At 34.8% G+C, this 243,793-nt stretch overlaps 15 protein-coding genes, 2 long non-coding RNA genes and 4 pseudogenes across 36 annotated transcripts; 9 read left to right on the forward strand and 12 right to left on the reverse strand.

Annotated features, from left to right (window-relative positions):
- Nucleotides 1-14,164: 14,164 nt before the first annotated feature.
- Nucleotides 14,165-58,380, reverse strand: LOC149724187 (protein unc-79 homolog). 12 transcript variants are annotated; one of them, XM_089893273.1, is made up of 58 exons: nucleotides 56,265-56,512; nucleotides 55,683-55,803; nucleotides 55,128-55,315; nucleotides 54,567-54,752; nucleotides 54,061-54,230; nucleotides 53,847-53,970; nucleotides 52,943-53,088; nucleotides 52,237-52,320; nucleotides 50,327-50,592; nucleotides 49,994-50,130; nucleotides 49,516-49,631; nucleotides 48,557-48,623; nucleotides 48,072-48,109; nucleotides 47,430-47,533; nucleotides 46,816-46,896; nucleotides 46,384-46,479; nucleotides 44,521-44,644; nucleotides 42,275-42,403; nucleotides 41,965-42,066; nucleotides 41,601-41,640; nucleotides 41,342-41,420; nucleotides 39,956-40,086; nucleotides 37,606-37,754; nucleotides 37,319-37,457; nucleotides 36,614-36,699; nucleotides 35,815-35,925; nucleotides 35,306-35,454; nucleotides 34,673-34,860; nucleotides 32,756-32,937; nucleotides 32,294-32,495; nucleotides 31,908-32,039; nucleotides 31,599-31,684; nucleotides 31,034-31,207; nucleotides 30,586-30,768; nucleotides 30,164-30,293; nucleotides 29,088-29,139; nucleotides 28,821-28,872; nucleotides 28,258-28,365; nucleotides 26,478-26,569; nucleotides 26,362-26,393; nucleotides 26,071-26,128; nucleotides 25,475-25,607; nucleotides 24,743-24,911; nucleotides 24,224-24,309; nucleotides 23,679-23,858; nucleotides 21,929-21,997; nucleotides 21,403-21,516; nucleotides 20,815-20,919; nucleotides 20,277-20,360; nucleotides 19,906-19,995; nucleotides 19,270-19,442; nucleotides 18,582-18,771; nucleotides 18,243-18,263; nucleotides 17,832-17,882; nucleotides 17,221-17,412; nucleotides 16,805-16,882; nucleotides 15,546-15,639; nucleotides 14,165-14,676 (listed from the first exon to the last, which is right to left on the reverse strand). In XM_089893273.1, the coding sequence occupies exons 1-58, from the start codon at nucleotides 56,284-56,286 to the stop codon at nucleotides 14,546-14,548; spliced, it is 6,816 nt and encodes a 2,271-aa protein (XP_089749399.1). In that variant the 5' UTR covers nucleotides 56,287-56,512; the 3' UTR covers nucleotides 14,165-14,545. The 12 variants fall into 12 exon arrangements, with proteins under 12 accessions (XP_089749399.1, XP_089749398.1, XP_089749397.1 ...); XM_089893272.1 differs by having other exon boundaries at nucleotides 17,832-17,885; nucleotides 53,847-53,991; nucleotides 54,085-54,230; nucleotides 56,265-56,510; XM_089893271.1 differs by having other exon boundaries at nucleotides 17,832-17,885; nucleotides 56,265-56,510.
- Nucleotides 37,769-39,949, reverse strand: LOC149724188 (uncharacterized). Its single transcript, XR_016386758.1, has 2 exons — nucleotides 39,034-39,949; nucleotides 37,769-38,927 (listed from the first exon to the last, which is right to left on the reverse strand). It is a non-coding gene; the product is annotated as an uncharacterized LOC149724188 (long non-coding RNA).
- Nucleotides 58,381-59,676: 1,296 nt separating the features above from the next.
- LOC149724189 (uncharacterized) lies at nucleotides 59,677-62,133 on the forward strand. Its single transcript, XR_016386757.1, has 4 exons — nucleotides 59,677-60,674; nucleotides 60,814-60,880; nucleotides 60,995-61,065; nucleotides 61,914-62,133. It is a non-coding gene; the product is annotated as an uncharacterized LOC149724189 (long non-coding RNA).
- Nucleotides 62,134-64,251: 2,118 nt separating this feature from the next.
- LOC149724190 (putative ATP-dependent RNA helicase DDX4) lies at nucleotides 64,252-94,322 on the forward strand. Of its 5 annotated transcripts, none has more exons than XM_089893285.1 (19): nucleotides 64,255-64,442; nucleotides 64,516-64,591; nucleotides 64,660-64,684; nucleotides 68,140-68,181; nucleotides 70,019-70,117; nucleotides 75,003-75,101; nucleotides 79,905-80,003; nucleotides 84,030-84,101; nucleotides 84,667-84,854; nucleotides 86,708-86,824; nucleotides 86,952-87,074; nucleotides 87,457-87,618; nucleotides 90,253-90,419; nucleotides 90,535-90,786; nucleotides 91,160-91,268; nucleotides 91,624-91,785; nucleotides 92,322-92,447; nucleotides 92,991-93,060; nucleotides 93,824-94,322. In XM_089893285.1, the coding sequence occupies exons 2-19, from the start codon at nucleotides 64,541-64,543 to the stop codon at nucleotides 93,868-93,870; spliced, it is 2,010 nt and encodes a 669-aa protein (XP_089749411.1). In that variant the 5' UTR covers nucleotides 64,255-64,442; nucleotides 64,516-64,540; the 3' UTR covers nucleotides 93,871-94,322. The 5 variants fall into 5 exon arrangements, with proteins under 5 accessions (XP_089749413.1, XP_089749414.1, XP_089749415.1 ...); XM_089893286.1 differs by having other exon boundaries at nucleotides 64,261-64,442; nucleotides 84,060-84,101; XM_089893287.1 differs by lacking the exon at nucleotides 79,905-80,003 and having other exon boundaries at nucleotides 64,252-64,442.
- LOC149724191 (zinc finger BED domain-containing protein 4-like) lies at nucleotides 72,839-74,863 on the reverse strand (annotated as a pseudogene).
- A 1,537-nt stretch (nucleotides 94,323-95,859) lies between the features above and the next one.
- Nucleotides 95,860-102,381, reverse strand: LOC149724192 (NADP-dependent oxidoreductase domain-containing protein 1-like). Of its 2 annotated transcripts, none has more exons than XM_089893292.1 (6): nucleotides 101,721-102,378; nucleotides 100,507-100,706; nucleotides 98,558-98,738; nucleotides 98,240-98,403; nucleotides 96,395-96,596; nucleotides 95,860-96,061 (listed from the first exon to the last, which is right to left on the reverse strand). In XM_089893292.1, exons 1-6 carry the CDS (start codon nucleotides 101,936-101,938, stop codon nucleotides 95,917-95,919), a joined length of 1,110 nt encoding a protein of 369 aa, XP_089749418.1. In that variant the 5' UTR covers nucleotides 101,939-102,378; the 3' UTR covers nucleotides 95,860-95,916. The 2 variants fall into 2 exon arrangements, with proteins under 2 accessions (XP_089749418.1, XP_089749419.1); XM_089893293.1 differs by lacking the exon at nucleotides 95,860-96,061 and adding an exon at nucleotides 96,224-96,339 and having other exon boundaries at nucleotides 101,721-102,381.
- A 10,807-nt stretch (nucleotides 102,382-113,188) lies between these two features.
- On the forward strand, nucleotides 113,189-114,323 carry LOC149724193 (uncharacterized). The gene has a single exon (XM_089893298.1). The coding sequence runs from the start codon at nucleotides 113,321-113,323 to the stop codon at nucleotides 114,026-114,028; it is 708 nt and encodes a 235-aa protein (XP_089749424.1). The 5' UTR covers nucleotides 113,189-113,320; the 3' UTR covers nucleotides 114,029-114,323.
- Nucleotides 114,324-115,227: 904 nt separating this feature from the next.
- LOC149724194 (uncharacterized) lies at nucleotides 115,228-199,249 on the forward strand. Its single transcript, XM_089893315.1, has 2 exons — nucleotides 115,228-122,082; nucleotides 186,609-199,249. The coding sequence occupies exon 1, from the start codon at nucleotides 115,753-115,755 to the stop codon at nucleotides 121,717-121,719; it is 5,967 nt and encodes a 1,988-aa protein (XP_089749441.1). The 5' UTR covers nucleotides 115,228-115,752; the 3' UTR covers nucleotides 121,720-122,082; nucleotides 186,609-199,249.
- LOC149724195 (basigin-like) lies at nucleotides 125,918-132,748 on the forward strand. The gene is made up of 5 exons (XM_089893319.1): nucleotides 125,918-126,150; nucleotides 126,695-126,904; nucleotides 129,498-129,637; nucleotides 131,472-131,618; nucleotides 132,075-132,748. The coding sequence occupies exons 1-5, from the start codon at nucleotides 126,066-126,068 to the stop codon at nucleotides 132,198-132,200; spliced, it is 708 nt and encodes a 235-aa protein (XP_089749445.1). The 5' UTR covers nucleotides 125,918-126,065; the 3' UTR covers nucleotides 132,201-132,748.
- On the reverse strand, nucleotides 140,970-151,980 carry LOC149724196 (serine/arginine-rich splicing factor 1B-like). The gene is made up of 4 exons (XM_089893299.1): nucleotides 151,723-151,980; nucleotides 142,032-142,201; nucleotides 141,599-141,771; nucleotides 140,970-141,320 (listed from the first exon to the last, which is right to left on the reverse strand). Exons 1-4 carry the CDS (start codon nucleotides 151,899-151,901, stop codon nucleotides 141,162-141,164), a joined length of 681 nt encoding a protein of 226 aa, XP_089749425.1. The 5' UTR covers nucleotides 151,902-151,980; the 3' UTR covers nucleotides 140,970-141,161.
- On the forward strand, nucleotides 162,229-164,813 carry LOC149724197 (52 kDa repressor of the inhibitor of the protein kinase-like). Its single transcript, XM_089893265.1, has 3 exons — nucleotides 162,229-164,194; nucleotides 164,265-164,464; nucleotides 164,530-164,813. The coding sequence occupies exons 1-3, from the start codon at nucleotides 162,229-162,231 to the stop codon at nucleotides 164,740-164,742; spliced, it is 2,379 nt and encodes a 792-aa protein (XP_089749391.1). The 3' UTR covers nucleotides 164,743-164,813.
- Nucleotides 171,447-173,819, reverse strand: LOC149724198 (uncharacterized; annotated as a pseudogene).
- On the reverse strand, nucleotides 172,626-178,344 carry LOC149724199 (uncharacterized; annotated as a pseudogene).
- LOC149724200 (ciliary microtubule inner protein 6-like) lies at nucleotides 180,511-186,308 on the forward strand. 2 transcript variants are annotated; one of them, XM_089893296.1, is made up of 5 exons: nucleotides 180,511-180,693; nucleotides 180,753-180,917; nucleotides 181,546-181,721; nucleotides 183,236-183,348; nucleotides 183,425-184,554. In XM_089893296.1, the coding sequence occupies exons 1-5, from the start codon at nucleotides 180,647-180,649 to the stop codon at nucleotides 183,470-183,472; spliced, it is 549 nt and encodes a 182-aa protein (XP_089749422.1). In that variant the 5' UTR covers nucleotides 180,511-180,646; the 3' UTR covers nucleotides 183,473-184,554. The 2 variants fall into 2 exon arrangements, with proteins under 2 accessions (XP_089749422.1, XP_089749421.1); XM_089893295.1 differs by lacking the exon at nucleotides 183,425-184,554 and adding an exon at nucleotides 185,989-186,308 and having other exon boundaries at nucleotides 180,512-180,693.
- LOC149724201 (palmitoyltransferase ZDHHC17-like) lies at nucleotides 190,030-224,476 on the reverse strand. The gene is made up of 13 exons (XM_089893291.1): nucleotides 224,284-224,476; nucleotides 213,528-213,677; nucleotides 211,169-211,288; nucleotides 208,809-208,976; nucleotides 202,811-202,973; nucleotides 196,042-196,173; nucleotides 194,179-194,318; nucleotides 193,451-193,679; nucleotides 193,290-193,352; nucleotides 192,935-193,112; nucleotides 192,319-192,473; nucleotides 190,515-190,615; nucleotides 190,030-190,408 (listed from the first exon to the last, which is right to left on the reverse strand). Exons 1-13 carry the CDS (start codon nucleotides 224,310-224,312, stop codon nucleotides 190,261-190,263), a joined length of 1,776 nt encoding a protein of 591 aa, XP_089749417.1. The 5' UTR covers nucleotides 224,313-224,476; the 3' UTR covers nucleotides 190,030-190,260.
- LOC149724202 (uncharacterized) lies at nucleotides 199,099-220,288 on the forward strand. Its single transcript, XM_089893294.1, has 2 exons — nucleotides 199,099-200,217; nucleotides 219,597-220,288. The coding sequence occupies exons 1-2, from the start codon at nucleotides 199,420-199,422 to the stop codon at nucleotides 219,777-219,779; spliced, it is 981 nt and encodes a 326-aa protein (XP_089749420.1). The 5' UTR covers nucleotides 199,099-199,419; the 3' UTR covers nucleotides 219,780-220,288.
- A 2,841-nt stretch (nucleotides 224,477-227,317) lies between the features above and the next one.
- Nucleotides 227,318-227,800, reverse strand: LOC149724203 (uncharacterized). The gene is made up of 3 exons (XM_089893301.1): nucleotides 227,636-227,800; nucleotides 227,474-227,580; nucleotides 227,318-227,418 (listed from the first exon to the last, which is right to left on the reverse strand). Exons 1-3 carry the CDS (start codon nucleotides 227,798-227,800, stop codon nucleotides 227,376-227,378), a joined length of 315 nt encoding a protein of 104 aa, XP_089749427.1. The 3' UTR covers nucleotides 227,318-227,375.
- A 4,643-nt stretch (nucleotides 227,801-232,443) lies between these two features.
- LOC149724204 (uncharacterized) lies at nucleotides 232,444-233,066 on the reverse strand. Its single transcript, XM_089893317.1, has 3 exons — nucleotides 232,960-233,066; nucleotides 232,607-232,896; nucleotides 232,444-232,551 (listed from the first exon to the last, which is right to left on the reverse strand). Exons 1-3 carry the CDS (start codon nucleotides 233,036-233,038, stop codon nucleotides 232,444-232,446), a joined length of 477 nt encoding a protein of 158 aa, XP_089749443.1. The 5' UTR covers nucleotides 233,039-233,066.
- A 20-nt stretch (nucleotides 233,067-233,086) lies between these two features.
- On the reverse strand, nucleotides 233,087-233,511 carry LOC149724205 (uncharacterized). Its single transcript, XM_089893302.1, has 2 exons — nucleotides 233,271-233,511; nucleotides 233,087-233,219 (listed from the first exon to the last, which is right to left on the reverse strand). The coding sequence occupies exons 1-2, from the start codon at nucleotides 233,462-233,464 to the stop codon at nucleotides 233,102-233,104; spliced, it is 312 nt and encodes a 103-aa protein (XP_089749428.1). The 5' UTR covers nucleotides 233,465-233,511; the 3' UTR covers nucleotides 233,087-233,101.
- Nucleotides 233,512-233,533: 22 nt separating this feature from the next.
- Nucleotides 233,534-240,521, reverse strand: LOC149724206 (uncharacterized). Of its 3 annotated transcripts, XR_016386754.1 has the most exons (6): nucleotides 240,154-240,520; nucleotides 239,974-240,097; nucleotides 239,809-239,914; nucleotides 238,951-239,687; nucleotides 234,000-238,885; nucleotides 233,534-233,934 (listed from the first exon to the last, which is right to left on the reverse strand). XR_016386754.1 is itself a non-coding variant. In XM_089893284.1 (5 exons), the coding sequence occupies exon 5, from the start codon at nucleotides 236,677-236,679 to the stop codon at nucleotides 234,376-234,378; it is 2,304 nt and encodes a 767-aa protein (XP_089749410.1). In that variant the 5' UTR covers nucleotides 236,680-238,885; nucleotides 238,951-239,687; nucleotides 239,809-239,914; nucleotides 239,974-240,097; nucleotides 240,154-240,520; the 3' UTR covers nucleotides 233,991-234,375. The 3 variants fall into 3 exon arrangements, 1 of the variants encoding a protein (XP_089749410.1); XR_016386755.1 differs by lacking the exon at nucleotides 239,809-239,914 and having other exon boundaries at nucleotides 240,154-240,521; XM_089893284.1 differs by lacking the exon at nucleotides 233,534-233,934 and having other exon boundaries at nucleotides 233,991-238,885.
- Nucleotides 240,522-241,915: 1,394 nt separating this feature from the next.
- Nucleotides 241,916-243,132, forward strand: LOC149724207 (uncharacterized; annotated as a pseudogene).
- The last annotated feature ends 661 nt before the right edge of the window (nucleotides 243,133-243,793 follow it).

The raw sequence follows: 243,793 nt of genomic DNA on the forward strand, positions 1-243,793 counted from the left end.
TAGTTGTACCATTATGAACTTGAAATTTTTTAAAAAAAATTTTGCAAAAAAAAAAAAATTGTTGTAAAAACTAATGTTAAAAATTTTTTTTAAATAAAATTTCATTTTTTTATTGTTTAAAACAAGTAACTGTACAGTTTTAATTAAAACATTTTTTTGAATTCCTTTGGAAAACAAGGAAAATTGATTTTTTTTTTGTTTATTTGCATAAAAATTGTAGTTGTACCATTATGAACTTAAAATTTTTTAAAAAAAAATTTTGCAAAAAAAAAATTGTTGTAAATACTAATGTTAAAAATTTTTTTTAATAAAATTTAATTTTTTTATTGTTTAAAACAAGTAACTGTACAGTTTTAATTAAAACATTTTTTTGAATTCCTTTGGGAAACATGAAAAAATTGATTTTTTTTTGTTATTTTGCATAAAAATTGTAGTTGTACCATTATGAACTTAAAAATTTTTTAAAAAAATTTTGCAAAAAAAAAAAAATTGTAAAAATTAATGTTAAAAAATTTTTTATATTAAAATTTAATTTTTTTATTGTTTAAAACAAGTAACTGTACAGTTTTAATTAAAACGTTTTTTTGAATTCCTTTGGGAAACATGAAAAAATTGATTTTTTTTGTTTTTTTGCATAAAAATTGTAGTTGTACCGTTATGAACTTAAAAATTTTTTGAAAAAATTTTGCAAAAAAAAAAAAAATTGTTGTAAAAACTAATGTTAAAAATTTTTTTTTAATAAAATTTAATTTTTTTATTGTTTGAAACAAGTAACTGTACAGTTTTAATTAAAACGTTTTTTTGAATTCCTTTGGGAAACGTGAAAAAATTGATTTTTTTTGTTTTTTTGCATAAAAATTGTAGTTGTACCATTATGAACTTAAAATTTTTTAAAAAAAATTTTGCAAAAAAAAAAAAATTGTTGTAAAAACTAATGTTAAAAATTTTTTTTTAATAAAATTTCATTTTTTTATTGTTTGAAACAAGTAACTGTACAGTTTTAATTAAAACATTTTTTTTGAATTCCTTTGAGAAACATGAAAAAATTGATTTTGTTTTGTTTTTTTTGTATAAAAATTGTAGTTGTACCATTATGAACTTAAAATTTTTTTGAAAAAAATTTTGCAAAAAAAAAAATTGTTGTAAAAACTAATGTTAAAAATTTTTTTTTAATAAAATTTAATTTTTTTATTGTTTGGAACAAGTAACTGTACAGTTTTAATTAAAACATTTTTTTGAATTCCCTTGGGAAACATGAAAAAATTGTTTTTTTTGTTTTTTTGCATATAAATTGTAGTTGTACCGTTATGAACTTGAAAATTGTTTGAAAAAATTTTGCAAATAAAAAAATTGTTGTAAAAACTAATGTTAAAAATTTTTTTTTAATAAAATTTAATTTTTTTATTGTTTGAAACAAGTAACTGTACAGTTTTAATTAAAACATTTTTTTGAATTCCTTTGGGAAATATGAAAAAATTGATTTTTTTTGTTTTTTTGCAAAAAAATTGTAGTTGTACCATTATGAACTTAAAATTTTTTAAAAAAAAATTTTGCAAACAAAAAATTGTTGTAAATACTAATGTTAAAAATTTTTTTTAATAAAATTTATTTTTTTTATTGTTTAAAACAAGTAACTGTACAGTTTTAATTAAAACATTTTTTTGAATTCCTTTGGGAAACATGAAAAAATTCATTTTTTTTTTGTTATTTTGCATAAAAATTGTAGTTGTACCATTATGAACTTAAAAATTTTTTAAAAAAATTTTGCAAAAAAAAAAAAATTGTAAAAATTAATGTTAAAAAATTTTTTATATTAAAATTTAATTTTTTTATTGTTTAAAACAAGTAACTGTACAGTTTTAATTAAAACGTTTTTTTGAATTCCTTTGGGAAACATGAAAAAATTGATTTTTTTTGTTTTTTTGCATAAAAATTGTAGTTGTACCATTATAAACTTAAAATTTTTTTTAAAAAATTTTGCAAAAAAAAAAAAATTGTTGTAAAAACTAATGTTAAAAATTTTTTTTTAATAAAATTTAATTTTTTTATTGTTTGAAACAAGTAACTGTACAGTTTTAATTAAAACATTTTTTTGAATTCCTTTGGGAAACGTGAAAAAATTGATTTTTTTTTGTTTTTTTGCATAAAAATTGTAGTTGTACCATTATGAACTTAAAATTTTTTAAAAAAAATTTTGCAAAAAAAAAAAATTGTTGTAAAAACTAATGTTAAAAATTTTTTTTTAATAAAATTTCATTTTTTTATTGTTTGAAACAAGTAACTGTACAGTTTTAATTAAAACATTTTTTTGAATTCCTTTGGGAAATATGAAAAAATTGTTTTTTTGTTTTTTTGCATATAAATTGTAGTTGTACCGTTATGAACTTGAAAATTGTTTGAAAAAATTTTGCAAAAAAAAAAATTGTTGTAAAAACTAATGTTAAAAATTTTTTTTTAATAAAATTTAATTTTTTTATTGTTTGAAACAAGTAATTGTACAGTTTTAATTAAAATATTTTTTTGAAATCCTTTGGGAAACATGAAAAAATTGTTTTTATTTGTTTTTTTGCAAAAAAATTGTAGTTGTACCATTATAAACTTAAAATTTTTTCAAAAAAATTTTGCAAAAAAAAAAAAAATTGTTGTAAAAACTAATGTTAAAAATTTTTTTTAAATAAAATTTTGTTTTTTTTTATTGTTTAAAACAGGTAACTGTACAGTATTAATTATAACATTTTTTTGAATTCTTTGGGAAACATGAAAAAATTGATATTTTTTTGTTGTTTTGCATAAAAATTGTAGTTGTACCATTATAAACTTAAAATTTTTTAAAAAAAAATTTGCAAAAAAAAAATATTGTTGTAAAAACTAATGTTAAAAATTTTTTTTAATAAAGTTTTATTTTTTTTATTGTTTAAAACAAGTAACTGTACAGTTTTAATTAAAACATTTGTTTGAATTCCTCTGGGAAACATGAAAAAATTGATTTTTTTTGTTTTTTGCATAAAAATTGTAGTTGTACCATTATGAACTTAAAATTTTTTAAAAAAAATTTTGCAAAAAAAAAAAATTATTGTAAAAACTAATGTTAAAAATTTTTTTTTAATAAAATTTATTTTTTTTATTGTTTAAAACAAGTAACTGTACAGTTTTAATTAAATCATTTTTTTGAATTCCTTTGGGAAACATGAAAAAATTCATTTTTTTTTGTTATTTTGCATAAAAATTGTAGTTGTACCATTATGAACTTAAAAATTTTTTAAAAAAATTTTGCAAAAAAAAAAAAATTGTAAAAATTAATGTTAAAAAATTTTTTATATTAAAATTTAATTTTTTTATTGTTTAAAACAAGTAACTGTACAGTTTTAATTAAAACGTTTTTTTGAATTCCTTTGGGAAACATGAAAAAATTGATTTTTTTTGTTTTTTTGCATAAAAATTGTAGTTGTACCGTTATGAACTTAAAAATTTTTTGAAAAAATTTTGCCAAAAAAAAAAAATTGTTGAAAAAACTAATGTTAAAAATTTTTTTTTAATAAAATTTAATTTTTTTATTGTTTGAAACAAGTAACTGTACAGTTTTAATTAAAACATTTTTTTGAATTCCTTTGGGAAACGTGAAAAAATTGATTTTTTTTGTTTTTTTGCATAAAAATTGTAGTTGTACCATTATAAACTTAAAATTTTTTTTAAAAAATTTTGCAAAAAAAAAAAATTGTTGTAAAAACTAATGTTAAAAATTTTTTTTTAATAAAATTTAATTTTTTTATTGTTTGAAACAAGTAACTGTACAGTTTTAATTAAAACATTTTTTTGAATTCCTTTGGGAAACGTGAAAAAATTGATTTTTTTTTGTTTTTTTGCATAAAAATTGTAGTTGTACCATTATGAACTTAAAATTTTTTAAAAAAAATTTTGCAAAAAAAAAAATTGTTGTAAAAACTAATGTTAAAAATTTTTTTTAATAAAATTTCATTTTTTTATTGTTTGAAACAAGTAACTGTACAGTTTTAATTAAAACATTTTTTTGAATTCCTTTGGGAAATATGAAAAAATTGTTTTTTTTGTTTTTTTGCATATAAATTGTAGTTGTACCGTTATGAACTTGAAAATTGTTTGAAAAAATTTTGCAAAAAAAAAAATTGTTGTAAAAACTAATGTTAAAAATTTTTTTTTAATAAAATTTAATTTTTTTATTGTTTGAAACAAGTAATTGTACAGTTTTAATTAAAATATTTTTTGAAATCCTTTGGGAAACATGAAAAAATTGTTTTTATTTGTTTTTTTGCAAAAAAATTGTAGTTGTACCATTATAAACTTAAAATTTTTTCAAAAAAATTTTGCAAAAAAAAAAAAAATTGTTGTAAAAACTAATGTTAAAAATTTTTTTTAAATAAAATTTTGTTTTTTTTTATTGTTTAAAACAGGTAACTGTACAGTATTAATTATAACATTTTTTTGAATTCTTTGGGAAACATGAAAAAATTGATATTTTTTTGTTGTTTTGCATAAAAATTGTAGTTGTACCATTATAAACTTAAAATTTTTTAAAAAAAAATTTGCAAAAAAAAAATATTGTTGTAAAAACTAATGTTAAAAATTTTTTTTAATAAAGTTTTATTTTTTTTATTGTTTAAAACAAGTAACTGTACAGTTTTAATTAAAACATATGTTTGAATTCCTCTGGGAAACATGAAAAAATTGATTTTTTTTGTTTTTTGCATAAAAATTGTAGTTGTACTGATGATATAAACTTAAAATTTTTTCAAAAAAAATTTGCAAAAAAAAAAAATTGTTGTAAAAACTAATGTTAAAAATTTTTTTTTATTTAAAACAAGTAACTGTACAGTTTTAATTAAAACATTTTTTTGAATTCTGTTGGGAGACATGAAAAAATTGATTTTTTTTGTTTTTTTGCATAAAAATTGTAGTTTTACTGATATAAACCTAAAATTGTTTCAAAAAAATTTTGCAAAAAAAAAAAATATTGTTGTAAAAACTAATGTTAAAAATTTTTTTTAATAAAATTTAATTTTTTTATTGTTTAAAACAAGTAACTGTACAGTTTTAATTAAAACATTTTTTTAATTCCTTTGGAAAACATGAAAAAATTGATTTTTGTTTGTTTTTTTGCAAAAAAATTGTAGTTGTACCATTATGAACTTAAAATTTTTTAAAAAAAATTTTGCAAAAAAAAAAAATGTTGCAAAAGCTAATGTTAAAAATTTTTTTTTAATAAAATTTAATTTTTTTATTGTTTAAAACAAGTAACTGTACAGTTTTAATTAAAACATTTTTTTGAATTCCTTTGGGAAACGTGAAAAAATTGTTTTTTTTTGTTTTTTTGCATAAAAATTGTAGTGTACCATTATGAACTTGAAATTTTTTAAAAAAAATTTTGCAAAAAAAAAAAATTGTTGTAAAAACTAATGTTAAAAATTTTTTTTTAATAAAATTTCATTTTTTTATTGTTTGAAACAAGTAACTGTACAGTTTTAATTAAAACATTTTTTTGAATTCCTTTGGGAAATATGAAAAAATTGTTTTTTTTGTTTTTTTGCATATAAATTGTAGTTGTACCGTTATGAACTTGAAAATTGTTTAAAATTTTGCAAAAAAAAAAAATTGTTGTAAAAACTAATGTTAAAAATTTTTTTTTAATAAAATTTAATTTTTTTATTGTTTGAAACAAGTAATTGTACAGTTTTAATTAAAATATTTTTTTGAAATCCTTTGGGAAACATGAAAAAATTGTTTTTATTTGTTTTTTTGCAAAAAAATTGTAGTTGTACCATTATAAACTTAAAATTTTTTCAAAAAAATTTTGCAAAAAAAAAAAAAAATTGTTGTAAAAACTAATGTTAAAAATTTTTTTTAAATAAAATTTTGTTTTTTTTATTGTTTAAAACAGGTAACTGTACAGTATTAATTATAACATTTTTTTGAATTCTTTGGGAAACATGAAAAAATTGATATTTTTTTGTTGTTTTGCATAAAAATTGTAGTTGTACCATTATAAACTTAAAATTTTTTAAAAAAAAATTTGCAAAAAAAAAATATTGTTGTAAAAACTAATGTTAAAAATTTTTTTTAATAAAGTTTTATTTTTTTTATTGTTTAAAACAAGTAACTGTACAGTTTTAATTAAAACATTTGTTTGAATTCCTCTGGGAAACATGAAAAAATTGATTTTTTTTGTTTTTTGCATAAAAATTGTAGTTGTACTGATGATATAAACTTAAAATTTTTTCAAAAAAAATTTGCAAAAAAAAAAAAATTGTTGTAAAAACTAATGTTAAAAATTTTTTTTTATTTAAAACAAGTAACTGTACAGTTTTAATTAAAACATTTTTTTGAATTCTGTTGGGAGACATGAAAAAATTGATTTTTTTTGTTTTTTTGCATAAAAATTGTAGTTTTACTGATATAAACCTAAAATTGTTTCAAAAAAATTTTGCAAAAAAAAAAATATTGTTGTAAAAACTAATGTTAAAAATTTTTTTTAATAAAATTTAATTTTTTTATTGTTTAAAACAAGTAACTGTACAGTTTTAATTAAAACATTTTTTTAATTCCTTTGGAAAACATGAAAAAATTGATTTTTGTTTGTTTTTTTGCAAAAAAATTGTAGTTGTACCATTATGAACTTAAAATTTTTTAAAAAAAATTTTGCAAAAAAAAAAAATGTTGCAAAAGCTAATGTTAAAAATTTTTTTTTAATAAAATTTAATTTTTTTATTGTTTAAAACAAGTAACTGTACAGTTTTAATTAAAACATTTTTTTGAATTCCTTTGGGAAACGTGAAAAAATTGTTTTTTTTTGTTTTTTTGCATAAAAATTGTAGTTGTACCATTATGAACTTGAAATTTTTTAAAAAAAATTTTGCAAAAAAAAAAAAAATTGTTGTAAAAACTAATGTTAAAAATTTTTTTTAAATAAAATTTCATTTTTTTATTGTTTAAAACAAGTAACTGTACAGTTTTAATTAAAACATTTTTTTGAATTCCTTTGGAAAACAAGGAAAATTGATTTTTTTTTTGTTTATTTGCATAAAAATTGTAGTTGTACCATTATGAACTTAAAATTTTTTAAAAAAAAATTTTGCAAAAAAAAAATTGTTGTAAATACTAATGTTAAAAATTTTTTTTAATAAAATTTAATTTTTTTATTGTTTAAAACAAGTAACTGTACAGTTTTAATTAAAACATTTTTTTGAATTCCTTTGGGAAACATGAAAAAATTGATTTTTTTTTTGTTATTTTGCATAAAAATTGTAGTTGTACCATTATGAACTTAAAAATTTTTTAAAAAAATTTTGCAAAAAAAAAAAAATTGTAAAAATTAATGTTAAAAAATTTTTTATATTAAAATTTAATTTTTTTATTGTTTGAAACAAGTAACTGTACAGTTTTAATTAAAACATTTTTTTGAATTCCTTTGGGAAACGTGAAAAAATTGATTTTTTTTGTTTTTTTGCATAAAAATTGTAGTTGTACCATTATGAACTTAAAATTTTTTAAAAAAAATTTTGCAAAAAAAAAAAAAAATTGTTGTAAAAACTAATGTTAAAATTTTTTTTTAATAAAATTTCATTTTTTTATTGTTTGAAACAAGTAACTGTACAGTTTTAATTAAAACATTTTTTTTGAATTCCTTTGAGAAACATGAAAAAATTGATTTTGTTTTGTTTTTTTTGTATAAAAATTGTAGTTGTACCATTATGAACTTAAAATTTTTTTGAAAAAAATTTTGCAAAAAAAAAAATTGTTGTAAAAACTAATGTTAAAAATTTTTTTTTAATAAAATTTAATTTTTTTATTGTTTGGAACAAGTAACTGTACAGTTTTAATTAAAACATTTTTTTGAATTCCCTTGGGAAACATGAAAAAATTGTTTTTTTTGTTTTTTTGCATATAAATTGTAGTTGTACCGTTATGAACTTGAAAATTGTTTGAAAAAATTTTGCAAAAAAAAAATTGTTGTAAAAACTAATGTTAAAAATTTTTTTTTAATAAAATTTAATTTTTTTATTGTTTGAAACAAGTAACTGTACAGTTTTAATTAAAACATTTTTTTGAATTCCTTTGGGAAATATGAAAAAATTGATTTTTTTTTTGTTTTTTTGCATAAAAATTGTAGTTGTACCGTTATGAACTTAAAATTTTTTTAAAAAAATTTTGCAAAAAAAAAAAATTGTTGTAAAAATTATGTTAAAAATTTTTTTTAATAAAATTTAATTTTTTTATTGTTTAAAACAAGTAACTGTACAGTTTTAATTAAAATATTTTTTTGAAATCCTTTGGGAAACATGAAAAAATTGTTTTTATTTGTTTTTTTGCAAAAAAAATTGTAGTTGTACCATTATAAACTTAAAATGTTTTCAAAAAAAATTTGCAAAAAAAAAAAAAATTGTTGTAAAAACTAATGTTAAAAATTTTTTTTAAATAAAATTTTGTTTTTTTTTATTGTTTAAAACAGGTAACTGTACAGTATTAATTATAACATTTTTTTGAATTCTTTGGGAAACATTAAAAAATTGATATTTTTTTGTTGTTTTGCATAAAAATTGTAGTTGTACCATTATAAACTTAAAATTTTTTAAAAAAAAATTTGCAAAAAAAAAATATTGTTGTAAAAACTAATGTTAAAAATTTTTTTTAATAAAGTTTTATTTTTTTTATTGTTTAAAACAAGTAACTGTACAGTTTTAATTAAAACATTTGTTTGAATTCCTCTGGGAAACATGAAAAAATTGATTTTTTTTGTTTTTTGCATAAAAATTGTAGTTGTACTGATGATATAAACTTAAAATTTTTTCAAAAAAAATTTGCAAAAAAAAAAAAATTGTTGTAAAAACTAATGTTAAATTTTTTTTTTATTTAAAACAAGTAACTGTACAGTTTTAATTAAAACATTTTTTTGAATTCTGTTGGGAGACATGAAAAAATTGATTTTTTTTTGTTTTTTTGCATAAAAATTGTAGTTTTACTGATATAAACTTGAAAGTGTTTCAAAAAAATTTTGCAAAAAAAAAAATATTGTTGTAAAAACTAATGTTAAAATTTTTTTTTTAATAAAATTTTAATTTTTTTATTGTTTAAAACAAGTAACTGTACAGTTTTAATTAAAACATTTTTTGATTTCCTTAGGGAAACATGAAAAAATTGATTTTTTTTTTGTTTTTTTGCATAAAATTGTAGTTGTACTGATGATATATTCTTAAAATTTTTTCAAAAAAAATTTGCAAAAAAAAAAAAAAAATTGTTGTAAAAACTAATATTAAAAATTTTTTTTTAATATAATTTTATTTTTTTATTGTTTAAAACAAGTAACTGTACAGTTTTAATTAAATCATTTTTTTGAATTTCTTTGGAAAACATGAAAAAATTGATTTTTTTGTTTTTTGGCCTAAAAATTGTAGTTGTACTGATATAAACTTAAAATTTTTTCAAAAAAATTTTGCAAAAAAAAAAAAAATTGTTGTAAAAACTAATAATAATTTTTTTTTTTAAATTTTTATTTTTTTATTGTTTAAAACAAGTAACTGTACAGTTTTAATTAAAACATTTTTTTGAATTTCTTTGAGAAACATGAAAAAAATGATGTTTTTTGTTTTTTTGCATAAAAATTGTAGTTGTACTGATATAAACTAAAAATTTTTTCAAAAAAATTTTGCAAAGAAAAAAAAAATTTTTGTAAAAACTAATGTTAAAAATTTTTTTTTAATAAAATTTTATTTTTTTATTGTTTAAAACAAGTAACTGTACAGTTTTAATTAAAACATTTTTTTGAATTCCTTTGGGAAACATGAAAAAATTGTTTTTTTTTTTGTTTTTTTGCATAAAAATTGTAGTTGTACTGATATAAACTTTAAATTTTTTCAAAAAAATTTTGCAAAGAAAAAAAAAATTTTTGTAAAAACTAATGTTAAAAATTTTTTTTTAATAAAATTTTATTTTTTTATTGTTTAAAACAAGTAACTGTACAGTTTTAATTAAAAACATTTTTTTGAATTCCTTTGGAAAACATGAAAAAATTGTTGTTTTTTTCTTGTTTTTTTGCATAAAAATTGTAGTTGTACTGATATAAATTTAAAATTGTTAAAAAAAATCTTTGCAAAAAAAAAATTGTTGTAAAAACTAATGTTAAAATTTTTTTTTTAATAGAATTTTATTTTTTTATTGTTTAAAACAAGTAACTGTACAGTTTTAATTAAAATATTTTTGTGAATTTCTTTGAGAAACATGAAAAAAATGATTTTTTTGTTTTTTTGCATAAAAATTGTAGTTGTACTGATATAAAATAAAAATTTTTTCAAAACAATTTTGCAGAAAAAAAAAATTGTTGTAATAACTAATGTTAAATATTTTTTTTAATAAAATTTTATTTTTTTTATTGTTTAAAACAAGTAACTGTACAGTTTTAATTAAACATTTTTTTGAATTCCTTTTGAAAACATGAAAAAAATGATTTTTTTTTGTTTTTTGCCTAAAAATTGTAGTTGTACTGATATAAACTTTAAATGTTTTCAAAAAAATTTTGCAAAAAAAAAAAATTGTTGCAAAAACTAATGTTAAATTTTTTTTTTTAATAATTTTTTTTTTTATTGTTTAAAACAAGTAACTGTACAGTTTAAATTAAAACATTTTTTTGAATTCTTTTGGAAAATATAAAAAAATTGTTTTTTTTTTGTTTTTTTGTATAAAAATTGTAGTTGTACTGATATAAACTTAAAATTTTTTCAAAAAAGTTTTGCGAAAAAAAAAAAATTTTGTAAAAACTAATAATAAATTTTTTTTTTAATAAAATTTTATTTTTTTATTGTTTAAAACAAGTAACTGTACAGTTTAAATTAAAACATTTTTTTGAATTCCTTTGGGAAACATGAAAAAATTGTTTTTTTTGTGTTTTTTTGCATAAAAATTGTAGTTGTACTGATATAAACTTTAAATTATTTCAAAAAAATTTTGCAAAGAAAAAAAAAATTTTTGTAAAAACTAATGTTAAAAATTTTTTTTTAATATAATTTTATTTTTTTATTGTTTAAAACAAGTAACTGTACAGTTTTAATTAAAACATTTTTTTTAATTCCTTTGAAAAACATGAAAAAATTGTTTTTTTGTTTTTTTGCATAAAAATTGTAGTTGTACCATTATAAACTTAATTTTTTTTCAAAAAAGTTTTGCAAAAAAAAAATTGTTGTAAAAACTAATGTTAAAAATTTTTTTTTAATAAAATTCTATTTTTTTATTGTTTAAAACAGGTAAATGTACAGTTTTAATTAAAACATTTTTTTGAATTCCTTTGGGAAACATGAAAAAAATGATTTTTTTGTTTTTTTTTTGCCTAAAAATTGTAGTTGTACTGATATAAACTTAAAATTTTATCAAAAGAATTTTGCAAAAAAAAAAATTGTTGTAAAAACTAATGTTAAAAATTTTTTTTTTATTAATTTTTTTTTTATTATTGTCTAAAACAAGTAACTGTACAGTTTTAATTAAAACATTTTTTGAATTCCTTTGGAAAACTTAAAAAAAATGATTTTTTTTTTTTTTTGCATAAAAATTGTAGTTGTACTGATATGAACTTAAAATTTTTTGAAAAAAATTTTGCAAAATAAAAAAAAAATTGTTGTTAAAACTAATGTTAAAAATTTTTTTTTAATAAATTTTTTTTTTATTATTGTCTAAAACAAGTAACTGTACAGTTTTTATTAAAACATTTTTTTGAATTCCTTTGGGAAACATGAAAAAATGATTTTTTTGCATAAAAATTGTAGTTGTACTGATATAAACTTAAAATTTTTTCAAAAAAATTTTGCAAAATAAAAAAAAAATGTTGTAAAAACTAATGTTAAAAATTTTATTTTAATAAATTTTTTTTTTATTATTGTCTAAAACAAGTAACTGTACAGTTTTTATTAAAACATTTTTTTGAATTCCTTTGGGAAACATGAAAAAATGATTTTTTTGCATAAAAATTGTAGTTGTACTGATATAAACTTAAAATTTTTTCAAAAAAATTTTGCAAAATAAAAAAAAAATGTTGTAAAAACTAATGTTAAAAATTTTATTTTAATAAAATTTTAATTTTTTATTGTTTAAAACAAATAACTGTACATTTTCAATTAAAACATTTTTTTGAATTCCTTCGGAAAACATGATAAAAAATGATTTTTTTTTGTTTTTTTTTGCATGAAAATTGTAGTTGTACTGTTTTGATTTTTTTTTAATAAATTTTTTTTTTATTATTGTCTAAAACAAGTAACTGTACAGTTTTTATTAAAACATGTTTTTGAATTCCTTTGGGAAACATGAAAAAAATGATTTTTTTGCATAAAAATTGTAGTTGTACTGATATAAACTTAAAATTTTTTCAAAAAAATTTTGCAAAATAAAAAAAAAATGTTGTAAAAACTAATGTTAAAAATTTTATTTTAATAAAATTTTAATTTTTTATTGTTTAAAACATGTAACTGTACAGTTTAAATTAAAACATTTTTTTGAATTCCTTTGGAAAACATAAAAAAATGATTTTTTTTGTTTTTTTTATAAAAATTGTAGTTGTACTGATATGAACTGAAAATTTTTTCAAAAGAATTTTGCAAAAAAAAAAAATTGTTGTAAAAACTAATTTAAAAAATTTTTTTTTAATAAAATTTTAATTTTTTATTGTTTAAAACAAGTAACTGTACAGTTTTAATTAAAACAAAATTTTGAATTCCTCTGGGAAACATAAAAAATTAATTTTTTGAATAAAAAGGTAATTGTACTGTTTTAAACTTAAAATTTTTTCGAATTTTTTTTGCAAAAAAAATATGTTGTAAAAACTAATATTAATTTTTTTTTTTTTTTTTAATTTTTTATTGTTTAATACAAGTAACTATACAGTTTTAATTAAAACATTTTTTTATAATTCCTTTTGGAAACATGAAAAAAAGTGATTTTTTTGCATAAAAATTGTAATTGTACTGTTTTAAACCTAAAATTTTTTTGAAAATATTTTGCAAAAAAATTTGTTGTAAAAACTAATGTTAATGTTTTTTTTTGATTTTTAATTTTTATTGCTTAAAACAAGTGACTGTACAGTTTTAATTAAAAAAATTTTTGAATTCCTTTGGGAAACTTGAAAAAATTGTTTTTTTTTGCATAAAAAGTAATTGTACTGTTTTAAACTTAAAATTTCTTCGAATTTTTTTAGCAAAAAAAAATTGTTGTAAAAACTATTGTTAAACAATTTTTTTAATAAATTTTTACTGTTTCATTGTTTAAAACAAGTAACTGTACAGTTTTAATTAAAACATTTTTTTTGAATTCCTTTAAGAAACATGAAAAAAATGATTTTTTTTGTTTGTTTTTTTTGCATAAAATGGTTTTAAACTGTCCCATCTTATCCTGTGTGTTTTCAAATTTGTAAAATTTCACCTGTTGTGCGGATGGCTAAATAATTCCTCGTGTGTTTTATTATATTTTATTAAATTTGTGTCAATTAATAAAGGAAAAATAGTACTAATTCGTGGTATTACCCAAAAACCGTCATCTATTTCGATTTTGGAAATATTTGGCAATATGTGCTTAAGTGTCCCATCTTACCCCATTGTAGTATATGTTAAAACAAATTGTAAAATTACGTAATTTTATTAGCTTTTTTTCAGGTATTTTTGTAAAGTACATTAACTACGTAGACAATACGACTAAAAACATTTTATAAAGTCATATTTTCAACGTTATATATACGTTAAAACAAATCGTAAAATGACGTAATTTTATTAGTTTTTTGGGGTTCATTTTTTCCGCTAAAAACAACGTATCAAATACGTTATTTTACGTGAACTTCCAACGTTTAAGCCAGTAGGTTATAAGTAAGTTCATAATTCATAATATCGTAATATATACGTCTAAACAAAAGGTTATAACCTGGACTTTACAACGTTTACTTTGTTTTCTTTCCGATGTCGGTACCAAACTACAACCTAAATATAACGTTGTGAATGTTGTAAATACGTTTTGTGTTTGCTTGGTCGTGGTATCACCCCAAGGCCCAAATCCGACATATTTTTGAGTTTGGAAATATTGGAAAACTGTTTGGAAATATTTAATGGCTGTTAAAAACTCCTGCTCTGTATACTATATACTAGAATCATCTTGCTCACAAATTGTCAGCTTTGCATTGATATCAAATTTTAATTAACAACCATTTGTACAAAACATTTGATACAACAGCATATGTGTTCCGAATAAAAGTTGATTTAAATTATCTTTTCTACCATTGTTCTATTGTCTGGGGATTGGTATAAAATAAATTGTACAATAACACCACATACAAAGTGACTAAATGTTTAACAGCTTATCTGACAACTTATCTCTAATGTAGCCTTTTTCTGGGTGAAAAGGTGACCAAAGTAGGATTTTAAAATACGGAATAAATTTACACAGCCTTACATCTATTTCATGCTGGCAACAGTTTTCTACACAAAATGACTCTAAACACTACCATGATAATGATTTTTACCCACGATAAAGCTACATGCAATAAGGAATGATTTTAAACAATGTAGAGTCCATTATCACTTTCGATATGAATTAATCTTCCCTTGATGTCTTCAACAATTGATAAAATATTTTCTGAATTTAATTTTGAATTGTTCTTCTGTTTGTCATCACTTGATGAACAAGCTGAAAACATTTGTGAAGTTATTTAAACTTGTTGTTTTAAATAATACTCTCACTAAAAATTGTTTTGCCTTAAGCACCCAACATCATACAACAACAGTAGATACTATATATCTAAAATGCCATTTAGGACGACCTCCGTGAACACTTGGCTACTGTTCAGATAGATTAACTGTCACAACCACCCCACCCCTCATCTACTCTTGCGATTTCCTTATATGACCCAGCCTCATGGTTTCGATATCTTCTTTGTTATGTTCTACGCGCAATTGGCAGCTGCCAGTAAGTTTACCACTTTTATTACTGCTTTGTATATTTGTAAACACCTTAATTTCTTGCATGTGTAACTAAGTGACTTTTTACTTTCTATTTCTATAAGTGCTTTAACTTTCGATAACCACACACACCCACTTAACACAATTCACACTCCAGCAATACATAAAGAAGAAAATATTGAATGTGTGCATTCTCCAGTTAGAAAGATGTACTATAGCAAAGTAAGATCTCTAGGGATTCTACATCCGTAATAATAGTAGCTACTTGAAGCAGCTTGTTGTGAGAATATGTCATTATTAAATTAATATAAATGTAATAAGAACAGGGAGGGAAACTCTTTTCATTTTAGAGAGAAATAAAATGTACTTACATCAAAATTATTTTAACCTGCTGTTAGGTTTACAAAAAAAGCAAAGAGAAATAGATTAGGGACAGGTAGTGCAATTCTATTTTAGCTTTCATAATTTTGTTAAAAACTAAAAAATGATTTGTTGGTCAGCAATAAGAGACATCAGTGTTCAATCCGTTTTACATAGATGGTAATGAATTAGTAACAAGAGCAGACAAAATAAAGCAATAAAAAAAGTTTATTTTACCTGAATTAAAGTTGTGATATGCTCTAAGTTCATCGGCTGACCACTTTTTCACTAACGGCTGTAAGTTTAATAATGGTGTCCACATCGGTTGAAGCTAAATGAACCAACATTGTGTTAACAAAATAAATTGGTCAAGGAATGCCAAGTTAGTAAGAAATATAAGTTTCGTATTAATAAAATGCTCCTTTTTTGTTTTAAAAGTTTCCCTATAAAAATCACACAATTTTCAGTCATCTGATGTCAATGTCTTTGCTATTTTTTCCAAATCTTTCTAAAATATTTTAATAAAAATTGACACTTATCAGATAGCTTATTAAATCGAATTGATTTAACATCTTTAGAATTCCATGTTTGGATGAGCATATTTATCAGCTAATTTTGAAATTGGTTCATGGTATAATTAAATGTTAATATGGGTGTTTTGTTTGTAAGACAGACCCAAACTACAAAAACTACAATTACATTGTGTTGATATATAATTATCGACATCAAATAAAGTGTTCGTACAAATCATAAAAAATAAATTTCTACATTCTGTTTTAAAAAAGTTTTTAAAATACTAAACGGGTGCCTGATCATATTTTTGGTTCGTTTGGTTCCGTCAGTTTGTCACGGTTGCGTTTAAATTAAATGTAACTTGGCTATTTAACATTGCAACAGGCGGTAATAACAACCTAAACATGTTTCAGAAGTAGAAGTAATTCATATTTATGATGTTTTCCTCAATTAAGCTCTAAGCAGCATGTTTGTTAGGTAGTGATTTGATAAACAAATTATTTTCTGAAAAAGTTACTGCTTTTGTAGTGCTGCTTGTTAGGGGTTAAGAGTTGGAGCTGGGTTAAGGGCTTTAACTGACATAAAACACTGCAAAAACAAGATTATAATGTGCCGTAATATATCATTATTGTGACATAACATATTGCTAATATGACGTAATAAATCGTTAACCTTACACAGGTCAGGCAAATTACGAGGACAAAACATGTTTTCGCGCATTTTCAAAGTTAATTTTCGACATGAACACCCAACATTTTTGCAAAAAAATTAAACAGTGGGTATCTGTAAGGTCTAAGGACATTTAGAAACGAAACTGGCCACCAGCTAAAGGATTACCTGTTTGCAACGCAATCTTGTATGGCTTTTAAAATATTACGACAAAATGCTTGGGTTGCAAGATTTTCCCAAAGTGAATTTTTTTTAAATGGGTCGCTTTAAAACGAGTTGGAAACCACTGCGTTAGATCATAACAACAGACCAACCTTAAACAGAATTGATGAATCATATTTTCGTAAACACTCAATAAGGCTTGCTATGTGACGATGTCCATTTTTTGAAATCTAAAAAAATGTTACAAATGTATTAACTTAAAGAATTTATTAAGTACAACTATTCTCACATGCCCAAGTTATAAAAATAACATAAGTACATTATTGTGTACCATATGTGTTGGCTTCATATAGATGATTTGCCTACCAATATGAACATTGATTTTCACTTACTTAACTGTGGTATTGCTTGTTATTTTATGTATGACTGCCAATTTTAATAGCTAAAATAAAACTAACAAGCTTTTAACCACAGGGGTATCTACCAAAGATGGCGCAACAGTTCTAACTTCTGTGTCAGCAAGCAATGTGAACAGTAAACAACATTAAAATTTATGGAATGTAATTACCGGCCCATCTTGTTCTAACAATACCAATATACTTGGTGTAACTCGGCTCCAGAATTCTAGTAGTAAAATAGCTGGTGTGGCGTGTTCATTTATGGGGTTGTAACTATTACCAATGCTAACAGAGCCTGTCACACCACTACTAGCTTGTGATGGAAGGTAGAAAGAGAGTTGCTCACAGTAGACAGTCCATAACTGTTCATAAAAGTTGCAGGAGTAACATTAAATGTAACAGCACATGGTTTCCAAAAACCACAAATGCAAAGTCAAGTTAAAGTCAACAATTCTTAACTTTCACCCAAGGTCTAAATGCCAATTCCTTATTATTGTGGCTTAAAAATATTACAGTATGCTTCTTAATACATCTCTAAACACTATCATAAAATGTTGACACTGTGTTCTTTTTTAATACAATAACATGATTTAGCAAACTGTGTGAAACCTTAGCTGATGGTCCAACCTATTCAACAGGTTGCGAAGCATATTTTATGAGAAGGTACTTGTGTTTTATGAGAAATTACATTACTACTCATGAGATATGATACAACACTACTCAACTTTATTTATATATACATATACTGCAGGATATATATATGCATATGCTTCTGTATTACCTGGCAAAATAAGAATGAGTAAAACAACGCTTCCATGCTAATCTTTATTTCCTGCTATAAATAATAAAGGTAAAATATATTTAACCGGTCTTTGTTATTTTCCTATGTTGTTTAGAGAAACACAAACAAAAGCATTATTTTATAATTGCCCTAAAATATGACCCTAACTTATATTTGTTTTATAAATAATAAGTAATTTGTTAAATAATTTGTTTTATAAATAATAAAATATGACCCTAACTTATATTTGTTTTATTATAACAAATACTTAAGTTGGAAATACAAATGGTCTTTTTTCTTGTACCATTTGGGAAATTAACAATTTTTATGTTACAAAAGTCCTATCATAGCTAAGCACACTTCAACAGATTTTTATTAAGTTAAAGCAATAAGAAATGGAACAAGAAATACCTCATTTGATGAATATCTTGCCTAAAAAAAATTAAATTTCTAAATTTAAAGTACAAGCATTTTGTAAATTTAAACAAGTGCTTCTGTTTGACTAATACATTCTGTGCTCGACGAATAGGACAAGAATTCAAAAATAGACATAGCACAACTAATCATACATACTGAAATATTTTTATCTTAAATATTTAAATGAGGATTGGTAAAGCTTGTAATAACACAGAATTGGATACAGGCCTAACAGGTATTTTAGTTGATGTGAGCTTCTTATCACAGCGAAAAATTAAAATTAGTTGAGGTTATGTAAAAGTAATAAAATCACTGGAATTGTAAATTCTTTACCTTATTATGTTCCAAGTACCCTGCAAATATTACTTGCAATATATTTGACAAATTTGGACCAGTTTCAAATGGAACAGGTTGCCATAATGTTCGTTCAGGAAATTGTTGCAACCCAAGGTGGCTGAGTGTTCCAAGTAGTATCCATGACAACCGTTTGATGTGAGTTACGCAATCATTGTATTCTTTCAAGCTGAATGTATATAACATGTTAGAAAATAAATCTAAAATAATAATGTAATGGTGAGATATAAACTACCGTTCAAGAATAAATAAATTTATTAATTTGTCTCTGTTTTAGGAGAAACTCCAGGGGGTTACACTGATAATTTAGTTTGCAGCATTTGTAGTGACATTATACAACTATGCCCACTTCCAAGTTATCACGGTATGCCGAAATTGCTCTTTTTCTGTATGGCTGCCAATTTTTTCCAGTAGGGTATTTTTAATTGCCTTGCCCAAGAACACACATGTTCATAATAGTGGCAACATGAAGGCAGTATTGACCACTGTACCATGTAATCAGGGAAATGAAATTTATACTTCTCAAACTTTTTGCGATTAATTAGAGTATCAAGTACAAGTTGTTAGCGTAGCTTTGGGTATTTAGTTTTAATAATCACAATTTAGACACCTTTTGTAACCATACAACAAAAATGAATAACTTAAACATTTGAAATATAATACACACCCATACTGCATAGTCGATGGAGGCTGAAACAACCATGGAAAACTTGAATTCAGAGTTTTCTGACATAACATTCCAGCTACAATTTGAGCAATAGCAAGTTTAATATGAGATCTTCCGCTATCAGTGCATGACATATCAAGTGTGCAACAGTTTGTATGGTTGTTCAACTTATCCTGTGGAAGTTACAACCACAAGTTGTTATAAACAGTTTAATATGATGTGTATAAACTTATTGTTTAACAAAACAGATTTACAGCTGGGGGTACCTGTTGTCTGGATAAGAGGTACAAAACAATCTTACCAAAAATTCAAAATCAAAAAAAAAAAAAAGTTGTTTAATTAAAATTTAAAAAAAATTGCCACAAAGATTTACAATTAAAGTAAAAAGAACTGATTTATTTTGTTTGTGATATTAATTCATGATAGTTGTGGTCTGCTAAAAATCAATGAACAAAAATTATGAATATCTTAGACAAAAACATACATATCGACTTTTAAATATGTAAAATGTTAAAATTTAAAACAACTTCATATCTTATTGTGTGCAAAAGTAGATTTGTTACAAATATGTATAAAATTTCACAATATTTGATTTAATATGGCAAATAAATAAGATTTGTTTAAATCTAAACTTACAGCAATCTTAGTCAGAAATTGTTCATCTGAAAGAATATCCAGACAATCAGACAAGTGTCCTTTCATGCATTCCATGGCATAACTTGGTCCCTGTATATCATTGTAAGCAGTATTAAATACAAACTTGTGTTTTTTACATAAATTCTTGCTGCCAGGAAAGTATGGATTGAAAACAGCTTCTTCTGTTAACTAATTTATACATTAAGGTTTCAACCTTTTCTTTAAGAGTTATTTATCACTGTTAAAGAATTTTTAACAAAGAGTTAGTCATTTACCCTTAATATAAATGACATGAATGGGTTAGAAAAATACCATTTCGAAAACAAAGTTATGTTTTGTACTGCGCTGTCATTGTAATAATAGTAGCTTACCTTTGATTTGGATAAAACTTTCATTGAAAGGAAATGAAACATGGTGCGAGGATTAACTGAACTGCCAGAATCAAGCAACACAAACTGTAAAATTAGTTTGTACACATTAATACTAACTATACCAGCACAATTTTATTTATCTCTTCCATAAAATGGCAAAAATAATTACCCATGTACAACGTGTTCACAGACACACTAGGCTTAAAATGTGATTATATTTTTAATCTTATAATATTTCTAACTAAACAAACATCATAAACATAGTTCAATCTGTTTTGTTGGGCAAATTTCACAACCTGCATTTTAAATAACTCTTTAAAAATAATCACTTATTTTGAAACCAGGTTGTATCGTATAATAATTTGGGTGGTTTTACCTACCAACTGTGCAACTTACTGATTACTGTTTTGGAGTAATTATTGTTAAGTGTCACGCCCAAAGGCAAACATGGTCACAATATGTTAAGCCACTTCAATAAAAATCCAAATCAAATGCAGATAAATAATTTTGATATAGATAAATATATAATAAGTTTGACCTGTAGTAGAAGCAGCAAGTTGCATTCACTGATTGAGCAGCTTAGCTTAAGTGATGCGATAAGTTTGGCAATTGCAAGTCGAGTTATAAACAGCTTGTCTCTGTCCTGTAATATTTCACTATGACAGTTTTTCATCACTAATTTACACACATCTTAACAGTCAGCATAGCAAAAAGAAGAAGAAACACATGCTAAACAATTAAAATCCTCTGATTTCATTTTATTGATTAGGTTAAATTTTAGGTAGAATACAAAAAATATTGAAGGCCCTATGCGAACCAAGTTAAGGAATCCTGGTCATTTAAACAAAAGGAACACATTGTTTTTATATCACAAGACATGGGTTTCAAACTAGGCTAAGCAATCATAGAATTTACTGCTCTACATTAATCCACGAAAATTACACAATACATCTAACTATCATCACAAATAGAGAACACAACAACAATTACCAACAAAAATGGTGTTTTTGGATTTCGATTATCGAGGATTATATTGTCTATCTTTAATAAAAACTCAATTCAATTCACCTTAGAAAAGAGTTAGAGTGTGTAGATGCAGATAAAACTAAAACCAGTACAGACTTACCTTGTTAAATATTTTATTGGTGGTAGTACAGAGCTCGTGAAAGGTAACCACAGAGAAATGACTTGATGGTATCAACATTGTTAATACTTTGGAAAATGGTTCAAGCAATGATTGCTAAGTAAACAGGTTTTGTATTATTGGGAATTAAGGATTACTACCAAAGAGTCGAAACAATTAGGCTCTGGAGAAGGTTGGTTTGGCAATTTTGAATTTTTTAAGTTTAGAATTGGATTAAGGTAGGAGCTGTATTAAACATTTCACAAATCTAAAGCCTAAAAAGATACATATTATTTATGACTAAATATAATCAATGTATAATATTAATGCTTTAGTGTATTCTAACTATTTAAACTTTCAAACATAAAACAAGAGTTGTAATAAAAAAATACAAGAAAGAGACAGGAATTCCCAGTTAAATAAAATATGCAGTATAGTTTGGGGTAAAAAGCAACCAAATAACAATTTAAGATTTTGGCAGAACACAATAAGAACATAGGATTTTAATTTTGAACATATATATAATTACCTTCAATGTAAGATAAGCATGTGCATTTAATAATGCTATCATAATGTTAAGGAGATTATCAAATGATTTCTGTAAAACAGAATGCAATGTTACATGCTTTATGGATTTTGAAGTCAATGTGCTCCCTTGTTACTGTACTATGTGTATTTTGCATAAGTTAGTTAATGCTTATACTAGACATACAATGCTTTCTGGATTATCCGTCCTAGTTGGCAAAACAATCGGAAGTACTTAGAAGAAGCGTGTTGATAATATTCAAATTAACATGATAAGATAGTTATAGAAGGGTGGGGGAAGATGGGACACTTTGTCAGACGAGACTTTTTTTTAATTTTCTTTTTACAGACCCCCATTTAATGATAATCAGGAAAATAAGGTTACAGAATTATTCGACAGTATTATCACGACTGTATAAAACGCCCGTCAAAGCTGATTACTGTTTTTAAATATTAAAAAATAATGTAAATTAGAAACAGTATATTTTGAACAGGTAAAAAAATGGGAAATAGTAAGGTGCTATTTTTTAATACTCGCTAAATCATAGTAAAGCCAATGATTTTTTTCAGTTTGCTTGTGCGAACGATTAAACTAGTTTCATAGCTCCATAAAACAACCTTGAATATTTCATACAGTTTGAATTTGTCTCATAAAACTAGTTTTAGTTTTGTAAAAAAACACTGAGATATAAGCATGAAGAAAACAGGCAGGGGTCAATATGGCTTTAATTTGAGATAAAAACAACAACAAAAATATCGGTTTACCGTTACACATATATATGAAGTTTGCATAGTAAAGAAACTAGCACAGCTTGTTTAACTCGGTAGGTTAACTACAAATTGCAGAATGCTGCTAATGTAAATATATTTCAATTTAGAGTCCCATCTCCCCCCACATTGTAGTTTTGTATGTTTTCATTGCCAAATTTTGAAAGATTTGCTTTTAATTTAGTAATTTATACCTCAGGGATTTTTCAACTATAAGATACTGATATAATAAAAAGATAATATTTTGAAAATATATTCGAAATTTGGTCATTTGCACGTGGTGATAATTTATGAGAAGTGTTGTGCCAAAAACAGAGTAGTAATACCCAATTTGTAGCAAAAATAAAAACTTTATCAATAGTTATAGTCAATTTTCTGTTAATTCAAGTTCATATACATTTGTAGGATACAATATTTATCCATTAAAGTTCGAACATTTCCCATTGTCGTTCAAACAATACCAATTGTTATGCAATAATATAATGTATAGGTAACATGTTAAAAACTATAGCAGTAGAGCAAGAAAAAGAATGTTTAGACCTAATTTTCAAAGCTTACAGTATTATTTCGTGTTATTTACGTATATTCCTATTTATAAATACACTTATTAATCAAAATTAGCAATGATTTTAAACTGTCCCATCTTATCCTGTGTGTTTTTAAATTGTAAAATTTCACCTGTTGTGGGGATCGCTAAATAACTCCTCATGTGTTTTATTATATTTTGTTAAATTGTTGTCAATTAATAAAGGAATGATAGTACTAATTCATGTATTAACCAAAAACCGTCATATATTTTGATTTTGGAAATATTTGGCAATATGTGCTTAAGTGTCCCATCTTCCCCCATTGTACTATATTTAAATTTAATATAGTTCACCTTAAAAAACAATTTCAGTGTAAATTTACTAATGAACCTGGTTGGTGGAATCCAACCATTGCATTTTAAAACAGTTGGTGCATTAAATAGCACAATTCGCACTTACCATTTCAAACTTCTGTAAATAACTTTGCATTTTTAAGAAAAACAAAGCGAATGAGTTAACCACAGGTTGCCACTGATTGTTGGGAGCATCATGTGGCAAGTATTGAAGGTACGTTGCTAAGTTCGTTAACAGCCTTGATAACACAGTTGAATTTAATTCAGAAAGATCATCAGGAAGCCCCTGTTGCAAAATGAATCTTCAATATCTGACCATGATAGTTACTTCTTTATGTACGCATGAAAGGTTTTCACAGTGATACTACCTTTGCTATATCTCACAGTATTTGTGGGGGCTTTGAGCTCTTGGTACTCACTTACGTTAAACTTTGTAAGTGAATATTTTTTGTGACTGTCAATTTGTATAAATGAGTTTCACTTATTAATCTTATGCGTAGGGAGTAGGCATAGCACATGTGTTGCATTTTATTCGCCCTTTGAGTCCTTGTCATCAATTGTAGCAGCATTAAGCTTTCAACTTGTATTCTTAAATTAGAGGGCAAGTGCTTCAACCGTTGTGCTATGATAATGATAAACGTCAATACTAACCTCCAACACATATCTTAACACATCAACATGATGTAAACCTGAGTATCCTCGCAGACAGGTCATTAACACTGGGATGAAATGATCACCTGTTGAAAATTGAGTGAAAAGAGAAGAGTAAGGCTATAAGATATTGGGAACATACAACATTGTCATTTAAAAATAAAGGTATACATAATTAAAATCACAAAGAATGTGTGAACAACCTGTTTTTTATTAGTTGCATAGTTGTTTAAACATATATATTTCTATGGATTTAAGTTAATGTTGAGTACCCACTGATCAGGCAATATTTAACATTAATTTTTATTTTTAAATGTTCAGGTAACAATATTAAATTAATTGCCACCAATACTTTTAAGATAACAATCCAATAAAAACAATTGTTTAACAAAAATTTAGTAGAGCATATATTTTCCCATTAAGTTTTAGCTGATAAAACAATGTTTTAAAATAAACTTCATGTTAAACTGTTTATTTCAGGTGATCAGTGCTTAGAAAAATAAAAAGTTAAATATTTACCTGATTGGAATGACACAAGAAATAATCGTGAGAATATATGATTTTCAGCCAGTTGGTGCAGGATGCAGCGAATAGATTGTTTAGCCATGTGAGCTGAACTTTCAAATGCAGAGCTGCCTGTTGTTGAGATAGGGTTTTCATCCCATAATGGTTCAGCTACTTTGACTAACTGTAAATTGGAAAATGTGTTTTAAATGAATGAAATCCATAATGTATTATTAATAATGTACTTTTACCAACTATATCAAAAATATTACACAAATAAAAATATGTTGTTCTCTTAACAAGACCCCGCCATATATTTTAGTTTAATACCCACTATGAAAACAAATAGAGCTTCTGTGAAATTCAGTAAAGAAAGTAATTTTTGCATTAACTATTTGCTTTTTTGTGTGAATTACATCGTGTATATTTGATATTTCAAGTTCATATTAATTTCATTTACCCAATGGCAAATAACTGTGATCTGATGTTGGGTGTACGCAACATCTTCTTAATCAATATTGTTCCATAATGGTTCTTTTAAACAGAGTGTTTTATTGACTGCTGTTTTCCAAATCCTTATTATCTTATTGCCAAACCCCACACACCCCTGATTTACTATTTATTTGTGTGCATAAACTATTATGTTAGAAGAGCAGAGAGAAAATTATCATATGATTTAATAAATCTAGGAAGCAATTATAACAATAAAACAAACGAATGTAATAAGTATAAAGAGAATAAACATACCTGTGCAAGTATTCGTGGAATTGATGGAACTGCAAGACTTGCATCAAATCTCACAAATTGACACAAGTTAACAATACATATAGAAATTGTGTCCTTGTTTGATTCAGTTATGTTTTCTTTGCAGTGAATGCATCTAAAAAGAGGTTAAAAAATACAATAAACACAATGTAGCAGCTATAGGCTTCACACTATGTATCATTTGGTTACGAAGCAAACCAACCACTTTACTTTGGTGCCTTCATTGTTCAATGTTTAGCGTGCCTGCCTCTAACCCAGAGGTAATGGGTTCAAGGCTCTTCGCTGCTACCATTGTGGGCGTATGTGTCCTTGAACAAGACACTTAACGACAATTGCTCCAACCCAGTGGTCACTAATGGGTTGTCCAAATTATCAGCCATACATAAAAATGAAAAAAATCCAAAAAAAAAATAAATAATCACCCACAAAGTAACATACTTGGTAACTCGTAAGCTGGCGCAAGGTGCACACCCGTGTTATAACGACTGTCGTTTTCCGGCCACGCGGGGATAAAGTAAGTTACACTCTACACTCAACATGCGAAATATGTTGCTAAAAAGAGAGTAACAATGAGTTACCTTACAGATATATGTGACAAATTTTCCCGCCTTCTTTTCTCTTGAGACAATTCATCAACTAAAAGAATGTTTGAAATTTAAAAGTGCTTTGTTAAGGATAAAAATAACAGAAATGAGAAAATCTTTTGTATTGCTTTCAAATCAACCACATAATAGGCGAAACAACATTTAAACTTAAATATCCATTTATTTATTTATTTATTTATTATACAACTTCAATTGGCAGACAATTAAATTTCAGTTAAATGAGATAAATATATAAAGTATGCATAACCAAAAATGTGTTGTAACCTTTTCTATTGGTGGCTTCTCCTTGATCAAATCTGGTAAATTTTAATTTTTTAATAAGAAAATGCAAAAAAACTTTTTAAAATGCAAATATTTGATCACACAGGTTACAGAACTACCTTGAATTTGTTTTGCTTTGTTTAGTTTTATTTGAATCAAAATTACAGTGCAGTCCACTTGCCAAAGCCTCATTCCAATGATTTAAATTCGCCTAAAAACAAAGTTCAGAAATATTATAATTGGAGTTGATATTTTGTTTATTTGTTTGTTGTGACAAAAGTACAAACGATTTTTTAAAAAACTGAATGGAAGTAAAGTAATTTTCTACGAACAGTCATTATAATTGGATAAAGTATACAAATGGATGCGGGCTTTTATTAACTGCTGCACACAAATGTACAACTCACATTAAGCTGCAACTGTACTAATAGTAAGGCTTACAGACCTGACTCATGCAATAGGAAACAGGCTTTAAAAAAGTGTATTACAAAGATTGATCAAACCTTTGAAAATCAAAACCCACAAAATCTGTAACATTTGTGCAACCCTCATTCTTACTTGTTTTAGGTCTCAAAGGTATCTAACTTTCTGCACAACTTTAACAATGAATTATAAGCATTGCAAAGTTAAAAATAAAGCTTACGTATCTCACCATTGCTGATACAGCAAAATTGTTTAAAAAAAGATTTTATTCCCTTTATTATTATTTATAATTTATAACATTATAAAGAAGTCTTTTTAATGATAATGTTTGTGTGAAGCTGTAAATTGCATTCGAAGAGAGTGCTAACAAACATTCAGTTTAATTAAGATTTTTTCTTTTTAATGGTTTGAATATAAGAATCGCATTCGTATAGAACCATGTGGTGACTACACATTCTGCTAAACAGACAGACAAATTAAGGTATGCTGTTATTGATTTGCAAAGATAAAAGAACTGGCAACAAATTTGACCATTTGAAAGGAAGAGTCTGATGGGAATATGTTATGATTCTACTTGTTACAATTACAGATGCCCTTGAGAACAAACTTTTTTGACGTTTTTTTTTAATGCATGGTCCCAAATTTGGTCTGATTTTCTATTTCTATTTTTTGTGGGTAAGGTCCCTGTCAAGGACCTGGGAATTAAGCCAGATTACCCCAACACCCGGGTGCATTTAAGTCGTTGGTCTGATTTGAAAGAAGAAGTAATTTGTAGGCTTAGTTTATAAACTTGCTGCTTAGTAATAAAACAGATATGTTGCACAGGTTCAAGAACGGACTGAAAAATGTTTATAAAACAATCAAGATTTTTACAAAAAAGTATCATTTTGCCAAATTTTGGATATGAGAAGCATAAACTGTTATGAGAAACATAAACTGTTCTTTAATAGTTTCTGAAATATTTAATAGTCCAAGATTTATTAAGATGTCATTAATTTTATAACGACGTCATCAAAAAAAATAAAAGTTTGAAGACAAGTTCACACAAAAAAATGTGTTTTTTGTATTTTGCTTGCAAAATCCAATTAACTAAGATCTGGTCAAAAGCTGAAAAAAATTAAAAAGGAATCCCGCAGTCAGATGGTTTTCATAATATCTCCATATTATGGACTATCACAGAACAATAAAATTATATTTGTAAAGTTCACATTCTGAACTTTTGTAGCTAAATGTTCGCTAAAAAGAGTTAAATACCTAAGCCCACAGTTGCCTAATGCCAATCAACAACAACTTTGATAACAAAAAGGTTACAAAGAACTAACGAAAGTGATCGTTTGTTCCCAGATAATTATATTTGTACAATGTGGTCATTCCAGATATTTTGCAATTATTGTACAAGCTAAATATATCCATTTTGAAGTGTTAAATACCATGAGAAACTTAAACTAATCATACATTACATGTACTAATACTCACAAAACTTTTCATAACAGTGTCAGATATATTGGTTTGATGAGCAGATGACAGAGAATGATTCACATTGAAGCTGTCATAAGAATCAAGATCTTTGTAAGCAGGTGGACTCTGCAACATAACAAAATATAAAATTATATTGACTGCATTACTGGGTTTGTACAATTTTATTTTTCAAACGAGTGTTTTGCAAAAGGACATGCATGTCCATAACATTTTTTTCTGTTGCACTTGAGACATACTGAGAATCGTTATAACATGGATGTCCTCAACAAATTCAGGATCCAGCTTCATGTATCCTCTTGTTTAGGGGCGCTAACCACTGTGTAACGGTACCGGTAGTTTCAGCATATATTGTTTATTTTGAAACACTTTTTGTGTTATTTACATTCCCTATGTTTCCTCCTTAAAATTCTCAGTTCTATATTTTAATGTTATGCTTTAAGGATTTTGTGTAACCTTTAGCTGATGTCCAATGAACGCTCCAAACCTGGTGGAATGCGAGCACCAACCATAATAAATCAATGTAATAAACTAAAGTTAAATACGTAAAGCCACAAACTCACAGAGCTATAAAATGTTTGATCCTCATTGTCAGCCAGGTCTCTGACTGTCTTCCTATAAATAATACAAGTTTTAAGATTAGCCATACCACCACAATCCTGAAACAAATTTTTAATTTGTCTTACTGTCTGCTACAAAAAAATAGTTGTATTAAAGTAATTTCAAAATTAGGTCTCAGAGACTTTGATATTATTTGTGCTCGGTATTTGGGCTGTGCCTCAAAAAGATTAAGAAGCATTGACCCGCACATTTTCAGTATTTTAACAAACCTCGTATTCGTAGTTTGTGGGGAAACTGTATTGATTCGTATTTTTGCATCTCCTGTAAAAAAGACTTATCACTTATATATCAACTGTTGCTACTAGTACCAGGCATAATATAAATCTAATACTTTTCTTCTATTAAATTTGTTTTGTACCATAGAGCACCTTTGACGTCATCAAGGAGAAAGGCGTACGAGAATGCGTTCCTATTCAGTCGAAAAGCGTCGCTAAGGAAAATAATACAGGGCACGTGGTTTGCGGTTAATAAAACGTCTTGTTTCGTAATTTCCAGTATAGCAAATTGTAAAATTCATATAAAAAATATAGTAATTTTATGATTTTCACTTCAATTGATAACCAGAGTTTCATTGCGTCATTTTTCACGAGAATAAATTCACAACCATTGCTTCGCTTGTCTGGTATTGAATGTATGCTACCGCATGCGTCTTCCTTTATTTGACGCTCATACACGATGTTTCGATCTCGTGGTTGGTTGGGCAGTGGGCACATTCTTCCCGATTGTTATATTATGAAACGTCATAATTAACAGTTATGTTGTAATAGGACACGTAACGTAACAACTGAATGTAAAAATGTTCCAATTCCTAGCGAAAGAATGTAATATTACATGCAACGCGTGTTTTAGCACTTTATGTCTAGATGCGTGTTTGCGAAAATGGTGCCTGTCATGATAACAAAACAGCCCCCCCTGGTTGCAGCAGTTTATATTATTTTATAATAAAGATTTGGAAACATTTGGCGCTCGTGTAATTGACGCCGGCTGTAATTTGATACGGGCAAATTCGCTAAAGTTTTGATTCGTTACTTGCGAGAGAGCAAATTCACAACGAACGAAAAATAATTAAAAGAGAAAGCTACGCTGACTAGTCTCGTTATCTTTTAGTAGCTTCACCTTTTTCATTTTTAATATTTTTCGCTCTCGCGTGCAACATTATAGCAATAGCATAAGGCTCGGCGCTCGGCCCAGATTTCAGCCGAGCGCCGAGCGTCAAAAAAGGAGACGTTCGGGCACGAGCTTTTGAGTTCGTGGTCGGTTCGGCACATCCCTACTAAGTAGGTACCTTCATTGGAATAAGCTTCAATTTTCAGGCAATCAGTTGTACATCCATGGAATTCTGACTCAAGCGTGTTTAAGCAAACTCGCATCAATCTTTGGAGTTGGTTCCGTTGTACACTCTCAGACACTTCATACTAACATCAAGTTATCATTAAATAAAAACCATTTAATATTTTATAAAAGAATGTTTTTACAAAAATGCTGTATTTGCAAACTGCATAGTAGATTCAAAGTTAATTTGTTTCCTGTAAAAACTTAAAAATAACATATTCTGTATAGGAACCTATTGCTCAAGCAGAGTCACATTAGATTTATGTCATGGATTGCAAGCAGTTAAGAACAAATGGAATAGGGTTGTAATGGGGCTGATTTTTAGGATTTAGTTGCTTTGAAAAGGGATTTTGTAAGGTAGTAAAATATTTTTACCTTGTAAAGTATAATCTGAATACATAACAGCCAAGATGATTTGCAAGAATCTAAGAGAAAGTTCAAAGATCTTGGCTCTAACTCCATGTCTTTGGTTGAGGAGCCGCTACTTGTCACATGTTCAAGCAGAGATAGCACCATTGGTAGAATCACGTTTCCAAGATTCATGTTATGGTCAAGTATCTAATGAAAATCAATAAACCTAAGACTTTCACAGAAATAATAATCTCTGGTGGCCTCTTGCACAATGTATGCTTTTTTTATAAATTCATACACCCACACTTTTTTAACTTTCTTTCCTAAAAACATATTCACTTAAAAAATGGTAGTAAAAGTGAGCTTCAGGCTAGGTATCCTGGTAGTAAGCCACAAACTTATTACTGTGCTACAGTGTTGGCCTAATTCGGTTATTAAAACTGATATTACAAAAATACAAACCGATATTTACCAATGGCAAATTAAGCAAAAATGTTGACAATCCAATGCAAGATCTTAACACTGCAGGTGTGCAAGTGAAATAAGACATATGTTCACTGTAACTAAATATTGACTGAAACTGATGAAGAAACACACGAAAAAATTTTGATGAAGTGATTTCTTCTTTTTTACAATCGATCATGTACTAAAGAAAAAAATTACATTAAAGGGAAACTGAAGTCATGTTTGACAATTTGTGTACAAATAGTTACATAGCTCAATTGACAAAAGCAATTATTTTCTTATTTACAAGTTATCATTAATTATGTTTTACAACACAACTTCACTGGAGCTTCTGGCTTGACTACACAGTTGATTCTCACACCTGATGTCATGTTTTAAAAAAGCTAACAATGTAATCTGTCAAGCCTTGATTACGCTCCCATCAACCAAGGAAACTAACCAGTTAATGGTTTACGATACACAGTTAAACCATGTATTGGTTCTAAAGAAATCTAAAGAACAAAAAACTTAAAAAGTGATCAGTTAAGAATTAAGGTTTGAAACACCTAAGTGGTTCATTCGATTCAACTTACTCTGCACATGGCGTATATAAGTTGGTGAACAGTGTTGTAGTTAAGTTGCTCCTCAAACAAGGTCAACTCATTTGCACTTGTGTCACCTGAAAACCAACGGAATATTTTGATTTCTTAAAAAGTGGTTCTCTATCAGTTTAAAGTACACAATTGGATACACACACAGTGGAAATCAAAATTCAAGAAGAACAATTTAAAGCAGACAATCTGTGTTTTCAGTTGCACCAAGCACAAACCCTGTTATTTTGTCAGCTGTTTATTGTTAACTTCTGTGGCTTTAAATTGTAGCCTTTGAAACATTGTACCAACCTGACTTCTGTGTTCCATTCCTAGAAGCCAATCTATTAATAATTGGTAAAGAAGAGTGAAGATTCCTGTGGACTTGTTTAACTTTCGTACTTAATCTATCATTATTAAGTAGCGTCTTCTGACTACAAGCACCTGAGTTTTTAAAACATATTAGGATTAAAAAGTTGGCATTTTTCAGTTCTATGTTTACAATTTTACACCACATCCATTGATAAAACGTTATAAGATTATTTTAGGTTTGAACAATATTATTTGAGGGTTTCATATGTCCATTCCTTTTTAGAACACACAGTTTGAAAATAACGGCTTTTTTGAAATACCAATTGCAAGGAATACTTCGGTTTGGTATAAAAAACTCTCAATACAGAAAAAATACAGAATCTTACCAACAGGAAATGGAAAATTTTGTCCAAGTTTTTTGTAATATGCTGCTTCCGCTGACAAAATATCCATTCTTTTGGAGAAGAAGGAAAATGAAATTGCTTTGGTATTAGGTCGCACAAGATGTAATCTTAAGAAAGTTGTCAACAAGATCTGTCTGTCTTTCACAGATTCGTCAAACTCATGTTCCATGCATTTATAAATGACCTGATATAGTTTAAAAGATAATATATAAAGCAAACAAAATACAACTGGGCAATACAACATAATACATCTTAAATGCAGAATAGTTGGGTGCCAGTTAAACAATGATCTTGCTACCATTGTGACAGCCGGTTGTAAAACCTTTAGTGGCCAATGATTTTAAATAAATAAAGATACTTTTCTGAGGTCTGTGCCAGTTATCATCCAGTTACAGACCACTACAATTATTACATGTATGTAACTGTATTGAAGGTTTACAATACCTGTAGAGATGCAACACTCAATGTTTCAAACACCATCTTTGCTTTCACGCTTACAGCTGTGTTTGTCTCATCAAAAGCCGAGAACAACAAAATAATTGAGTATGTCACAATGTATGTAATTGATGAACGTAGATTAATGATGACGTCATCAATGCACATCAATATAGCTTGTATCCGATTAACTGCAACAAGAAAATAACAGGGTTGTTCTTCATGGAGTTTCAACTATCGATTGAAGTGAAATCATAAAATTTCTAATTTTATTAACACAAAGAGTTCTGGCAATCTTAAGATGGACACGATTTTACTTGAAATTTTAAAGTTAATATTTTTTAATTGTAATGAACCATTTTTCGGTTAACCACTAACGAAAACTTTACCGAATTATGACGTCATAAGACATGAACGTATATCAATATCTGTCTTATTCACATGAAAGCCCCACGTTCGCGTTCTTAATTGGCGCTTCACAACAAGACAAAGAACGTAGCAACGCTGTGGCTCTGATCGTGCCCTACAACTGCGATTACGTTGTCAATCTCGTTACCACAGGGTAACTAGTTTTGCAACATTATGGCAAAATAAACAACTTAAATGATTCACTCAGCCAAGCAGCTAGTTTATTACCAAATAGCAGGCATTCACACGTGGATTTATTGCATCATAATAGCGATTGTTTACCCTGTCAATTAATTAAGACATAATAGCAATTCACATGTTCATTATTTAGCTGGCAAGTGCTTAAAAACAGGTTTAACCCTTAGACCGCAACCGTCGCCCGTTGGCCATTTCCTACCACAAGTTACTTAGTAGTCAGCAGTTCGCTTATTTCTTATCGTACAGCCCAAAATTTGTTCTCATTTAAAAGAAGAAGCAATTTCCTGCCATTTTTATCAAACAATTGTATGTCACTGTATTTGAAAATTTTAAACATTTTTTTACTAAAGTTTGTGAACATATTTTGGCATATTTAAGTGTTGCTTAGAGTTCAGTGCCCAGTTTTTGGACGTCTTTGCCCTTTTCGTGCGAAATAAACATGGAAATTGTTGTGATAGGGGAATCTCAGTATACAAAAGCATGTTTTGGCGTGGAAAAAACCTTACTAAACTCAATAAATTTTGGTCCCACAGCCATTAGTACGTGGTTTAGAATCGACATACTGAAGGTTTTTTGTATTTTTTTACCTATATGATGCAGGTAACTTTACAAATCATACATCTAAAAGGAGGTATTTATATACTGATGAAGTTTGTAATACATTATATTTTAATATTTTTCTTCTTTTTTGAAATATTCAACAACCTAAATTTTATTATGACGTCATCAAAAAATAAAAATATGAATTTGAAGATAATTTCATACTGCACAAACTTCCTAACAAAAGTTTTGATCTAGCTGCTATGATTTGCATGCAAAATCAACGCATCAGGGAGCACGAAAAACCAAAAGTACGAAAAACCATCTTGCGCCCAAAGGAATAAATACAAATAAGAAATCCTTACTTTGACGTTAAGGACGTTTGCGCGTGTATGCCATGCATAGTCTACACGTACATCGTAAATTTGCCATTAAACTTGCAAACGAAAAGCAATAAACAAGACGCTTTTATTAGGATTACACCTGTGTTAACTGGTTAAAACTGAACGGTTTAACAAAAAATGCAAAAATCCACGGCCCTAAATAAAGCAGTTAGTTTTTAACTGTAAAGATGACAAGATGTCAATAAACCAGACAACTGAAGACATTTTTGGGTGATGGTTAATTTGGACAACCCACTAATGGTCTACAAACCAACAAATTACCTCTAGGTGCCTTCCCCACAGATAAAAAATGAACCAGTCTTTATCTGATCATCGATATGGGACACCCGTTGTCAACCAAATACCCAAACAAGAAATAAGACAAAGAAAACTTTACTTGTAGTAAATTGTGGCACCCATGGTAACCCATCCACATGCTGAGCTGCTTCAGTTTGAACATATGATACGTCAAGTAATTCAAGCAGTGATAAGAGACCAAGTTTTAAATGGACAGAGGCTCTCAGTAGAACTGGGACAAGTAGTTTGGTTGTATCTGTGTGTCCCAAGTCGACATATTTCCATATACTGCACAAAATATAAGCATAAGTGCTAGAAATGTTATAAATAAACTTCATTTATTTATCTTCACATGATGAAGCAGTTCAGAGTTATAACGCAGGTTCAATCCTCTGTGTTGCTTCTGTGTATGGAATAGATCACCTGAGTTAGCCCTACCATACGAGGTTATATAAAGGACAGAGGTTAAACCTTAACAAAGGTGCCTTACCTGCACCATTTGTAGTCGTTTCACACATCCCATAATTGCTTATAAGTTACAACTTACAATGTATTTCATTTTATGGGAAAAGATTTTCTGTACGACTGCCAAATATGATGATTGCCCATTAGTGACCACTTGCATAAAGCAATTAGCCAATTACCATTTGGTGCTTGCCCAAAAACACATACAGACACAAACAAGCTTTGAAGTAATGTGCTACAGTGCTGGTAACTTTGCAAAACTACTTACCTTGGAAAGAAGAGCCTGTATTCAAATTCTCTCATCACATCATCTTCAATCTCCGATATATTTACCAATAAATTAGCTTTCAAACATAAAACTGAAATACACCTTATAAGATGGTAGGTTGTGTCTGGATCTGTTGGTTCATTTAAAACCTAAACAAAATTATTGTAATAATGTTGATCACTTGTTTAAAGACAGCTCTGGTTAAAATATGGACTATATTTATTAGAGTCATACATTTGTATTAGGTATTCCAATCTTAGAATCGGGGAACTGCCATATGGTTTAGTACATTGAAAAGTATTCTAATTTACACATAAAAAAATGAACTCCTACTTTACAAGGTTGAACAAAACAAATCAACTTTTTTATAAATCTTTAGGATTACAAAATTTAAGGAAACACCTAATCCCATTCCATGGTAAACAGTGTGTCATTCACATAGTTAAAACAGACTGTCTAAGCATTTGGTAACAAATGTTACTCTTCTTCGATTTATAACTCTAGATCACCTTGATCATCCCATAAAGCAGTTTCACAGAAATTGAAAAACGATCAAATGAATCAACACCAAGTTCAGAAATTTTGGTCGGCTTTAATTGATCTTCTATAGGCTTACTGGGCTGATGATGGAAAAGTAAAAAACATAAGGTGAGGTTCCACCAAAATCTACTGAAGGAAATTCAAAATAAATTTTGGATTTGTTATAATAAATGCCACTCTTTTGTAAATATATAAAAAAATGTAAAACATGAACTTTAAAATGTTTCAGTTTTTCGAGTGAACAGCGACATACCAGACTATGCTGACTCAGCACCTTTTCTCCTATTACTTATTTTTTAACACTTTTTATATTAAAATATTCATAATGAGTGGTGGTAGCATTTTCATTAGAAAAAAAATGCATCTAGTTGTTTTCAGTGTGCTTTGTGGCGTAAGAATGGTATTACAAAATATGCGAGGTTAGCCTTCTATGAAGTTATAAATTTATAACTTGCAAGATACAAATTATGACGAACAATTCAACGTAAAAAACTATCACAAGTTTTAATGTTCTAAAACCTGAATTGCATGATGCACGTGAATTTTATATTTGATTTAGCATATGCAAGCAAAGCTGTTTTTTAATGTTTTTGTTTGGCCGTCAGTACAAAAGTTCCTTTTTTATAGTTGGGGCTAAAAATGTGGAATTGTCTGCTTTATATAACTAACTTTCATTGGTCATTTGAAATTCTCTCAAATAAAATATTTTTCTTAAACACACTGTAGGCAACTTTGTTTGTGAAATATAAAAAGATACTTAAAACAAACCCAATCACTTTCTTCCTCTGGTAGAATATAACTCAGGAGTAGAAAGAACAATTGAAATAATTCGGACATTGCATCAATTAAGGTTTCTAAAAATGATTTGATTTTTTTAGTTTAGGCACCAAATTGCCATAAAAATATTTTCTTTTTTAAAAAAAACATTTTTTTTTAATGCATAGTTAACGGGTGTTTATTTGATGCTTGTTAGCAATACAGAGCTAGGAAAAACGTGTAGCAGTTGTTTTAACATTTAAATAAAAATTTCTTATGTAAATCTTGTTTTATGGAATGAAATCTGAGAAGTTTATGTGGAGTAAATTAGTGTTTTGAAATGCGTTATTATTTAAAAATCTTAATACAGACGAAAAACAGCATCAAGCGATGATTAATTACCATGCCTTGTGATTCTAAATGGCGGCCAATATGATGTCACAGATGCAAGGACAATGGAAAACAAAACCAATTGTTTTACCATTAACCATTACTTATATTTGGATAGTCATACTAACACTATTTTATAAATTAGTGTTGGTTATATGTTATTGAAAGAAATAAAAATAAAATACTAAGGTAATGTTATGTTGTTAATTTAAAGAAATAAGAAAACAAAATTAAAATCGCTTTATAGGCCATCGATGAAAATTATTAATCCATGTAAATCTATTTATTATCTCTATTCATTAAAATGTATTTATTATTATTACATACGTGAATATGGGGGCTTAAGCGAAACTTTTCCTTCAAGTGTATGAAAAACCAGCTTTGATAATAATAATAACAAACTTTCATATAAAGAAGGATTGTTTGTTTTAAAAGTTTCATGGCTTGCATATTCTTGAAGCTGAATCTAAAAAAAAATTTTTTAAATGTTATATGCATTGTATTTATACGTTTAAAAAGTTGGTCTATATTAGTAGGATTAATTTGTTACGTTTGTTGGTGTTAACAAGAGATTCTGTCGCATACAACTATTTATTAACACAACATTAACTTACCTGTTGGTAAACTACATCCAGCATATCCACGTAACAAATTAAGGTGTGAGTAAAATTTAACATTTTGTCATTTGTGGATGCCAATACTGAATTTGCTTCTTGTGTTTTTATATCCAAGTCAAGTCTCGTAAAACGTTGACATCTGCTTGCTGAATTTGTAAATTTAGTTTCCTTAGATCATGTTTAAAACAAAACCAACTAAGACGTTTTTTTACTTTGAGCCAAACAACTGAATGAATGTAACATGCTCTATCTTTGACAACAGTTGTTATAACACTGGTGTTTTGTTTCACACACCTCGTGCCAGCTTACAAGTTACCAAGTATGTTACTTTTACTTTGTTGGTGATTAGTTTTGGGAGTTTTTTTTTATATTCTTTTATGTATGACTGATAATTTGGAGAACCCGTTAGTGACCACTGGTGTAATTGCCGATAAGTGTCCTGTTCAAGGACACATACGCCCACAATAGTAAGAACGACGAGCCCTGAATCCATTATCTCAGGATAAAAGGCAGGCAGGCTAATCATTTTGCCATCTGATGCAGCTAGATAGACGCAGAAGTTTACTTTAACCATTCGAGCGCGAGATTGTTTTTTGTAATTTTTTTACTTTTTGACCAGGTCTAACTTGATTGGATTTTGCAAGCAAATCATAGCAGCTAGACCAAAACTTTTTTGTGGAAGTTTGTGCAGTATGAAATTTTCTTTAAATTTATACTTATTTATGTACAAACTTTTTTTGATGTATGATTTGTAAAATTACCTGTATCATAAAGAAAAAAAAAGACAAAAACCTTCAATATGTCATTTCTAAAACACATACTAATTGCTGTATGACCAAAATTTATTGAGTTCAGTGAGGTTTGTAACTTATGGACTCTTATTATTTACAATAAAACCAACAGTGTGTCTTGAGGATGATTCGCTTTATGTTTATTTAAAAAAGTAAGGTATCCATAGGAAAAGCAATTTCAAAAAAATACTTTTGTAGAAATCACCATTAAATTCTACCCCAAATGATTGCAAATAATGTTCAGATTCATCAGAGATGGCATGAAGAGAAGTTCCTCGCTCGTTAAACTTGCAAACAACATGAAGTCACAACATGTTCCTATCACAAACTGCCTTTAAGACAATATGTTTTAGCTAAGAAGTCAATTTAAACTTATTTGAATGTTTATGGAATGAGAGCTTTTTGATTGATGTACAGATGTTCATTCTTTCCTGACGCTATTATTGGTATGTGTGTACTGTCAATTTCTTCTATCTCATCAGGAAACTGCCCAACAGCATAAAGTTGTTGCTTTGTGTAGGAAATATTCTGTGGAGTTTCAAGCATTTAATAAATTGGCCTCGCTTAGAAGTTAAACTGTCCAAAAATCGACTTAAAACCCGGCTAACGGCTGTTAGGGATACGTTGATGTTACCTTTTGTTGAGTTTTAAAAACTTCCCAAGACGAGTAACTTGAGAGATATTACCACTCTGTAAAACAGTTCCATTTTGATCTTTTAGATCTTTTCTATTTTTGATCTTCTAGATAATGTTTTGACTGCAAAAATATGCTTCCATAATGCTTTCTTACAGCAAAAACAAGTTTAGCGAGTGGTCCCAGATCCTGGTTAGTTAGCGAGGAGCCGAGGAACCTAATGAGAATCAGTTAGCGAGAACATAGCTTATCCTACCTAATGTTGAGTTAGCAAGGTTTTGCAGCATTTGCGAGCTAGTTAAACTTAGCAAGATGTGCTCTTCATGCCACCCAAAAATAGGTTTAATTGCTCATATTCAGAGTTTGAGAGAGAGAAAATTTTTTTGTACCTGTGCACTGTGTGCAGCATACCAGTTTGAGTACTTACCAGCAAGTACCAGAACTGAACCTCCAAAAACTGAAAAGATAAAGCCCAGGCTTCCTTTTTTATAAATTTTGTACAACAGACCTGTCCTAATAAACTTTTTAAGACTAAATCTGCTTTGCGAAGACCAAATCAATGCCAAAACAGGCTCTTGTACGCTGGAACTCCCCTATCACAACTATTTGTACCTTTACTTCCTGCGAAAAAGTCAAAAATGGCAAAAACCTAAGAACTAAACTCTAACACTTAAATATGCCAAAATGAGTTCACAAATCTTGGCAAAAAAATCCCTAAAATTTTGAAACATGTTGACATATATTTTATTTCTGAAAAGAACCAGAAATTACTTTTTTTTTAATTGAGACCATATTTTTGACTGTACAATAAAAAATAATGGCACTACTGACTATTTAGTAACTTTTGATAGGACCTAGCCAACTGGCGAATGGCACGTTCATAGGGTTAATTCTAAGAAAAATAGGGATTTTCTATACTTACATGATCTACGACTTTTAACAAAAGATGGTGATTTAACTATTTTTGCCGTTGGAAATGAAATCCACATTCCAGATCTCTTTCCATCATTGGTTGCAGATGAAGAAAACATGTCCTTCAAGTCTCTACCAGAGCTGGATACAGTAAACAAATGACTTCTTTTGTTCCAAGAACTTTACTTAAAGGCCTTGTTTAGTTATTGTTAGTTTATAGATGGAATTTTTTTTTAAATTATGTATCTGTAGTAGATTGAATCACTGCTGTTTGGTTTGATTGGGTTGCCTACAAATGCACTGGGTAACAAGCTCAGGAGTGACAAGTTGACCACCGTGTTCAAACAATTAGCAACAAGGGTCTTGTTATAGGACACACATGCCCACAGTGATGGCAAGATCCTTTGCGTAAGATATAGGGTCGAAGCTATAACTATTTTGCGATGTCTCAAATTTAAACATTTGCCTAAATTGGTGGCATAAGAAATAATTAGAGGTCGACCGATATATCGGTTCACCGATATTATCGGCCGATATTTACGTTCCACCGATAATCGGTATCGGTAAAAAAGCGCCGATATTTCACCGATATATTAATAGTTCGTGCGAAGCGACGTGCGTCCTACTTGACCTTTACGTGTGTTCGTAGTTTAACGTCCACGTGCCTCGTACTTTAGCCTTCACGTGCGTGCTAGTTTAACGTCCACGTGCGTCATAGTTTGACCTTTACGTGCGTCGTATTTATGCGTGGTAGTTTGACCTTTACGTGCGTCGGAGTTTGACCTTTACGTGCGTCGTAGTTTGACCTTTACGTGCGTCGTAGTTTGACCTTTACGTGCGTCGTAGTTTGACCTTTACGTGCGTCGTAGTTTGACCTTTACGTGCGTCGTAGTTTGACCTTTACGTGCGTCGTAGTTTGACCTTTACGTGCGTCGTAGTTTGACCTTTACGTGCGTTGGAGTTTGACCTTTACGTGCGTCGTAGTTTTGACCTTTACGTGCGTCGTAGTTTGACCTTTACGTGCGTCGTAGTTTAACGTCCACGTGTGTCATAGTTTAAGGTCCACGTGCGTTGTAGTTTAGCGTTCATGTGCGTCCTAGTTTCGTACAAAAGCAACACCTTCCTAAGAACATGCATGTTTCCTAAAAACATGTAGACCAACCAATTTTTCTCTATAACTTGCAATATCTTGAATACAGGCATTACTTTTGATTAAAACTGATCATTTCATATGTTTCGCTATAGTGACAAATATCGGTAAAATATCGGTATCGGTATCGGTAAAAGCTAAAAATATCGGTATCGGTATCGGTGGAAAAAAGTGATATCGGTCGGTCTCTAGAAATAATGTCACGTTTTTATGTTCTTTGTACTTAGAACAAAGAGGTATATTTACCATGAATTGTTGCAAACAATGTTCATTGATTCAAATATTGATTCAAGTTTGCAAATGTTTATCATGTCTTCCTTCATTTCTACAAAACATAAGTAACACTAAAAATGCAAGATTATAAATGTGCAGTTCATGTGCCTCACAAGATATTTTGAATAGCAAAGTGATATTTTATACAGAAAAAAACTGTCGGTATTAGAAAAAAACAACTAAATAATATAGTTTAGAAGGTATCTACATATATTAAATATTAACAAAATACCTTTAAAACTACAATCAACATTAAGAGCGTGCAGGGAATGCTGGAAAGTAAGAGGTATTTTGTATTAGTATTGTTTGCGCTATGCAAATACATCTATTTCTGAATCGATTACTTCATTTTGTGTCAAAAATTACCTTATTATTATGATTTCTAAAATAAGATACAAATATTTGATATCCTGGCAAATTAAAGCAACAAACTAAAGTTGTTGGTTGACTAAGAAAAGTAGTTTTAATTGTTCAAAACACGATTAGGATGTCCTACTATAAAACATATCCCAAAACAAGGGCGTCATATTATTATTATCCTGTAACATACATTCATCTTGTGTACAACATATATATGTAACTGATGTGTTACTTACTGCTGACTCAGAAAATTGGTTTACATCATAAACCAACTTCACGTCACAAAAGACAGAGCTAAGTATTTCAAGAGGAAGAAAGACTTCAGTTTCAGTTAGCACCTGCATGTAAGTAGTTTAATAAAAAATATAAAATTTATATTTTTAAGAAAGAAGGTATGTGTTATGTTGCTAACCAATATGAAATACTGAGTTTGACCCGTAGTACTACATGTCTTCAAAATGTGTTTGCAGACGATAGTAGAAGTAATCTCCGGTATCCTGTTTCAACTTCAACCGCTGTGTCTTTTATATGATATGGGCAGAATACCTCAACACCCAGGGTGCTACCACAGGGATCTTGAAGTCTGTCGTTTCTCCCAAGATAAGCAACCTGACTTTTACTACAGATCTTTTCTTGAAGGTTAGATGCCCCTGTTACATGTTCACATATGGACATCTAGCAACATAGTGAAATGTTGTCGCATTTTTTTTGTTACAAATGAGGCAGGAGTAATAACATTTTCAAGTCCATTCCTTGACAGAAGAAAGATATAATGGAATAGGCTTATGTTAAAGGTAATCAGTTTCTTAGCACTGGCAATCTTTCATATAATTTCAAGCATATCGCTTTTTCTCAAGATACCATCATATCTACATATGTTCACTAGAGTAAGCTGAGTAGTAGTTAAACAACAAACGTGCAGCTTCAGTCGCTCTCTGTTTACATTCACATGGAAAACGGCACAACAATTAAAAATCAGTATTTTAATATATGTTTGGTGAGGAGGATTAGGTGGTTTGAAATAGCTGAGATCTTCAATTAAAGTTTAAAATCTATGATAAAAGGGCAGAGGAAAGATAATCACAAGATCAAGATCAGAATCTTTTAGATACTGGTTATTAAAGAAGCAGGTGAGGCAGATTAAGAAATGCCTTTAGTGCTCTTGTAGGAGTTGTCCTAAAGCAAGTGATGATGGTAAGGCATGCTTGTCTCTGGTAGTTCTTTAACTTCTCATGCTTACAGAACGTTGTCGTACAACCTGGAAGTCGTACAATATGGCTACAATATACACTTTTGATTAGAACCAGCTTGAGCTCACCACATGAAAACATTTGGCTTGGGACATTGTAGCTCTTGCAGTACTCATGCCCGCTTACAAGTCACCATGTATGCAATTTTGTAGATTTTTTGGATTTTTATTTTATGTATAACCGACAATTTTGACAACCTTTATTTTTTCAGTATACCAGATTCGTTTTGACTTCCGTGTATTTAAAAATCGCCGCATTAATATTTGCCAAAATCGCCGATTGTTACGGTACAATTCTATTCTTGTGTGAGATGTAATGTTTACTAGTCAATTTCTATGTTTTAAATGTCGTCTAACGTCTACTACACATGCTTCATTTCTCCCGAAAGCAATTTGAATTAAACTTAAAACATGCGAACCAGGATAAAACTAAAGTATAGGTAGTATAGGAATACGTAATCTTTTTTTAAGTCGAGCCCATGTTATGAACTGCTTCCCTAACAGTTGGGTGTAAAATAAATGTAATTTGCCTGTTAAACAGGCGGAAAAAAACCATAATCGGGTTGGTCACTGCTTTATATTTATATATGATATTTTCCTCATCCAAGCAGCATATTTGTTACGAAATAGTAAGGATTCAAGCTTGGATTCATTACGACATAACAGCAATTCACACGCTTATTATTTAGCCTACATGTGAAACATTACTCTCGTTCTCAAACCTTACCCTGATAAGTTTACCTGTTAAGGTAGTTAAACGAAAGGAGATTGTGGCGGCAATGCTCCTTTGATTGGAGATAGGCGAACACAGCTTTGATCGTGTGATGTTAACATGTTTAATTAATTTGTTTGTTCCCTCGAGTTTTGTTAAAATGATTTTTTCAAACTTCATTGTGCCCTTCAACCAAGACAATATTGTTACGTGTTCAATTGTGATGCGACAAATTTTATGTTGCACAATTACGAGTTTTAAAGTCGAATGCATTATAAACAATATTGTGACGCAGAAAATTAAGTAATATTGCGCAATGCTGCACCTGTCAGTTGAACAATGTTACGTCATTTGCAGTATTGTGATGTGCACCAATATCGTAACAAGTGACGGTGCGTCTGTATAATCAATGTATCGGTATTTATGATGATATTTACATCTTACACGTCATATTATTAAGTGTTTTAAACCGCAATCAACTGCCAGGCTTACATCTTACCATTTCCATTAAATGTCCCACACGTTATATGCGTGATTGTAGATGTTTTACATATACCTACTTTTAGCTAACATGGTGTAATATCGCAACCCTAACGTCACTGTGCACCACCGCTGCCCTTTTCCACGGGGTGTAGGAATTCCTTCAATGCAAAGACAGGAAAACATTTTTTCGCCGATGTTGTGCATATCACATTTTATAAGCCCATATTTCCTTAACAAAACTTGTGGACCCCTTTCTTTTATTAATTTATTTCCTGGATACTCCTCTGCTTGTCACTAGCTAGGTTTTAAAATGTAATATGGAAAAAGAATGAAGAAATCACATCTAACCTGTAACCATTCAAGGGAATCCTCATATGCTAATAATGTATGTTGATTGAAACGATTGAATATAAACCCAAACATGTTTTTTGCATCGAATGATAAAGGTGAAAGTTGAGGATCAAGTAATGTACTGTAAAACACAGTTTGTTTAAATTCTTATAAATTGTAATTATGAACTGGCAGACAACTCTTGGCATGCATGTAGGATAAAAACTAAATCAGCTATGTTCAACTGGGAGTGGGTATTCCATTTCTTTTTTAAGAATTTTGCAGTCATGTTAAAAATATTAAAGGGACATACCAACGAAAAATCAAAATTTGTGTATTGATAGATACGCACAAATGTGATCTAAAGCTACCTTCACAGTTTTAAAATACAAAACAGCTTTTAAAAAATGAGTTTCAAAACGGAAAATTCAACCGCTGGAATAAAAAAAAATTGGCCGTGGCGCAATGCATAGAATTAGAAAAAAATCACTCAACTTTAATTGTTTTTAGTTTCTAAAATATTAAAGAAAATTTAAACTTTATTTCTGATTTGGTATATGGTATAATAAATGTTTCTTCCTCAAGAATAAAATTTGTAAAACATAGACTTTATTATGTTTCAATTTTCGATTGAACATGGCTACATAATATGCTAACTCAGCACTTTTTTCCTATTAGTTAATTTTAAACACTTCCTATATTAAAATGTTCATTATGTCTCACTAGTATCTACTGTACCATTTTGTTTATAAAAGAGTCAGATTTTCGCGTTTCAAATTAGGTTTGAAAATATGTTGAGTCAGCATAATCTGGTACGTACCTACGTTCAATCCGAAAACTAAAGCATAATAAAGTCTATGTTTTACAAATTATTTTTTATATATTCTTGAGGAAGAAACATTTATTACACCATATACCAAATCAGAAATAAAATCTGAATTTTCTTTAGTATTTTAGAAACTAGAAACGATCAAAGTTAAGTGAATTTTTTCTTATGGGAAATCCCATGCATTGTCAAAACAGCCTAATTTTTTTACTTCAGAGGTTTTTTTTCGCGCGATTTTTTTAGAAGCCGTATCGTTTTGGCAACCTTTGATGGTACTTTTAGGTTACATTTGGGAATATCTATACATATACAATTTTTCATTTTTCGTTGGTATGCCCCTTTTAGCATTGGAAGTAATTAAGTTATAGAAACAAAACAGGTAAGTTTTGCCTTTTAAGTTTTACAATTTACAAAAATCATAATTACGCTAAATTTGATGAGAATAAACTATTACAAAGTTATTTATTATTAGCTTACTATTCAGGTAAAAATACACTTTGGTTTAATTGCTTTAACAAAATCATTTAAATTACTTCTGAACAGATGACTTCATTTAGAAATGTTAATTGTTAGCTAAACTCTTTACAAAACTTTCTAAAATTTAATTATGCGCTATATAAATTGATAGGGTTAATACAATACAAAAATGCTTTAAACCTGTATTACTGCTCATAAATAAACAACATTGTCCAAGAACTGATCTTATAGCACAAATCTAATATAATAATAACTTTTGTTTGTCTATTCGATTACGGTAGCCAAGATATTTTAAAGACAAAAAACAGTAGTTAAAACACACTTACAGTTAAAAAAATATTTACATTTATTTAGACTAAAAAAGTGTGGTCGCTACACCTAGCGGACCAACGAGTCAATTATTTTAATTAATCTTAACTTCTAATAAAAACAAAAGTGTGCGTAAAGTACATAGATTATTGTCACAGGCAAATGATGGTTTAATAGTAGATTTTTATACCAGGCGATCAGTTCTTGGATAATATATTATACCTGGTAAAAATAATACAATAAATAGCAATATAAACAACACTATTTACGTCAACACAGGTTTGAGCTGTATCAAATCAGCAGAGGGAATGTTATCATTAAGAGCCGCTAGCCACAAGGGCATCAAACGTTTCCACATGTCTAACCTAAAAAAATATGATTAAGATCAATTATTTATGGTTTTACACAGGTGTGTTTCGGATATTTTAGCAAGGCTGACAGTTTTAAAAAGATCATAAAGAATCACTAAGTTAAGGCAATTGCTTTTAAGTGCGTTGCAAAAAACTAGGGATGTCAATTGCTAGAGAATATAGTTTCAAAAAGTGATCTCTAACGGCTACTATACCTGGGAGTTGGGAATAATATTGCTGCATTAGTAATGACTATGAAAGAAATCTGTCAGTCATTTTTGGCTATTATACTCTTGTTAGCATATCAAAGAACTACACTACACTCTTATATTAAAATATTTCAAGTTGTACCTGATAATAGAATATGAAGACAAGCATACTATCAGTGTTAGAGTATCTTCATAATGTTTCCACAAAGGTTGAATTGAATCCCTATTAATATATTTAGATTATAGTATAGTTTGCTAGTTGTTTACAACTAATCAAACTCAATTCCTGCTTAAAAAATTCAAAGCCAGCAAATTAGATGAGTTGAAGGTTAGTGGGTAGTGGGCAACAGCTGTATATTTTAATTGTGGTATAAAGCAGGGCTTTCCTGACTTTAGGGGTCTTAGAAAGTTTAACAACTTTACACAAAGTACTGCATATATTATAGTATTGTATTTATAGACGTTTAATTTCTAAATGCCATTATTAAAACTGGAAAACATTATTTGGATGCTCTGTATATAGGGCAGAGTCGGCAGACCTTTTGTTTTATCACTTCGGTTTACGACCCCGTATGCTGATGGAGATGTGAAATAGAGGCTAGTTAAGACAACAAGTTTAAATTGAAAAAGTAAGGGGTTGCTTAAATTTAGTTAATAAAAGGAGTGGAAAGCCTTGGTCTAAAGAATATTATTTAAAAGGAGTTTTCAACTTTGTATTCTAGGCTTTCATTTTGCCTTGAACTAAAAAAGTTGTACCAGTATCCTCTAACTCGAGAGTTCTGTGATGGATTTGGGGATAGAATTGCGACCACCACATCAGAGTAAAGCTCACACATCTTTTCCAACCAGGGATGAAGATACTAAATAAACATAGCAATGATCATCTATTTATCCAACTGACATTTACAACAATAAATAATTTTATCCGGTAAAGTCATTTATTTAAAAAATTATGTCAAATTATGGTTAGTAGAAATGTGTAAAGTGGTTACAACATGCAGAACAACCAGATTACAAGGGAAATGGTTACTACAAAAAACACAAAACTTGGTATACATTTACTGCATAAAGGAATTGAAAGTTTGTTTGTATTTATTCACCATAAATATTACTGAATCTTGTTCATATTAAAATACCTGATACGCTGTAGTGATATACCAACTAAAACTTAGTAAATAAACAAAATTATGCTGTTTTTTAAACTGATTTTTCACCATCTTTCATTTTATTCACATAGTGCCAGTAACAACCAACCTCCTACAGCAGATGACTTAGATATGACACAATGCGTGTTAACTTTTTTCTTGTGTGTAATTATGCGTGTACTTACCTTTATAATAGTTACCATGCTAAAAGGGTATATGTGAAAATGAAATAATGAACATCACCAAGCCTTACCTTGGGTTTTAAACTTTCCAGTCGACTGCCAAATTCACCTTAACAAATTAGATTATTCAATAAATGCATTAGCTTTTTAAACATTATAATTTTGTCAATCAATAAAAAGTTGAAATATTCTTCACAATTTTTAATTTGCCAAACTAAACAAATCAAGTTCAAATTTTAAAACCTTTGTAACTGTACCCATGCTACATATAGATCAGTGCTAATGAACAGACAACAATGTGTGACAAAAACTTGAAACACTACAAATGTTTTGACCCCATGCATTTCTGCATTCACTTAATTCAGACTAGCTATATTGCCAACTCATCATTGTTTGTTTTAACTTATACTAGTATTATGAGAACTGTATATATTTCTTTTTATATGTGCACATTAATTTTCTTAAATGATTTTGTTTTAGTATGTAAGCTGAATCTGTATGCAAGATGAATATTCTTAAATATAAAAAAACACATTTTAAAATAATAGATTCTCACCTGCCTTCAAGCAGGAAGTTGTTCCGTACCAGCATAATATGGTTGATATTAGTTGCATAGCAAGTTTCTGTGGAGTTAAAAGTTTGAAATGAGTGACTGCAGTTTAGAGTGACAAACAAAAATATTCAAAACAACAACAGAACAAAACAACAGAACTTCAAACAACACAAACATTAATTTAAAGACAACCAAAATCAAAATTTATCTTGAACAATGGTAGTTCATAAAAGCTGTACTAACTGCATCGACTGCAGTTTAAAGCCACCATGAGTTTTCCAGACAATTTAATAGTCAAAGCACGCAATGGAATTCCTAAACTTATATGTTACAACAGCTATAAAATCACAGTATTCTTCTTTAAGTGATTATTTTTAAAGCTTCATTATTGGGGATATTTCAGAAATACTTTTGTATAAATAAAGCAGTTTTGAAAACTGTTATTAATTAAGGAGAGTGGTTTTCTGCCTTTTTATTAATCCAAACCATTAAAATAACCCATGGTAACAACATAAACTTGACATGTTAAACCAACACTTGACCCAATCGAAATTCTGCATTATGCACTCTCACTGCTTGTTTAGACAAAGTGGCAATTACCCACAAAGCAGCGAAGAGCCTTGAACTTATTACCTCTGGGTCAGAGGCTGGCACGCTAACCAACAATACTATAACGGCGGTAAATAAAATAAAAACTTTTTTCAGAAGGTCATATTATTTACATGGTCTAAAATATGCACAGATATAATAGTGAAAAAACATTAGGAGAGGGATTTGGAATAACTTTAGCTTAAAAAATAGACTCAGTTTTGTGAACTCAATGTTAACACTTTATATAATCTTAGAATCCAGTGACCAAAACCAACCAAGTTATGCTTATGGTGGGTGACATTTAGCCACTATCTCTCAATTTCTGCTTCAGCTTTAAACTGTGAGAACAACTGAAATTAGTTTACAATTACCTCACAGATGTTTTCTTTAGGTGGACAGAGTAGAACAAGCAACCAAACCCCAAACTGACCAAGTAAGTCATTCTGACCACCGATGTTTTCACAGCAAGCAACACAGGGATAAACATCTTATAAAAAGTATTAGTGGGGCTACCTGTCTGCTTTTATGTTGTGAAGTTATTAAATGTTGTTAAATTTCATAAATGAATAAGAATGTATGCATCCTGCGCTTGACATAAATGTATTTTTGAACACCACATTCTACACATTGAGCAGCCGCTTTAAGTTAAAGAATATTTCATTTATTTTTCAGGATCTTTTCACTTTGGACAACTTATTACCACTGGGCTAAGGTAACTACTACTGAGAAGGACATTCCGATTCCCCTAACAGGTAAGCGATTAAACCACTGTGCTACAGCTGCGAAAATAACAATGTCAACATGTGACACTATACTTGAAAATAAATCTATAGCCGATACAGAACTTACAATTAGCTTCAATAAATGGTAGTTGAGTTGTTGTAGCATTGGAATCTCGGAAGGAAATTTTTGAAAGTTTTATTGAACTTGCTGAATCATCATCAAAATATTTTGCTGAAGTTTGGCCACTAGTTTCAATAAGGAGGCTGTGGGAATAATACAAAGTATTTTAACCCAATAAAGGCATAAACAAAACTCAAGAATTAATTCAATTACTAAGGGTGAGGGTTATAGAGACTATGCGGCTTTGAATTGTTGGTTTAAGTTGCATTTTAGATATTAGGAGTTTAAAATAAGAGATAATAAAAAAAAATTATCATAAAGTGAAACAAGTCACGGCACCTTTCAATTGCATTTATAACAGTCTGCATGGTGGTTGAGTCTGTTTCCCAGACACATATTGGTGATACTTGAGTTATTAAGTTTAGATGCTGAAGAACATTTCTAAGATTGCAAAAACATTCATCACAGTATCTGGTTGCACGATTTTCCAAACGGTTCCATGTATAACTAAAGTGTTTAACAGCTTTTTCATTATAAGCATTTAAGTATTTCTTCTGGCTGCTGCAAAGGATTACTGTGGCAGTTGGATCGTTTGATAAGCAGTGCTGTAAATAGAAGTAATAGTACATTCATCCACTATTTTTTATACTAATCAAAAGCTTTTTATCACTTATATTTATATTTAAATTGTCATAATTCATACCATGTTTTTTAAGCTTAATAAAAACAAACACCTATATTTTGAATCTAAAAAATAGCCTGTTACAATGGGTGTGTAAATTTTCATTTATTCTTTATGTTATTCATGCATCATTTCGTCACTTAGTCACAGATGCAATATAATTTCTTGTTTTCGTTTTATGCATGCCATCGTTACCTAGTCATATGAACAGTCTTTTGTTATTAACCGTGGTGTGTTATCACTCATGTCTGAAAATTAGGAAACTGCATTTAACAATGATTCATTTTATTTTATAAAGTAGCTATTATGATGCCATTTACATTGAATTAATGACAATAAATTGCTTGATATGTCATTGTGCATTTTGGTGTATTTCATTCTGCCTAATGGCCTAACATATTAGTATTTGTATTTATTATTTATTTGTTACTTCAAACGTATCTCAATTGATCAATTTAGTTCAAGGCTAAATCTTTTTTTATGTTATTCGTTATACAATGCATTGTAAGGTGTAACCTTCACTTGGATGCAGAAATTCCCTAATATAATGTTAGTGCATACCAGACTACAAGGTTTATATGTAGCCAACCCAGACTGTTACAAATTTGACACTTGGACTGAGTTAGACTGTCAGTCTATTTGTAAATGGTGAATAAAATTTTGACATCACTTTAAAAGCAATTACCAAAAGTACCAATTTTCTGTCTTGGTTTTTGTTTCTTTTAAAGTTCAAATCAAGTATTATAGAGTTCTAGCAAAACTAGATGCCTTTAAAATAATATGAAAAAGCCCCCTAACCCTTTGGTTGCGATTCGCACTAGGTGGCACGAGCGAATCATCCTCAAGACACAGCGAACTCTCTCAAGATATTTTTAAAGATGATTTTATAAGATCACAATGGTTTTGGGTATTGAACTTGTTTTGATTTTATTTTAGTAATAACAGCCCAACAGTTATTAACCTCATAAAACTCAATAAATTTTGCTCCCACGCAATTAGTAGGTGGTTGTGAATCGACATATCTCAGGTTTTGTCATTTTTTAATTTTATGATGCAGGTAACTTTACAAATCATACACCAAAAGAAAGGTTTTTACATACAGATCAAGTTTGTAATTGTACTACATTACATTTTTTTATTTTTTTAGCTGTTTTTAAAATGTTCAGTAATCTAAGATTTATTGTGTCATCAATTTTATGATGACATCATCAAAAAAACATAATATAAAAAATAAAAAAATTAGAAAATAATTTTATACTGCACAAACTTCCTAAACAAAGATTTTGTCTAACTCTTTTGTTTTGCTTGCAAAATTATATTAAATGACACCTAGTTAAAAGTAAAACACAGTCAAAAGGTTAAACCATATCATAAAAACTGATATATAGTAAAAATTCTTAGTTATAAAATACCAGTTATAAAGAAACGACTACACATTTACCCAAAAATACGTAATACCCTAGAGTTATAACACGGTGTTCCGTTATGAAGCAAATATGTTGGCTTCGGATACTGTGTGTCAACTTGTTTCAACTAAAAACTTTGTCTGATATTATTTAATACAAACCTTATTTTCACAGTTAAAGCTTATGTTTTCAGTTGGAAGCATCACTTCTAAAGAAGGTAAAACTTCAGATTTGTGACCAATTGTCTGCAACAATATTAAAACCAAAATAATTTAAATTTTAAAGTTCACATGGAGACAAAATCATTAAAACAAACACTTGTGATGCAAAAGACATTTGATTACACAGTGTATATCTAAAAATTGAATAGCAGTAGGTTAAAGTACACTTAAATGCGTTTATTACGATTTAAATTACTCTAATCAAGTCAACTGAATATAATTGTAAAACTTTGGTACAGAAAATAAACATGTGAGAATTAATGAATAAATATTATACATTTTATCCACACATGGAGAAAGACATATGAGGTTTGCATGGTTTATGTATAAATTATTCATAAGAGACATAACATACAAGGAGCTGTGTAATTGCCTTCATAGGTTATACGGTCCAAAGCAAAATTCGCAATAATTATTTTTTAGATTAAATCTTAATTCTTAACAACAGATTTATACTCTTAATATTCAGCAGTTTCCCCAATCTGTAAGCGAAAACCATTTTTGTAAATTATATTTGTATGGGACGATCATCGGTGTCAAACTCAACCAATAAATACAAAATAAAATACAAATCAGATTTTATCATTTAAATGTGAATACGAAGCTCTGCACAAGTTATCCCATTTTTGTATATTTTGAATCTTACCTGTGAGCAAGCATAACATAAATATAGGGGTGGGGGGGAATTCGCAAACTTAGTCGATAAAGATTGATCCAAAATCAATAATGTTGCAGCATTGTTGTTTGGTGGTGATTTGCACTGCAGATTCGTACAGGACACCATGCTGCATGCTGTAAAAACACAAGTTACCAAACTACAAAATAAATTTGTAATCAAACCATTGGTCACATCACATTGGGTATCATGGGCTAAAATATGCAGAACAAAAACGACCAATTTATACAGAAGAACTGTTAAACTGTAATTATTAAAAAAAATTGGTTTTGGTTTTGGCCTACCGTTAAACTAAAGGTAAACACATTTCACTGCAAAAAGTAATGTAAGATTGACATTTATAAATGTACATATCGTTAATATTGTTCTAGCGCTCCCGTCCTATTTATGTCATCAATTAATCATTTAATTAAGGTCTTCTGTCCTGTTGTCCCATTTTTCAGAGTCGGCGTCACAGCTCGGATATGTCCCGCTACAATACCCAGAAACTCAATACCTTACTCACACAGTCCTAATTTACGGTGTTTCCCATCCCACTATAAATTGTGACACAAAGAAATAGCTTTCGGTCACAAGTATTATTCGAACGGGTTTGAGTTGCGAAATAGTCGTAAACTATACTTCGTAATTGTTATTCTAAGAGATAAGATACCATTTGCCGAGGTATCTTGCCATTGTTGCTGACTGCTGTGCAGTGTCGTGTATTAAACAATTCAGAACTTCAGTTGCTCTTGAGCTTGTGAGTTAGGCTATTTAGACAGAGTACAACAGGTCTACCCCTGTTATTCACGTTGAGTCTCACAAGAAGTGCGAATTAACAAGTAAGTTGAAACTGCTGTATATAATACAAAAGTACATATTTGCGATAACCTACAATATTGAGAAGGTGTAGTGTGTTCCGTAGGTGCAGAATGTAGAAATGGCCAGTAGTGGAATAGAAGTTGAACTGCATAAGCCTTTCCTTTGCCTCCACCATAGGATATCACAGACATCAAGTCCTGTGTTAGGCAACAGTAATTCTACCGGTAAGTAACATTATTAAAAATATAATAATGTCTGGTAAATAAAAAAATTCGTTTGCATCTCACCATTAAAAAGAAATGGCAACTCACCAACCAAACATCTTGCTTGAACAACATGATTGTTTCAATAACACGAAAATGAAGCGATACATTTTGTACACCATCTAACACGACAGATATAACAGCAGGTAACGTATCAAAACAACTTTTTAAATTTTTATTGTCTGTCATCAACCCTGTAAGTTAACAACAAAGTTTTTTTTTAAATACCATGAGCTATCCTTGCATGACGAGGTAACTATAAGTGATACATTTTATAGACCTAGTGCCCATTTAGAAGTTACAAGTTAGTTTTTTGTCTGTCTTTTATTGTTTGGATTAACATTCCGACAAAGCATTCAGTGTCTTACCCAATAATTCGCACACCCCAAATGATGGCAGCAAACATTAAACAGATTTATTGAGGTGATCACCCTAACCATTGTGTTAAGCAGCTGGAATTATTCAAAAACAGCAAAAAAGACCATTTAATATACAATTATTAATTATATATGTATTTGAAATAACCTTACCCAAGCAGCAGGGTAGAATAGAATTACAGAGCGTCTTTACAATATACTCTTGTATTAAGATGTAAGTAGTGCTCCAACATAGCTCGGTGATTAAACCTGCAACAGTCAGTGGAACAGTGGCCCTTGCCTTTTCTTCCAAAAACATTGTAACAAGACATATACCTTCCATCAACATTACAGACATATCTAATAACAAAGTAAATTATTTATATAGACATAAATTAAAACTAGAGATAAAAATTATCTCACTCATCACAATAATAAAGACCATATCAATTAAAGCAATAAGAATAAAAATAAAAGTAAGAGGCGCTAAAGTAATCAAAAAATTTAATTAGATTGTCTTTCACTAAAACATCTTGGAATAAAACATACAGTTAAGAAACACGTAGTGGGTTTTACCTAATAGTTTGAATATTTTCTGTGAAAGTAGCTGCACTCATACTTTGCATTAGGGATAATAAGGCTTTGGCCTTGTCTCTTATTTTACAATATCAATCAAAAGGTTTTGTTAACTACTGCAGTAGTTACGCATTTATATTTTTTTTCATGTGTAATAACCTTCATGGCCAGAATGCAGATAAGGAAGTTTTCCCATCATTGAGACAACAGTATTAAAGAAGGTAAAGTAATCCAAACACGGATAAGTGTAATTCACTTTGTTAAAGCAAATATACGAACTGATGGAATAAGTTGTGTTGGTGACACTAATTAAATCTTTCTGGTTTTCTGTGACTTCCTTCATTATACTGCAAGAAGAAAGGGATAAAATGTTTTTTCATGTGCTGACTAGGAATGTGCCGAGTCTAAACCCAATCTGTGACCAAGCATCACCCTTTTTAAGCATTTTATATGAAGCACTCAGTGCACCTCAGCTTTTACAACTTCAGCACATCCCTAGTGGCAAAACAACAAATATGTACCTTTAGGGCTGATTATTTTTTGTTTTCTTGTATAAATGTTAATTTACAAAATCCAAGTGACCAATGGGTTAGAGGTTAGAGCTCCGGGAAACATGATACAAATCCAATATTATTACAACGGTCATTATGTAAAAATATACTACATAGTGCTTTAGTCATGTTCAAAGTTTTGAACCACTTATTAAAGACCTACCTAAGCAACGCTTTATTGAAATACTTAATAGCAGCTGATATGTCGGACACCGTTGGTGCATTGCCTGAACTCCATTGTAATCTACTGTAGCAGTCTTGCAAGTATACCAACTTCTTTGAAACTGAAATAAACAAAGTAAAATACAAGAAAAATATGTTTTATCTCTTTTTATTGAAATTAAAAATTTTGCTAATTGAAAACAAAATATTTACACATGCGACATAGGCAATGCACTAATCAAAGTTGTGTAAACAGTGGAACAGTAATCATTGTAACTGAAATCGGATCATTAATATGACTTAATTTTTGTGGCTTAACAAGCTTTTTTAATAAATTTAATTGTGCACAAACATTATGGTTTTATAACGGACTGAAAAGAATAAAATAATAAGTTTTCCAATTCGTGCATCCTTTGTAAGCAAAATTAATATCTGATAGAAAAGGAAAGTTTTATTGATTTTGCATGCGCAAAAATGTAATTAATATCAGAGAATACAAGAATAAAATCGCAAATTTTGTTATATTTAAATAAAGTAACATTTAAAGTAAAAGTAGAAAAAAACACCAAAAAAACACACTTACAGTATTCTTCTCTTGTCGACATTGTTTTCACTACACTGTAAACCACACTACTTTTATAATTTAAACACTATACAGTTGCTGGACACACAAGACGCAAACCTACCGAGAGCTGCTGTGATAACCAAAAAATCGATTTTTGAAACCTTAAATCGATAATGGTAAAACGCTGCAATCGACGAAAGCGCATGCCACTCGGATTTAAACAAAGTCAGTTTTACGAAAATATGACTAATCGGACACCGGATCACAGCTGAGGTTATTATTAAAAATAAATTATGTACGCAGTACTTTGATTTTGGATGTACGAAGTTTGTTTTGTGGTACTTCTGCATTTTTAGCAAAAGTTTATTAGATGTTTTTTGTTAATAGGGGGTGGGGGAAAATGGGACACATTTTTCTTTTGTTTTCTCGTACAATTTAATAACAAACAAAGAACATTTAAATTGTTTAAAACACGATCCAAATATATATAGTAGGGTGGGGGAAGATGGGACACTTTGTCAGACGAGACTTTTATTTTAATTTTCCTTTACGGACCCCCATTTAATGATAATCAGGAAAATAAGGTTACAGAATTGTTCGACAGTATTATCACGACTTTATAAAACGCCCGTCAAAGCTGATTACTGTAGCACTCAGTTTTTAAATATTGAAGAATTATGTAGGATAAAATAGAAACAGTATACTTTGAACAGGTAAAAAATGCGAAATGATAAGGTGCTATTTTTTAATGCTCGCTAAATCATAGTAAAGCCGATGAAATTTTTAATTTGTGTGTGCGAACAATTACACTAGTTTCATAGCTTCATAAAACAACCTTGGATATTTCGTACAGTTTGATTTTGTTTCATAAAACTAGTTTTAGTTTTGTAAAAAAACACTGAGATATAAGCATGAAGAAAATAGGCAGGGGTCAATATGACTTTAATTTAAGATAAAACCAACAAAAAAATATCGGTTTAACGTTATATATATGAAGTGTACATGGCAAAGAAACTAGCACAGCCTGTTAAATTCGGTAGGTTAACTACAAGTTGCAGAATACTGCTAATGTAAATATATAGTAGGGTAGGGGATGATGGGACACTTTGTCAGACGAGACTTTTTTTAATTTTCTTTTTACGGACCCCCATTTAATGATAATCAGGAAAATAAGGTTACAGAATTATTCGACAGTATTATCACGACTTTATAAAACGCTCGTCAAAGCTAACTACTGTTTTTAAATATTAAAAAAATATGTAAAATAGAAACAGCCTACTTTGAACAGGTAAAAAATTGCGAAATAGTAAGGTGCTATTTTTTAATGCTCTCTAAATCATAGTAAAGTCGAAGAATCTTTTTAGTTTGCGAGTGCGAACAACCAAACTAGTTTCATAGCTTCATAAAACAACCTTGGATATTTCGTACAGTTTGATTTTGTTTCATAAAACTAGTTCTAGTTTTTAAAAAAAAACACTGATATATAAGCACGAAGAAAATAGGCAGGGGTCAATATGACTTTAATTTGAGATGAAAACAACAAAAAAATATCGGTTTAACGTTATATATATGAAGTTTACATGGCAAAGAAACCAGCACAGCTTGTTAAATTCGGTAAGTTATGTAGCGATTGAGTGTGTTTCGAGCACAGATATATATTATAGTTTTCCAAATTAACTTATAATGCATAAAGACCGAATAATAAACAGTCGTGTTGCGTAACTATTACATCTGGCGTAACTGTGTTTATGATTGAGCGACACATCTTGCGTTTTTCCAACAAGGCAGAAAACGATCTGCCCCAGTCCGTCCGTTCGGCGAACAGACGCCACTTTTCAGTGTAAAACGTTCTTTCCTGTTACTGCTTTCGCACATGTGTTTCATGCTATAAAAGCCCTCCTATTTTCTGTGTTTGGAGGGCAGTAGGAGCTTTCTTACACTCTTGCTGTCCCCACGTTTGTCCTGACCCTGATGCGAACGGATCTACTGCACCCCCCGCCACGATGCGTTGAGATAGGCGCGACCGTTGAACCTTACATTACCGCACCCCCTACAGTTAACTACAAGTTGCAGAATGCTGCAAATGTAAATATGTTTCAATTTAGAGTCCCATCTTCCCCCACATTGTAGTTTTGTATGTTTTCATTGCCAAACTTTGAATGGCTTGCTTTTAATTTAATAATTTATACCTCAGGGGTTATTCAACTATAAGATACTGATATAATAAAAAGATAATATTTCGAAAATATATTCGAAATTTGGTCATTTGCACTTGCTGGTGAAAATTAATGAGAAGTGCTGTCTTGTGCCAAATACAGAGTAGTAATATCCAATTTGTAGCAAAAATAAAAACTTTATTAACAGTTATTATCAATTTTCGGTTATTACAAGTTCATATACATTTGTAGGATACAATATTTTTATAGTTCGAACATTTCCCATTGTCGTTCAAACAATACCAATTGTTATGCAATAATATAATGTATATAGGTAACATGTTGAAAACTATAGCAGTAGGGCAAGAAAATGAATGTTTAGACTTAATTTTTAAAGCGTACAGTATTATTTCTTGTTATTTACGTACATTCCTATTTATAAATACACTTATTAATCAAAATTAGCAATGATTTTAAACTGTCCCATCTTATCCTGTGTGTTTTCGAATTTGTAAAATTTCACCTGTTGTGCGGATCGCTAAATAACTCCTCGTGTGTTTTATTATATTTTCTTTAATTGTTGTCAATTAATAAAGGAATGCAAGTACTAATTCGTGGTATTACCTAAAAATCGTCATCCATTTTGATTTTGGAAATATTTGGCAATATGTGCTTAAGTGTGCTCGTCCGGCGCCGTGGTATAGTGGTTAGCGCGCCTGCCTGTAACCCAGAGGTAATGGGTTCAAGGCTCGATGCTGCTACCATTGTGAGCGTATGTGTCCTTGGGCAAGACACTTAACGGCAATTGCTCCAACCCAGTGGTTACAAATGGGTTGTCTAAATTATCAGAAATACATAAAAAAAAAATCCCAAAAAAATAATTACCCACAAAGTAAGATACATGGTAACTCGTAAACTGGCACGAGGTGTTAAACCCGTGTGATAACGACTGTCGTTTTCCGGCCACGCGAGGATAAAGTAAGTTACATTCATTCACATTCAAGTGTCCCATCTTCCCATTGTACCATAAGTTATTTGTTAGCCTAAAAAAAAGTAAATACTATTAACAAACTTATTTCATGCTAGTTGAATAAGCACTTTTTACTTATAATTTACAAGTGCTGATGAACCAAGGTACCAAGTTGATCCTAGAATACAGATATTATGGCGGCAATTTTTGATACTTTTCACCAGTGCCATTAACCTAAATTGGACACTACCAACTAGTCAAATTAAAAAAAAAAAATTAAAAAATATTAATTTTGAATATTACACTAGAAACTCAGATGTGTTGTTTCAACACACTGGCATGTTATTACAGCACTGCTAGTGTGTAAATTTTGAGTGACTCCACACGTTTGATGTGTCGTTAGAACACACCGACGTGTTAATTTGCAAAACAACACGCCAACATTGAAAACAACACGCACGTTTGATAAGGAAACACACGGCTACTTTTATCAAACGTGTTGAAATGAGGGAAAAAACACACCTGGTGTGTTTTTTTTTGTAAATTACACACCATATATCGTGTTGTTTTAAATGAAATTACACACCATTTGCAGTGTTGTTTTAAATGTAAACCTTTTTAGATACTAATATCAATTGATGCAAACCTGACTAATTACTCCCCCTTTAACATAGAACACTAATAAAATAAGTTTCAGATGTTTTCGTATTGAGTTTACTTTAGTGTACTTGCGATGACAGTAGGCGCATATTATTTTAAATCTACTGTCAAATCGATGGAAATTAAGTACATGAGCGTTATATTTACTTTTATCAGTTGCTTGAAACAAGCATTTTGAGCAAACGTACGGTAACATTTTTGCGAGTGATGAACTTCAAAAGTAAAGTGCGGATCTATGCGAGTGTATTTTCACAATGATTCATGATGTTAGTGAATCTGTGGACCATTTAATATGTTAAATGCTAATGAAAAACCAATGCATTTCATTAAAATGCAACTCACTATCACATGTGGTCTATTTTCGCTATTGCTTTTATGTTTCAATTTAAACTTATTGATAACTGGCCTCTTTTAAATCATTTTTACATTAACCGTTGTGAAAATTAAAACGCGCGCGAAAAAGTCTGAAAGTTTCCTCCAATAAAACTTCAGATAGAAAATGCGCGGGAGCGTTCAATCGGCGATTGCTTTTATATCATCTTTGCGACTGGTATAATACATATTACGGAAATTTAAAAATGTTTAGTTAAGTGGAAAAATTTATTGAAAATGGAATGGAAGGTGTGGCAAAAATTCTGAAAGGTAAGAAGTTAAATTCAGTTGGTATAGATATGTTGCATTCCTTTCTATGACTGTTTGTTATTAGTGATAAATTGTTGCATCCAAATACGTTACTTTCAGTCAAGTAGTATTCACAATTTTTGCTTTATTTATTTCACAGATGAAAGATTTGACGATGACACTGTAGTCTTTCTCAATGAGGATTTATTGGAAAAACTTAATATAAAGTATGTTGAAATTTTAAATTATAAAAGTATATTGATTGTTTATAATAATGTTTTCATATTTGCAATCAAAGTGCTACACTTATTACCAAATTCACAATTGCCTTTACTTTTTAGCACTATGGGACAACCTTTACAGAATCTAAAAGTCGTCAGCTTATAAACAACCAAGCACCAACATGGAAAAGGTTGGACGTTTTTATTGATATGTTTTTTTAGTAAAATAAATTGCTAATTGTTTTCCTTTTATTTATATAAGTTTTTGCAGTAACCATGTAGTATCATTTTATTGTTGCCTACAATACAACTAGCTGAAATTTCGTTTATTCATAGCCTATAGCCATGTATACTGTTGGATCGCTAAAAATCGTTAAATTTACTCAAGTGTAAAATCTGAGTCTCAAGGGAGTATCATCGCATTGTTATAAAAAAATGTCATGCTGAGATATTCCAGAAACTTTATGGAATAGTAGCTTAAATCCTAAATGACCTTGCTAGATATATGCTTCGCGGTTATACTTATGGCTAGAGACCGATATCAATTTTTTCCACCGAAACCGATATTTTTATATTTTTACCGATACCGATATTTTAACGACATTTGACACTATAACGAAATATATGAAATGATTAGTATTAATAAAAATTAATACCCGTGTTCAACTAAGCCAGTTAAAATGAAAGAAAACGTTGTTAGTTCGCGTTATTTTATAGTAACATTGTATATGTTGCTTTTGTACGAAACTAGGACGCACATTAACGGCTAACTACGACGAACGTAAAAGCTAAACTACGACGCGCGTAAAGACTAAACTACGACGTACGTAGAGATCGATTGTAGGACGCGCATCGCTTCGCTCGAACAAACGATATATATATCGGTGTAATAACGGCGCTTTTTTACCGATTATCGGTACACCTTCAGTTATGAAAGTTTGGTAAATATTTATATTTAATTGATATATACTTATTTTTGGTGTTTTCTTTTATATTTATCATTCCTATTATTAGTATTATCACTTATGTATTTTTTTAGGAACCGCTGATAATGCCGCAACTTAAACCTCCCTGTTTTGGATATAAGATGCTGGATGGAGTTTTTAAACAGGCGTTTCTTTGCGTTGATGGGACACATTGAAACGCTTTGGTTTCAATGGTTTTACGACAAGTTAATCACACTAATTGCAGTTTCTTTCTGTTCTTTCCTTTTTCTGTTTTTCTTTTCGCTTTAAATGTAAATAAATAATGACGTGTTATTTGAAAGCGTGTTATTTTAACAGGTGTGTTCTTAAAAACTGGCGTGTTGTTTAAAAACAGAAGCGTGTAGTTTTGGGGCGTGTTGTTTTAAACTGGCGTGTTGTTACAAAACGGCGTGTTGTTTACGGGCGTGTTGTTTTGAAGCCTGAAAAACACGCCATACCAACAACACGCCTCTGCCGTGTTGCGTGTTGTATACGCGGACAAAACCGGCGTGTTCTAACAACACACTTGAATTTCTAGTGTAACATCGTCCAAAAAACATATTAATAAAATTTCCTTCCGATCCAGCTTCGGATATCTTATAGCGTTACGTAATACCTAAACAAAATATTATTCTTCTTCAAAATATTGGGAGGGTGGGTTTAGAATACAAACAAATATAAGGGTCGTAACCCGAATCATACTAACATGTTATTCCATCAAAAAAATAACTAGTTTCATTTTTTTTAATTAAGAATATTAGTATTTGTCATAAATGTATATTTATGGAATTCTTCCCAATCCCTTTGAATATGTTATAGCGCTACGTAATACCAGAAATATGAATTATTATTTTCCTTAGAAGGGTGCGGGAATAGGTATTAAATATATAAAATAAGTATGATCATAACTTGAATCATATAAATATTAATTTTTTCGATTTTTTTCGCAAAAAATATAACTCACGCATACATCTATGTAGGTCACTATAACATGTTGTTCCCATCAAAAAAATTAAAATAAATGAAGTAATATTTTTCCCCAGATTTTTTTTGTCGTGATATGTTCGTTCCGATCACAGAAACAAAAAAGAATAGAACGCGCATATCCAATGTCGACAAAGGAGAGAGCACGATATATTCTCTCTCTGCGGGTCGTTCCCGTTTACTATTGTAGTCAATGAATTCGAGGGCGCGTTTTATGTAGTTTTTCTTTACTTTTTGACTTGATTTAAAGTTATAGGGTAAAACAACTATTTTCTAATATACAAATATTTTTAACAAACCGTTTACTTAAAGGTTTTTAATTAAAATTATTAAATATAATTTAATTTCCTAAAAAGTGGTAAACTGTAAACGTTAACCTACCAAATAACTAAACTGGCCTAATAAACTTGAATAGTTGGTGCAGTTTTTAAAATAAACAGCTAAAACCTCCTAAAACTACCATGCGCCTATCTTTTACAATGGAGACCAAGCGAAATGGGGACGGAGTTGGCGGTCACGTGAATAGAAAAAAGAATATATCACGGTTTTGGAAAGTTCCGCGTTCTACTCTTTTTTATTTCTGTGGTTCCGATTAATCTAGATTTACCGGGCGCTATTGTGCATGCGCAGTAGCTCGGAACAAATACAATATAGCTCTAATAAATACGTACCGACTGAAAAAAGTTTCGGGGAAAAATATAACAAAATATAGCCTATTCTACCATCTGTACTGTTGGCGTTGCTATGATTTATTTTTAGGTGTTACGTAGGGCTGTTACACTACATTCAAAGCTAGATCGGTAAAAAATCAATAATTAGCCTATGTTTGTTTTTTTTTGAAGAATATTATTATTTTTTTCGAATCATTAAAATTGCCCAATTTTTATGTTAGTAGCACCCGTTAAGGCCTACTCAATGTATTGAGTAGGCCATGCACGCGTATAGGTATTGAAAGTGGCGCTATAATTTTTGTATTCTAGTATCATTTTGGTGTAAAATGTGCTTGAACTAGCATAAAATAAGTTTGTTAGCGGCACTTACTTTTTGTTGGCTACGAATAACATAGGCTACCAACTCAGTTCTGTAACTTTAAATCAAAAACTTAAGTTTTAACGTGTAAACATCTTGTCTGGAACGTTTTCAATGGAGGGTCGTAATAATGTGGACCGAGTGGTCATTGTATTTGTTCCGAGATATTGCGCATGCGCAGTAGCGTCTCGACGCATGCGTAATAGCGCCCGTTACAAATATATTAATCGGAACGAATATATTATACGACAACGACACCGTGTCTGCGCATTCGCAGTAGCCGATGGGAACTAGACTTACCGTCATTAGAACAGCCACTTACAAACTAACTACACATATCAACGCGAATTTTGTTAATTTTGTTTTTAAGTATATCAATAATGTTAATGTATTAAAAATGTGCTTTTTTAGACATAAAATGGCGACCAAATTTACGTACAAATCCAAAGTTTGTGTTTTCTATGGCAAAGTTACCTAAAAGCGGGAAACAGCGAAACGTGTCTTTTTGCAATGCATGTTGTGTGTGCATGAGTTACAAGAAAATTTTAAGTTTTGTCATTTAAACCTGTGTGTGTTTTCTGCAAACTTTGGTAAGTTATATACTTTCATTTTTAATACAAAATAAAGGTAAATTTGCATATTATTAATCTTTCTTTCAAATAGCGCAAAAACTTTAAACATAGCAATCATGTTTGACGACGATTGGGAACCAGCACCTTTAACCGCCCTTGGAAACACAGTAAGTGATTCGACCTTAATGTGAAAACTAAATATATTTTGAACTAACCATGAACTGTTTTATAATAGGATTTTCGAGGTGCAAGTTCTTTTGGTAAGTTAAAAACAAAGGGTATTCTGGTGTGTGGTGTCTACTGTCTAGTACACAATTTGGCCTCTAAATGTCCCTAAGGTATCACTAATACCTGATGTATAAATTTAATGTGTGAAACATGCTACTATAATCATAGTCGATGACTTGATTATATTTACGAAGAGACCATAATAAAACTATAATTAAGGTAATTATAGGAGTTCCGTGAACGATTTGCATGAGTAGCCTACGCAATATCCAAATTTAATATATTATACAGGCTATGGCGCAAACCCCCTGCTGTGCATAAACTGATTATTTTTAGTTATCGTCAGCTGTTTCATTTGATTTACTGATCGTAACTATGATATTTTAAGTTTAAAACTCATGCGCCTCTGTTTGCTTTACGAAAAACTAATGACGTTATCAAGGAGAAATGCGCACTAGAATAGGTTCCTGTTTGGTCGAAAAGCACCGCTAATCAAAACCATTAGGAATAGGTAGTTTGCGGCTAAAGAAAAGTGGCTAAATTTGTTAAAAATGTTTAAAAATTAGACAAAACAATACTTAAAAAGCGACGTTAAAAAATCTCCAGTTGTCGTCAAAGTCTAGGTCAGCAATGAAATTGCTTCATATGTGAAGTTGAAATTCTGGCATGCGTGGATGTATATTATTAGATTTAAAGGACAATTAATATATCTTTAAAATTTAAGGGATTTTTTATCACTTGGTGGTATACTTTTTGATAAAATGATTCGTTGCCATCTATTATGTATTCTAAATCGTCGTCTTTTACTAGAATGCTCTTCATCTTGGATTGAATGCAAAATTACTTATAAGAAAATCTGGCTAAGATTGATTTGGATGCATTTAAAATGTCGTCCTTGTATGTTTTGGTAAAATATTCTTCAGGACAACTACTTCGGCCTTCTTTAATTTAGTCTTCCGTTTCTTTTCTGCTGTTTCGTTCAACCCACTTAACATGTAACGGTATCTCTAAGTTCGTATGATTTTAAATCAAAGTAAGTTTCAATTCACTACTTTAATTCGCCGGCGGCAGCAACATTACTGTATGCTTGTTATTTACGCAGAATGTTTGTTACGTCATAGTGGGGATTCACTTGTTGATTATTTAAGTCATAAAACCCGATTTTTGTTTTTAATTATTGCCTTACAAGAACTTTTTAACTAACTAACCAAACGCTCGTTCTATAGTGTGGTTCATATTGCCACAATATTTTGTTATATCACACTTTTTAAGCGGGTTCATAATAATAAAATGCTTTTATGCGCAGCAGATGCTGCACTGTCTGTATAAAATCCAGAGTAGGCCGACCTCGTCTGCACGATGCCTATGGATAGCGTCACTCCTCTCTCTTATATTTAACCCAAATAAAATTAACATAATCGCGAGCTTTTAAACAATTCATGACTGCTGGCATAAAATTATATTGGGAGTTAAAAAATTATCCGCAAACTTTAAATGTTGTTTGGAAGCGGATAAAACATATGTTTTCCAACAATCGTATTAGTTTATCAAAGTTATTATGACATAAATAATCGCTACATTACCGACAATGTCAATGAATATGAGTAAAACTTGCACTATGGTTCAACTGTTACTACCGATATAATATATTAATAATAATGTAAATCAATATATATTCGATATAGTATTCGATATAACCTATTTTATCGCCAATACGAGTCGCGTCCATAGGCGCCTAACGCGGTCAGACAACCTGGAATTTGGCACATTGCCTATTAATTGCTTCATAATAAGATATTCAAACGCAAACGATGTACGTATTTCATAAAGTTAAATATTTATGCGTCCACGATTGAAGCTCTAGTGTTTACAGATTAGCTTCTGGCCAAATTTAAGTAACTTTTAATGCCAGTTAAACATACACTCACCAACGTAACTGTTACATCACAAGCTGTATTGTGATGTCATCCATTATCGTAAGGTAAGAAATACCAACTTGCGGCGATACATCACGTCTACGTATTGCCTAATGCCAACCTAGGATGTTACATTACATCACAATCGCCATTGTGATAGAAACAAAGATCGTAGGATATTGCGTGTGCCTGCACCTGCAAGTTTGCGATCTTTCAATACTTTACAACTGCTACTACTGTGTGTATACGTTCAACGTGCTGCGTAACGAGTAATACGAAAGTTAAACCCTAACCAGTGCGTAATGTGCGAGTGTGCTAATTACCTTATTAGCTTACGTATGATGTAATAAGTAGTTGACATTTGTAAGTATGAGTTTGCCTAACCTAAACAATCCAAACTTAGGCGCCTATGGTCACGTCACAAATATAGCAAGAAAACCTTGTCTGAGGGCCGACCCATATTTATGATTTCATATATTGGCCTGCAATTTTATAGGTTTGGAAACCTCTGTTTTAGATTAAAACTGTTTTGTTAAAGGTAATTTTTATTAGGTTGAAGGCCATTGGTCATTTTTTTGTGTGCCAAAAGGAGTTAGGGGTTCAAAATACGCTTCTGTTCAGTCAAAAAAAAAGCGTCGCTAATCAAAATAATACAGAACACCTGGTTTGCATTTATAAAGACGTATCGTTTCGTAATTCCCACTGTTGCAAAATGTGCAGCCGATTTTAATATTTTATTATAAAAAAATTTAAGAGTTTTTGCCTTCAGATTTAAAATCAGATACGGAAACCTTGGGCACTTGTGTAAATTGACACCGGCAGTAGTTTGATACCGGCAAATTCACTGACGCTTTGATTCCTTGGTGGTGAGAGCGCGAATTCACAACAAAGAAAAATAATTAAAGAAAAAGCTATGCTGACTAGTCTCGCCAGCTTTTAGTAACTTCACTTTTTTCATTTTCAATGTTTTTCGCTCGCTTGCAGCATTATAGCAATAAGACGCTCAGCCTAGTTTTCAGCTTGGCCTCAAAAAAGAGATGTTCGGGTACAAGCTTTTGAGTTCAGGCTCGTCTCGGCACATCCCTAAGATTAATATTTTTATGAGTACCCTGTATTTCCATTGTTAATTTTATTTAAATTAACTAAAGTTGCCTTGGAAAACATTGTTTTTTTTACTGCCCAGCTCATGTTTTAAAACAGCACAGAATTTTGAATATAATGTTACATAATCATAGAAATCTTACAATCTTTTCAGGACATCAAGTTGTGATAAATATTGTTAGTCCAGACTAAAGCATTTTTTATTTATTACTTGGGGAGAAAAGTTAGTGTTTTTTGTTTTTATTACCCCACTTGACTATATATGAAAACAAACTTAAAATTGACTTCTGGAGTACGACAGGAAACCTAACTGCTGACCATCGGCCTGACATACTTAGAAAACTAAAGTTTGTTTAGATGTTTTTATTTGTTACTTTTAGTGAGTTAGTATTTTGATAATTTGTTTTTTAAGTTTAAATGCAAAACAATAGCTTCTTACATAGCGTTAATAATGTACATGTATATTTCAGATAACCCGTATTCCAAGAAAGATGATGGTGGTTTTGGTTCAGGTTAGTTTCAACTTTCATCTTTTTGATGCTATTCCATATATAACTGAAATATAATAGTTAAATTAAGACCTTGGTAGTGCGACCGGCACATTAACACATTTTTAGTTAGATGGGTGTTGCGACTGTTGGGAATTTCTATTCTTTTGAATATAATAAAATTTAAGGCATGTATTTGGTATTTATAAATATATTTTATTCCAAGTTGTAACTTTTTTCAGTGATACACAAATTACCAAATAAAAAAAAACTTGACAAATCAAGGGTTGCCAGGCAACCCTGCAACCTCCTAACTTTATGCCAGTGGTTGAACTCCGGCCATATTAAATAAAATATCGCATGTACTGGTCTGTATTAAACACAATTTAGCATTAACTGTCATATTATTTCCATATTTTTGTATGGTGGATGACGTTGGATTTAATTTTTACTTTAACAGTCAGTTGCTAACGTAATCAAATAGAACGTAAGGTGCTTCATGCATATTACAGAACAAACTTAGGCCATTTAAAAAAGTGACAACGAACGTAACAGTTAACCCATGGTTACAGCAGGATTGTAAAAGTTGTAAATCCGGACGGTGATCGTTTAATTTTATTGAAAATCCGGACGTAATATGTTTTACGTGCGTCTGTCACCCAAGCTACCAAATCTTGTTATAAAGCGTATTACTGACTATCACCACGACACCACAGTCTAGTGTGCGGGCGCCTGTGCGATAGAAACCGTTGTTAAAGCTGCGATCTAATGTTTTATGTTCGTCGCGTGTTCGTAATAATCAGCTAACGAAGTCGCTCGAGTAACAAACATTGCCGTGCTGCAATTTGACATTTTGCGCTTAATTGTTACGTCATATGTATTGCAACATAACTATTAACTATGACGTTTCATTACGTAACAATCGGGAGGAATGCCCACTGCCCAACGAACCACGAGATTGAAACATCGTGTATGAGCGTCACATTTTTACGCTCTGCGCGGGCGTAGGAAATAAAGTAAGACGCATGCGGTAGCATACATTCTACACCTAACAAACGAAGCAATCGTTGTGAATTTATTCTTGTGAAAAGTGCCGTAATGAAACTCTGGTTCTCGTGCGGTGCCAACGAACGATGTTTTTTGGCTTCTGTCCAAGCTCGGCCGGGAAGATACTTTGTAATATCATATTACAATTTGCGTTGGTTCCAACTTACTGATAGCGTCGCTCCTCGCTCTTATATTTGCACCAATTAAAATTCACATAAACGCAATTTACCTGCATTTAATAAAAGTTTAAACTATTCTTGGTTGCTTGCTTAAAATTATATCGGGATTAAAACAAATATACGAAATATAGAAGCACATAAACCACTATTGTTTTCTAAAATTTTAATAGTTTATCAAAGGTATTATGACGTAATCATCGTTACATTTTTAATCCACGATGAACGTGCGTAAAACTTTTCATTTGTTTCTACCGATTTAGATACGTCGTTTTAATAAATGTAATATCATTTTAAATTCACCACATAAAGGTTCCATGTGACATGATTTGTGACAAAATTAGTATAGTAGGTGTTAGGAAAATGCATTTTTTTAATGTTTGCACGAACCGTTTCGTCATTTTAGCTATTCGCCGTGTTCTCGCAATGTAACCGATGCGGTTAAAATAGAGCGCACGTTTAGGTCGTCAATAATTACGGAACAAAGAAACCAAAGAGTATATTGTCGGCCGAACGTAAGAAAGTTGATTTTAATATAAATAGGATTTATTTCTACTAAAAAATCCGGACGTTTTTCGACGATCCGGACGGTGACATTATCACTGAAAAAGGGGTATTTTTACAATCCTGGGTTACAGGTTTTGGTGATAGCCGTGGAGGTGCACGCAGCAAAGGTTGTTTTAAATGTGGAGAAGAAGGTCATATGTCCAGAGAATGCCCGCAGAACACTGGATCAGGTAATTAAACACAGTTTTATTGCAATTGATCTACTATTAAAGTTTTAGCAGACATTGGATTTCGGCAAAACATGACATACACTTTGTTTATCAAGCAACCCACGAAATTCAGATCAAAAAACGCAGCTCGTAAAAGCTTCCGTAACCTTAAACACAGCAGCTTTTAGCATCCGATGACGTAATTTATCGGGAAATACCCAAATTCACGTAATCACGTATGGCATAATCATGTGTTAAATTAACATGTTTTATCGCTAATAGTTTTAAAAAGTTTGAACATGTTTTATCCCGAATAACCTTATTTTAAAAGAATTTGTAATACCCAGTACATTGGTTTAAAGTTTTTATTATAAACGTATTGGCCATCCTCATGGATGCACAATGTTCGTATACGGCAATCGGCGTGAATTTTATTTAATTTACTAATAATTGAAAGATAGAATAATCTGTGTGCATTGCGCAAAACTAAGAAAACATCGTGTTTCAAGCGTATTTAACAAAAGTTAACGTCATAGCGGCCCGACGCATAGTCACTTGAGATCGCAAAAATAAAAAAGGAATACTATAATTTCAACATTGTAAATAAAACACATCTTTATTTTATGGGTTTTATAGAAATGGATAGAAGTTTTCAATTTTATTTCATACAATAGCAGGTTGATTAGGACATCATAATTCCAAGTGTATTCCAGAACGGGCAAAACACTTTGGATCCTACCCTTTCAACTTTCTCTTTTAAAAATGAGAGAACGTTTCAGAGCACGCTTTCGTCTGTTTTTTTTTATAAAAATGACAGAACGCTTACGAGCACGCCTTCGCATGGAGCACTCTTACGTTTTCGCCTGTTTCTTTTCACAAAACAAGAGAATGCTTTGTGAGCACGATCTGCTCGCATTAGGAGAAAGCCACAGCCTATGCTTTTACCTGTTAAATAGCATAGGTAAAAAGACGGAAGCTTGAAAAGGTTGTGAAGCCTATTATGACGTAATAAAATCATGACGCAATATTACTTCATCGTTATAATTAAACAACGATTGACGTTATTTTACACTTGCTCAACACTAGACGTTAGTACTTCGCGTTCCTTTTTCCATGTGTATATGCAAGATTGACCGATATATAAATCGTACGTAGGAAGCAACTTGATTTCTTTTTGACCTTTTCATGCGTTGTCGTACAAAAGCAAAGCAACACACGCTCCAGAAGTAGCACTTTATATTTATTTCGGATCTAGAAGGGGCTGTTTGGTTTTCAAAGACCACTCTCAGAACTGTTTTATATGTTTTTGTTTACGTAGCTCTAAAAACAAATAAAGGCGCTCGTCAAAGTAACGATCGTTAGTAGTTGATTTAAATCAAAATTATGTGAAATAAACTACAAAACAACAACTGCTTTTAATATATGTGCGACTGATTGGCGATTGGGCAAGTTGTTGCAATCGTTATCTATATTACCGTTTGCGTAACTACATTCTGACAAAAAGATGACTCGACTCCAAAGTCAGACTACAGGAACGGTAAATGGACAAAGGAAATGTGACACAATTTACCAACGGTCATTATTTATTTTAATACTTTATTGGTTATTTTAACACCGGCAAGCAGCTTACACAAGAAATTGGATAATTCATGATCGTAGACAATTGGTTTGTTGCGAAGGGCAAGGAAAGATTACTCGCTGTTATGACCAAACTAAAATCTGGAATCTAAAGTGGCGAAATAGGTCTGGCCAGTGGCTACTAAGCTTTATCTAAACACAAATTGTATTCACATGCTTGTTGTGTTCCTGTGCATAGAAAGTATTCCTCGCATAAACGAGACAATCCTTTAAATAACAGACGCGAAAAAAACAAACATTTAATTTGTTTTAAGCACCAGCAGGCTAAATAATGAACATGTGAGTCCCCATTATGACGCAAACAATCGCCGTGAATTGCTAGTTTCTCGTAATTAATTGCCAAGTGAGACAATAGCTAATATGATGCAATAAATCCATGTGTGAGTTCCCACTATTTCGTAACAAACACTCTGCTTGGCCGAGGAAAATATTGTAAATATAAAGCAGCAATGCTTTAACAGCTTTAAGTTGATTATTACCGCATAATATGCCGCGTTTATTACTTAAATTGGACTAAGTGTGAAAAACAGCTCAATCGCAGCTCTGGACACAACAAGCTTGTGAATAGAATTAGTGTTTAGATAAAGCTTGGTGGCCACTAGCCAGACCAATTTTGCCACTATAGACTTTAGTTTGGTAATATCTGCGCGTAATCTTTTCTTGTAACGCTGGCGTTTCATATTTTATTGTATGCGATTACGAATTGTCCATTCTTGTCTAAGCTGCTTGCCAGTGTCAAAATAACCAATAAAATATTAAATTAATTCTTGCCGGTTTGTATTTGTCGCATTCCCCTGCCAGTTTACCATTCCTGTAGTCTGGGCCCTCTTATTGTCAGCATATAGGTTTGATAATATAGATAACGTTTGCAACAACTTGCACAATCGGTCACATATATGTTAGTAGTATTGTAGTAGATTTTAAGTCACAAAATTTTGACTTAAATCAACTACGAATGTTTCTTACTTTGACGCGCGCCGTTTTTTGTTTAGACTTAACGCAAATATGTATAAAATTTCTGAGGGGGCTGTTCAAACTAGAGACCGACCGATATCAATTTTTTCCACCGATACCGATATTTTTAGCTTTCACCGATATCGATATTTTTACACTAGCGAAACAAATGAAAATAATCAATCTAAATCTGATTTAATAATTGTATTCGAGCAAACGCAAGTTATAGTACAGGAAACAAAGTTGTTCTGCGTGTTCGCCAGTGAGGCGGCTTCTTTTATCTTCATATATATTTCCAATTGTGCTAAAAACTCGTTCACTTGGCACAGAAGAAGGCGGTGGATTTAAATATTTTCTAGCTAGTTTGGCTAGAATGACAAAACGAGTTTCATTATTTTTCCACCAATCCAGTGGATGTAGACCGATCAATAAGTGGTTCTGAAATATATTTATTAATTTCTGTTTGAACATTTGTTGATTCACACTCATTGTTATCAGTAGATCCTTGACCTAAGACATTTTTGTACAAATTGGACAATAGGTCATTCTCACTATCACTGGATTGTTTTTGCTTCTTTGCTGCCACTGGTTCTTCTCCTTGGTCTTGTTCCTTAACTTCATTAATTAACCAATCCTTAGCTCTACCTAAGACAATCTCTGATGAAAATGGTTTGTCTTTGAATCGGGGATCCAGGAGGCAAGCAATCACCACTGGTTTAACATTTTCAACATTACAATATCTTCTTAACAGGCTTTCACACATGGTTCCTTTTATAGTACCAATCCCAAATGTTGCTTCATTATCACTTTGTAGAAGAGCTTTAAGTACTGCAATACTGGGTAGTATGCATGATGCGGAAGCTTCAGAATGACTAATCTCCAACGTTATCGTCTCAAAGGGTGTCAATAAAGCAACTAATTTGGCGACAAGTTCCCACTCATATGTATTTGGTAAACTAAAATGACCATACTCACTTGCATATATGCTGAGAGCATGCTTCTGTTCCAACATCCTACGCAACATATGTAGAGTTGAATTCCATCTTGTTGGGATTGCTTGTATAATTGAATGAACCGGCAAACCAACTTGGTTTTGAATTGCATGTAGCCGTTTCTTTGCAATTGTTGAATGATTGAAGTGTGTGGCACAGCGTTTAAGCTTTGCCACAATATCAATTACGACTCTTTGAGATTCTATACCCTCTTTTATTATTAATTGCATGGTATGTGCACAGCAGCTGAAATTTGAAACATCTGCTACCCTCATGCCTTTGACAACATTAGCACCACTGTCACGTAAAACAAGCAACACACGACTTCTGTCAATTTCCCACTGGCTAAGAATGTCCAAGAACACTTTACCTATGTAATCTCCTGTGTGAGACTCCGACATTGACTTTACTGACAAAACTAGTTGCTTTCTCTTCCATTGATTGTCAATAAAATGAGCTGTTAAACTCATAAGAGATTCAGTTGAACCTGACCAACAATCTGTAGTAAATGACAAACTCTCTCCTGCATTTTCTTCTTTGAGCATATTTTTAATTTTATCAACAACTTTCAGGTGAACTTTAGGCAACATTTCTGTAATACTTTTCATCTTTAAGATTGTACCTTGGCTCTGCAGTCGCCAGAAGACGTTTGAATCCTATGTCATTTGTGACTGAAAATGGCTGTATATCTGTAGCTATCATCTCAATTATCAGCTTATCCAAATTTCTGGACCGACCATCTGTATTAGACCACTTTCTACTATTGTCAAACGACTGAAACAGTGTAGGCTGCACGACCTTTGAACTTTTGCCTATTTTATGGCAGTGCGCTTGTTCATACACTTCTCTGTGCTTACTACGCAAATGTGACCATAGGTTACTTGTATTTTTCTGAGCAGAAGAAGTGGAACCTTGACTGACCAAGTTCTTACACAGTTGGCACTTAACTGAACCTTCCGAAACATTAAAATAATCCCAAACTTTGCTAGAGGAAACTTTCGCAATACCACTCATCTTGCAAGTTTTATTATACCAACGATATGCGGTAATCTATTTCGCGTGGTTTGTTTCGCGCGCTTACGCTTCAACGTCACGGCGCCTTTTTCTTTTTTTTCTAGCCTTTTTCCCCTCTCTCTTCTCTTCGTTATATTCGCATACGCACATCGCTCGAACAATTTATATATCGGTGCTTTTTTACCGATACCGATTATCGGTAGAACGTAAATATCGGCCGATAATATCGGTGAACCGATATATCGGTCGACCTCTAGTTCAAACATCAAACACCCCCCTCTAGATCTGCCAATCTTTCACTATAACAGGTTTTGGTAATAGCCGTGGAGGTGCACGCAGCAAAGGTTGTTTTAAATGTGGAGAAGAAGGTCATATGTCCAGAGAATGCCCGCAGAACACTGGATCAGGTAATTAAACACAGTTTTATTGAAATTAAACTACTATTAAAGTTTTAGCAGACATTTGATTTCGGTTTTCGACAGAAATTTGTTTTTGCATTAACACGTTGTGAGATATTACATATATATATATACACTAAAATGCGGTAAATAAAAACAATGCGGTATTCTTTTAGGTTTGTTTTAAAAGGAGGAATACGATTTTAAGCCAGCCCAAGTATTGCGCATGTTTTCGTCCTAATGTCGTATTTAATATGTGCGAAAATCTACTTGTAAGCAACGGTGTAAAAAGTGCCTATTTTCGAAGCCGCCGGCATCGGCCAGATTTTTAAAAACTGCCGGCAAAAACGGCTGGCGTGGGAATCCGGAATTTATTTACTTCGCCGGCAGCGTAACATTTCGTTTCGTGTAACGTATACATAAGTTATCTATTCGTGCAGTTCCGACGTAAAAAAACGCCTTAATATTGTCATAAATCCGACATTTATGCGGAGACAATGGCAATTCTGACAAACATAATAGCTAGGTTGTAATACATTTGCGGTATTTCGTATTTGATTGCGCCATAATAGGGATTGTGACTGATGTAATACTCGTGTATGCTCGGAGAGTGTAGATCAGTGTATTACGGAATATAAAACACAGACAATCTTAAAGCACTGTTAAATTCCCGGTAATCATTAAAAAGGAAATACGTTGCCCATGGAAACGTGAGTGTTTTTTAACTGTGATTGGTAATCGCCAATTAGTTGTATAGTGTTATTAAACCAAAGAAAGGAATCCTAGTAGAGGATTTCTTGCTTAACAAGCTTCTGGTAATAATTTCAATGTTTGTTGCACGTATTAGAAATAACACTATAAACAAAACTTTAGTTTTACCGCCAAACTTTTAGCCCTGTGACAGTTACGTCACTTACATGTCTGTTACACCTGGAAATCGTCGTGGCAATCAGACTTTGATCGGGAAAAGACAAAACATGATTGACGCGTTTTAATCAAATGCTTACGATACGAAGGACCGCAGGAAAAATCGTTGACTTACATCCAAAAGGCTTGTGTAGTCGTGTAAGTGATGAAAGCGGCACACGAAGGCGGAGTTAATTAGAGCGGCAACATTTGACGTCAAAACGCACGCGTCAGGGAAAACTGCTGGAAAAATATAAATGCAAACCGGTATCGGCCGGATTTTTATTTTTTACATGCCTGCCTGTAAGTTTAAATTCACTTGCATTCGTCTGCGGTAGCAACATTAACCCTTTAACTGCCGCCTATTTTTGGCGATTTTTTAGATTTTGACCAGGTCTGAAACATCTTGTTTTATTAGGGAAACTGTTGCAGCTACAGCAAAACTTTCTTAAGAAAGTTTGTTAAGTATGCAATTATCTAAATTTTGGTATTTTTATTTTTTTGATGACGTCATCATGTGAGTGATGACATCATCAAAAACAATTCAAAAAGCTTTTTTTTTATATTTACAGGTTTTATCAACAAAACAATGAATTTAAAACTTGTCCTCCATTCAATTTTCTTTCATTTGATGTAAAGATTGTTATTCTAGCTTGTTTTGTTCACAAATGACACTAAAATGAATTTCGCTAGTCTTATTTGTACACACCAACTGCTCTCTAGTCTGAAACATTTTATTGTAAAAATTGAAGTATTTTATTGTAAAGACTGAATCAAAACACAGTGAAACATTCTACAGTATTGTTGACAAGAATAGAAAATTGAGCACATAAAAAAATGAAGGGAACAACAAAGAAAATGAAGATATAAAAACATAATACAGAAGCGAAATATTTACAGTGTTCAAAAATATCAATTGTCTAGATGGCAAGCTTTATAATCTTTCACAGTGTGATACCGGGTAAAACAAGATGTTGGGCACAGAGCAACATTGCACTTTTCACACTTATATTTTGTTTGTTTGCGCCCACCCTTTCTTTTTGTATCGCTGCATACAGCACAATTTGGTTTTGAACTCTCTTCTTTTATTAGTTTATGATAGTACTGATCAGGTACAATTCTTGAAATTGTATCTTTTGATTTTCTTCTTGGACTTAGAACACCCGGTGTGTACTCCTGCAACATCCGGTAATACACTCCTGAATATAAAATTTTAGAGTGAGCTTTTTTTCGTTACTACCGGATGGCAGAGTGTTATAAATTACATGGGAGTTGACCAGACATATCTGAATCAGATTGTCGAATATCCGCATGTACCACTTCCGTGATCGATGCGGAAAGAGGTATGTTCGGATACGCTGGTCAATTCTGTCAACCCCACCCATGTATTTATTATATTCCGTCACACAATTTGGTTTCATTACCATCCGGGTTCCGGTTTCACTGGTTTTGCTTCGGATGGATTTTTCCGATACACCAGCATCATGTACGGTGGACAGCATTGTCAATCGTTTCGTGTCATGCCAGGCACAACAAAGAATGTCCCCTGACAACATATATACTGGGTCATCTCCTTTTTTGGTCTTTTTTGGATTTTTTTTCTTGAGTTCATCAGGCATTCCTTTTCGATTGCAATTTATTGTACCGCAAATTCCAGTTTTCTTTTCTTTGAACTCTTTTGCCAAATATGGGTTTGAATAATAACTGTTCATGTACACTTCGTGTTGTTTTCCCATGTAACCTGAACATAGTTTACGGACAATGCTGTGAGTTTTGCTCACATCCTCGTCCGTCTCCATGGATGACCCAGCATACATTTCCCACTGTAAAAGATAGCCAGTAGTTGCCTCAGTAAGTGCAAATACTTTGTAACCCCATTTGCTTGGTTTATGTGGGTTGTATTGTTTTATGGTTGAATTTCCCTTGAACGCAATCGTCATTTCATCAAAAGATAATTGTTTTTGCGCTTTATAAACTTGGTCAAATTTAGGGACAATGATATCAACAAGCCGACGAATTTTGAAAAGTCGATCATAGTTTTCTTCGTGTCGAGGAATAAAATCTTCATTGTTGCAAAAGTGCAGCATTGATCGTATCAGGAGAAATCTATTCCTCGACATTATTTTCCCATATCCACTGGTCAGAGTGACAGAAAACGCGGACCAGTAGTCATTGATATCCGGTTTGTGACATAGTCCCATGGATAAAAGTAAAGCAAAGTAAGCTTTCATCTCAGGAATGTTTGTGTCTTTCCAACGCTGCAGCCTCGATGATGGAGTAGGCGTTTTGTTATCCAGAGTGTGGGCAGCATATCTGTTTGTTTCAGTCACCAACAACTCCCAAAATGCTGCTGACAAAAATAATTCCAAGCAATTTATTGGTGAATTATCATTCAGATTAGGCCCAATATACCCTGTTTCCTCAGAAAATGTTTGTAATACAGGGGTGTAATCGGTCCCCACATATGTCCAATTTTCTAAGATTTCTTCTGCTGGTAATACAAATGAAGGGTTTTTTTTCTTTTGTACTCTTTTCTTTTGATTTATTCTTTTCTTTTTAGCTGGTGGAGCAAGCACTTCACTGTCTTCTGAACTTGATACTTGGGAAGATTGTATGCATCCTTCGGATGTTGTTGCTACACTTGTTTGTAAAATAGTAGCATCAGGAAAAGACTCAACTGAGCTAGTACGACTCAAAATAGAGCCAGCACTACTTGTTGAATCATAGCCTGCTTCTAAAAGCCTACTTGCTTCATCAATCGTATAACTTTTTCGTGACATATAACTGTAAACAACTTCAAATAAGACTGATTTGAGACTCAAAACAAGCTGGGAAACAAAGAAAATCGCTACAGCGAACTTCCCCACGGTTTTTTTGAACACAGTATGTGTTTTTGACTAATTATGGTGACCGGGGGCAAAGTAAACAAAAAAATTAAAAAAAAACACGAAAAAAAGTTTAACTGGTTATTACTCAAAATTTTTAAATACAAGGGTATGATTTTTAATGAACAAAAACAAAGAAAATTGCTTCTTCTTTACAATGAGACCAAATTTGGGATCGATAATGGAGAAATGACCGCAGAATCGCCGTTTAAGTGACATGTGGTCCAAAGCGACTTTAATCGCCATGGGCAGTTAAAGAGTTAATCTATGCTACGCGCAACAAAAAGTCATTACTTAAGCAGGATTTACTCAGACAAGCAGAATACTTCTTACAAAATAGTAGGATTCACACTTTGTTTATTTAAAACGTAATATCCATTTTCCTATACAATTATTGCATCACCAGAACTTTTTAATTAACTAACGAACTGTTCGTTGAATAATGTAATCATAGGCGCCCATATTTTTGAATTGCAGAAGAGACCACGTTTATGATGACGTCATTCTTTTTTCGAAAATTAGGAAAATACCGTATACGCGAGTTTTTATCACTCGTGCCAAAACTCAATTAAGCTATAACTGCGACTATTAAAGTTAGCCAAAACTGCTGCCTATTGTTCAAGTGGTTATGAAACTGGCAAAATCACACAGTCTTTTTAATTTTAAAGGGGTTTTATTAATAAAATGCAGTTATACGCAGCAGGTGCTGCACCGTCTGCATAATATCCACAGTAGGCCTGCCTCGCCTGCATGTAACAATTATTGTCGCAGTATGAACCACACTATACAACAAACGTTTACTTAGGTAAAAAGTTCCTGTACGACAAAAAATGAATATGAAATTAAATTCATTATTATAACGTAAATATTAAACATGTGAGTTCCTGCTATTTAATAACAAACATTCTGATTTTCTAAATCCTGCTAAATAATGACTTTATTACTCGTGTCGTAGCATAATGGTAACTTATTAAGATGCAAACTCTTTTCTGTAACTAAAACATCCCTTTCACCACAACAGGTTTTGGTGATAGCCGTGGAGGTGCACGCAGCAAAGGTTGTTTTAAATGTGGGGAAGAAGGTCATATGTCCAGAGAATGCCCGCAGAACACTGGATCAGGTAATTAAACACAGTTTTATTGAAATTGATCTACTATTAAAGTTTTAGCAGACATTTGATTTCGGCAAAACATGACATACATTTTGTTTATCATGTATTAATCACTGGAAGAAGTTTGTGGTAGTATTGAATTAAGCAATAACACGACTCCTGAGACCAGTGTATGTATGTGTATGTATTGCTTAATACCAATTTTCGAATTGGCTTCTCTTATTTATTGCACGACCACCACTCGTATCAGTGATAGGAACTGGTAGGGATGTGCTGAAGTTGAAAAAGCTCGGGCTCGGCACGAGCCCGAGCACCTATGACGTCATCAAGGAGAAAGGCGTACGAGAATGCGTTCCTATTCAGCCGAAAAGCGCCGCTAATCAAAATAATACAGAACACGTGGTTTGCGGTTAAAGACGCGTCTCGCTTTTCATAATTCCTACTGTTGCAAAATGTAAAATTCATACAAAAAAGTATTTAATTAAAAAATTATTTATAACTGTTACAGCCAGTGGCACAACTAGCAAGTTTCTACGCATGTTCATCTTGGATAATGTAACGATTATTTACGTCAGAATAAACCTTTACGATCGTTACATCACAAACGAGATGTTGGAAAACAATCGTGTTTTATTCGCTTCCATACGATCTGTAGTTTGTGTATAATTTTTGTTTCTGATGATTAGTTTAATGCAGGTAAATCGCGATTATGTGAATTTTAATTGGTGCAAATATAAGAGCGAGTAAATTGGAACCAACATAAATTGTAATATGATATTACAAAGTATCGTCCCGGTCGAGCTTGGACAGAAGCCAAAAAACATCGTTTGATGGCACCTCACGAGAACCAGAGTTTCATTACGTCATTTTTCACGAGAATAAATTCACAACGATTGCTTCGTTAGTTACGTGTGGAATGCATGCTACCGCATGCGTCTTCCTTTATTTCATACGCCGGCGCAGAGTGTAAAAATGTGACGCTGATACACGATGTTTTGATCTCGTGGTTGGTTGGGCTGCCAACTTGGGCAGTGGGCACATTCCTCCCGATTGTTATATTATAAAACGTCATAATTAATAGTTACGTTGCGATAGGACACGTGACGTAACAATTGAATGAAAAATTGTTCTAATTCCAAGCGAAGGAATGTTATATTGAATGCAACGCGTGTGTGTGTGCGTCTTAGCACTTTCTGGCTGCGTGCGTGTCTGTGGTAAAGGTGGCTTAGAGGTTGCAAAACCCTGTGGTTGCAAAACCGTGGTTGCAAAACCGTGGTTGCAAAACCGTGGTTGCAGCAATTTATATTATTTCATTATAAAAAAGTTTAGGAGTTTTTGGCTTTTTATTTAAAATGTGATACGAAAACACTGGGCGCTCGTGTAATTCGACACCTGCTGTAATTCGATACGGGCAAATTCGCTGACGTTGCGATTCGTTACTTGCGAGAGAGCAAATTCACAACGAACGAAAAATAATTAAGGAGAAAGCTACGCTGACTAGTCTCGTTATCTCTTAGGAGCTTCACTTTTTTCATTTTTAATATTTTTCGCTCTCGCGTGCAACATTAAAGCATAAGGCTCGGCGCTCGGCCCAGTTTTCAGCCGAGCGCCGAGCGTCAAAAAAGGAGACGCTCGGGCACGAGCTTTTGAGTTCGGGCTCGGCTCGGCACATCCCTAGGAACTGGGACATATAATCTGCAACATAAAAAAACCTTTGTTTTTTGTTGTCAAACCTTTGTTTAATTCATGAGGGCTTTTTTGGAAAATAGCATTGCTCGCGACACCTAGTCCAATTTAATTTATTTATATTTTATTGTCGCGGCAATAACTGTTAAGTTTAGCGACATCAACGTCGCGAAACCGAGTTTCGGCGCGAGCCACGGTCTCCAGTGTCGCCAAAATCTACTGCAGATGTCCATTCTTACGCGACTGAATGTCTGTCGCGACGGTTAGCGCAGCGTCGCTTAAATTTTACGCAGCGTCGGTAAAAAATCCAGGTGTCGCCAGAGTCTGGGTCAGCAACGAAATCGCTTTCGGGAATTCTGACGTGAGTGGATGTAATACTATTAGATTTAGAGGACAGATATAATATCTTTAAAATTTGAGGTTTTTTATCACTGAACTCGGCGGTATACATTTTGATAAAATGATTCGTCGTTATCTATTAAGTATTCTAAATCGTCGTCTCTCATTAGAACGCTCTTCATCTTGGATTAAATGCCAAATTACTCGCAAGAAAATCTGATCAAGATTGTTTTGGATGCATTTAAAAATACGTCCTTGTATGTTTTGGTAAAATATTCTTTAGGACAACTACTTCGGCCTTCATTTATTTAGTCGTTCTGGTGTTTCGTTCAACCACACCAGTGCACACTCAACAGGTATCTCTAGGTTCGCTTTAAGTTGCCAAGAGGGAATACGATATTAAATCAGCCTTGAACTTTCACAGCCACGTACGTTTTTGTATTAATATATGTGTAAATCAACCCGTAAGTTTTAATTCACCACTTGCATTCGCCCGCGGTAGCAGCATTAATCTATGCTACGCGTAATAAAGTCATTATTTAAGCAGAATTTAATCAGACAAGCAGAATGTTTGTTACGTCATAGTAGGGATTCACACGTTGAATATTTACGTCATAATACCGATTTTCGTATTCAATTATTGCCTCACAGGAGCTTTTTAACTAACTAACCAAACGTTCGTTGTATAGTGTGGTTCATATTGCCACAATATTTTGTTACATCAGCACTTATAGTTGCAACACCGGTTAAGCAGACTTAAAACATAATACGATACGCATATTTCTGGAAAGCCTGTTACTATTTTTTGCTAAGTTTGGTTTACCCTCTGCATTACTGCATGAGAATTCAGTTAAACAAACAGTATCACTGCTAAACAGACGATGTTTTATCGCTGCATCGCATTCTAAACGATTTAAAGCTTGGTGGTCACTGGCCAAACCTATTTCGCCACTATAGATTCAAGCTTTTATTTTGGTCATAACAGCGGGTAATCTTTCCGTAACCCTGGCGCTTCGTCACAAACCAATTGTCTACAATCACGAATTATCAAATTTCTCGTCTAGGCTGCTTGCCTGTGTCAAAACACCCGATAAAATTTTAAATTAATTTATACCGGTTTGTAAATTTTGTCGCATTTCCTTTGTCGATTTAGCGTTCCTGTAGTCTGGCTCGGGAGATTTTTCGATCTTTTTGTCAGCATGTAGATACGATAATATAGATAACAATTTGCGCAATCCGTCACATATATTAAAAGCAGTCGTATTGTAGTTAATTTTCACACAATTTTGTCAACTACAAACGATCGTTACTTTGACGCGCGCCGTTATTCGTTTAGAGCTATACGGCCACTGATGTGACGTATTATGACGTCAGAATGATTAATTTTCTCGCGACAATTTGGACGTCGAAAAATGCGCTCGGCGACACCTGGCAACGAATCGCAGCACTGCTTAAAATGACGCGTGAGTGACTTAAAGTAATCTCGACGTTACACAGGCCTGATAAACATGATGTTCGGTGGACACGTGATCAGACGCTTTAACCGAGTTTAATACATTAGATTGTTACGAGCGGGTTGAATTAGGTATAGAATGAATTTATGTTTATGAACAGGGACACTGCGCTAACCATCACGACAGACATTTAGACAGGTAAGACGTCTGCAGTAGATTTTGGTGACACTAGGCACCGCAAAAATGGCTTGCGCCGAATCTTGGTTTCACGACGCCGACACGTCGCTAAACTTAACAGTTATTTCCGCGACAAGAAAATGTGCATAACCTAAATTGGATAAGTGCCTTGAGCTAGCTCGCAGCTCGAATGGCGCTCAGTTATTAAAAAGCGAAAACAACAGTAAACTAATGGGAAATTTGATTGGTAGCTCATCTACCTTCTAAATACTAGGAGATAGAAGGCGCTTGAGCTCGAGTTGTTCACTTTAGGCTCAGTACATACCATACCCATAACAAGTTTAAATAGGCTACCTAGTTTTATCATGTACATGCATAGGTGACAGACATTCAAACGCATATTTTAAAGGTGGAGATCACGCTGCTCAGGAATATCATAAGGCTGGAGACGGTAAGTGGTTAATGTTATACAGTGGCTCAACTACCGCCCGTTTAAAGGGGTACTGTCATATACCTATTTACGTTTAGTCAGCCTTTATCTATAACAATGCAATCAGTAAAAAGGAAGCAACACAAATTATAATATAAAATAACAAAGTATCGCCCGGCTAAGCTTGAACACAGGGCCACAAACATTGTTTCTTGGCCCCGCGCGAGAACTATAGTTTCGTGAATCTTGGTTTAAAATATTATATTTACTATTTACACTAGATATGTTATGTAACACCATTCTTAATTCCGTAAGTTTTAAAAATTTAAAATTTCATATAAATCCAAAACGGTAATATTGGCGGCTTTGTTTTAATTCGTCAGATTCCACAAGAATAAATTTACAACGATTGCTTCGCTTGTTGTCGTTAAAGCCAGTTCAGGGCGTAAAAATGTGACAAACGTTATGAAACTTCATAATGAAATAGTTGCAATGCAACAGGTGTTTCAACCAAACATAGGCAATTGTCCGGTGTGTACTTGTAACAATTTGTAAAATTTTTGTTTTGCAACTTTTTGATTGTAAGGAGATAAACCTCGTCCTCCTCTGTACATTCCCCCCCCACCTCCTGAGGATGAGGTTGAAATGTTTGCTAGCATGCAGCGAGGAATTAACTTTGGGAAGTACGATGCCATCCCTGTGGAGGTGAGCGGACTCAACGCTCCGAAGTGCATTTCAACTTTCGAGATGGCAAACCTCCAAGAAACAATACTGGTACGTCCATGGTTTCTGTTTTTTAGGTCTATGTACTAAAAGCATTTAGGCAAATCTTTGTTAAGGGTTGAATTTTAGCGGCTAATGAAAAACGTTTCTAATTATGAATGAATGAATGAATGAAAAATATTTTGTCTTTCTGGTCACAATAACGAAGAACAAGAGAGTTGATAAAAAACGAAAAGACGGGTAGTAACGGTAAAACAACAGTTGTTAAAACACGCTTATTAATAAAAGAATGAATGTTTTGGATAAAAGGCGTGACCGTTACACCCTACAGGCGATACAATGTCAAAATTAAATAATTTTAATTAAGCATATTAAAGATCTAGTTGGAAAAAAAGTGTGCGTAAGGTTTAACCCTTCAGGGACGAAATGTATTTTAACAAGTTTTCTGTTTTTGTCCGACTGTCAAATATTGCTCTCTACCAACACAGGAGTTTGTGCTCATAGGCACCTGGGACAGCATGGTATGCAAATGTCTACCCTGGCAGGGCTTGACATTAACGCTTGTCCGCTTGTCCCAGTCAACCAAAACAGTCCGTGGGACAAGTGAATTTAAAATTTTACGCAATTGTCCGTAGTGACAAGTAGAGAAATAATGTTTATATCGAATGTTAAATAGCCGGCGTATCGACAAATTCTATGTTTCGGCTTCACAAACCTGTCGTGTAAAGAAGTAATGTAAAATTCGAGAAATCGTTGATGCAAACTTACCGGCTTGTGCACTCGCCTGCCTGAGTGTGTGTGCATGCCAGAGGTTACTATGTTTAGGCGAGAATGAAATCAGCTGGCAGGAGTTAAACTGTAGCTTGCTTTCATTTGCAGGTTTTTAGACCAAGACAAAGTTAATGTCTTTGTAAGTAGCTATTTAATAAGGCCATTAAAATAATCACCCGTATTTTTAAATACATTAAAAAATTTATTATTTTTTTTACAAAATACTTCACGATTTTACTTGTCAAAAACTCAAAATGCACTGGTAAACCTGTGTTATTTCGTAACAAAGATTTAGCTTGGCAGCCCTTCTTTGTAAGCATATTTGAAACCCTTATATTTTATGGCTGCACCACTACTTTCAACTTTTGCAGATAATAAAATCTGACTGATGCTGTTAGGGCAAAACTATGCACTATTTACCATAGGCACCAAGTTTTGCCTTACTCATAGGGTGGCTGGCTATAGTGACGTAAACATCCTGTGACGTAAATCATTATGATGTCATATATAATGTCAAATGTTTAGAGCAGCGCCTCGCGAATAAGCAATACGATATTAATTGGCTATCATTAGCAGTTTGTTTATTACAACATAGTAGCGATTAACAAGTGGATTTTCAACGTCATAATACCAATTGACGGAATTTGACACAATGATATTTGCATCATAATAGCAATTGACGCATTCATTGTTAACCTTGCAAAAGTGAACTAAATGCTTGTGTTTTACGTTTGCGATTAAAGCAGCTTTGTTTATATGACACGTTTACATTGGGATACGCAGCAGGTGCTACACCGTCTGCATAATATCCAGAGTAGGCCAGCCTCGCCTGCACCATATAAACGGCAGCTATGAATGCATACGTTAAAATATATTTTTTTTTTTCAATGTTTGAGGCTTGGGTCTGAGATGTTTAAAAACTCTGATATGAGATCCCACTAAAAAAAGTTGGGAACCACTGCCTTACAGGATTGCAGCAAAGTAACTGGAATAGATTTTGTAGGTCTTTCTGTAAAGTAAAACGTGTATGCTCAATAATAAACTATAGTGTAACTATTTTTTCCGCTTATCAAAGAAAGCAAAAAAACAGATATTTTGTTTGCGCAACTCACGCCCCATTTTTAATTCTACAGGTAAATGTGCAGAAAGCAGGTTATGACAGACCTACACCTGTGCAAAAATACAGCATTCCCATTATTAATGCTGATCGTGACTTGATGGCATGTGCACAGACAGGATCTGGCAAAACGGTAACAACACCTGTATTACTTGAATATTATTACTAACTTTTTAGTTTTAAAAATAATCATAAAACCCAAAAAATCAAGATACGTAATTTGTTCAACCATAAAAACTTTATTAACCAAATTTTCCTAGGCTGCGTTTTTGCTTCCGGTCCTTACTAAGCTGGTTGAATCGGGTGTAAAGTCGTCTGAATTCAGTGAAAAGAAAACTCCACAAGCGATTATAATTGGCCCAACAAGAGAACTTGTAAACCAGGTTATTAATGTTTACTTTCTGTTCAATGCCTTGTAATGAATTACAATTACCTTTGAATGTCGATGTTTTAAATTGTATTTGCAAACTAGTACATAAATTAATCAACAACATAGTTTGCTTATAATTTGGGATCCAACCACTGTCTATCTGACCAACGCGATATATCCCTAACTCTGTAACCTCAAGAAAGACGTCACGGTAAAGCAAACAATGAAAACAGCGGAGTATTACAGGGCTTTACTGCGTGCTCACATAGCAACTGGCGTGGCTTGTATAGCTAGAATGTGTGCAATTACAAAGGCGAGAAAAAACATTTTACAGCAAACAAAGTATTCTTAAACTAACAATACTTTGTTAAACTAACAAACCACAAAACATCTAGATTTTTCTGGAAGCCCGTAAATTCTCACGTAGCACCATTATTCATCCAGTGGTTGTATATGGGGGCACCAGTGTTGGTTACCAAATAAGAGCTGTACAAAAAGGTTGTGACGTATTGATCGCAACCCCTGGTCGTCTGATGGATTTTATTAACCGTGGCTTGGTAAGTACAACTTTTTATCAAAAATTGTAATAGGAAGTTGCTTGCCCTGACACTTGCCAATTTGTAACAATAGATTTTATTTCTTGTTCCGTTATAGATAGACAGTAAATATAGACCTACCCTAGTAGACAGATTGACCAAGATAAGATTGTGTATCATCTTTAACTAAAAATTCTTTGAACTCACATTGCACAAAACCAGAGAAAAAAAATAATTGTGGGTAGGGATGCACATTACAGAATTTCGAATCTTATAGATTCGAATCCTTTTGTATTCGAATCTAATTACGGGATTCGGTATTCTGTTTAATGACGTCATCACGCGTCATCTCATACACTATATTAACAATTTTTAAACCTTAATATTTTTGAAAAAAAAATATTTTTGTGTTTGTGGGACTTTCGAGAGTAAACGTTTTGCAACGTCTTTTCATAGCCTGCTATACGTTTCATGGGGCAAAAACTACCCAATAGTACAATTTTTGATCATTTTACAGCTGATTATCAAACAAGGCTATTATGAAAGACTCAATAAACTGACTTATGTGGGTAAAAATATTTTTTCCTATAAATGTAAAAAGATTCGAAATTCTAGATTCGGAATTCTAGATTCGGAATTCTAGATTCGAAATAAAGTATTCTAGGATATCCTAGAATACCTAATTATTCTGTAATGTGCATCCCTAATTGTGGGTCAAGGGGGATAATCAAAAACAATGGGGTACTTAGGGTGAGAAAGGACAAGCCTAGCCCGCTAAAAATCATATTATTGTAAACAATTTTTAAAACCTGTATTTTTTGGCTTGTTTTTATTCCAAGTTACTTTCACAGCAATTATTATTTTTCGGGTAAAACGCAAATTACTAAATTAAGCAAAATATGAGAAGTCCTTTTGTGATAAACATATTATGAATGCAGGTATATTTGCTATATATTTAAGTACCTTTCTTCTAGAATATTTTTATTAACATTTCACACCATAGGCGCCAAAGTTTGATAATCCAGGTTAGACAAACTCATAGTAACAAATATCAACTACTTTATTGCGTGTATACGTTGGCTAAATGGTAATTACCGCACTCCCATATTATGTGCAGAGCATGGATACATAATGTCCGCCTGCGCGCGTACTACATACGTAGTGAATGTTTAATTTATTATTTTTTAAACAAAGTCAATGTTTTGTCTTATGCACTATCCAGTCTGCGCCCGATTGTCTATAAAAAAACACTCGCTTTCTCTCTGCGCGCGTCAGCTCCAAACACTCTGTTTTTCCCTATAAACTGTATGCGTGTCTGCTCGCGATACGTATAAAGAAGCATTAGTTTTACGTTGGAATTCCTAAAAGTGTACACAGAAAAAACATATTAGGCATCTGTATTAATGTAAAAACATGCACGCCCGTCTGTCGCAATGGTTTTTATCAAGTTTAGTTTTTTTCTTTGTAGTAATGAATGACATGCCACAGCCAAATATTTGCGACACAACAACAATTCAATAATACATCAATTGTTTTTAACATAATTACAATTTACAAGTTCATTGTTTTCGTCACAATAGCTATTAATAAGTATTTGCCTTTTTACGTGGATTCGCTAGGAATCTGGTTGAATTTGTCCGAATAATGTTAAAACGAGAGTAAGCGAATGCCTGTTATGCGATCTTATATTATGCACTGGTTACGGTTTAACTTTAGTATTCGCGTTATGTAGCCATTATTCTTAAATGTCACAGAAGCGGTTGTGACGTATTGAAAGATTGTCAAACCTTACTTGCAGGTGCAGGCTTGCGCAATATTTTGTTTCCATCACAATGATAATTGTAACGTAATGTACCATCAAGGGTTGGAATTACGCAATACGAAAGTCACGAAAGTTCTTGCACTTATTAGGGATATAAGTGACACTGTGTGGCTGAGATTTACGTTTACTAATAATATGAGTTTTTTACGCTGTACTTGGAAAGAATACAAGCATTGCTTAACGAAAACCGGGTAGGCCATACGTATTTTGCCACCCAATGTTCTGCTTCAGGGGTGGCAGGTTTTGACGTCTATGCATACACATATATCAGTATCTGTCTTATTTCATGAAAGACATGTGTCTGCGTTTGTTGATAGCGCAAGTTAAGGCATCAATCTTCATTGTAATATAGCATGTAGACTAGTTTGCAAAAAAATATTGGCGTAATAGATACCTTGAACGTTTCTCATCAGCCAATCAGAAAGTTTGTTACAAACTGGCAGGCATTCACACATAAATTCATTGCATTATTATAGAAAATGTTTTGACTGTTAATTAATTATGAAATAATAGAAATTCACATATTGAATATGTATTTTCAACAACAAGGTGGTTTTAGTCCTGCAGGGCGGCTTGACTTGTATCAGTTAAAACTGTACGATTAACAGTTTTATAAAAAAAATGGAAAAATCCGAATTCATTTTATCTTATAAGCCACTTGTGAAACAAAGCATATTTCCGATTATGCGGTTTTGTAAATTCTAATATATCATAACAATTAATCTGAATAAAGTTTAAACACAGAGTGAAATTTATAAAATTAATGTGTCAACTGCAAAAGTTTATGTACCACAAAGTTGTTCCCTTTTGTGACATTCAGTTTACTTTCCAAGATTGGTCTGGAGAATGTTCGGTTCATTATCCTCGATGAAGCAGATCGGATGTTGGATATGGGGTTCGAATCTGAGATCAGGAAGCTCGTATCTTTACCAGGGATGCCACAGAAGAACAATCGTCACACGCTTATGTTCAGCGCGACATTTCCAGATGAAATACAAAAGTAAGTGTAATTGTTGGTCATTCTTGCAGTGTTCGCATTACTTGGCAGATCCTGCAGTTGATTCAATGTAAATACCAAGTGAATTAAGAGTTCTATGAATTTCAACATCTCTCAGACTTGCTCACGACTTTCTCCGGGAGGACTTCCTGTTCCTCACAGTAGGAAGAGTAGGGGGAGCATGCTCCGATGTCACGCAAACAGTGATCTCCGTGGAGTGGAAAGACAAACGCTCCAAACTACTCGAGCTTATTGCAGATGTTAATGAAACCAAGAGTCGTACTCTTGTTTTCGTAGAAACCAAGAGAGGAGCTGATTTCCTCGCTTGTGTTTTATGCCAAGAAGATTTCCCAACCACAAGCATCCATGGGTGATAAATTTAATATTTGTATTCCTAATTGCCTTCTGCAAGTCACACTGAGTGAATGTTGAGAATTAGTAATAAATCCAAAGACCTGGGCTTAGTAATGTACGACATTTATCGAATTCATTTAAACCAGTAATGTCTGGAAACTACCAGTGTATATTGAATGAAGCAACTGTTAACACTTGGTGGAGTCATTGCAAAATTAGCATCATATACATTAATATAATGGGATACTGTAGGCTTTAATCTAAGGTTGCTTGTTACTACATGTCCTAACCTGTGCAAATTAGAACAAGGTACAAACAATGTTACATAGATGTAACAGTAACCTAACATTACTTTTGTATTCTTCATTATGCTGTGACTAATCCTGCAGAGATCGTTTACAACAAGATAGAGAGCAAGCACTCCGTGATTTCAAATTAGCAGTTTGTCCAATACTTGTTGCTACTTCAGTTGCTGCAAGAGGATTAGACATACCAAAGGTTATCATTTATTATTGAATTTCTTTTACCATGCAGTGTATGGAAAAGACAGTTAATGGCAATTGCTCGGGGCCACTAATCAATGATTTGTCCAAACCAGAGTAACCTGGTAAATACGAAAAAAAGCAGTCACCCACAACCACAAGTTTGTGGTAAATTAAAAATGTGCACAAGGTGTATGAAATAGAACAACTGTGACTTACTTCAGCAATAATAAGCGGTAATCATTCATTGAGGAAATCAATGAAAAAATTTCACCTAAACAAACTTTTCACCTCAATTAAAATGCATCTTTATTTTGAATTAGAAGGAATATGTAAATAGTTTTACCTATCTCATCAAGTTAAATTTGTAGGTAGAGCATGTGATTAACTATGACATGCCGAGAGAAATAGATGAATATGTGCATCGAATCGGACGTACTGGTCGTTGTGGTAACCTGGGACGCGCAACTACATTTTTTGACAACAAAAAAGACGCAAATCTGGCTCGCTCACTTGTTAAAATTCTTTCCGAGGTATGGGATTTATTGAAGCATGTTACCTTACTTGTCTACAATTAAATTTTAGTTTTTTGGAGCGGTTTCGAAAATCTCAGTATAAAAAAAAACGCTGCAGATAATGCTTTAATACCGTTTTACACCGAGCGTGAGTTGCATGCTGCTGTGTTATCAACCATCTTGTTATTGCCGACCCGATGGTTGATGTTTTAACTTTCCTTCAAGGTTGTGAAAAGTGTAAAACATACTGTGACAGTAATTTGAATTCCTAAATCCGAATAGTTTTTAACTAATAACACCTAAACAAGGACACACAAGGCATTAAGTTTGGGGATTGCATGGGTGTATGGCATACACTTATATAATTTAATTCCTCTGTATCATATTTTAAAACTTTAGTTTTAGTTACAGGGGGCGCTTGTGATTTAACTGTGTTACATAAAATTGCAAGGATAATTTCCCACTCATTCATTACAAAATAAATTAAATGTTGCATTTATTAATGAGATTTTTATATATTTATAAAACATTTAGTCCAACTGAATTATTTTAAGGCTCAACAAGAAGTTCCAGGTTGGTTGGGGGAATGTGCAGAGTCTGCTGTTGGTTCGAATTTCGGAGCAGAAAAAGGAAGATTTGGTGGAAAAGACCTTCGGGAGAGAGGTGGAGAAGGGGTTTCTGTAAGTGATGTTTTCTGGTGCCGTAACACAGTTGGTTATCACGCCTCCCGCTAACCCAGAGGTAATGGGTTCAGGGCTCTTCGCTGCTACCATGGTGGGCGTATGTGTCCTTGGGCAAGACATTTAATGACAATTGCTCCAACCCAGTGGTCATTAGTAAGTTGTCCAAATTATCAGCCACACATAAAAAAAATAAAAAAAACATCCAGAAAATGCTTTTTAAACTTTTCTTTTTTATTAGTTATAAAATCATAAAAACACAAAATCCAATTACTGTCCCACTTTAAAGTAAACTTGGACAAGTTAGGTTTCCAGGTTTGTAAAAGAAGGAATATGAAAGTGTAGTATCAGCCATTTACTAAACGTTTCAGAAGCAAAATGCTGGCTCTTCTTTAGAAGCTTCGAACTTTTAAAAATTGTAATCTAAATATTAAATGCAGTTATAACGTTTTTAGCAAAAAAGTATCTTTTGCTTGCACGACTTTTAGTATTACTAAGTTACTCAGTTCATTATCTAGTAACTGCAGCTAAATTCCTTGTCAGGGTTTCGGATCAATGGGTGGTGGAAGTGGAGCAAGGAGCACTGCTGATTATGATTATAATGATGGTGGTGGTAAGTATGTGTTCTGTCTGCATTAGAGATATTTCAACTTTACCGCTGTGGCTTCCATTGTTTCATTATTTGATGCTCGACACCATTGCTGGTGTAAGTTGGCACGAGATATTTCAAATACGACACCCAGGTTATAACGTTTGTTGCCTCTACATGCGGGGATAAGCTATCCTAGTTTTATTAGAAGTTATTTAAAAACCACAATATATTATACACACTCATTTTAGTGTTTTGTAAATTTGATTGCTTTTTGCTATTAATTCCAAGGCTGTATTTCAAATATTAAATTAGGTATTGGTATATCATCCGGCGCCGTGGCGTAGTGGTTAGCGCGCCTGCCTGTAACCATTAGGTAATGGGTTCAAGGCTCGTCGCTGCTACCATTGTGGGCGTATGTGTCACGACAATTGCTCCAACCCAGTGGTCACTAATGGGTGGTCCAAATTATCAGCCACTCATAAAAAAAATGAAAAAAAATCCAAAAAAAATAATCACTCGCAAAGTAACATACATGGTAACTCATAAGCTGGCACGAGGTGTTAAACCTGTGTGATAACGACTGTCGTTTTCCGGCCACGCGAGGATAAAGTAAGTTACATTCATTCATTCATTACCAAAGGTTTATAAACTAATTGAATGTGTTGAAGAAGGAAAAATCAAGCTTTCCAATATTTATCCATTATTTCCAAGTTTTTTCACGTGCTGTTAGGTGTCGTAAAAAATAGATAAATGTTCATTCCGTACAGTGAAGTATTTTTAACAGGTTTCGACTGTGTTGGTGTAAATGACGATGATGACTCGTGGGATTAACTCTTATTGGAATTGAAAAGAAACCTAACATTGCCAAATATCTGAAAAAGATTCTACATTCTGTACCACTGTTTATTTTCTCTCCTTTTCACGGAGGTGTCTTCTGTTGTTGGTTGTTTTTTCTGTGACTTCTGCACATAATGCATGTTCAAATACCACTTACTGCTGGCTGCGCTAAGCTACGTACTTCCACCTACAGTGTTGATACGTCAAGCTTGTCCATTGCAAACAATTTTGCAAAATCATGATGCTTCGTTTTTGAATCTGCTGTTAGACTTCTTTATTTTGCTAGAAGTGGTTTTGCATAAAAATCTGTCATTATTATACAACAAAGTGGTTGTAGCTGGTGCAGTCAGATTTGAATTTGATTATTGTGAGAATTTTTTATGTTCACACACTTTTGTCTTTCATTTTCCCTTCTACGTGGAATTAAATACAACACTTCGTTATTAGCTCTAGTCTAGTTGGTATGGTGAATGTATAAGTGTATTAGGTCAGTAAGCTTTAGATTACTTGTAAATTGCGTGGTATGAAAAGGCAACAGTGTCTTGGTAACAATGAATCTAATACAGTTTTTATTTTCTATACAATTCTGAAAATTAGTCTTTGTTGAGTGGAGGAAGATGGGTAGGGACACTGACTTTAATTTTCTGTTTACTGACCCCATTTAATGTTAATCAGAAAAAATAATGTTACAGAATTATTCGACAGTAATCAGTATTATCATGACTTTATAAAACTGATTTATATTTTTAGATATTATAAAAAGTTAGAAACATTATCTTTCGAACATGTAAAAAATGCCAAATAGTAAGGTGTTTTTTTTTAAATGCTGACCAAATCATAGCATAGGTGATGAATCTTTTTAGTTTGCGTGTGCGAACAATCAAACTAGTTTCATAGCTTCATAAAACAACCTTGAATATTTCGTACAGTTTGATTTTGCGTCATAAAACTAGTTTTAGTTTTGTGAAAAAACCTGAGATATAAGCATGAAGAAAATAGGCAGGGGTAAATGTGACTCTAATTTAAGATAAAAACAACAAAAATTTTTACGTTATATATATAAAGTTTACATGGCAAAAAAACTAGTATTTTTGAGTCCCATCTTCCCCCACATTGTAGTTTTTTATGTTTTCATTGCCAAGCTTTAAAAGGTTTGCTTTTAATTCAATAATTTATGCCTCAGTGGTTATTCAACCTTTAGATACTTATATAAAAACCAGATCATATAGGGAAAATATTCTCAAAATTAAGTCATTTGCACTTGGAGATAATTTATAAGTCTATAAGAAGTTGCTTGTGCTAAAAACAGTGTAAAATAACCAATTTGTAGACAAAATGTAAACTTTACCAATTTTCTGTTATTAGAAGTTTATATGCCTTTAAAGGAAGCAATATTTATTAATTAATGTTGATACAATACCAAATGTCATGCAATAATATAATGTAGGTAACCTGGTAAAAACTACAGCGGTGGGGCAAGAAAAAGAATGTTTAAAGTTCATTTTTAAAGCGCATAGTAATATTTTGTGTTACTTACCTGTGTTCCTAATAATAAACTTACATGTGAATCAAAATTAAAAATGATTTTAAACTGTCCCGTCTTACCCAGTGTGTTTTCGAAATTGTAAAGGTAGACCTGTTGTGCGAATTGCTAAATGACTCCTTTTATTATATATTTTTGAAGTGTTGTTAATTAATAAATGAATGATAGTATTAGGTCCTGGTATCACCCAAAATCATCATATATTTTGATTTTGAAAATATTTAGCAATTCGTGCTTAAGTGTCCCATCTTCCTCACACTACTATATCTATTATCTTAAAATAGAATTCTTGTCAATTTCACTCTGTTGTCTAAATTAAGTTGGTATGTGAATTTATAAACAAGATAGCATGTGTTAATTATGTGCGAACCCGATGTGTTGTCTGCACAACAGTCTAGGGTTTCATTTTTTCTCTTTCATGCATACTAACAAAACAAGCATTTTGCATCAGTTTGTTATCTATTAAAAAAAAACAAAGAAATAACTTATTTAATGTTTCAAGGTTGTTTAAATTTAGTGAATATTGATGTAAATTTATTTAAGATCATCTGGTGTAGCTGCTGCTCATTTTCACTTTTGAAAAACAAGGTCATCGGTGTATCGTGCATAGCAACATGAGAAATATCAAACACTGGCAAATTTCTGAAAATATAAGTTGCAAAATTTGCCCATCTGTTTTAACTTGCACGCAACAAACATCCGATTATGGCAATGATATGTGGCTACAGTTAAGATAATGTTTTACTGGAAGAGCAGTTTTCTAGTATTCCATATACTTGAAAACAAAAATAGAAAAAGAGTTGATAAACGTGAATGCAACAGGGCCGTAATTTATTTTTTGAATAATATTTTTGACAGTAAAAACACTTATGTAAGTGAAGTAAGTCCTTTCTTGCACACCCATCATCACCTAGTGGTCGCTAAAAACATTGAAACTTACTTTACTTGTATAACGTAAAAGAAAAATATAATTACCCTTGATTTACAACTGCGAGTGAATCATCATTGAGAATATGATTCCATGTAAGTTTCGATGTACATGAATCCAATTTAGAAAGAAAAACAATATTTAAAAGCTGAAGAACTTCATTTGTTGTAAGATGTAGTGATGGGCACATGTTTATTGCAGTGTATAACACAGTTTCAATAATCTTGGTGCTTGACCACACGATTCCACCTGAAACATTAGAATTAAAAGTCTAATGACCATGCGTACAACAATTCTAAAGTTTGTCTTCAGTATTTTATTCGTAAGTTTAAAATAAACTCATTTAATAAAAAGCAAATTCCTCTTTTTTAAATGGTTTAAAAGCCAAACATGCCTAAATACGAATATAGAAATAGTTGCTTTATAAATAAAGGTATAGTACAATGGGGGAAGATGGGACACTTAAGCACATATTGCCAAATATTTCCAAAATCAAAATAAATGACGGTTTTTGGGTAATACCACGAATTAGTGCTACCATTCCTTTATTAATGGACAACAATTTAATGAAATATAATAAAACACACGAGGAGTTATTTAGCGATCCGCACAACAGATAAAATCGAAAACACACAGGATAAGATGGGACAGTTTGAAATAATTGCTAATTTTGATTAATAAGTGTATTTATAAATAGGAATATACGTAAATAACACGAAATAATACTGTACGCTTTGAAAATTAAGTCTAAACATTCTTTTTCTTGCCCTACTGCTGTAGTTTTCAACATGTTACCTATACATTATATTATTGCATAACAATTGGTATTGTTTGAGTGACAATGGGAAATGTTCGATCATCAATGGATAAATATTGTATCCTACAAATGTATATGAACTTGTAATAACAGAAAATTGATAATAACTATTGATAAAGTTTTTATTTTTGCTACAAATTGGGTATTACTACTCTGTTTTTGGCACAAGCTACTTCTCATAAATTATCACCAAGTGCAAATGACGAAATTTAGAATATATTTTTAAAATATTATCTTTTTATTATATCAGTATCTTATAGTTGAAAAATCCCTGAGGTATAAATTACTAAATTAAAAGCAAACCTTTCAAAGTTTGGCAATGAAAACATACAAAATTACAATGTGGAGGAAGATGGGACTCCAAATTGAAATATATTTACATTAGCAGTATTCTGCAACTTGTAGTTAACCTACCGAGTTTAACACGCTGTGCTAGTTTCTTTGCCATGTAAACTTCATATATATAACGGTAAACCGATATTTTTCTGTTGTTTTTATCTCAAATTAAAATCATATTGACCCCTGCCTATTTTTTTCATGTTTATATCCCAATTTTTTTTTTTACGAAACTAGTTTTATGAGACAAAATCAAACTGTACGAAATATCCAAGGTTGTTTTATGAAGCTATGAAACTAGTTTATTCGCAAACTAAAAAGGCACATGCAAACTAAAAAAATCTTCGGCTTTACTATTATTTAGCGAGCATTAAAAAATAGCATTTTACTATTTCGCATTTTTTTACCTGTTCAAAGTATACTGTTTCTATTTTACATATATTTTTTAATATTTAAAAACAGTAATCAGCTTTGACGGACGTTTTATAAAGTCGTGATAATACTGTCAAATAATTCTGTAACCTTATTTTCCTGATTACCATTAAATAGGGGTCCGTAAAAAAAAAATTTAAAAAAATCTTGTCTGACAAAGTGTCCCATCTTCCCCCACCCTACTATAATTCATGGTGCACGGTGTTAACCATATGAAAATGCTTTGTAATGGCCTTATTAAATCACTGTATTATTATGGTTATCCTATTCAAGAGTTTTGCATGAAGAAAACATCTATTTTTCTTACCCATTTTAACATTTCCAATGTTTGGTGAAACTGTGTTTGCAATCCAATCCTTTTCAAGGGCTAAATTCACTGTTTCCCCAATACACCATCGATGGTTTGCATTTTTCATAGACCATGTAAACTCAGTTTTTGAAATGTTGTTATGTTGAAACATTTGTCTTAAACTAGAACAACAAGTATGTTATTATTTGAACGCGGTAACTTTATTTTATTTAAATTACAATAACAAAGGTGCAAGCGAATGGAAGCCATTTAATAATATTAACACAACTGATTTAATTTAAAAAAAGTATAAATATAGAATAATATTTAATTTACCGATGCAAAGGTACTCCGGTGACGAAACTCATAAACAATGAATTGGGTCGAATATGTCCTGTTATATCATCTGCTACAACAGGTATTTGGGAAGGCAAACAGCATAAAAATATGACATCACATCTTCTTACTACTTCTTTGTTATCATGGAAGCAGTTTACACCCACCTTCTGAAATGACCCTAAAATGTTGTATCTTAATCAACACCTTCAAACAAGTAAAATCTATGCTCCAATAAATATGTAATCTAGATTAGCAAAATATCTCCAACAAAGTAAAGTACAGGGTAACTCGTAAGCTGACACGAGGTGTATGAAACCCTGGGATATAACGACTGTCTTTTCCGACCACGCGAAGATAAAGTAAGTTACATTCATTCATTTCTAAATCTTGTATCCGATAACAGTAACATGCGTGCTTATGTCGATCTCAAACTACAAAGGTGAACATGATTATGAAACCTTTGTAAGTGCGTGATGTATAAATTAATTTAAGAAATATAGTTTAATTTTTTGCCACCATTAAACTGTGCACTTGTGTGTTTGACACATTGAATTAAACATAGAAAAACATGTTTCAATACTCGCAGGACACAGTTTTATTGGATGTTTGTTTTCTTCCACACCTCTTGCAATGACTGCAGCTTAAAAACGTGGAAAACTCCCAATTTGTTTTACATTTTTAAACTGTGCATGGTTCTACGTTTACTTTATTGATAGAGCTTGTACATTCACTTTCACCATAATTTGATTATTTCAGTGTTCAACACCGACATGAGTACTGTTGCTTGGCAGGCGGTTGACAGACTTGTGTTTTTGTTTTTTTAAATTTCTTAATTTCCCCTTATGCCCGCCCTAATTACATGTGCGGTTGTGTGATAATAATTTATGGTATCTTAAATGGTACGACGGCGTGGCAAAATAATTAGCCCGCCTGCCTCTAACTAAGAGGTAGTGAGTTCAAGGCTCGTCGCTGCTACCAATGTGGGTGTATATGTCCTTGGGCAAGACACTTAACGGAAATTGCTCCAACCCAGTGGTGACTAAGTGGTTGACCAAATTATCAGCCATATATAAAAAATGAAACAATCTACCAAAAAATAGTCACCTACAAAGTAACATACAGGGTAACTCATAAGCCGGAGGTGTATCAACACCTGTGTTATAACGACTGTCGTTTTCCGGCCCCAAGGGTAAAGTAAGAGACATTCATTCAAACTAACATCAGGAGTAACCTTTCACATACTCGAGCTCCAGTCATTTCAAGGATCTGTGATTCGTTTGATGTGGCCGTTACGAACCTCTTTATCCTATATCTGTGTTCAATCATTAATTCGCAATAAACCAGGCATTATACTTAGTGCGCATTTTCCTTTTTGCTTCTTATTTATTATTATTATTTTTATTCTTTATTTTTAATTTTTTATCCCGTGTTTATTTATACTGTGATGTGTATTAATGTAATGCACTTGTTTCTAAATTCTACATAAGTGTGCACTCGAAATTGTTTATTGTAAACTTCGGTGGAATTTCTTTTGGGGGGTTTTGATTTTCCATCATGCTCCAATCTTTGGGTCAATATTCTTTAAGGCCGACTCCTCCTATTGTATGGGTTGTGTTCTTATACACACACTTTTCTGTATGGTTTAACAGTCACGCCCCTTTTATACAAAACATTATTTTTTCTTTTTCATTAATAAGCGTGTTACAACAACAGTTGTTTTACCGCTACTACCCGCCTTTTCGCTTTTGTCAACTTTCTTGTTCTTCGTTATCGTGACCGAAGAGACGTAATAAATTTCATTCATTCATTCATTGAAAAATATATATTACAAGCCTGGCAATTAAATCTAAGTATGCAAACTAACAATGATTTAAAACTAATTAGGTAAAGAAAACTACTGCTTAATTTGGGAAAAGGTGTGCATAAAATTATTAGAATATAGTTACCAAGAGATTCTGGTCGGCGAGTTGAAATATACAATTCATTTGGTTTAACATCAGTAAATTTGAGCATAGACAACACTATTTGTTTTCCCAATCTTCCACATCCAATAAAACCAATCTTTAACGCATCACGAGGTGGAGATTGATGGAGAAATTGGATTGTTTTTTGATTTATCGGATGTCTTATCTCAGACAGAACTTGCCTAAAAATTAATCAAACTGTAACACATACAGTCAGTTAGATAACGAATAATGTATAAATAACAATTAACTACTACTAAAACAGATTACAAAAAATTATAGACAAAAGTCTTGAAAAACAAAAATTAAAAAAATAGCAAATTTGTTGGGTTGCTAAGGTTAAAACCAAAATTTTCAATAAAATTTTTGTGACTGCTAAACTTATTAACACAAAAGCAGTAGCAGGTCAGTTAATCGTTTTGATTTAACCCTTTAGGGACGAGATATATTATAACAAATTTTCTACTTTTGACCGACTGTCACATTTTGCTTCTTCGCACAAACAGACGACAATGAACGTAAAGGTTGACAGGTGAAGTCTATATTGCGAATCAGCTAAAAACGATTTACAAACTGTTTTAATCAATTAAAAACCTCACAAACCCTAGATTTGCATAAAAATAAGATGTACGTCAACACCATTTTAAGTTTTCCGAGGTGCTGATATTATGCATATCGTGCGATCAATGTCCTTTAACCGTTTAACAAACGAGTTGCTTTATTCCGCCAGTTTGAAAAGCATATGAACGATAAGCAGCAGGTTTGGTTAATTAATAGTCGCCATTATTATTAACACTGCCATGGAAAGTATAGCATAAACATGTGTCAGTGCGAATGATGAAAACTCGTATGTTCGGTATTTTCCTAACTATAATAAACCTGGCTTCTTCTGCAATTTAAAAAATCAGCGCCTATGTATATGCGCCTGGGTGTTGGGGTAATGAGCCAAACCTAACTCAAATCCCAGGTTCTTGTCAAGTACATCAAGCCCAAAGAATCGAATTTCAGGCTTTACAAAGTGTTTTAAAAGTCTGTGTACGTCCAACAATTGCTGGTATGAAACAATTCATGATACACTTGCGTATTTGCATGAAAGAAATGGAAAAGTAATAAATGTTGTGTTATTGGCACAAAGTTTAGTTTAATTCTCCAAAGAACGTTTAAAGTTCAGTTCAATATATAATGCATACGCCTACCTCATTTCATTCAAAGTTGAAACTATATAAACAGCGTGTGCACATGTTGTGACTGCAAAGGCATGATGTCTTGGTCGTAAACACAAATATTTTTTTTCTTCATTTGATAAGGAATGATTGAAACTTAGTGAATTCAGAGAAACAGTAATATCTTGTGCGTTTGACTCGAAATCTAATTGATTAAATCTATATTGCAGATCCATACTGCATAAGTGCATAGTGAAAGTTTTAAGGTACTTTTTAACAAGGAAATTCAAAATAAAAGTAATGCTGGTGTCAGTGAAAAATTTCCTCTTAAAATATATATAAATAGACAGACCATACAAACTGGGTCCCTTTAGTTAGTGCATGTCCGCTATGTCCACTTTGTTCGCTACATAGTGGACATGGCGGACATACTGAATATTGTGGACATGAACTAATTAAACCGTACACAGTACGCACTCACTCAGCTTCACCAAACAAGTTCCTATAGTAACCACAAAAATAAAAAAAAGTACAAGAGAGCATGTAATCATAGTTTAGATATCTGTGATGTAATATCACAGATGAGAGAGGCCACTCGTAAACTCGATATTTCCTTCTCATCTGTGGTAATATCACTAATATCATAGTATTATTAAACTATGCTAATATGAATCAAAGCATAAAAATATCGAATAGTCAAACCAAAGAGATTAAAACCAATCTGGTTTTAATCTCTTTGGTCCAACCATAGTACACTTAACAGAGGATGCCATGCTTATACCATATACTCACAGAAATATAAAAGAGTAGAACGCGCAACTGCCCAAAACCGTGATGTATTCTTTTTTCTATTTACGTGTGGGGGGCGGCTAATGTTGAAGTTGTGGTTCGCGCTCCGCAGCCTCGCCACGACGCTGTTCCATCCTGCCCCCAGAGTTGCTTTATATTCATTCTTTATGCATTAGTGTTAAATTTAGCTATCTTTGTATCATTAAATCTGTGCCAGAGCACAATCAACTGCTACACACGTGACAGCCAACTCCGACCCCATTTCGCTTGGTCGCCATTGTAAAAGATAGGTGCATAGTATTTTTGGGAGGTTTTAGCTGTTTGTTTCAAAAACTACTAATAAGATAAGAAAAACACTGATCCAATATTTTGCAGGTTGGGTATGGTGTGAATGTAATATGGCAATGAAATGCGATAAAACAAATAAAGGTGGTAAAACTTCTTAATGTAAAATAGTATCATATTCCTGGACCTGGTCATTATTAAAGAATTTAAAAATATAAAACATATTCACTTGATCTGGTACTTATTAGTGGTTTCTATTTTATAAAGTGAATAGAAATTTAAATTTGGATAATATAAAGCGCTGGGTTTAAATTCCATTGATCCAATAAAATTACTGCGTGGTGAGTCATTCCTGCTGGTGCAAGCTGTTATAGGGGTGCGGTAATATACATGGTTCAACGGTCGCGCCCAGTGGTTCCGTTCATGCTTGCGCTCATCGCAACGTAACGACTCCATAACGCTAAGTCGACAACTCATTTTATTAGCGGACAACGAGCGGCACCAGGCTAGGGACAAACGTGAGGACAGCAAGAGTTTAAGAGAGCTCCTACTGCCCTCCAAACACAGAAAATAGGAGGGCTTTTATAGCGTGGAACATGTGCGCGAACACAAGACACGAAAGAGATAACTGACACGAAAGAATAGTAGGCTGTTATACCATTTCCTGGTATTAATAGGAAACACGCTGTGTCGCTCGATCATTAACACAATTACACTGTAAGTAATAGTTACGCAACACGACTGTTTAATATTCAATCTTTAAGTATTAAGTTAATTTGGAAAACTATATAATATATATCTGTGCTCGAAACACACTGAATCGCTACAATGTACTGCTGGATGGCTTTATTGATCATTCATCAATAGCACTGCTTCGTATATCTGTTGGCTGAAATTTAGCTGCATATTGGTACTGTATAACATGTATCACTTTAATAGGCAGCTATGCAGCCAAATGCAGAGGCATGCCTAGTGATTCTCCAGCTTGTTTACAAAAATGAGGATAATCTTTAGTAGGGTGGGGGGAGATGGGACACTTTGTCAGAGGAGACTTTTTTCAATTTTATTTTTACGGACCCCCATTTAATTATAATCAGAAAAATAAGGTTACAGAATTATTCGACAGTATTATCACGACTTTATGTAACGTCCGTCAAAGCTGATTACTGTTTTTAAATATTAAAAAAAAAATATGTAAAATAGAAACAGTATACTTTGAACGGGTAAAAAATGCAAAATAGTAAGGTGCTATTTTTTAATGCTCGCTAAATCATAGTAAAGCCAATGAATTTTTTAGTTTTCGTGTGCGAACAATTAAACTAGTTTCATAGCTTCATAAAACAACCTTGGATATTTCGTACAGTTGGATTTTGTCTCATAAAAGTAGTTTTACTTTTGTAAAAAAAGCACTGAGATATAAACAGGAAGAAAATAGACAGGGGTTAATATGACTTTAATTTGAGATAAAAACAACAGAAAAATAACGGTTTAACGTTATATATATGAAGTTTACATGGCAAAGAAACTAGCACAGCCTGTTAAACTCGGTAGGTTAACTACAAGTTGCAGAATACTGCTAATGTAAATATGTTTCAATTTAGAGTCCCATCTTTCCACACATTGTAGTTTTGTATGTTTTCATTGCCAAACTTAGAAAGGTTTGCTTTTAATTTACAAATTTATACCTCAGAGGGATTTCAACTAAAAGATCCCTTTAATTAGTGCAGGTCCACTAGGTCCGCTAGGTCCACTAGGTCCGCTAAGTCCACTAGGTCCTCTAGGGCCACTAGGTCCGCTAGGTCCACTAGGTCCGCTAAGTCCACTAGGTCCGCTAGGTCCACTAGGTCCGCTAGGTCCACTAGGTCCGCTAGGTCCGCTAGGTCCACTAGGTCCACTAGGTCCGCTAGGTCCACTAGGTAGTCCGCTAGGTCCGCTAGGTCCGCTAGGTCCACTAGGTCCGCTAGGTCCACTAGGTAGTCCACTAGGTCCGCTAGGTCCGCTAGGTCCGCTAGGTAGTCCGCTAGGTAGTCCGCTAGGTAGTCCGCTAGGTCCACTAGGTCCACTCACTATTAGGTATGTTAGTCTCAGCTTAGCAATTGTTCTATTGGGTACGTTAGTCTTAGGTTCCTTGATTTTGTCAGCCTTAGGTATGTTAGAGTTAGCACTTGGGTGGTCTGTTAAGTATACTGGATCCGCTCGCTCCAGTACTGGGTCCATCAACTGGTACCGTGTTTAAATTAAAAAAAGCTTTGTAATATCTTTTGTTTTTTAATCTTTACTTGTTATTGTGTCAAGAGTAAGCTTGAAAAGTATCACCATATAGTAAAAAATAGTGTTTATAGAGTACTATACGGTATAACTTTTGCGTTTTAACGTTTTATATATAATTTTTTTTATGATAAATAAAAGTAACTTTATAGTTTCATTACCAGTGCATAAATGGGAAAAAATTGTCATCATATCATCACAAATCTCTCATTATTACATAAACAAGCATTATTGTTTCACAAAACTAAGCATATCCTGTGTAAAGCCCCGTTATCACCATTTTGTGTGTGTTGTGATACTATGCATGTTCATTCATTAAAGCTATGCTAAATTGTAAACTTAAAGTAATGACTTCTCGTCCTCCTAGCTACGTCACCGTGGCAGTACACTCTCGCCTTTGAACCACACGATGTCAGGTGTAGGCTTGATATTTCAACGCTGCAGTTACGTGTGCCCTTTTGCAAAACAGCTAACTAATTATTCCAGCTTGGTTATCTAAATAGTCAGCCATACAAAATACATATAACAACAATCACCCATTACGTTACATTATTAGTAACCGGGTATGAGGTGCCCGAAACAGGACTGTTGTTGCCCGCAACGTATAAGGATGAATTAAGTTACATTTAAAACATCAAATAACATATTAAATGTGTTGAAACTACATAGAACAAATAAACAAGCCTATACTTTATATTAACGGAAACAAGTTTTGCAAAATACCATAAAGCATGGATAGTATGTGGGAAGAATAGTCATACGAAAACGTCTTTCATGAATATAATTAATCCAAAGTGTATGCGTTTTTTATCTCAGGAAACTTTAGCAAGCTTACAGCAAGACATAAAAATAATTAATAAATATGCCTAAGAATAAAACCAAGAACTATCCATGCACAATTTGTAACGAAAATTGTAAAATGTCGTGTATTTAATGCTGGTCTTGTAAGGAATGGGTCCACTATGCGTGTTTGGACATTTCGCAGGAAAACATACAAGAATGGAGAAACACACGTTTAAAAAATTTTTGCAGCAAATGTGCAACGACAAACAACAACAAAGAGGTATACGATTTCGAACGTGCTCTTTCCCGAATAAATTCCAGCCTTTCTGCAAAATGCACGAAGTCTTTTTGTAAGGTTATCGCCAACCAAGAGCTGTTGTTGATTGAAACACACAAAGCTCAACTCCTTCCACAATTTCATTACAGTCCTATTGACCCGGTTATGGATAATACATCAACACTGATATTAAAATCTTTTCATCCTTCTGTGTTAAGCACACACTATCCAATTAATGCTATTGGAGACGGCAATTGCATGTACAAGGCAGCAGCAATTGCATTATTTGGCACACAGGAGTTTCACGTGCAGTTGCGATTGGCTGTTGTATTAGAAGTTTTAAAGTACCCAGAATTCTACTGCACAAAGAAAAGCAAATTTATCTTGCCGGATGTGAATGTTGTAACGCCTTATTACAAAGACGTTTGCGTTTCCGCAAGTCGTATCAATGGGTACGCAGATTTGATTCATATATGCCCTAAGCGCCGCCGTCAGACATAAATTTACCTCATATAGGCCCACAATTGGGCCATTGGACAGGAGAGGAATTGTGTACACAAGGGACATTAAAGGAAGAGACATCAATTCGCGCAACAAATTTGGGGATATTTTAATGTGGACCAGTACAGATTTGCACTCAACAAAACCTAACATACGTAAATTTCTTCCAAACCATTTCTGTCTCCTACGGGAACGTTTAAAATCAGAACATGAGTTAATTTCTGCTATAACAATTAGTGACAATAGCACTGCAACACAAGAAGAACCCAACCCAGAATTCGACCCGGAAGAAGGTATCGCAGAATTTGGCCCGGAAGAACCCAACCCAGAATTCGACCCGGAAGAAGGTATCGCAGAATTTGGCCCGGAAGAACCCAACCCAGAATTTGACCCGGAAGAAGGTATCGCAGAATTTGATCCGGAAAAAGGTATCGCAGAATTTGACCCAGAAGAACCCAACCCAGAATTTGACCCGGAAGAAGGTATATCGCAGAATTTGATCCGGAAGAAGGTATCGCAGAATTTGACCCGGAAGAACCCAACCCAAAATTTGACCCGGAAGAAGGTATCGCAGAATTTGAACTGGAAGAACCCAACCCAAAATTTGACCCGGAAGAAGGTATCGCAGAATTTGACCCGGAAGAACCCAACCCAAAATTTGACCCGGAAGAAGGTATCGCAGAATTTGACCCGGAAGAAGGTATCGCAGAATTTGACCTGGAAGAACCCAACCCAGAATTTGACCCGGAAGAAGGTATCGCAGAATTTGACCCGGAAGAAGGTATCGCAGAATTTGACCTGGAAGAACCCAACCCAGAATTTGACCCGGAAGAAGGTATCGCAGAATTTGACCCGGAAGAAGGTATCGCAGAATTTGACCCAGAAAAAGGTATCGCAGAATTTGACCTGGAAGAACCCAACCCAGAATTTGACCCGGAAGAAGGTATCGCAGAATTTGACCCGGAAGAAGGTATCGCAGAATTTGACCCGGAAGAAGGTATCGCAGAATTTGACCCGGAAGAAGGTATCGCAGAATTTGACCCGGAAGAAGGTATCGCAGAATTTGACCTGGAAGAAGGTATCGCAGAATTTGACCTGGAAGAAGGTATCGCAGAATTTGACCTGGAAGAACCCAACCCAGAATTTGACCCGGAAGAAGGTATCGCAGAATTTGACCCGGAAGAAGGTATCGCAGAATTTGACCCAGAAAAAGGTATCGCAGAATTTGACCTGGAAGAACCTAACCCAGAATTTGACCCGGAAGAAGGTATCGCAGAATTTGACCTGGAAGAACCTAACCCAGAATTTGACCCGGAAGAAGGTATCGCAGAATTTGACCCGGAAGATTTGTATGACCCCTTCATGAACCCAAATAAACAAATTACAGATGGATTTAAAAAAACTTCCTTTTAAAAATACTTTTTTATCCCTCCAGGAAGCAATCGACATTTTATTAAATCATTGTAAACCAGTAGAACAGTGCATTCCAAGCGGAGTAAAAGACAACGTTTATTTTGTAGTGGATAATTTGGACAGTATTGAGAGAGCAACAAAAGGAAGAGGGAAATTATTTATAGACGACTGTGGGGCCTGGATAAAAAACAGTACGACAGTTATCAGTTTTATTAAACAAAATGGAAACCCAAGGACTGTAAGAAGGTACAACGGAAAATATTGTACCAGAAATGGCCGAAAAAATACTTTTACTGCATTAAAAAACAACCGGAAGACACAGAAGTTACAGTATTTGGCAATTATTACTCTAAATTAAAGAAAGACCAAAAATATAAAAGAAAAATTACATGGGTTATATCTCCGGGATATATAAAACTCGGAGACAAAGTTGCTATTGTTGAGTACACTGGACGATTTCCGGGAAACATGCCGCATGCTAACAGCAATCACAAAAACATTTACATACGGACACCATTCTCAACTTCAAATAATATTAAGAATCGAATCAACACTTGCTCAACCCCGAAAGAAATTTACGACAATTTAGTAACCGATTCAGAGGTGACTGCAGCACCCCGAAACCTTCAGCAAATTATTAATCAGAAACACAATGCCAATAAAAAAGAAAACGAAAGATTCAATTCAAATTATGCGGATGATATTCTGCGCGTAATAAACATGGCACAATCGAATGAATTCCTCCAGAGCATTCTTCATGGAAAATCCGCTCCAGTCGCAATTATTCTCTATAACGATAAACAAATTGCGGACATAGTAAGATTTTGCACAACTGGTCGTTCAGTTTTAAACGTGGACAAAACTTTCAATCTGGGAAAGATACATGCCACTATAACAGTTTTCAAAAACCGATGTGTAAAGAGCATCAAAGGTGGCGACAACCCTCTGTTTCTGAGACCAATATTTCTGCACAATAAGTCAAATTTTAAGACATTTTCCTTTTTTTTACCCAATTGGGATCGGTGATCGGGCCTCATAGTGACAAAATTGTATTTGGAACTGACGATGAACAAGCAATGCATAACGCTATAACTTATGCGTTTCCAAATTGTACACATATCCTCTGCTTCAAGCACTTGAGAGATAATCTGGTAGATTATTTAAAAGACAAAGTTGGTGCGGATAAAACTCTACGTAAACAGATTTTACAAATGCTGGACAAAGTACTGGATACAAATAATGATATTGATTTTGCCGTTGCAGAATATCAAATGATTAAATTCTGCGAAAAAATTGTCCACGTGTCCGAGAATGTTTGAAGCAAAGGTTTCTTATTCTTTTACGAACGAAGGTATGGGAGTTTCGTAACCTGGAACCCGTAGGTGATCGATGGACAAACAACAACGCCGAAGCATACAACCACGTAATTAAATGTAAATTTCAATGGAAACGAAAAAAATTGCCGACATAGTCACTACATTGAAAAATCTTGTCGATGTGGCGTATATTGACGTAGAAAGAGCGATTCTATCAATCGGACCATATGAGTTGTCCACCGAGTTTTCACACTTTCGAATGGACGTAAACGAGTGGAGATGCATGGACAACACTAAAAAATAAACCACTTGAAAAAGTTTTACAAATATAGAGGGATAAAACAGCAGAACCATATATCAAGTAACGCACAACCGCTTACTGCACCGATTTCATCAAGTGCGGGGGAAAAAATTGGACAAATCAAACGACCTAGAGCTATTCGAACAAGATCACCAAACAAGAAAATGAAAAAAATGTAACATATATTTAAGTGGCACCTTCGTAATGTGCGGCTATTCGTTCGCGTTTTATTTTCGTTAATTTGTGTAGTAGACGTAGTTTTTCGTTAGTGTATGTTTCTTCTACCAAGGTGATCCTAGAATACAGATATTATAGCGGCCATTTTCGATACCTTCTACTGGTGCCACCAACCTAAAATTTGAACACTGTACTAATTAGACCCCAGCGGTACCGATTCTGAAATCAAAAATTTAAAATTTTTTTCGATGGGGATATAACATGTGAGTGACCTACATAGATGTATGCGTAAGTTATATTTTCGCCGAAATATTTTAAAATTTAATACTTGTATGATTCGGGTTATGACCCTCATACTTGTTTGTATTCTGAACCCTTCCCCGCACTTTTTTGAAGAAAATGATGTTTCATTTTTTAGGTATTACGTAGCGCTATAACATATTCGAAGCTGGATCGGGAGAAAATTCTATAAATATATTTTTATGACGAATATTAATATTCAGTTATAAAAAAAAGTTGAAATTAATTTTTTTTCGATGGGGATAACATGCTAGTGACCTACATAGATGTATGCGTAAGTTATATTTTCGCAAAAAAAATCGAAAATATAATATTTATATGATTCAAGTTATGATCATACTTTTTTATATTTAACATCTATCCCCGCACTTTTTTAAAGAAAATAATGTTTCATATTTTAGGTATCACTTAGCGCTATAACATATTCGAAGCTGGATCGGGAGAAAATTCTATAAATATGTTTTTATGACGAATATTAATATTCATAATTAATATTTTTTCGAATTTTAAATTTTTCATTTTAGAATCGGTACCGCTGGGGTCTAGTTAGTACAGTGTCCAAATTTTAGGTTAGTGGTACCAGTAGAAGGTATCGAAAATGGCCGCTAGAATATCTGTATTCTAGGATCACCTTGGTGTGAGGCTAAACGTATCGGCGTTAAATGGTTTTGTATCAATTGTTCTGAATAATTTGTTTACTGCCTAACTATGTGTTTTCAGTTATATTCTACAGGTATCCGACGATGATCAACGAACACACAACGAGGAGATCACTAAATCTTTGGTCACTATTCCTCACATTTTACTCTTCTATTAATTCTGCATCGTATCAGTTTGTAGAATAATAGAAGAGTAAAGTGTTTGGATTACAACTGCACAAACTCCTTTCCTGGTGGAACTTATTAACAACGTTAAAACTCTATAAATGCCAAAGATGAACACATTCGCCAATTTAAAAAACGGAGGTGCAAAGATTATCGTGAAGGCGATAGCGACCTTGAGCCTCTAGCCCTCTACTTCTAAAACAAACTAATTTATCAGCCTTCCTTTAGTCCATTCATTGTCGTCTGATACAATTGGATCGAGCATATCAATTAAAGACCCTAATCTTAGAGGCTTCAAGAACAAAAAAACTTTTGTATTAATTGAAACAAATAAATTAAATTCTTGATGTTTCTATACTTACGTACGGATATAGGATAAAGTAAATAGTGCGGCAGTCGAAGACTTTATTTAAATTCCAAGCATCACATTTGAATGTACGTATTTACTGTTTATTATATTAGTTTTATTATATGTATAATTTTTGCGTTCGTGCAAATAAAATATATGAATAAGGAATTCTAGTTATGACTCATACTTGTCTGTATTCTGAACCCAAGCCCCCATTTTTTTGAAGAAATTAATGTTTCATTTTGTAGCTAATACGTAGCGCTATAACATATTTTAAGCTGGTTTGTGCGAAAATTCTATAAACATGTTTTTATGACGAATATTAATATTCAAAATTTAAGAAAAGTTAAAATTACTTATTTTTTTAATGGGAATGATATGTTAGTGACCTACATGGATGTATGCGTAAGTTATATTTTCGCAAAAAAATCGAAAATTTGATATTTATATGATTTGAGTTATGACCATACTTGTTTGTATTCTGAACCCAAGCCCCCATTTTTTTGAAGAAAAAAATGTTTTATTTTGTAGCTATTAAGTAGCGCTACAACATATTCAAAGCTGGTGCGTGCGAAAATTCTATAAATATGTTTTTATGACGAATATTAATATTCATAATTAATATTTTTTTGAATTTTAAATTTTTGATTTCAGAATCGGTACCGCTGGGGTCTAGTTAGTACAGTGTCCAAATTTTAGGTTGGTGGCACCAGTAGAAGGTATCGAAAATGGCCGCTGTAATATCTGTATTCTAGGATCACCTTGGTGTTTCTTCTGATAATAATCATAAAAAAAATAAGTCGGATAAAAATTAAGTAAATATTTGATCTTCCGTGTCATTGTTTTAACGGCAGATTCCTACGACCACAACCTTACTCTCCCATATAATACTACATTGTATTAATTTCCGATAAATCATAAAACATGTGTAGAACTTTCACTAAAAAAAGAATAGAAACATACAAACGCCCGCAAAATCACCAAAACAAAACCAAAAGCACGCGTGTTAAACAAGCAGAAATAAGCATTTAAATAAAAAATACAGAAAATAACGATAAAACAACACTTGTTTTAAATATTAAATATGTAATACAACTTTTGGACATAAGGCGTGTCATGTATACATCTAGATGTAAAACAATTATTACAACACTTAGTGGACCTAGCGGCCCTAGAGGTGGACCCAGCGGTGGACCTAGCGGACCTAGTGGACCTAGCGGACCTAGTGGACCTAGCGGCCCTAGCGGACCTAGAGGTGGACCCAGCGGTGGACCTAGCGGACCTAGCGGTGGACTTAGCGGACCTAGTGGACCTAGCGGACCTAGTGGACCTAGTGGACCTAGTGGACCTAGTGGACCTAGCGGACCTAGTTGACCTAGCGGACCTAGCGGACCTAGTGGACCTAGTGGACTTAGCGGACCTAGTGGACTTAGCGGACCTAGTGGACCTAGTGGACCTAGCGGACCTAGCGGACCTAGTGGACCTAGTGGACCTAGCGGGCCTAGCGGACCTAGCGGACCTAGTTGACCTAGTTGACCTAGCGGACCTAGCGGACCTAGCGGACCTAGCGGACCTAGCGGACCTAGCGGACCTAGCGGACCTAGCGGACCTAGCGGACCTAGCGGACCTAGCGGACCTAGTGGACCTAGTGGACCTAGTGGACCTAGTGGACCTAGTAGACCTAGCGGACCTAGCGGTGGACCTAGCGGACCTGCACTAATTAAAGGGAAATTTTTTCCGCTAGAAAGCGATGAAAAATTCGTTTCTCTATTCTATGGGGACCAGTTAGTTTCACGGTTTATACACAAAAGAAATAAACCCCTAACCCCTAACCCCTAACCCCTAACCCCTAACTCGTCAAACAAAAAAAAACCTTTAAAAAAATATAAAAAAGTATTCTACTGTGCGGGACTCGAACCCGGTAAAAATGAAACATAGACAGTTTACGACCGCATGCAAACCGCTACACCATAGACTCGACGATAGCAAACACCACGAAAGAGCGTATATAACCGACCTAATGTGGGAAATATGTTCTTACTAGTGTTTTATGTATTTAGAAAGGGTCGTCTTTTATAATTCTTACCTAATTATATGTGACTGCCTGAATGCAATCACATCCATCGCACAACGGCGCCACTCTAAAAACTTTATTCTTAATGAGATTCTTGAACTAATCTTCAATATTTTAAACAGACAAATGAACATCAAAATTCTCTGGGTCACTGTGGTATACCAGGCAAGTCACTGTGGTATACCAGGCAATGAGGAATCTGACCAAAATGCAAAGCAATCGGCAAAGACCAACCATTGCGATGTTTCCACCACGGCTCTAACTGACTGCATTTATACATCACAAGTTAACCTCCGAACTAAATTTTGTGAGTATTACGTACAAAACAATCAAAACACTGCAATGAAAAACATTTTCCCAAAACTGCCAAGTAACAACGACTTAAAGCAAATGGACTCTCGAATTGAAGAAGTTATCTACTCTCGATTACTCACTGGGCATAATCGCCTGAATGGCCACCTAAACCGTATCGGCTTCCATGAAAATGGACAATGCCCAAGATGCAACGTCAACGAGACAGCTGAACATTTATTAATTTCCTGTATTAACACCGCAAACGTAACAGCTATGTTAAAAACATTATGTTCTGAAATGAAACTTTCTTATAATTTTAACACACTGCTAACTGACAACGCCCTTATTAAACATACTATTTCCTTTTTTAGAGCATTAAATCGTCTTTAGAAACAAGATCACCTGATTACTATTTATTTATTTTTATTGTTGTTTTCTTAAATGTTATTGACTTGTACAAATTATTCTGAATATAGACAAAGCAATGATGATATATTTACTGTTAAAGTAATGAATTTCTGTCATTTTACCGGTATATTGCTTTCGCCAAAACCTATCACCAAAAAGTAGACTAAATTCCCTTTTTCCGTTATCGTCAAGCTTTTGTACAATTTACTGTCATGTATTCGGTGTAAAAAACCGAAAGGTTAAATGCACCAAAATGTAATAATAATAATAATAATAATAATAATAATAATAATAATAATAATAATAATATTAATAATAATAATAATAATAATAATAATAATAATAATAATAATAATAATAATAATAATATTAATAATAATAATAATAATAATAATAATAATAATAATAATAATAATAATAATAATAATAATATTAATAATAATAATAATAATAATAATAATAATAATAATAATAATAATAATAATAATAATAATAATAATAATAATTTAGAAAGGTATTTTTAATATTTAATTAATTTGTTTTACACTTATTAACACTTTGTAGTGCTGTTTTGTTCGTTTTCCGTATTTTTTACTTTAAATAATTACCGACACCTAGCGGAAAAAGTTTTCCGTCTTCTTTGTATAGTCGCATTTGTTATTATCAATTTTCTATTATTACAAGTTCATATACAATTTTATCCATTGATGATCGAACATTACCCATTGTCGTTCAAACAATACCAATTGTTATGCAATAATATAAAGTATATGTAACATGAATGAATGAATGAATGTAACTTACTTTATCCTCGCGTGGCCGGAAAACGACAGTCGTTATCACACGGGTTTAACACCTCGTGCCAGCTTACGAGTTACCATGTATGTTACTTTGTGGGTAATTATTTTTTTTTTGGATTTTTTCTCTTTTTTATGAATTTCTGATAATTTAGACAACCCATTAGTAACCACTGGGTTGGAGCAATTGCCGTTAAGTGTCCTGCTCAAGGACACATACGCCCACAATGGTAGCAGCATCGAGCCTTGAACCCATTACCTCTGAGTTACAAGCAGGCGCGCTACTCACTATACCACGGCGCCGGGGTATAAAACATGTTAGAAACTATATCAGTAGGGCAAGAAAAAGAATGTTTAGACCTATTTTCAAAGCGTACTGTAGAATCCTACAACTTACGTCACGACCAATCCCGGGCCAGCACGTGACAATTTTAGAATATAGACAATTAGCGTCATTGTTACGCATTTCTTCATTTTATCTGTGTCGGACATTTTTTAATTTATAGTTAGATGTCAGTGCGTGCCTATACTGTATTAGTGTCTGCTGTATTAGAATATTTATTACTTTATGTGTCTAACCACTGATTCTATTTGAATAAGGTGATAAGTGCGTATTTGTTTTGTTGTTTCCCGTACCCGTTGGCCTACTTAGTCACAATTTGAAAACCTCTTTAGTACTCGTCACTCGTCAGTACTGTTCAGTCCCCCACCAACGTGTAATAAACTTCAAGCAAGAGTCAGAGTGTATTTTCATATGGACTTTTTTCGATTTAAATAGAAGCCATATTACGGGGTTTGGGTGCAGGGCCGCGCCCTTTAAGACCGCCGTAACATCGTTTTCAAATTACTTAGTTCAATTTCCCATTCCCGTATCCAGTGATTCCAGCAGTACGATAGCCCCGCATAGCCATGGCATCTGTTCCCGCCCGTATTCCCGACGTCCTCAAATGCTTGAAGGACAAATATATTTATGCCGAGAAGCTGATGTTGAAGCCTGCAGGGCTGGCGCCCTTACGTGAATTGATTCCCGCCATCGACAGTGACTTTGATCGTTTGATGAACCTGTGCCAAACGTCTACCGAGCTCGAATTGTTTGAAGGCACGGAAATATGTAAATCTACCGTCCAAGAGGAAAAGGACGAATTCGATGCACACGTTCGTTCGTGGATCGAAACCACCGATAGTGATTTAAATAGACCCACTCCCAGTGAGTCTCATCGTTCCCCCAGCTTGGCCTCGACCACAAGCTCCGTAAGGAGCCAGCAGAGACGCAGTCGCGTAAATTTGGCGCAAGCTAAATTAGCCAAGGAGCAAGCGCAAGAAAGGCTACATGAAACCCGACAACGAGCCAGACTGCGTGCCGAGCGCCAAGCCCTTGAGGCCGAGCGCCAAGCCCGCGAAGCCAAGGAACAGGCCGAGCGCCAAGCCCGCGAAGAGGAAGAAGAAGCAGAACTAGCCTTCAACGAAAAACAAAGAGAATTAGAATTAGCCCGTGTCACTATGGAAGCATGGACAGAAGAAGACGGCGAAGCCACAGAATCGTCATCGTCGACGCCCGTTCCTCGAAATATCCGAACCTTCGTGGTTAGCAACCAGAACCAGGTACCCCTGAGTCAACCGCCCCCTGCCGCCGTCATATCTCGCCATGTTTCGCCCGCATATCCTCCCGGTCCCGATAATCTCCCGTCGCCGCAACTCGCAAATTTAAGAGAAACCAACCCCCCGCCAGAAGTTCGCCACTCCCCGTTAAACATGGAAACTGTTTACTCGTCGCTCCCAACGAGGATCGGTACCACTGACCGCTATCCACGTCCCCTCCCGCACGAAGATACCCGCCAACCCGACCGGGTCCCCGTTCCCGGATATACCGCCTTCCCTGAAACCGAACCTATCCCGACTCACCATGTACCCGAAAGACGAGACAGAGTAACCGATGTTGGCGAACGATTCCTACCCCGCCCCGTAATAGACAAGTTTGACGGTAACCCGATGAACTACTGGACTTTCGTGAGACAGTTTGAAACTCATATCAATAGAAAGACCGAAGGCAACGACCTCAAACTCGTCTACCTACTACAACACTGTGACCCCCACGTACGAGCTAAAATAAGTCACCTTACCTCGAAACCGCCCGATGTTGGATATCGTAGCGCATGGAAATTGCTGTACGAAGAATATGGACAACCGCATGAGATCGCCCGCTACTGCGAAGAGCATCTAAAAAACGCCCCGAGAGCAAATGAGCACGACCCCGTCGGTCTAAAGAATCTGTCCGTACTGATGGACCGTTGCTGTACCTCGCTTCAAGACCTGAAACAGTCATCAAGCATAGATTCGATGGAGATCATGCTAAATGTTATAGCCAAGCTACCACCGACGTTACGAGAAGAATGGGTAAAGCGGTCGTTCGAAGTTGAGCGTCTGCGAAAGAGCCGAGCGAAGTTTGCCGATTTATCTGCCTTTGTTTGTGAAAAGAGTGCCGAAGCAAACAGCATATTTGGAAGAGCAATGCACCCCGCCTCCAATCGAACCAACCTGCAACGAAGGGCAAAGTCGTCCGTCTACAATTCGGTCGTGGAAGAGCCCGCGAGACTAAATAATAAACCTAACGTATGTATTTGTTGTGCAGGTTCCCACTGCTTGAGCCAATGCGAAAGATTCAGATCGATGTCGCTGCAAAATAGAAAAGAGTTCGTCCAAACGAAGAGATTGTGCTTTAAATGCTTCATGAGATACCACAGCGCCAGAGAATGCCGAAGCCGTGAACGCTGTAAGGTCGAAGGTTGTACCGGTAACTACCACCATACATTATTACATAATTTACCTCCCCGTCCGAAGCCGCCCGAGAGTAGTGCAACCAACGCGGCTGTTCAATCGGCCGAATACAACGTATTTCTCAATGTTGTTCCCGTTAAGGTCCGCTTCGAAGATAAGGTGGTTGATACGTACGCATTTCTGGATCAAGGTTCGACGACAACTTTCTGTGACCGTTCCCTAGTCAACAAGCTACAAGCTAGCGGAGAAACGAGACACCTGACGCTGAAAACCCTGACATCACCGCAGGTATTAAATACAGTATCGATTAATCTTTCAGTTCGACCGCTAGATGGCGGTGACTGGATCGAGCTCCCCGACGTGATCGCTATCGATAAAATCCCCGTAGACCCAAATCCTGTTCCCAGCCCGAAGACGATAAAGCATCATCAACTGAACGCCAACAACTTCCCGAAGATAAAGCACGGATCAGTCCAACTATTGATCGGTGCCAACGCCCCGCAAGCCTTCCGTGTAGAGACAACCCGAAGCGGCCATGGCCGATGTCCCGACGCGGTCAAGACGCCACTAGGATGGTCCCTCCTAGGCCCCTCGTCCGACACACCCGCGACCGACCACGTGAGTTCCAGTTTTATATTTGCTAGTATCCATGGCGCGAGACTACAGGAAGCGCACGCCATGTTCCTGAGTGATGAGAGCGACCTAAGACCGATCACCGCCGATTCCGACAGCGACGACGAGCTACCGCATACCCCGGTTTCTGCAGAGGATAGACGATCGTACAGAATGATGAAGCAATCAGTCCAGTTTGAAGCTGGCCATTACGAACTACCCCTCCCGTGGCGACACGACTATCAAGTTCTACCCGACAATACAATGATGGCAATTCGACGTTTGGCTGGCTTAAAGAAGAGGTTGGTCCGTAACCCCGACATGAAGAGTAAGTACGACGAACAGATGCAGACGATGCTTACGAAGGGCTACGCAGAGGAAGTCCCGATGCACGAACTGAAAACCGACCGCCGTGTGTGGTACCTGCCGCACCACCCCGTCATGAACCCCCATAAGCCTGATAAGCTTCGCGTCGTGTTCGACTGCGCTGCGCAACATCACGGAATCTCAATTAACCAGGTACTTATGCAAGGACCCGACCTTGTTAACAGCCTCGTGGGCGTTCTTACCAGATTTCGACGAGAACCCGTTGCCCTGGTGGCCGATATTGAAGGAATGTTCCACCAGGTGCGTGTCGCCCAACGTGACCGAGATTCCCTGCGGTTCTGGTGGTGGCCAGGAGGTGATACTTCGTTAGAACCCGCTGCCTACAGAATGAAGGTACATCTGTTCGGCGCAACGTCTTCTCCTAGTTGCGCGTCATTCTGCTTACGGCAGGCCGCCACTGACTTTGGTGGCGAATTCGATCCCCGTGTGGCCACCGTAATAAAAGATAATTTTTACGTCGACGACTGCCTTGTCTCCGTCCCGAATCCGAAGGCCGGTGTGAAGATGGTTCACGATCTACGAGCCCTGTTGTCCAAGGCTGGATTTCGACTCACGAAGTGGCTATCTAACTGCAAAGAAGTGGTGGATTCTATTCCCGAAGAAGAACGCTCTAAGTCCCTACAAGTACGTTCATTCGACGAACAAATTAACGAGCGAATCCTCGGCATCAACTGGGACGTGCACGCCGATGAATTTCGATTTACTATTGCCTTACCGATGAAACCCCGTACCCGCCGCGGACTGCTGTCCACGGTTAACTCGTTATTTGACCCCCTTGGTTTCGTAACCCCCGTTGTGCTGGAAGCTCGTCTCATTTACCGTAACCTCTGTCAACAAGAGCTGGAGTGGGACGAACCGATCCCGAAACCCGAACTCAAGCGATGGGAAAAGTGGCTCTCAAGCCTCCCGCAACTCCGCAACGTCGCAATTCCCCGTACTTTTGGACAACGAACACACACTGATGATGTGCAGCTGCATTACTTCGCAGATGCATCAAAAATTGCTTATGGCTCAGTGTGTTATTTGCGCACACTCGACGACGATAGCCATGCCCACTGCACTCTTCTGATGGGAAAGTCCCGTTTAAACCCGCAAGATGACGTCTCCATACCCCGTCTTGAGCTGATGGCCGCCGTCATGGCGGTGAAAATGGACCAAGTGCTGCGAAGAGAACTCGGTCTAGAACGGTACCCGTCGTTGTTCTGGTCCGACTCCTCGGTTGTGCTGCAGAGTCTGTTCAACGACCGGAAGCGATTCCCGTTGTTCGTTTCCCGACGCCTCGCCTTAATCTCCAAGCACACCTGCATTAGCAATTGGAGACATGTACCTACGAAACTAAACCCCGCCGACTGTGCATCCAGAGGTGCATCTGTTGAGTCACTGTTGCAGAGCGAACTCTGGTTTCAAGGGCCCCCATTCCTGAAACTTGCTCCAGAGCACTGGCCAAACAACTTCTCGAAGAAGGAAATGTCGTCCTGCGACATTAAGGCATTTGATAAAATAACCCCAACCGTTTTTTCCATACAGATTGCCGTTCCCGCGACCGATAAACTGATGACCCGTTATTCGAGCTTGCACCGCTTGAAACGAACAACCGCCTGGCTTCTGAGATTTAAAGACTACATCGTTGCCCGACACAAGAAAGAAGAGATGAAGACGACGTCCCATCTGTTGACCGTCATCGAGCTTAAACGAGCAGAGACCGAGCTGCGGAAATACGTACAGGAGCAGCACTTCTCGCAGTGGTTGAACGTCCTACGTGAAGACAAGAAAATTCCCCCGAAAACCGCCAGCTCATCATCTATGTTCAAGCTTAACCCGATGCTGTCAGACGGCGTGCTGAGAGTGGGTGGTCGCTTGGAGAGAGCCCCCGTACCGTACGAAACACGCCATCCAGCCATTCTACCACACACCTCACATTTTACAGACCTGATCATCGCACTCTATCACGAGATTGGTGGTCATTCTGGACTAAACCATACCCTGAATTTGCTCAGTCAGCGCTTCTGGGTTGTCAAACCAAACGCCGCTGTTCGCCGTGTCCTCAGCAAATGCTTGCCGTGCCGTCGTAAAAATGCTAAACCCGGTCAGCAAATGATGGCCGCCCTGCCACTGCCCCGAATGCAGATGGATTCACCCGCGTTTTCTTACACAGGCATCGACTATTTTGGCCCGCTCCCAGTTCAACAGGGAAGAAGCGAAGTGAAGCGCTACGGGTGCCTATTTACCTGCATGACCACCCGAGCTGTACACCTGGAGCTAGCCAGAGATTTGTCAACCGATTCCCTACTTAACGCATTGCGACGATTTATTGCCCGAAGAGGAACCCCTGATCACATTTACTCCGATAATGGAACCAACCTGGTTGGAGCCGAAAGGGTGCTCCGTGAATCCATCCAGGGTTGGAACCACAAACAAATTTACAAGTTTCTTTTACAGAAAGAAGTTCAATGGAGCTTCAATCCTCCAAGCGCCTCGCACATGGGTGGTGCCTGGGAGAGGATGATAAGATCAACACGAAGAATTTTGCTTTCTCTTGCAGGTGACCGAATACTGAACGAAGATCAGATGCAGACCTTCCTGTTGGAGGCTGAGTCGATTCTTAATTCACGACCTCTCACACCCGTCACCCTAGACGACGCCGGAGAGATGCCATTAACGCCAAATCACCTGTTAAGACCGAACCCGACCCCTGAGCTTCCTCCGACAATCACCGACAAAACGGATTGTTTTGCCCGACGCCGATGGCGTCATATCCAGTACTTGTCCGACCGCTTCTGGACCCGATGGTCCAGAGAATACCTCCGTACCATTATCGCCCGTCAAAAATGGCACAAACGGAAGGAGAACTTTAAAATCGATGACGTCGTCCTTCTTGTGGATGACTCGATGCCCCGCTCCCAGTGGTCAATTGGGAGGATTACTGCCGTGTTTCCTGATGCGCACGGCCTTGTACGTAATGTAACCGTGACATCACGTGCCACCGAGTTGAGACGACCGATCCACAAACTTTGTCTAATCGCCCCCGCCGAACCCGAAAATTCCGTGCCGAGGGAGAAGTCCGACGATCCTACGACCGCTTCAATAGAAGACGGTCACTAGCGCTGATGAACGCGCCCCGAACTATTTATTGTTTCTGCCCACGCGGCATATACCTTCCCGATTCGTTTACTTCTCGTTTTGAATTCTTTTGTTGTTTTTTAAATTGCTTTGTTTTTGAGACTTCGCAATTTGGGGGGGAGTGTAGAATCCTACAACTTACGTCACGACCAATCCCGGGCCAGCACGTGACAATTTTAGAATATAGACAATTAGCGTCATTGTTACGCATTTCTTCATTTTATCTGTGTCGGACATTTTTTAATTTATAGTTAGATGTCAGTGCGTGCCTATACTGTATTAGTGTCTGCTGTATTAGAATATTTATTACTTTATGTGTCTAACCACTGATTCTATTTGAATAAGGTGATAAGTGCGTATTTGTTTTGTTGTTTCCCGTACCCGTTGGCCTACTTAGTCACAATTTGAAAACCTCTTTAGTACTCGTCACTCGTCAGTACTGTTCAGTCCCCCACCAACGTGTAATAAACTTCAAGCAAGAGTCAGAGTGTATTTTCATATGGACTTTTTTCGATTTAAATAGAAGCCATATTACGAGGTTTGGGTGCAGGGCCGCGCCCTTTAAGACCGCCGTAACACGTACAGTATTATTTCGTGTTATTTACGTATATTCCTATTTATAAATACACTTATTAATCAAAATTAACAATGATTTTAAACTGTCCCATCTTATCCTGTGTGTTTTCAAATTTGTAAAATTTTATCTGTTGTGCGGATCGCTAAATAACTCTTCGTGTGTTTAATTGTATTTTATTAAATTGGTGTCAATTAATAAAGGAATGATAGTACTAAATCGTGGTATTACCTAAAAACCGTCATCTTTTTTGATTTTGGAAATGTTTGGCAATATGTGCCTAAGTGTCCCATCTTCTCCCATATAATCTATATCCTTGTACATAATGACAATCTGCTTTAAAATTATCTTGTCTATGTGCTATTAAGTCTTTTGGGTTATAAAATGCGTAGCTGCAATTCTTATAAACACAGGGAAATGAGATAATTATTATCTCAAATGCTACCATTGCCTTTTTTTCTCTCTTCCTTAATTAGCCATGAATGCCCATGATTAAAACTCTTCTAAAGGTAACCAAATAAAGGTCTGCACCCGCGTAATGTAAAACGCAGTAACATACATCTCACAAAATTAGACACATAGGTGGTAACAGCATTCCGTATAACTATAGATACCTAAACATATAGATAGGAAATATAGATAGATGGTTAGCGCACCTGCCTGTAACCATTAGGTAAGGGGTTCAAGGCTCGTCGCTGCTACCATTGTGGGCGTATGTTTCACGACAATTGCTCCAACCCAGTGGTCACTAATGGGTTGTACAAATTATCAGCCATACATAAAATATGAAAATATCCAAAAAAATTATCACCCACAAAGTAACATACATGGTAACTCGTAAGCAGGCACGAGGTGTTAAACCCGTGTGATAACGACTGTCGTTTTCCGGTCACGCGAGGATAAAGTAAGTTACATTCTTTCAACAAAACGATAATGCTGTATATAAAATTATATGACATTCTGATTCAAGTATGTGTAAATCACTGCTAATGATGTAAACTGTAGTGTAGAGGACAACAATTTTAAATGTCAATATAATATTTATTCTGCTCACAGATACTGTGACTTTTTAGTTTTAACAGAAAACCTGATAAATAGGCAATTAATCAGTGGCATGAGCGATGCAATGGCTATGTTTGAAGAAATTGACATTTTATTTTCTTCCATTTAAAAAACTGGAATTTGGAATTTTACATTTTCCGTTCCGATTCAGAACAATTAATTGAACACAGAGAAAGCATTCCAAAGAAGATATTAATGAAGAAGAATGACATAGAATTTATGAGAAGGCAGTTGGAAGATGCAGATCAATTGAAATTAGTATCCCAGATGTTTCATAAAGATGCATCAGTACTATAAAAATTATATTAATACAGTATAAAAAAAGAAAAACATATGAAGAAGTTGTACATGCAATACACAAGTTTTTGTATGAATGCTGATGTAAAATTTGGTATGCCTCAATAACTAGCTGCTCAGTTTCATTATGGTTGCCATTATGAGTGTGGATCCGCAAAGAGGTTTCCAGTATCAGCTACCTGACATACAAACCGAAGTAGTTAATACACAAGAAAGGGGTATCCTCATAGTCATTACCTTAAACTGAATTTCTCACTTATTTAATCTTAATTTCAATTTTCAATTGTTCACACTTAAACTTTTTGTACTTTACAAAACAGAGGCTGCTAAGGCGCCAGATTGTGTAAATTTATGCTATGTATAGCCTATCATCAATTCTTGATGACATATATAATATATGCTATACAGCTATAGCGATGATGATAAATATCATAATGCGTTGCGTACTTTTCATGACAAATGAAATAAAGATTTAGTAACTAAGTAGTCCAGTTTATAATGCATTTACTTGTTAAAAGTTCTTGGACACAATCGTATTCGAAAATATTTGATCTGATGTCCCCAAGTAGTCTAAGGGGATCTGAAATTATTTAAAACAAATGCACAATTTGTCTGTTTCATGACTACAAGTGCAAAATAATATATATTACTGATGAGGCGTATCACCTGTACCACTAGCAGGCTCACTGTGGCTGGTTTAATTTTAAGCCGTTACATAATAAAACAGTAATGTAGTTGCATCACCCAACAAAATATTTCTATTTTATCCGAAGGTCCGTTGCAAACATATGTCAGAAACCATGATTAAAGAAATGCTAAGCTTCTTTCTAAACTATACTTTGTGGTGCGTGGGTTCTATACCGTCACCACTATTGAAACGCATTTCCACCATAAAATTGCCAAATCGGTGACAAAACCAATTATTTGTAACAATAATTAGGATAAAACTTAACTAGAAGTCTATGTAAACTGGATCATACAAAATTACATTTAGGCTATAGTAGACACAGTTTTCTCGCCCCACAGTTTTTTTTTATAACATGTTAAAAAAGATGTAACTGCACTAACCCTTAAGAAACTTCAGACTAGAATAAATATTTATATGTTGTCGTCTTGAATGGACCTCACACATAGATGCCCTGTATAATCAGAATATGAGATACCACGGCCTACCAGAGATATATCTAGTATGCCATGGACATAGGTATTGAATAAACAAAAGCAAGAATATAATTAAGAAACATGGTAAAAATGATAACATAATCAAATCAAACAATAACTTACTTAAATGTAGAGAAAGGTAATTTTTAGTTTTTGAAGCAGTTAAAATTGATATGTGTAAAAATATAAAAAGCATACGTTTGCTTATGCTACATGTATTTGATCTTATCTACCTTTTTGAATCGGGATCCAGCAGAGAAGCATAAACAAGATGCACCAAACCAGTTGTTCTTCACAGTGCTTATTTTCATTGCATTTTTGGCAACGGCGGGGCGTAAAATTTTAAAAAGAACGTTTCGGGGTTTTATGTATCTTGTCGTAGAATTGCTCAGAAAACCACAGAAATAAAAAAAAGAGTAGAACGCGCAACTGCCCAAAACCGTGATATATTCTTTTTTCTATTCACGTGACTGCCAACTTGGTCCCCATTTTCCTTCGTCTCCATTATAAAAGATAGGCGCATAGTATTTTTGGAGATTTTAGCTGTTTATTTAAAAAACTATACCAACTATTCAAGTTTATTAGGCCAGTTTAGTTATTTAGTAGATTAACGCTTACCGTTTACCACTTGTTTAGGAAATTTAATTATTTAAATTAGTCATCGACTCCATTGACTCCAATAGTAAACGGGAACGACCCGCGAAAGAGAGAGAGTGTATCACCTCTCTCCTTTGCCGACATTGGAGATGCCCGTTCTATTCTTTTTTATTTCTGTGCAGAAAACCAAATTCTGCCCTTTCCCACTGAAGCGTGACCTGTCTAAACCAAAGCCATAGAAATACAATTTCTATGGCTTTGGTCTAAACTTTTTTGCCTCTTTCCTATCTATATGTTTAGGTATCTATCCTATAACATATTCGAAGCTGGATCGGAGGAAAATTTCATAAATTTGTTTTTATGATGAATATTGATGTTCATAATTAATATTTTTTGAATTTTTAAATTATATTTTAAAATCGGTACCGCTGGGGTCTAGTTAGTACAGTGTTCAAAATTTTAGGTTAGTGGCATCATAGATATCTAATATATCTATGGTGGCATCGGTAGAAGGTATCAAAAATGGCCGCTATAATATCTGTATTCTAGGATCACCTTGGTGACTTAGCCCGCTGTTTGTTAGAGAGTGGGATTGCTTTAAGCTAAAAACATAAATTTACTAAAAGGGTAAATTATAATGCATTACGAAGTCAATGTTCCTTACAATTTTATGCGGTTAAGCGTTCTCTTACTTTTGTTGACAACTGTATCCTATTGTGAAGGTGAGTTACTTTGCTTGTCTTTTAGGCGAAGCTTATTGTCGTATTGTATCTGTAGACTGTATGTTACTGACAGTTACAAATAAATTGTTCTTCTTTGCGATGCACAAAGCCGATGCCCGCAGATATTTAATCGCCGGTATTGCTTTTACTACACGGAAGTTGATCCTGCATGGAAGTTATTAGTTGTTTTGGCACTAGGGAAGAAACTTCCGGTGCTTATAACAGAATAGGCTAGTGTTAGGGGTTGGTGGTTAGGGGTTTGTAGTTAGGGGTTTGTAGTTAGGGGTTAGTGGTTAGCAGATGGGTAGAGGATTCTTTACCAGCACCGTTTTTAACCCTTTAAACCCCTGACAGTTTTGAATTTTAAAAATGTTTTATTTTAAATGATACCCGCCAAATAAGTAATAAACGGTTTATTCTGTCAGCAAAATGTAATGTATAATTATAAGCTTGAATTTTTTAACGTTATTCCAAATATTTAAGATTGTAGTGTCTAGCCAGGATAAACATGATCATTTGTCATTTCTTACCAACGTTGTTTCAGATGTGGATATAACTTCAGCAACAACCACAAAACCAATATTTCTTAATTGTTCTGATACTGGGGATGCATCTTCTAATTATAAGTGGTTTTACAAAAGCAAACTTGTGGCATCTGCAAATTCAATTCAATACCAGATTACAAACAAAATGTTAACTGGGCAATACAACTGTTCGAAAAACAATATAAGTTTAAACTCCTTTACTGTCACAAGTGAGTAAAACATTTGTATAATTGTAACTTTTATCTATATATAAACTTTAAATTATCAGACAAGTAGGATATCATATAGCGTATATAAACCTATGAGCACTGGCACGGGTATGCAAGGTATGGCTGCATACCCTGCTAAACTGACACAAATAACGTAATTTATACTTTTCGGAAAGTTTATTCAAATAAATTATACACGATTTTCGGATAGGAACGGTTTCGCAGCCTAGGCATTTTTTATTGCTTTCGTTTGATCGTGAACCACGTGTTCGTTTGATCGGAAACCACGTGTTCTGTGCGATTAGCGGCTCCTTCCGACTAAACCGAACGTGTTCGCGTGCGCCTTTTCTCCTTAATGACGTCATTAGCGCTCTGGCCCAGGCTATTATCAATTGTCCACAGAAGCTTATTAAAGAAACTATAACGACTTGCACATTTTACATGTCTGGCTACAGATGCAATATCATGAAACGAAATGTGAATTAAATATTCCAATTGAACCAAATTCATGACGAGACCAGTCGTCAATACAACATTTTACTCTGCCAACTTTGTAATAGGATAATATGTATATCATATGTAAAATCGAGTTTAACTTTTGATTGCATCTGGTCAATGGAGATGCGCCGCTTTTTATCGGCACTCGACCGGCGTTGATTAACAGTTTTTTAATTAATTTCTTGGCTTGTAGAAAACGCTGAAATAAAACGTTACCAATAGAAACGATGCTAGATTTGCACCGGTTATACAATATCGGTTGTTTCACCACAGTAAATTAGGTTAAATAACGGCATCGAATATGCTGAACGGTCCTTTTCTCAGATCACCTACGCAGCACCATGCGTCAAGATTTTACAGTAGAAAGTGAGGGGGGTTAAAGCAAAATTTTTTTTGCGCCTTCGGCGCAAATTACAGCCCCTTCTTTCCGCACGTCTATTTGCGCCGTTGGTTGTAGTAATCATGATTCAATAATATATGTCTAATTTTAACACATTATTTTCAAATTAATTTCCTGATTGTCCCCGTCGTAACGTTATACGTGCACGCAGTGGTCGTGCATTAAATAAGAGTAACGAATTTGGAAATTGGCAGGAGTGCGGCGCACGCCTGTACTCTGCACCAGTGCTGGCCTGCTTATGTTTGTATTTTTAGGAATTTGTTGATTTTAAAGAATGTATCCGAAATAGATGGATGCAGTCACCAGCCTTAATATTGCAACTAGTTGTAGCAAAATTAAACGCGAGTACGCACACAAGAGACCACGAATAGACGCAACGACGCACAGGCGTAAATAACACGCAGGCGAAGTTTCGCACACGCTAAGTAACCACTGCAATGCCAACACAATGTAGTTCATTGTTAAACTAGCATATTAACTTTTGCCGCCCTGACATATTGAAAGTTTTACGCCTATGCCTATGAGTGTCTGTTTTGACACGAGCAAGGTCGTGCGATCTTCTTGGGTCTCTGTAAAAACAGCTTGCTGACACTCAAGATAAGGTGCGCTGGCAGAATGCTTTTTAAAGCAACTTCGCGCCCTTCTCCAGTCGGAAAATCCAGTCGTCCACACACTGTATGTCGTAGTTATTGCACAAAGAGATTTTGTGCAGATTAGTTTACACGTCACGGCTCTAGAACAATATTTGCATGTTGCCGAATCCTCAACATTATTGTATAGAAGCCAATTAAATTCTTGTAACCAATATTGTTTAAATGATCGTCCATGTAAGCGTTGTAAACCAGGGACAGGCAACTGTTCTAGTCGGTGGTCCTGATATGGGAAAATAAAATACGTGGCGGGCCGGATTCCTGAATCGATACAATAATTGCGCATCGCGGAAAAATCCAGGGTACCCAGAAGCACCCTGAGTAATAGGTAAAAATGAATCAACACAAAACAGATGCGTCCTAAAATAAACACACCTTGAACCTAAATATGACACAGAACTAGCACTACTGTATATTTACGATGTTTTCCTCAGCCAAGCAGCATGTTTATTACGAAATAGTGGAGATTCGCACGTGGATTCATTGCATCATAATAGCGATTGTTTGACCTGGCAATTGATTACAACATAATAGCAATTCACACGTTGATTATTTGCATCATAGTAGCTATTGTCCTCTTGATTATTTAGCCTACAGGCATTCAAGTATAGTTTGCCAAACATTACTTCGTAAGCGCGTAAAGCAACGCCTCGATTTAAAAAAACTCACTGACAGCAAGGGAGAATGGCTAACTCATCGGAAAAAAAATAATTTATTCGAAACATTTCTTTAATTTTATTACATTTTCGAATGATATGGTTTTTAGGCTCGATTGCTTGCACTAAAGTACTGCTTGTGTTTTCTGGGAAAAAACAATGACCACTTAAAACTTTTTAACAAGTGGGCCTTTGTGGGTTCTATAAATTGTTAAATGTTAGCCATACATAAAATAATGTAATTGCCCTTAAAGTTGCATTTATGCTGGTAACTAGAACAAAATCTGTGATATGGAACACCCATGTTTTTTGTTTTTCTGCCTTGCCAGGTATTTAAATTACATTGCTATAATCCTAATATTTTTTATAATCCTATATTAAAAATTCAGATCTTATCGAACCAACAATTCTCCATAAAGGTCACTCCATTACTTTTATTACTGGTGATGTCGACAAATCTATTACCTGCACATCACCATCTTATCCATTGCCAGACTTTACTTGGCTCATCAAATCCTATGGCCATGAAGTATGTATATTTACCCTATTAATTTATAATAGCAGATAAAAACAGGGTGCTGTTATGACAGTTTATTAAACCCGGTGCTGTCATGATAAGTTAACAAGAGAAAGTATAGAATATTTTGTTGTTTGTCACCACTTTATTTGACTTTTCCCTTTTTACACAATATCTCCTCTCCCAAACACTTGGCAAAACGCACCAATCATAACAAAGACATTCTAACAGGAAAAACCTAATATACATTTTAATGTGGTAAAAAGCTTCTTCGTTGTTGCGACGGAAGAATGAGAAAGTTCGTGAATCTTCTTGGAAATTAAGCCTGGAATAGTTAGTGTAGCTAAAGTCGGCCGTGAAAGTGCTAGAGTGTTGTTTGTCATTTCCCTCGAGTCTTTAATGTTTTCACCAGCGAGCACAAGACGAATTGACACGCGATAAAATAAAAAAATCGCTAATAAAAATTAACAAAATTTTGACACACGTTGATGTATAGCAACATGCAGAACATATTAAAAAATTGCGGTAATACCGCCACTAGTTTTTTATTAATATTTTCGCAACCCCACTTTTACCGTATATCGCGTGTCAACTTTGACGGCCCACCTAACTACAATTAATTCAATTATTTAATATATTTTTTGATACGTAATTGAAGTGTCGCTTCTTCTTTCCAATGACATAAAAATTTTTTTTTTTAGCCTTACTATAACTTAGATATTAAATTTCAAAGAGAAATTAGGTTTCTTTTATTCGGCGGGGGGGGGGGTAAGTGCAGCGACGATGGAATCGGTCTATGAATAATACGCTAAAAGTGGGGGTTGCGAAAATATTAATAAAGTAAAAACTAGTGGTGGTATTACCACAATTTTTTAATATGTTCTGCATGTTGCTATACATCAACATGTGTCAAAATTTTGTTGATTTTTATTAGCGATTTTTTTATTTTATCGCGTGTTAAACTTTGACGGCCCACCCAACTAAAAGTACTTTGATTATTTAATAGATTTTTTGATACGTAATTGAAGTGTCGCTTCTTCTTTCCAACGACACCAAGATTGCTGCTCCAGGTGTACCATAACCCGGGATATTTAATAATATATGATATATTTACTATTATATGATTTTTATTGGGAAATACCGTTACGGTCTAATGATTTTCTTTTTTCCTTTTTTAGTCTCTCGTTTTTTCTATAGGCAAGGGAGGGAGGATTCCTCACTAGCACCCAATTTTGAACTTATTTAAAAAGTTTATTTTTTTATAAAAAGAATAGTTTGAAGGAGTATTTACATACCCTAGCTTTGTAATTATAGTACAATGTGTGTCCATCCATATTTCTAGTTTTTGTGTGGTTATAATGTATTAAAATGTTTGCAAATGTTTATATGCAATATGCAGCTTTGTCTGTCTCATGTTTTAATCAGTACATTCAATGTCACTTAACTTTCACAAGTGGCGTAAGTTTGTTTTGTAGCAAGTCCATTTTATTCTATGGCAACTGGCTGTTAATGCAGTTAATTGAATCCAACAGCATTTGTCAAGTAAAAACAGATTGGACCGCAAATGTTTTAATGTGTTTAATACAGATACAGCCATGGTATATTCAACAAAATTGTATTTACAGTTTGAATGGTACCCCACAATTTTCATGTCATGTTTGCTGCAGCATAATTTATTCCTATGTTTTTTCTGTTTATAGTATTTAAGTAGTGTTAGTGTTACCAAACGGATTGTGTTTCCATGATGCCAGATGGTAAATTCCTCACTTATAAGCATTGAAGCACAAGGGTTGCCAATCGTTGTGTTTTTTTATCATGTTTAAAGTAAACTGAATTACTGTCACAGACAATCAACTTGGGTACCTCAAACAATCCGAATTATGAAATCACAACCGATGGGAATGGAAACTCAGTTCTAAGAATATTGAAAGTTTCTGATCTAAACAAGGGTCACATATATTGTAACATCAGGAATATTGTTGGAAATCTAACAGTAAGCTTAGTATGAATAAAAATTGTGTTTGAAATGAAGCTACTCTGGCTAATTTATAAACTGCAAACCAAATAGTTTTTAAGATTTGTTACATAACACCCAAATATTTTTAAAATAAAATATACAGTGGGTATCAAGGACATAACAAACATTTAAGTTTGTGTTAAAAATAATTAAAAAAGTTCTTGAAAAATAAGCCGTATAAATAAAAGTGAACAATTATGTAGCTATGTTCGAGTAAGAAATAAAATATAATACTTTGTTTTTTGAATGAAACAGCAGAAACATTCATTGTAATTAAGAAACTAGAAACGATCAAAGTTGACACTTTTTCTTATCAGAAATCCTATGCATTGTTACACACCTCCCTTTTCAGAAATTTAATTTAAAAACGTATAATATTCTAGTTTTCACTTCTAGAGTTTATTTCTGATACATATTTAATTATTTTTACAGACGGAGGTTCTTGTTCGTGTGCATTCTAATCTTGCTCCCTTGTGGCCTAGTTTAGCAATTATCTGTGAAATTTTGATTGTTTTAGCAGTGATGTATGTGGTAAATAAGAAATCTACGTCTATATAATCTGCAGACTTGAGGCTTCTTCATTAAGACATTAAATTTAATATTTATATGAACTATAACGGTATGGGCAGCGGTTATGCTTTAGAGCATCTTACAAACTTTAACCATAACATTTGTTTTGCTTATCTATTTTTTTAACCAATTGTTTTTTTTTCATGGATATTAATTAAGCAACGTGATTAGTTATGAACTTGAATATGTTTGGTCTATTTGTTCCATTTCTATGAGGGTCTTGTTTTAAGTGCTTCTTCATCTTTTGGTAGCATAACTTAAGCAAATTAGTGAACCTGAAGCCACACAAAAAAAATTATTTTACATAATGCTTTTTTAACTATAAAATAACATGGGATTTAGGGCAGCAATATCTACCATCATAAATTATTCCTTACATTTTCATCCACCTTCACTTTTCAATTAGTTTCTTCAATTTGCAATGTAAAATTAAAACTTGTATTATTGTTATACTGCTCTATAACTTTAAAGTTTGTGCACATTGTCAATTTTTAAAAAAATGTGCTTATTAAAGTTCTCTTTCATGACTTAAACTACTTTCCTTGTAATAATTTATCTACCCAAAACCCAACAGAAACCAAACCATGAAACATGGGTATCCCATCATGCATCGTATATTGCGGCGGCGGCGCTGTCCCTTGCTGTGACTGTGACGTCAGAAAGGTCCTTTAAGCCGGATGTTGATTGCAGGCGTTTAGCGACTAGCGATGTGAGATCGGCTAGCGTGGCTGCGTGTTCTGAGACTTGCCGCTAAGTCTAATTTTGCTCCTTGATTAAGGTTAACTAACCAAGCAATAACTGGTTTGTTGATTATTTATTACCACGGTTATTAACACAAGGGCGATATTGATGCAATATACAATCACGATAAGAAACTCGAACGCCTAACCACTTGTATAGTCAGTGGTTAGGATATAAGTTCTCCTTGACTGATGAACTCTGGTTGGTCTTTGCTGAGTCTGCATCGTCTTTCAGTGCACTGCATAGCACTCACGTGCTGCATGCAGTGACTGAATGACTTGTTGACCAGTTGACCCGTTTTCTGATTGAATCGTCAAGTCTTTTATAGTGTTTTGGAGCTGACGTCACATGCTTTCGTCACAGCATGGTTCGTCATCTGCGTTCCTTTCTCTTTTGGGTAAGAGCTCAAATGTTCGTCCAGGGAGTAGAGTGTCCGATAAGTGCATTGGCCGTGGGCGTTTTATCGTTCGGAGAACTTCGCCGATGATCGCCATCGTTGTCGTTTAGAAGGGTGATTTTATGCGCTATTTTTTGCTCCTGCGTCACCATCGCGTGCACATAGCTCGTTCATCAACATCTGATAAAATACTTTCGGCGCAGCTTATAGCTTTGAATGCTGGCCTTGTTAAAATGATGGATAGTTTGTCACGAGTACATGACATAATGCAATATTGCGAAATATTGGTGCAGTATTAAGAAATAACATGCAATGTTCCTACATATCTATACCCACAACAAAAAATAATGAAAAAAAAGTTGTTGCTAAGGGCGAAACGGAAGGAAATTTATACTCTGTAGGCATAACATGAAGACCAAGTCACTCTTAGATCCACAACTTCAGCACAAATCTATCTAATACCGAAATAAACGACTCTCGTTTTACTCGGTTTACAAAATATATTACGTATATAGAGCAGCATATTAAACGTTTTTCAGAGAGCCATTGGGCATTGTAGCCTCAAGGATAATTGGCATGTTGCCATAGGGGTAATGGGCATCGTGGCCTCAGTAGGAATCCTGGCAGCGTGGCCGTAGGATGATTGGCGTATTAGCCATAGTGATACAGACCGTAAACGTTGCTAGCTCTGTTGTGTAAATAAAATTATAAACGTACCCGCGGCGAAGGGAAACGCCATGCAGTAGGAACGGGTAAAATAAAGTAGCAACAAAGGTGTCATGATAAGATAGGCTGGTGTGGTATCATTGGTGCTATAGTCGTTATAGGTATAACCAATGGAGATAATTGTATCGTTTAAAAATTGTAGACTTGTTGGTACAAGTAAAGTGGGAAAAATAATGACATTAATGTTAAAACTTATTAGTAAGTGATACGATAAAATACCGTGAATGTGTTGGTATATCAGTTATTCAGGTTCATTGACTTGTGCGATCTATGATGCATCGAAGGATTGTCGGCATTGATCAGCCGGCGATGGTCGCTCGTTGTCCGGCGGCAATCTTTTTCAGAGTCGATGTTGAAATACATCTCTTGTACTGACGGTAGTTTCTGCTGATTGAATCAATCGCGGCCTTGTCTTGTTTGTCGTTTGAATCAATCGCGGCCTTGTCTTGTTTGTCGTCGAGTCTTTTGGGTTTTTAATCTGTAGTTGATTTTGAAAATGTTCGATAATTCCGCAGGGAATTGTTGAGAAGTTGATCTTGATAGATGTAGATAGCTCGTTGGCTGAGCTAGGAATTGTTCTGAAGTAGATCATTGCGTATTTCGTTCGTACGCCGCAAGGCGTTTCTTCTTGTATATTGCAAAAAAATTTCGTGCGCCGCAAGGCGTTCTTCTTTAATAATTTTGCAATACACGTTTGAAATACACGTCGGGGTCACCAATCTGCGGCGGCGGCGCTGTCCCTTGCTGTGACTGTGACGTCAGAAAGGTCCTTTAAGCCGGATGTTGATTGCAGGCGTTTAGCGACTAGCGATGTGAGATCGGCTAGCGTGGCTGCGTGTTCTGAGACTTGCCGCTAAGTCTAATTTTGCTCCTTGATTAAGGTTAACTAACCAAGCAATAACTGGTTTGTTGATTATTTATTACCACGGTTATTAACACAAGGGCGATATTGATGCAATATACAATCACGATAAGAAACTCGAACGCCTAACCACTTGTATAGTCAGTGGTTAGGATATAAGTTCTCCTTGACTGATGAACTCTGGTTGGTCTTTGCTGAGTCTGCATCGTCTTTCAGTGCACTGCATAGCACTCACGTGCTGCATGCAGTGACTGAATGACTTGTTGACCAGTTGACCCGTTTTCTGATTGAATCGTCAAGTCTTTTATAGTGTTTTGGAGCTGACGTCACATGCTTTCGTCACAGCATGGTTCGTCATCTGCGTTCCTTTCTCTTTTGGGTAAGAGCTCAAATGTTCGTCCAGGGAGTAGAGTGTCCGATAAGTGCATTGGCCGTGGGCGTTTTATCGTTCGGAGAACTTCGCCGATGATCGCCATCGTTGTCGTTTAGAAGGGTGATTTTATGCGCTATTTTTTGCTCCTGCGTCACCATCGCGTGCACATAGCTCGTTCATCAACATCTGATAAAATACTTTCGGCGCAGCTTATAGCTTTGAATGCTGGCCTTGTTAAAATGATGGATAGTTTGTCACGAGTACATGACATAATGCAATATTGCGAAATATTGGTGCAGTATTAAGAAATAACATGCAATGTTCCTACATATATAGTGCCTTTATACCACCGCTGTGATACGGTTGCCGTAAAACTTCTCTAAAGATGACTTAATAAAGAATATTAATGCTCATATTTTTAAGGTGGGGGAAGAAGGGACACTTTGTCAAACGAGACTTTTTTAAGTTTCTTTTACGAACCGCCATTTAATGATATTCAGGAAATTAATGTTACAGAATTTTTTTACAGTATTATCACGACTTAAGAAAACGCGCGTTAAAGCCATTTGTTGTTTTTAAATTAAAAAAAAAAGTAAAACAGAAACCCGATATTTTTTAAAAAATGGGAAAATGGAAAAAGAAATGCAGAATAGTATGATGTTAATTTTGAATGCTTGCTAAATCATGGTAAAGCCAGTGAAATTTCGTTGTTGCAAGTGTGAACGATTAAACTAGTTTCATAGATTCATACGAAAAAAAAAATATTTCGTACACAGCTTGATTTTGCCATAACACTAGTTTTAGTTTTGTGAAAAAAACTGACAAATAAACACGAGGAAAATAAGCAGGGTTATAACTTTAATTTGAAATAAAACAGCACAAAATATCGCTTTAAAGTTATATATATGAAGTTAACATGACAAAAAAAACTAGCGCAGCTGGCTAAATTCGATAGTTTAACGGTATAGTAGGGTGGGGAAAGACGGGACACTTTGCCAGACAAGACTTTTTTCAATTTTCTTTTTACGGTCCCCCATTTAATGATAATCAGGAAAAAGGGGTTACAGAATTATTCGACAGTAATATCACGACTTTATAAAACGTCAGTCGAAGCTAATTACTGTTTTTAAATATTAAAAAAAATATGTAAAATAGAAAGAGTATATTTTGAACAGGTAAAAAAGTACGAAATAGTAAGGTGCTAATTTTTAATACTCGCTAAATCATAGTAAAGCCGAAGAATTGTTTTAGTTTGCGTGTGCGAACGATTAAACTAGTTTCATAGCTTCATAAAAAACCTTGAATATTTCGTACAGTTTGATTTTGTCCCATAGAACTAGTTTTAGTTTTGTAAAAGAACACTGAGATATAGGCATGAAGAAAAAAGGTAGAGGTAAATATGACTTTAATTTGAGATAACAAGAGATCACAGATCTAATGAATGAGCACGTTTTAAACTAATTAGCATAATATAGTAGAGTCGGGGACCTTTAACACATAATATCCAAATAGCCTGATCGTGTTTTAAAAATTAACAACGGTCTGTGGAAGTCGTAAAGATACGGTTTTATAATTTAATAAATGTTATTTGTTTACTACTAAATGAAAAGAGAAAACAAAATAAAGAGGTGTCCCCCACCCTGCTATATTAATTAATCCTTTTACTACAACGGTCGACTGGGCTCGATCAAAAACAAATCTAAAGTAACCAACAAAAACAAATCTGAAGTAATCTAGTCGGCATTGGTGCCTGTGGAGCAGTAGGCAGAATGTATTTATACATGTATTATAACTAATGAAACTTATGACGTATAAGGATTAAGTAATTGGTAAAGAATATGTGTAAATACGCTTTTGTACAACTCCTGTACCATGTGTTTACTGTAAACTTACACTAGTTAACGTTGTCGTCGCTTAAAAACGTTTGTTTTCATGAATTTTGACAAACCGTAATCACGCAGTAATTAAGTAATGTTAGAAGTTATTATTAATCATGTGATGTTGAATTAAAATAATGTTTCAATTACGATTAATGATAATACGGTATAAGAGTAGTGCATTTAATGCGTCCCCACTTAAATGCTAATAGTTTGATTCAGTCGTGAATCGTTGTGTGGATTTCTTATCTTATATAACACGTGCCGTCGTTCCCCGCCAAACTCCAGACAGTGTTTCCGCTATAAAGTGCATGAGGAAAGTAATCGTTAATTAATCGCTCATCGTGCGGTTTTAAATCTGAAAATTCAGATCAAAAATTATAAATATATTTTATAATTTGATTTAAATCAAGAGATTAAAGAAAAATGCTAGAATTAAGAATCGAGATACGTGAGGAAAATAGTCTCGCAAAAAAAACAACAATAATAACAAGAACAACTGTTCGACGAAAAGGGATCTATATGACCACTAACGTGCTCAAAAACAACAGAAAAATATCGGTTTAACGTTATATATATGAAGTTTACATGGCAAAGAAAATAGCACAGCCTGTTAAATTCGGTAGGTTAACTACAAGTTGCAGAATACTGCTAATGTAAATATTTTAATTTAGAGTTCCATCTTCCCCCACATTGTAGTTTTGTATGTTTTCATTGCAAAACTTTGAAATATTTGCTTTTAATTTAGTAATTTATACTTCAGGGGTTATTCAACTATAAGATACTGATATAATAAAAAGATAATATTTCGAAAACATATTCGAAATTTGGTCATTTGCACGTGGTGATAATTTATGAGAAGTGGCTTGTGCCAAAAACAGAGTAGTAATACCCAATTTGTAGAAAAATAAAAACTTTATCAATAGTTATGATCAATTTTCTGTTATTACAAGTTCAAATACATTTGTAGGATACAATATTTATCCATTGTCGTTCAAACAATACCAATTGTTATGCAATAATATAATGTATAGGTAACATGTAAAAACTATACGGTAGGGCAAGAAAATAATGTTTTGACTTAATTTTCAAAGTGTATACGCTATACAGTATTATTTCGTGTTGTATACGTATATTCCCATTTATAAATACACTTATTAATTAAAATTAACAATGATTTTAAACTGTCCCGTCTTATCCTGTGTGTTTTCGAATTTGTAAAATTTCACCTGTTGTGCGGATCGCTAAATAACTCCTCGTGTGTTTTATTATATTTTATTAAATTGTTGTTAAATAATAAAGGAATGATAGTACTAATTCGTGGTATTACCCAAAAACTGTCATCTATTTTGATTTTGAAAATACTTGGCAATACGTGCCTAAGTGTCCTATCTTCCCCCATTGTGAAGATGGGACACTTATGCACATATTGATAAATATTTCCAAAATCAAAACAGATGGCAGTTTTTAGGTAATACCACGAATTAGTACTTCGACAACAGTTCAAAAATATATTAAAACACGGAAGGAGTTATTTAGTTATCGCACAACAAGGGTAGTTTTACAAATTCGAAAACACAGGGTAAGACGGGACAGTTTAAAATCATTGTTAATTTTGAAATAATACTCTACGCGTTGAAAAACAAATTTAAACATTATTTTTCTTGCCCTACTGCTGTATATATTTAAACATGTTACCTACATTATATTATTGTATTACATTTTGTCCGGCGCCGTGGTATAGTGGTTAGCGCGCCTGCCTGTAACACAGAGGTAATGGGTTCAAAGCTAGTCGATGCTACCATTGTGGGCGTATGTTACCTTGGGCAAGACACTTAACGGCAATTGCTCCAACCCAGTGGTCACTAATGGGTTGTCCAAATTATCAGCCATACATAAAAAAAGTAAAAAATCCATGTCCAAATTATCAGCCATACATAAAAAAAGTTAAAAATCCAAAAAAATAATCACCCACAAAGTAACATACATGGTAACTCGTACGTTGGTACGAAGTGTTAACCCGAGTTATAACGACTGTCCTTTTTCGTCAAATAGTTGTTCTTGTTGTTGCTTTTTCGTGACTTTTTTCCGCACTTATCTCAATTCCTAATTCTAGCATTTTTCTTTATTTTCTTGATTGAAATCAAATCATAATATATATTTATGATGTTTAAACTGAATTTTCAGATGTAAAACCGCACGATGAGCGATTAATGAACGATTACTTTCCTCATACACTTTACACAGCGGAAACACTGTCTGGCAGTTTGGCGGGAAACCACAGAACTAAAAAAGAGTAGAACGCGCAACTGCCCAAAATCGTGATATATTCTTTTTTCTATTCACGTGACCGCCAACTCCGTCCCCATTTCGCTTGGTCTCCATTGTAAAAGATGGGCGCATAGTAGTTTTAAGAGGTTCTAGGTGTTTATATTAAAAACTACACCAACTATTAAAGTTTATTAGGCTAGTTTAGTTATTTGGTAGGTTAACGCTTACAGTTTACCACTTGTTTACGAAATTTAAATATTAAAAAAAAATAATCAAAAATCTTCAAATAAACGGTTTGTTAGAAATATATATATATATTAGAAAATAGTTGTTTTATTCTATCTATGAGTTTAAATTAAGTCAAAAAACGAAGAAAAAATACATAAAACGCCCTCGATTCCATTGACTACAATAGTAAACGAGAACGACCCGCGAAAGAGAGAGAGTATATCACCTCTCTCCTTTGGCGACATTAGAGATGCGCGTTTTATTCTTTTTTATTTCTGTGCGGGAAACGACGGCACGTGTAGTATCCACACAACGATTCACGACTGAATCAAACTATTAGCATTTAAGAGGTGACGCATTAAATGCACTACTCTTATACCGTATTATCATTAATCGTAATTGAAACATTATTTTTAATTCAACATCATATGATTAATATTAACTTCTAACGTTACCTAATTACTGCGTGATTACGGTTTGTCAAAATTCATGAAAACAATCGTTTTAAGCATCGACAACGTTAACTAGTGTAAGTTTACAATAAACACATGGTACAGGAGTTGTACAAAGCGTATTTACACATATTCTTTACCAATCACTCAATCCTCATACGTGATAAGTTTCATTAGTTATAATACATGTATAAATACATTCTGCCTACTGCTCCACAGTCACCAATGGCGACTAGAACCCGTTTTGTTGGTTACTTCAGATTTGTTTTTGATCGAGCCCAGTCGACCGTTGTAGTAAAAGAATTAATTAATATCGCAGGGTGGGAGTAGATGGACACCTTTTCATTTTGTTTTCTCTTTTCATTTGGTAGTAAACAAAGAACATTTAATGAATTATAAAACCGTATCTTCACGACTTTCACGGACCGTTGTTAATTGTTTAAAACACGACCAGGCTATTTGGATATTATGTGTTAAAAGTGTCCCATCTCCCCCGACTCTACCATCTTATGCTAATTAGTTTAAAACGTGCTCATTCATTAGATCTGTGATCTCTTGTTCTTGGAGTCTATTCTAACTTTCAACTTCAAGAACGCACTGTCGAGAGTTGTTATACTGTTGATAACCTTATTCATACAGTTTATAAAAATCCACACCAGGGCTTTTTGAATTTACATTTGGGCGAACATTTATGCGACTGCTAACAATGTTTCATTACTATATAGTGAAATTTATGAGATTAAAGCTGTATGTATCCATTCTAAATTCACACTATCACGTTTCACCTCCAAAGAGGTATTTTCTAACTTCTGTCGTAATAATCAAATATGTACTTTATCCTTTTTTTATTTTAAAAACTGTACGGTTTTTCTTACAACCAATCCCACAACAATTACCATTAAAAGTGAGGCCAAAGAAATAAAAATCAAACTACTTTCAGTCAAAAAATTAAAATATTTTAGATTAATTAAAGTCCAATTACTATAGCATTTTAGTTTAAAATCTTGTACTGTGAAAATAATTCAAGACCGTGATCGTGACCTAGACATTGATCTAGAACGAGATCTTCTTGGAGAATAAGTTGGTGAGCGCCGACGCCCTCTGCTGTTTGAACGTGACCGACGTGGTGTTGATCGTCTCCGATCATTTTCCGCTTTCACACGAATATAGGAAGTTTCACCCTTAATGCATAAGGTTATTTAAACAACCAATTACCACGTAGACAAATACTTTCAGTTTCAGAAGCACAATTTTTTAATGGCACACCAAAAATAGTGATAGAATAAATAAAATCTAAATAACATTTCATGCAAAAGCAAAATAACAATGTTAAGCATTCCTAGAGCTTAAATATAAATGACCCCGCACCCCAGTTTTCTTTTTTATGCCTAGTGAAGTATCTCTGAACAAACAGTCAAACACCATTTTAAATTCTATAAAGTTTGCTTTAAGAGAGTACCTCATGTGATCGAAATTTTGTATCATCCATATGTTTTAAGGCAAACTTCATGTCTTCCTTGTTTACAAACTCAACAACTCCACTACCATCCCTGTACACATCAGCATAACAAACATCACCAGCTTCCCTCATGTGATCTTTTAAATCTTGCCAGCTGCCACTTCCAGGTAGTCCTAACAACGATTTCAGGATTTTAAATGTTTGACACTATATTAAAGTGCACTTCTCAATTCTCATAACAGATAATACCAAGTTAGCAGATTAACGCTGCTACCATTGTTGGTAAGTGTTCTTGACAGGATACCTAATTGCTCTAACCCACTAACATGTGTCAAAATTTTCATCAAACAAATATAAATACACAAAACAAAATTGTATAAGATTGTACACTAACTCAGTAGTAAGCATACATTGTTAGTAAAAAACACATTACCTTCAACAATAACCCTGTACTCAGTTCTTTTTGAAGGAGGACCAGGTCTACCCCTGATGTAGTTGCTTGGACGTCCTTGGAATCCAGATGAACTTCTTGGTCGTTCAACTTTCAATTTGTAGCCATCAAAATTATAACCATTACGAGCACGAACTGCATCATCAGCATCTCTGTACGATTTAACAAATTAATTAGTAACTATTTACTTCATTAAACTATTGTATATAAGAAACAAATACTTTCACATATTTCTCCACAAAAAAAGTTATGAATCGATTATATAAAATATTAGAAATTATGTCCATTATCATATGCTCCATTTAATCCAAATGATTCCAAATTCTATGTTCCAGAGAAAAATTAATCCTTCCATTCCAATCCAATCCATCCATTTATCCAACTTAAGAAAAATAATACAATAAATAATTAGGAAATTTCAAAGACATATCTACTTGCCCAATGGGTAATATTATTTATTTTAACTTTTGTTAAGACTGTTTTGATAAAACAAGAGTGATCATAAACCCAACTATAGTGTTGGCTGAGGCATCTAATGTTTTAAGCAGAAATGTCTTAATTTCCTAATATTAACACAAAAGCTGTGTACTTTTTTATAAAACACTTCACAAGTCTAAATCCAAGTCCACGCCTTTTTTAATGAGGAAACCTGTATTATTTCTTAACAAACATTTAGCTTATTTGCATTTAGCTTATTATTTATTAAACATTTAGCTTATTTTTCCTTTCTTCTAAGAGATTTATTTATTGCTCATTATACTAAAGTTTTTTAATCAAGGTTTAATATGTTTTTTTTAGCAAAAAAAAGTTTTATTAAAAAAATCTCACATCCTCTGCATGCATTTTGAAACCCTTATTTTTTATGGTTACACCACAGGCGTGTTATATAAAATGTTTTAACTTTTTGATATTGAAAAAGTGTAAAATAACCTAACAAATATACATAAATTTTAAATAACAAAATTAAATGGAGGAAATAACTGAAATTAATATCTTGCAACTGGGATTCACGAAACTATGATTTTCGCGCGGTGCCTACAAAGGACGTTTTTTGGCCTCTGTCCAAGTTGGGCCGGAAGGTTACTTTGTAATATCATATTACTATGTTTCGGTTCCAATTTACTGAGACTATGTGTTAGTTCCAATTTACATTAGCGTCGCTCGCTGTTATATTTGAACAAATTAAAATTAGCATAATCGCGATTTACCTGTTTTTAAAATAATTACGATTGCTGGCTTAAAATTATATTGGGAGTAAAAGAAATACGCAAACTTTACATGTCGTATGGAAGCGCATGAAACATAAATGTTTTCTAACAATCGTATTAATTTATCAAAGTTATTATGACGTAAACCATCGTTACATTATGCACGGTGAACATGTGTAAAGTTGCACCAGTGTATTTTTATATAATAATGTAATATTAGCTTTAATTCACCATATAAAGGTTCCATGTGACATTATTTGTGTTTAAATTAATACAGCGGGTATTTGGAAAACGCATTTTTCTTTAAATTAAAAAAGTTTGCACACCCGTTTCGTCTTTTTTCTATCCGCCATGTTCTCGCAAGGTAAACGATGCGGTTAAAATAAAGCGCACGTTTATGTCGTCAATAGATTCGGAACTGGGAATCCAAAGAATATATTGTCGGCCGGACATAAGAAAGTTAATTTTCTAAAGATTAATTAAATTTTATTACATAAAAATAACTGCCGATAAGCGTCAACATGTAGAATGACATGTGTCAGGTGAATGTTGCATTGAATAGAGAAAAACTTGGCTTAATGTTCGTTCGGTTCAAACAAAGAGTAAAAAAAACGAATTCCTTTGGTTCAAATAACCCAGTGCGCATTGTAGGGTTAAACGCATTGCATTTCAGTGTTGTTTAAGAAACAATGCCCTTTGACGCGTTGATTGAAACTCGCATAATACGCATTGTGCGTTTTTTGGGTTAAAATGGGTTAAACGAGCATAGCTAAAAAAAACAAAACGAATATTGCAAAATAAATACGGTGCATCGAGTTAAGCTATTTCTTCGTAATTTTTATATGAAAACGGTAAATAAACCGGGAGGCGGCGCCTCCCGCCTCTCAGTAAGTGGGCGCCAGTGACCACAGCTGTCAGTTTTTGCAGGCAGTAAAACCTAGGTGATGCCGCCAGGGCAAAAATAGGTCTTTAGTCTTATATCTGTGGCTGCGAAAAGGGTAAATAGGTTTTAGCTACCGAATAAAATCAAGTTTACTGGCAGCTGCTTATGGGATTTGTACAAGTATATTATACAGCCCTACACAAAAGTTATTTTGAACATTGCATTTTTAATTAAAGTTTAAAGAAATTGTTTATTGCATTGGGACAAGTAAACTAATGTATCAACTTACAGGAACCCACAACAAGTTAATGTAGAGTCCTAAAAATTATGTAAGTTTAAATTTGTCATTCAAAAAATATAAATTGCCGAAGATATGTTGAAGCTACTCCATACACCATTAATCAATGCGTATAAATAAAACAAATATATTAGCTCAGGAATGTAAACTTTACATTTTTTTCCCAACCCAAAATATCTCCAACACATTTTTATGGCCTTATTGTGATGCTTCTGTTTTCTTCAACTTAATGGTTAAGGATTTTGAAAATATAAATGACATTGAATTAAACCAAATTAAATTTAAAAACACAATCAAAATGACCCGTAACTTAATGTCTAAACCAGTATCATGATCTACATCACCAGACAGCACATGCAAACTGCGAATTATCATGGGGTAAAACAAAAAGAGAAAAATTTAGTAATTAAATTCAGATAACAATTGATCGACACATTGCTTATTTACGTTCACAACACCTTACTACATTGCACATAAACCCAAGGACGTTCGAAGATGCGAACAATCGATGCACAATTCTGTCAGGGAAGATCATGGCTACAACAACTCTATGATAGTTCCAGAGTGGGTAAGATTAAGAGGCAATCCAAACAATGAAATGCTATGTTGTTGTATATTTTTGATGATCAATCGAACAAATCATTTATTACAGAGGATCTAAGTCAACAACTCAATGTTGGGTGGTATACGAACCCATTCAAACCTATCCAATGTTTACAGAAGCAATGTATGAACACCTTGTCATCAACGGCGGAAACTGGGGGGTGCCAGTGGGTGCGCAAGCAGGCCCAATAAAATAAACAATAGAAGTGCGTGCGCTTCAAATCTCTCCTGCACGTGTTTGTCTGGAAGATGTGCGCACTTAAAATATCGTAGTTACGATCAGTAATTCAAATGAAACAGCTGACGTTAATTAACAATAATCCGTCATGCGCAGCAGGGCTTCATGGCCGTGTTAACCGGGTAGCCAATTTCCATTAGAAAACGGGAAGTTTCCGTATGCGATTGGTACACGCGAGAGCAAAAAATATTAAAATTGAAGGAAGAGAAGCAACTAAAATTTATTAAGCTTGACTTTTTCTTCCTTTAATTTTCGTTCGTTGGGAATTTGCTTCTGGAAAGTAACCAATCGCACGAGATAAGCGTAGCGGCAATCGTGTTTTGATACAGGCAGAACGTTGATGCGTTGCGGTCCACGATCCGCATCGCACGAGAAATCGTTGGCTTAAAGCCAAAAACACTGTCCAGATTGGAGAAAAGATAGTAATACAAAGTGAGCGGTAATGTAGCTTGCTTATATTACCCTCTGTAAAAACTTCTGTTATGAACAATTATTACAATTATCCTTTTTTTTTACAAATTCTGCATTGTGCCACACTGGAATTCACAAACGGCATCTTCTCTTGCGGTCTTTATCAAGCAGCGTTTGAACGTAAACCATTTTTATTATCGATGCTTTTTGATTAATCAGGTAATATTCTCAAAACGTCCACGTGCGTTGCAGTTTGACCTTTACGAGCGTCGTAGTTTAACGTCCACATGCGTTGTAGTTTAACGTCCACGTGCGTCATAGTTTAACGTCCACATGGGTTGTAGTTTAACTTCCACGTGCGTTGTAGTTTAACGTCCACATGCGTTGTAGTTTAACTTCCACGCGCGTTGTAGTTTAACGTCCATGTGCGTTGTACTGTAACGTCCACGTGCGTCATCATTTAACGTCCACATGTGTTGTAGATTAGCCTTTACGTGTGTCCTAGTTTTGTACAAAAGCAATATATTTGGAGTTACCAATGAAGAACATGTAGACTAAGTGATGACCAAACATTTTTCTCTATAATATTTTGCAGTATATTAAATACACAGGTATTAATTTTGACTAATACTGATCATTTCATATGGTTCGCTATAGTGTCGAATATCGGTAAAATATCGGTATCGGTATAGGTATAGGTAAAACCTAAAAATATCGGTATCGGTGGAAAAAATTGATATTGGTCGCAGGCATGTAAAAAATAAAAATCCGGCCGATACCGTATATTTTTCCAGCAGTTTTCCCGGCGCGTGTGTTCTGACGTCAAATTTTGCTTCTCTATCTAGCCCCGCGTTCGTGTACCGCTTTCATCATGTACGAGGCTTTTGGATATATGCCAACTATTTCTCCCGCAGTCCTTCGTAGCGTAAGAATTTAATTAAAATCGTGTCAATCAAGTTTCGTCTTTTCCCCATCAAAGTCTGATTGCCGCGACGATTTTTACGTGCAACACACACTTAAGTATCTACCTGCAACGAATTTTCTTTGTATTAGTAATTATCGGGAATTTAATAGTGCTTTAAGATTGTCTGTGCTTTATATTCCGTAACACGAGTTGAAATATTTGTTCGTATTGTTACGTATTGATAGGCGCCGAACTTTCTAAATTGCAGGGTAGGCGCAATAAATATGACGTCATAATTATGACGTAACATTGCATTACCAGTGTATCGCACGTTACGGTTGGAATATTTACGTTATCTTCTGCTGTATAGTGGTGGTTTTACATAGGCCTATTTAGTAAATCAAATTTCCTATGTTTATGATTGGGCTTAAACACTCCCTTCAGAAATTGTTTGCACAATTTCGTTACGTAGCGGCGGGTAGCGCTAAAAGAAAAAAGACGCACGTCAAAGTAACGATCGTTTGTAGTTGATTTAAATCAAAATTCCAGGACTTAAAATCAACTACAATACGACTGCTTTTAATATATGTAACTGATTGCGCGTTGTTGCAATCGTTATCTAATTATCGAATTCCAGGACTTAAAATCAACTACAATCGTTATCTACATGCTGACGAAAAGATCACTCGTCTCCCGAGCCAGACTGCAAGGACGGTAAATCGGCAAAGTGACAAAATTTACAAACGGGCATAAATTAATTTAATATTTTATTGCGTATTTTGACACCGGCAAGCAGCTTAGACGAGGAATTGGGTAATTCGTGATCGTAGACAATTAATTGGCAACCAAGCTTTATCTGAACAGAAATTTATTCACATGCTTGTTGCGTTACGTGCGAAAGAACTATTCATTGTAGACGAGACAATACTTTACCCAATGGCAAACGTGAAAAAGCAAACATTCAACCCGTTTTTTTTATCACCTGCAGGCTAAATATTGAAAGTGTGAATTCCTATTATGACGCAAATAATCAACGTGTGAATTGCAATTATGTCGTAATCAATTGCCAGGTTAAACAATCGCTATTATGATGCAATGTATCCACGTGTGAATCCCTACTATTTCGTAATGAATATGCTGCTTGGCTGGGGAAAATATTGTAAATGAAATATGGGAAAAGTATTAAGCAGCGCTCCTTCTAGAACAGATCTTTGTTGATTATACTAACTTTTTTTTATTTGTCTCTTCGATTACAGCAGCGAAGATTTAGAAATATTTCGGACGAAAAGGCAGGATATAGCGACAAAACAACAGTTGTTAAAACACGCTTACAGTTAAAAGCAGATTATTGCGGCCTACATTGTTTAGAATGCGATACAGCTTAAAAATTCTCGTTTGTTTAGCAGCAATATTGTATGTTAATCTGTATTCTAATGCTGGGATAGAGGGAGTAAAGCAAACTTGCGTTAGCAAAATAATAGTAATAGCTTAGGCTCTCCAGAAATATGCGTATTGATTGTTGGAAGTTCTTTCTAGTGGGGATTTTTTTCAGCCGTTGCTGTGAACTGAGCTAAATATGGTTCCCAAATTTTACATATACTTGCGTACATACCATTTTTTGGTTCATGCAGAGTTCTCGTACCACTTACATACAAAACTACTGAAGGCTCATGAATGTTTCAAAAAAGTTGCCTGATTATTTACTAGGGATGTGCCGAGCCGAGCCCGAACTCAAAAGCTCGTGCCCGAGCGTCTCCTTTTTTGAAGCTCGGCGCTCGGCTGAAAATTGGGCCGAGCGCCGAGCCTTATGCTATAATGTTGCACGCGAGAGCGAAAAATATTAAAAATGAAAAAAGTGAAGCTACTAAGAGATAACGAGACTAGTCAGCGTAGCTTTCTCTTTAATTATTTTTCGTTCGTTGTGAATTTGCTCTCTCGCAAGTAACGAATCGCAACGTCAGCGAATTTGCCCGTATCGAATTACAGCCGGTGTCGAATTACACGAGCGCCCAATGTTTTCGTATCACATTTTAAATAAAAGGCCAAAAACTCTTAAACTTTTTATAATGAAATAATATAAATTGCTGCAACCACGGTTTTGCAACCACAGGGTTTTGCAACCCCTAAGCCACCTTTACCGCAGACACGCACGCAGCCAGAAAGTGCTAAGACGCACACACACGCGTTGCATTCAATATAACATTCCTTCGCTTGGAATTAGAACAATTTTTCATTCAATTGTTACGTCACGTGTCCTATCGCAACGTAACTATTAATTATGACGTTTCATAATATAACAATCGGGAGGAATGTGCCCACTGCCCAAGTTGGGCAGCCCAACCAACCACGAGATCAAAACATCGTGTATCAGCGTCACATTTTTACACTCTGCGCCGGCGTATGAAATAAAGGAAGACGCATGCGGTAGCATACATTCCACACGTAACAAACGAAGCAATCGTTGTGAATTTATTCTCGTGAAAAATGATGTAATGAAACTCTGGTTCTCGTGCGGTGCCATCAAACGATGTTTTTTGGCTTCTGTCCTAGCTCGACCGGGACGATACTTTGTAATATCATATTACAATTTATGTTGGTTCCAATTTACTGATAGCGTCGCTCCTCGCTCTTATATTTGCACCAATTAAAATTTACATAATCGCGATTTACCTGCATTAAACTAATCATCAGAAACAAAAATTATACACAAACTACAGATCGTATGGAAGCGAATAAAACACGATTGTTTTCCAACAATCTCGTTTGTGATGTAACGATCGTAAAGGTTTATTCTGACGTAAATAATCGTTACATTATCCAAGATAAACATGCGTAAAAACTTGCTAGTTGTGCCACTGGCTGTAACAGTTATAAACAATTTTTTAATTAAATATTTTTTGTATGAATTTTACATTTTGCAACAGTAGGAATTATGAAAAGCGAGACGCGTCTTTAACCGCAAACCACGTGTTCTGTATTATTTTGATTAGCGGCGCTTTTCGGCTGAATAGGAACGCATTCTCGTACGCCTTTCTCCTTGATGACGTCATAGGTGCTCGGGCTCGGGCTCGTGCCGAGCTTTTCGTTGAAGCTCGGCGCTCGGCGAACCCAAGCTTTTTCAACTTCAGCACATCCCTGTTATTTACATAATTTTTCGGCAGGAATTCACAACACAAACTTGGCACTGCTTTTCTCAAGTTGCGTGTAAAATAAATGTAATTTGCCAAATAAAGAGGGTAACAGGCTGTAATAAACAACCTAAATATGTTCCAGAAGAAACACTGCTGTATATTTACGATGTTTTCTTCAACCAAGCAGCAGGTTTGTTACGTAATAGTAGGGATTCACACGTGGATTCATTGCATCATAATAGTGATTGTTTGATCTGGCAATTGATTACGACATAATAGCAATTCACATGTTGATAATTTACGTCATAATAGCGGTTATCCCCTTGATTATTTAGCCTACAGCTGCTTGAAAACAGGTTGAATATTTGCCTTTTCACTTATGCGCATTATAGTATAATAATATATAGTTTGCAAAAATACTTCGTACGCGCGTAAAGCAACGTCTCAATTGAAAAAAGCTGGAAACCACTGTAGTAGGGAATATAGCATGAAATGCCACGCTCTTCGTAATAAATGTGAATTAAAATAATGCTTACGACAATCACTAAAACATCATTCGCGATCGTTTTGTGTGAACTTAATAAATTGCTCGTCCTGGGAGACCTTCGCGCGTAAAACAGTTTGGAAACCAGTGATTTAATGCCTGCAATGGTCGACGTCTATCGGTCATGATTTTGTTCTCTCTTAATTTTCTTTGATACGTTATATTTTTACTGTTACTCTGCCGTTTTTAATATAAATTAATTTCAGTTGTTACATATTTTCTACTAATCTGCAAGTCACAAACGAGAAACGACGAGTGTTATACGATACCTATACGTATTCTGAACATACCGGTAGTGTCACAAACGCCAATTGTTACAAATTTAAAAAAACCCAAATCGTCACTAACATAACTTGTTACGTCATTAAAATTCAGGTTTTCACTGAGTATTGATGTTTATCAGATGGTTTAACGCAGACACGTAACCGCAGGTTCATCGGCGCATTCGCGTAATAAAAAGAGCCGCGTTGTGTGCGATGATTAAAGTTAGAATTGGCAAAATTCCAAGGTAGGCCGGCCTACCCTGCAGGCTGCAACCCCGGGTTCAGCGCCAGTGTACATATTACATTAGTCACAAAATACAATCCCTATTATGGCGCAATCAAATACCGTAAGTGCATTACGATATAGCTAGTAATGTTACGTCACAATTGCCATTGTCTTCGCATAAATGCCGGATTTATGATAATATAAAGCTGTTTGGTACGTCAGAACTGCACGAATAGGTAACTTACGCATACGTTAACACAAAACAAAATGTTACGCAGCTGGCGAAGTAAATATATTCCAGATTTCCACCCCGGCCTTTTTTTTGCTGGCAGTTTTTAAAAAATCTGGCCGATGCCGGCGGCATCCAAAATAGGCACTTTTTACACCGCTGATTGGTCCGTCTCTTATGTTAAGTGTGCAGCATTTAAGTGTACAAGAATGTTTTACCAAAACATACAAGGACGTATTTTTAAATGCATCCAAAACAATCTTGGCCAGACTTTCTTGCGAGTAATTTGGCATTTAATCCAAGATGAAGAGCGTTCTTATGAGAGAGGAAGATTCAGAATACTTAATAGATAACGACAAATCATTTTATCAAAATGTATACCGCCGAGTTCAGTGATAAAAAACTTCAAATTTTAAAAATATAGGTTGGGTGAGTGAGGCCTAGTTTCGGTTCTAGGCTTACACTACAAGAGTTATATATATATTATTTGTCCTCAGCTGAAAAACTGGGCCGAATGCTGATCAAAAAAAGCAGACACTGGAGCACAACTTAAGTTCGGGCTCGGCTCAGCACATCCTATTACTAATAGTAATACCTATTATAACAAGATTAGGTAACTTAGGTAACAAATGCTCATAAAATGTATAACGCCCGGATTTTCATTAAAAGTAACATGTCACCGGCCGGATTTACAACTTCTCCAAAGGATAAAAAGTTGCAAAGTGAAAAAATTACCTGTAATCCTCGTAGTCAATAAAAGCAAATGGTGAGCCCCGATGATTTTTTAGATCTATATTTCTAATATTTCCATATTTGTAAAACAGATCGTCCAACTCTTTGTCTCGAATATCAGGTGGCAGATTCCCAACATAAATTCGACAGTCGGTAGAACCAGATCCAGATCTCCCAGACATGACTTAACAAAACAGTTATCCACTAAGGAAGAATCCTCTGGTACGCTATAGATTAGGCTGGTCAAGTCAAGTGTAAGAGGTTAGTAGGGTTATTAATAAGGGGTTAGTGATATAAAATGTTAACTTAAAGGGGCATACCAACGAAAAATCAAAAGTTGTTTATTGATAGATATGCTCAAATGTGATCTGAAGATACCAATAAAGTTTCAAAATACGAAACAGCTTTTGAAAAAAATGAGTTTCAAAACCGAAAATTCAACCGCTTGAATAAAAAAATTGGCCATGGCGCAATGCATTGGACTTCCCATAAGAAATAATTTCACTCAACTTTGATCATTTCTAGTTTATAAAATACTGGAGAAAATAAAATTTTATTTTTGATCTGGTATAATGAATGCTCCTTCTTGAGAAATATATAAAAAATATTGTAAAACATAGACTTTATAATGTTTTAATTTTCGATTGAACGTGGCTACATAACATGCTGAATCATCACTTTTTTTATTTTAGTTAATTTTTAATTAATATGTTCAATATGTCTCACTGGTACCTACTGTACCATTTTTATTACTGTACCAAAAAAGTCATTTATTCGTGTTGAATATTAGATTTAAACAATTGCTGAGTCAGCATAATCTGGTATCGGTATATATGTTAGGTTCAATCGAAAAATTAAAACATAATAAAGTTCAATTTTTTTATATTCACAAAGAAGAAGCATTCATTATACCAAATCGGAAATAAAATTTGGATTTTCTAAGTATTTTAGAAAATGGAAACGATCAAAATTGAGTGATTTTTTTCTTATGGGAAATTCCATGCATTGTCGGAACAGCAGATTTTTTTTTACTCCAGTTGGATTTTTTTCACATGGAGCTATACAGAGAAGACGGAAAATATTTTCCGCTTGGAGGCGATGACAAATTCGTTTCTCTATTTTATGGGGAGCAGTTAGTTTCACGGTTTATACACATAAGATATAAACCCCTAACACTAACCCCTAGCCCCTAACCCCTAAACCCCAAACTCGTCAAACAAAAAAATCTTGAAAAAAAAATATAAAAAAAGTATTTCACTGCGGGACTCGAACCCGCTAAAAATGAAACAAAGAGTGTTTACGACCGCACGCAAACCGCTATACCACAGACTCGACGACAGTAAACATAACGAAAGAGCGTATATAACCGACCTAATGTGGGAAATATGTTCTTACTAGTGTTTTATGTATTTAGAAAGCTATTTTTATTATTTAATTAATTTGTTTTACACTTATTAACACTTTGTAGTGCTGTTTTGTTCGTTTTTCCGTATTTTTTAATTTAAATAATTACCGCCTCTAGCGGAAAAAAATTTCCGTCTTCTTTGTATAGTCCCATGTATTTTTTTCATGCATTTTTTTTAAAAGCCGTATTATTTTAGGAAATGTTTATACCTTTAGGTCACATTTTGGCATCTCTATCCATATACAAATTTTCATTTTTTTGTTGGTATGCCCTTTAAGTTAAGTTACGTTTAGCGCTTAGCAGATAACGTATTTAGATAGGGAAAGAGCAAACATACCTCACTAGCACCAACAGTTAAAACGTAAAGTTTTGTTTCTACCTTGGTGTTTTAATGATAAAATTTCAAATTTACGTTACTCGAAAAAGTGGAACATCGAACGTAACGGTTCAACACGACACATGCGGTAATCCTTTAGTTTATGACTAAACTGCGACCTGGATAAGAAAACGTTTGGCGGTCCGTTTTAAGTGCTTGTGACACGGTCATCTATAAATATAAACTATTTATACTGCAGAAGAGTTTTAATTTTTACAAAATTTTTGGCAAAGAAAATAGGTAAAAGGCGGATTCTGCGGGTACTTCGGATAAAACGGATGACAGGTAGGTTTTAAATTAAAAAACGATTTCTAAAAGACGTTGCACCTCAAACATGACATTCACCTGCTACAAATACATAATGTATTGTTATGCACTAACTTTTATTCAATTTTATTAAAATTTTGTCTATTTGTTAGAAAAAAAGAACGTGTCGTTCAAGATCCGCACTATTTATATCTGAGGCCACGAAACAACAAATTGTTGTGGATATATATAAAAACGTTGTTCTAAGGCAACAACTGTAATATAAACCAATGCACAGTTGGTTTTTTATTTAACAATTCTGGTTGATATGAACATTTTATATCATAAAATCATTTCAGGTTAGAAGAGGTATCAGACAAGGAGACCCGCTTTCATCAACACTATTCTGGTTTGCAATCGAAACACGAGTAGGACTCGTACGAGTTTTTCGCACAATGTGCAGCAAAATGTGCACCTCGGTGCACCAAAATGTGCAGCTCTGAAATGGGCACCTTGAAATGTGCAGCTCGGTGCATCAAAATGTGCAGCTCCAAAATGTGCACCTAGAAATGTGCAGCTCGGTGCACCAAAATGTGCAGCTCTGAAATGGGCACCTTGAAATGTGCAGCTGGTGCACACATTTTATTGCGCTGCACCAAGTAGTGCAGCTAGGTGGAAGTGTACTATAAATCAAAGCATTAAGCTGATGGTCCACCCGTAGTGGTTCTAATGTTATTACCAGTATAGACTGACTTTCACACAAATATATATCTATATTTATCAGAGATTCAAAGACTACAAAACTCATTTTCAGACAATGTAAAGAACAAAATTTTATTAAAATTTAACACAAATTTCACATTGTTTTTTTTTTCAAATGCAGTAAATATCTCAACATTCGAACCGGATGTCGCGTATAATACCAATGGTCACATGCAATCTACAAACAATAATAGGGTATTTTTTTATGGATGAGGTCCTTGTCTGGGATTTAGGCCAGATTTGGCCCATTATCCCAAGAAAGTCCATTTAGGTTCTTTGTGCGACCGGTGCCGTAACACCGCATTGCAGTCGGACGAGTATTATTGGCACCATTTTTTCTATCCTCATGTGATTTTTATTTGATATGGACAACCCAATCAGTATTAGTATCGCCGTTGAGCATTGAACCAGAGACATTGCTGGTTTCGATGGAAATGCCTAAACCACTGAGCCATGGCGCCATACCAATGGTGTTAATGAAAACTTTTATTTGTTTTAATGGTATTTTACCCAGTGTTTATAGTGTCAGGTTTACAGCTGTTTCCACTGCTACATGATTCTGCAAAATATTGTTAAAGGGAATATAACAAGCTATTATACATAGTTGATAATCTACTTATTTAAAAAAAAATCATAAGCCTACAGGATAAAAGGGGTAGTCTACAAATTATTATTGAAAATGTCTCAATATTTATAAACACTGCCACAATCTGCAAACTAGCAGTACCCCTAAATTGTCAGTGTGTCACAGTCTCTGCAGTGTGCAGCAATGTTTCTGAAGTACATGTCACCTAAACGTTATCAGAAAATTAGTTTGGGCCCACCCTAGTATGTTGATAACTGTATAGCCATGATACTCAAATCAGTTAAATGTAAATTTCGGCCAGTCGTCACTGCAGTACACTGCGCACACAGCAGCACACTGAGAGGGACAGATAAACAAGTACAAAATGTACTTACTTTAATTAAATAATTACATAGAGCCAGGGAAAGTATTGTGTGATTATTATAGTTGTGATAGGTATTGAAAATAAATAAACATAAAATAATATTGTGTATAGTATAAAGCATTTATAAAGTGCAACAGCAAACAATATAGATTCTGTTTACCTTTCCAAATTATTCCCATTTCAAACACTGTAGCTTAATTGGATCGATGGTACTCTAAAACCGATTGATCTTTTAGACAAACATTTTCTTTTTTGTTTGGGGAAGCATGAACGATCTAATGGAATATGTTACGGGATCATTTTGTTAAATGGAAAGCATTGCATAGAGTCTTGGTCTTCTTGGGTCAAACTATGCAATCTGCAAATTAAATTTGTTGACATATTGTACTTGTTTTAGTGCTCTCCTCTAATCCTTTCCGATGCACATGTTTTGCATTAGTAAGACTGGCACCGTTTTTTACTTTCTAGTTCTCTCTTTACTGTTTTCAAGGAGGATCTTAACATAGCTCACCATTTATTCACTCAGTAGCCCCTTCCTTTTACTCAAACTGGTGAATTTCCAAATCACAAGAACTAATTAGCATGATAGTGTGGGCGTCGAGAGATAAGACGTTAGCCCACAGTCCGAATCTATAATATGTGCAGGTCCTATGTATAACAATGCCTCTTTACAGTCCGGTGAAAAAATGCTTAGAACAAGGGCAGTGATAATGCCCACCACCCGCTTTGTCCATTCCTGCGCAAGGCATTATGCAAATGAGTACAAACCCTTTAAAACAGTAATCGTTAAAAAAAAATAGTACAACAAATTAGTGAATTTTAACTGATGTACAAACCTGGTTCACTTTTATAATCAAATTCACTGCGCTCTTCATGTGTGCAAGAGCAACATAAACCATAATGTCATCTTGCCCAAAGAAGCAAAGTTCACACTGTTCCCAATGTACTGTAATTCGGTCAAGTTCATGTTACAACTTCACAAACATGTTGTTAAAATTATCTTTGCTCTTATAAAATAGGAGATTAAGTAAAAGGTCCCTAATCTATAAATTCCGTATAATTCCAAATTAATAACATTTTGAACTGTCCCCTCTTACCTTGTTACTGCTAAATGTAACCACTAACTTCTACCACCAAAACACTAACCCCTACCTGCCAAACTAATCTGTATACGTGTATACATGTCGTAAGTCGCACTTTAGGTGTATAGGAGATGTTTTCACTATAGTGCCAAACAGGAAAAAATCGATGCGCACCGCCAAAAACATCGATGCATCCAGCTGCACATTTTGGAGCTGCACATTTTGGATCTGCACATTTTGTTCTTTCTTAAGTATCATGTCAGTGTGGAAAGCAGTCTGAGGATTTTATTTGATGAAAGCATTCCTGTCACTGATCTTCGTAATGCTTTTACCCATTTTTGTGCTATGAGAGATTGCGCATATGAATTTTATTTTTACAAGTGTGGATTCAATCCAGACGTTTTAATTGGAGATGGAAATTGGGCAAATTGCTGCAAGAGGTTTTTACTTTTCAAATAATGCTGCACCAAGTAGTGCAGTACATCGTAAAAATAATAAGACTGCGTACCGACAAAGGGGGCGACTTGTAAATTACAATTTTTTATTGACAGTTGATGCTGTTCAGACATCTAATAAAGTGGATTGGAAGGATGAGATAAACTGTAAAGATTCCTGGACTAATAAAGAAAAAGAAATCCTAGGAAGAGGTTTCTATGGTAAAAATGATGTTTTAGTTTCTTCGCCCTAAATGTTGTCACATTATTATGTAACCGTCAAGGTCAAACAGTTACTCTTGCTAATCATTGCTTTCTTTTTTTAAACACTTCGCAAATCTTAAAAATCTTAAAATTCAATCTTTTTGTTCTGCAGATAGTGCCAACAACCCATTCAAAGTAAAAATAAAACACAATGTTATTTCCCCATGGCTTGGTCAACAAACAAGAAAATCTGATTATGTTCCAGACACAGAACATAAGAAATGTTTTATGCTTAAAGCAACTAAATGGCAACCAAAGAAAAATGAAGTTTCACAGGAAGAAATTTTGGATGCATTGCATAAAAAAGATGAAGGTACATTTAGAGTATTGCTATGTTATATGTATATTAATTTCGCTTGCACTGTTGTACCATTAATTTATTAACTTTATGCAGAACTCGTTGAAGAAGTTTTGCCTTCAATTAGGAATTACCAGCACGGGTTCCACTGAAGATATCGTTAACAATTTACACGAGTTGTGTTTATTTAAGGATATTTATCCTAAAATGTTTAAAAAAAATTAGAAAATGTGGAGGTAGTTAAACAAACCTTTTGATGTACTGATAATTTTTTACAACTAATATATCTTCAGCAGGTGAAGTTCACTTTCGATGTCCACATGGGATCTGCTACTATTTCAAATCCCTGTTAAGGCACGAAAGTGCCAGGGATTATGTTGATGGACTGCTTAGTTTTGGGAAGCAACCAACAGTTTTGATATCTGATATTGCATCTCAGGTGATAGAAAAAAAACTTAGTTTAAATTTTATTTTACTTTATTGTGTTATTTTGTAATGTTATACAACAGGTTGCACATCACGGTGAAAACCGAAAGCCAGGCATGTTTGGACCACATAAGTGGAATAAGCAAAATATTGAAAAGGCCAAATAATGGCGAATTGGTGGCCACCGACATAAAGTTTGAGGACAGTAATGCTCATTACTCCCTATTTGACAAATTTAACTTGTATTCAAAAAAAAGGGACCCGAAAAAAGCTTTCGCAATTTAGCGAATTGTAAAAACTTGCAATTTCTCAACTCAAGTGCTGCTGAACAAGCCAACTCAAGAATGGCAAAAGATCGGTAATTACAATATTAAATCCTAATTGTTTACATCTACAATTTTTTCTTTACACTTCAGGCACTTCGTACACACAATGAATTTTGCAAACTTTTCATTTTATACAAGATTGGCAATTCACCTTAAAAATCTTTCAATTAACAAAAAGTTCCAACAAAGTTTAAAACAAATATTTGGTGTACCAATTGTTAGAAATGAGGCCGGCATTGGCGTGCTTTCATTCCAAGGTAAGTTTCCTATAGTATAGATAGTGTCTATTTTGTGTGTGTGAATGTATGTAAACTTTTGCTATATTCTTACAGACAGACGGTTGTTACAATCAGTGCCGATAATCACCAATCAGACATTAAACCCATTTCAATCTGCATCTCCGCAAAGTTCAGCCCCACCCGCTGTTGAAGGTATTCATGGGTGCACCTTTTCAGAAACAATATCACAAGATACTGAACAATTCAGTATTCAAAATATCCGCTAACTCTGTATTCTTTCAAATATAGATGGACATTCTTCACCAAATAGAAACACCAAATGACCTGGTAGCCTGCTCATTTGATGATGGAAGGTATATATTAAGGGAAAGTTCGTACGAAACATTATCTGGTTCAAACTGGCTGGATGGAATGGTTGTTAGTAAATTGTAATTCTGTTTTATGTTTTGAATACTATTTTTGCTCCTGATACAGACCATTGACTTTTACCTAAACATACTGACAAAGAATAAAAATATCTTGGTGCTAGACTGCAGCATCCTAAATGAAAAGGATGAAATATACAAACGCCATACGCTAGACAAGGTAAGATTTGTCCAACTGATGTTCAGCATAAATTCTGTTTATATGGTAATCCTATAACCTGCTGTCTATCTATTTTAGATCAATTTCTTGACATATAAAAAGATTATTGGTGGTTTTAACAAAAATGGCAACAATTGGAATTTATTGGTATGTTAGATTGTTACAACTTCGAACAAAATGTATATTTCAAATTTGTTCAATAAATGCAGATTGTAAACATAGATGAACAGACACTTGGTGTTGTTGAGCCAACTGGTGTGGACAACACAACATACTATCTGACTGTCACAGAAAGATTTCGGTAATATACCTTAAAGTAGTGCACTGTGTACAACTTGTATTATTTCATACAGAATAAAAATATTTATATTTTTACCAGAAACTATCTTCAAGTTAGAACAAACAAAAAGGACAAAAAATTGTTAAGAATTCCGTGGAACAAATGCCCCATCCAACACCCTATACAGATGGACTCGTTCAATTGCGGGATTTTTGTATTAAAAGTAAGCTTACCCTATTGGCCATTTGAAAAATATAATTGTGTTCAAGCGCTAGTTTGGATTTAAATATGGTAATGAGAGTTCATTTTTTGTTTCTATAGATTGCTGAAGCAGTTGTGGAAAATAAAAGTAGTTGTTTTTTTCCCACAAACCATCTTCATAACGAGCGACTAAAAATCAAACAAACCATTCTAGATGCATCAGGTTTGTACTACTAGAACTTCTTCGTGGATTATTTTTTCACAAGCGTTTGTTGTTCTTTCTATTTAGATCCAAAAGATGAATTTTGCAGTTTGTGTGGGCAAAAAGCGAAAAAGTAATAGATTGGGTGAGATTAAGATTAAAAATAATTTTAAAATCTACATTCGACAACTAGTCTAATTGTTTTTTACAACAGATTTCCTGTGACCAATGCAGCAGGTGGTTTCACCGAATGTGTTTAGGAATCAACGCATCAAATTTTAAAGTTATTTCCTTGGTTCCTTGGTTCTGTTGTGTCTGCAAATAAAATTTTTGTATTGAAAAATGTTCACCTCTGTTTTAGTTGTTGTTAAGTTGATTAGTAAAAGGCAGTGACGTGAATATAGTAAAGAAAATCGAAGACCACGAAAAAGAAGTGGCGAGGCGAGGAAAAAGAACGGCATGACCAGAAAAAAGAGTGGCGAGGAAGAAAGACTGGCGTGACCACGAAAAAGGAGTGGCGAGCTCGCCGCGAAAAAATCAGGACCGGTATTGCATTTTGGTGCACCGAGCTGCACATTTCGAGGTGCACATTTTGCTGCACATTGTGCGAAAAAAATTCACGACCCCTGTTGTCGAAACACTGGGGCTGGCGATTCAAATCAGAGAACAAATTAAAGGCATCGCCATTCAATCGCTTCATACATTGGGTCAAAAAGAGATTTTACTGACAAACTATTAAATGGAACAAAACTGACGTGGCCCACAAACACCTTCACTTACTTGTTAGTAACCATACCCGTAAGCAACAGCAATTAAACTCATCACTGTTCAAGATAAACTTCGACGGCAAACTTGAAAATATTCAACGAATTATCGCAGTAAAGTGCAAAAACAAATTCCTTCGACACTTTCTTTTACCACCGTAATTGCCTCTGTCAAACGACCCGAACGTATTATTGCTATTAATAACAATTCACTCGCGAAACATAATTTAAAATGGTCGGGTCTGCTGTAGAACCCGTTGCAACTGTTAATTTTTGATACCTTCCTGTTAAACTATTACTTTATATCGTAACCTATCTATTTAACCTGTTGATTCGCTCACTTTTTTCCGCTGTAAGTCCACATTGTGTTCTCTATTTATATGTATATAATTTAGATGTATATAAATGGTCAGGTCTGCTGATACCTCCCTGTTAAACTTTTACTTTATACCGTAACCTATCTATTTAACATGTTGGTTTGCTTCTTTTTTCCCTCTGTAAGTCCACATTGTGTTCTCTATATTTATATGTTGCGCAACAAGCACAGTTGATCGTAAATACACATCAGCAAATAAAAAATACGATGTATATTTGACTTTTAAAAATTACTTCATTTTAAGATATGAACATCTTTCTTATTTTTGCTTTTTGATAATATCCATTCTTCGTTTTTCATTCTGTTTACATTATTTAGGAACATGTGCAATCTCGGTTCATTCTTTGTTGTTTTTTTTTTGTTTTTTTATTGCAATAAAAATTACGCGAACAACAGTACGGTTGCAGTTACAACATTAACAAACGGCTGCACCCCATTTCATAAAATGCGTGGAAGTAAGACCACGTATTTTGGCTATTTGGTATTCAGTGGCTTGGATCCTTTCCACTTCTTGAACAAAAATTTTTACTACGGGGACTTTCTCCTGCACTCTACATCGATAAATACAAAATTGACCACACAACAATAAGCAGTTCACAAGAACATCTAACCCCTCCCCCCCCCCCCTTTCTTTATTCTGAACGGGAGAAATCTCGGACACTAATTTAGAGCGATATAATGTTTCTTTATTCTGAACCGGAGAAATCTCGGACACTAATTTAGAGCGATATAATGTTTCTTTATTCTGAACCGGAGAAATCTCGGACACTAATTTAGATCGATATAATGTTTCTTTATTCTGAACGGGAGAAATCTCGGACACTAATTTAGAGCGATATAATGTTTCTTTATTCTGAACGGGAGAAATCTCGGACACTAATTTAGAGCGATATAATGTTTCTTTATTCTGAACGGGAGAAATCTCGGACACTAATTTAGAGCGATATAATGTTTCTTTATTCTGAACGGGAGAAATCTCGGACACTAATTTAGAGCGATTTATTGTTTCTTTATTCTGAACGGGAGAAATCATAAGAGTGGATAGCGTCATTTCGCGTTCAAAAATCAGACACAATTTATCAAAACCAAATATACAGACTCTGCAGGCATTCCCTCCGACCCAAGATGCGTCCAAGTTAATGATTTCTCTTCGTTTTTTTTATCTTTCTTTCTCTTATTATGAGGTCATACACACGCAGAAAAAAGACAAAGGCTTGCAAGTCACATGATACAAAGAAGCAATATACCACATTACCATAGTATATCAATATCGTTAAAATCAAGTATACAAATATGCAGCGACCAGCAAAGCAGGCAAGGTTAACAACATTTTTTAAAAGAGACGAATCTACCCAGCATCGTGACTTAGACACTACTGCAGGCCCGAGTAGAATAGAAGCAATTCCAAGTGCACAGTTAGTTGAACCTGCTGAGAACCTTTCAGTTTTAAATATTAACGATATTGGAACTTTTGTTGAGGGCAGAACAAATCTGGATGATGTTGCTAAATTCAACGTACTGACGAAATGTTGGAAGCCAAATTTACAATACGATTTTCCAAAGTTTGTTCGGAATGTGAAAGACAAAACGGTTTCTTTGAAATTCCAGAGACAGTGGTTGGAACAATATCCCTGGTTGGCATATAGTGAAGTAAAGCTTGGGGCCTTCTGTAAAATATGCGTCGTTTTTGCCCCAACACGAGCAGGCGGGAGTGCATTAGGCACTTTCGTTAATCAACCAATGACAAATATCAAAAAAGCTAGAGAGCTAATAAAAGAACACTATCAAAAAGAATACCACCGAACAGCTCAGGCTCGAGCAGAAGGGTTCCTCGCTTCATACAACCCATCAACAGGAAATGTGATTGAGCAAATGGGGACATCACAACGTGGAATAATACGACAGAATCGAGAATTTTTAAAGAGTGTCATCGATACCGTGAAATTGTGTGGACGTCAAAACTTTGCACTGAGAGGTCATAGAGATAGCGGCCCTTTAAGTGTAAATGACGGAGATTTTGAAAGTGGTGTAAACGAAGGGAACTTCCGAGCATTGCTACGCTACAAGGTTTCTTCTGGAGATAAAATATTGTTAGATCACATTAAAACTTCCCCGCGTAATGCAACCTACATTAGTTGGCAAGTCCAGAACGAAATTATTAATTTGTACGAGAGCAGCATTCGGCAATGCATCGTGAACAAGGTGAAAGATGCGGTCTTTTACTCAGTTCTAGCAGACGAAACTAGCGATGTTTCGCTAATCGAACAACTATCTATTTGTGTCCGTTATGTGGAGGTGGCCAACGACAATAAACCAGAAATTAGAGAAGACTTCTTGGGTTTTGTGGCTGTGGAAAATATGTCAGGACATGCGCTTGCTAATTCAATTATTGAAACGTTAAAGATATGGGGGCTCGATCTATCCAAATTACGTGGTCAAGGATATGATGGAGCGGCAAACATGGCAGGGCAGATTCGTGGTGTTCAAGCGCACGTGCTGAACAAATATCCGCTAGCGACATACACACACTGCAATTCACATGTTCTAAATTTGATTGTTTCACATGCTTGCAAAGTACCTTCAATTGCTCGCACTTTTGCGTTTATCCAAGATGCAGCAATTTATTTCAAAACCCCGCAACGGCAAAAGGTTTTAAGCTCTTCGATTGAAGCTTTAATACCTAGGAATAATCGGCGACGGCTACAACTACTTTGCGAGACAAGATGGGTAGAACGCCATGAGGCTGTGCAAATCTTTGTTGAGCTACATTCTTCTATACTCCATGCCTTGGATTCGCTGAAGGATTCCCCAAATACTGCAACTGCCAACAAAGCATCCAGTCTTAAGTCTAGTTTAACGGATTTTGGTCTCATCTGCCGTTCAAGAATTTTGGCCAGTGTTTTGTCATACTCTCACCGACTGTCCATCGCATTGCAAGGTAAAAGTGTTGACTTGATCTCGTGCTACAACATGCTCTCCACGACGCTTCAACAAATAAAAAGTGTGAACGAAAATTCACGGCAATTTTTTTCTGAATTGTACCATCAATGTCTTGACTTCGCATCGAATAACAATATTTCCACAAATCTAATATTACCTCGAGGAATTCAGGCAGCAACAGCAGAAGATCATTTACACGATTCCGTTTTTAAACCATTCATAGTTGACATATTAAAACAAATGGAAGAGCGGTTTTCTGTGTTGTTTCAAAGGGCAATGACCTGCTTTCGTTTGGTCCCAAAGCACTTGCTTACCACGGGTATGTATTTTAAATTTATAGTATTGGCTTATTTGAATTGTATACAGAAACAGCTTTTTCATTTTTACAGATTTTACAGCAGTGGACGAGCTGGTAAATTTGTATAAAGCTGATCTGACGGACGATGTGCAGGAAACATTTCATTCTGAAATAACTTTCTGGCAAAATAAGTGGAAGAATTCAGACGTTGACAGCCTGCCAGTAGATATTTTAACTTCATTGGCTTCTGCTAATCCTCAGTTCTTTCCAAATATACATACACTTCTGAAAGTAAGTAGCGCGTTATTTCTTTTTCGTTAAGTGACCTTTATCCACGAACGATTTGTATTTTTTAGATAATAGCGACCCTTCCTGTAACAACATCATCGTCGGAAAGATCGTTTTCAAAGTTAAAACTGTTGAAAACATACCTTCGCAGCACAATGGGACAGGAACGCCTAAACGGTCTGGCATTGCTCGCAGTTCATCGGGACGTTAATATCGATTCTGACGAAATTGTTATGCAGTTTAGTCAGCAAAAAGCAAGAAGACTAAAGTTACTTGTGTAAACGTATTCTTTGTATACAAAAAACATTTGATACTTACGTTATCGCGTAATAAAAATCTCGTTTTCGTTAAAGGTTTGTTGGTTTCGTTGGTTGAAAAACCATATTATCAGATTTCAGAAGCATAGTCCACAGCCTCGACGTAGTGCATGTTTTAATTAAAACGAACCTATACGTTTTCAAAGTCATAGCCGCATAAAAAAATTTTGTAATTCTCAAAAAAAAAATTTTAATTTTCAATTCTCAAAAAAAAAAAATTTTTTTTTTTAAATTTTTTTTTTTATAAAAGGGGGGGGGGTCGCGACCCCCGAAACCCCCCCTGGCTGCGCCACTGCTTGCGCAAATCAAGTTTTCAACTTTATACCAATAGTCTTTAAGTTTTGGACAATTATAAAAAGCATGGATTATTGCTTCAGTTTCATCTCTACAGTAAACACAGCTGTCATTGTCTTTAAGTCCCAATTTAAATAGTAGTTCATTAGTTACGATGCAATCTTGTTTCGACTGTGCAGAAATAATTTCTTAATTCTCCCAATCTTCAATGTATCCCACTATTAGAGCCAATTTTTGTTGTGTTTTTTGGGTTCGGATCTTTAAATGCGCCAGTTATTTCTCGGTAAATCGAGTTTGTTGCTTTCTCGGTAAAGTTCTTTAACGCCATCTAGCAGTTTTGCTGCGTCAGCGGCATGATTCTCTATCTCGACATTACCCTTATCCCAACTGTCTGGTATAGATTTTACTAGTTCGTTATAACATTTATAATCGGTATTACTGTCTTTCACTTTATATTTTTCGAAAATTTCTGAATAGATCATATAGTTACCCGCTTCATTGATTATTTGACAGTAGTTTATTATCCCGGCAACCATAAACATCTATTCTAGTGCTATTAATTTTCTCGCCCAGCGCTCCACAGTTATAAATACGTTTAATCGTTAGTAAGGTGGTTCGTAGCGATCGGATAGGTATATCACTCGTTTGAATTCGATGGACGTTTCACGTATAGTTGATAGTAATGTAGCCAGTAAGATCTCTGAGTTAAAGTAACGGGATTCAATAAGTTTCCACGATGACTTATATGCTGGATTTGGGTACTGTAGGGCTAGAGTGTAAGCTTCGATGTCGATCATGCTTGCATCTCCCCGCTTTATCACTTGGCACAGCGTTTTTCTTTTTATTCGTTCCCATCTTGATCCCTAAACGAACCGAAAAATTCTCGTGTTTAAGGACTTTACAATTTGTGTCGGGATTGGTATTGGAAGCACGCTTACCTTATATGTTAGTATCGGGATTATTAGAGTATTCACTACCGTAATCTTTCCAAGCATTGTAAGGGCTCTGTCTGACCAAATGTTTAGAAGAGTTGCAATCTTATTTAGCGCTTTGTTAAATTGGATTTTGTTAAATTTTTATCGCTTTCATTTTGAATAGGAAATTCAATGCCCAAGTACTTCATATGATCTTGAGGCCACCTAAGTCCCTGGCCCGACATTGGCCTGCTTAAACACTTTCGTTTGCTACCGATGTGAAACGCTTGAGATTTTTTAAGGTTAATTGTGCAACCAGATTTAACCCCAAACCCATGTAAAATTTTAAAGATACTGTTAAAGCTTTTCTGCGTGCCGTCTGTAAATATAACGGTGTCATCTGCAAAGAGCGATACTTTGATCTGATTGCCGTTGACTTCAATACCTGTAAAATCAGCTGCACGAATTTCTGCAACTAACGCTTTAATGGCAAGAAGGATGAAGGAGATATTGGATCTCCTTGAAGGAGGGTGAAGGAGATATTGGATCTCCTTGCCTACAACCTCTTCCAACCCTGAACAGGGGAGACACATGCCCGTTATTTGTTACTGCGCACCGCGGATTATTGTAAAAAAATGTTGATCCATTTTTGTATGTACTTCGAAAAGCCCCAGTGTTTTACCATTTCATGAATGTAATTAAAGGTTAACGTGTCAAAGGCTTTAAAAAAATCGAGGCTGAGCACCGTTCCTGGGATGTTTTCTGAATCATAGCAGTCAATCACGTCAAACAACAGTTTTATGTTATCCCCAATGAAACTCCATTTCATAAAGCCATTTTGATTTGGATGTATTAGCTCAGGTAGATTTAGTTCTCGAGTTAATTATTTTAGAAACATTTTGTAATCAACGTTAAGGAGCGTGATAGGTCGGTAATTTGTAGCAAGCAACGGATCTTTATCTTCTTTCGGAATCAGTGTTATTATGCCTTCGGTCTGGGAATTCGACAACATGCCCCTAGCTTCAGTGCGTCGAATCGAGTCGATAAGGAATACTGTAATATCCGGCCAAAAGGTTTTGTAAAACTCTGCTGTGAGTCCGTCGTTCCCGGGCGTTTTATTATTAGGCATGGACGTTATAGTTGAGTGTATTTCTTCTACCCTTTTAGGTTGCTCAAGATTGAGAGTGTCGTTATGGCTAAGTCTTGGTAGCGATAGCGAGTTTAAGTGATTGCTGATATCGGATATTGGTATCGGTTGCGGCCCAGGATCATATAGATTTTTATAAAAAGTACGAAGTTCATTAATTATTTCCAATTGTTCGGTTAGCACAGTGTTTGACTTTTTAAGACGCCATATCGTTTTTTCTCAGAGTTACGTTTTTCTAAGTTTAAAGGGCCTAAACACACCCCACGTCACTTTTATTTTTTATGGTAAATTCATAAAGCGACCGTTTTATTAATTCCAAAAATACTTTGCTTATTAAAATTGGTCCAGTATAGGCGGAGATATTCGTCCTCAAACAGTGATCTCTAGCGCTATCTTTTTTTTACTACGAGCTCCGTGATTGTGACGAAGGAACGTACTAGTCACTTGACTGATTCATTCGTAAAAGCGAAACCTGCGTTTTTTTGTGCTTTTTTGCGTTTTTTTTGTTCTCTCGTTTTTCGCTGAAAACACTGCCTCTCGCCTTTCTGAATGAGAGCGGCCACGCTTCAACAATTTTGTGACGTGTTTGTCACGTGGGTAGTACACTTCTCAATTTTTTTCGCCACGCAACTTTCAAATCAGTTTTTTGAATTTCACGGTGTTTGAGCTAATATCTTTGGTTATACAGAACCGATTAAAACAAGTAAGGTGTCGTTGGAATTAGAAAAACACACTCTATCGATTAAAGCGAAGTACATTTGGGGTGTGTTTAGGCCCTTTAAAAAAATTGGAGCATTTTTCACTACTCTCTTTTTTTATAAAAAGGCGCAACAAGCTCAGTTAGTTGAAAATACACTGCAGCGAATAGAAAATACGATGTATAATTGACTCTTAAAAGTTACTCCATTTTAAGTTATGAACATCTTTCTTATTTTTGCTTTTTGATAATATCCATTCTTCGTTTTTCATTCTGTTTACATCACTTAGGAACATGTGCAATCTCGGTTCATTCTTTGCTACTTTGGAGCGGTAGGCCTATACACAGAATCGAGCACATAGTAATAAGCAAGAGGCTAACGGATTATCACTCACACCAAAAAGAAAATGTTCATCTTGAAATACAAATGGGGTGCGTAAAGTGGCACATATCCAGTCGGAAACTTCTTTCCAGAATAAAGTTACTTTAGGGCATGTGCATAAAATATTGCATCTTCACAAAAAACGCATTGGCTTGAGTCAACAATTCCGAATTTGAACAGTTCATCATTTGTTATTATCGCCAGGTTATTTAGCTTTATTTGGAAGGAGCGGAATTTTGTTTTCAGGGTACAGAAGTAGTTGGTTTTGTATACCTTTTCCCAATCAGGGTCGATATTTAGTAACGTGGCCCACGTTTGACCCTGTTTATTTGTCTGCTCGCAGGATATATTCACTAATGTCTTATATAGATGTTTGGTGTTTTGGCAGTCCATCACCGTTTTTAGCAGTTTTTCGGGGTATTCTCTACATTCTGTTTGATTTGGGGGCAATTCCTCCCTGTCCCATTCTTCCGGAATAGCTTTTATAAGCCGGTTATAGCTCCAAAAATCTGTCTCCTTATATGGGACCTTCCATTTTTTTATTATTTCGTTGTATCCCATGTATTCGCCCTTCTCGTTGATGAGGTCATGATAGGAGGAGATGCCATGTGTTAAAAACTGGCTGATTAAAAAGCTTTGTTGTTTTGTTTTAATTTTTGGGTTTAATCATAATAGCCGTGGGTCTGTATGATAGTCCGAGATAATCCCTTTCTTAAGCAATCGCCGCAGTAGAACTACTGATTTGTATAAGGCGCGCAGTGGAAATATGCGCAGAAACTCGGCACAGCCATCTCTCATTGGTGATAACATAGCAACAGTCATAACGTGTTGGTCGACAAACTCTTTTTCATTTAATTTCCAGGGAGCGTGGTAATTTGGGTCTAGCGCGTTTCTTATCCATCGTAGGTTTAGTGTTAAAAGATATGTTTCAATGTCGATCATACCAGCCCCGCCTCTTTTTATGTCTGTGCACATTTTTGTCTTTTCCCACTTAGATTTCTAGATGAAACGAAATAATTTCTGTTTTAATTTTTTAATAAACGCTTGCGGCGGTATTTCGGGTAAGACTGTAAGTTTGTAGGTGAGGATGGGAATGATAAGGAACTTTAAGACCGTTATTTTCCCGAGAACCGTCAGCGCACGACTAGACCAGATGTTTAGGCGTGTGTCGACTTTTTTATCATAGTGGTGGAGTTAAGCGTGAAAATTCTTTTCCTTTGTATTTCCAGTGGAACGACAACCCCGAGATATGTTATTTGATCATTAGGCCATGCGAGACATTCATTACCCATTGGGCGCAATGTACAATCCCGTTTCGTTCCTACGTAGAATGCGTTTGATTTATTCAGATTAGTCACAGAGCCAGAAGCATGACCAAAACGTCATAATATTTGGAAAATTAGATTAAAATCCTGTAGATTTGGAAAATTAGATTAAAATCCTGTAGATTGCATTTTGGCGCATCGTACACTGTCCGAATCCACTTTATAATTCTACTACCGAATCCAAATGCTTTTAGCGCTTCGATTATATATTCCCAACTTATTGTATCAAAGGCCTTATACATGTCTACTGAAATACTAGCTTACGGTATCTGTTTTAGGTCGCAGTACTCAATCATATTAAACATGAGCCGAATGTTATCCCTGATATATCGATCATTTATGAAACCGTTCTTGAAATAATAGCTCCCGGTATCTGTTTTAGGTCGCAGTACTCAATCATATTAAACATGAGCCGAATGTTATCCCCGATATATCGTTCATTTATGAAACCGTTCTGATCCTTGTGGATCAGATCGTCTAAGAAGCATTTCATGCGGTTGTTTATGACTTTTGAGATTATTTTATAATCTGAATTTAGAAGGGTTATCGGTCTGTAGTTTGTCGCATAGTGTTGGTCCTTGTGTTTTTCTGTACAAGTGTAATGACACCTTGTGTTTGGTTTGTGGATAAAATACTTTTTTTTTTCCTGAGAATTGAACGGCTTGCATGAATACGGGTTTTAATGTCGGCCAGAAGGCTTGGTAAAATTCGATAGGAAGGCCGTCGTTGCCTGGTGATTTATTGTTCCGCATTGAATTAATTGCGAGTAAGCACTCTTTTTCTGTAATTTCGGTTGCAGGCACCATACTTTGCTCTGGGGTCAAGCGAGGGGGGGAAAGGCTTGCGAGATGAGCAGCGATTTGTTTAGTATTCCAATTTGTGCGATTTGGCTCATATAGTTTCTGGTAAAAGTTTGCTAGTTCCGCTATTATTGCCGGTTGGTTTGTAATTTCCCGGTTATCGCTTTTAAGTCTATAGATAGTATTTTTCTCTCTGCGCATTCTTTCCAGGTTTAGAAAGTATTTAGTGCTTCTTTCTCCCTTTTCGGTCCAAAGCGCCCTACTCCTCACGATTGCGCCCATGGTCCGCTTTTCTACTAAGGTATTAAGCATGTTCTTCTGAGCTTCCCTTTGTTGTAAAAGTTCCGTCGACGGGTTGATTATTCTCGATATTTCGGATTCTGTTTTTTTAATTTTATTTTCAATCTCTTTTTGTTCAGCTTTAAGAGCTCGTGTTTTTTCCGCGCAAAATTTGATTGTTACACCTCTCAGATGGCATTTTAACCCATCCCACCTTAGCGTCGTATGATCAATTCTACTAGCGGCGTATGGATTGTTTTGGATGCACGTGAAAACCTTTAGACCAAGATTATTAAATCTGAGTGGGTCTGAAAGGTTATGAACAGTCATGTTGGTTGTTGTTTCGAAGAGTCGGGATGTTTCTGTCTTGCGCAGGATTTAGCGTTACATTAAAATCTCCTCCCATTATAGTAGCTCCGGCATTTTGAGTAATAAGCAGTTTTTGAAATAGGTCCTCGAAAAACTGAGGATCATCTCTATTGGGGCCGTATATGTTTGTGATATTTAATATCATGCTGTTAATCTTTATCGTTGCCATTAACCACCGTCCAATAGGATCCGCAGCGTGGTTAAGCCCTTCATATGATAGTCTTTTGTTAAAGAGTATTGCTACCCCCCTACTGTTGTTGGTACCGTTGGCTCACAGAATTTCCCCTTGCCACTCCATTTCCCACAGTTTTTGTTTTTCTCTCGAGCAATGCGTTTCTTGTAAAAAAGTTATACAGTATCGTTTGTTTTGTAAATAGCGAAAAATAGTTTTACGTTTTTTATCATTTCTTAAGCCTGCTACATTAAAGGTTGCAAAATTTACAGTCATTGGAAAGTTGTTATTAAAGTTTTCTAACACCAATATCAACATCGTGTTCATATTCGAAACCACAGCTACATTTAAATGATGTTTGTGGCTATATTTCTTTGATATACCTTTTTCCGCAGTCGCAGTGGATTAGGCGACATTTGCATTTAGCGTTAGTGCAAGCTTTACTTAAGGGTTTACCAAGAAAAACGTTAAATTGATTGCATTTACAATGTGTGGAGTACCTTTGGCAGTTCACACATTCGTATGCTCCATCTTCCAACCTGTATTCTGGTTGTACCGTTTTACAGCACGGCATCAGTAGCATAGTTTCCTTGCATACTGGACATACAGTTGTTTCACTATCGAAGCTTGTGAGGAATAGGTCGCTTCCGCAGCACACTTTGAATATCAACAACTCGTTGCTGCAGCTCCAGTAGAAGTAACTTTCTGATTGTTCTGTGTGGTGAGCCCTTCCATATTGCACTTTGGGCAGTTTACCGGTAGTTTCTTTTCACTGACGCTAGCCGACTTGGCTCTAGTGTTCCTTACGTCATCAGGGCTGGGATAAGCTCTCTTGCTTCGAGCAGCGGTTGTTTCGCTCTCCATAACAGTTGACGCCTCCTCCTGCGAGTCACGGGCTACCTAAGGCAGCGGGCTGGCGTTCTTATCTCTGACGTCAGGTAGCCTCGCACTGGCTGTCGGAGTATTCAGCTTCAGGCCGGACTCTTGCTCGAGCATGGCAGTTTCAAGACGAGGGAAGTCGCTTTTTCTCTCTTTACAGTCTGCTTGTTTATGACCAGGTTTTGTGCAATATTTGCATGTGATCTTTTGGCCAAAGTATGATACATAAAACTCAAGGTTATAACTGGGAATCGTTTTTTTTTTCCAAATCTTCCCTTTTCATTGTTATGTATCCCATCTTTATCGATTTTTGTGAGTGCTTTTAATTGGTTAGCCATATTCCTTTTCTATGTGTTCCAGCAGCGTTTTCTCAGGAAAGGGTATTGGAACCCATCCTATTACTATATTTACAATGTCGGATTCGTACAGTCGAAGGCCGTAAATTTCGTTTACTGTGTCGTTAACTTTTCGAAAAGATCCAGCACATTCTGCCTGGTAACACAGGTGACATCCACTTTGTTGCCTTTCACTGCTGGAATGCCGGCTATTCTGTTTTTTTTTGTAAAACCTGCCTTTTTTAACAGAGCTTGTTCGTTCTAAACATAAGGCATGTTGGCCTTTTAAACGCTATTCCTGGTGTATTAGCTGCCACCATCTGAGCGAAGCTGGCCCTTTCGGGTGCTGCCCTTGCGGACAACCGTCCGCTAGCCATACCAAACGTGAATGACCATTTTTCACCACTCTCGGCCCAGCGCGCACGACTTCTTATTATAGCGCCATGTGTGCGATGTTCAATTGAACAATCCAGTTTGTTACGCAATTGTTGTTTATGTTCCAGAAGACTTTCTTCTGGGTTGGACCCAGCATCGGTGATTTCGGATTCTACAGAGGTTAGTTTATTTTCTAGTTTCGTCTGAGTCTTCTGTATCGATTTTCTATATTGTCCGCTTAGTTTGATGAATTCTCCACGAACCACACACTTTAGAGTGTCTCATCAAACATGAGCATTGACATGTCGGCGAGGATTGGTTGCGCCGAAGTCCCTGATTAGTTTCCGTATTTCAGTAACTGACGCTTCATCTTGCAGTAACGAGTTATTAAGTTTCCACAAACCCTTCACCCTGGACAGTATCACAAGACTGTGATCAGATCTAATGCTTGGACGAATAACGCAATTACTTAACTTTTGCACGAGTTGTTGGGGTAGTAGGAACAAATCAATTCGACCGGCTGAATATGGATTAGATTGGTAGCGAGTTTTTTAATCGAAACGCGTCTTCTAGTCCAAGAGTTTGCATGTGCTCCAGGACAGTCTCTCGAGCATTATGGCTTCTTTAGACGTTTGGATTATGTATATCTAAGTGCGGGTCAAGTGTAAGATTGAAATCACCGCCTATAATTATATCTGTGCTGGTTATCGTGCGAGAAACTGTTTGGAATAAATCTTCAAAAAATATCGGGTCATCTCTGTTAGGGGCGTATATGTTTACCAGCAGCAGCGTTCGAGATTCTATTCGAATTTCAATGGGGATATATCTTCCCTCTGGGTCTGCATTAGTGCTTTCCTAAAGTGTAAGAAGTCTTTTTATTGCAAAGTATCGCCACCCCTCTACTTCTGTTTGACCCATTAGCCCAAACAATTTGTCCTCCCCATTCCTTTCCCATAGCTTATTAGAGACTGCACAGCCGTGTGTTTCTTCTAGAAATGTAAAATTAAGCGTTTCACCTCGGATAAAGTTGAACACTGCTTTGCGCTTTTTGCTATCCCGCAAACCAGCCACATTATAAATAGCGATATTAAGTGACATTAAAAAGTTAAAATAAAAGTCGTCCAGATTTGCTAAATCAATATTTATGCTTCACATCTATAAACACACCCACAAGGACACACAAATGGTTCGTAGTCAAGTTCTTCGATATGCCTCTTCCCGCATTCACAGTTAATTAGCTTATTTTTACACGCAATATTTTTGCAAGCTTTAACGGTATTTCTATTGCCAAAACAGCTAAAATTTGAACATTTACAATTGCCGAAACAGCTAAAATTTGATCATTTTCAAAGTCTAGAATACGTTTGACAAGTGACGCACTCGTAGCAGCCGTCGTCCAATCGATACTTTGGTTGAAAGGTGTTGCAGCAAGCCATCTTCTTCAATCTCCTCTGGCATAAAGGGCAGCTTGTATCTTCTACTTCCACTGATTCCAGAAACAGGTCATTTGAGCAACAAGTGCGAGCCACGACAAACTCCTGCGAGCAACCTCAACAGTGGTATGACGTAGCATTCTCTGTGGACAATCCTTCATTTTTGCACTTTAGACAGCTCACAGGGAGTTTTGTTTCACTGATACTGACATAGAGTGCATCTTGGCTTTGTTACACTCTTCCGGGCTCGATAGTGGCCTTTTTGGTCTAAATTTCACTTGACCCGACTTGCTACTTGCCTCTATATTCTTAGCAAGTACTGCTTCTCTCGGATGATTTGCTGTAGGCATTACCTCGAGGCTTGGTGAGTTTCGATCTAGACTGCCGCGCACCTTCTCCTTAGGCGTAGATGTGACGTCACGCGGAAGAATATCGTCGACTGCAGTGCCAGTTGATCTTTATCACTTTGTTTATTGTGCACAGTTTAATGAGTTATGAATGAATAAATGAAATTTATTTGTCTCTTCGGTCACGATAACGAAGAACAAGAGAGTTGACAAAAAAACGAAAAGACGGGTAGTAACGGTAAAACAAGAGTTGTTAAAACACGCTTATTGATAAAAAAGAAAGGAATATTGTTTTGGATGAAAGGCGTGACCGTTACACCCTACAGACATTACAATGAGAAAATTAATAGGAAGAAAAGTGTGTGTATAAAGGACACAACCCGTACATAGGGGTCGGCCTTAAAGAAGATTATTCCAAAGATTGGAGCATGATGGAACGAAACCCCCAAAAAGAAATTCCAGCGAAGTTTACAATAATAAACAATTTCGAGTGCACACTTATAGGATTTAAAAACAAGTGCATTACATTAATACACAACACAGTATAAATAAACATTGAAAAAACAAAAAAAAAACGTCATAATAACAAATAAAAAGCAAAAAGGAAAATGGACAGCAAGTATTATTTCGGGTTTGTTGCGAATTGTTTGAATTTGTACAATCGCCCAGGAGCTATGCAGTAATTACTAGGATTAGTTCACTCCCCCCCCCCCCTCCCACGAAAAAAAGAAGTCAGAAAAGGCAATACAGCACTGCAAAATACAACTACAAAATCGCGGTAACGAAGTGTCACGTAACGACATCAGCGGGTTCACGTATCAAGATAGACGACTATTGTTACTAGTTTAGCATAAAAATGGTGTTTGCAAATTCACACAGGTGTAAAATAAATACAAAACAGAGGAATCCCTTCATGACCGAAAACTCCCCAAAAAAACGAAGGTGGTCGAACATTACGTTGCGGTCGTGTCGATTGTTGGCGAGTGATGTGTGGTTCGTTATTCGGTTCATTCGTAGGGAACATGTATACACCACGTCGTTTTGGTAATAAATTACTCGTTTTCCTTTTCGTCTTCAGTTCGTCATTTTGTTTTATTTTAGTATATAATTGTTACACTTCTGTATAGTCTTCAGGTTCGTAAAACACCCGTGGTCAGATAAAATCGTATTGTTATATAAAACTGCATTAAAAAACAAGAAACGTCCCACTTAGACCACGCACTGCGTCAGAGACTAAGAAACTAATAAACGTGGGAGGGAATTTGAAGGGGAGCAAGAGTAGGAGAAGCGCATACGGCTCAAGGCACATAGGGCGGGTTTTTAAAACGATACGAGCAAAGACATTGTAACAATCTCCCCCCTCTTCAAATGTCTGTGTCACCTGACACAGACCTGAAAGTTACGTGAACACAAATAAGAAAACGTATACATATATAGGTGCAAAAAATAAAATACACGCACAAATTAACACACACATACTAGATCTCTTTTAACACATCAACAAAAACACACAATTAAACATTAATCTGGTAGCGAGTAACGACTACACGGATTCGAATTAATTAAAACTCGTGCAAACAAAGTAGGCTTAAACTAAATCAGGGAAAAAAACAACAAATAGAGAGAAGCATTTACAAAACTGACGAAATAAAGTTCCAAACTTTTTCTTTAGAAAAAACGAATGTGAATAAAATGTGCAAAGCATAGCGTTTAAACCTCAAACGGTGACGTGAGAATACTATATAACAGTTTATAAGTTTCAACGTCTTTCTACTTCGGGGTAATAGGCCGGTTTTCGTGATGTTCGTTGTGATCTTCTTTGCTCATGTTGACTTTGTCGCCCTTGTGCTTCCAAAACCGGATGTTAACTGGTTATGATATCAGTAACCGCCAGGTTGTAGCGGAAGTTTCTTCGCTGTGGCCGTTCTAAATTTTCGGCTCGGTTCTGATCGCTGTCACACTCCTCCTGAAAGTCACCATGACTTTTCTTCAAACGATTAATCCTTGCCCATAATTACGTAATTAACCAGTGGGACAACCTCTACCACCTTGAATGGACCCTTGAAAGGCAGATGAAACTTTTTTTCGTTGTTACTCAGCACAGTGTCGCGTAAAAGCACAGATTCCCCGACCGAGAACGTGGTGATATTGGAAGCAGGGGCGCCACTAGGGGGGCAAGCGCGATTTTTTCTTACACGAAACGGGCGGTTTACGAGCAGCGCACACTTCGCGTACGAAAGGGGTTTTTCGTCCCCGTTTCGCGCTCGAGACGCATATGCCACACTATAACCGCCAAGCTTCTATGACAGTTAATTTTCTTTTATTGTTGCCGCATTAGACAACGCATCCCTTTTGATTTGTTTATTAACGGATGGTTTTCTGTATAACAAAATAAGAACGATTAAATAACGCAACGTTAAAGGAACAACAAAGTACTTACAAACTGTTTGCGGCTATTAATATGATACCATCATTTTGGATTTAATAACTTATACATCTGGAATAGGAAAGAATAATTGGTGAAACGATAAACCTAAAGCGAATATATAAAGCTGGCTGTAAACGTGCATACTAAACTTAAAGTCAATGCAACTACAACTAAAGGACGTATAGGAAACCAAGGAAGTAAGCCAAACCCGAGTGATGCGGGCGGCGCTGATTGGCTAGATGTTAGAGCACATAAACTTAAAGGCACATAAACTAAAACTTAAACGCACGAACGCAAATACAGCACGCTTCATTGAACTTATATACGATTAACGGTAAATCAAATGCGGGTAACAAAGTAGGTTCGAAACTTATATACGATTAACGGTAAATCAAATGCGGGTAACAAAGTAGGTTCGAACTTAAAGTTAACTAAACATATTCACGTATATCTTGCGATAACACACACTGAAAAATAACACACTGTCATTTAGTCAACAAACTTGTATTAATCGTCCAACGAAAATTAAACCTAACCCAAACCGTAACACAACGATGAACCTTTGTTTAAAAGGTATTAACTGAATGAAAAAAACACAAAATAAATAAAGTTGTCCTCATAACACACTCGGGTTACATTTGTGCCTTTCTACGTGAAGCATCTACAAGAAATTTCTCAACCACTTCTTTGTAATACCTTCACTTCTCTGTGCAAAGCCGTCATTGCAATCCCAGTCAATCTCTGAGCACCACAACTATTTCGTCTCTTTTTAAATCAGAAAAGCTTCTCTCCACTGACGCAGTCGTGCAAGGTATAGTCAGAAAAATCTTTAAAAATGTACGAACGACATTTCTTGTTTGGCATGAGGAAGAGCTTCGTCAATAGACGCCGGCAATTCAAGAAAGTTAATATATTTCCATTTGATGGCCCACATGAAAATCTCTTGCGCCACAACGTCTGCTGAATAACACAAGTCGATGCTGTACATTCCAATAAGATCATCAAAGTGAGCCTTCGCGTCGCTAGGACAAGTGATATTGCAGTTTGCGTTATTTACCGGAATAACATTAGATATTTTTGCTACTTTCCGGAAATGTGAGATAAAACGACTGGAAAGTTCAGATATTATAGAACCCACATAAAGCCGGAATACACTTTCATAAAAATAACCTTTAATATCTTCGCCCCTGGGATTTGAACGTAAGTGTTTGCTGGATATTCGAATAAAGTTTTCATCTGCGATTTTACAAGCTTGATGGTGAACATCTTCAAATGTTTTAATTTCATCGTCTGCAAGCACATACTCAAACATGCGCTTGAGGTCCTGTTTTAACTCACAGACCGTGAAAAGGTCATTGGTTGTTTTCTGTAATTTTTCTGATAGTGTCATCATAGCGCCAGACACAAACTTTATAATGGCAATGGATACAATGAAGTCAAAAAGATTTCAACCTGCAGCTAAGCAGTTCCGCTTTATCTGATGTATTAGTGTCGTGGTCATTTTCTAAAGAGTGCAAGCTTTGCACAATTGCCGGAAACAGCTCTACAAAGCGCACCACAGCATCATGTCGTTCAACCCATCTGACAGTACAAAGGGCAACAAGGGTGGTCTTGTTATATTCGGGGAAAATTACTTCAATGGCTTTGCGTAATGCTGTTGTACGTTTAGGACCGGAACGTAACAACGTTATGTGCAATCTTGAATTGTTTTCATTGGACGCCGTATGGTTGGAATGCCACTTGAGGATAAGGTCAGGTTTAAACAGTGGCAGGCACAGTGCACATAGACAGCTAACGGATACTGCCTAGATATCACAGCTTGCACTCCTTTTATTTTTCCCGCCATAGACGCGTCGCCGTCGTAGCCCTGCCCTCTAAGCTTATCGGGTTTCAAACCTCACATTGTGTAAGCAACTGGAGTATTTATACACTCAGGCCTTTCCCCGTTAAATCATCAGCTTCACTAAATCCTAAAAAAACTGTCTTTTAACACTGATGTATCATCTGGAAGATCATGGACGTATCGCACCACCAGAGACAATTGTTCGGAATTAGTGACGTCGCCCTTTTCATCTGCTAATATTGAGGAAATTCCGGCTTTCTTGACGTCCTGTACAACTTTTTCTCGAATTTGTTTTGAAATTAGGTCAATAAATTCGATTTGTATTTTCCAGCTAAGATAAATTGCATTTTTGGGAGCCTGCTGCATACACGTGATAATCTTGGAGTTTTCGCGCGCTACCTATAAATTTAGAATGGCTTTACAATTTTGCCTTCATTGCCTTTTGAATCCAGTGAAAGCGGTCCACTATCACGGTGACCGCGAAAGCCAATGTTTTGCCTTCCAAGTAAGTGTATAACTGAGGCAAACCCTTCTAAATATTTTTTTTGGAATTTAAAAGTCGCTGGCTGGCAGAACTTAAGTTGTCGACGACTGTACCAGTACTTAAGGTTTTAAGAAAACTGTCCGATTTAACTGCAGCCGCCAGGTGATATTCTTTGCTTGAACCCTTCTCCCAACTGCACAGTATTGTGCTCCAGGAAGTGCTACTTGTACATGCAGCCCGAGATCTGAACCAGCAACAGATTTTGGTGCAAATATCACACAGAACTTACAAAAACCCCCTTGCTTTACAGCGCTGTATACCAACCAATTAAATTCTTTTAACCAATCACGCTGGAAAGATGTTTTCTCATGTACTTTAACATAGCGGAAACACTGTCTGGAAATTTGGGAGGACACGTGTTGGTGAAATAAGAAATGCATACAACAATTTACGACTGAAAACTATTACCATTTAAGTAGGGATTAAATGCACTACTCTTATATCGTATTATCATAATTCAAGCATTATTTTTAATTAAACATCATATGGATATTATTAACTTCTAACATTACCTAATTACTGCCTAATTACGTTTTATCTAAATTCACGGAATCAAGCGCTTTTAAGCGACGGCAAGTTAACAAGGATGCGAGAGTTGTACACATCGTATTTACACATATTCTCTACCAATCACTCAATCCTCATATAGCCTACATGAATGAATGAATGTAACTTACTTTATCCTCGCGTGGCCGGAAAACGACAGTCGTTATCACTCGTGCCAGCTTACGAGTTACCATGTATGTTACTTTGTGGGTAATTATTATTTTTTTTATGTATGTCTGATAATTTAGACAACCCATTAGCGACCGCTGGGTTGGAGCAATTGCATTAAGTGTCCCGCCCAAGGACACATACGCCCACAATGGTAGCAGCGTCGAGCCTTTAACCCATTAACTCTGGGTTACAGGCAAGCGCTAACCACTTTACCACGGCGCCGGACATCATCGCTGAGTCATAGGTCTTTATGAGTTAAAATACATGTATAAATGCATTCTACCTATTCCACAGCCACCGATGGCAGTTAAAAACCGCTTTGTTGGTTACTTCCCGTTTGGTTTTTGATCGAGCTCGGTCGACCGCTATAGTAAAGAGTTCAAGCTAATTAGTTTTAAACGTGCTCACGCATTAGATCTTTGATCTCTTGTCTATAAATATTATGTACGATAGGTGGTGCTACAAAGCGTTTCCATTAGCAACCGGTATGCTAAATTGTCTTGGAAATCTACCGCTAATGAGTTACACAACCATCACTCGATCCACAGTGAAATATAACGTTCATAATGTTCACGTAAAGCAAAAGGTATGGAGATACATATGAAACGAAAGAAAACAGTTCCAACTCATTACAGGTAAGCAGTAGAAGACACTGAAAAACAATAGATGCAAAATATATATTAATTTTTTCCAGTCCGAATTCGTACCGGATATTTAATAGTGAAATTAGTGACGCCTCTGTGAAAAACAAACCTGTCATCATCAAACGCGTAGATGACGTTTCAGTTCATCCCCGTGAACCAGAAAGAAGAAACTGTCCACACCCCTGGCACAGTCGATTTTTAAGTCATAATGTCAAGTATGTGAACTTGTTTTATTCTGTATCTGAAATCATAATTAAATAGAACTCCATTTAATGCTCGTTTACTGCCACTATTGTGGCCTGTGGGTATACATTTTTGCGCGAATTTGCTCTTATTAAGGTTTTGTATGCCTATGGCATTCTCGATCACAAATGACCAATGCACAGCTTTTTCTCCTAAGTAGAAAAATTGCTTAAAACATAAAAAAACAAAGAATTCGGAAGCTAAATTCTTCATGCAGGAAGTTATAGATAATCTGATTTTTATTTTATAACTTTTCAATCTTCATATTTATCTGTTTTGAATAATTATTAACTGCATTGTTTAATCATGACTCATATGTATAAGGTTTCTTGTTATTTCTGTAGTTATTTTACTATCATTTTTCAACGGAACTTTCAGAAATTTATACCATGCAAGTTTCCTTTTGGTAATTTACTAAGGTTAAAGTAACAATTGAAATAGGATTGAGGTCAAAAACATGAAACCAACAAATGAAGTTTAAATGTAAATCCTAGATACGTAGAAAAGAAATTGGCAAATGCAATCTCAACTGATATAATTTATTTGCAATAAAGTAATTGTGTGTAAAGTAAGGGCAGTTGACCAATACCCTTTTTGAAGGATACTGAACAAGCCAATTTGTGTAATGGCAAACAGCGGAAGTCAATCTGATCAACAAAATTGGTGGCCTCACCAGTTATATGATGAACCACATGTGATACCACCTTATTCATATTCAACAACGCAAAGAGCAGATTACCAAAAACACAGTTCTGCTAAACCAGTAAAACTAATACGTAAGTTCTAAATAAATTATTAAAATTAACATTAAACGTGCTTTGCTGTTTTGATCTGAAACTTAAAATATGTTGGTCTACTAAAGCAACTATATATAATTAGCCCGTTCACATGGCCAAACAAAAAAGAGTCTTTTCCAAACTAGGCAAGGTTAAAAAAGAGGCAACTTTTGGCCAAAATTGATGTGCGTTCACATGGCCATTTAGCCTCGTTTTCTTAAGCGTCGAAATCGAATATTTTAATTCTCCCCATATGTACGCAATACATTTAATCAATATTTTCACATAATTATGAGTGATTTTGAAATTAGAATTACTACTGCCAAAAAACAAAAGTAGTCGAAACCATCATAAACACTAATTTGGTAATAAAATCTAAAATGAAAAATAGAATCTGCTTTTACTCAGTCATGTTATAATTTGAAATCACTTTTGCCTGCTGAATCAATTTGTAATACAGCACAAGTTCTTAGTTTTTAGTTTTATTGAAAAGTAAAACAAAACAGAACTCCATGAAAACAATAACAAAAATGCATTTCATGTACAAAAGTAAAACATAATCTGCTTTTAAAGGCATCTAAAGTTAATGATAACTGCTTTGATTATACATATATGTACACAAAAGACAAAACAAGCTGTATTACATTTCACAACACAAACTCCAAGATCATGGCATATACAAACATACCTCCTACAAACTCTTGGTCCAGTAGCAATCAAGACACAAATTTAATGTGCTCCCTGTCCACCATCCATTTTGATCAATATTTTAAAGTTAATGTTTCAACATTCAATTTTTTGGTGCTAGTGAATAATACTCCCCCAAACCACTAACCCCTTATTAAGAGCCTAATGTGAAACTGGTACCAAATTTTTTAGTTACCAATTCATAATTTTAACTACATCTGAAATAGAACAGTTTTATTATTAATTGTTCAGTAGCACAACACATTCTTTCTCATTGCCAAACTGGAAACATCTTGTACAAACTATATACGGTACTGTTTCTTATACTAAATGCATTCTAAAGACAGAAAAACCTATTATTTCTAGCTGAAACTTCGTATTTGGTTGAAAACCATATATATTTAACTAGTTTATAACTTAACATTGTCTAAAAGCTCACTGCAAATAGTAAAACAAGCATCCGCAACCTCAAAGCTAAATATGAACTAACGCGGGGGTTATGAAATGCCTTTTATTTTCAAGACTTTTCTTGTCTGGACCACCTCGCGATTTGGTCCGAAATTGCCTTCTTTTTAGAAAGTGACTCTGCAAATATTTTCTGCTTTTTCCGAAAAAAAAGCGGTATGCCTTCTTTATTTTTTATTTTGTGAACGGGCTAAATGTAACAGTTATAAAGCAACTGGGTCTGTTAGGCTGTTACATCCAACAAATTACTTACTCACTAGATTTCTGTTGTCAGGTAGGCACATTTTATTAAATGGCAAGATTATCCAAGCTGTGAGTAAAACTGGTTAATGCAAAAACTTAAAATTACTGTTTTACTTCAGCCCCTCAAGCAATATCAATACAACAAAAAGATTCTGCAGTTTTACTTGAAAGAATTTCCTACAGACATGATTACAATTGCCGGTTACATCAGAATGAGCCTAATCGTGGAAAGGTAAGATGCAAAACAAATGTATCTTATGTTAGACATATACAGCCAAAATACCATGTAATACAGGCCTTTGATTCAGGAGAGCTCTACACTATTGGTTTTTAAGCAACTATATTTCGCCATGTAGTTAATTCCTGGTGTATTGTCTGAAAATACACCAAAGTTCCTGAACATTTTTTATTGTTGTTTGGGTTCTTTGATTAGTGGCCAATTTAAAGAGTCTTGACTAGCACCTACAAAGGGTTTTAAATGAAAATTTACACATAATAAATGTCATATGTGAAATTTTTTGGTAAAAATATTAAATTTAGCTATAAAAACGTTTTAAAAAGTGCCAAAAAATTCACTCATTGGTGCGTCACTAGCGACACCATCACAATCAGGCGACTTTTTTGAAACGTTCACGAGCCTTCAATAGTTTTGTATGTAAGTGGTTTGAGAACTCTGCATGAACCAAAAAGTGGTACGCGAGTATAGATAAAATTTGGGAACCATATTTAGCTCAGTTCACAGCAACGGCTGAAATAAATCCCCACTAGAAAGACCTTCCAACAATCGATACGCATATTTCTGGAGAGCCTAAGCTATTACTATTATTTTGCTAACGCAAGTTTGCTTTACTCCCTCTATCCCAGCATTAGAATACAGATTAACAAACAATATTGCTGCTAAACAAACGAGAATTTTTAAGCTGTATCGCATTCTAAACAATGTAGGCCGCAATAATCTGCTTTTAACTGTAAGCGTGTTTTAACAACTGTTGTTTTGTCACTATATCCTGCCTTTTCGTCTGAAATATTTCTAAATCTACGCTGCTACGCTGCTGTAATCGAAGAGACAAATAAAAAAAGTTAGTATAATCAACAAAGATCTGTTCTAGAAGGAGCGCTGCTTAATACTTTTCCCATATTTCATTTACAATATTTTCCCCCAGCCAAGCAGCATATTCATTACGAAATAGTAGGGATTCACACGTGGATACATTGCATCATAATAGAGATTGTTAAACCTGGCAATTGATTACGACATAATTGCAATTCACACGTTGATTATTTGCGTCATAATAGGAATTCACACTTTCAGTATTTAGCGGGTTGAATGTTTGCTTTTTCACGTTTGCCATTGGGTAAAGTATTGTCTCGTCTACAATGAATAGTTCTTTCGCACGTGAACGCAACAAGCATGTGAATAAATTTCTGTTCAGATAAAGCTTGGTTGCCAATTAATTGTCTACGATCACGAATTACCCAATTCCTCGTCTAAGCTGCTTGCCGGTGTCAAAATACGCAATAAAATATTAAATTAATTTATGCCCGTTTGTAAATTTTGTCACTTTGCCGATTTACCATCCTTGCAGTCTGGCTCGGGAGACGAGTGATCTTTTCGTCAGCAGGTAGGTACGATAATATAGATAACGATTGCAACAACTTGCGCAATCAGTTACATATATTAAAAGCAGTCGTATTGTAGTTGATTTTAAGTCACAGAATTTTAATTTAAATCAACTACAAACGATCGTTACTTTGACGTGCGTCTTTTTTCTTATAGCGCTACCCGCCGCCACGTAACGAAATTATGCAAACAAATTCTGAAGGGAGTGTTTAAGCCCAATCATAAACATAGGAAATTTGATTTACTAAATAGGCCTATGTAAAACCACCACTATACAGCAGAAGATAACGTAAATATTCCAACCGTAACGTGCGATACACTGGTAATGCAATGTTACGTCATAATTATGACGTCATATTTATTGCGCCTACCCTGCAATTTAGAAAGTTCGGCGCCTATGTCACTATGTGTATATTACGTCACAATCTATTCTTATTTATTATTTATCTGCTGATTTAGGCTTTGTTAGCGGAAAATGAAATAATGTTTGCCGCAAGACGGAGTAGTGTACGTCGACATAGCTTTTTCTGTTTGTTTTAAATTAGGAAATATGGGTAATTAATGTTTTTTAAAATTGGCAGGCTCTTTTATGTGGTTATACACTGATCTCTAGAAAATACCTTCCCCCTGAAGCCATATAAAGTATAAATAATACTTATAGAAAATTTTAACATGCTTATCTATATAAAAACTATATCAGTAAACAATAAACCCCTGATGGTCCAAATTTTCCCCAATAACGAAATCTTGTATTGTGACATCACAGTGCCTGTGAGTGATGTTTTTTCAAAACTTTAAAATTTGATTTTTTAAACGTTCATAACTTATAAATTGAAACAAATTTTCACAAACTAGATGTTAATTTAGCATCAGTAAACATACAACTTTGTTCTTATGAAAAAAAAACTGTGCAACCATGGGAGCTGTGGCCCGAACTCTTTAAATAAAAATTTTAGGGCAAACCTTTAAATAAAAATTTTAGGGCAAACCATTTAAGCAATCTTTTAGCTTGTTCTTATCTTTAATCTATGTATGTAGAAAACCAGTAATGCAAGGACTTTCAATAGCATATATTATACATTAACATGTCACAAATTGTACAATGCACTATGCACAACTTGTAACCACATAATACTGGATTGTGTGCAGATGGATATTTCTTATTTTGTTGATTCTTTATATAGAAAAGTGCAGATACCTGTACACTTTTATTAATACTAAAGATCATTTGATTTACTGTTTTTGTAACAGCTTCATGGAAGCTTTGTGTGGGAGCCAATGAAAAACAAAGGAAAATCACCTACATCTGGAAATTCCTTACAAAAATCAAAATTAGCAGATTCTGGTTTAACTGTTAAATCCAAAGTTAGCAATTCAAATGATTTACAGCAAAATCCCAGCAAAAAATGTATTCCTAAAAATAATAAAATAGTTTTATCAAATTCCCCCACAATGTGAAAACTAAAATTCCACCAATAGATGGTATTCCTTAAATTTAGACCGTTTTTTAAAAAAACTATCTTTTTTTAAAAAAAATTTCATTTTGTGCAAATAAATTTAATAAAGAAAAATTGTGTGTTTTATATTATAGTAGCTTGGGCCCCGTTGAGGGACAACGCGTTAACCTAGGAGCCCCACAAGAAATTAGTGAAAGTTGTACATAAACCCTGTTTACAGGTGCAGTCATTCCAGTTCCTGTGAACACCGTTGAAAACTATCTTTAAAGAAAATAATGTTTCATATTTTAGGTATCACTTAGCGCTATAACATATTCGAAGCTGGATCGGGAGAAAATTCTATAAATATGTTTTTATGACGAATATTAATATTCATAATTAATATTTTTTTGAATTTTAAATTTTTGATTTTAGAATCGGTACCGCTGGGGTCTAGTTAGTACAGTGTCCAAATTTTAGGTTAGTGGTACCAGTAGAAGGTATCGAAAATGGCCGCTAGAATATCTGTATTCTAGGATCACCTTGGTCTTATTTTATCCCTTTTTCAATTTGGATGTTTTACTGTTATTACTCATATTTACCTGACATTTTGCAGTATCTCAGGTTTTGGTTGTTGTATGAATGTGGTCATTGAATAATCCGCAGTTATGAATAATCCGCAGTTATATATCAATATATAGGCCAAACCATGAATATACTCTCCACCCGCTGGACGGCGCACAGAAGCGTGTGGGGACATAATAGACATAGCGGACATAGTGGACTGAATATTGTGGACATAGCAGACATGCACTAATTAAAGGGTCCGGTGACATTTTAGTCATTTAATTAGGGTAATTTTTATATTATTTTGCAAAAATATGTATTAAAATATTAATAAAAACTAGTCTACACTCTACACCATTCCACAAAAGGAAGACGCAAACAAAACTTAACAAGTTCGTTTAAACGCAATGGGTTATTTTAATTTTTTTCTAAAGATGTTTGACAGGGTAAATATAAGCTATTTTACGCTTGCAACGAAGCATAATTGTCTAGACTCTAAACACATTGAAAAGTCAGGGTATTTGCTTGGTTTTAGACACACATAGCAGCAGTGAGACCACTCGGTGTTTCTTTGACTGATATCATCCATCGTAGTGTGAGGTCTGTACGGTGATGTGCGGCTGCAACGAAGTTGAATAATTCGATGTAAAATAACATCTTCGTGCATCGTTTCGTTTGATGTGACAGTTTTGACGAATTGCCAGGGTTTGGGGCCTTGGGCGTTAAAAATGGTGGTTTGAAAGCAATGAATAAATGCAATAAGACCTCCATGTGTACGACACAGCAGTGGAATACTGCTATACTGGTTAAATTATCATGACCTTTTATATGCCTTTTTTCTATGTGCTCAGTAGCAAAAATTTAAATTTGGTACCCCTTAATTTGGTAGCAGGTATTACATTATTGTTGCCCTACACCTGTTGCAACTCGACGCCTAAAGTGACGTCACATAACCAAATCTCAATACTTAATTAATCAATGTCAACAGTGCGGATACGACTTATCTCATTAAAGACTTTCCCATAAAAACAAACCCCCCCCGTTGAACGAGGTTAATGATATCCCGTTTAGCCGATGACAGGCCCAAATCGATTCGCTTTTATGGCATGACGTCACACTGCTGTCACGTGATTCTGTCCGGTATATAATTCGCCTTTTCCCTAACACAAGAACGAATAACGAGAAACCACTATCGGCACTGAGACCTCGAGGTCAGTCTAGGTTCATGGCGGGCTCTTACGAGCCTTTGCCTAGCCGAAACTTTGCTTAAATCTGCATTCCACAATTGAAGCATATGTTCTATATGATAGTTTATCTATGATTGAAAGTAGTTTAGACACCCGATGTTAGTATATTGTTTATAAGCTGATTGCAGGTAAGCTGCAGTTGACTTCGTGCGCTCGTGGGTGCCTATAAAGCTACGTCCTAGTTTCGGTTATCAAGGGTTTTGACTGGCAAGAAATCACACGGTTCTGTAGCCTCTGTTACAGTAACTGTATTTGTCTCTTTTATTCTTATAGTCGTTCTTATTGTTGGTATTTCGTTCTCTCGTTATTGTCTCATCGTTTTCATTAAAATGGCGATTACACAACGGTATATATAGCAGTCGGGGAATGGTATGAGGGGAAAAAGGAATTTAGAGTGTCAGACGAATCTTCGTGATAAATGGCGATAACGTGGTTACAATGAATAGGACACAATTGGGAGCATCGGCGCCAACTCGGCCATTGGCAGGGCGCATTTGCCGCGTGGCGGAAAAGCCAGCGCGCGACGTCAAACATCCAGGTCAGCATTGGGGACAAAAGAAACTGTGTGACGCAATACTACGACGGGCCGCTACAACAGTATAGTAATAAAGTTTGAGTACCTTATAGTATAAGGCTAGACATATCTTATTTTTATATTTATTGAGCTATTGTTTTAAAATTTAGAAATGTTTGGGTGCATGAAATGCTAGAAGGAGACGGCAAATCAGAATTTATTCTGGCTGAGCAACTTCTTGGAGTTGGAGATCCAGACATATGTCACCAATATTTTAGAATGAGTAAAGAAAAAAATCTGTACATTGCTGAACGCATGGCCTACTCAATACACGGCCTAGGAATACACCGAAACTGCTCAGAAAATAAGAGGCCTATTGACGCGAATAATGCCCATTATAATACATTGTTACGTCACGTTTTATGAATGGATTTTGCTGTCTGGCTGTAGTTTTTGCAACAAATAACAGTTTATTTACCATTCCCGGTTAAATTATCTTATTTTTCGGGTTATTTTATTAACATCTTATATTTTTTTATAAATGTTTAAGCATGACTGAACAGATAGGAGTTACTTTTAACCACGTGCGGCATACAAGTAAGTTTTACCGATAGTTTAGTTTGGCTCAGTCGCTGAGTGAAAATAGTATTTGGCTTAAAACAAAAGTTTTTTAAGACCGCCTATATATATCTAGCAAAAGAACACCGCAGTAACAACAAGTAAGTTAATGGATATGTCCGTTGCGGACTTTTAAAACCGGTCCTTAAAAATATAGGATATTGGATAAACACAAGCATTAGCCTTTTGTCGTCCGGCGCCGTGGCTCAGTGGTTTAGGCGTCTGCATCGAGAACCGAAGGGCCCCGGTTCGATGCTCGACGGCGGTACTAACACTGATCGGCGTATGTGTCTTTCTCCTGTAACCCCCCCCCCCGTTTTACAAACCTATTTAAATAACCAAGTACGTAATTTTTCACGTTTAATTGCGAAATCCTAAGCGGAAACACTGGCCACACAGTAACTCGCAGGTGCTGCTGTTCCTGACTTTCCGAGAGTAAATTCCTAACGAACGAATTTGTTTGAACTAGGTTTCATTACAAACTCTTAATGTAAAACCCGCAGATTCAACCACGCATATTCGGATTCGATTACATATAAATGCATCGAATAACGCCGAAATTATCGAATCCTGATTCGGCCCATCCCTAGTTTTTTTTACACGTGATTAAGCACCTTATACTAACCCTGGGTATAAATATTCACACTAAAAATAATGTAACTTTAGATTAAAGACCTTAAATTAATTTAACAAAATATAACGTAAAATTGGTTTTAAACTACAATGATATGACTGCTTTACCACTTTTTAAGAGGAGGGTTTTCTAATTTTATTTTCTAAAAAAAAAAAATTACAATAAAAAAAATGTTTTTCTTTTAATATTTAAAGGGGGGTCCGGACCCCCGTTTAAAAAAGCAAAAAAAATAAATAAAGTAATATTTTTCCATGGAACTTTTTCAGTCGGTACGTATTCTAATTATTTTTTTATTAAAATCATGCGGACATGTAACAGTTTAACAGAACAAACTTGGAACACAAACGGGTAACACACAAAAACTACAATACAGATATGTAAGTATTGACAAAAAAATATTGAACATAATTTAATTGGATCATTGACTGATTTCAGTAATTATAGCATAATATACTATGATATATGAAAATTTGTGCTTACATACATCTACTCTAGTACAAAGTAAAATTAAATATGATCATGTGATTTACGAATTGTAACGTTTTTATATTCGGGAAGAAATTCCATTTTCAATTTCCAATCAATTTTCAGTGGTTTCAACATTCCACATAGCTCTATTTGAAAAAAGTCCGCGAAGTTTGCCACAACACCTCGACTGGTTTTAATAAAAATTGAATTAAAACTACAGATATCCATTTGCAATGGTATCCAGACTAGGTTAGACACTGTTAATGTTACATAAAGAACACCAATTTGCTTACTTGAATGGACTTGTTTCCAAGTTGCCATGTTGTGATGTATGGAAATGATGATATCTTCCGGCATTCATCCTTTCATTTGTTGTAACACCCAGCCATATAATCTACCGGTTACATGTAATGCAATATGAATGAATGAATTAATGAATGTAACTTACTTTAACCTCGCATGGCCGGAAAACGACAGTCGTTATCACACGGGTTTAACACCTCGTGCCAGCTTACGAGTTACCATGTATGTTACTTTGTAAGTGAAAAATTTTTTTGGGATTTTTTTATGCATGGCTGATAATTTGGACAACCCATTAGTGACCGCCGGGTTGGAGCAATTACCATTAAGTGTCTTGCCCAAGGACACATACGCCCACAATGGTAGCAGCGACGATCGTTGAACCCATTACTTCGGGTTACAGGCAGGCGCGCTAACCACCATGCCACGGCGCCGGCCACTTTCCTTTCTTAAACAGCTAATGTTCATTTATTTATGTTACAAAGCAAATGGGAGTTAGAATAGTGGTATCATGAACATTTCATCTTCTTCCTACAATGCAAGAGACACTAAGCCCAGTGGTAAGAATACTGGCTTGTAAAGAATTTGGGGTTAACGGCACAACAGTGCTGTTATTGTAGACAGTATACAACATTCACAAAGACAGGGAAGTTAAGTAGTGATATTGCTTTATCATAGTATACATTTATCCCAGTGGTGTCCAGACTTTATCTACTCGCGTACCACTTTTGGGTTCATGCAGCGTTGTCGTACCACCTACATACTGCAAACTACTAAATGCTCATGAACAACTAATTTTGAATAGTAAAATTAGAAACCACGTGTACGTTTTTTTTTCGCGTGAATTCGCAACATAAACTTGGCACTGCCTTTTTCAAAGTTGTGTGTAAAATAAAAAGCTTTTAGTAATTGAACAGGGTAAAATAACAACCTAAATATGTTCCAGTAGTAGCGCAATTGTTTGACCTGGCAATTGATTACAAGATAATAGCAATTCACACGTTGATTATTTGCGTCATAGTAGCGATTGTCCTCTTGATTATTTAGCTTGCGGTTGCTTAAAACCGGTTTGATATTTGTCTTTTCACGTAAGCGTGTAAGTAAAGTACGGATAGGTTTGCAAAATGCTTTGTGAAGCATTGCCTCGATTTAAAAAAGTTCTACTAGGGAATATAGCATTAAGTGTCACGCTCAATGTAATTTATGTAAACTTAAATAATGCTTACGACAATTACTAAAAGATCATTTGCGATTGTTAGGTATGAAATTAATAAGTGTCCGCATTCGCCTAGCAGACTTTCGCATACCAGTTTGGGAACCAATGATTTAACCAAATTGTGAACCAAACATAAAAAGCATAAACACCAACCAAGTCGCGTGATTCGAGCTTTTGTTATAGAGCTGTTGCGGCCATGCAAGGATAAAGTCACATTCATTTATACACTTTTTACATAGTAAAATGTTTATACGAATAGTGATTTGCATACTATCGTTCTTTGATAATTCGCTAACGGTTAAATCGGGTTTGTAATGTAATTTCTGATGCCTTATGGTGCTATTACCCACTAAAACTGTAAAATTAATAACCAAAAAAGATTAGGCTGTTAAAAGTGAAACTGTCGTCCCACCATATTTTCCTTTACTTGCATAATGCGAGCAACAACCAACCTCCTACAGCAGATGACTCGCTAACGACGTTATGCGTGCTGACTTTGTACTTGCGAGTACTTACGTGCATAATAGTTACCATGCAAAAAAAGGCATTAGGTCAGGTATTTCAAATTTAAATAAACAAACCTGGTATAGTTGACAAACAAGCAGAACACAAACCCAAGTTGAATGAAAGACACAATTTAAAAAAATCCACACAACCCATGGTGAATACTTCATAATAGACCAGATTCTTTCAAACCCAACAAGATCAGTGGAGACAGGTGTTCCATATTGCCAAACTAAATACACGTCAAATCCATAAGTTTTATAAAATAGAATGGCTTTAACAGTACGCAGTACAAGACAATACTATCACAATCATTCTTAATTTTACCATTATCTAAATCAATGCTTTAAACAAAGGTTCAAATTTTAGTAGGCAAAAACATGGAAAAAGATCCATCAAATTGAGTCTTGAGTGTAAATAAGGGGTAGTGTATATGTTTTAGATAAAATTCATTTAAAGAGGTTTGTGTTTAAATTTTAACCCATGAAAGCAACTGATATGTTAACATATTTTTATAACAAATGTAGGCCAGGAATTATAGTTTTAGATTATAAACTAACAACAGTAAAGGTTGGAATGTTAAAAACCTGCTGGTTTAATCTAGTTATGGTTAGGGTTTTATGTTAATTCTGTTTAAACATGATATAAATAAGCGAGCAAGGATTTACAAAATAAAAATTTAATGATACATACATTGAAAAGCTGCATATATATGCCAGCTCAAGATTCCTAGAAGGCAAACCAGATATCCAATAAAATATGGATGGTTTTCTGCACCGATCGTGTTAAAAACCCAGGGACAATAATGATCAAATTTTGCAACACAACGATTAGTCACTGAGCAGTGTTTTGAACGCAGTGGTTTAATAATCTGAACAGATTAAAAGAATAAATGCCAAAAACACAAAAGTATTTACATTTTAAACAATTCTTCACTAATTTCTAGAAACAAGCGAATTAATACCTTTTTCCATAAAAAGTTAGAAAACTAGAGTATTAAAATATAAGTTGAAAAACTTAATACATAGGTACACATAAATAATAATACCAAACATGAACTGCAGATATTTCCCAGCTTTAAACCATCCGTTTCAGCAAGGTGTACAATCGCCTACAAAAATTTAGTCTTAAATTTCTTTTAAACCATTGAGCCATTTATTGGTCAGTAAATAAACACAAACAACAAGCACTTAAATAATTTTGTCATACCCCTTTTTTCTGATCTTCTGCCATTGTTATGATTCCAGGATTGGTTTTAATAGACTTATAAAAGAAGTACCACATTCCAGTAGAAAAAAGAAAAAAACAGATGACTCCAATTGGTGCATAGATGTACGGCCAATAATAGAAAAATGCTGTACAGTAAACCCAAAACTTTGTTGCAATTGATATTGCTAATGGTAATATAAACATTGTTTCATTTTGTGTTATTAAGAACCTGTAAATAAGCATCATTATTTTTATCAAATATAAAAATAGATTGCAGTTGCACACAAAAAACTTGCTTTACTTTGTGTCGGTAAGTTTATTTTTGCTTAAAAGTTGCATAATAGAACTCTATGGATATCTGTCTTTTGCCTATATTTGACCCCGTTGACAGTTTGGACATTTAAAATAATTTGGCAGCAATCCCACCAACTCGTCTTTTTTGTTAGCTTTGAATTGTTGAAATTATCTATCAATGATATATATATATAATCTCTTATTGAATTAATGTTCTAATTGTAAAAAGACATCTAAAGGATATAATAATAATTATTCAGTTCAACAATATTGCACTAACACATAAACGATAATCAGTGGTATAGCATTTCAATGATAATCTGAAGCACTGCCTGTAACATGGTCATTTCAATGTTATGACTCATCTTCAACATTTTAAAACTGTATGCAATTATTTAAAACTTAACGCAAATTTTTAATTAGAATCTACTTACGCCGAAATTCCATGAACAAGGAGATAACAAAAAATACACAAAACCATTTTTGAAAGCCAAGATGGGGTGCTCAACTCCAAAATAAATCCAACACAAAACATAGAGAAGAAAGTTACAACAAATGTTGTTCGCTGACGAAACTAATAAAAACAAACACACCTCTGTGTTAGCTAAAATATAAATAATAGGTATAGTTTATGTACCGCTAGTTAAGAATGTGTTATCTTTTAAAAAGTGCTTTACCATGTGCATCCAACATTTAATAATTTTGTCTCATTTGAATTTATAAAAACAAGAAAATAGCATAGAGTTTTTAAAACCTGAATAGATCTAACATTATTTTCCTCACATGGTAGGGTATGGATAATTGTTCCATATAACTTGGGCTCACCTACAAAGTGCCAAGTATGAAACTTTGTGGAAACTATTATTTTAGTTTTTTAAATTATCCTTTTTGCCTGATACCTTAGACAAAAAAAAGTTGTATAAACTTTGAGCATTTACACATTGTTTCTCATTTTTCCAATATGATTTAGTTACCTAATTTAACCCTTAAACTGCCTGAAGCGACTCCAGTTGACGCGGGACCACATGTCACTTAAACGGCGATTCTGCAGAATTCTACATTATCGATCCCAAATTTGGTCTCATTTGAAATAGGAAACAATTTCCTTTTAATTTAAGCAATTAAAAATATATACCAACGTATTTAAAAAGTTTGAGTATTGCTTTGTCAAAGTTTTTGAACATTTTTAACAAATTTAGCCATTTTTCTTTAGTTTTGACCCTTGTTTTTGCCGTAATCTTCTGTTCGCGCCAATTCGGAGTTGCAGCGGGGATTCCCCTTGTATACAAGCATTGTTTGGGCTCCGCAAAACATTTTTAGCTCTGAAAACACATTGTAGGGGTGCAAGAACTGAATTTTTGTACTAATTAGCTCAAATGGACACCTGGACATATAGGCTTGCATTTTTTAAATTTTAGTTGTTGAATTAGCTGGTATTACTCTAATTAGTATGATTTATATGTACAAACTAAGCAAATCTGTTTAAAAATTCAAAATTTATGACCATCTGCCTGACCACTTTTATGATAATTTGTGCTAAAGTTGATGGGTAAAAAAAATATATATATATTTATTTGGTTTTGAATGAGATTTGATGTTGGATTCAGCATGAACAAAACCTATAGGATATTCAAGTGGGGAAACACCCTGATGACATTTCGAACTATGTTTTATTGTTTCAAAGCTGTTTTCACATGTTATTTATTCTGTTATGTTATTGAATTTGTGTTTTCTAGAGCCTCATTGATAAATACAACAGACCACAATTTACTTTATTCACTGAAAACAATAAGTTTGTCCACAGCACCATCATTAGGAGGTTCGAAAGTATGACACCGATCGCTCTTTTTGAGATTTTTGCGTGTATGAACATACTAAAAGTACATAATATAAATTAAAAGAAAGATAGTTTCATACTGATCAAGTTTGCAATGCATTTCTTTTAGATACTTCTGTTCATTTCTAAAATATTCTATATTAAAAAACTTATTATGACGTCTTCAAAAAATTAAAAACATTAGGTTGAAGACAATTTTATATTCTACAAATTTTCTACAGCATGTTTTGCTCTAACTACTATAGTTTGGTTACAAAATCCAATTAGGTGAGACCTGGTCAAAAGTTAAACATTTTGAAAAAATAGGCGGCAGGTAAAGGGTTAAGAGAGCATATTTTTAAACTTTGTTTTGTTTTAGGGTACCTTGTCAGGGCCCTTGGTGTTACAAAACACCATTGTCGGTTTTGGCAAAACAGAATGTCTATATTGGCTTAAATAAAAATAAAGGTACATTTCTTACAGTTTTATTTGAGACAAGTGTTTGAAAGAAGTTGGTCTGTGTATCAAGTCCTCTTTCCCTTCTTATCATTTGCAAACGAGATGTGATCCAAACGTTCTTTTTAATTCGTGCGATGTCAAGTGGAGTTTCACCCTAAATAAAAATTTAAAATCACATATATTCTTGTAAAAAGCGCTGAACAGCATATGCAGTAGCTCTGTAAGGAATTGATTTAAAAAAACTAAATATTCTGCAATCATATTTATTTTTCAACATGCTGTTTAAAAAGCATCTTAGCATTTAATAGTTTTTTAGTAAAGTGATTTGAAAACAGGAATGTACCTTTTAAGAATGTGGTATGTATTCAACCATACATTAAGATTTTAATGTCATCTTGTCAAAAAAAGGCGATTTTATTTGATCTCTATGTTGCTGGGGGCTTTTTCATCTAAGTTAGAGGCTAAAAAGCTTGTTTCGGAAACCTCAGCTGTTTTTACGGTAATTGCTATTTTACTGACAAGGGTTGTGGAAATATTTAGTTCAGTTTCGGTACAACTTTCAGTAACCTGCACGGGTGCTGGTGTAGGGTCAAAAATATTTGGAACACAAAGACCGCCACCCCTGCGCATGTGATGAATTTGGTTCTTCACCCTGGATTTCAAGGGAGTCCAAACCCCCTCTTTGAAAAATAACTTTTTTTTACATAACTTTTTGTCCTAAATAAAATTTATCAAATTAATATAAGGTCTTTAATCTAAAGTTCCACTATTTTTAATTTTTTTATGTGAACCTTTTTAGCCGGGGTTAGTATGAAATGCTTAATCACGTGCAAAAAGCTAGAAATAGGCCGAATCAGGATTCGATTAGTTCGGTGTTATTCAATGCATTTTATATACGCAATCAAATCCGAATATGCGTAGTTGAATACGCCGGTTTCACATTTGAGTTTGTAATGAAACGTAGTTTAAGAAAATTTCATTTATTAGGAATTTACTCTCGGAAAGTCACAAACAGCAGCACCTGCGAGTTACTGAGTGGCAAGTGTTTCCGCGTTTGATTTCGTAATTAAAGGCGAAAAATTGAAAAATGACTTTTCTTTTAATATTGCAAAATCTTTTGTAACAATTATACACAAATTTTGTTTAAATTTTTTTACATGAACTCTACATCCTGCAGCGCTGCAATTCACTAAAACGTCTTGTGCAGCCTCTCTGATTTTAAACCGCGTGTTCGTTTGATCAGAAAAAAAAGATTAGCGGCTCCTTCTGACTAAAATCGTTTGTGTTGTTGTGTTTCATGCGCCTTTTCTCTTTAATGAAGCCATTAGCGCTCGGGCTCAGGCTATTATTAATTGTGTACAGAAACATATTAAAGAAACTATACCGATTTGCACATTTTTCAATGCTTGGCTACAGGTGAAATATCATAAAACAAAATGTAAGTTAAACATTTAAATTTAACTGTCTTCATGACTAGCTAGCATTGATTGACAGGTTTTTAAATAATTTCATGGCTTGCAGAAAACGCTAAAATAAAATGCTACTAATAGAAAGAATGCTCACTTTGCATCAATTACATAATGTTGGTTGTTTTACCACAGTAAATTAGGTTAAATAACAACATCAAATATGCTGAACAGTTCTTTTCTCAGCTTACCTACACAGCACCATGGACCAAGACCAGTTTGATTATTGCTTTAGAATGTTTTTCTATAACTTGTTTCGCATGTGTAGCCAGTGTGACGTTATCTCATACAATCGAATATAAAAAATTGATCAATTGATCAAAAGTGTAAGCGAGCAACATTATAGTGACAGTTTAACAACATTTGCAGGAATATTTTATTATTCAGTTTTGAATGGTCCTGTTTCATACAATATGTCATTCATGCAACAGTTATGTTGTTTTAAATAAAGTACATTCAACATTGATGGAAATACACATTTGAGTATTTGATTATTTTCATTGTTTTGAATACAGAATGCTTGTAGATGGTGGATCTGTTTCTTCCAAGTTCTCCTGGGGTCTCCAATAAATGCTGCTTACTTAATCTGAACAAGTTTCCTTGCATATCCTAATGAGAACATATCATAGTAAAACTACCTGAAGTAAAATGTGCACTACAAATGAGATGACCAGCATACCAATGTAATGTTGCTTGCTTTTTTTTCTATGTCCCACTCTTATTATTGAAAATGAAAACACACACACACACATATATATATACCTACGTATCACTGTACACTGTACAGTCATTCTTGTCTTGCTATTTTAAACACAGCACCAATCAAACATGATTACTCGGCTTATGGTAAACTTCTATGTGGTAACTTTAAATACAGATATAAATATAGTCTATGCCATATAGGAAAAAAACGAAAAGAATTTAAAATTTGAACCCTGGAAAGTCACGGAAACAAATTCTCCGCTAAGCACGGTAAACTATTTTGTGTAATGATCTATATATTCGCTCTATTGTTAATCTATTTACTTCCTTATTTTTAGCCCGTTTTGTTAACCACAGCCAGTTTTATTTTATTTCAATGTTGAGTTACAGCGCGCGTGGTGATTACCATCGGCGCATTCTTTCGTTTATTTCGTATTAAATTCTTGAGCTTTTCCTTGATTGATTGATTGGTTGTTTTATTGAGTAAAGGCCTTTTCCTTTTCCATTCCTTGAGTTCAGAATAAAGAAGTTGTTGTTTGGATGGCCAAGTAAACGAACTTGGGTAAAGAAGCTAAACGCTACAGGTTATACACTGATTCCTAGGAAATAACTTCTAATAAGTTGCTGCCGCCATTTAAAGTAATGTTAATACCTTAAAAAACGTTTCGATTTGCTTATTTATCAAAACTGCAACAGTAACCGATAAACCGCTGATAGGCCGGGTTTCCCCATAAACGAAATATTGTATTGTGACGTCACAGTGCCCGCGAGTGACGTTTTTTACAACTTTGAAATTTATTTTTAAACGGTAATAACTTTTAGATTAAATCGAATTTTCACAAACTGACTGTTAATTTAGCATCAGCAGACATAAAACTTTATTCTTGTGCAAAAACTGTTAAAGTTCAAATTAGCTCTATTTATAATGTTTCTATTTTTACTGTATTCTATGTTTGCCTCAACCAGTGTGTGTTTTATATTATGTCTATGTTGGTGTTTATATTATTTCTATGGATTGTGGTGATGTGGCAGTGGTTGGAAATATACAGTACTTGAATTGTGCATGGTGTGCTGTGAACATCAAAGTGTTGAGCTAGACAAAGACTTCTAATTAGTAACAGTTAAAGACTACTGTGGATAAAGACTTCCAACTTAGCACACTAGTATTTAGGAACAGTTAAAGACTACTGTTAATTGATCTGGATAAAGACTTCCAACATTGGTAGCAGAGGATGTCGAAGAAGACTCCTCCTAAGTTTGTTTGTTCCTCTCCTTATTCTCAATGGAGAAATAAAATTAAAATGTGGCAACTGGTCACTTGTGTGAAAAAAAAACAACAGGCAATAATTGTTTTATTGGACAGTCTAGAAGGAAACGAAAAAGCACAAAAGGCAGTGTCACAATTAACGACGGAAGATCTTCACAATGAAAATGGGATGGTGCAATTATTGGAAAAATTAGATACAGCGTTTGAAGAAGAAAAAATTGATGAAGCATACAACATTTATACAAACTTTATAAACTTCAATAAAAAAGAAGGTTCAACAATGGCTGACTACATATTGGAATTTGAACATTTGGCAAGTAAAATGTCTATGTATGAGATGAATCTCCCAAGTACCATTTTAGCATTTAAACTATTGGATGGGGCAAAATTATCCCAATCGGAGCGCCAACTAGCATTGACTGTGGCAAGTGACCTTAAATTTAATAGCATGAAGTCAGCACTAAAACGAATTTTTTCCAAAAATTGTGAAGGAGAATCTTCAACTACAATAAAAGAAGAAGCATTTATAATGCGACAAAAACAATTTAAAAAGAACAAAATGAATGCGGTAAAACAAAACCCTTTAGATAAACTTGGTCGTGTGTCTAGATGTGTCATCTGTGATTCTAAGTTGCATTGGGCTGCAAAATGTCCACACAGAGATTCAAATGTTCAAGTGGCTGAAGAAATCAGTTCCTTAAATTCAAGTGAAGATGAAGAGATTAACTGTGTTCTGCTTTCTGAAGCTGAAGCTAATGCCTTGGTAAGTGAAAAATTTTCCTCTATTGCAATTTTAGATACAGCCTGTACTAAAACAGTGTGCGGGGAAAACTGGTTTAGACCATATTTTGAAAACCTGGATCAGAAACTCAAATCCAAGGTCAAGTTTGGATCTCATGAATCAATATTTAAATTTGGTGATGGCAATAAAGTAAAGTCAACTCAACAGGCAATAATTCCTGTACAAATAGGACAAACACTATATTACATACAGACTTCAATTATACGTGGTAACGTTCCATTGTTATTAAGTAAAACCACTCTGCAAAAAGCAAAAACAAAAGTAAATATAAAAATTCATATAATGTCCAATTTCAAAATGGAAACAAATCTTGGATTAATTTGGATAAAATGACTCGTCTTGAACATGTAGAAAATCCGGATAACTTAACAGAAAACCAAGAAGAAGTCAGCTCAACAAATGACCAGGAAGAAGCTCACATATCAACTGAGATAAGTTTTGAATTGGCAAAAGCTGCAGAGTTGCAAAGTTGGAAACAAAACAAAGTTTATGAAGAGGTTCCCAACATTGGACAAAAGTGTATTTCGGTTCGTTGGGTATGTACAGTTAAGGATCATGAGTGCGGCCCAAAACCTAAAGCCAGGCTAGTGGCTAGAGGCTTTGAAGAAAGAAACACCCAAGATCTTGATAAGGATTCCCCAACTTGCTCAACCGACGCCTTAAGAGTAACAATCACAATTATCGAACATAACAACTGGAAATTAAATAGCATTGATGTTAAAACTGCATTTCTGCAAGGAGAGCTTTTGGATCGAAATATTTTCGTGAAACCACCAGCAGCAGCTAAGGTTAGTAAGGATGTCATTTGGAAATTAAAAAAATGTGTCTATGGTTTGGCTGATGCTTCAAAATCTTGGTACAAAAGAGTTCAGTCGTTTTTGATTTCAATTGGAGCTCAAATTACCAAGGTAGATCAGTCGGTATTTTATTGGCATTTTAAAGGTAAATTACAAGGGGTAGTTGCCTTGTATGTGGATGACATTTTATGGGGTGGGACTGCCATATTTGAAGAGTCTGTTATCCAATTACTAAGAAACCAATTCACAATTGGCAAAGAAAGCTCAGAAAAATTTAAATACATTGGCTTGGAAGTAAAGCAGTCAATGAACCATACTGAGATTTGTCAGGATGATTATATAAAAAATGTAACCCAAATTGTCATTGATTCCAAAAGAAAACCCATGGTATCAGACCCTTTGGAAGACTCAGAAAAAAACTTGCTTCGGTCCAAAATTGGTCAACTGCTGTGGATTGCAAGACAAACTAGACCAGACATTAGCTATGATGTATGTGTGCTTGCAACAAGATTCAACAAGGCAACAGTTGGTGATCTAATTCATTGCAACAAAGTTATAAGAAAACTCAAATGTGAATCATTTAGGTTGTCATTAAAAAAGTTGGGACACTCCAATGATTTAAAACTAGCAGTATTCGCAGATGCTGCTTTTGGAAATCTTCCAGATGGAGGTAGTCAAGGTGGCTATTTGGTGTTTTTAGTTGGACAAGATGGTCAATGCAACTTATTAAGCTGGCAATCACGAAGAATTAGAAGAGTAGTGCGAAGTACTATTGCAGCTGAAACACTGGCGATGAGCGATGGTATAGAAGCTGCTATTTATATAAACTCCCTATTTTGTGAAATCCTGTTTGGAAATAAGCATGAACGCAGGTTACCAATAGAGGCAATAACAGACAATCGATCCCTAAATGATGCTGTCAAATCAACAAAATATGTAAAAGACAAAAGATTAAGAATTGAAATATCCCTCATTAAAGACCTAGTCTCAAGCAAAGAAATCACAAGTCTCAAATGGATACCGACAGAAAAACAACTTGCTGACATACTAACAAAAGCTGGGGTTTCCTCCTTCAACCTTGGAAATGTTATTTCAACTGGGACGTTATAAAAGAAAACAGAATGAATGTGTTAAAGTTCAAATTAGCTCTATTTATAATGTTTCTATTTTTACTGTATTCTATGTTTGCCTCAACCAGTGTGTGTTTTATATTATGTCTATGTTGGTGTTTATATTATTTCTATGGATTGTGGTGATGTGGCAGTGGTTGGAAATATACAGTACTTGAATTGTGCATGGTGTGCTGTGAACATCAAAGTGTTGAGCTAGACAAAGACTTCTAATTAGTAACAGTTAAAGACTACTGTGGATAAAGACTTCCAACTTAGCACACTAGTATTTAGGAACAGTTAAAGACTACTGTTAATTGATCTGGATAAAGACTTCCAACAAAAACCTGCGCAACAATGAGAACCGTGGGCTGGACTCTTTAATGTGTTATTGATACTGCGGTCGATCGAAAGTGGTAAATTAAAATTTGCAAGGTTTATTTTGGGATATACTAATATGATGCTTTGTAACTATAAGCTAAAGATTTTCTTGCAAACACCCCCGTCAGAACATTCATAAATCCGCCTATGTCGATAGCCCTAATGTTGCTTGTATGCCAACCACTCTAGCCACTATACCCTAACAGCTGTAGAAAGATCAAAAATAATTTGCTGTATTGCAGTGTAAGCAAAGAAATAGTCAAATACCTTGTCATTCTTTGCATCGAGGTCAGCTCCAGCTTGAACTAGTAACATGATGACATTTGTGTTTTGAGACATGCATGCCCAATGTAACGGTGTATTGTGTTGGACCATGTCTTTCATATTTACACTGGCATACATTGACAAAAGGGTTCTTGTGGGGTCCACACTAAAAAAAAATCAATTGTAATTATCATAGCAGTTATTACTACATCAAATAAAACGTTTCAGATACTTTTGCTTTTAATTAAAAACATTTTGCTTTTAAACAAAACATTTTTTTTAATTTGCAAAAAAAAACACTGGCCAATTGTGCTTTTCTAACCGAATATTAATTTGTTTGCAGCAAAACATAATGTACCATCTACATTATGTTTTCTGAGTTTAAAAAAAATATGTAAACTGTTGCCTTTTTTTTTGCTAAATTGACCAGTGATATTAACTGAAATGTGGACCCATTAGCAATAGGTATTGAGCCTTTCGAGTTGTAACCTGTACTTCCAAATTATAACTACTGTAACGGGACAGGCCAAGTATGATGAGCTAATCAAAAATAGAAATTGGCTTGTATTGTATAGCTTTATGTAAAAAGACGTGACATTAATTAAGTCTGTTAGTGGGGGTGTTACTTTACCATAATTTAGTAAGTATTATTTTCCCTTCATACAACAAAAAATATAAAACACAGATTTATGATGTTTTACACAAGAAGTTTCACAATGTAAAAAAAAATTTAACACTTTCGGTGCCATTGTACGAATATTTACGTTTTGGTAACAATGGTCTTGAATGCCATTACACGTAAATACATGTTTTACATTTTTTTTTTATGAATGCCGCGTTGTATTTTAGTTCATAGTAAACCACATATATATACAAACGCTCATAAATACAATTTTTCAGAAACCTCAACTATTCCTCACTTTTTCCACAAAAGCAAAATACCTCTTAGTAAATTTTTAACAGCCTTTTTATAATGCTTCTCTTTCTTCCTATATTTATCACCTCTTACAATGAAAGTTAGGATAAAAAATAAGAGAAATAAATAATCGTTTTACCCACAAAAGCTGTTTGCGATAAATAAATTTTTTAGTGGTCTAGGTGGTGGTCTTTTCTTACCCCAAGCAATGCTGCGATTCGTTAGTGTCGCCAAGCGCAATTTTAGACATTCAAAGTGTCCCTGGTAACTTAATCATTCTGACGTCATAATACGGCTTTTCAGTGGTGGATCTAGAGGGGGGCTGTTTGGTGTTTGGACATCACCCTCAGAAATGTTATAAATATTTTCGTTTAAGTAGCTCTAAAAACAAATTTAAATCTAAATTCTGTGACTTAAAATCAACTACAATACGACTGCTTTTAATATATGTGACTGGTTCGGAATTGCGCAAGTTGTTGCAATGGTTATCTATATTATCGTACCCACATGCTGAAGAAAAGATCACTTTTCTCCCGAGTCAACCTCTAGGAACAGTAAATTGACAAAAGATATGGCATATGCGACAAAATTTACAAACAGGCATAAATTATTTTTATTATTTTATTGGGTATTTTTACCCCGGCAAGCAGCTTAGACAAGGAATTGGATAACTTGTGACCTTAGACAATGCTTTTCGGAGCAAGTCCTGAAGCCAAGGCAAACATTTTGTTCCATTTTTCCAGTGATAACAGGGCATGCATGTTTGCCAGTCATCTGTATAAAAGCAAGTCCCATCTGCCCTGTCTGTGACGAGGAAGATGAGACATATTTTCACTGTGTTGGCACATGCCCAGCATATGCGAATGCAAGACAAGAGCATCTGACCTTGCTGGAGCTGTCAAGGCCAAACTAAAATCTGGAATCTAAAGTGGCGAAATAAGTCTGGCCAGTGGCTACTAAGCCTTATCTAAACACAAATTGCATTCACATGCTTGTTGTGTTCCTGTGCGTAGAAAGTATTTATCGTATAAATAAGACAATCCTTTTCTTAATGGCAGACGTGAAGAAAACAAACATTCAACCTATTTTTAGGCACCTGCAGGCTAAATAATAAACATGTGAGTTCCTATTATGCAAATAATTGACGTGTGAATTGCTATTATGTTGTAATTAACTGCCAGGTCAAACAATCGATATTATAATGCAATGCATCCACGTGCCCTTTTTTAAGAAAAAAGCCGAGCTAGCTTGCGACACTTAGTCCAATTTAAGGACATTTTCGTGTTGCGGCAATAACCGTTAAAATTAGCACAACTATTTTCATGGTGCCCAGTGTTGCCAAAATCTACCGCAGATGTCCAATCTTACGCAACGCGAAATGCCTGTCACAACAGTTAGCGCAGCGTCGCTAAAATTTTACGCAGCGTCACTAAAAAACTCCAGGTGTCGCCAAAGTCTGGGTCAGCAACAAAATCGCCTATTATGAAGTGGAAATTCTAACGTGCACGAATGTAATACTATTGGATTTAGAGGACAAGTAATATATCTTTAAAATTTGAAGTTCTTTATCACTGAACTCAGCGATATACATTTTGATAAAATGATTTGTTGTTATCTATTATGTAATCTGAATCATCATCTCTGATTAGAACGCTTTTTTATCTTGGATTAAATGCATTTAAAAATCTGTTCTTGTATGTTTTGGTAAAACATTCTTTAGAACAACTACTTCGACCTTCTTTGATTTAGTTGTTTTGGTGTTTCGTTTAACCACACCAGATCACAGTCAACATGTAACGTTATCTCCAGGTTCGTTTAAGTTGCCAATTGGAAATATGATTTTAAATCAACCTTGAACTTTCAGTCTCGTAATGCGCATGTTTCAATATTAATATGTGCGTAAATCAACTTGTAAGTTTTAATTCACCACTTGCATTTGGCCGCGGTAGCAACATCAATCGATGCTATGCGTGATAAAGTCATTATTTACGCAGAATTTACTCCAGACAGACTGATTGTTACGTCATAGTATGGATTCACACGTTGATTATTTACGTCATAATACCAATTTTCGTATTCAATTATTGCCTTACAGGAACTTTTAACTAACTAACCAAACGTTCCTTGTATTGTCTGGTTTATTTTGCCACAATATTTAGTTACAACATCGGTTAGAACAGACTTAAAAAAAATAAAATAAGAATATTTCTGGAAAGATTGTAACTACTTTTTTTTCCAAGGCAAGTTTCGGAATGCAGTTAAATAAATAATATTACTGCTAAACGGATGATGTTCTATCGGTACATCGCAATCTAAACAATCTAGGGCTTTAGGCCGTAATAATCAACTTAGAGCTGTTCCAGAAGTATTGCTGCTTTATATTTACAATATTTTCCTCAGCCAAGCAGAGTGTTTGTTATGAAATAGTAGGGATTTACATGTGGATTCATTGCATCATAATAGCGATTGTCTAGCCTGGCAATTAATTACGGAAAACTAGCAATTCACACGGTGATTGTTTGCATCATAATAGGGACTCACACGTTCACAGCAGGTGCTTAAAAACAAATGTTTGTTTTTTATCGTACGCTCAGTGCTGCGATTTGTTGCCAGGTGTCGACGAGCGCAATTTTCTACGTCTAAATTGTCGCGAAAAACTTAATCATTTTGACGTCATAATACGTCACATCAATGGCGCATCTAGAGGGGTCTGTCTAGTGTTTGAACATCCCCCTCAGAAATTGTATACATATTTTCGCTTACGTAGCTCTAAACGAATAACGGCACGCGTCAAAGTAACAATCGTTTGTAGTTGATTTAAATCAAAATTCTGGGACTTAAAATCAACTATAATATGACTGCTTTTAATAAATGTGACTGGTTGCGCAAGATGTCACAATCGTTATCTATATTATCGTATCTACATGTTGACGAAAAGATCACTCGTCTTCCGAGTCAGACTATACAATCGGTAAATCGACAAAGGAAATGCGATCAAATTTACAAACGGGCATAAACTAATTTAATATTTTATTGGTAATTTTGACACCAGCAAACAGCTTAGACGAGAAATTGGATAATTCATGATCGTAGTTTGTTACGAAGCGCAAAACAAAATAAAGGTTTAATTCTATAGTGGCAAAATAGGTCTGGCCAGTGGCCACAAGCTTTAGCTAAACCATAGATATGTTTAGGTATCTATGGCTAAACACAAATTGCATTCACATGTTGTTGTGTTCACGTGCGTAGAAAGTATTCATCTTATAAACGAGACAAAATCCTTTACTTGATGGCACCATAGACACCTTAGGCTTAACATTTATTAAGGTGTCTATGATGGCACACGTGAAAAAGCAAACATTCAACCAGTTTTTAAGCACCTGCAGGCTAAATATTGAACGTGTGAGTCCCTATTATGACGCAAATAATCGACGTGTGAATTGCTATTATGTCGTAATGAGTTACCAGGTCAAACAATCGTTATTATGATGCAATGAATCCACGTGTGAATCCCTACTATTTCGTAACAAACACTCTGCTTGGCCGAGGAAAACATCGTGAATATAAACCATACTTCTGGAACAGATTTAGGTTGATTATTGCGACCTAAAGCCCTAAATCGTTTAGAATGCAGCAATAAAACATCGTCTGTTTAGCAGTAATATTGTTTGTTTAACTGAATTCTTATGCAGTAAAAGAGGGAGTAAACCAAATTCGAGTTAGCAAAAAATAGAAACATGCTTTCCAGAATTATGCGTATTGCATTATGTCCTAGGTCTGCCTAACCGGTGTTGTAACTATAAGTAATGTAACAAAATATTTCGGCAATATGAAGTATGAACCAAACTATACAATGAACGTTAGGTTAGTTATATTTAAAAAGTTCCTGTGAGGCAATAATTGAATACGAAAATCGGTATTTGACGTAAATAATCAACGTGTGAATCTCTACTATGACGTAACAATCTGTCTGCCTGTCTGGAGTAAATCCTGCGTAAATAATGACTTTATTACGCGTAGCATAGATTAATGTTGCTACCGCTGGCGAATGCAAGTGATGAATTAAAACTTATGGGTTGATTTACGCACAAAAACGAACCTAGAGATACCGTTACATGTTGAGTGTGCACTGGTGTGGTTAAACGAAACTTCAGAACGACTAAATCAAAGAAGGCCGAAGTAGTTGTCCTAAATACCAAAACATACAAGGACGTATTTTTAAATGCATCCAAAACAATCTTGATCAGATTTTCTTGCGAGTTATTTGGCATTTAATCCAAGATGAAGAGCGTTCTAATGAGAGACAACGATTCATAATACTTAATAGATAACGACGAATTATATTATAAAAATGTATACCGCCGAGTTCAGTGATAAAAAAACCTCAAATTTTAAAGATATATTATTTTTCCTGAAAATCTAATAGTATTACATCCACGCACGTTAGAATTCCCACTTCATACAATGCGATTTTCTGGCGACACCTGGAGTTTTTTTATCGACACTGCGCCAAATTTTAGCGACGCTGCGCTAACCGTCACGACAGGCATTGTAAGATTGGACATCTGCAGTAGATTTGGCGACGCTGGGGACCTCGAGAATGGCTCGCGCCGAATCTCGGTTTCGCGATGCCGACACGTCGCTAAACTTAACAGTTTTTGCCGCGACGCGAAAATGTAAATAACTTAAATTGGACCAAGTGTCGCGAACAATGCTTGGCGAAAACAGCTCAATCGCAGCTCTGATTGCGCTCGGCGACACCTGGCAACGAATCGCAGCCATGCGTATGATGTCATAACCTAAAACATAACTGCAATCTTGCCACCCCAGTTTTCGTCAGAATGCTTAATGTTTCAACGCCTACAAGTGGCGCTGAAAGTGTTAAGTAAAAATGGTTACATAACATCTAAAAAAACTTTTAAAAACAGCTAAGGTTTATATAACGACATGACTGGTAACTTAGATGGGGAAGCCCCCGAGCAACACTGAGATCTTTTTTTGCCAAATATAAGTGACTTATAATCATTTTTGTGTTTTAAAATGCATATTTGCATCACTCGTGCGGTTTAATAGAAAAATATATACCTAAATGTTCTCCAAGTAGCCCACATTAGTGGAGTTTTACCATTTGCATCATGCAGATCAGGATCAGTTCCTTTAGCTATTAGGTAAGCAACAATTGGTGTGTGAGCACACTGAACTGCAACATGAATAGCTGCACAACCTTCTGCATCACGCAAGCAAGGATCTGCCCTGTAAAATATCGAATATGACAGCCATTTCTTGTAACGCGTATAGTTTAGTGGCAAACATTGGAAAGAGGGCGTAAATTTTAAATATTATTTATTGGATTCAAACCTTTTTTATTTTATTAGATAAAAAATGAAATTCTGATAACTAGTTTTTTGTTTTAGGAGGTTTGGTAATTTCTTAGCATACATACGTAGCTTTTTCCACTGCTGGTAGGGTTGCCAAGATGAGCAAGCAAAAGATAAACTAGGTAAATAAATATAATATAAAAAAATAAAAGTTTCACAAATTTTGTTTTAACTTTTTAGAATTATTGTGTGTATACGTTGGCTAAATGGTAATTATCGCACTCCCATATTATGTGCAGAGCATGGATACATAATGTCCGCGTGCGCACTTACTACATACGCAGAAAATGTTTAATTTTTTAATTTTTAAACAAAGTCAATGTTTTGTCTTATGCAATATCCAGTCTGCGCCCGATTGTCTATAAAAAAACACTCGCTTTCTCTCTGCGCGCGTCAGCTCCAAACACCCTGTTTTTCCCTATAAACTGCATGCGTGTCTGCTCGCGATACGTATAAAGAAGCATTAGTTTTACGTTGGAATTCCTAAAGTGTGAAAAAAATTAATCTTGCGCATCCATGGCACAGAGTATCAATGTAAAAACATGCCCGCCCGTCTGCTGCAATGGTTTTTTATCAAGTTTAGTTTATTTCTTAGTAGTAAAGTAAGGAATGACATGCCAAATATTTGCGACACAACAGCAATTCAATATTAAATCAATTGTTTTCAACACAATTACAATTTACATGCTCATTGTTTTCATAACAATAGCTATTAATAAATATTTGCCTTTTTACGTGGATTCGCTAGGAATCTGGTTGAATTTGTCCGAATAATGTTAAAACGAGAGTAAGCGAATGCCTGTTATGCGATCTTATATTATGCCCTGGTTACGGTTAAACTTTAGTATTACGCGTTATGTAGCCATTATTCTTAAATGTCACAGAAGCGGTTGTGACGTATTGAAAGATTGTCAAACTTGCAGGTGCCGGCTTGCGCAATATTCTACGATCTTTGTTTCTATGATAGAAATTCTATCACAATGATAATTGTGACGTAATGCAGCATCAAGGCACGATAATGGATTGCACCACAATGCCGCTTGTGACGTAATGTATCGCCGCAAGCTGGTAATTGTTAAAGTGCGTAAACACACCCCACGTTACTTTTATTTTTTGTGGTAAATTCAAAATGCGACCGTTTTATGGATTTCAAAAATTGTTCACAGAAGCTTATTAAAGAAAGTATAACGATTTGCACATTTTACATGCCTGGGTACAATATTATAAAAGGAATGTAAATATTTAAATTCAACCGTATTCATGACAAAACCAGTCGTCAATACAACATTTCGCTGTGGTACTTTATAATTGGATAAAATGTAGATGTAATTCCGAGTATTATAGGAATGCGGCCAATGGCAGAGTGCCGTTTTTATTTGAACTCGGCTAGCGTTGATTAACAGGTTTTTAAATAATTTCTCAGCCTGCAGAAAATGCTATAAAATAAAAGGCTGTTTATAGGATGTTTATCTATAACTGTTTCGCATATGTAGCAATTGTGACGTGACGTTAGTTAATACAATTTTGATTGCGGTTGTCACGCTGTGTGTTCATACGGTGAGTAACTGTTTTATGACTTCTTGATTTTTTTCAGGTATAGAAAGTTGGGTAGTATTACTACTAATTATAACATGTTTGTACATCCACGTTGTAGCTAATAATGGCCATGGACATTATGATGCAATTAACAACATGTAAATTGTTGTTACCTCGTAAAATGAGCATAGATGTCGTAACCCAATAACATGATTTGCAAACTTGATCATATTTGGTTTTTACTGCTTGTTCATTTAGAAAAAAAAACAAACAAAAAAGAAACTACAGAAATGGCAAACATAAATGCTCTAGGACATCTATAATATGATTTTGCAGCTAAACACTTGTAAACATGGATATTACACTAATGGACTTTTCGGTTGGCAAAAAAAGTAAACATGGTAAAAAAACTATTTAAAATTTTTATATACTTTGATAGCATACATAATTGATGCAGTTAAAACATGAATGTATTTTGGCTCTTTATCTAGCCAAATACCCAAACAGTACTATGTTCAATAAATGTAATACCCAGCTTGTATTAGAAGAACAACCATGCCTAAATGACCTTCCCTGATGGCCCAGTGTAGTGGTGTTGCCATTAAATCCCCGCCAAGCACATCAACTACTGCACCCAGAGAAATGTAATATCTGTAGATTAAAGAATAAATATTTAGTTTCAATTGTGTTATGATAGACCTCGGGCTCTAGGAATTTAAAGTCCTCGGTAATATTCCTGACGATTTAAGACGTAGGGCAGGGGTGACGCCACTGACACAATGTCGCTTGTGCATCTTAAGTCACAAAATTTTTTTTTTCAAACTAAATACGTTTTTTTATTACCACCGGACAAATCATAAAAGAATCAATCATTATAAACAATGAGTTTATTAAATGGATATTAATGCCCTGTGGTCTCCTTACCCCTCTTCTGACTGATTCTTCTAAAAAATTTTTTTAATAGTGATCAACCGCATGCTTATTCTATACGAGGGAGTGGTTGGTGTGCATGCCCAAAAAAGAAAAATGTTTTTCCCATTATAAAACTAGAAAGCGTAAATGCCAAGCTAATCTCTGTTAAATGCATAATGATTGTTATAATCTACTTTTGTCGGGCGTGGCCACTGGACCCGTGGCAGTATAACGGAAACAATTTGATCGGGTGTAGACATGACCAGTGTCACGCCTGAACTTGTCACTGTGCTTATAATACGTCCCTTATCATAGCACTTCCAACTTTCTTAAGGTTTATTGGGTAAAGTAGAGGGACGGTACACTTTAGGCCTTAGGGAGGGTTAAACAAGGTGAGGGGACAGGGCCGCTCCAGGGTGTTACATACAGTAACAAAACAATACAAATTTCACTTACATGAAGCAGCGCCTTGCGCGAGGACATGCAGCGTGACGACGTATTGTTCCGTGCGGGAATAAGCAATACAATATTAATTGGCTTCCCTTAGCAGATTGTTTATTACAACATAGTAGCGATTGACACATGGATTTTCAGCATCCTAATAATACCAATCGACGCACTAATTAAGCTCTATCCTAATAGCAAATGATGCGTTCATTGTTAACCTTTAACCTTAAAGCAGCTTGGTTTAATTAAATGTTCACATTGGGATTGGGAGTATTTGGAGATAATTACACTGATTTACAATTGTTTTCTCCCAATCAAAACAGTTTTATGTTGCTGCAGCAAAACGTTTACCGATCGCAATGGGTGTTCCACGAGTACAACATTCTGTACAAACAAAGTTTTAAATATGCAATTTTTACGATTGTGAATACATGTTAAAAAGGGTCCTTAAACCTTCGTATTGTATTTGCATTTCAATTTTAAGAAAAACCCAACGATCTTCCAACACACATGACGTGTCACTTTTAATTAGCGAGTGGACGAGATATAATAGATAAGGGTTGCAACGTCATGCGTATTCTAACCTCCCCTGGTCTTAGTATACATTGGCTTGCAACCCAAAGGCATTGCGCGTAATATTTCAGTTTGTTATTAAAATAATTCAAAGATTTTACGTTGTTTTCCCAGTCGCGTGAGCGCTTTAAAGGTTAATATCGTTCAAGTTTCACAGATACGCGATTTGTTTTACGTAACAAGTCAAAACCTGATGTAATGACTTTCAATTTTCGTCTCTCATTCTAACTAAATAATAAATATGAAATGTGCAAATGTAATAAAATTTAATTAAATTTGCTGAATTAAATTTTAAACATAAAAATGTGTGTTTGTTAACGAATGTAAAATGCGCCTATTTACGGCCATGTGTTTATTGAAAAAGAGGTAGGATACCAATAGGAAAAGCTATTCTGGCAATACTGTAAAATCACCAAGAAATTCTACACCAAATGGTTGCAAATAATGTTTAGACTTATTAAAACAGGTTTAATTTCCTATGTTTAGAATTTAGCAAAACTTTTTTTTTGCAAATCTTAATTTTTTTAAATATTTTTAGTTGGTACCTGTGAAGCATACCATTTTGATTTCTTACTAGCATGTTTCAGGTCCGAAACCTTCAAAAACTAAATAGGCTGTTGAATATTTTGTTGCTGAAAACGAGGGGAAATTGCTTCTTCTTTAAAAAGACCAAATATGGGACCATGTGTTGAGAAATACCCAAACTGCTGACATTTATGTTACTGGTGGTAGGGTTGCCCCATCTGGTGCGAAATGCAACCAAAGGGATATGCGTTTAAAGTTATCCTATTTGTAGACTGTAAAAATTCGTACCGCCTATAGATGAACGTGTTAAAATGAATTTTCTGATTATTTAATTATCATTCGGGTAAAAAAGCACATGCATACTAAATAAATAGAGCAAGTTATTTTTTATATTTTGGCTTGTAATGGTAAGAAATAAAATCAGGAAAAATACCTTGCCAGTTCTAATCGATTATTAATGGCTGCCCAGTGAAGCAAAGTTATATTGTCTGAATCATGTGTTCGTACATCATAGCCAGCTTCAATTAGAGCTTTACATCTTGCCACAATCCCATATTGCGTTGCTTTCACAATGTCCCATGATCTATAAATAAAAACACCTTGTGAAAGTAGGGTTCTGTCATAGTACACCAAAACAGTAATAGTACAACAAGATGTCACATAAAACCTTTATGTGGTGAACTTAAAGTAATATTACATTTGTTAAAAAGACATAGTTCTGTTAGTAAATTGGAACTAACACAAATTGTAATATGATATTACAAAGTATTGTCCAGGCTGAGCTTAAGCAGAGGCCAAAAAACATTGTTGTACCGAAATTAGAGACTTGTGAATCTCAGTTGCAAGATATTAATTTTACTTGTAAAATATTTAATTTAAAATTTATGTACACTTGTTATGTTGTGTAACACTGTTTTAAAATCCAAAAGTTTAAACATTTTATATAAATCGTATAATAACACTGGCTGCTTGCTAATTACGCTAATGTTGCATTTCGTCCTTTTTCACAAGAATAAAGTCACAACGATTACTTGTTAAGTGTTAAATGCTACTGCATGCGTCTTACTTTATTTCCCAGCGCAGAGCATAAACATGTAATGAGGCGCCATTTTTGTTTTGTTAGTGAAACCCTTTGTTTACGATGGAGATTGATTAAAAATTTAAGTAGAAGTGAACCTATACGTTAGTTTTATACTTTAAAAGAGCTTGTGACGAGTAGGTGGCTAGCATCATTGCAAATACCATTTCCCTTGGTTACATCACGATCGTATGGAAACAAAATAACACATACATTGTTGTGTCGACAAGTTGAGCATTGATATAAACTTATATATTTTATCACTAGCGTAAAGTTACAGGGTTGCAGGGTTGCCTGGCAACCAGTGGCGGATCTGGAGGGGGGGTGTTGGGTGTTTGAACACCCCGCTCAGAAATTGTATACATATTTTCGTTACGTAGCTCTAAACCAAAAACGGCGCTAAAAGTAACGATCGTTTGTAGTTGAATGGAATCAAACTTCCTTGATTTAAGATCAACTACAATACTGCTTAAATATCTGCGACTGATTGCGCGTTGTTGCAATCGTTATCTTATCATACGTTCATGCTGACGAAAAAAATCACTCGTCTACCGAGGCAGACTACAGAAAGGGTAAATCGGCGAAGGAAATGCGACAAGTACAAACAGGCAGAAATTAATTTAATAATTTAGTGGATTATTTTAACACCGGCAAGCAGCTTACACAAAAACTGATAATTCGTAATCGCAGACAACAAGTTACGAAGCCCCAGTGTTACAAGGGAAGATTACCTTCTGTAATGATCAAACTATAATCTAGAGTAGCAAAATAGGTCGGGCCAATAGCCCAGCCCTGGAGACTCACGTCGGCAATCGGCAAATGCCGGGAATTGGTAACACGACCTTTCTCACAGCTGTGTGTAAAATAAATGTAATTTGCGGTAATAGCCTAGATATGTTCCAGAAGTAGCACTGCTGTATATTTAGGATGTTTTCCTCAGCCAAGCGGCATGTTTATTACGAAATAGTAAGGATTCACACGTGAATTCATTGTATCATTATAACGATTGTTTGACCTGGCAACTGATTACGACATAATAGCAATTCAGACACTGATTATTTGCGTCATAATAACGATTGTCCCCTTGATTATTTTTTGGATATTGCCTTTTTACGTATGCGATCAAGTAAAGGATTGATACGTTTGCAATAAATACTTCGTCCTGGGCTATGCAGCAGACGATGATGGTAATGTTTCGTGAATTTGGTGTTAACAATAGGAATGTGTTGAAGTTGTAAAAGCTCAGGTTCACAGAGCGCCGAGATTCAACCAAAAGCTCGGCACAAGCTTATGACATCATCAAGGAGAAAGGCGTACGAGAATACGTTCTTTTTTGGACGAAAAGCGTCGCTAATTAAAATCATTTAAAACACGTGGTTTGCGGTGAAAGAGAAGACGTAATGCAGCTAAAAAAGTTTAGGAATTTATGGTTTTTTATTAAAAATCAGTCTAATCAGATACGAAACATTGAGCGCTTAAGTTATACGATACCGACTGTAATTCGAAACGGGCAAGTTCGCGCTGACGCTGCGATTTGTGACGTCACGCCCGGCCACGCGTCTTTTAAATTGTCGGCATATTGCTGACGTATTTTGAAAACCATCAGCAACTGGTTGGCGACGGTACTTTTATACGAGTTTCCAGGGCTGTAACACCCACCACTGGCGTAGAGTACGGGCGTGCGACGCACTCCTGCTAATTTAGGAATTCACTATTCTTGTTTAATGCACGCGTATAATGTTTCGACGATAACATTAATCCGTAAAGAAATGTGTTAAAATTTGACTTATATTTGCGCAAACATGATTATTACAACATAACATCGTATTGTTTGTAAATATGCAGCAAATCACACCCATTTTACACCTCCCAGATTGACCAATCAGAAACAAAGGAATCGTGGATTAACTAGCATTATTACGTGTGCCAGACCAGACAATGGCGTAATACGTATGGGATATGGGAGTATTTAGAATAGCAATGTTTAGTTTACTTGATTGAGAGATGCGAATGTGCGTCAGGCATGTAAAAAAACAAAAGTACGACCGATACTGATTCATATTTAAATTTATGTGGCAGTTTCCTAAATCCTAGACGCATGCGTTCTGCTTACGCCAATGTTTTTTACGAATGCTAAAATCGTGTTAAAAATACTAAATTCGCACAGTGGTGTTTTAGTTTTTTACTTATATTTTAACGAATTTTCTTCTGCTGCCCCACTGACGGTGTTTTTTGGCTAGAAGCCAACCATTCCTTGTGCGGTCTTGATAATTAAAAAGGTTCAATCTAGTTTCGTTTTTTCCGATTAAAGCCAGATTACCGCGACGATTTCAACTTGCAACACACACAAACTGTCAGATAAACATTTGCGGGTAAAACGTTTTTTTTGCTCATAAAAGAACAGCTTTCCTGATACAAATACAGCGCAGTTTCATGTACCATACTTCTCAAACCGTATTCGGTCAGCATACAAATTTTTAACGAAAGCTAGTTTAAAATACTATAAAACTTATCGGCGATCAGCGAGACACCGACCGCAGTTTATGGCAACCGAGGCAACCAACTTCCTCTTTTGAAATTACCGGGAATTTAGTGGCGGTTTAAGAATGCCTGTGTTTGCAAGTAAATCCGAACATACACGTGTCGAAATACTGGTTTATATTTCTCACGTAATACGCATTCGTCACAATTCTTATTATTGCGAAATAGCTAGTTATGTTACGTCACAATTGCAAATGTCTCTTGGCTGTATAAATGCGGGATTTATGATAAAATAAACTGTTTGTAACGTCAGAACTGCACGAATAGGTAACTTACGTTAACATTATACGATTTGTTACGCAGCCGACCAAGTAAAAAAAGTCCAGGCTACTAAAATATCGAGCGGTATTACACTTGCAAATTAAACGATGTTACATTGCGATAAGTGTTCCTGTCGCGTAGAAGGTCTAACTATTACGTTAAGAAACATCCGAATTAAATTGTGTTTGCGTGTTTGCCGCACTCCCACCCAATTGCAAAACTCTACGCCAATGACACCCACTATACTAATTTTGACACAAATCATGTCACAAGGAACCTTTATGTGGTGAATTTGAAATGATATTACATTTATTAAAACGACGTATTAAATATCAAATCGGCAAAAACAACTGAAAAGGATTAAAAATGTAACGATGGTTACGTCATATTGCCTTTGATAAACTATTAAAATGTTAGAAAACAATTGTGGTGTATGTGTTTCTATATAGTTTATGTGCTTCTAGAGTTTCATTATGCCATTTTTCACGAGAATAAATTTACAATGATTGCTTCGCTTGTTATGTGTTGTATTGTATGCTACCACATGCATCTTCCTTTATTTCGCGCAGACTCTGGTGATAGTTAGTAATATGCTTTATAACAAGATTTGGCAGCATGGGTGACAGACGCAGGTTAAACATAATACGTCCGGATTTTCAATAAAATTAAACAATCACCGTCCGGATTTGCAACTTTTACAATCCTGCGTTTGTAGGATACAATATTTATCCATTGATGATCGAACATTTCCCATTGTCACTCAAACAATACCAATTGTTATGCAATAATATAATGTATAGGTAACATGTTAAAAATTATAGCAGTAGGGCAAGAAAAAGAATATTTAGACCTAATTTTCAAAGCGTACAGTATTATTTCGTGTTATTTACGTATATTCCTATTTATATATACACTTATTAATCAAAATTAACAATGATTTTAAACTGTCCCATCTTATCCTGTGTGTTTTCGAATTTGTAAAATTTAACCTGTTGTGCGGATCGCTAAATAATTCCTCGTGTGTTTTATTATATTTTATCAAATTGGTGTCAATTAATAAAGGAATGCTAGTACTAATTCGTGGTATTACCCAAAATCCGTCCTTTATTTTGATTTTGGAAATATTTGGCAATATGTGCTTAAGTGTCCCATCTTCCCCCATTGTACTATACAACATAATAGCAATTTACATGTCGATTATTTGCGCCATAATAGGGACTCAACGTTCATTATTTAGCGTTTTAGCCTACAGGTGCTTGGTAACAGGTTGAATTTTTCTTTTTCACGTCTGCCATTAAGTAAAGGACTGTCTCGTTTATACGATGAATACTTTCTACGCACATGAAGGCAACATGCAAGTGAAGACAATTTGTGTTTAGCTAAAGCTAGCTGGTCACTGGTCAGACCTATTTCGCCACTATAGATTCAAGCTTTTAATTTGGTCATAACCCTTCCTTGTAACCCTGGCGCTTCGTATAACAAACTAATTGTCTACGATCACGAATTATCAAATTTCTCGTCTAAGTTGTTTGCCGGTATCAAAATACCCAATAAAATATTAAATTACTTTATGCCGGTTTGTAAATTTTGTCGCATTTCCTTTGTCGATTTATTCTTCCTGTTAGTGTAGTCTGACTCGGGAGACGAGTGATCCTTTCGTTAGCATGTAGATACGATAATATAGATAACAATTAAAACAATTTGCGCAATCATTCACATATAGTAAAAGCAGACCTATTGTAGTTTGATTTAAATCAACTACAAACGATTGTTACTTTGACGCGCGCCGTTATTCGTTTAAAGCTCGTAAACGAAAATAAGTATAAAATTTCTGAAGGAGATGTTCAACCACCAATTCTCCCCTCTAGATCGCCACCGATGTGACGTATTATGACGTCAGAATGATTAATTTTCTCGTGACAATTTGGGCGTCGTAAATTGCGCTTGGCGACACCTGGCAACGAATCGCAGCACTGGTTTAAGTGTGTACAAAGCACATATTCAAAGGGTTGCAAACTGATTTTCTTTCTTTTTTTTGCAACCGAAACTCTTGGTAAAACTTTACGCCTATGTATTTTATCACGTGCGTAATAAATATTTGCACGCGAATCTCGCGCAATATAATTCTGGTTCTCGTGCAGTGCCATCAAACAATGTTTTTTTGGCTTCTGTCCAAGCACGACCGGGACGAAACTTTATAATATCATATTACAGCTTCTGTGGTCTCCAATTTACTGATAGCCTCGCTCCTCGCTCTTATATCTGCACCTATCAAAATTCACATAATCGATAATCCCGATTTACCTGCATTTAAATTAATTATCAGAAACAAAATTTATACACAAACTACAGATCATCTGAAAGCGAATAAAAAACGGTTGTTTACCAACAATCCCGTTTTAGGTGTAACAATTGTAAAGATTTATCAAAGTTATGAAAAAAATAATCGTTCCATATCCAAGATGACCATGCGTAGAACTTGCACCAATGTTTCGTCTGTTTATACTAATTGAGACGCGTCCTTTTAATAAAGTAGTATTAATCTTAATTTACCGAATAAATTAGAATAGATATTAGTGTGCACAACCGCTCAAAGGAAGTGTTTTATTGGGTCCGAGATAGGGATGTGCTGAAGTTGAAAAAGCTCGGGTTCGCCGAGCGCCGAGCTTTAACGAAAAGCTGGGCACGAGCCCGAGCCCGAGCACCTATGACGTCATCAAGGAGAAAGGCGTACGAGAATGCGTTCCTATTCAGCCGAAAAGCGCCGCTAATCAAAATAATACAGAACACGTGGTTTGCGGTTAAAGACGCGTCTCGCTTTTCATAATTCCTACTGTTGCAAAATGTAAAACTCATACAAAAAATATTTAATTAAAAAATTATTTATAACTGTTACAGCCAGTGGCACAACTAGCAAGTTTCTACGCATGTTCATCTTGGATAATGTAACGGTTATTTACGTCAGAATAAACCTTTACGATCGTTACATCACAAACGAGATTGTTGGAAAACAATCGTGTTTTATTCGCTTCCATACGATCTGTAGTTTGTGTATAATTTTTGTTTCTGATGATTAGTTTAATGCAGGTAAATCGCGATTATGTGAATTTTAATTGGTGCAAATATAAGAGCGAGGAGCGACGCTATCAGTAAATTGGAACCAACAGAGATTGCAATATGATATTACAAAGTATCGTCCCGGTCGAGCTTGGACAGAAGCCAAAAAACATCGTTTGATGGCACCGCACGAGAACCAGAGTTTCATTACGTCATTTTTCACGAGAATAAATTCACAACGATTGCTTCGTTTGTTACGTGTGGAATGTATGCTACCGCATGCTTCTTCCTTTATTTCATACGCCGGCGCAGAGTGTAAAAATGTGACGTTGATACACGATGTTTTGATCTCGTGGTTGGTTGGGAGCTGCCAACTTGGGCAGTGGGCACATTCCTCCCGATTGTTATATTATAAAACGTCATAATTAATAGTTACGTTGCGATAGGACACGTGACGTAACAATTGAATGAAAAATTGTTCTAATTCCAAGCGAAGGAATGTTATATTGAATGCAACGCGTGTGTGTGCGTCTTAGCACTTTCTGGCTGCGTGCGTGTCTGCGGTAAAGGTGGCTTAGGGGTTGCAAAACCCTGTGGTTGCGAAACCGTGGTTGCAGCAATTTATATTATTTCATTATAAAAAAGTTTAAGAGTTTTTGGCTTTTTATTTAAAATGTGATACGAAAACATTGGGCGCTCGTGTAATTCGACACCTGCTGTAATTCGATACGGGCAAATTCGCTGACGTTGCGATTCGTTACTTGCGAGAGAGCAAATTCACACCGAACGAAAAATAATTAAGGAGAAAGCTACGCTGACTAGTCTCGTTATCTCTTAGTAGCTTCACTTTTTTTATTTTTAATATTTTTCGCTCTCGCGTGCAACATTATAGCATAAGGCTCGGCGCTCGGCCCAGTTTCAGCCGAGCGCCGAGCGTCAAAAAAGGAGACGCTCGGGCACGAGCTTTTGAGTTCGGGCTCGGCTCGGCACATCCCTAGTCCGAGATAACGCTGACTGGATATCTGTATGACAGTCCCCTTTCGAACACGCTGGTTGTGCCACTGGCGGCAACGGTTATAAATAATTTTTAATGAAATATTTTTTGTATTAATTTACATTTTGTAACACTGGGAATTACGAAACAAGACGCCTCTTTAACCGCAAGCCATGTATTCTTTATTATTTTGACTAGCGACGCTTTACGAGTGAATAAGAACGCATTCTCTTACGCCTTTCTCCTTGATGACGTCATAAGTGCCTGGACTCGTGCCGAGCTTTTCATTGAAGCTCGGCGCTTGGCCAACCCAGCTTTTACAACTTCAGCACATCTCTACCTTGACGTTTAGAATAACGCGACCTGTTTTCTGAAGTCATAACTGTGAATGCTGGCGGGGGAGGCCCGCCTACGCTTCTCTATACTAGGCGCGTATGCATAGGCGTAAAACTTTCAATATGTCAGGGCGGCAAAAGTTAATATACTAGTTTAACAATGAACTACATTGTGTTGGCATTGCAGTGGTTACTTAGCGTGTGCGAAACTTCGCCTGCGTGTTATTTACGCCTGTGCGTCGTTGCGTCTATTCGTGGTCTCTTGTGTGCGTAATCGCGTTTAATTTTGCTACAACTCGTTGTAATGTTAAGGCTAGTGACTGCATCCATCTATTTCGGATACATTCTTTAAAATTTTAAATTATTTTAATATCACCAAATTCCCAAAAATACAAACATATGCAGGCCAGCACTGGCGTAGAGTACAGGCATGCGCCGCACTCCTGCCAATTTTCAAATTCGTTACTCTTATTTAATGCACGACGTTACGACGGGGACAATCACGAAACTAATTTGAAGAGAATGTGTTAAAATTTGACATATATTATTGAATCATGATTGCACAAAAAAAATTTTGCTTTAACCCCCCTCACTTTCTACTGTAAAATCTTGACGCATGGTGCTGTGTAGGTGAGCTGAGAAAAGGACCGTTCAGCATATTCGATGCCGTTATTTAACCTAATTTACTGTGGTGAAACAACCGATATTGTATAACCGGTGCAAATCTAGAATCGTTTCTATTGGTAACGTTTTGTTTCAACGTTTTTTACAAGCCAAGAAATTAATTAAAAACCTGTCAATCAACGCCGGCCGAGTGCCGATAAAAGGCGGCGCATCTCCATTGACCAGATGCAATCAAAAAACTCGATTTTACATATGATATACATATTATCCAATTACAAAGTTGGCAGAGTGAAATGTTGTATTGACGACTGGTCTCGTCATGAATTTGGTTGAATTGAAATATTTAATTCACATTTCGTTTTATGATATTGCATCTGTAGCCAGACATGTAAAATGTGCAAGTCGTTATAGTTTCTTTAATAAGCTTCTGTGGACAATTGATAATAGCCTGGGCCAGAGCGCTAATGACGTCATTAAGGAGAAAAGGCGCACGCGAACACGTTCGGTTTAGTCGGAAGGAGCCGCTAATCAAAATCGCACAGAACACGTGGTTTCCGATCAAACGAACACGTGGTTCACGATCAAAGAGGCCGCACAAGACTACGAGTCTTGTGAATTGCACTGTTGCAGAATGTAGAATTAATGTAAACAAAATTTATTTATAATTGTTACAAAAGATTTTGCAATATTAAAATAAAAGTAATTTTACATTTCTGCCTTTAATTACGAAATCATACGCAGAAACACTGGCCACTCGCGTGGGTTGCAACTTCCTTTTTGACAAACCTTTAGTTTTTCTTTGTAAATGGCCTTTTCACTTGATCTTAATGAAATAACTGACAGGCTACATTATATTGTTTATGATTGGATGATATTTTCATTCACTTTTGTTGCGTCGCACTCGCATGCGCAATTGTTTATTGTAAACGTAATAATCGCTACGTACCCGGGTAAACGTAACGAAAGCAATAAAAAATGCGTAGGCTCCGAAACCGTTCCTATCCTATCCGAAAACGGTGTATAATTTATTTGAATAAACTTCCCGAAAGGTATAAATTACAGTATTTCATGTCAGTTTAGCAGGGTATGCAGCCATACCCTAAAAAAAACCCATGTTTTACGCCAGTGCGCGTATGACCATCTGTACAGTTGGCATTGCTATGATTTATTTTCAGGGGTTACGTAGCGCTATAACATATTTAAAGCTGGATCGGTAAAAAATTCATAAATGTGTTTTTTATGACAAATATTAATATTCTGATTCATAATTAATATTTTTTTTTGAAATATTAAAATTTTATTTAAGAATCGGTACCGCTGGGGTCTAGTTAGTAGTGCCCAGATTTTTATGGTAGTAGCACGCATATAAGGTATTAAAAGTTGCCGCTATATATTTTGTATTCTAGAATCACCTTGGTTCACCAGCACCGCAAATTATAAGTAAAATTTGCTTATTGAACTAGCATAAATTTTTCTAGGCTACAAATAACATACCAACTCAGTTCTGATGACTCTAAATCAAAAACTGAAGTTTTAACGCATAAACATTTTGCCTGGAATGTTTTCAATGGAGGGTCGTAATACATTTGGACCGGGTGGCCATTGTATTTGTTCCGAACTACTGTGCATGCGCAGTAGTGTCTCGGTGCATGCGCAATACCGACCGGTACAAATATATCAATCGGAACGAATATATTACAACACCAGAACGTAAACCCAAATGTTATTTTGCCTTTGCGCGAATCTCGATACAGATATAATCAACAAGTTTATTGTCAACCAGGGATCAGGAGGCAATCTATTTCTTACAAACATGCAACATTAGATGTTATTTTTTATAATTGTTTTATTACAATAAGTAAGCAGTTTTTAGCATTATTAAACTCATTTTCGAAATAAATTTTGACACAAGTCTTACAGCTACTGAAAGATAATTTCGGTGCTAGTGAAGAATCTCCCCCCCCCCCTTATTTGCTAACCACTAACCCCTTAACCCTATAACCACTAACCCCCTAACCATGAACACCTAACCCCCTAACCTAGGGGTTAGTGGTTAGCAAATAAGGTGAGGGGGAGATTCTTCAATAGCACCCAGGTATGCTAATGGGTAGGTCTAAAAAATGTATTTTAATAAAATAAACATAGGTACATATATGTTAGTTATCATAATATTCAAAGCACTGTGTAAAATTTTCATGTTTTAAAATTTAAACTATTAGTTTGCTGTTACAGGTTTATTAGGAACAGGCTGGGCAGTTCAACGGTACACATTTTACCAGTCTAGAAAATAAGTACAAACCTGTGATCTTCGGGATTACAGAATGACATAGTGTTCGTTTTACTGATTGAATAAAAAAATACAGTTAAAACTGTACGCAGAACTGCAAAAGAACTCAAATCATAACTAAAACCAACCAAGGTTGGTTATTCTGGTAACAGATAATAGTTGCGACTTATTATCCGATCATCATTCTCTTTTTTTTACAAGTGGGCGCTTTTATTAAGTTTAAAAATTTTAAAAAAATACACAAAGAAACACTTTAAATTGATAATAAGTGTAAAACAAATAACTTAAAATACTGAAAATACCTTTATAAATAAATAAAAAACTAGTAAAAACACTTTTCCCAAATTAGGTAGATTATTATACGAGAGGCCACTCATAAACTCGTTGGTAGATAGTAGTACCATAGACAACTTATAATAGACCGCAAGCGTCACTTCTGGGATTCCCGTAAAAATATGTTTTTAGACCAAAAAAACAATGTTAGTTATTCCTAAATGCAAATATTATGTGTGTTTGTGTAGTTTGGTACTAGAAAGTTTACTAAAGTGAGAAAATATTGTTAAATAATGCAAAAAATCAAGTTTATTTGTTGCAGATACGTTCCGCTTCAGTGCACCCAGGTTAAAGCAATCTGTTTTCGTTGCTCGCGTAAGTCATTTATTTATTTAGGTTTTAAAATATCGGTATGGCGGATTCAGTGGTTCGTAGTTATTTAAGCAGTCTGGAGATTCAATGCGATGTATGTGGTGCAATGATGGCAAGCAGATGAGTTGCGAACCCATTGCTTGATGATGCATTATGAACAAGTGTCCGGCGCCGTGGCGTAGTGGTTAGCGCGCCTGCCTCTAACCCAGAGGTAATAGGTTCAAGGCTCGTCGCTGCTACCATTGTGGGCGTATGTGTCCTTGAGCAAGACACTTAACGGCAATTGCTCCAACCCAGTGGTCACTAATGGGTTGTCCGAATTATCAGCCATACATAAAAATGAAAAAAATCCAAAAAAAAAATAATCACTCACAAAGTAACATACTTGGTAACTCGTAAGCTGGCGCGAGGTGCACACCCGTGTTATAACGACTGTCGTTTTCCGGCCACGCGAGGATAAAGTAAGTTACATTCATTCATTCAAGGACAAGGCAAAATAAACGTACAGGATGTATTTACAAAAAACCAAGGTGATCCTAGAATACAGATATTCTAGCGGCCATTTTCGATACCTTCTACTGTTACCACTAACCTAAAATTTGGACACTGTACTAACTAGACCCCAGCGGTACCGATTCTAAAATGAAAATTTTAAAATTCGAAAAAATATTAATTATGAATATTAATATTCGTCATAAAAACATATTTATAGAATTTTCTCCCGATCCAGCTTCGAATATGTTATAGCGCTAAGTGATACCTAAAATATGAAACATTATTTTCTTTAAAAAAGTACGGGGATAGATGTTAAATATAAAAAAGTATGATCATAACTTGAATCATATAAATATTATATTTTTGATATTTTTTTGCGAAAATATAACTTACGCATACATCTATGTAGGTCACTAGCATGTTATCCCCATCGAAAAAAAAAAATTAATTTCAACTTTTTTTTATAACTGAATATTAATATTCGTCATAAAAACATATTTATAGAATTTTCTCCCGATCCAGCTTCGAATATGTTATAGCCCTACGTAATACCTAAAAAATGAAACATCATTTTCTTCAAAAAAGTGCGGGGAAGGGTTCAGAATACAAACAAGTATGAGGGTCATAACCCTATGAGGGTCATAACCCAACAAGCTGCTTATTTTCTTATAAAACTGATGGATGTTATTGCGGCACACGAAGAAATAGATAAAACAGATAACCCGGTTATAGGGGTGGATGAAAGAGATTCAGGTAACACAGCAAAATATAAGTTTTAACAAAATGCTTTAATAGTAGTGTGTTATGTACAGATATTCTTGAATATATTGGTGATTTTCTTCTGCTATAGGCAAAACGAAAGTTTGAACCAAATTTTATTGAATGTTTAACCAAAAATCAACCACACAAAAAATCAACCTTTACATCTCAAATGGAGTTAAAAGTTGGAGAAAACCATTTGTTGCATCCATCAGACCAATTTCAACAATTTATAACATGGATATACTATCTGCACAATAAAGAAATTTCTAAAACTTTAAAATCAATTAATTTCATTAATATAATTAACATTATTGAAAGTTCTTCCTTGTTCCTTAGCTATATTGAACAAGTCAGTGAAGAATGTGGTTTGGATATTGCCTATGTCACCAAAGTATTTAATTATATAATTTATTTGTTTGTTAAGGTTTTGGGACATAACTTTGCTAAATATGCTGTAAACATGAAGAATACCAAATGTACCAAATTTTTAGGTGGTTTTAGAGCGGAATTGCGGAAACTATGTAACCTGTAATACTCTTGCATGATGTTTTAGGAAAACTTACTTTTTTTAGAAACTTTTGGCAGTGGATCGTGGGATACATGTGTCCATGCATTTGTTTTACCAAATGTAGTGTTGCCTCCTTTAACTTTCTTAATAATTTTTCTTTGTGTGATTGCAGACACACTGTAACTCACTTGTGCAACATCCGGGTTTGTATTTCTTCTCATGTTTGATCTCTTAAGTATGATAAACTTTATTAATTCTTAAACTTTAAATTTTAATTTGTTACTTATTCTGTTTTCATTTTTTTTACAGATTTCTGAAATTTTTAATGTGGCTTAAAACTTGTTGTTATATCATATCATTTATATTTTTAAATACAAATGTCTTACCAGGTTTCCAAATACAGCTTCCAAGACATCTTGAGTCAAGGTTTTTAAACAAACATATTCAATACCATGTTGCAACAAATGTTTTGTGAGATGAACCATGTTTGTCGTTGTAAACAATAACCCATCATACGTTTGTTTTGCAATAATTCGCTTTTCTTCTCCCGGATGCAGTGTATCAACTTCATTCTGTGTAAATTTAGATACAGTTGTACTTTCATTGTGCAATCCTAGTTAAAACAAAATATTTTACCCGCCAATCTAACAAATATTTCCGAAATTGATTTTCCAGCCAAATCAGTCGTTCATCGTTACAGGATCTTATTGGGACCACATGTAACTATGTCGAACCATCTGCAAACAATTGGTAATCAGTTCACTTATATCATTCCATATATAGTATATTTACTTATCAAACAATAAAATAAAGTCTCGTGTGCCCTTAGATCCAGGAACATCTTCCAAAGCATATGCCACTCTACGACTAAGAGTATCTCTTGCTAGACCCACTCTCATCTACAAATCAGATAAATGTTGTGAGTATAGAAGACACTCAAAGTAAACCTAATACTTTTGTAAATGGGTTAAGCTGCATATGAACATTGGTGAGTTTTGTCTTGTGTAGTGGTGATGATGTTTCCATGCTGTATAAAGATTTCAGATGAACCCAAGAAATGTCTTTCGTCTTGTTATGGACACGCCTCCGAGCACACCCGCGACAGAAAGGCACTGGCATGCCTTAGCCACGTGACTTGCGCAATGTGCCGCAGTCAGCGTGCCTCATTATTAATTGTGTCGTGTTTCATTATTAATTGTGTAGTTATGTAGTAATCAGTGTCGCTATGTCGCAATTTAGTGCTCTTTATATGCGTGTGTGCTCGCCTTAGTTTTCATTCTACAATTTGGCGTCTTAATACAAACCCAAGAACACAACAGTTATTGGCGACGAGGACGGGATCTCAACCAACTGAACGAGGAAAACGCAGTTCGGTCTTGAAGATTCCAAATTAACATAAGATGGAAAAAGTTGCGAAACTGATTCAAGAACAGTTGAAACAGCAGCAGGAGCGTCACGATGAACAGCAAGAAGAACAACAAAGGCGTCATGATGAACTTCAGGAAGAACAGCAAAGGCGGCATGAACAACAAATGAAGATGATTCTTACTTTGGTTGAGAAGGCTGGTTCTGGTGAAACGGCAACGTCTTCCGTTGCCATACCAAGTTTTACATCGTTTGACTCTACATCGGAGCTGTGGCACGACTATTGGTCGAGGTTTACTACGTTTACACGGGCACATGCTGTACCCGAAACGAGGGTGGCTCAAGTTTTTTTGACCAACCAAACGACCACTACCTACAAGCTTCTTTCCAATATGGCGGGACAAAGCTCTCCAGTAAAAACCGTCAACGACCTTTCAATTAAAGATATTGAAACCTTTATGAAGCAACAGTTCGACCCGAAGCGATTTGTAATTCGGGAACGTTTCAAGTTTTGGAGCAACATGCAACGAAAGCCTGGGGAAACAGTGCAAGAATTGGCTGCACGCATTCGCCAGGACGCGGGCACGTGTGATTTTCCTTCGATACAAAACCCGCTGGACGAGGCATTGCGAACGAGGTTCATTTGCTCCATATCCAACGAAGCGGTGCTGAAGGCAATTTTTAAAGTTAACGCTGATGAGCTGACATTTACGCGTGCTGTTGAAATTGCCACGCAAACTGAAGAAGCTGCAAAGGTTGCAAAGGAGACCGTTTATGGAACGCGGGCACCTGTACACAAGGTACGAGAAGCAAAGAAAACTTCTGTCGTCTCACCCGCTACGAAGCAAGCCTATAAAAAGAAAATTCGTTGCTATCGATGCGGGAAAGCCGATCATCTTGCCCCTGCTTGCCATTATAAAACGGCCAAGTGCAATTATTGCAAAAATGTGGGACACGTGGAAGCTGTTTGCAGAACGAAGCAGGCCTCCGTTGACAACGTCAGGGTGTTACGGCCGATAAAGCAGCAAATAGGTTCCAATACGAAACTAGAGGTGATCGTTGGTATTAACGGTAAAGAATGCATGTTGGAGATGGACACGGCAACTAACGGGAATTTCATTTCTGTCGAAACTTGGAGAAAAGTGGGCAAACCGAGATTAAAGCAGTCAACCCGGCGTTTTAACTCTGCGACAGAGCAGTTAGTTCCAATCGTAGGAGCATTCGAGGCAAAAGTTCAATATGGAACATCGAGAAGTAACATCGAAATTTTCGTCACTGAAATGCCGCATCTCAATCTGATGGGTCGAGGTGCCATTAAAGCGTTGCATATTTCGTTGGACCAACTACTGCACAATCCGGGCGAGAAGCTACACGCGTTATACGAAGGTGGCCGTCCGGACGGGTATTTACAAAAGGCTTGCAAACAACTTTGTGACCAATACCCGAATCTTTTTAAACCTGAATTGGGATGTTTAAAGGATTTTGAACTAGAGGTGGAGTTTACAGACGACGTAAAGCCTAAATTCTGCAAGCCGAGACCTGTTCCATTTGCATTACAAGACGATGTCAATCGAGCATATGATTCTGGCACCGCAAGAGGTATTTGGACGCCTGCGAAGTTCAACAAGTGGGGAACTCCAGTGGTTCCAATTCGTAAATCACTACTTCCAGGACAAGCCAAAGCCCAGATACGAGTTTGCGGCGACTATTCCGTCACCGTAAACCCGCAGTTATCTACACACCGTCATCCACTTCCACTCCCTGAAGACTTGCTGCGCAAGTTACGAGGTGGACATGGTTTTACAAAAATTGATCTAGCTGACGCTTATAATCAAATCCGGTTGGGGCCAGAGAGTCGCAAACGACTAGCCATCAGTACACACCGAGGCGTTCTATTGCAAAACGTTTTACCATTTGGTATAACCTCTGCCCCCGGGTATTTTCAATCCATAATGGACGACCTCACACAAGATTTGCAAGGTGTGACCGTCTATCTCGATGATCTACTGGTCAGCGGATCAACGGCCGAAGAACATATCTACAATCTTCGCCAACTTCTTCAACGGCTTAACGACAAGGGTCTACGATGCCGCCTAGAAAAATGCAAGTTTGCATTACCCCAAGTCGAATACTTGGGACACACTTTAACTAAAGAAGGCATTTCAAAAGGTTCAAAATTGGATGCGGTTGTTAATATGCCAAGACCAAGAGACGTGCCAAGCTTGCGTTCGTTTCTTGGTTTAGTTCAATTCTACAGCAAGTTCCTACCGTCTCAATTCGCAAGTGTTGCAGAGCCTTTATATCGACTTACCAGGTCATCCATCACATGGAATTGGGGCAAGAACGAGGAGGCCGCATTCTGCAAGTTGAAGAAATGGTTGTCAGCGGATAACGTGCTGACTCACTTCGACCCTTCATTGCCTATTGGAATTTCCTGCGATGCCTCAAATGTTGGAATTGGAGCAGTTTTGTTTCACCGCTATCCAGATGGAAGCGAAAGGCCAATTATCAACGCATCAAAATCACTGACAACTAGCCAGCGCAACTACAGCCAAATCCAGAAAGAGGCTCTTGCTATAATCTTCGCGCTGAAGAAATTTTACCAATATCTTTTTGGAAGAAAATTCCTATTGCTGACCGATCACAAACCACTTCTAGCTTTGTTCGGTCCAACTAAAGCGACACCTGCTTTAGCAGCAAACCGCCTAGCAAGGTGGGCACTCTTCGTCAGTCAATTTCAATACGAGATTGAATATCGGAAAACATCGGAACATCAGAATGCCGATGCACTCAGTCGTTTACCGGTTGGGGACGATGTAGACTTCGACAAGGGGGAAAGGGCACAAGACACCGATACCGTTTGTGCGATCACCAGTCTGAGCTTACAAGTTAAACCCACCGATTCGACATTACTGAGAAAAGAAAGTGGAAAAGATCCGGTCTTATCCAAAGTGATGCGCTTCACGAGAGAGGGTTGGCCATCTTCTTTTGCAAACGGGGATCCAGCGGCCAGGTTTAAAAAAGTAGCGGATTCGTTGAGTACGAGTTACGGGTGTCTACTGTATGGTTCGCGGTTAGTTATACCGGAATCACTTCGTTCTGCAGTGTTGCAAATCTTACATCAGGGACATTTCGGGATTCAGCGGATGAAGCAGCTGGCCAGAACTGCCGTTTACTGGCCTAATATTGATGACGACATTACGGTTCTAGGTCATAAGTGTCAAACTTGTGCCGAACATCAGAACGCTCCACCAAAGGCCGCCATTCATCCTTGGATGATGCCAGAAAAACCATGGAGTCGAGTACACATCGATCACGCAGTAAACTTCCTGGGAAGTAACTGGCTTCTGATAATCGATGCACACTCCAAGTACCCTTGTATACACCAAACGCAATCGATGTCATCAAGAACAACTATGGAGTTGTTGGAAAAAGATTTCTCGCATTTCGGCTACCCACACACGATTGTATCAGACAATGCTCAGGCTTTTATGTCTGCCGAGTTTCAGGAATTTTGCAAGCAACGGGGCATCGTTCATTTGACGGGAGCACCATATTTTCCTGCAACAAATGGCGCTGCGGAGAGATTGGTACAAACTTTTAAAAAATCAATGACGAAGTCTTCCAAACCCCCTAAAAACGCATTGCAAGAGTTCCTTCTCAAATACCGGCGCACTCCCAACGCTAGTGGATTTTCACCGAGTGAACTTCTGAACGGCAGACAAATCCGAACAAAAATTGATACGCTATTGCCTTCGCCAGCACACGTGATGCAAGGTAGCCAAACGAAGCCGATCCGAAAACCCAGCAAGGTTGATACCACTTCATTCAAAGTGGGCGATCCATGTTATGCTTTATACGTGGGCCAAATAGCGAGAACGAAGGGTCGCTGGGTTCCTGCCACCATTGTAAAAGTGGTTGGCAGTCGAATGTTTCATATTAAAGTTTTTCCTCGAGGTCCAATCTGGCGCCGTCACATCGACCAACTACGCGTTCGATACGGCTCCGACGCTGATTTACAACCGGTGGAAGAAGAGCATTTTCTGCAGGCTCCGTCTCCAGATGAAGTGCACGTTCCAGACAACACTCCCGCGTCGGATCCTAGTAATCTGCGACGAACCACCAGATCGCGCAAACCTCCAGATCGATTTTCATCCTTAATCAGATGAGAGACTTTTCTCTTCGGTTGAGAGGTGTTATGGACACGCCTCCGAGCACACCCGCGACAGAAAGGCACTGGCATGCCTTAGCCACGTGACTTGCGCAATGTGCCGCAGTCAGCGTGCCTCATTATTAATTGTGTCGTGTTTCATTATTAATTGTGTAGTTATGTAGTAATCAGTGTCGCTATGTCGCAATTTAGTGCTCTTTATATGCGTGTGTGCTCGCCTTAGTTTTCATTCTACAATTTGGCGTCTTAATACAAACCCAAGAACACAACACGTCTTATAATTTAAATATTTTGTTCCGGTGGGTCTGGAGCTATATAGTGCATTCCGAACAGTCTGGGGTATATACATATTTTTAATTGTTAAATCAGCTTGTGTGAAGTAAACTTACTTTAAGCAAGTGACTTGTATCGGAGCAAAGAAATATCCTTTCTTTGCGAAATGGGTTTGGGCAGGAATACAAATCATTGTGGCTTAATGGTTTTCCATGTAAAATTTCAAAAAACTTTCTGTTTATTGCAGATCCATCGGCCACAATAGCATTGATATGAGCACCATTCACCTCACACGCGACAACACTTTCCCAAAACAATGATGTTAGCTGGAACGCTGGAGTTGTGGTTGTGGGCCACCAAGACAGAGGAATTGAAAGTTCTTTTTTAAACGATCGGACATAAAACACTACAAGAAAAAGTAATTTTTTAATCACGTAAGTTACATAACAGCATTGTTACAAACACTTACTGCAAATATGGGTGGCAAGTTTGTCAGGTGTCACTCTATCACCATAGTCTACAAAGCCAATAAGCCTTCCATTTTTCATAACCAAATTTTCTTTTACTATAAGAACAAAGAAAGATTCAATATAGTTTAACCAATGCATACATTAGGCTGTGGAACCTTTCATTTTATCAACAGTTATGTAAGCCTCTACTTCCCTTTCCAATCCTTGTAGTTGGTGTAATGCCAACTGATTAATGCCACAGGCAGTTCCAGATAGATTTCTAAATAATTTAAAATATAACAAATAACCTTTTAATGAAAACCATATTTACCGATAATTTCTTAATGTCTGGCATGAAGGTAGCATCAGAACACCAGTTGTTTTCAAATGATCGTATGCTGCAGGTGACCTTGAATATAATTCAATTGCCCAACGCACTATATCTGGATGGTATCGTCGGCATGAAGGTATTCTTTTTGCATTTTCAGACTGCGTTTCAAAAAATAACCTCTGCCATTCATTCATGTTGCTGGCTTCAATGTTAATTAATCCCTGTTAAAACAATAGTTAAACATTAATATCAATAAATTCAAATTTTAACATTATTTCATGTAGCTACCATAAGTGTTCTGCACTTCAACTTACTGATATATCTTGGTGTAAATTCTCATCAACATGAACTAACTCACTGTCCCCTGATTTGCTTTCAACATCTTTTAAACTGGTATACTTTCTGTTATACTGTGTCTTTATGTCATACTTAAGGCAATTGTAACATGTGTTTCTGTCTTCAGATTCAACTGTTTCAACAGTACAGTTAGACTTACGTTTTTAATGGTCTATTAAAATATTTACCTATACCGCTACATTCTGGCGATCTAACAATTGTATCAATGTTTAAACCTGATTGTAGCGGCGCCCGATCTTCAACCAAGATTGGTGCCTCTTCTCTCGTCAGTCTTTTGTAAGGTTACAGAATCTTTATTGACACGTAACTGAAAAATGCAGTTATACATAATTACTCAAATACGAATTATAGCACAAAAACACAGAAACATACCTTTAATTTTGGACTTATACATTTTCCAACTGCGTCTAGCCCATTACATTTTATAATGAATAATTTAAACGACTCAGACTGCAGGAAAAGAAAAAGGCAGTGCCACGTATACAACTATTTAACGAAAACATATAAACCAAACAGAGAAATAAACACAAAATGGCAACACTGGCGCCGAAACGCGCTGCTTAAATGATTGCTAGATTACGCAACCTGGCGCTCGCCAGTTACATGGCTTCCCAAAAATGTTATACAATTTCACAAAATTAGAAACATTTTTAAATATTTTAGTTCTATTAGCTTATTGTAGCATTTAACAGCACTTCTGAAACTATTCAACGATTAAATTAAACGAGTAATACGTCATATACAAGTTCTAGTGGCTCTCCGTTAGGGAATCGTCCCGCTGCGAATTCTTTAAAAGACGTACTAGTTTATGAATGGGACGAAGTATGATGCTCGGCGGTTTTGTACGTTTGCCATATTTGTCTCGTTGGTCATCTGCTACCAAAATTCGTACATGTCGAACCAGTTTATCTTCGCTGTGGAAAATCTCCAACACTCGTCCCATCTTCCATTTATTTCGTGGAAAGTTCGGTTCGTCCAGTAGAACGACGTCGTTAACTGAAATGTCGTTCTTTGTTTGCACCCACTTTTGCCTTGGCTGAAGTGACAGTAGAAATTCTTTCCTCCAGCGTGACCAAAACTGGTTCACTAGAAACTGAACACGACGCCATCTGGATCGAACGTAAAGATCGGCCTTTTGAAAGGAACCTGGAGGAGGTAATAAAACACGTGATTTTGTTGTTAATAGATGATTTGGGGTAATTGGTTCAGGAGCTCCGGGATCATTCAGAAGATCAGTGGCAAGGGGTCTCGAATTCACAACGTTTTCGACTTCGACCATGACGGTGCGAAGAGCTTCGTCATCTAATTGTTGCGAGTTCTGCAAAAGTAAGGGTTGTAAAACGTTTCTGGCAGTTCGAATTTGCCTTTCCCATACACCGCCCATTTGACTAGAATGGGGCGGGTTGAATTTAAAGTCGATCCAATCACAGCTCGACTCCAGAAGGAAGGTCGAGATTGTCTCAGAGTTTAATTCTCTCGCCGCCTTTTGTAGTTCGTTGAATGTCCCCACCAAATTTGTGCCACAGTCGGATCTAATTTGAGCCACCGGGCCACGACGAGCTAAAAATCTGCGTAGAGCGTTGATAAAAGAACTGGTATCCAGTGAATTTGCAATTTCTATGTGAATTGCACGAGATGCCATGCACGTGAACAACACACCATAACGTTTTAACACAGACCGTCTTTCCTTAGCGTAAAACGGACCAAACAAATCAACAGCACAATATGAAAAGGGGGCTACGTCTATTACTCTATCCCTCGGAAGGTTTGCCATTTTTTGTGTTTCGGTCGGCCTTAGTATTTTTCGACACACGACACACGTATTTATGTAGCTTCTAATTGCTGTCGAACCTCCGATCACCCACCAACCACTTTGTCGAATGTCGTTGTGAGTAATTCCTCGACCCTTGTGGTTCATCCTTTCATGGTGCCATCGAATTATTAGTTCGGTGATGTGGGACTTCTGCGGTAATATACGAGGGTTTTTTACATTAATATTTACATTGGCATGGATTAATCGTCCACCGACTCGCAATACACCTTCGGTATCAACAAACGGGTTCAACCGAAATAAATTATTACTGCGTTTCAAAGTTTTGCTGTTTTTGTCGCACTCCAACGTCTTACTCAGAGTTTCGATTTCGGAACTAAAATGTTCTCTCTGCAAACAAAGAATAATTAAACGCTCAGCACGTTCCATGAGATGGCAATTAACTCGTGAGCTGAGGGGTAGGTCTACTTTCCGCAATCTGTCTCGTAACATCATACAATTCCCCAACGCCCTTTTTGCACGAAAAAATGAAGAAAACCTATTTAATCTAGATAAATCGAACAAAAAACCTGCTTCCATTTCATCAGCACGGGCTTTCAACACCTTACTTTTCTTCGTCTCTGATTGAAGCAGTTTCTCCACGTCTTGTGTTAAAGTGAAATTTCCGTCATTCACGGTTAAATTTTGATCCCACAGAAAGTTCGGTCCATAAAGCCACACCGAATCGTCTTTAAGTAAATGGGAAGATGACACACCACGGCTCGCTAGGTCTGCTGGATTTTCTTTTCCGCAGATATGAAACCAATACTCTGGCTTCGATACATCTCTGATTTTCTGGATTCTGTTGGCAACGAAAACCTGAAATCGCTTTGCATCATTATTTAAATAACCGAGCACTACCTGACTATCCACCCAAAAGAATTCCTTGTAGCCTTCGTAACTTAGGTGCTTTCTAAGGTAGGCGCTCATTTGGGCAGACACAGCAGCCGCGGTTAATTCTAGTCGTGGAATCGTGATAGGTTTTAAAGGGACTACTCTTGATTTGCCGATAATAAAGGAACAATGGACCTCACCATTTTCATTTATAAGACGTAAGTAAGAACACTGTCCATACCCTTTCTCGCTGGCGTCCGAAAAATGATGCACTTCTACGGTCTTCAAATCTCCGAATCCTTCCGGCTTAAAGCAACGCTTTACCTTAAGTTGATCCAGTTCTAGAATGTCCTTTTTCCATAGGTTCCAGCGCTCGTGGATTTTTGTTTTGGCTGCCACGACTTGCATAAGAAAATCAGCGTAATTTCGCAGTCTTTTCGGATCTCTGGTTAAGATTTTAGGCCACGAACTTAGCCTGTCGTAAAATGCTTTTCCGATAACGCTGTCGTTCCCATAGCGCTGTTTAAGCCTAGTTTTAGCTTCGAAGTAAGCATCGTCGGATTGGAGCAAAATATATCCTTCTACTAACGATTTTGGTTCGCCCACCAAATATTGGCTTAAGAGATTCAACTTATGCGCTGTACATGTCCGGCATCGTGGCTCAGTGGTTTAGGCGTCTGCATCGAGAACCGAAGGGCCCCGGTTCGATGCTCGACGGCGGTACTAACACTGATCGGCGTATGTGTCCTTGGGCAAGACACTTAACGGACATTGCTCCAACCCAGCGGTCACTTATGGGTTGTCCAAATTACAGTCATACACAGGAAAAAACAAACAATTACCCACAAAGTTGCATATATGTGGTGACTCGCTGCCCAGACGAGGATAAACCTTCTGTGGAAGTGCGTCCGGTTGTGACGTTGTGAGTACGAGTGTAGTTCTCGAATGATGTTCGCGAATCGTGTGAGAACGAGTTCGCAGAAATAGTCCGCAGATGGAGTCCTATATATACGGGTCAAGAATCGGGACAAAAAACGGAACTTGGTCGGACCGGAGAACGAGTTCGCAGAAATAGTCCGCAGATGGAGTCCTACGGGTCAAGAATCGGGACAAAAAACGGGACTTGGTCGGAACGGAAAACGAGTTCGCAGAAATAGTCTGCAGATGGAGTCCTATATATACGGGTCAAGAATCGGGACAAAAAACGGGACTTGATCGGAACACTGGAGTCGGAGGAACATGATAACAAGAACTTCACTACCGCGAGCACGTCACTTCCGGACGTACAAGGGTGTTGGGGTAATGGGCCAAGTCTGGCCTAAATCCCAGGTCCTCACAGACCTCACCCATACAGAATAGAAAAAAAAAAAAAAATATGCGCTGTACATGTGGACCGTTGTTCAACCAAAGCGTTAAAGGCGGTTTCCCAAGCTGGAAATTTTAAAACATTGCCGTCAAAAACATCTATTTTGACATCCGGTAAACGGAAGCTCGGTATAAGACTATCCTCGGTATAACGAGAAACCCTATGACCATTCGCGTCACCACGAGTTCCCAACAAAGGTTGCCTCCGGGAGGCGGACAAACGAGAACTCGGTTCCATCTCGTCTGTAATCACATTGGTAGGCTGCTCGCGGGCTCTTTGCTCTGTTCGCGTCGCTTCATTTGTTTCTAGACCTCTTTTTTGCCCATCAGCGTTGTTTACCCATTCGCGAACGTTGCCGGTGCCAGAGCCACGGGAAATGCTGCTAAAATTAAGATCGGACTCGTGAATGCCGTAAGGGTTTTCGATCATGGCTGCCTCAAGACATGCACTGGCGCGAGCGCTATGAGAAGCTATTCGTTTGTTCAAATTTACAATTTCCACCTCATGCTCGCTACGCAGTTTGTAACTTCGGCGTTGTGCTCCTCTTTAATAAATGTTAACTCTGATCGCAATGCGGCCATTTCTTCGTTAATTTTGTGCCGTTGCGTAGTCAATGCCGATAGCGCACTGGATGAGGCACTACTGCGACTTGCTGTCGATCTACGCGAGGAGCATTCTTGCCTTAATCGGTCTAACGTTTGTCTCGTGTTGCTCATAAGATTCGACACTAACATTTTGTAATGATCCTTTTTATCGCCCATACGCTCTTGCTCAGCCGTAGGCGCACTAGCGAGCACTTCGCCAAGTAAATGTTCAAAGTGTCTCCTTGTTTCAAAAACATCAACCATGCGTTTCTGCAATATCTCTACTTCATTGCTCGTTAACAACAACTCGTCAACTTCGTTAATACGAATATTCAATCTCTTTTCAGTTCGATTTAACAAATCTAGTTTTGAGGAATACGGATCCTCTACCTCAGGTTCTACACGTTTCCGACGCAAAGTTATATTACGATCGTCGATTATGATTGGCTCAAGTTCATGGTCTTTTTGGGTTAAGCCAGCATTTTGATCGGTAACTTCGAGCGACATTATGAGCGCTCTAACTTCACAAACCGATAAAGTAGTTCACCTGATGACGCAGTTGCCAAATTAAAGTTACTGTAGCGGCGCCCGATCTTCAACCAAGATTGGTGCCTCTTCTCTCGTCAGTCTTTTGTAAGGTTACAGAATCTTTATTGACACGTAACTGAAAAATGCAGTTATACATAAATACTCAAATACGAATTATAGCACAAAAACACAGAAACATACCTTTAATTTTGGACTTATACATTTTCCAACTGCGTCTAGCCCATTACATTTTATAATGAATAATTTAAACGACTCAGACTGCAGGAAAAGAAAAAGGCAGTGCCACGTATACAACTATTTAACGAAAACATATAAACCAAACAGAGAAATAAACACAAAATGGCAACACTGGCGCCGAAACGCGCTGCTTAAATGATTGCTAGATTACGCAACCTGGCGCTCGCCAGTTACACTGATCCATTCCAAGTTTGAATATGATGGCATTTAGTATTTTTAGTTGTGCTAGCAACTCCTTTGCACAACTTATATCTTGCAAAGCTATCTGCAAAATCCAATTGTGCGACGTTTTATTTGGAACACAACGTAATTTGTAACTTTGATTGCTCTAATGTAATGCTTAATTTATAGTTCAGACACCTTTTGTACCTTACCTATAAATAGCATACACAGGATATAAGTTAAAGCATTATTAATTTGTGAAAGGTTACCTATAAAAGAATATAAAGTGGAAGTTCTCAAATCCACAAATTGTTTGGTAATTCTCTAACCACCAAATGCCACCCACTCTACCTGAACTGTACTATTTAAACAAATGCTAAAAGATAAAATAAAAGATTAGTATTCCAATAACTTAATTTACAGAATATACTCTTGCCTTATGTGAGGAACTAAATCTTGTTCTGATATCCAATATTCCAGTAAAGTTTTTTGATTCCTTGTAGTTATTGACCATTTGTCTGTATATTTATGCACAATATTACAAATGGTAAATTGACAACTGCTAAAAGATGCTAATGTTCTTATAAATGATATCAATAAAAGCAAGTCGACAATTTATTGTATATTCTTTCGACAAACCTCTCGTTTGTGAAGATAATTTGCTGAAGCTACTGTACACTTTTTCTATGCAGCTATGGCGAATTGCATCTGGTAACGGTTTTCGGGTAACTCGTTCACGACTCTTCTAAAAATGCATTTAGTATATAAATGAAATGCAATATAGGTTCAAGAACAGAAGTTTACCTTCACAAGTACACCACATTTTTTAGGCAAATTCTCAGATGGAAATGCACCACATTTTAACTCCTTCCTTGAATGATAGGAAACTATGTCCTCCGGTTTAAAGTGCGCTTCACAAATACATGCTCTAAATAAAATACTGTTTAAACAGGACTCTAATAATTTATATTGTACGCGTTATACTTTTCTTTTTTAAGTAATTCCTTGATTCCGTCACCCCTTCGGAAATCGCGTAACCCTAAAATAAAGTTTGTCAACTTCTCACGGTGATCTTTCTCGTCGGAACTCCGTGCTAAATCTGGTCTACGAATAGTAAACAGTGACCGCTTTGCGTTTTTTTTGCTGTGGCTATAGAAACAGTTAGGGATGCAACAGTTACTCATCGTGATCGTGGAGTATACGTATAGTAACCACAGACGCTTGTTTATTTACTTTTCAAGTAACCTGTGTGCAATGATGCGTGACTTGTCTGAAACAAATTCTCCGCTTGCGGTCTATTATAAGTTGTCTATGGTAGTACTGAGTGGCAAATCCACCCTGTGGAGCTTGTTAGTGACCCCATAATGATCTTACTTATTAGTAGGTTATATACACAGAAATAAAAAAGAATAGAACGCGCATCTCCAATGTCGGCAAAGGAGAGAGCATGATACACTCTCTCTCTCTTTCGCGGGTCGTTCCCGTTTACTATTGTAGTCAATGGAGTCGATGACGTTTTATGTAGTTTTTCTTCGTTTTTTGACTTACTATTGTAGTCAATGGAGTCGATGACGTTTTATGTAGTTTTTCTTCGTTTTTTGACTTAATTTAAAGTTATAGTGTAAAACAACTAATTTCTAATATATATATATTTCTTACAAATCGTTTGTTTAAAATTTTTAACTAATTTTTTTAAATAATTAAGTTTCCTAAACAAGTGGTAAACTGTAAGCGTTACCCTACTAAATAACTAAACTGGCCTAATAAACTTGAATAGTTGGTATAGTTTTTAAAATAAACAGCTAAAACCTTTAAAAAATACTATGCGCCTATCTTTTACAATGGAGACGAAGGAAAATGGGGACGGAGTTGGCGGTCACGTGAATAGAAAAAAGAATATATCACGGTTTTGGGCAGTTGCGCGTTCTACTCTTTTTTTATTTCTGTGGTTATATACGCTCTTTCGATCAGTTTTTTATCGTCGGCTCTGTGGTGTAACGGTTAGCGAGCCGTGTTTTACTCTCTTTGTTTCGTACCTACTGGTTTCGAGTCCCGCACATTGCAATACGTTTTTTTAAGTGATTTTTTGTGTGATTAGCACGAGTTAGGGGTTAGGGGTTTAAGTCTTATGTGTGTAAACTGTAAAACTAACTGTTAGTAAACGATTTTTTATAAAATATTGAAATACTATACCAATACACGTTTTATATGTCACAAAAACGACGTTTTTTAAAAGTCGCCAGAAAATAATAATAAAAAAATGAGCTTGTGGGCATTGTGACGTCACTAACAAGCTCCACAGGGTGGATTTGCCACTCAGTACTACTATAGTATACTCATATGGTAGTCCAGCTTCCTCCTTCCCCTTTGTTTCTTTTATTCTCCTGCGCATTTTCGTCACGCATGACATAATATTTACATCGCTTGAATTTCCGTAGACGAAGCACGCATCTAACAACATTGTTGTTAAATGCTCTGTTACTGTTTGCCACATTCTTTCATTTTAGGACAACATCTTTTGCATATTAAGTCAAAATGCCTGCAACACATTGTGCTGTTCCTGGCTGTAGTTAGTCCAGGCGTAAGATCAAGGGAAATGCAACACGCTCGTTGTTTACAATCAAAGAACACTATACAACAGGAAGGCCGACTAGTGTTTGTTCTTTTATGACGTAATGTTCCGTCACGCTTGAGCAGGACTGGATTAAACAAGAGGGCGCCATGTTCTTTGATCGTATAGTGAAACATTGCACTCGAAACATATTTTGTAAGCAGTAACATAGATTATTTTGAATTAGCGGAAGAAACGATTAATGATTTACTCTTTGACGATTTAGAATTACCAGACGCCAATCCACCTTTTTCAGACGAACTTACTGGAATTTCTGAAAACGCTAATGCAACAAAAACAGAACTTAGCAAGGTTGTACAGGAAAGCGCTTATCAAGTTGTTGAGAAGTTAAAATCAAATTTACAGCTTTCAGACGCAGGTGTCGCTCTTGTCAAAAAGTTAGTGGACACTTTTGTTGCTACTAAAAACAAAGACAGGATAGTGGGCCAGTTCCCACTGTTATGCATGGATGCCAAAAAACATTTTTTAGAAAATCTAACAGAATCAAAAGCGGCAGAAAATCTCTTGGTAATTATTAAAGATGTAATGAAAAAGAATGAGCCAGTGCCAGCACCATCCTATGGTCAAATTCAGGCATTTGAAAATGATACACTGGAATATATAGGTGGTTATATTATCAGAAAAACAACATTAAAATTTCCAGACATGCCTGAAATTATTGAGTGTCTTAGCCAACAATCACCACATGGATCGCTGATTAAATCCATGGAAAAATATTCTGGATGCCTGAAGTATCCATCTGATGAATTTCTTTTGTTTTTGCAGCATGTCTATTTAAAAATAACAAAACAAAAAAAAAATGCCCACACAAATCAACTTTAATAATGTTTCGGATGAAGTTCTGTCTGGAGTAAACTGCAGCAACTTTCAAACACTAATCCAGGAGATTACAGAGGTAGAACCAACTAGGATTCTAAAAATAGTTCATTATATTGTTAAATTACTTGTTAGGCTTCTGTCACATGCTTTTGCCAAAAAATTATTTAAAAAAATGTATGTGGGTTTTAACAAACAATCAAGGGTTCTTCGGGGTGAGCTAAAAAAACAATCAAGGGTTCTTCGGGGTGAGCTAAAAAAAAGTAATTATTTTATCTGCTCACTTTTTAGTCTGATTTCCGAGTCTTTTTTGGCAGTGGCTCATCTGATACTGATGTCCAAGCATTTTTGTTGCCAAATGTGGTATTTCCCCCTTTAATGTGTTTAATTATTTTGCGTTGTGTTATGTGTTGAATTCCAAATGAAGCTTGAAAAATATCTGGATTTTGTGATCTTCTTCCAAGTTGTCGCTGTGTATATACATATACATTTTAAATATAAGAAAAATTACTTTACCTGCATGTAATCTCTTGTACTAAAAATACTTGCCAGATTGCCAAAAATGCTTCCAAATTGTCCTGCGTAAAAGTTTTGAAGCAAACATATTGAATGTCCTCCCTCAGGAGCAACTGGCGGCATAACTTATTGTAATTTGTTGTTGTGAATATAAGACCAATTAGGGTAGGTGTCGCAAGTAAACTCATTCTTTAAAATATACAATAGGATAAATTGGGGCAGTTGCACAAATCACAACAAATTACCTTCCACATTAGCAATTGGTTAATAAATGATTGTAAAAATTTAATTCTGCTGTCATTCATACACAGTTCATCACATCAAACCACCTAAATGTAAATGTTAAGCTTTTTTTAAGACTTAAATGTTTTCTAACAAACAGAAACATACTTTGCAAACAAAAGTACAAACTTCGAGGTTCCAGTTGCACTTGGCATAGTTTCCAGACATTTACCAACTTTCCAGCTTAGAGTCTCTCGTGCCAGACTAACTTTCATCTATGTTAGTTTCAAATAACTCATAATGGGTAAGGAAAAAACAGTTTAAGTAATATCAAGTTTTACAACTGTATACATAATAACTTATCTTGTATAATATACAGTTTATAAAGACAGTTTAAATTACTTTGCTGAAGGGATTTAATACAACATGTGCTCTGGA

This window comes from Ciona robusta, unplaced genomic scaffold (assembly GCF_009617815.1).
Source record: "Ciona robusta unplaced genomic scaffold, ASM961781v2 AP042738.1".
Taxonomy (NCBI): Eukaryota; Metazoa; Chordata; class Ascidiacea; order Phlebobranchia; family Cionidae; genus Ciona; species Ciona robusta.

Bases quoted from the DNA above. Each gene is read 5' to 3' on its own strand.
- LOC149724196 (XM_089893299.1), bottom strand. From the start codon at position 151,901: ATGTCTGGGAGATCTGGATCTGGTTCTACCGACTGTCGAATTTATGTT. The intron at 142,202-151,722 runs GTAATTTTTTCA...TAAATCGTACAG, and splicing joins ATTGACTACGAGGATTACAG to AGATGCTGATGATGCAGTTC. The intron at 141,321-141,598 runs GTACTCTCTTAA...TTATGCATTAAG, and splicing joins CAAAATTTCGATCACATGAG to GGTGAAACTTCCTATATTCG.
- LOC149724194 (XM_089893315.1), top strand. From the start codon at position 115,753: ATGGCATCTGTTCCCGCCCGTATTCCCGACGTCCTCAAATGCTTGAAG.
- LOC149724202 (XM_089893294.1), top strand. From the start codon at position 199,420: ATGTCGAAGAAGACTCCTCCTAAGTTTGTTTGTTCCTCTCCTTATTCT. The intron at 200,218-219,596 runs GTAAGTGAAAAA...GGTCCGAGATAG, and splicing joins AAGCTGAAGCTAATGCCTTG to GGATGTGCTGAAGTTGAAAA.
- LOC149724201 (XM_089893291.1), bottom strand. From the start codon at position 224,312: ATGTCATTCTGTAATCCCGAAGATCACAG. The intron at 213,678-224,283 runs GTTTGTACTTAT...TTTTATTTATAG, and splicing joins TGTAATCCCGAAGATCACAG to ATCATGGGACATTGTGAAAG. The intron at 196,174-202,810 runs GTATTTGACTAT...ATTTTTATTTAG, and splicing joins TCGATGCAAAGAATGACAAG to GGTGAAACTCCACTTGACAT.
- LOC149724193 (XM_089893298.1), top strand. From the start codon at position 113,321: ATGTATTTAGAAAGGGTCGTCTTTTATAATTCTTACCTAATTATATGT.
- LOC149724204 (XM_089893317.1), bottom strand. From the start codon at position 233,038: ATGAAAAATGGAAGGCTTATTGGCTTTGTAGACTATGGTGATAGAGTG. The intron at 232,897-232,959 runs GTAAGTGTTTGT...TTTTTCTTGTAG, and splicing joins ACTTGCCACCCATATTTGCA to TGTTTTATGTCCGATCGTTT. The intron at 232,552-232,606 runs GTAAGTTTACTT...TATATACCCCAG, and splicing joins ATACAAGTCACTTGCTTAAA to ACTGTTCGGAATGCACTATA.
- LOC149724197 (XM_089893265.1), top strand. From the start codon at position 162,229: ATGCAGCGACCAGCAAAGCAGGCAAGGTTAACAACATTTTTTAAAAGA. The intron at 164,195-164,264 runs GTATGTATTTTA...TCATTTTTACAG, and splicing joins AAAGCACTTGCTTACCACGG to ATTTTACAGCAGTGGACGAG. The intron at 164,465-164,529 runs GTAAGTAGCGCG...TGTATTTTTTAG, and splicing joins ATATACATACACTTCTGAAA to ATAATAGCGACCCTTCCTGT.
- LOC149724192 (XM_089893292.1), bottom strand. From the start codon at position 101,938: ATGCACTTATGCAGTATGGATCTGCAATATAGATTTAATCAATTAGAT. The intron at 100,707-101,720 runs GTAGGCGTATGC...ATTAATTTTTAG, and splicing joins TCAACTTTGAATGAAATGAG to GCAAGTTCTGTCTGAGATAA. The intron at 98,739-100,506 runs GTAACTATATTC...ACAACATTTTAG, and splicing joins TCGCCGACCAGAATCTCTTG to GGTCATTTCAGAAGGTGGGT.
- LOC149724205 (XM_089893302.1), bottom strand. From the start codon at position 233,464: ATGAATGAATGGCAGAGGTTATTTTTTGAAACGCAGTCTGAAAATGCA. The intron at 233,220-233,270 runs GTAAATATGGTT...TAAATTATTTAG, and splicing joins CAGACATTAAGAAATTATCG to AAATCTATCTGGAACTGCCT.
- LOC149724206 (XM_089893284.1), bottom strand. From the start codon at position 236,679: ATGCAAGTCGTGGCAGCCAAAACAAAAATCCACGAGCGCTGGAACCTA.
- LOC149724187 (XM_089893271.1), bottom strand. From the start codon at position 56,286: ATGTCGACAAGAGAAGAATACT. The intron at 37,458-37,605 runs GTAAGTTAATGT...ATTTTTTTTTAG, and splicing joins TGGATGTAGTTTACCAACAG to ATTCAGCTTCAAGAATATGC. The intron at 18,772-19,269 runs GTGTGTATTATA...ATATACATTCAG, and splicing joins CCATCGACTATGCAGTATGG to CTTGAAAGAATACAATGATT.
- LOC149724195 (XM_089893319.1), top strand. From the start codon at position 126,066: ATGCATTACGAAGTCAATGTTCCTTACAATTTTATGCGGTTAAGCGTT. The intron at 126,151-126,694 runs GTGAGTTACTTT...ACGTTGTTTCAG, and splicing joins AACTGTATCCTATTGTGAAG to ATGTGGATATAACTTCAGCA. The intron at 126,905-129,497 runs GTGAGTAAAACA...TTAAAAATTCAG, and splicing joins AAACTCCTTTACTGTCACAA to ATCTTATCGAACCAACAATT.
- LOC149724203 (XM_089893301.1), bottom strand. From the start codon at position 227,800: ATGCCAGTGCCTTTCTGTCGCGGGTGTGCTCGGAGGCGTGTCCATAAC. The intron at 227,581-227,635 runs GTATTAGGTTTA...TCTGATTTGTAG, and splicing joins AGCTTAACCCATTTACAAAA to ATGAGAGTGGGTCTAGCAAG. The intron at 227,419-227,473 runs GTAAATATACTA...AATTGTTTGCAG, and splicing joins TTTATTTTATTGTTTGATAA to ATGGTTCGACATAGTTACAT.
- LOC149724190 (XM_089893285.1), top strand. From the start codon at position 64,541: ATGTTTGACGACGATTGGGAACCAGCACCTTTAACCGCCCTTGGAAAC. The intron at 70,118-75,002 runs GTAATTAAACAC...TCACTATAACAG, and splicing joins CCCGCAGAACACTGGATCAG to GTTTTGGTAATAGCCGTGGA. The intron at 90,420-90,534 runs GTAAGTGTAATT...AACATCTCTCAG, and splicing joins TTTCCAGATGAAATACAAAA to ACTTGCTCACGACTTTCTCC.
- LOC149724200 (XM_089893295.1), top strand. From the start codon at position 180,647: ATGGAGATACATATGAAACGAAAGAAAACAGTTCCAACTCATTACAG. The intron at 180,918-181,545 runs GTATGTGAACTT...CCCTTTTTGAAG, and splicing joins TTTTTAAGTCATAATGTCAA to GATACTGAACAAGCCAATTT. The intron at 183,349-185,988 runs GTAAGATGCAAA...TTTTTGTAACAG, and splicing joins ATGAGCCTAATCGTGGAAAG to CTTCATGGAAGCTTTGTGTG.